The 288,358-nt window shown below is 38.5% G+C and overlaps 3 protein-coding genes and 1 long non-coding RNA gene across 10 annotated transcripts in view; 3 read left to right on the top strand and 1 right to left on the bottom strand.

The window, feature by feature from the left end:
- The window catches only part of LOC122181942, a 128,744-nt gene extending 89,130 nt beyond the window's left edge, over positions 1-39,614 (top strand). For all 4 annotated transcript variants that reach the window (XR_006179628.1, XR_006179627.1, XR_006179630.1 and 1 more), the window contains 4 exons: positions 26,518-26,620; positions 37,220-37,320; positions 38,944-39,038; positions 39,538-39,614. This is a non-coding gene — a long non-coding RNA (uncharacterized LOC122181942). The remainder of the gene's footprint in view (positions 1-26,517; positions 26,621-37,219; positions 37,321-38,943; positions 39,039-39,537) is intronic.
- A 9,342-nt stretch (positions 39,615-48,956) lies between these two features.
- On the top strand, positions 48,957-101,014 carry COL3A1 (collagen type III alpha 1 chain). The gene is made up of 51 exons (XM_042874438.1): positions 48,957-49,177; positions 65,105-65,313; positions 67,270-67,302; positions 67,872-67,988; positions 70,954-71,028; positions 74,257-74,322; positions 74,852-74,905; positions 75,121-75,174; positions 75,902-75,955; positions 76,113-76,166; positions 78,033-78,086; positions 78,579-78,623; positions 78,814-78,867; positions 79,833-79,877; positions 80,493-80,546; positions 80,985-81,083; positions 81,208-81,252; positions 81,374-81,472; positions 81,884-81,937; positions 82,079-82,186; positions 83,320-83,373; positions 83,495-83,593; positions 85,560-85,613; positions 85,946-86,044; positions 86,195-86,248; positions 86,363-86,416; positions 86,971-87,024; positions 87,318-87,371; positions 87,651-87,695; positions 87,787-87,885; positions 87,983-88,090; positions 88,653-88,706; positions 89,673-89,726; positions 89,836-89,889; positions 90,502-90,555; positions 90,859-90,966; positions 91,142-91,195; positions 91,702-91,755; positions 93,032-93,193; positions 93,302-93,409; positions 94,486-94,593; positions 95,030-95,083; positions 95,226-95,333; positions 95,922-95,975; positions 96,092-96,199; positions 97,394-97,447; positions 97,661-97,768; positions 98,219-98,501; positions 98,982-99,169; positions 99,340-99,582; positions 99,862-101,014. Exons 1-51 carry the CDS (start codon positions 49,099-49,101, stop codon positions 100,006-100,008), a joined length of 4,383 nt encoding a protein of 1,460 aa, XP_042730372.1. The 5' UTR covers positions 48,957-49,098; the 3' UTR covers positions 100,009-101,014.
- Positions 101,015-107,515: 6,501 nt separating this feature from the next.
- Positions 107,516-269,427, bottom strand: COL5A2 (collagen type V alpha 2 chain). Of its 2 annotated transcripts, XM_042874511.1 has the most exons (56): positions 269,413-269,427; positions 262,209-262,346; positions 237,481-237,560; positions 160,649-160,873; positions 159,120-159,133; positions 157,089-157,121; positions 156,265-156,297; positions 155,575-155,628; positions 151,932-152,042; positions 150,583-150,660; positions 148,936-148,980; positions 148,372-148,425; positions 147,720-147,773; positions 146,307-146,360; positions 145,037-145,090; positions 144,243-144,296; positions 142,856-142,900; positions 141,652-141,705; positions 140,939-140,983; positions 138,158-138,211; positions 136,353-136,451; positions 135,820-135,864; positions 135,626-135,724; positions 135,290-135,343; positions 134,076-134,183; positions 133,356-133,409; positions 132,589-132,687; positions 132,023-132,076; positions 131,160-131,258; positions 130,997-131,050; positions 130,807-130,860; positions 130,267-130,320; positions 129,678-129,731; positions 129,307-129,351; positions 127,465-127,563; positions 126,664-126,771; positions 126,492-126,545; positions 125,593-125,646; positions 125,422-125,475; positions 124,275-124,328; positions 123,408-123,515; positions 123,252-123,305; positions 123,015-123,068; positions 121,912-122,073; positions 121,692-121,799; positions 120,411-120,518; positions 120,229-120,282; positions 119,759-119,866; positions 119,591-119,644; positions 118,279-118,386; positions 117,361-117,414; positions 116,247-116,354; positions 114,145-114,436; positions 112,771-112,958; positions 110,339-110,563; positions 107,516-109,466 (listed from the first exon to the last, which is right to left on the bottom strand). In XM_042874511.1, the coding sequence occupies exons 4-56, from the start codon at positions 160,830-160,832 to the stop codon at positions 109,320-109,322; spliced, it is 4,347 nt and encodes a 1,448-aa protein (XP_042730445.1). In that variant the 5' UTR covers positions 160,833-160,873; positions 237,481-237,560; positions 262,209-262,346; positions 269,413-269,427; the 3' UTR covers positions 107,516-109,319. The 2 variants fall into 2 exon arrangements, with proteins under 2 accessions (XP_042730445.1, XP_042730444.1); XM_042874510.1 differs by lacking the exons at positions 237,481-237,560; positions 262,209-262,346; positions 269,413-269,427 and adding an exon at positions 209,077-209,443.
- A 4,430-nt stretch (positions 269,428-273,857) lies between these two features.
- WDR75 (WD repeat domain 75) overlaps positions 273,858-288,358 on the top strand; it is a 16,868-nt gene continuing 2,367 nt past the window's right edge. Inside the window, exons 1-20 of one of the 3 annotated variants that reach the window (XM_042874684.1) lie at positions 273,858-273,958; positions 274,027-274,156; positions 274,425-274,490; positions 274,595-274,688; positions 275,231-275,355; positions 275,772-275,842; positions 276,586-276,702; positions 277,247-277,335; positions 278,390-278,548; positions 278,886-278,945; positions 279,034-279,149; positions 279,575-279,744; positions 280,456-280,619; positions 281,875-282,058; positions 283,719-283,813; positions 284,216-284,311; positions 285,228-285,397; positions 286,279-286,338; positions 287,392-287,532; positions 287,618-287,709. In XM_042874684.1, the coding sequence (XP_042730618.1) occupies positions 273,873-273,958; positions 274,027-274,156; positions 274,425-274,490; positions 274,595-274,688; positions 275,231-275,355; positions 275,772-275,842; positions 276,586-276,702; positions 277,247-277,335; positions 278,390-278,548; positions 278,886-278,945; positions 279,034-279,149; positions 279,575-279,744; positions 280,456-280,619; positions 281,875-282,058; positions 283,719-283,813; positions 284,216-284,311; positions 285,228-285,397; positions 286,279-286,338; positions 287,392-287,532; positions 287,618-287,709 (2,285 nt within the window). In that variant the 5' untranslated portion in view covers positions 273,858-273,872. Of the gene's footprint in view, positions 273,959-274,026; positions 274,157-274,424; positions 274,491-274,594; positions 274,689-275,230; positions 275,356-275,771; positions 275,843-276,585; positions 276,703-277,246; positions 277,336-278,389; positions 278,549-278,885; positions 278,946-279,033; positions 279,150-279,574; positions 279,745-280,455; positions 280,620-281,874; positions 282,059-283,718; positions 283,814-284,215; positions 284,312-285,209; positions 285,398-286,278; positions 286,339-287,391; positions 287,533-287,617; positions 287,710-288,358 lie in introns of all 3 variants that reach the window. The other 2 variants (XM_042874682.1, XM_042874683.1) reach the window with 2 other exon arrangements.

The raw sequence follows: 288,358 nt of genomic DNA, 5'->3' as shown, positions 1-288,358 counted from the left end.
TCGGTTTACTATCATGCTGGGTCTTCATGCTGGAAGTACCGCATGTAGGCCGCCTCCTCTCCTAGGATTTCCTTAGAAAGCAAAGCATCTGCTGCCCAGACAACCGTTTTGTTCACTCTACTCAGTTTATTGTTCTGCAGAAGCATTGTCTTTTAACGTCAAGCAAACTATGGCTTTGGCCAACATAGCAAGCAGCAATAAACTACAGATTAATTGAAGTGTGTTGAAATAGCAACCTTACCTTCAAGCTTTTACTGTATCTAAAGTTAAGTCGATGTTCTGGTAATAATTATTCATAGCGAAAGGTTACAGACGCTATAAACATCTGAAATCATACATCAGGGTTTTGCTGGGAAAGTATGCCAACTATTCCTGTGGACTTGCAACAGAGCTGAAGACACAGTGGGTTAAATGGATGTAAGACCTGCCTTTTCCAAAGTACTGTTTTAATTGATAACACAAAAATAACCAAGAATGACCATCTCTTGTCCCCAAGACATGGCAGCCTGAACAGGAAAAGCTAATATTCCCCATAGGATTCAACGTGGAGATTCATGTTACAGAGCTTCAATGCTAGAGAGAGAAACTAAGTCTGGAGTTCTTTTTGTCTCTTCTGTGTACTTTCAGCGTTTTTAGATAGATAATTTTCAGTGCTGAAAAGTAAATATTAAGGGAAGCATAATTAGGATTTGGTGAAAGAAATGAACATTGCTTGGTGAGGTGGAATATGTTTGAAAGACCTGTATCTGATCATTGATGTTTGTAACAGTTCCTATGCGTGGATGCTGAACCAATGAAATCTCACAGTGTGCTCGCAATGAATTTTCATGAAAGAGCAACAATAATAAAGAATACATTTTTATTTTTGGCCAAAATAGTAAAGATATGTGAAATCAGGTGCTTAGTGTGAACAATGTGAAACTGTTAACTGCCAGACTAATGTTAGTGTTTCAGATAGACAGTAACGAGTGATGTGAGGAGACGAGGCACATTCCTCATACTTTGTTTAGAAGCATGAGGAGCTTTCATGGAGATGGAGTACAAAAATGAGAATAGTTTAGGAAAAAAAAAAAATTTTAGGAATGCTACGAGAGAAAAATGAATGTTAATAGGTTCATCTTGGATATTCTGCAGAAGTTCTGTGGGGCTGAGAGAGGCTATCTGCAGTGAGAGGGGAAGATGGCTAGTAATAGTATGAGGCTGAGAGCAAAGCCAGTGAGAAGCACGTGGAGGCTGAAGAATATGCACACTTTGCAGATCAAGAGGCAGAGAGATGACTTCACAAATCCATCAAAATTATTATCCTAGAAACAGGGAAATAGTATGACGTGTTTTTTGTTTGTCAAAACTATTCATTTGTTGAGAAGGTGAGTGTGGCTAACTGGAAATACTGGAAGCTCGTATGAAAAAATGCTGGGAGGAAAAGGAAGTGAAGTCACAGAGACTAAAAGAGGAGAAGAACCAAGTGGTAACTAAGGTCAATGGCAAAGCTCTTGCTAAAATCCCTGGGGCCAGCTCAGACTTGGGGACAGAAAAGTAAGGAGCAGCAGGCAAATTGCAAGGTTGCCTATAAGGAGAGTACAGCTAGGTACAGCAGGAGAGTGCCACATGTCTTAAGCAATGAATCAGCAGTAGCAGTTTGTTTTCCATCTCTGAAGAGAGAAGTTTGTTTACTTGGCTCAAACTGTGCTACAGAAAGTTTTTGTGCAGTCAAGATTTCTATTAAAATGTTTTAATAAGCTTTCAGCCTCTTCAATATGAATTTCTTAACCAATGTATATACTGTTGATGTTTTCTTTTGAAGTTGCTACACAACTGCTCAAATAACATCTGTGGTATAAAATTAAAAATCCATACGCAATTTCTGTCCCTGTTCCCACGTGTATTTCAAATAGCAAACTGTTATTACTATTATCAGTTGGACGTTTTTAAAACCACATTATTCTTTCATAGTCAGGAAAATATTTTAGTGACTAACTGCGGTTCTCTTTACTAAGGAATGCCTCATTTGTTCTGTCAGATAGTCCCTTTCTGGCAATGAAAGGGGCTGTAAATGCTTCCATATCCCAGATGGGTACGTGGCTGGTTTTTATGTTTTCCAGTTACTCTTTGGATAATTCAGCTTGTTGTTTCACACTTTCCCATTTGATGTAATGGGTTTGTCTGCATTTTGGTAACTGTGTTGTGGGTTTATTAATAAACACAGTCTTAAAGCAGTTCTTGAAAGCACCTTATAATTATGCCTGTGACTGTCAGACTTGTATCATGCAAACAAAAGATAAAACAGGGATAACAGAAGAACTGTATAGGGGAAATATGTGATTTCAGTTTGGGCAGGTTTGAGTTGTTTGATTTTCTTGGATTTTTGCAGTATGGATGTTGTGGTGTTCTGTCTGAAACTGAAATTGTGTATTTATATTTGAATTCTCAGCTACAGGAATCTGCTGCGAGTTCCTCAGTGTGTTGTCGTAGAGCTTGTTTTATGCTTGATGTAAGACATAAATCTTGCCTGGGCTTCTATGCTGTCAGTGTTTAGCAGCAACTGAAAGGATTTGTGAGATGCTAATTTCTTATATTCTCCTTCCTCTTCTAATTTGTGCCGGCAGCAACTTTTACTCCTGTTAAGGTTCTGCACATAGAACTGTCCTTTTTTTTCTTTTTTTTTTTTTTTCCTCTTTTTCTTGAATAGGCTTAAAATACCCTGTGATATTATCAAGTCTGCTATGTCATCGTTCTCTTTTTTTCTTCTGAGACCATTTTACACATTCCCCAGCAGCATGGTCTTGACTCATCCAATGTTTGGAAGTATTAAATAAAAACAAAACTAGGGGGTAAAATGTTTGTGTTTTCTAAGAAGAAAAATTTGTCATTATATTTCTGTTTTGCTTAAGCCACAATTTGCGTTCCTACAGAAATACAAAATAGAATTTCTGCCTGTTTCTTCACTGGAACAGAAGTTGGATGTGAGTTTTCAGATGTTGACTGCATTCAGCTCTGCCTCTGCTCCTGTGTTTGACAGTAAGCATTTGTGCAGTGGATTGTACCCAGTTCTCCAGCTCATGAAGACATAATCATGACATTAAGAGAGGATCAGTCCAGCTGTGGTGAAAACAGTATGAAGATGTTTTACCTGAAGTGAACATTGATTTCTCCACTCTGGAAATTATCAGTGCAAATAGTGAACCAATATACTAGTGGCCAATTTTAGACTTAAACACTGCTGATAATTTTTATTAAAAGCAAGGTAATTTTTATTTTTTCCTCCAGTACTTTCACATAACTAAGAGTGGTCATCGTTTGAAGATTAATGCTATTTCACTGCATTTATGACTGTATTTATGGCAGGCACAAGGAACAATGGTGTTCCATGATCCCTGAGGGTGCAGTACCTTGCAGGAGATGCTCATGGTGGCACTAGTTTAATTGACCAACTCTTATCCTGACAAGATGCTCACCAATAGATTACTTGGTCCCATTTTAAATCAGATTCCTCTTCTCAGAGGAACATTTTGTGAACCTCTTGGTTCAAATCATTGCGGATTTGTCAAATCAGAAAAATACTTCTTAGAGGCCTTAGGATTTCTGCCCCCCAAGATTTAAGTGTAGCTATTCTAGTAGAGCACTACTTAAGACAGTGCCTCAAAATATTGCAAAGGATCTGCTGTCGAGATTCTCACAGTTAGCACAGTGCAGTGTCTTTCCTTCCTTATGGGAGAGTACGTGGTGTACAGTATCTCTGCCCTGACGGTGATCTTTTATGATTACACTGGTATCTCCTGATTCAGCTGTACTTGAGTTCTCCCTCTTGGGAGCTATTCAGAGATGAATCACTACTAGGAATGAAAGCAGCTGTATTTTGTACATCAGATTCAAGAAAATTGGCAGTGGCTTTCATCAAGAATGTAAAAAGAGAAACACCTAAATTGTCATTATCGATTGAGATTCAAATTATTTAGTACAGTTTTATGGAGAAGGTTATGTCGACACTTAAAATATGCTGTGTAGTCAGATGAAGTGATATTGTTGTGTTTTGTTTGTTTTTTTTTTTTAATAAGTCGTTAAGTGAACAGAGAACCATCAAAACCTCTTAATATAGCTCTTACTTGAGGGCTAAATCAAATTCTCCTTCCTTGTGGAATGACTGTGTGTCAATAACCTTTCTCCTTTATGTACATAGAAAATATTTTATTGCTACATCTGGCCTGGGTAGACAAAGTCATCTTCAAGTCTCTTGTTTACCTACCTTCAAAATCAATAGTACAGTTACGTAAATCTCATCTGTAGGATCCTTTCAAAAGTTGTCTGAAAATAGCATTTTCTAAAAGGGAAAAAGTGAAGCTTGCTGGAGCAATTTATGTCAAAAAATCCAAACAGATTTTCCTTACGCAGCAGCCAAAGACCAGGAAAACAAATAATAAAGATTGCATTTACATAAAACTTTTCAAAAGATTACATATACCAGGGTCACTTAAAATTGTGCTTAAATTTAGGAGTTTCTAAGCGTGGCAAATCTAATCCCAGTCTCTGTAGAAAACATAGTAATAAAATGTAGTAAAAAAAAAAAAATAATGCTCTTTGAAATGCAAAAGCTCAGTTTAGAGAGAGAAGGTAGAAGTCAGAAGTGAGAAAGGAAGAAGAAAAAATATGTGAAGTGGGATAAAACAAGATTCCACCTTATCCTGTGTGTTATCCACTTGGCCACCATGGTGATCAAACAATACTATCTGTCCATACTTTTTCACTCCATAGATAGATAAAGTTTTTGTTTTCTGTTAATGCCTGAGATAAAATCTTTGTACTTATGCATCTGGAGTATGTCCACACCTGCATAACATCTGGGTCCAAAAAAGGAAGGCTGTTTGTACATAGCTGGTTGCTATGTACAAATAGAGTTTGCCTGACAAGATTTGTGCATTTCTAAACAGATCTTATAAAAGCTGAATGCGTGAATTTTTATCCTAGCGAGGGAAGTTATCTGGAACCAATGTTTTGTAGGTATCAGCCAAACTGAGGACTATTTTCCTTCTCCTCAGTTGCAGCAAGAGATGAAGTCTCAAGCCAACTGTGGCATAGTATTCCAGAGTTTTTTGGATTAAAAAATGTGTGCTGTGACCCTGACAGGGTCATCCTGCAGCTGATAAACAAGCCATTGCTAAGAACAGCTGGTAGGCTGAGTGAGGATTTCCATCACTCGACTTTAAGTAGGTGCTCTTTTAGGTCTTGTTAATTTAAATAAGTCTTAGTCATGCAGACTGCAAGACTTCCCTCTCCAAAAACAGCTCGCAGTGCAGACTGCTTTGTAGTTCCCAGAGATCCACCAGCAAAGCGCTTCTCCCTGGAATTGTTGTCCAGAGTCTGCAGAATGTGGAGGTGTTGGTTTAGTCCCAACAAGCGGTGCCAGTTTGTTCAGTGTGTTCTGTGTAGAAATGGTAGTTGAAATGTCTGTGGTGGTGGCAGCATAATGTTTCTGAAGTTTAAGAATGAGCACTCTTGGATCTGCGTTTGTATTTCTTCCACTTTTTCTGTTTTAACTCTCATCCTCCAAGAATACAAATGGAAGAGCAAAAACAAATTTGATACGGCATTGAGTCACCAAAGTAACCTCCTATCAGTATCTGCTTGAATGTTTTGATAAGTGTGCTGAGTGCTTATGACTACTATATTTCACAATAAAGAGCATTATTCTGCTGTTCCTGTAGAACTTTGTAATTCCTTGATTTAGCCTACGGTTGTATTTGATTTGCAGTGAAAATCTGTAGTTCGAAGAGCAGAATTCATGTCTCTAGTGCAAGCTAGCACAGTGCCAAGCAGAATGAGGCTCTGTCATTTACGCAGAGTACTGAGTAGTGTGGAGAGTCAGGAAAGCACAGTGAGGCCTATTAGAGGTTTTCCGAAACATACCTTGGAATATGGTTGTGGCATGGAATCCTTTGACTGCTCATACAGATGGTTCCTTTTTCTGTCCACTCATGTTGTTAAATTATGGTCATCTGTTAATTGGAAGCTCCCTTTAGAGGACTAAAAAGGCCAGCCACAGGGGGAACAGACTTGAAAGATCTAACTGACCTTATAAAGTGATCTGCTTTCAGTTTTGCATGTAATGTAATATGGCTGGAACAGTAATAACAATGGGAAATAGTGAAGTAGCTTAATCTGGGTTTTGTTTGGTCTGCTTTTAAATTCCTTTATAAAATGTTTTTTTGAAGTCTCCATCCTTCTTTCTAACTATTCCTAAAATAGTTTTGCAGCAATGAGGTGAGCAACCTGAGGAGAAAGCAGTGTAGGAGCTTCTAGAAGACCCACTGTTTCTGGGGAACCGGACCCAGTTTAAGCAAGGTACAGATCACCTCGGGGAATGAGAAACACATGGCTTGGATTTTACTGAAGACTAACCAAAGTATGATGCAGTACAGATTATCATTTACACTGCTGTTTATGTTTTTGGGCTGAGTCCCAGGCAGGTATTTACTAATATTTATATTTAGGATCAGAGATATCTAGGCTGACCTTCTGCTCCAAGTGAGTTCTCAAGCCCAGTTCCCTCAGTCTTTCAGGACAAGTTTACCAACATCCTTCCAGAATGAAGATCCCCAAAATTGGCAGCACTTTAAATGTGCTTTAAATTTAAATTTAAATTTATTTAAATGATATTTAAATTTATTTAAATGATAAGTGTTGCATGAAGGTGAATAGTCTCTGCCCTTGATCTGCTGTCTATACTAATGTTGATACAGCCGTCAACCAGTTGTCTAGCCTATTTATGTCTGTCATTCTGTTGTTCACAGTAACAGCTTTGCTTTTGAGCACATCAGCATCCCCTCAGTTTGCACTAAAAAAAGTGCAGGTTAAAGTATGTCAGGGCTCTCATTTTTAACATACGGTGTGATGTGAGACTTGATGTATTGCCATGCAGCCAGGAAAACTGAGAATCCTAAATTTTCAGAAGTTGCAAGCAAACATTGCCAAGTAATTTGTGAGTAAAGGCTTCATGAATGACAACCAACAAACTTCTCTTGTATTTCTAATGTACGAGCGACTTTATGAACAGTCAGAACAGTGGAAGTTTTCAAACTTTATGATTCAAATGTCTCGGCGTTATTTCACATATTCTCCCAAACAGTTTCAAGGTTGCTGCAAATAATACAGCATTTTGGTTATCTCTTTTGTTGAAATATATCTCCATGGGAAAATCAAGACAAGTTAAAAATAGAGATGAGATGGGAATGGGAATCTTAACTTTGTGGCTGTGATTCTGCACCAAGAGGTTAGGGTAGAATTTAGCCCAAGTTCTGTGGGGGCTTTAGCCTGTGCGTGGGTCGTCCTTGCTCTGATGTTAATTCCAGGATGCTCTGCACTGCCTCTGCAAAAGTGGTCCATGGGCAAATGTACTGAAGAGGAACATGTGGCTCTAATCACCTCAGAAAGGCATGAGGAAAAAGATCTTCACTTAGAGCCTTTATCAGAAATAACAGCTTAATGCCTGTGGTTTTGATATTCTGTGTGGGTACAATTTTTTACAGGCATTTTATGTACTGTAAAGGAAATGCTAACTCATGGCCTGAAGTAGTGACTGAGCACCTGCTGGGAAGGCAGGGACAACCCACAGAAGCTATGGTGTAAGCAATGCGCCTGAGTGACAGAAAGGGCTGGAGCCAGGATCCACCCCTTCTCAGACCTCATTTAAGGGTTGGCAGTGGAGATGGGGGTATCTCTATGGAGATCTCTTCTTCCAGGAGGTCTTCCAAGGATTAGCAGTTCTTTCTTCCTTTGTTTCTGTGTCCATGGCTGCTGTGTTTGCACTTATTCTCATTTGCTGCAGCCTAGGATTGTGCCACCCTACTACTATTACTGTACTTCCCATCATATTATAGCATCACAGCAGTACACCTACTTTAAAAAAAAAAAAAAAAAAAAAAAAAAAAAAAAACACAAACTATCTGTTACAGTCAAGAGCATTTGAATTTGGAGAAGGTCACAAATTAAATGTGTAGCAGAAAGTAAGACTACAAAATGAGTGATAAACTGTAACGGCGTGAGAGTTGTGTGAATAGTTGGAAGGACGGTCTGTGATTCTATGACAGTAAATTCTAGTGCATGAAGCACTAGTAATACATGTTACTGCAGTAAATACGTAGGTCTCTCTGAAAGTGATGCCTCCTGTTTATTTCTATAGAAGATGCATTAGATACGAAGAGCATGGTAACACACTTCTCTAGATCAAATTCTCAGCTTCTTTTTTGAGAGCCAGTAGCACTAGCTGTGCATTTTTGCCAGTGATGAGCAATAACATGCATGCTGTCCTTGTTTAAAAAAAAAAATAAATCTGCATGGCTATCCGCAGTGTGACTTGTTTTACATGTTGCCGTTGCCACTACTGAAAGGGACACACAGCCTCACTGCGCTCACATCTGCTGCTTGGTGTTCATAAACACTCAGCAAGCATTAATGATTTCAGTAGGCGGTGGTTTTTGTACATGAAGGTGTGTAATGCCACCCCTTTGGTTCATATGCACTTCTGTGTCAGAACCCATTTTAACAGACTGCCCCTTTGCTGCCGTCTGTTGCATTGCAGCAAAGCGTAATAGAGTGCTGGTAGGAAGGTTCAACCTCTACTGCTGTACCACCAATTTCTGCCTCTGACATAGTAAGACCAGGTGATAAAACTCTTGGTGCAGCCCTTGTATGCTCATAAAGGGTAATAATGTGTTGTATGCAAACATTTCATAGTTATGTCGGGTATGTATGGGCTGCGTTATCTACCCGCATCTTAAATGTAAGAAATCTGCTTGATTTCTTTTTGAATAAAATACTAAGATTTACAATATTAATATTTGCTTATTGATCTTGTAAAAAGCAATCATTAGAAGATGAATCAGTTGAAGTCCAGAATGTTATTAATTGTGCCAGCGTTTGTAAAGACAAAATCCAGAAAAGAAGTCCATTTCTTAAGCAGTTTGACCTTCAGGAGGTTGATGGGTGGTCCATCCTGTAAAAGAGGTCTTAAAATTTGCTTTGGCGCCTGAAGTGATCGGTTAGTTTGAAATATCTTAGCCATATAGCACTGACTGACATGTTTGCTCTTGATCTTGACAAGAAAAATCCTATGCTATATCCAGTGTACTCTTGATGAAATATTCTGAAAATGCAAGTAGTATCTGTTTTGGATCAGTAGATTTGACTTGCAGAATTTCTTACTGTGCTCCCTCATTAGTTTACTGCTACATCAGAGTATTAGAGTTTCATCCACGCCCATCTATATTATCAGTGTACAATGTAGATGGAGCTAGAGGGCTTGTTTCTTATATACCCCTACCACAAGCATGTGAATGACCCCGTTCTTGTGACAAACCAGCCTGCAGATGTATGCTACTGTACTATGGGAATGGGTTGATTATTTTTATTTTTTTAGCTGTCAATAGGGAATTTAAGTGCTTCAAAAACTTTGCTTTGTCAGAAATTTTCTGTACAATGGTAGTCAACATGAATAAATAGTATATGCAGTTCTAAGTAAACACTTGTTATAAGAAATTATTTTTTTAGCATGCTTGAGTCTGTTGCTTTCCAAACTGTTCTGTATGTTTAGTGTAGATTGTCTTAATACTTCTCAATCATCTTTCATCTGTTTCCTGTTAGCTGCATAAAATACCTCATTCTTTGGGAACGTGCCTGAGCATCAAATGAAGTCTGATAATTTACAAGCTAATTATTCTTATCAATGTTTTGTGTGATTGAGGACAGGAAAGTTGTATTTTCACTGCTCTGTTTGGTATTTTGTTTCCCACTGAGCAGGTATCTTCTAATTTTAATTTGGTCATCTTCTAGTTCATTTCTTTGTCCCTTTTCCCTCCCATTGGATTCAAAACCTTTCTCTCTGTGACTCTTATAGTGTGACCTCATCAAGGTGATGAAAGTTCAGACTTCATTTATTTCATTTTCTAATGGATTTTCTCTTCCCATCACCAAAAATAAGTAAATAAATAAGGTTTTAATTAAGACAGTCCTTAACCGAAATAACTTTGCTTGACCCATTTATGTCTTTTCTGAGTCATCTTCCTGGCTTCAGAACCTTGGGTAGATATTATTTAGAACTAGAAACAAAGGGTATTTCAAAACCCATTATTAAAACAGTTTTTCTGTAGGAAACATACAAAGCTGGAGATGCAGTTAGGTTGTTTCCCCACCCCCCCGGTGTACTGTTCAATGAAAGCTCATTCTAAGACAGAAAACTGTGGCTAAACAACATTAGTGGATGAGTCACTTAAAGAGAACTGGAAAGAAAAGAAAGGAAGAAAAAAGTCTGCTGCTTGATAAGAACCAGAATACTTCCAGATGGTCTCAGTAAATCTTTCCATACTTGCTGAGGAATGATGGACAAAAACATCCAGAGCAGTGGTTACATTTTCAGTAGTTCTTGTTTTCTTGATAGAATAAGAGCTTTCAAGAACATGAGAGTTCTCATCAGGTTTCTGCATAGATAAAGATCAGTGAGGTCAAGCTGAGCAGCACATTGCTTCCACAGATGCTGAAACTTACTAACATCTTAATAATGATTGTAAAGCGTTATTATGAGGAATGAAGAGTTTGACGGGAGGCTTCTCTAGTATGAGTAACTGAAAATACAGGAGAGAGGCTTTACAGTGTCCAGCGTAGTCCAGAGCTTCGGTAACAGAAGATGCATCCTCCATCCTTAGAAGGGCAGATTGAGTCTCTGGAATTTGCCTAATGGTTGTTACTTCCATAACTACATGCAAGCTATCGTGTTTCAAGTGTTTGTGTATTGGGCATGTTTTTGGTGGATTTTTCACAAGAAAAGATATGTTGGGATGGGTTCTGTAAGATATCAATTCTTTTTGTTCCCTAGCTGAGAAATGCTAAAGTTTTTTGTTTGTTTCAAGAAAAAGTACGACCTTCTTCTCTTGCATCATTTTTGGAAGTGACAACTATTTTATCTCACAGTCTTGCTTTCTTTTGCCTTGATTCTGCATCAGAGCAAGACACAGTTGTCCTGGAATATTTAACATCAGGAGCTAGAGGTGTGGGAAGCTCCAGAAATGGATGTATGTGAGGATGCACTTTGTACAAATGTGATAAAGGTAATGCTAAGATCGTGATGACCGTGTTTGAAAGATAATGCTATACCAGTATGGATGTGAGTGTGCTTGTTTTCAAATAGCATCAACATTATAAATATATTGCACTTCCTAATGTCTCTTTCCTATCTACTTTTTAAAACTTCTCAAGAAATACCCTCGGATTGAGAATCGATGATGTTTACATATTATGCAGTGAGATGCTTGAAGAAATGAGGGGAACAGTTCTTCATGAAATGTTCTTTGATATCCATACCGTGGAATGGCATAGGTTTTCTGCTATGTATGAAAGCCCATGCATATAGTGCTAATTCATGTAGACTAGGGCTTCTGAGAGCTGCCAGTTAACACCTGAAACTGACAAACAAGACTGACTAAGTCGTAGCTCTGCGTAATCACTGGGCACTGTGGTAGCACTGCATCATTCACCACTTTGTAATCACCCACTGAGATTCAGCATAAGGAGATGCAAACTGGAATGCATTTTCAGATAGCAGTAACTGTAGGCAGCACAACTTCCTCTCAGGAGCTGCTGTGTAAACACAAGTGCAAGTGTAATCACCTTTGAAGTAGCTGAAGTAGGTGTCAGGTTGACAGGTTTGGGCCTGGAGTTCTTGGCTGAAATATTACTGTAGATTGGTGTGAAAATAAACAACTGAGTGTGGGCCAGCATGAAGAAAAACTGCTGGAATCAGGTCTTCGAATTGACTCTAGCGAGACTGCGAGCCAGAAAGTGATACTGCAAGACAACACCTTAGCTAATCAGAAGAAAGAAACAAAAACAAGCACTGACTGACTAGGGAAGGTATGGATACAAGCACAGTTGCCTAAGCTTAGATAAGCAAAAAACATTGAACTTCTAACTTCATGTCATGCTTCAGTTTCTCCAGTTTCGTCCACCTGCTTTCTCCTGCCATGCACACTAGAAGATGGCCTCGTTCAGCTTTTCACAGAATGTGGGCAGAGCAGGGCCCTGAGAGACCCCACAGGAGAATTGCAGTGAATTGCTGACTCTCTCCAGCTTGGTCTCCTGACCAGAGTGCAGGCAGGGACTGGGAGCGATGAGGTTGAGTTTGTTTCCCTGTAACCGTGATCAACCTGCTAGTGCTCTTCAGTGGTCCATGCTGTTGGCTTTGAAAAGATCTGCACAGTTACAATGTGCTTTGCAGGGAAGGAAATTATGATTTTTTTTTTTTTTTTTCTTTGGATACGGTCAGGCTTTTTGATCCTGAGGTGCAAAGCATGTTTGACATGGACTGAGATAAGAAAAAGAAATAGTTCCAGACAGCCCTTAGTAGCTTCGGTGTTTCCTTCATCTCTGTGTAAAGAGCACTACAAAGGGGGAATGGATGTTGAATTGCTTTTTTAATACGTTTATAGCATGTCTGTTTGTAGTCTGGAGTTACATAGGGGGGAAAAAAAAAAAGAATCTTTCTGTCTATGCGTCAGATGATGAGGTTTCCAGCAACAGTAATGAGAACTATGTCAATTAAAAATGACCATCTACTTACTGCAACAAAGTTGCACAACAGAGAACTTTCTTTACTTAGAGCTTCATTTCCAGATTGCTTTTGTGCATGTTTTGAAGTAAAAATCTATGAGTTGTTGTTTGTTTCCTTAGAAATATCATTGAATTGCTGTGCTTTTTGTAAGGCAGCTTGTCAAATGCAAGAAATGTGGGCTAGAATCTTAAACTTCGCAATGTCAGCCAAAAATTACTTTAAGTTCTCTTCTACTTCCTTATGTGTAAGTGCATGCTATGGGAGTGTTGTGAGCATTAATAATCAATTATTTGATGTTAGGATAAGGTATAAAAAACGTACAGAAATCAGATTGTCATTTGTAGCCTTTTAAAGCACAGGTTTGGGTTGTCTTTGAGAAGGTGGAAATAGTCATTAGTGCAGGAAACATCATCTTCTGAGGTATTTGAAGAATGAAAATGTAGAAAATACTGCTGAAAATAATCCAGTCCTGGACTTGGCTACTTACAGTACTCCATCAATATCTGCTCCTTGGTTGAGAAAACATGCTTGTTGTGTCCACTGCCTGTTTGTAATACATTCCAACCAGGAAGCCTGAGAAGCAGAAATGTGGACTTTAGACATCTTCTAAAAAGAACGACGTGGTGTCATTAACGTTAATTCAGGCTGCAAATAACACAAGAAGCTTAACACTTGCTTCATGTTCTTTCCAAAAAGCCTTTTGCAATACTTTATAAGTGGTAGAAGCACTATTTATGGGACACGAGACATATTACATTAAAAATGTATAAATTAAAAAATGAGTGACTTAAACCAAGGCAACTGACTTGTGACAGAAGTAGATATGGACTACCCTTCAGGATCTGTTCACATTCAGGATAGATGAGGGTTTGCTGACAGTCTGTTGACTGCATGCAAAAGGCGAGTTGTTGTTTTTTGGTTTGTTTGGTTTTTTTTTGTTTTGTTTTTTTTTTTTAATAATCTAGGTCAATCTGACTGCTTTCTGCTGTGGTTTTGCTCTCATCCCTGTTTCCAAGATGGCCCCTCCTTTGAGTTTTCTCACAAACTAGTTCAATCTTTTACCACATCAAGAATGGCTTGCATGTGGTCAGCTGGAAGGCAGAAGGGCCACATAGTCTTGAGCAGAACTACAAACAGAAGAGATGGATACAGGTGCCTGTAGACTTAAGCTTCTGTACATGTCTGTGTCACTCAGTGTAGCCCTTTGGTTTCATCAGATATTATTAAAAGGGCATGTCTTTGTTTCCCCGTCTTCCAGGTTTCACAGCTGCTCTCTACAATGTATGAGTTATGGAAAGCACTGAGGAGGGGAGACAGATACAGAGGACAGGAGAGTAGTATGAAAAACAGTAAATACTGCTAAAATGACAATCTATATGAGAGATCTGTCATGCAGTTTCATTGAAAGACTGGGTGTAAGAATGGAGGATGAGTTGGAAGGAAAGTTGCAGGTTTAAACGTAACAGTGTTAAAAAAAATGTCTTTAAAAGTGGTCAGAAAAATGATCAGCAACATGAGTATTTGAAGGATGATCAAACTTCTACAAAAGGGTAGTCAAGCTTCTACAAAAATGAAAGTTATGATACATTGACCTGAAGGGAAAGCAAATGGGAAATTGGGAGAAAATAACCATTTCAAAGAAAACATACATCTGAAAATGATTCTTGATGGACAACTGGGGGAGTTATTGTGTAAAAGTGAGTCAGAAGTTCTATTTATTTGGAACCCATGAAAGGACAAAGAATGTAAATGTGTTGGGACTGTGTCTTGTGTGCAGAAATTCGTGTTCCTATCCTTCCGTATCTGGAAACAGCTTAGGAGTTCATCTTGCACCTACTGGCAGCTCCTTTAATCTAACAGAGAGTAAAGTGTTAGTGCTGATGGTTATTACAGCCATCTTCTCAAAACTAGCTTAACTAACCTGCACGTTAGTCAGCACTCAGGTACAATTCTGCTGAAGCCAGAAGCAGATGGAATTGTTTTGTGATGAGCTCAATTAAAATAACAGCTGAAGAAATTTGAAATATTTCCAAAGTAGCGTTCTTACACACGTTTACATTAGCATGGTCCATATGTTGTATATACTTAAGCAGCCATGCAAATATGGAAGAAAGAAAATTAGATGGTTACAACCCTGGTCTTCCTTTACGTGCTGTGCTGTGTGGTTTTGAAATCCAGGGCTTTGCTCTCTCTGGTAGGTGTATCTTTGCAGCTGTGAGGTTTGGGATATACAGCAATCTTCTGATGCTCACAGCTGCGAACTGCTATCTGAGGGGAAGAAAAGCATAAATGGTAAAAGAAAGTTATTGCAACAAGGATAGAGCATTACATTTTTCTTCAGGGTACTATAAGATATAATAAAGTTGTCCGGAGTGTAAATGGTCTGCAACAGACCTGGGGGGAGAGTGGATCAAAACAGTCATTTTTATGCAAAGGAAGCACAGAGCCTCAGCAAAACCAGAGGCCAATCCTTGTCCTTTTAATTGCAAAAGTTCATGCAAATGCAGCCAGTTATGCTTAGGAAATAATTTAAGAAGAAATAAACTGAAAACCCAGCCAACTACTGAGTTGCTTGAGTCACATAAATGTTTACAAGTGCAAAAAGCAGCCTTCTTTTTATGCAAGCACAAACCTAAAATGACAAAGATCTACATGATCTAAAGGACAGTTCTGTTTTTTTTATCCTATCTGTTATGATTTCCATTGCTCTGAATAATCTTGTATAAAATTGTAGATTGATGCTCACTTCCAGGAGGTAAGTTGAAATTTGGAGAAAGAAACAAAACAAAAAAAAACCCATGCACATGTGGATATATCAGCATTACACATTTAAGTCTGATTTTTTTTTTATTAATTATTATTTTACTCTGGATTTTTTTATTTCTATTTTAGAAACCAAGGAGTGTTTATTTTTAAACTGCTATAAAAATATTTCAGTTCTAAAATAGGCAGAGTAAAACAAGACTGACTGGGAATACTTTGTTAATGCAATCGAGCATTCTTATTTTTATGCTATTCTACGGGCTGTTCCACAACTGCTGTAAAGGAGCTTGTGTATGCCCGATAATCTGTGTTAATATTAGCCATAGAAATCTACTTCACTTGAAAGGTTCCTTTGCAAAATATTAATCCCATGACTATTAGTTCTTCCTGTGAAAGAAGAAATCCTTGGAACTATTTTGAAGGCGTAGTTACGTACAGCAGATGTGTTGAAATACCATCTGTTTTGGATGTGATAATCCAGTCCGAAAATTCGCCTTTCTAAAAGGCCAAAGCAGGAAGCAGGTGATATAGAGAGAATATACCAGAGGCCATGGCTGGAACTAAGTGATCTGCAGTGTCCATTCCAACCTAAACCATTCTGTGAGAGTGAGGCGTGGATTTAGCAGTGTCTTATGCAGATAAGGAAATGCTGTCCTTCTAGATACAAAGTCTATCTGCAATATAAATGTTTCTCTTCCGATGGGGACTGTATTTTTCTTTCTTGCATTTAGCATTATTGCTTCTGTGGGCCGCTAATTTTTTGATAGAAGTTTCATCATTCTTTTTCATCAAGAAATGGTCTTTTTTGAAAAGGAGTTTATTACAAGGAATTTATTTTCCTCTGAAATCTAATTAATCTTCTAAACAGCTGAACTGCTTTTTGTAAAAAGCTCAGCTTTTAGACTGTATTGTACTCTCTTGAGGTCAGTGAAATTAACAGACCAGTGACAATTGATTCCACTTAAGTTTCCATTCCCCTCTGTGAGTGAATTGTTGGATAAAATGAGCTTTTGAAAATCTTATCAGTGTTGCATTTTATCTTAGTAAAATTTGAAGACTGTTGAGAATGTTTAACAAAACAAATTAAAAACTACGGTTTTACATTATAGTAACTTCTTGGATTTGTTGAGTGAAACAAAAGTGTGTGAGGGAACTGAGGAGTCAGTTCTCATCAAAATGTTTCTCTGAATATAAAGTGGAGTATTTGCAGGTTGCATCCTAGCCTGTGAAAATCTATGCTAATTACTTTTTCTTTCTTTTTTTTTTTGTTTTTTTATTTGAAAGGATAGCACATGTGGTGTGTTGGGTTTTTTTTTTCAGAGTTTTTGGGTGTTATTGAGGCTGGACTTCCTACTTACGGCCTTTTTTCTGCGTGTCTCATTTTTTTGAAGTCTTAAAATTAAGGTCTAAATGGAGATAGGTTAGGTAGTCTATTTCATCTCCTGAGGGACATTTATACAGAGTTTTACAGGATGGGATTTTATATTTATTCAAACTAACTCTGTATGAGCAAATTGTACAATTATACTGTCTGCAGTTTGGACAGACCCAGCATTGAGTATTACTCAAATAAACCATATCCATTTATAAATCCTGTATCATGAAGAGTTAAAGCTTCTTTTGTGTAGGTAAGGCTGAATATAGGGATATCATTTAGTCAGCTCTAGGAACTACACTGTAATTACTGATTCTGAGATATCTGATATATTGTGGAAGAATTTGATGCTTCCTAGCCCTTGCCTGGTCCAAATCCCCATTTTCTTTTGCGTCATACCTGTACAGCATGGTGTCCGTGGAACTCGCCTTTCAACCTGTTCTGGGGTTTCCATTCACTCCTGAAATTGCATAGCTAGTGTATTGTATGAAATTGGATGGAAATTGGATTTGATCTTGAGCTCTAGGGAAATTTGTGACAATAGTGCACCCTTCTCACAGGTCTGTCCTTTGTAAACTTCAGGGAGCTCAGACGGTGCTGGGTGGTGGGGATGCACTTTGGAGACAACAGGTTATTTATTGAAACCCATACTGAAAAGTATCCTGAAATCACTATATGGTATCAACAGAGTACACTGTAATTCAAACAAAGCGAAATCAACAGCAACAACCAAAAAACTTACTAGAAAATAAGCACTGATTTGGCTTTTTTACTTTTTTTCCCACTACGAATGCTGCTGCTGTTTTCATTTTATCCATTATAATAGTAAGCCTTTGGCAAAAGAAGCAAAACCAACATAGTTCTCCACCCAGTATATTGTATGTTCTTGTATTCTACAGGCAGGAGAAAGGAAGCAGTCTTCTTGTTTGTATGTGATAGTGAAGTCCGTGTGGGGCTAGCATTTAAAACTGCAGCATTATAGTCAGTGGAATATGACAGTGTTAAAACATACATAGACAGGAATGTTATTAAATAAGTGGATGTTTTGAAATGACGTGTAGGTAGGCTTGGCACACTGAGAAAGCTGTCTCTGTAACCCTCTGAACTCTAAAAAGCATGAATAATTTTCCGTTCTTTTCCATAAAACCTATTATAGATGAGGCATTCTGTTCATCTAAATGTGCTGTTTGACTCATTGAAAGAAAGCAATGTAAATGAAATCTGAATTACAGCTGTGATGTGTTATAATGAATAATGTCTGCTTAGTAAGACACTGAGTCAAGGACCGAGTTCTCTGTGGAAGGAAAATATGTGCAAATTTCACTGGAAAAGCTGACAGGCATACATCTGTGTGTTCTGCTTCACATGCTGGATGCTAGAAATAATGCAAATTGTTGACTAGGCTAGGAGCAGTGAAAACATAGTTTGAGAATCTTGCCATGTTCTGCGTGACTGAGTTTGAGAAACAAATGTAAAGTCTTAAGCATTTTTATTTATTTATTTATTTAACAAAACTTGTGTTTGGTTTGTCTTGTGTATTTTTGCTATCTGTGCTATTAGCTTCAGTCTGGAATGCCTTAAGCAAAGTTCAGCGAGCAAATCAACACGTATTTTTGTCCAAGACAGATCACTGATTAGCAAAGCAGGATTTAAAAGAGAGTATCCTATTATGGTCTGAATTTTTCATGTATGTGCACGCAGCTTTAAATAAACACGTTAGCTTCCTGAGCACGCAGACTGTTACAGGGTTTGAGGTTTGTGTGATTTATAAGACGGCTGCCCTGAGAGAATGGTCTGTTTTTGAGTTTCACTGCTAAGTGAGCTCTGGGTATGTGCAAAGTTTCAGCATGACAATGGGCTTTCCTCTCTTCATGCGTTCCTCTTGCATAAGCTATTTGAAGAATGTTCAAGGCTTCTTTTATCTTAACACCCAACAATTTCTAGAAAGTCATTTTACAAATATAGATGACTTCAATTTGCATTTTGTGTGTGCTTTTGTGTCTAATGCTTGTTTTGAAGTTGAAGGCAGAATTCAGAAAGCTCTTTTTGAAAATGTTTACAGAAATGTAGAAAACCTGTAGCAGACTGTGATGCACTTAATTTACTAGTGATTTAATTAAGAACGTGAGAGTTGTGTAGGCAATAAGAAAGGATTTGTTCTGAGCAGTTGCACAATACCCAGCCTGCTGCTACTAGGAAGATGATGGAGTGCTTGGGGTACTGAATCCTGCTGTCTGGCAGGACTAGTAGAGGCCTAGCACTGAACAAATCACCTAGAAACAAGACCAGAAGTTCAAATCTGTGCTGGTAATCCTAGAGCCCTACTTTCTTCGAGCATTATTTGACTGTCCATGGTGATGGCACAGGCTCGTATAAACCTTAAATAGTGCTTACCACCCAAAGGAAAACTTGGATAACCTGATAAAAAGAATGAATGCTGCTTCAACCTACCATCTAGGTGACTTCTTCTTTGACACTACAATCTCCTATATACCCAGAGCATTGTTCCCATGCATGTCCAGAGCTGCCTTCATCTGGATCATTTGCAGCGTGTTTTCTACCCAGACTTGATTTTGGTCCAAGAGCTCTACAGCAGAACATTAAAATGCAAGGTACGTGCTCAAGGAGCATATATAATGCATTCTTATGAAGCTGAGAACTTTCCAGTTTTAAAAGCTGTGGTAATTTCAAGAGGGTCAAAAGAGTTACCCATCACAGAAGGGGATACAAGTGTATAAGCACGTGTTCTGGCCCACAGACTGCAGGGGACTACTTTTTTTTTTTTTTTTTTTTTTAATTTAAAGCTGTAAGGAAATGTCCTCTTAGAATTGTTGGGTAAGTCACTATGTATGTGATTTCCAGTCCTTGATTATCCTGCAAGGACTGGCGTTTTCATTTCCACAGGGAAAAATTTGCACCATTGGTTGCCATTGGTCTTTCCTGTGCTTCATAACCCATCCTCTTTTTCTTACTTGTAAGCTAAGCCTGAATGCTTTCTATATAGCAATCATATGGCTGTAAATAATATATTTTTCTTCCTGGTTGGTGAAGAATAACTTCTCTGAATAATGCGTTCCTATTTGTACAAGTAGGAAGACATTGTTTTAGCAGGGACACTAATTGTCTTGTCTTTAAAATATTTGTTTTTTTTTTTCTTTAGTGTTCTCCTCATGTTAGATCAGAAAGGGTAATGCTAGATATTTGTTACTTGACTGAGTTTAGGTTTTAGAAAACTTGTTAGGTTAAAAAGAAATACTGATGTAGTCCATATATATATGAGCAGCCAAACTTTTTAGTAAATTATATTGCTGTCTAAACTTAGTTATCATACTTAATTAGCTGCAGTTCTCAAGCACTTAGGTATTGGTTTTTTTCATGCTGCATTTTTATTCCAATTTTGACCTCAGTGGTGTCATTGGACACTAATGAAATCCAATGAAGTCCCTTCTGAATGACTGTAGAAAAGTTTAAATACTTTAAAAACCGTATGCAAAGTGCCTATGACTTAATTTCCCACTACAAGAACAATGTCACTGAGTTATTCTTTCCCAACAGTAAGAAAAGTGTCTGCTGAGATCCTTTGTAGCTTTTATGTCACTTGATCTGAGTTACAGAATGAAATTACTTCACCCCAAGCAGCACGTTCTATTTCTGCTTTCTTGATGTGTTTCCCTAATTATTATTTTTTTTTTAACTGAAGTCTGTGTTAAGTAAATCAAGTCTTGATGCCAAGTACTTTATACTTTAACCTGGAAAAGATCTGTTCAGGGGCATGAAATAGAATTTGTGTATTCTTCCTGGCACTAGTAACATTTTATATGCAGAACAGCCTGAATAGATACATTCTTGAAAGGAAGACTTCTGTAAGTATATGTTACAAAGAGGCTATGTGGGAGGCCAAGATTAAATCTCACATTCTACAAACTTTTAGTAAACCAGAATGATTTCCCTTTCATTTGCAGTCCTGTGAATGGTTTTTGATTCGGGTCTTTTCAGTAAATCAGCCTTACTTAGGTAGTCAAATTTGACTGAAACCAGCAGGACATAAGGTTCTCAATAATCAGACCTTACATCCATTGAAATCCAATCTAAAAAAAGATCTCCACATCTGTTTTCCTTTTTTTAAGATACTAGCAGAAGTTCTCTTGCAGTTGCCAGTCTCTCTGGCGTTGCAATGACACTTGGCAATTAGGCTTCTTGATTTATTTAAATGTAGGCAGGCTCTATGAAACTCCTGTGAAGCAAGATGGAAGAAGAGCAGAAAAAAAGCAACCATTTAAAAATATGCCAATAAGAAAAGTCATCTGGGAAGGTAAAGGAGTAGTCTGAGGTTCCATCACTTAACAAAAATTATTTTCTATGAAAACATCCCAAGCAAATTTTGCACGTTTCTCTTAAGGTTTTGTATTAGTCTGCATTCAGTGACCCTCTTCTGGCTTACATCAGAAGTAAAAATAGAGGGGAAACAGGCTGAGGCAACAGGTGCAGTTTTGATATGCTGCCTGATGACAAATAGTTCTGTCAAAATTGGTTTTCTGGGGTAGTTGTGCACTTTTACGTAAGCAGGAAAGGAGAGAGGGACAGATGAGGACACTGATTTCAGCTCTCACAGAGCCTTCGTGCTCAGCACTACTTCAGTGTGCATCAAGCTGTTCTACTTTAAGTGAGGTGATATCCAAAACCCAGTTTTCATCTTCATGTGGACAATTGTGTAGTAAACTGAAAGTCACGGCTCTGCTCTCCTCCACTGTGAGCTGAATCACAGCGCCCAACATTCTCAAATCTGTATGAAAAGAAACCACAGTACAAAACTAGGTGTGAATCCTCCCTCTATGTGTGATTTCTCATTCACTGGAACTTTATTGCTCTTTGTTGCTATTAAAAGAGACTGGTGCAGAGGTATAGGAAAGTGCTTACATCAGCCAAGTATAATCATCAGTTCTGTGCTCTGTTTTTTTCAACCTTTACAATTGTAATGATGGGAGAACTACAGACACATCTGGCCCAGTCGCCTAAATGCAAAAAACACACTTACAGCAGAGTTCTAGTTTGGCAAGCTGAGTCACTATAATTTTTAAGCCAAAGGAAGAAATGGCAAGAGCTGTACTTTCAGGAGAGCAACCACCTAGGCCTATGCCAGGAGAGCACTGCCAGAGTAGGCATTGACAACTTCAGCAGCCTTTGGCAGTAGTGTTATAAGAGCGTGAACCTTATTCAGAGTCTTGAATACAGATTGCTCTGGAAATGCTCCAGAGCAAGATGTTGTGTAAATTGATGGCTTTATCCCCAAGAGCTGAACTTCAGCTGAGATATGGTAGCCCTTCCAGCTCCGAAGTGTTCAATGCAGCACAGTACGTGAGAGACGGTGAAGAGTTGGTCAGCATATCTATAACCCCATGAATGTTGAAGGTGTTACAGCTTTGGGGTAATTAACAGTTTGACCCCAGTATTTATTCAAGAAATGTGCAAGGATCTGTGCTGTAGAAGACATGCTCAGTACCAGCTTCTTGTTATCTCTTTTTTTTCTCTGTCTCTAAAAGTCTGTGAAGCGTTAGTGGGAAAGTATTAATTTTATAGCTTATTAATGTCTTAATTAAAATTATCAGTATCACAGTGACAAATCAGAAACTCTGCTGTGATATTCCACTGGAGTGGAAATGAATAGCTCAAAGAAAATAGTTTTAGAACATCCCACTGAAATTGTAAGTTAGGATCAAATGCAAAAAGCTCTAGAATGTAAAATGGGTCAAATCTTCAACATTGAGCAATTCTGTTCTCTTTTCTCCCATCAGGACGTTCTACAAATAATAGAAGTAAGCATGTCAGAAGAGTGGCTTTCAATGGGTCGTCTTTTTTTGGTTGCAGGTTTTTCTAACATAAATGAAACAGGGATTCTTGATGAATTATTTTGTTATTTGTGACATCATTTTCCAAAGTCAAGAACATCATTATGAATTCTTGTTTTAAAATATCGTTATCTTTTAATACTACTTATAATCACGTCATAGCATGAATGTTTTTTTTTATACTGTATTTAAGTTCATAATTATACAAGGGCTGCTCCAAAAGTGATGCCACCTACTTTATTGTATTGGCCCATGACAGCAGAGGCAGATAATGGTGGAGTGGCAGCTAAGGTTAAACCTTCCTGACAGTATTCAATTACATTTTGCTGTGTGAAAAGATGGCATCAGAGGGGCAGTCCGACAAAACGATACCTGACACGATGCAAAGGTGTGTCATTGAGTTCCTTCACGTGGAAAAAAATGATGCCCACTGACATTCATGGATGCTTGCTGAATGTTTATGGAGACTGAACAGTGGCTGTTAGCATAGTGGGTATTGGGTGATGTGCTTCATTAGTGGCAACAGGGAGGTGAAAAGCAAGCCACGGCCACGCAGATTGTTCTGAGTGCAGGATGCAGGCTCGTGTTCATCGTTGCTGGAAAGGCACATCTAATATTAGCGGCTTTGTTGAAGAAGAGTGTTGTGTAGCTGGTAATTTGCTCTATTAAATAATGTTATTGTATTCTTTGTATCAATTGTAATTTCCATGGAAATAAATGAGGCTTTACTTGCAGAGAGACCTGTATAATTCAAGGGTGCGCCAAATTTCTGTAAATGCCATCAAAAAAACTGGACTTCTATAACTATCTTTCCAAGTAGCACGTTCTGATTTACTGCTTTGCTAGAAACACAGGAAGGAACAGTATGACTAGGATTTCTTTCAGGGCTGTGTTTTAACAGACATTGCAAAGGCCAGGTACAGAAACAGTTTATCTAATGTTCATCATCCCTGCCACTTCTTATTTTTTGTTTTTAAACTTGAATTTAATTATTTCTGTTAATATATATGTCTTCTGTTATATAAGCAAGGTGGAGGTTCAAGTGTGCTTAGAGTAAGGTCTAAGTCTTGCTTTGCGCTGGAACTTTCAAAGTCTTGTTCCTTCTGGCATTTTCCACCCCAAACTTTCAGCAGTCATTTGGAGAGATGAATGAGAGAGGAAAATTTCTGGGGGCTGAGCAGCAAAGTTTAATATCCAAAACTAAAAAGTTTCCCAGATGAATAGTGCAAACCAGACAACCCACCAGACATGAACCTTGGCCCATAACCTGCAGATAAATCTCTTTGCATGGACAATTACCTACACAGTCAAATGATGTCAGTGGAAGCCAATGCAGAGGTAAGGATTTGTAGGCAGAAGCTTGGCTCTGCTCAGGTTAGGGAAGCTACTCAGGTATTTCATTTCTTTGTGAAGTGAGACTGATGTTAGATGCTTCCTTCCATTGCATGTTTTTTCAGTACACCATTATTCAGTTCAGGCTACTTAGAATTCCTGGCTGTCAGGCTGAACTGGGTATTGCACTCATCCATCATCACTGGGAAGCAAGTTGAGTATTGTAGAGAAGGGCATAAGCGGAAATAAGATTTTTCATCCAGTTATGATCTCCTTATGCTGCACAACAAGGTTTTATTGAATCTCGTATGGTTTTTTGGTCATGCCCAAGGAAAGATCTGAAGCAAGAAAAAGGTAAACAGGATTTATAGCAGAGTTTCATGGAAGAGTTGGCTATTATGTAACTAATTCAAAGTAATGGCACTGTAATTTTGTGCTTTCATGAGAAAATTCTTTGTGACTAAAATTCTACTGCAATTTATAAATGCCAACGTTATTTTCTATGGATATTCTTTTATAGTCCTCTCATCACTTAAGAAATACAGAAGAAATGTGTTTTATTAACTTACTCCAGAATGTTTTTATTCCTAATTTAGATATGTACTTTATAAATATTTTTAGGTCTACTTCCTCTTATTGTCTCTTCTTGCTTTCTCCTGATTTTGCATACTGGCCAAAACATAACAGATGTCCCGCTGATTACTAATGCAGAAGACTGCATTGTCATTTGGAAGTCTTCAGAGGACAGAAGAGAAGTCTTCTAAATAATTCAGACTTCCTCGTCTCTTTTTCTTTACTCTACTCTTGTTTGCTTTAGTTCTCTGTGCTCCTTAAAATTACCTTTTTCTCACTATGTTCATAGTGCTCTTCTGAAAGTGTTTTCTCCCAGCAATCGAAACTAGTTTAGACTAGCTTTTGAAGGACTGAACCCAGAAGGTATCAAGTGCCCGAACTTTGCTCTAAAATGTATGATGCATTTGTCAGGTTCAGACCTTCTTTACTAAGTTCAGAAACTAATTGTCTTAATGCCCTTCCTCCTAAAAGGGTCTGCACCAAAGTCTATCTGAGAAAACTGACACAATTAATACTGAGTATAAATAAACTTTTGTTTTAAAGTGAATTGTTTTTATTTAAAAATCTCCTTCTTCTGTCCTGTAAAGTTCTGGGTTTATGCAGTTAGTCAGGAAACACGCAAACTTAAATCTTCACATACTTAAAAGAATATGTATGTATACATAGATATATGTACTTCTTATTTTCCACAATCGCAAAGGCAAAATTCTCACTGAGTCCATACTGAAAAGCAAGGTTTCTGGCTTGACTTTCAGGTGGGCAGAAAAGAGAAACAAGTCAAATTGTTAACCACCTGAAAGTTTTTCTCAAGTCTCTCTATCGCTAGATAAATCACTTCTTTTTATAACTACAACTTAATTTTATTTTGTCTTGCTTTGCATCATCTCTTGTTTCCAGGAATAGGTTACAGCCATCATTTATCTCATTTTGATTGTAATGTATTTAGGTGTACCTTTCAGCTTGAAAGGATATTTATGTAAAACAATTAATTGTCCTAATTTCAGTTGATTACATTGTATATATATTTAGCTGATGGTTTCAATATATGAAGTAATACCATGTTTTCATGTAGAGGACGTGGCTTGGAACAAACATAGGCTAGGCACAAAGCACATGACTGAAAAGGAGTTCTGTTGTCTATGCCTGTTGTCCTGCATGATTTTTTTAGGTTAACATAGGTCTGCTATTTAAAGCCATTTGGTTCTTCCATTAGCAAATCTCTCAGGTAAAATAATTCAGTTAATATCTGACATAGATGTCTGTAAGAGTTACAGCATGGTAGCTTATATGTATGCTTTAAGTTAATACAGTGAAAGCACTTGGAAAGGCAATGCAAGACTCTTATGGTAGAACACTGAAGGTTGATGATATTTTTTAGTGTAAATGATATTTTTGTGTTGATCAGTTTTAGCTGTTATCTGCATTACATGAAAGTCATTCAAGGAGAATGAATGTAGGGAATAGTAGGCCAGTATCTCTGTGGAGCATGTTGGAAAGGCTAGAGCTTCTTAGCTCTGTATGAACAAGGCTATAATGGGCTCTCAGCTTCTCCAATAGTTATTTCATGACTTGGTTCACTTTAAAAAATGCAAACTGCTCTGATTTTTGACTAATTCTTTTCTCTGGCACAGCTGAACTATTTTATAGGGTACAAATCTTCCTGTGTTTCAGCGGACATCGCTATCAATACACCCAAGCTCTGCTCCTAGTGAACCAGAGTGCATGGAAGGCAGCCGTGCAGCTGACGTAGGTAGATTTGAAAGAGGAATTAGAGAGCAGAGAGTCCTTGAGAATGGATGGCTCTCAGATGAGGCCATAGATGTTATATTTGACAGACCTTTTCATTTATTCCTTCTGGTCTCTGCTAATGGTGTCCCAGTCCTCACAAAACATGCTTCCAAAAATGTTTTTACTAAGAGGAGAGGAAAAACGTTTTACTTGCTGCATGCAAGCTTTTTATTATAGATGTGTGTTTGGCATTCAGAAATCCGTAAAGTTTGTTTTCTTCTTTGCCTCACATTCTGATTCTCTTTCAGGTATTACTAGAGTGGGGCACTGAGTAAATCATCAAGGGGCTTTGCTCTCACTGTGTGCTGTGCATTCATGTGTGTAACAAGAGCATACACAAGGACAGTCATGGTAAGTATAATATTGTAAGTACACAGTAAGTATAATATATAATAAAATTCTGAATATCCTTGTGTTTTGCTGCTTAATATCTTGGTTATGCATAGCAAACAATGTTTTCATGAACTTCAGGGGATGGCTTTCTTGATTATTTGTGTTGTAGTCCAGCTCTGTTGCTTGTTAAGCACTGTCAGCGCAAGAAGAGTATTCCTCTAGGTTACAATGCTTCCTGTATGTTACTGATATAACTCATGAAATATTTAGTTAAAACATATAATTATGCCAGATTGCACAGAAAACTGTTTTTTAAAACTGACTCATTTATGTATTTCTTTTTATTACAAGCATCAGAAATCCTTCCCATCCTCAACTTAACTGTTTTAGGCTTAACTTTTTAAGTGCCTCTTACCCACTGAGAAAGTGTCTCTAGAGAAAGCAGGAGTCAACGCCACTACCATAGCTTGTAGCAATAAACTCTGCATTCTCATGTGAGAGTATTTTGTAACCCATCAGAATCCCGCAGCGCCTCTTCCTCATCTCTCAGCCTTAAATAATTTCCTATCATATTTTTCAGTTTTGAGAACAGTAAGTATAGTTTGCTGTTGTGTTTACTGGGGTTAATCTCAGTATAAGAAAAGAAATGAGAAGGAGCACTGGTACAAGTAAATAACTTGTTACAAGTTTTAAGATACTTTAGCTAATTCAAGGAAGATTATCTTATAGGATTATGTTTTGCGAAGATAGGAATTGTAACATATATGAGGTAGCTTTTAGGTCAGTTTTAAGAGAGTATTCCACTTAGCAGTTTATCTTCCTCTCCTCTTCATAGTTTATCAAAATGCATAAACCATGATACGATGTTTATGTATTTTGCTGTGTTTTCTTTTTAGAAAATTATTGTTTGTCTTTTGGTAGCTTCCGATGAGTATCATATGATTCATCCCTGTTAACTCCAACAACCATAATCAAAACAGCTGATTTCTCTAAGAGAAAATATTCTGGATGTTCCAGTGATTACTGTCCGTGAGACCAAACTGTTCACTCCGGGTCTTGTAGAGGTTTTGAGTGTTTACATAACATACAGTTCTTGAACAGTGGTCTAATCTTAGTCATTATGCAATCTTGCATTATGATTCTCAAAATCGTTTAAAAATATGGGTCACAGAGCACCACAGAAATGATTCTGAAATGAAAAAGTTGCAGTATAATATACAGGAAATATTCTGGTGTTTGTTTTCTCTGTCCATTTCTGACCCAGCCTCAATGTTGCTTTCCGCTCACTTTGAAAACTCTGTGGTTCTCACTCCTGGCAGGATCATCCATGTTCTTTTTACCCAACTGTGAACAGACAACAAGCTGAACTCTATGGGGATGAAAAAAAAAAAAAAAAGAGAAAACTTTCTTTTCCTTTTTAAGTCCCTTTTGCTGAATCACAGAGCAGTGCCATACTTTTGTCTCCCTGCACATTTAGAGACCCTAAGAGGCAAACGGCTGAAGGAAGATTTTGCAGAGATAAATAAAAAATGACTGTGCAAGCTTTAAACTGCATTGGGTATCCAATGAAACTTTCAGATTGCCTTATCAAACGACACAGATGACTATTTCTTCGTGCAGTGTAGTTCAAACTGTCAAGGCCATGGGCCTTGCCATGGCATCTACTGAATGCTGGTTGTACAGGTTCACACCCCTCCTGGAAGATTTATGGAGGGGAGATTAAAAAAAAAAATAAATAAAAAATCACATTTGGAAGCTATTAAACGCAAAACATCACTTGTGGCTTAGGAAATCCCTTAGCTGTTAATCACTCGAAACATTATTGCCAAAGGGTATCAGTTTATAATTACCCCATTTTTGCTAGAATGTTCTTGTTCTTCTTGAGGGATCTGCTGTTGGTCACTGCTCAGAGCAGCACATGGGGCTGAAGGTGGCATTTGTCTGATCCAGTAAAGGAAAATGTTTGTGTGCTAAGCATTGTATGTGGGATTTGGAGAAAAATCCATAATATACCACGTTTCATCATTTAAGGGAAAGAGTTAAGTGAAATATAATGTTTCTGACCTTGTAACACATTAAGTGAGGTAAAGAACATGTAGCATGGGGTAGTTAATTTGTTGCTAAATCACAGCTCACCAGTAAAGCCCCAGAAGTGTCTCTTAACATGAGATGGATGTTTGGCAATAGATAATTAGGAAGTCATTTTACCTAGAAAAGTGACAGTTTTTTTCTAATTGGTGACCTAGATTTTCTGTTGTGTTTGCTTCTTTACAAAATAAGGCCAGACTAAGAATTCTTGTCTATGTTAGTCATATGTGGCTAGAAATACATATGAATTGAATGATTTCTCTTGTAAATCCTAGGTATTTGGCATTTATGTTTCATTTACATATAGAAATGTGAATATATTCCTTGGGAAATCCCCAGACTCAATGGAACTGTTAAAAAATAATGTAAAACAGAGGTTATAAGAAAAAACATTCAAGATTTTGAATGTGTGTCTGAAGCATAGCAATAGAACTCTTGTTATTGAGATCTTTAAATTAAAGTCTTATTACGGCAGATTGTTTTACTGAATACTCTGAGGGAAATGTGGGGAAATGAAGGAAATGAGTTATATACTGTAGAGCATACAAAAGCAGTAACCAGATATCTGTGACTGCAGAAACAGGGCATACACTAAGTCGATAGGTTTCATAAAGCTTTGTGTACATCACAGTTACCAGTGACATAGCCACGACCAGGGTATTTAAAAGATTGTTCCTGATGCTTAGGTGTAAATAACACACCATGCTCTTCTTCACAGTTCTGTTTCCCTACCAATTGATGATCACGTTTTTGCTTTCTATCTGATCTGCCTGAGGAGTTGACACTAGATCATCTGTTTTTGTGCATTATTTCACATCTACAGTTTAAAAATAGGATTCATTTCTATTTTGAGACTGACAGTGGCCTTAGAACTAGCTGTTTACATAAAGTTGTGACAACAGCTATTTTTTAAGGGCAAGCGTTTTCTATAATGTATTATTCCACTCTGTTTCTATATTCTCTTCTTCCACCATCAGGCTGTCATTTCAACATTACCTCTGGTTTAAAAATTGCTTTAATCTGCTCCCAAACCAAACTTAATATACTGCTGCTTGGAGTCAGTATCAGAAGTCAGTCAAGGGATCTCCTCTTGTATTCTGTTGTTTTCTGTTTAATGCTCTACTAAATTGCCCTCGGATTAGTTCATGACTTTTTACTTCATTAAGGGTCTTTGGAATTTTAAGTAACAGTGTAATAATGTTTGTTTTCTTTTTTTAATTTATTTAGTTTAATTCTTGATTCTTTACTTCTCTTGAAGTGTGCTCCTGTATGTATTTTATAAACAGCTCTTACTTAGATTACTGATCATAAATGTTTACTGAAATTATCGCTGACATTAAACATACATTTACCAAAATTATAGACTCATAGAATGGCCTGGGTTGAAAAGGACCATAATGATCATTTAGATTCTGTTGGAAATATCCACATAGTTTATCAGGACGGTATCTTTGATAAAGCAGATTTCATTCACAATTGCAATTGGAGGGCCTCCTGCAAGCAGGAGAGCACACAGAAAACAGCTTACATCTTCTATGCTCTATTACTCTGCTTATCTCTTTCTCCCCTGATTCCTCATTGGCTGAGTATTTGAGGTTCACAATCTTCCTGGTGCTCAACTAAATATACGAATACTGGATAAACATAAATTTTTGCTGGGTAAGCACATATCATTAATTAGTTAACTTCTCACATTTGCTCGTTCAACACTCGGTCATTGTTTCTGGACGTCTGCTTGTCCTTGCATAGAGATAAGCTTGGAAGGAGGATAGAGGGGAGTATCTTTATGCCTGCTTGTTGCATCCTAACCTACCCATAGAGAGAGGCAATCCAGCCTTGTGTAGAGGCCCTGGCTTCTTTGGTGTGTAAGTCTTTTTTTTCTTTTTTTTTTTTTTGCTGAGGTCTCTTATCCAAACAGAATAACTCTACAATATGCTTTCTAGTCCATATTGCTATACCTGTACTATTTGGAACGTTTAAAAACTATTGCAGTTTTGCGAGCAAGAATTAATCACATAATTCAGCAACTATATTTCTAAAATATGCTACTAACATATATGGTATTTCTACTTTTTCACATCAACCATTTCTAAGGTCAAGTTAGAAAATACATTGTGCTCTGCTTCTTCAGATCAGTTCCCCCTTTTGAATATCTAATGCAGAAACAACATTCCATTCCTACGTTTCCACCCCCCTGCTATGTGCGGGGTCACCAACCAGTAGACCAGTCTGCCCAGAGCCACATCCAGCCTGGCTTTGAATGCTTTATTCCTTGGACTTCCTTATATTTTTTGAGAAGAAAGAAACACCAATTCAAGGAGCAATACGGTCTACCAAAGCAAAGTACTGTGTTTGGTTTTGTTTTGTTTTGTTTTTGCTTCTATTACACAGAACTTGACAAAAAGTTCAGTGTGGAATCTAATGCTACCCACACTATCAGGCAATATATTTTCCCTTACGTAGCGTCTCACATCCCTAAAGAAAACGTGGGCTAAAAAAGTCTGCATCATGTTGTGTTAAATTCATCAAGGGCAGCTTTAATTTAATTGTTCGTGTTTGTAAGATGTGTTGGTAACATAATCCTATTACTTTGAGACTTTCCGAATCATCATCTTTTAGAAATCTTTTAAGAAATGTTTTAAGATGCTCAAATGTACTTAAGCAGGCAGGGAATCTTCAGGGAAACGTGGCACAGTTTGACTGAATTAGAGCATATTTAGCTAAAAAGTATTATTTAGGGCACTGGAAAACTGATCTGTGAACTGTACGCTGTAAAACTGTTTTTTGTTTTCTGCTCAGTCTTTGCTTTCACCCAAGTGCAGTATTTCCTCTTTGCACTGAGTTATCTGTCAGACAAGCCAATTTTAATTGTTGAGCAGCTTCTGTATTCACATGGTGGTGATTAGGACTACTCAGACATTATGGAGAAAAGATTTTTATCTTTAAGAAAGATTTCTGCATCAGTTCTTTGGTGTGAACAGCATCAACAGCAAACATTGACCAATTTCCCTGTCTTCAAGTAGGCACATTTTTTTCCAAAGAATAATGGATATACAACATCTATCATGTAATAGGACCTGAAAATAATTAAGTAGGTGGATCCCAAACCGGGCTGTGAAAACATCAACAGTAGCATCCAGAGTGGAGACATGGGTCAGAGCCACAGAGTAGTTCAAGAACAGCAGTAAAATGGTTAAGCTGCTAAATGCAAATCATTTTATTTGATTTCACACTCCAAATTATAGGAAGTCCACGAATCATTGTAAAGTCTTATGACTTTTTATTTTGCATTTTCTTGGTACATTACAAGGAAGATGCACAGAAATAAATATGTTAATAGAATTGGTCATTAGTAAAAGATTGTTTTGACTGGTCTTCACTTATCACTGCAATAGTATCCTAAAAGTATGCATTTCTAACAGAAGTAGGAAAGGATAGTATTGTATTTATATCCATTACAAAGTGAACCGTTACAAAATGTAACACAAAATTTAGTACTGAAAAAATTGATGTACTGTAAACTATTGTTCCATCCCTGGCATACAGGAAGGAAATAGGAGGTTTGCTAAGGGCTGTAGTGACAGTGGCTCTCCGGCCTGGTATGCCTGTGGAAATTGCTTACTGCTCTGAATTCCATCGGATATGGTGTCAGCAGTTCATAATCCTGCATTGAGAATCATTCCTCTTATCAAAATGGATAATTTTCCAAATAAAGTCATCTTCAGTTAGCATTTTAGTAAAAAGACTAATCATGCATCTTGAAGACTGGAAGCGCCAAGGACTTCTTAGGTTATCTTGTTTATCTATCTGCCTATACATGATCGTGCACTTGTCCTTCTTGGGACAATGGCATTTTAGTTTTACAAAGAGAAGCAGGCATTATCAATTCAGAAAAAAAAACAACAACCTGTGGACCTTTCGTTTGCAGACTCTATGCATCTTGTTAGCCTTAGCAAGCAAAGGCTGAAAGCTTTTGGATTTTCTTCTTTCAAACCAAGGCCACAAACAATATTTTTTTCATAAAATTACATTGAAACTAAATAAAATATGTTTGTAGCTATTCTTCAATTGTTCATTTAATCTGTTTGCATCTGGGCTTCCAGAGTTCACTCTCTAAGAAGTAGAACAAGGAAAGGGGTAAAATTAACGATTTTATGATTAACAATTTAAACTGTTGAAAAACATGAAGTTCTCCCTGTTCTTTTCAGTACAGCTTTGCCTTTACTGACTTAATAAAAGCTCTGGTCTTTCAGAAGTTGTAAGGATGTAGTAATGAGACTGCAGGTTGTCTCTCGCACTGGCTCAAACCTAATTTATTTCTTTTCATGCACAAAGTTTGGTGCTTTTTGGATTTTCATAGATTTACAGTTGGGTTGTTATAATAGGTGGAATCTCGATGATATTCTGTCATAGAAGCAGTCTCTGGCAAACTTTTTGTCAGTGCAAAAAGGTACGTGGTAGTTAGAATTGCTCAGAAGAGGAGTGCTTTAAGTGCTCTTATGCAACTGGTAGCTTGCTCGGCTACTCACAATTCTTTTGGAATTAAGGATTCTCAGTAGTCAGACATCCTTTTCTAGTTAGTTGTACTCATGTGGATCCAAGGTTTCTATTACTATGCTCACAAAGCTATAAACTGTGATGTGAAGAAACACAAATGCTCTGATATAACTAACATCTGCATGGAGCTCCAGGGTCTGCTTTTTCAAATTTCCCACTAAATCTAGCTTAGTTCTCTTTGTAACTGTTCACTACCTTTGTTTGGGGATTCCAAACAACCTTTTCTTGCTTCAAGACTCAGGACGTAAGACCTCTGGAGCTTTGCTGTTTACTGGAGCTTATCTGCCAGAGTAGTTGCCTAAGTTGTCTAAGGACATAAGTTGCTAACTATTGATATCTCATATGTTCTATTTCAGTTCTTTTTGTTTGCTGTAAATGCCTTGGAGGAAAAAAAAAAAAAGTTCTAACATATACATGTTTTTATGTAAAGCAGAGCTTTGGAATTGAACAGTTTCTATTTGTTTCTGTTCATCAAATGATAAAAATGTTTATACAAAAATTATAGTTAAAGGAGAGAAGTAATTGCATGTGTGCAACTTAAATTGTTTCCTCAAACAGCTACATTTTGAATTCAGTTTCTCAAAAGCTCTCTTCATGCTATTTTCTAGGCTGACCTGATTGCTTTATGGAATCAGAGAATTGTCCCTGAAAGAGGACAGTGTCCTTGTGTGCAAGAGCAGTAGTGGTGGAGGGATTCCATCAGAATCTCTTGTTGGCTTTGAAGAACATTTACCCAGAAAGTGAGAGATATTAGTTCATGTCAAGCCACTGAATCAAGAACAAAGTAGTCTTCAAATTTGATATCTAAATATTGGTTATAATAACAAAAATGTGCTATTTACATATTTGTGATAAGACATAGATCTATGACATCCGACTACAAATTCTAGCCATTTATTTTTTCAGGCTCTGAGTAAATGGACAGGAGTGTTAATAACCTATTAAAAAATTACTTATTCACTCTGAACTGATTTAGTTTGTTCAGCAGCTAAAACATCTGAAGTTTGTTTGCCTCACATTTTTAATAGCATTCATTTAGTTGTCATTAGAATATAGAAAGTTACTGACATTGTAGGGTTTTTCTAGAAATAAGAAGGCAATTGTTCATTTTTTCCCAGACTTTCACAGATCTTACTGCTATCTGACATCCAGAAACCCATTGTAAACACGGTCCGATACAAAGTAAACATACAAGCCTCAGTATCAGATGAACAGAACACTCAGGATTCAAATTGTCTTCCAGACAAGACTTCCCAACTTAATTCACAGCAAATTTTCCGTATATATATATATATATCAATTTCCATGGGACTTTATAAAGTTTGTGGTTTATTTTGATGAGATCTACAATTTTACTGACTGCCCTGGGGATTTGATGGTCCTTGCACATTTAGTAGATTTAAATTCTGTTGGTGGATGTGTATTCAGAAAGCAAAGGCAGTGTTGTGTACAATAACAAAATATGGGACTATTAAGGAGGTGAAGAAAATATTTTTGCTTTTTCCATAAAAAGAAGAAATGTTTTATTGTTTATGTGAGATTTTGTAGAACTTCTCTACCTCTCTGACGTTAACTTCTATGGAGAGTTGTGCTAGTGGAATCTTCTGTAGAATGACAGAAGTTGATTGTAAAAATAGCCCTTTTGATAAATTTCACAGAAGCTAACAGGAACAAAACAGAATAAAAAGCCTGGAAATTAGTTTACAGTAAATTAGATAAGGGTACTTGAAGGACATTTGATAATTAACACTGTATAATTGTGTAAAAAAAAAAACAGTGAAACGTTTTGTGAAAAAATATGATCTTGACAAAAATTCTATTATCAGTTTATTAGGGTAGGCCAAAGTGATTAAATAGGAAACCAAAATCTGAGGACTGTTATTATGTCTGGATACTAGTACGGGTTTTATAATGAGTTTTTAAGCAGAGTAAGCAAATTCATACTTATCTCTGTGTATAGGCAAAAACTATAATTGCATGCAATATAGATACCTAGTTCCTTGTGGTTTTTTGTTTTTTTTTTTTAAGTTGGCTAAGAAAGCTTGGACAATTATAGTTAGAATTTTTCTGATTTGAAAATATGAGGGATATTTTTTATTGAAAGTACTGCAGGAAATGGCACAGTAATGGTATTTTCATAAAAACAATCAATTACATTTTTGAGTTATTTGAAAAGAAAATACAGAATAAGACCAGTGTTGAGAGAAATGAAAAAGATAGTGAAGAGGGCAGAGATGTAAAAGTCAGCCTTGAATGGAAAAGGCAGATGGGGATTGGATAAAGGAACTGCAATCCAAACATTCCTGAGAAATGCGCAACAGCTTTTGCAAACACTCCCCTTGATAATTAGTGCCCTGCTTTGCACGTTCTGAGGGTCAGAAGGATTTTCAAAGCAGAGAAGGCAAAGGATTTCAACACTGATGCCAATTTCTAACCTTCTCAGTCTTACTGTAGTTAGGCACTCTGTAATTAATCAAGACATTAACTTAATATTTTGTAATAAACTTATGTCCACCTATTGCATAATGTAGAAGTTTCTCCAAATTACTGCTGTCCCAGACATTAAACAGGAAATCAGTGAGTGCAATGTCTGCAGCTCCTTACAAGGAATGAACAGTTCAAAATTCATAGCCAGCATCAGAAATTCCAGTTTACCCGGGTGTTTAGAACAATCCCTGTGTCTGTGCACATTATTTCTACTCCTTGTACATTCATGAAGAAATGTTGCATATAGAGAGAGAGATATATATACGTCGATATATACATAGAGATATATATATATATATGTCGATAGATAGATACTGATATCTATTAAAGTAGCATTTAAATAAGCATATGTCATTGTGTCATTCAGGAAAATCAGACACAGAAAAATAGCCAGAAGTTTCTTTATGTGAGATGATAGATGGTCAGCAGACAGATCCATATCTCTGTTCTTCTGCTGAAGAAGAATTTCTGAAGAAACTGGCTGATTGTTTTGTGAGTGGCTCTTTTGCTTTTTAAAGTCTCAGCTGAATAACTATGGCTCTATCAGGCCCTCTGCTTCCCAAAGTACACAGAGAATTGGGGAATAACTAACAACTGTGAAAATAACTCAGACATCCAAATACGCTATCCGAAGCAGTCATCTCATGACACAAGGCCAAACCTTTGAAAATCAAGGCCAATTTATTATAAAATTTGTAGAAATGTATTATTTTAAAATATGTTATATACAGAGATCTTTTAATAAACCTCTAAGAACCATTTTTTTGAAAATGTTGCTTTGTGTCATTAGGGTAAACAGGGTGGAACTTTAAAGTTTTCAGATATTTCGAGACAGTTCAGGAGAAGAAATCTGTCAAAAAAAACCTCCTAATATCATTAAATGATTTTAGTTTCCTGAGATTGCAGATAACGTGTTACTGTACTTTTCATTAAGAAAACTAATTATTTATGTACTATTGGAACGGAGTTAGAAAAGACACTTGATTTATAAGTTCAGAATAACCCTAAATTTCTGAATGCACCGAACTGCAAAGGTTAAAGGCCCATTAACTGCTTTATGTTGCAAGATGAGCTCATTCCAGAGCGTGCTCTACCACAAAACCCTGGTCAATCCTTGTATTGATTTTCTTCAGATATCTTAAGCTTCTTTTATTAATTTGTCAAAACATTCTTCAGGTGGCACAGCTCTGAGCAGCTTAAGTAAAGCTTTGGTGCTGGGGTTTTTCTATTTCTGCAACCTGATTGATACGAAGTGGGGTCCTTTGTTGAAAGAGTAAGAAGCCTCGGAACAGAAAATGTGGTGAATACATACAGCAGGCAGGCATGCATTCCTTCCAAATGTTGGTAGTTGGCCACAGATGCTTACTGCTAGAAGTAACACAGTGTGTATAGGAGTCCTTCTTCTGCCTCCCTATCTCTTAATGTTATCTAGAAGTCATTTTTTAATCTTTTCTCTCTTTTTTTTTTTTTTCTTTTTTTTCTTAGCAGTGCACTGTCTTGGAGGGCGTTTGCCTGCATTCCCAAGGAGACTAATCCACCTTAGATACAGTACGTGTAATTTTCGGGAAGCCTGAACTGCTTCAGTGGTAAGTACATGGTAATTCTCTTTGTGCTGACGTGCTTGGGCTGTGGTGTTTAAACTGCGTTTGACACATTCCGGGGTTTAGCTTATGTGTTTTATGCGTTATTGAAAATAATATACTGCACTTAGTGATTGCGGAACAAAATGTCTTCTCATCTTCTCTATTCTGTGACATTTGCCATAGCAAAGTGCTAAGAATAATTCTGAAGAGAGAATATTATTTTGTTCATGTGCTATTTCTCACAGAAATAGAAAATAGGACAATGTTCTTGTTTACTTACAGTTTCTTTCCATGAATCAGTTAACTAAAAAGACCGTGATATACGTGAAAATATAACTCTTATCTACTGTAAGGTTGGGTAACATTTGCCTGAGTGTCTATGTATTTTGGTGTTCCACTATTTTACTCTAAGAAGAATGTCTTCAAAATTTCCTTTCATTTTGAAACCTATTACTAGCTCAGCCTTCAACAGAAGTTCAGTCAGATGCAGTGTTTCTAAAAAGGCCTATAGCTGTCTTTCTCTTTAGAGAGGTTATTACCTCTACACCAAGTAGATTAAAACTAGCTTCCTCATTGTCTTCTAAATTAGCAAATTCACTAAGAAAACTGGTTCACGTCATTAAGTTGATAGCATCAAAAGTTACTCAAGTACAAAATTTCTGGATTTTTATGGTTTGAATTATTTTTCACTTTTTGCCTAATGGAAACTGCAGTCTACACTTCTCGTGTACTTTCACAAGTACCATGTTTAAAACATCTTGTGAATGTTGAAGTGCTGCTGAAGATACTGAAAGGTGAGTTTTCCCAACTGCTCTTAATTGAAAACAGAATTTCTGTAAGGTTTTGGAGAAAAACTCTGATAAGTTCCCTCATTCTAACTTTGAGAAGATGTTGTTAGTTTTGTTGATTTTTTTTTTATATTTTTTTTATTTTTTTTTTAAAGGATAATACTACTTGCCTCCCTGCCCAGAGCTGCTTTGTTGGATATGTTTGATAAGATGTTCTTCTACCTATGTGGCATTTTGTTCACATTTAGTAAAAAAGAATATGACATATCAATTGGAATGCTGCCTGTTGGTTGTCGTTACAAAGCTACTATAAACTAGAGTTCAAAAATCCTTAAATCTCTAAAATGATGATGCTGAAAGTTTTTGGTTGATATACACACACACACTGTACTACAGGGTATAGCTAAGTATGCTTGCTCATGCTATTCTTCCTCATGAGCCTGTGGAGAGTGTGTTGAAGAATTCAAGTGCACTACAGCCCTAGATTTGCAAAGTCACGTTCAGACCATGCTTTATAGAGCAAGCTTTATATAGCTTGCTGTTTCTCTAGATGGTAAGTTCTCTGGGGTTTTGGTAGCTACCTCAGCACAAACCAATCTACTATGATAACTATTGTTTTATTGATATAACGTTACCTGCACAGAGAGGCAGGTATGCGAAGGCTTTACTGCTACAAATTTTGTGAGATCTTATTTTATATGAGAAATACTGTTATTCAAAATATTTTAATGATACCATCCTCAGGCACCAAGCTTTTAGACCGTGCTGTGTAGCTAGCTGTTCTTAATTCCTTCCAAATTTATCAGGAAACTTCAGTTTTCTTGACATTTCTTGACAGTGTGCGCGCTGGCAGTTGGCTCTGTCAAGGTGCATGACCTATGCAGTATTCTGGAGTTGGGTTCTCGTTCCATGGACAGCTGCCAGCATGAAAAGGTGGGGCAGATCTAACATTGAGAGTAGTCAATATATATCCTAACAGAAGTTTCTAAACTTTGTTGTGATCTATCTTCATCAGCATAATAACAAAATGAAGTAATGCAATAACACACCATTTAATTTAATTAACCACTTGATTTTAATTACAAAATAATTCAAAGGTCTTACTGCAGTGGTATCATGTGGCAGCTTGTTGCAATGCACAGTAAATTTACCTTTTCATGTTTTCCATCAAGCTTTCAAGGTGCATCTGTACCATAACCCTTGGCAGGTCCGACATCACTCCCAGTGCTGGACTCACTGTGCATTCTGAGGGGTGTGCAAGAGAAAGCTGTGAGGCTGCTGAAAGTGAAATGATCTTTTATTCTGTTTCGTTGCATAGAACAAATATTTCTGTCAATGTTTTCTTCCTGATGAATAACCTCTGGTGTTCTCAGTTTGTATGGTGTTCTCTGAAATCGTTGCACTCAGGCATATCTGCATGCATTATCTGCAGGAGACAACTCTAAAGAATCATCCTGAAGTCATCCTAGCTAAAAAAAAATCAAGCAGCCACCAGCCAGAAACCACCAGGCAAGTTCCTTTATTTTTTGTCTCCCTTTGGCAAGTGACCTGAAGTCATGAAAATGGAAAAATTGCTCTAAGAGCATTCATGGACCAAAAAAAAAAATTAGTGTCTGTAAGCATTACTGTCTGTATCGTCAAAACTCTTAGTTTTTTGATAGATTTTATATTTCAATGCCTGATTTAGCTTAAAACATAGGTATCACCATCAGGACAGCTGTTTGTCAATTGCACTCATGCAAATTTTTAGAGGTGCTATCTGTTCTTACAATAATGTTAACTGCAAGTTTCCTCAGTAGTGTTTTCTACTCTGTATTCAAGAAATGTGTTCTCATCAGAAGTCCAACCAAAAATGCAGGTGGCCTGTGTGTGGTGATCTGCGCTATTTAAACATCGGTAGAAGATAAATGAATAAGCAGGATAATACTTTGAAAAGATTTACTTTTTCACTTGGTGGTGTTACATCTGTGGTTCCAAAGATATGAATTTGACAGAACGCCAGTGATGTTTCTAAGAAATAACAGTAAAAGGCATTTGGCTGATGAGGATCAAAATTGAAATGTGTGGCAATCTTCACATATTCTTATTCAGTAAAAACAGAACTAGTTCAGTACCAGGATTAATGACACCAAGCTGAGTGGTGCAGTTGGTACAGCAGAAGGGAAGTATGCCATTCAGAGAGACCTTGGTAAACTTGAAAGGTGGGCCGTGTGAACCTAATGAGGTTCAACAAAGACAAGTGCAAGGTTTTGAACTTAGGTCAAGATGATCCCAGATCTGTATACAGACTTAGAGAACTCCTTGAGAGTAGCCGTGCTGAGAAGGATTTAGGAGTCTTCGTGGATCAAAACTTTAGCATGAGCCGGCAGCGTGCACTTGCAGCCCGGAAAGTTAATGGCATCCTGGGCTGCATCAGAAGAGAGGAGGTCAGAAAGTGCAGGGTGGAGATTGTCCATCTTTGCCCTTGTGAGGCCCCATCTGGAGTACCGTACCTAGGTCTGTGGCCCCCAGTTGAAGAAAGATGTAGAGTTTTTGAAGAGGATCCAGAGGAGGGCCATTAAAATGGTGAGAGGGCTGGTGCAGCTCTCATATGAAGGCAGGCTGAATGAGCTGGGCTTGTTCAGTGTTGTGGAAGAGACAGCAGCAGGGAGGCCTCATTATGGCTTTCCAGTATTTAAAGGGAGATTGTAAACAGGAGAGAAATCAACTTTTTAAAAGGTAGACAGTGATAGGACAAGGGAGGAGTTTTAAGCTGAAGGAAGATTTAGATTAGATGTCAGGGGGAAGTTTTTCACTGAGAGGGCGGTGAGGTGCTGAAATAAGCTGTTCAGAGAAGGATGTGGATTGTGGATGCACATCGGTAGAAGTGTTCAAAACCAGGTTGGATGGGGCCCTGGGCAACCTGATATAGCCCTCGATCTAGCGATTGGCAACCTTGACTGTGGCAGTGGGCTTGGAATTTGATGATCTTTGAAGTTACTTCCAATCTGAGTCATTCTATTATTCTATGTTTCTTCTTGTATCATCGTTTTATATTTTTAGAAATGGTTCTGTTTTCTTCATGTTACAGTTTGCCATAATGCAAACATGACACCTCATAAATTCTCAGAGATCTAGAGATGGCACCTGAAACTATTCTTCACTCTGAAATTTCATTAAGCTCCCAAAAGACAATATTTTTTCCTTTTTCTGAGCAGTGGTTAGTGGTCATGGGTGATCTTGAGAGCTGGAAAACATAACAGCATGCAGTGCTTTTGTTCACAGTGACAAGACATAAAGAGGCACAGTAGGACAGCTTATGGGAAAGATAGTACAATAACAACACTGACCTCCTGACCTTTATAAATTAGGAAGTGCAATTTCTAAATTAAAAACAGGACCAGAAGTGCTGGGAATGGAAACAAACTTAATTCTCTGTTGTGCAAAAAACCCTAGATTTTCCTAACAGCAGGTCAGATTTTTAGTCCTTTGTACGTGTCCATTTGTTTCATAAATTCCAGACAGCTGTGTGCTTGGAATGGCTTTGGGAACAAGGACAACCAGGGGAACAAGGGAAGACAAGAGGAGAATGGCTGGGGATCAGCACTCTTTGCATGCCAAGGAGATGCTCCCTCTGGAGAGGGAGATTTGAATATTCCCAAATGAGGAATTTCTTTTTCTTCTCTCCTGCAGTATCTACAAAGTTGACTCAAGACACAGAAACTTCAAAAATCAATATCTGTTTATCGTCAGAGAAGAGTGACCCAGACCTGATCTCTAATCTAAACACCACTATATCTTGGTGGCATCCATCAAGAGATTTTTTCTGCTCCTACTTCTTTTAATTTTCTGTAAGCAAGATTAATTAAGTATTGTGGATCCTGGAACTTAACTGATCTCTATCAGGAGGTTAGTGAAACATCCTTTTGAGGATGGGGAGGTCAGCTGAGGGTTGGGAAGGTGGGATTAGGTATATTTTTGTTTCAAGGCATACTCTATTTCTTTACTCTCAAAATGGCTTCTGTAATTACATTGCTAGCTTACAGACTTGTTTTTCAATACAGCCTTATCAGTGTATTCAGTGCTCTGCCATTTGAGAAGAAATGTTCCATACTTTGTAACATTGATATAATCTATGGGAGTTTTTGAGTTTCCCGATGTGTGTGTAAAATGATCTGTTGAGAAGAACCCATTTTATATCTTGGAGTAAGAAGATTTTTCACCTCAAAAATACTACGTTGTTCTACTAGTAATGTTTATTTTTTTGTATGATATTTATTTCTACTTTTCCATGACACGTAATTGTTAGGAAAGAATACAGAAAAAATTCTTATTTTGGAATATTTTAGAAAATTTCTTATTTTGGACAGGAAACTTCTTACTTAAGACACAGTGAGTAAATGGGTGTTGAATGAGCGTATCAATTATTGTATTCACAGAGTAGTTAAAATACAGGTTTTTGGGCAGGCAGTAAATTTACATTTTATGTGGTAGCTTGTCTGGGGAAAAATACTTTTCTTGTCACAAGGGTAACAGGACTGCCTGATAGCAACCCAGGCCTGGGTCAAGGCAGTATAAATAGGGTTCTATTGCTGCTGTTGGAAAATATAGCAATGGCAAACACTTAAGAAATACAGATTTTGTAAATGCATTAAATTTACAAAATTTACAATATGCATAGTTTTCACACTGTAAGACCCACTATATGGGTCTTTGGGGCAATAGTGGAGATAGAAAAGTATATGTCTTAAGAACATATAGATGCCTGTGTAAACATAATTCCTCACTGTGCATGGAAAGTCATTACAGTTACATAAAGTTACATTACAGTCAGGCGATGAGGATGTGCTTACAGGCAGGCTGGAAATTTGGATAGGCTGAGGCAAAAGGAGTACAAAAAAGTAGTACAAAAAAGATGGAATTCAGTGTTTGCTGGAATCACACCACTGTTATTACGATTTGTGCTACAGAGTTCATAAGGAAGGAGAAGAATGCTTGTGTGGTATTTTTATTGTTTTCTTGATTATTTCTAACTACTTAAGCTTGTTAGCAGACAGCTTTGTTGTTATTATGGAGGGGTGGTTTTGTGGCATCTTTTTACCCAGATTTTCTAAAAAAAAAAAATGTTCCCACGCTTGTCTGAAGAGTTGCTATCAATATTGATATGTTTCTACTTTTTATATGTCTGAGTATAAAATATAGGGCTTTCTATTCTATGATATTAAGACAAAAACCTGCCAGCCAATAGAGAGCTTAATGATAAAAGAGGTTCAGATCAATAGTATAGGAGTTCTTCTGTGCATGACAATGCACAACTTAATTCCTAACTTTTGCCACTTTCTGATAGCAGACGCATCATGGGCTCTATGAGAATACATTAGAGTTAATAAGAGAGGAATGCATGTAACGAGGTCAAGGATCAGAAGAGATCCCATAGAACAGATGTGAGGAGCCAGCTTTCAGGCCACCCAGCAGCAGCAGGGCTGGTCATCTTCCACTCCGCTCAGAGAAGCAGCTGAGCGCTGCCTCTCTGTTCTAGGAAACCCATGTGCTCTTTTGACACGTGGAGCACTTCTGGTCCAGAAGAGAACATCATACCCATCTCTAGCAGCCACTCAGGGAAAACTAGTCCAGTGCTGATCTTGAAGACCAGAATTTCATTTTTTGTTTTTAATCTTTTTTTTTTCTTTTTTACTTTTTTCATTTTGAAGACCAGGATTTCATTACTCGCAGAAGAATCTTGTATTGCTGCATTCTCTTTGACCTACTCGTGTCTTCATTTTCCTTCATTTTGAATAGATTTTTCTAAAAAAAGTTTTTCCTCGCTAATTTCTTCTGCTTTGAGTCGTGTTAATTCCAAACAGATCAAGAGTTAAAACACTTAGTCCTGTATTCTTTTCTTCTTTTTTTTCCAAAAGATGAGTCATATGAGTGCGGATAGCCTTCTGTTACTCTTTAGTAAACTCAAACAAGAATATTTATTCCCTCATTAGAAAAACAATAAATCAGAGAACTGAAAAATGTGGAACAGTAATTTGAAATAAGTAATTCCTGCCTGTGTATTACAGTTGTTCTTTTTTTGTTTAGAAGATGCAAAAAAAAAAAATCCCAAAAAACTTCATAAAGTGTGCAGGATTGCTAGTCCTGAAACCTAAAATCTGGAACCTTTCTGTTCTGAGGTTCCATGTGAACCAGCTGAAGTGCAGCACACTTGAGTGCTGTTGGGAACTCTGTGTACTGCCTGGAACTGCAGAGCTTTGAGTTGAGGCAGCAGAGCCAACAACACAGTTGGGCTTACCTGGTGCACCCCTGCTTTCTGCACAGATTCTGTGCTGTAGGGATTACCTCCTGTGTATGCTAGTGTGATCTCAAGCTGCTCTCTTGACAGACTTGAAGATATAGGAGAACAGAATTTCGGCAGTCATGTAAAATCAAATATAGCTCATCAACTCACAATCAAATTTATTTTAAGTTGTTTATATACTTTCTGCTGTTTTTCTGTACTTTTGGTGCTCATCTAACAGCTATAATATATAGAGTGCAGAAGTCTTACCCAGAAATCCTACTAAGTATTTTCTTAAGTGGGTGGAATTACGCTATTTCTTTTAAAAAGCAAATGTCTATTTTTTTTCAATTGTACAGTGGAAATCTGAATTAGAGATGAATAGAAAGGATTCCTTGCAAAGTAAGTCTGACACCTCAGTGAAAAGGAGGAGCATCTTCTCCAAGGCAATGCACCAGTGTTCTAAATTAACAGATTTCATCATTGGCGACAAAAGTAGGTGTGTGTTCAGTACAAAAACCACGCCCTGGCCACAGATCTTGAATTCCCAGCATTCGGTACACCCAAAGGTCATTAAACTCATTTGGCTCGCATTCCTCCTGCTGTGAAGAGAAAATGCTGTGGGTGCTGTCTGCTTCACCCTAGTGCAGTCATAATGTTGGCTCTACTTTAAGAGCCTTTACAGCTGTGCTGTAAGACAGTTAGTTCCCAACATGACTCAGAAGAAGGATTTTATTTAATCTGCAGAGGACTTCTGCAAAAAAAGAATTTTAATTTTTGAAAAGAGTTGAAGCTGTGCAAAGCTAAAAGCAAAAGAATGTGAAGAAGAGGCTCATCTCAAAAGCATATTTCCCGTTGTCTTTGGAAATAATTCCAGTGAAATGGAAAGATGGGAGACTACCTTAATTCCTGTGATTGTTCTATAAGTAATCAGTGCTTTGTCTGTAGTTTGCATTACTTCTAGGGCATAAAGAAAAATAATTAAATTCGTACTACGTATTGGGCTACAGCTTGGTACATCCTCACTTGATAAAGAGGAGGGGCTTAAAGTGCTAGGAGGTTGGTTGTTTGTTTTGTGGTTTTATGTACAGCTTTTCATATAGATCAACTGTTTCTAAAGGATGACCTGGAAGAGAAAACTGTGTAATAGATGTATCTTAGCAGTGTGTATTTGTTCACTAAAAGTACAATCCAAGGAAAATAATAGTCCATGAAGGAAACTTTGAAGACCTTAACCCAGACTTTGGTGATGTGGTGTTTGAGGAAACTTCCCTAAACAAAGTATAATTTTCATTTTTGCTTGCTTTTGCCTTTGATCATCATTTGCTCTATTTTCAGCTTCTTACTTCTTTAAAGTCATGTACCCCTTTTTCAATTCCACAATTCTCTACTGTCATTAAAGTCTTCTCTGAACAAAACCAAATTTCTTGTTTCTGACATAGTGATAATTCTGGTGTCAAAAATTGAAGACTGACTGTTCAGATTAAGTGCTTGGATTGACGTGTCTTCCATGTTATCCACAGTAAAGAGAAAATATCTTCAATAGCAAATAAGTGTTCCAGATTCTCTCTAAATGTGAATGTTCTGATTACAATATGAATACTTTTTTCCAGTTTAATCCAGATGCTGAGACATTACATTCCCGATGAAGAGAACTGCCCACTAAATACTCCTACACTGCCTGCAAGACTCAAAAATCAAGATAACTGGGTTTTTTCTCCTGCAAAGAGGATGTGAAATGGAGGCCTCTGCTCAGCAAATGCCCATGAGTACTCAAGGCAAGCTGTAGCACTGTCCAGGTACTTAAAATCAAACAGAATTGTGAATGTCCTATAAGAAGGAATTGATTCATGGTAATTAAAGGCAATTGCATCATAGTTTTACAGTAGTAGTATAAAATGGAGTCTACACCCATTGTTATGTGAAGCTAGCATTAATGAGAAACTCCAGCAAAGCTGATCATTGCCATTCATTGATGAGACACAGCAAAGGTAACACTTTTGGAGCTCAAGGAGGCTAGTGCCCATGGGTAATTTTGTTTCTTTATGGGGTGTAATCATCAAATGATACTGGTTATTTTTCTATTCGGAAACCTCATAATTATTTCTGTACGAATTGAAGCATGAAGATTGGTTCCACAGTGCCTACTGGAAATAGCATGTCATGAGAAATATGGCTTCACAGTCTGGTTGGAGTGTAATTTATTGTAGAAAGTGAACAATCCAGGTTGCCCTCAATCTTTTAAAAGGATAAACTCAGGAACTGTAAGGAAATATTTGATATTGTCAAATGGGCAGAAGAATTCATAGAATTCTATATGAAAGTGCCTTTAAGTCAAAGACCACGGTCAAACTTCTTGCATTTTTCTTTGGCTATTTCAGTGTGAACACTTACCATGTAATAATCATGAAATTCCATGTACATTGAATAATTACTCTGACAAACATGTAAGGGTTAATACAGAGAAACAAAGTGCCAGTAGAAAACTGATCTGAGTACAATTTTGATAAATAGTTAATTCAGTTTAACTATCATTGCATAGCTGAGAATGGTTTGAATCCAATGTCTAGGTTCAATTAACCTCATAGAGATGGGCAAATACAAAGCATTTTGAGCCTGGATTCAAGTTTGCACTTAAAAAGTTTTGATTTAATACTTTAGTCTGTACCCTTGGCCATGTACAGTTGACCCATTTTTTATACCATATTCCACAAAGATACAAGCCATTTTGAATGCAGAGGCAGGGAACTACAGCAAGCAGTTTCACAGATAGTCACTTCAGTCACTGAATAAAAGTTCTGCTAACCCATGCAGAAAAGCAATCAGAAGATGTTCCTTTGGGCTGGTCCTGTTATACATCTCCATTGAAGGGCACCAAACAAATCAGTCCAGTTATTAGTAGATACTGTGGTTCTGAGTTGCGTCCTGAGCATAACTTCAAAAGAAGAGAAAGTTTGTAGCTTACAGGCATACGCATAAAGATTAGAAGCGTTTTAACTTCCCAGCCAGGGTAGCTCAAGAACAGGTGGTTACCTGTTTGTTTATTGCAGCTAGCTGAAATTTATAAGCCAAATAACCTAACCTATTATGTAGCAGGATACTGCATATGAAAAACTAAAGCTATCTAAAATAACCCTGCCATCCTAACACAGATACAGTGGACAATTTGAGAGTACTTAATTCATTTTTAAAAAAAAAAAGCTGTGCGTAATACTTTTGGAATACATGAAGCCATTCATGCCTTATGAGTGTGTAAACACGGAAGAGACCCTTTGCACATGTCAAAAGTGGCATTAAGTTAAGACTTCTTCATACTTGTTTCTGTCTGCCTTGCCCTAAGTGACCCAGGAAGAAGAGAACTTCTCCATTAAAGTGCAAATTTATTTCAGATAAATAGGTTATGAAGTAAGGCCCAATGCCTATCAGATTAAAAGATGCTTTGTTGGATTTTTTTATGCATACAGAAACATTAATCCATTTTTGGAATTTGGATTTTTGGGATCTTGGGATATAATGCATAAATGCATTTTGACTGACAAGAGACAGTTCCCTAATTGTAATCTTAGCAATACTTAAGAGTAAATGAGTGAGCACTCCTGCAGTTAACCAGCTGGAGTAAATTAACTGAGAATAGTAATTAATTTGATTGCTGATTTATCAGAGGTGCACACTGACATTGCTTTCTGCATTTATTGTGGAGTTCCCCAAACTTTTAATTAAAGCTACATTCTGAACAAATCTACATTTGTAATAAAGTTTGCTTAAGGCATCTGATTTGGGAAGTAGCTTTCTATGTTCTGATCCTCCTTGTTCTCAGTGAAGTGTTACATGGAATAAAGAAAGAAATGAGGCTAATAAAAAACAGTAGATTTATTTTCAGCTATGCCCTCCTGTTTGAGGAGCAGACAGTAAAGACAAAGATGGTGTTTGTTCTGCATTCCTTCCAAATGCAATAATAATATCATAAAGCTGAATTATTTGAAAAGTATTAGTTTGAGAAATCAGTGCCTCTGAATAATAATTTTTTTAAATTACTTCTTATAATGTGACTTTTCTCCCAATGTCACACTAAATCCTGATGTGAGAAGAGCACCGCAACAGAAGTGTTGCAGTTTTTAACCACTCCCCCCCCCCCCCCTCCACTAACTCCGATGGCTCCTCAGCAAAAATACCTAGGTATGCATAGCTGAGATTTCTCAGTTTGTGGGGTCACCTAAGGTGCTCACCTTTCATTTCAAATGGGGCACACGAAGAATTAAAAATTCTGTTTGGGCTGTACCCAGTGACTGCTAATTTGCATGAAAAATGCTTTGCCCCAGGGAGGTTATGGCTGGATTCCTTTTCTCGCATCCATACATCTCACACACAGCGTGCACTAACTGCGTGTGTATAGGCTCAGCATGAACTTCAGGCACGCACAAAAGCTCCAGATGTGCTGTGTATCTTGTTTAGTTGACTTTATTCTTCTGTAAAGCCAAAAGAAATATTAATCATTCATTTAGTGTTAGGGGATGGGTCGTCTTCTCAAATTTCAGTAAAGGGGGTGGAAAAGTAAAGTAAGCCAATTTTTTTCCTATTTAAGGCCAAAGCTGGGGAATGCTTGTGGCTGAGTTCTGTACATGGCCCGGTGCTGGAAGGGCAGGGAACAACCGATGTTGCTAATTTGAATAGATTTTTCTTTCCCCCCCATTTTTCTTTTTGCACAGAGAGTCTCATGTCTAATATTTAGACATGATGAGCTTTGTGCAAAAAGTAAGTTTGCTCATTCTTGCCGTGTTTCAACCCTCAGTTATTTTGGCACAACAGGACGGTGAGTAATTCAAGTTTCTTATGATTTAATGTTTTTGTTTTATTTTTTATTTAAACCAATCATTTTAATAGCTGGTAAGAAACATGTACTCACAGATCTCACCAGAACATTTTTCCTCCACTAACCCAGCAGTCAGGCAGTGAACGCTGAAGCTGGAAGCTCCAGGAGTGTGCTTTACCCTCCTAAGTTTGCTCTTTGCTTTGCTGTTTTTCTGTGGCTAAGGGAACTGTGCAGTGCTCTCTGCCTGTGCTGCATTTCTTCTTTTTCGTACTTGTTTTCTTGTTACAGACATTGAAGAGTTTTGTGACTGTTTCCTTTAACTTGGAATAGCATTTGAACTGCTGACTGGGTGCTGTCTGGAAGCTATTTGTCACAAGTACTAAGTCTTCGCTTCCAGCTTTGTATCTGAAGCTCTTGTTTTGTACTTGCCTGTTTTTCCCCCGGCAGCATGAGGCTTTGTTTAAGCAATTTGTGCACAGAAAACAGCCTAAAAGTTCTCCTCATTTGTGATGAGGTAGTTTTTTTAGAGTGATACATGAAAAATATGTCACTGTGCAGGATTTTTCCTTTGACATAAAGCAGGGGTGTGAAAGAATTCCCGCAGCTGCGACAGTTTCTGTTGCACATCTGCAGGCTGCTTTGGTCCCTCCTGGGACTGACCAGCGGCTCATGGGGTCTAGGAGTGTGAGCGGGTGTGTGTGTGTGTGTCCACTGAGCAGCCATGAGCATGGAATTTGGAGGGAGGAAAGAAATACTTCATACTGGATGATTGAGCTTACTGTGGAGATAAGCGTGGTATCGTTATTATCGTTATTTAAGTTAAACAACTGACATTCCACAAGTATATCTGACCTTTTTTGGATGTGTTCTGTTCCTACTTGCCAAGCAGTTTAGACCAGACCTTCCTTAAGATAAAACATTTCTCCTTCTGGTAAATATAGAAGATCTGCAATGTATTTATTCCTGTATTAAGTCAGTGACTAACTTCACAAATCACTCGTTTAGTGGCAGCCAGATAAGCTGTAGCAAAAGAAAGCCAAATGCCTTTAAAACCACACCCTTCCCTGGTCTGTATGCTACAAATCATAAAAATTACTCCCTTAGCCATTTGATGGCATACCTACCTGCCTAGGCCAACCTGGAAAGGAGGAGGATTCCCAAGACCAGCAACCAGCTCTGGTTGCCAGATTGCATCGCCTGCAGCAGCAGGAGCAGCCCTCCTCACCGCGCTGGGGGGCAGCTGGGAAGAAAGCTGTCTTGTGGGCAAGAAATGCACTGTACTGTACACTAGCACTTTTCTATTTCTGTTTTTCCGGTATACACTGCTTTCCAGTAATCCTCAGTGATGACAATACTGCAAAATTTGAGCAAATGCATGCATTGAGTTCTTTCTCTGCTTACAGCAGAGGGAAGTATACATATATAATTTGTATTAAATATGTGTTGCATATAATCTCTCTGACTTCAGAGGGATAAGGATTATCTAACATAAAAAGAACAAACGTCAGTTTTATTTATTCCAATGAAGTGAGCCGTCCTGTGTGTCAGGTCTCTTTCCCTCACTCTGGTTGCGTCGCTGGACATTTCTGAAGTGAAACACATATTTGGCTTAAGAGATTATATATCTGGGGTAGAAGAACAATATACAAATGAAGTGTGAGGGAGTACTCTCCTTGCCCTCCTACATTACCATTTCATGGTGTAGTAACATTTCCTTTCTGGGCTCATTTCCATACTACTTTACAGAGATGCAGTTACACAGAGGCTGATAAAATGTGAGTTATCCCTTAGTATGTCCAATGCTGTCCTCTCTTTGGAATGCTCCTTTCCACGCTGCTCAATTTGCTTTTCTCACGAGGAAAGAGACTATAGTTGTTGGTTATTGGCATTGTGAATCCACGTGCAAGGCAGCGATGGACTGGGAAACCACATTTTCCACAATTCAAAATAGACTTTCCAGACATGCTAAAATGCTCTCTCTTGTCAAGAAAAATGTTAATATGGTTAGTATCAAATATAAGTCAATAAAAAATTTTCCTTTCCTTGGGAAAGCCTGCCAGCAGACAGGACTTGGAAAGATATTAAGGAAACTGCTCAGTATGCACTAAGTTTAGGATTGTCAGATGTACCTTTGGTCTGTGTGTTTCTTTGAATTGTTGTAATAGATGGAAAGGCAGTTTGAGTACAGCTTCAGATTGAACTTCTTCAAAAGCTTGGAATCTGGATATTGTGGAATAAGAAATTCTCTGCGGCTTCCAAGAAGAAAAGTTATGTATCCTGTTAATCCATTTCAGCTTGTAAATGGAGTCAGTTTGAAACAGTTCAGGTTTTCTGAAGTGTTGTGTCTTGCGAAGTTCTGAGCATGTTTAGGCTGAAATGTCTGCTGGCAGCTGACAGCTGGACTTCAGGCATGACCAATGCCAGAAAGGTGTATCAGGCGCCATCATTTAAAGGCACGTTTACCTGCTGCATGTAAAAGTATCAATAGCATAAGAACTCTAAATCCTTCTACAGGGAAGAAATCCATCCCCTATCCAGCCCACGTGACTTGTATAACGTGTTAGTCTTCAGGCTTACATTCATCATCAACTTAGGCATGAAGAGTCAACAGGGACAGTGACTTATAGAAGACGACATAAATTTTGGGGAACTGGCTGGATGACTTGGCATATTCCACATGCTACAGATGAAGCACGTGCACATCCCCTCTCACAGTCCCAGAAGGGAGCTAAGATGGACCTGGGCCTATCTTAGCTGTAGCCAACATGTGTAAATGCCACCTGAGCGATCTGTCGTGTAACGCTTCTCCTAAGCACACCCAGCAGTCCATGAAGACCTTTGTTGAGGTCATCAAGAAAACACATCTGCTCTAAAAGCAGGGAGAGACCAGAGTCAGAAACCCTTCATTGTTATTCGATCTAGGTTTTTTGTTTTAATGTAATATAGTGTTTTCATTGTAACGTATTATCTTGAACATCCGGTCAGGAAGTTCATTTCTGAGATAATGATTGAATCTTTAAATATCACAGGGAAGACTTATTGAACTTCCTTATTAGTTTGAGTTCAGAGTTACAGGTTTAAAATAAAATCTGTTATATGTAGGCTTTAGGAGGCAGCGTGCTAAGAACTCTTTATGCTGAGTCCCTGTTTGAGATTAAAACACCCAGAAAGGAAGAGTGATATATTAGGAATGCTTATAAACAGGTTTCTATTTAATTATTTTGTGTGTTTTCAAAAGGAAAGAATTAGATGGGGAATGGAGTAGCTGGGTATGGTTTGGGTGCAGTAAGAGTTCCAGTCTGAAATTTTTAACTCTTACCTATATGCAACCTTGCAAACATTCATTCTTTGTTGAATGTTTAAATTTACTAATAATAATGGCAATCAGGACTGTCTTTTCTGTGGTAGCACATACAAGTCCTCCTCCAGGTTTTTGAAGGTAAAAGCAGATGATAAATATGTACCTATCAACAGATAATTACATGCTCTTAGATTGTCTAGAAGACTGAAAGTACAAAAGGTCATGGGGCTACTCCTCTTCTTCCATTTTTCCAGACTGGTTTATAGGAATACTACAGGCAAGGTTATGCTTGGGGAAGTTTATGTCTTTCTGTCTCGGAGAAGTCATGCTAAACGAAAGCCTGGGGAACCCATCCCCTCAAAACATTATATGTATATATATATATATATATATTCTTGGAAATACATCAAATTTCTTAAACACACTGTAGATCACGCATCCTTGGAAGACATTAAACTTAGGAAAATGAGACCATTAAATATCCCTCTCATTATTTTCCATACTTGTTTTTGATTTGAAACCAAGTCTGTGCAGACTGAGTTTTTAAAGGAGGAGGTGGAAATGGAATTGTCTCTTGCTTTATTCAAGGGAGAAGAGGCAGAGGTGTTGTCTCTGGCACTGATGTTACTGGTGATGCTTCAGAGCCATTATATTTGCTCCCTTATTTATATTGCAGATTACAAAGTGGTCATATTTCTTCACCCAGCTTCTGCCAAAGTTTTGAGATTTGAAATAGGAAAGTGTCACTTGCAAAATCTTAGCTGATACCAGCCTTACACAATGGCTGAATGTTAGACGTAGTTAATGCTCTTGGGGAGGAAGGAAGGGGAAGGAAGGAAGGAAAGAAGGAAGGAAGGGAGAGAGGGAAGGGAGGGAGGGAGGAGTTACTATGACTTCTTTTGTTTCACAGACTAGCTGATAAATCAGGCTGTGGTGGATGTACTGGTTATTTTCACAGTTATGTGTTAATGGTCATAGCTTGTTTAAATCAGAAATGTGCAGAAAATAGGGCATATCTAGCTTTATAATCAAGAAAGCATGCTGTAGATCAGTAACAACAGTAATGCAGACAGTCGCCTAGCAGCATGGATTAAAAGCAATCTCTTCAAAGTTGAAGGGTTCAGCCTACCAGTATAGGAAGTAACAACACGTGTTTCCCCAGGCTGGTGGACAATCTGAGAGCTGCATTGCTCTTGATATTCTTACGGAGGGTTAGTAGTCTGGAGAAGAGCACAAGCGGCAGCTGCTCTGGCAGTTGCATATTTTAGTTTGTTGGTTTGAAGTAATGGTTCCTTAGAACCACCAGAAATGGAAACTAGTGCCATAGTCTTGTCCATTAAAACTCCAAATTGTTATGCTTTAGCTAAGCTTAAGAAACCACACAGAAGATCTCAGCTTAGTCAAGGAAAACTACTGGCAAAAGCAAATATATGTTGTTAGCAAGATCTTTTTGTTGGACTTGAAGTAACTGGATTAGATTTCCAATTAACCACAGAAATTTGATGTGAATAAATTAAATTTATCGTTGGCAATTCCCAACAAATAAAATTCAAACTTGAAAAGGATTGAATAAAATCCTTTCTGATTCAGCAGAAAGAACATCGGCTCGTTCTCCTTGAGGTTGCTTGGTAAACTGTCATTACACAACCTTAAAGTGGCTTAAAGGGTTCAGTACCTGTTGCCTACTTGTATCTCTACTGTTCTGAGACTTTCTGGTTTTGAGTTTTGGCAGATAAGTGAATAACCTTCAACCCAAAATGGATCTAAAATGAAGGTATTTTAGCAGCAACATTTTGCCTTCAGGTAGCTGCTACAGTACTTTACCGAGTTGTCTGTACATCAGTACATCCATGATATATGTACATAAGGAGCACTGGACATGGATGTGATTCCATCTCCAGGAGATATACAGGAAAAGAGTTATTTTGCTTCTGTTCTGTCATGAGGGGGTGTTGAGAGAAGTGTTGATGGGTGCAGAAGAGGGTGTGCTGCAGCCCCAGCCCTCAGTCTGCAGCCCATTTCCAGCCTGAGGCCCAAGGAAACAAAGATATTTGATGCCATGCTGCTCATAGTGCTGTTCTCCCTGTTACAGGGATGCCACCTTGTAACTCAGTGCAGTTGTTTTCTCAGTAGCTCATAGATATGGCTTAATTACTGCTGCAGGACAGCTACTACTTCATGGACCGTCTTTCTTACACTGAATCTTCTGATGCACAGAATTTGTGAAGCTTTGCCTTCTGTCTTGTTCTTGGTTTGCATGACAAGAGAAGCTTTGTCCCTATATAATCTAGAAGGAATTCTCTGATCCTTCTCCATTCATCTCTGTCAGACACTTTGTTTTTCAGGGAAATAAAAATTCCGGGAGATCGTGTCATTAATATTTCTCACATTGCTTTGACATTGCATAGTAGCTTCAAAGATTATCCCTTACTCTGCTTCTGGTTCTGGCTGCCAGACTGATAACTGCCACAGGCATTTAAAAATTAGTGTGTTTGTAGTGTGTTACAGCAGTTAGATAATTTCTTCTGTAAGTACAACGGAGTTGTGCTTATTCTATCTTAAATGCCAGAAGGATGCAAGGAGCAATGAGCTCCATCACTGATCTAAGCAATAGATCTTTCACACAAAGACACAGAAAATTCTATGTTGCATTTATATTTTCAAGCAACTATTACTTTTTCTCATTTTATTACTGCACAGCAAAAGTTCTCCTCATTTTGCTTGAGGATGCTTTTGCATCTATTTATTTATTTTCCCTTATTAACAATCTCCTTGTCTCTGAGCATGCAAAGTTGAAGTCTGTGCCTGCTTCATGTCAAAATGACAATGGAAAACATGATATAACCCCCTCTCATAGCAATCGTTTGTTGGCTTTAGTTTGGATAAACTTCAACTCTGGGACTTCTGGCTTTGTTTAGTGAAAGGACAGCAGAAGAGATTCCTTTCAGATTAGCTAAGGGTGCTTCCATTTTCCCTCATTTAAGTCCACCCCCTCATTTAAACATAGACTATCAGAAGGAGAATGGAGGCAGTACCTCCTTTAAAAATGTCTGCAGTTTTGTCTTGTTTTGAATCACACAAATACTCCATGAAGAGGTGGCTGCCAGGGGAGGGAAAGTGTGCAGAGGACATCAAACAGGAAGAATGCAAAGATAATGAGAACATACATATTTTAACGCTGAATGTGTTGTGCTATTTTGAAAGCCCAGGGCTTCTTTACAGCTAGCAGTGGAGTGAAATTTAAGATCATATTTGACTTAGTACCGGAACGGCCTGCAGCATAATGCAGAACAAAAGGCTATCCATTGCTGCAGAAGTTACTGTACATCCCACCCTGCAGGGTGGCACAGGCACTTCTGCTCTCCTACAAGAACAGCCAGAAGTATGCTTCCATATGAAAAACTTCTGACAGTGGAACCCAGGAACAGACCATGCATGTTTGCAGCAGCATATATCAAAGGATGATGATCTGTGTCTGCAAGTTACATCCCACAGCAATCCAGCTCTGGCAGCTCTTGGAAAATTTCTGGACATAATTAGTTCCCACTGAAATTCACACCCACTGACTGGGTTTTGCAAGCCATCTGCAGTGAATATCTATTTTTCCCCTATTCTTTCTCATCCACTTTATGCCACTTCTTTTTCTCTTTTCTTCCTTTTCATTTTCCTTTAGGGAAAGAGGCAAGAGCAAAGTTGGAGTTGCTTTTTCAAATGGGCATGATAGAAAAAATTGTTTGCTTGCCCAGGTACAGCTCACAGAAAATATGGGCAACATCACTGTGTATTTCTTTGATGTTGAGGGTAATGGCTACACTGAGGCTCAAAGGAGAATGAGCTCCATCTTCCACATTCTCCTTCAGCTATAAGTAGTGAAAAATAAAAAGCTTTCATATTCTCCTGGATGGCACTTCTGTGTTCATGAGAGGCTCTTTTAAAAATTTGTGGTTTTTTCTGGGCTTGTCTTTAAATCTGCTGTATGGTTGCTCGTTTCTCTGAAGAGCAGCAGTCATTCTGTACCAGTTGTGTAAGAGAGGAATGTTCTAGTGAAAGCAAACAATAGGCTGTGTAGTGGGAATTGCAAGTCTTTGAAAAGAGCAATTGAAATCTGCTCAAATGTTTGCAAGAGTCTTTGTGCAATGTTCTGAGCCCTTTGGTAGCTTCACTGTTGGCAGGGTGGTCCTCTTATTAGAGCTTTCTTTTTTGCATGGACAGAACAACATGAATATGGAGAAGGGGAAAAAAAAAAAAGGAAAGCAGAGTTCAGATCCAACTGATTCTTTTCTTGCTAGAGCAGCTGTAGAAATAGTGTTGTACACTTCTTTCAGTAAAAAAGAAAAAAAAAGAAAAAGGGCAGAACCTGTTCATTTATCAGGTTTCCTCTTGCTCAAGCTCTTTCTCTCATACCTGTTAAGAATTCCAGAAAATAAACTGATTCATCTGGCTGTGCCTGCTCAAGATGCTGCGGCCCTCCACTTTCCTGAGATCTTTATCTTCACTGAGCAGAAAGCGTGCAAGATGCGGGGCAGGCAGCAGGAATGCTGGTCATCTTCGATAGGGACAAAAATCATCTCTGGCCTTTTGGATGCTTCATTCGGAAAACTCTCAGGACTTCATTTGAAAAATAGAGATATTTGAAGTGTCTTTTTTACCCTGAGAAAACTGTTGTAATACTGACTTTAGTAGCTTCATCAAGTTGACGCTAAGAACGTTGTGCCCAGCGTACAAATAGCCCATTAATATCTGCTATAAAAATGAAATACTGCCATCTATACTCAACAAACTGTCCAAACTGAATGTGAGGTGAATTAGTACAGACTGGAATAAGGAGTAAATGAATACAGATCATTTTGCAGATGAAACTAGGCTAATGATGCTCTAGGCATTCAGAGTCGCCTGATGGTTTTTCATTTTCCCCTGACCTTGTGAATTACAAATACCCTTTAATTTATTGGCAGTCAAAGACATGATTCTTTTCTGTGGACTATATGCCAGAGTTCTTTAATCCATCACTGGAATATTAAATACAAGAAACAAATCCTTCATTTACTTCCAACTTCTGAAATTACAGGGAAATCAATAAAACTGTGCAGGGAATAATGTGAGTTTAGAACTTGACCCCCTGCTGTTTTACTCATCTCTGATGGAAATCCACCGCAGCCATGGAGTTACAAGGGGGCTAACTTTGCCCAATGTATCTGAAAATATAAATGCTGTTACCATATGCAATACTCTGCACTGTAACATTTCCCATCTGTTTTAGTCTCAAGAGAGGAGTATTGAACTAAGCTGATCTTTCCAAGACAAAGAACAGAAACTGCATTGCACAAAGTTGTTAGCTCTCTTACTGAGATAAGAGAGAGGAGGTCATGTCCCACTCAAAACTTGAATCTTCTTTTAAAAAATTGTTTTAATTGCTAAGTTTGGGAAATTTCCTTGTACGGAATGAATATCCAGGTTTTATTTAGGCCTAAGGCAAGAATAGGACCACAAATCAGTAATGTAGAAGACCGTCTTGGTGGTGCATGTTAAAATCATTTCTTTTTTTGTTCTTGTTGCTGTTTTTTCTTTTTTAAAAATTTCTGACAAAATGTTGTGCTGCATTTTGGTATTTTTTTCCACTTAATTAATCCTAGTGTGAAGCTGTTGCTTCTTTTTAAAAAATATGCTAGGCCAGTCTTTGAAGGGATAAAATTAAGATTACCATTACACTTGAACTCTGACCATACAGGCTTTCACTGACTGCCCAAGGAGAGGGCAGGATGTATGTTTAAGGAAACTAACACATCCATAAAATCATCGGTAAGCAAATCTAAGCATGGATTTATGTCATTTTCTGTCTGGTTGAAGGTTTATACGCAGATCTTTGTGCCATTTGGCATTGTCTACTCTAAAGATAGGAAGCACATTAAAGTCAGATTATGGCAGAGCAGTGAGAATTCATACCAGCACTAGTGATTGCAGCTTATTTCTTATTTTTAAGAGTGACACCAAATGACACAAAAGGTGATATGTCAAAATACATTGTAATGTAAGAACAGATGGAATGAAAAAATCTCGTAGGCATTTTACCAATAATTGGAAGAGTGGCTGAGAAATTATGCAATGGGCCCTCTAAAAGACATTGCACTGAATTAAGATGAAATTGTTCTTCCTAGTGTCCTGCTCAAATGTGAACAGTTGGTCCTATTAAAATGTTGGATTCTGTAGGAGATTGAAGATCTTCAGTTCCCAATAGAATAACTAGATTAGAATCAAGGGAGTTTCTGAATTTCTAATCAGGTGGTATTTTCAGAATCACAGAATCGTGGAAGTGTAGAGACTGGAAGGGACCTCTAGGGATCGTTGAGTCCAGCCCCCCATGCAAAGCAGGCCCCCTACTGTAGGCTACACAGATGGGCATCTAGGCAGGTCTTGAATATCTCCAGAGAAGAAGAATCCACAGACTCCCTGTACAGCTTCGTCCAGTGCTCTGTCACCCTTACTGCAAAGTTCTTCCTTAGTTGGGAATGAATGATGTGATGAATGAATGATTGTAGGAGAACAGGTTTATCTCTATTAAATAAATGAATAAATAAATAGCTTTTTTTTTTTTTTTTTTTTTTTTAGTAAAGATGGAATTTCCTGATTTAACATATTTAGAGATGACTTTGAAGAGCAAATCCAAGAATAACATCCCAATATATATGGGTGTTTAGGATTTATCTTTTACGAACAAACAAAGAAGCAGCATTTAGCCATGATGTTTTTGAGAAATAGCCAATAATAAAGGAGAATAACCATCTCTTGCGTCCATCAGGTGGCTTTCCCAGAATGACTTTTACAATTTCAGAAACAGGAAAAACAATTTCTCTGGGCAACCTTGAATAAACAGCAAGATGATACACATGCAGCATCCTGCTGTACCCTACCCCTCCTCTGACTATCTGAATTGACAGTTCTGACAAATAAATAGTAAAAATACTCACCCAACAACACAAACTAGACTACAAAAGTTCTTCACTTTGTTTTCCTATTAGCAGCTTTGAATCAAGAACTCTCCTTCGCCATTTTTCTCCACACCATCCAACAGCTGAAGGCAGTGAGGCTGTTGTGCAACAACATCCCTGATGGGTTGGCATAGGTCCCTATTTCAGAGCAATGCTTTTGCGGCAGGGTGACCTTTTGGAGTTGCATAAAGAATGCCATTCAGAGATGTCGCGAGACTGAAAGGAGCAGTTTGTGAAACATGAGTGTTGAAACAGAGCTGTGACAGCCCGTCACTTCAAGCTACAGAACAATCAAGGAGAGGAGGAGCCCTCTGAAGATATCGGAGAAAAATTGGAGTCCTGAGCACGAAAGAGGAAAATGCCTGGAACTGCAGCAGTGGTGCTATTCAAATATCAACTTTTTAATACACATTAACAATACCTAGAAGTTAGAAAGCTTCACTTTCAGTCTAAAACTCTTTTTGCTGTGAAACTTGGGAAGTCTGGGAGCCATTTAGTCACACTCCCTTCCGTTGCACCTAGTCACAGCTCTCCTTTCTGCAGACAGTGGAGAAGGACAGACTTTTAAGATGAAATTTCTGATATTTCATGGTGGTATTTGGTGTTTTACCAAGGGAGGCTTCATCCTGGACACTTCCATTTGTCCATAAACACAGTACAAAATTTGCAGCTGTTATAGGACAGTTCCAGCTGAGAGCATGTCTGGGAGGCTCAGTTTAAAAACATCTTGTTAAACCACTTTTTTTTCTTATATTTCCACCTCTTTTCCTAACTCCTATGAAACACAAACTACCTCAGGCTTTTTGAGTGCTCAGCACTTACCTCACTGGAGACCGCATGGGCTAAGCAGGCCCAGCCAGCCAATTAGTTGGTGAGGAGAGTCCGTTTGTTTCCATTACACATCACAGGATGGAATGAGCATGTTTAATTTTCTTATAAACATCTTTATAATGCCAGACAGCAAGCCCAAGCTGCTTGCTTTGAGGTAAGCTCTGTAGCATTATTTTTCTGCCCTGCAGATGGAAAGCAGGCATGATTCAGGAGCTACGGTAGATTCCTCAGGCTGCTCCAGGGTCAGGGAGAATGGGGCTATTTCCCCTGAAAAGGAACTTCATCGTCTATCTTTGGTCTTTTGATGAAACAATATATAAAACGTTGCTGGATATACAGTAGTAGACTCTAGAATAAATGCAAAAATAATTTCTGAAGTCATACAGGAAAGCAAACAACTAGGTCAGAGTAAGGAATTAGAGGATTTGTATTGTTTCCTGTTTCCAGCAGGCTTTGGACACAGTTAAATTTAGGGGTAAGGACTTCTTCATTTCAGACCTTGAGACTTGACATTAAATAACTGCAAAACCCTTTCTTGGCTGATGGTAATGACCAGAATCTGGCAGATCAAACCTTCTTAGTTCTGATGACCACTGGGATGTGTGAGTTTACATCTAATGTAATAGCTGGAAGCCTGCTTTGTCTGAAGTGGAAAAGCCTGTGGTTTCTGAGGATGCTGTTAGAAGATTTTTTCCTTTTGCCACATGAACGTGGTTAAATCGTGATCACAGTGCTTGCACAGGTACAAAGCCAAAAGCTACAAAGCCAAACTACAAAGAAGGCCAGTTTCTCAGGTCATAGTACTGGCTAACGTATTCCTCACCTCGATGGTATCAGAATTATGTCCCATATGACGTCAACTTTCAGGCCTAAATGACTGTATTTGTTTTACCATGTACCTTACCAAGCTCCTTTATGTTCCACTCTTATAGGTCCTTCAAGAGTGGATGGTGCTTTTCCTTTTAGCTCTGCCTGATTCATCTGCTTGCGTACGGCTGCTAGTGGTGCTTAGAAAATGGCAAATAATGCAAAACTAGCATATGTCAAACACCGTGTTGCCTTTTATTTACCTCTTTCTATTTTTAGTGTGACCAAGAGAAATATTACAGCAAAACACAGAAGTATTTTAAAATGTAAATACTTGCTAAAAGACCAATTTAATGTTTGCTAAAATGATTCAGGGGCCAGCAGGTCAGTGCAATAATGTTTCTGCCACAGAAACAAAGTTCTCCTTGGCCACTATATCCATAGAATCGTAGAATCATAGAATGACCTTGGTTGAAAAGGACCACAATGATCATCTAGCTTCAATCCCCCTGCTATGTGCAGGGTCGCCAACCACCAGACCAGGCTGCCCAGAGCCACATCCAGCCTGGCCTTGAATGCCTGCAGAGATGGGACATCCACAGCCTCCTTGGGCAACCTGTTCCAGTGCCTCACCACCCTCGGTGTGAAGAATTATATTCAGACTTTGAGGGGCAGAATAAGATTCTGCACTGCGTTAAGCCAACACTGATCAGTTCTAACATTTTTTGAAAACTTAGGCTAATATATGTGTTTAGGAATCCATCAGAAAATCTGGTTAAGGCAAATATGTGACTGTTTTATCACAAGTCCGGAAGCAGGGAAGTCATCTTTTTTTACAGCCTTGCTTCCTATATGTTGCTTGCCAGTGCTTTAGCACAAATCAGCTTTCCAAAGCATTTTGGAGCTAATGTTTAATCTTTATGAGCGATGCAAAATGCATTATGTCATAATATGCTGACACACAGATCTACATCTGAGCTCAGAGGGGGTGTCTTGAACAGACTAAGTCTTCCCAGATGTAAGTTTCCTTTGGAAACCTATTTAATACTTTTATTTTGCCAAAGGCCACAAAGATTCTCATTGCAACTCTGCTAGCTTATTTCTTAATTCATTTAACAACGTCCAGAAAGTTAGAGGCAAATGTGAATGTCATTATATCCAGATTTAAGCTTTTTTCCTCTCTGTCCTGTTGAACGATGCCATCTACTGCAGAATAATTGAATGACAGCCTTGCAAAAGTAGTGAAATTTGCTTTATTTCCATTCTCCTGTACAGTTAGGTTAGTGATTTAATTGTGTGTTACATGCACACACTATAACAACATTATGTTTTTAGATATATGTAATGGCATTTTTATTTAACAATCCTGTGCAAAATTTTATTTTACCCTAAACTAAACAAAATAGATCTCTTCCCTTTTTTGTGATGTTCGTAAATGAGAAGGACTTTTTAACCTGCAGAGGTAAACAGAGTCTGCTGAGTGGATCCACACCTATCCAGCTCCCTCCTTCCTCAGCAAGGTCTAGGGTCCCCAGTAGCTTTGAATGTATTCAGCCTCATACAGTACAGTGCCTTCTGGGTCTTCTTGTACACAGTGAGTCACTCACTCATGCACTGACTTACTCTGCTTCTGGTTCATTATAATTCATTTTTTTTCAGGAGCTGTTAGACCATAGAGAAGACTTCATTCATAATGCTCTCTTCTCATTTGTCAAGTACTTTTCAGATTTCTTGTTTATCAGAAAGCATTTCTCCTTAGTATTGTCAAGTTTATTTTTCACTAAATGTCTACAGGGAATTGCTGGTTTTGTAGACAAGGGAAAATGTTTAGTAGACAGACATGGGCAATTAATCAAGGAGATAATTGGTTTATTTACGCGAGACCTACTGACACGTTTATGCAGGGTGACAGCTGGGAAACCAAGCAATTTTTTTGAAACTAAATCTAGCCTAAAAGACTGAAGATGTCAAGATTCTACTGTGACATAATTGCTGTACTTATCAGATGCAGTGGCTACCAGGCAGTGTCTTCTGATGCCGTGACTCTGTGTGTAGGAAATCAGATGTACGCCTCTCAGCCAGCCAAGAGGTCTTGGTTGTCTGCCCTATTGCCTTCCTCTGAAAGCTCAGCAGAGGAAGAGGAGGAGGAGAACTTCATGGGTGACACAAAGGGGAAAGTCAGTTCAGTGGGGCCAAGAAAAAGAGCTGAGTCAGATGCATGATGTGACTCCGAAAATAATCTCGGTTGAATACAGGGCAGAAAAGTAAGCAGACTGTTCAGGTACCTGACAGGAGGATGAAGGGAAGATGAGAAGGGAGGTTATATATTATGGACCTGAGAAGATAAAATGGGGAAAAAGAGAAGTAAAAAAAGCATGAGAAGCAAGGAAGCATGTAGAAGTGGATGCCTGCCACAGAGCATGGGTATGGGTATAGAAATAGAGTCCAAGAAAAGCAAAGAGAAAGAAAAACAGAATAAAGAGAAAATTGGACCAGTGTACTAAAGCGGTAGTGGAAAAATGAAAGGTGCTGTATGTGAGAAAAGAAAAGGGGCTGCATAACTAATGCTGGTGGGCTGCAATATAGTTTTGGACTCAGTCTTGTTCCATTACAACAACTTGATGGCATTCAGAATTTTTCATGTGGAGCCAGAGGTAATTTTAATGTTAGAGCTCTGATTTATGTGTTCTGGCATTTTTATTTTTTTTTCTTTTTGAATAAGTATATGTAGTAAGACAACTTTTTATAATGCCATAGCTTTACACACATACACAAATAGCAATTGCTCCATCATTTTGTGTTTGCGAAGTTATTTTGAATTATTCACGGAAAGAATTTCTGCTTATCAAAGCATTCACTGATACCTGTATTTGTAGTCTGAGACTTCTGATATTTGTACAGAACTTAGAAGGAACTTAGATAACTTTGTGTATTTTTATATTGTGTTATTAAATGATGAGGCTGTCTGGATTTGGTTTCTTTAAGAATATACAAACCCACAGCTTAACGCTGCTTGTCATCAATCTCTTCAAATTAATTACAACAGATTTGATCAATAGAACAGCTGTTGAAAGGAATTTGCAAAGACATCAATATTACAGATCCAAAAATGCAAAGACTTGTGGCATTTGAGCAGTTGAGGGAACATCCTTGCAGGATGAGGGGTAATGGTTTTAAGTTGGGGGAGGGGAGATTTAGGTTGGACGTCAGGGGGAAGCTCTCTACAGAGAGAGTAGTGAGGTACTGGAACAGGCTGCCCAGAGAGGTTGTGGATGCCCCGTCCTTGGAGGTATTCAAGGCCAGATTGGATGGGGCCCTGGGCAGCCTGGTCTAGCATTAAACATGGAGGTTGGTGGCCCTGCATGTGGCAGGGAGGTTGGAGATTCACGATCCTTGAGATCCCTTCCAATCCTGGGCATTCTGTGATTCTGTGATTCAATCCAGATGACAAGTATGTGGCAAACCATTAATGTGAGTGTTCTTATAGATCTATTGCATATGTCAGCTTTCAAAAACCATTTCGAAAACACTTGATGCTCTCTATTGATGCAAGATGCTAGCAATGAAAGCTCATGCTAGACAGACCCCTTATTCTGCATCCTTGTGTAAGTGCTCATGTTGGCACAGTGATGCCAGTGATACACTCATCTGAGAGATTTGGAACGTTTGCTTTTTATCTGCAGCAGACAATTCAGTTGCTAATTATATAACAATAACACTGACACTGATGTTACTCGAAAGATTATTACAGATTTAATTAGGCTTTGGCTCAGCTCCAGGAGGTTTCTGCTGATGTCTATTCATAGATTCAGAAGAGACTCTGCAATTAATGTAACAGATCCTCACAGTGCGTGAAGAGAAGCTTTTAGCCTTTTACCACACACAGATAAACTATATTGCACAAGAAAACAAAACAGGCTATCTGAAAGCTTTCGTCTTATGCCTCTTTGATTTAGAAAACACGCTTGAAATAATACTGAACACTGTCTTTCTTTCCAATAGCCCTAGGAGGATGTACCCATCTCGGGCAGGAATATGCTGACAGGGATGTTTGGAAACCAGAGCCATGCCAAATCTGTGTGTGCGACTCTGGATCTGTTCTCTGTGATGACATCATCTGTGATGACCAGGAGTTAGACTGTCCCAACCCAGAGATCCCCTTCGGAGAATGCTGTCCAGTTTGCCCGCAGACAACACCACAGCCTACAAAAGTAAGTTCTCAATATGATTACTTGGGTGTTGCCAACTTTGATTGATTTTCTTTTAAATAAAGAGTGTGTCACTTTCTGACTACTGGCAAATACTTAGAATGGGCAAATTTTAACAAAACATATGAAAAGCAGCCTGAACTTACTCTGTTTTCTCTCTGTTTTGGTAAATTCAAGAATACTTCACTATTTCTGTGTTCCAGGAGAGGAGTAGTACCAGATAATAAAATACTTGTTAGTCCCTTGGACCATACAGCTAGAAGCATGAAGTCCTTCAGCCCACTTTTACATCACCAATAGGCAGAGATAAAAATAATGGGACAGAAGGCGATGATCAGCTATTAAATTTTTCTTTTTTTGGCAAAGCATAAGAATAAAGGAAACAGCTTGTTTGTTGACATGGTGCTCAAGGTATATATAATGCCAACACACTTTTCACAGCATGGTAAAAGCCTGCGTTTCTTATCATGTCAATTCAATATTATCATATAGTAAATTTACTTTTATAGAATTATTGCATTCTATGCAATTTATTTTATAGAATTATTGCATTGTAATTAGTGCATGCCAACTCTCCTGCCAAAACTGTTAGCTTAAGCTAGCTATACAGAGGTCTGCCTTGTAGAAATACTCAAAGCTCGTCTGAACATTTCATGCTGTTATGATCCATGAGATCAAAAAAAAAAAAAGTATTAAAGAAAAGTTGAAGCATGTCTATTTCTACAGACTCATAAAGATTCTTATGTGGGTATTTCATTGGGACAGACTTCTGAGATTTGAATTGCTTCCAAGTTTTGGCTGAATGATCTGTCAGTATTTCAGTATTCCTACTTTCAGCATGAGTAAGACATACAGATTGTCATACAGTCATCTTCTGCATTTGTGTCCATGCGTCGGAGAGAGGGGAGACGTACGTGTTTGTGAGAGTAAAAGAAGAGGCTGAAAGAGTTGTGTAAGCAGAAGAGGGAGACAGAAGATGCACTACTACAGTTCTAAAAATAGTGTATCTTTTTAAACATTAAATGTCACATATAAACCTGTCTCCTAGTGCTGCTAGCATTATGGTAGTGCATTTGTACATCTTCCAGAATTCCCTGAGCTACTTCACTGAGCGGGTTGCAATGGTGCAAAGGAGTGGTCCATACAAGCGTGATGGACATTCAAGCACAGCTTCCTCTCCCTTGAGTCTAGGACCTGCTTTCTGGTCAGCTGCTGGAGTGCAGGATTTTTTATTTCAGGACTGAAATCCCCAAGCAGGTTCAAACCCTGTTGAATCAGTTCTGTCATTCCTGATAACAAAGAACACGTGGGCTACTTTCTTCAGTCTTCACTTTACGAGCGTTTGGTCAGCCCACTGGAAGCTATCCTGCTGACCTTGGGTAATGGATAGGGAAAATCCACCTTGAAAAATCGGAGGCAGTTTCAGCTGAATATCCCTTGCTGTCTCTATCAGCTGAATTAGTAAAAAAAACCTGTTCTAAAATATGAATTAAGAATCCAGATATTAATCTATAAATTAATCATTAACTGAAAAAAAATAGGTAATCCGGGAGATTAGGTCTCAAAGAAAGTTTAAAATAGCTACATCATTGCATTTATTAACATGCCTTTTTAGTGGACTGACAGGAATATAAGAAAACTGTCCCTTGTAGACTTAGTGCATTCAGTGGCAAAACTCTGCTGATTTCATTAGTGCCAGGTTTTTACCTGGAGCAGGTGCACACACTTAATGAATACACCATAAAAATGTAGATGAAAGACTGACAAAAAAACCCAAACAAACAAACAAAAAAACCTCGGCTTCTAAATATGCTGAGCAAGAGTAAACAAAATGTGTTTGATAAATCTATATTCCAATATTTAAATGTCTTTTCATCTTGTTTCATATACATATATTCAGTTTTCAGTTTGATTTTGGCTTTCTTTCTTAATTTAATTAATGTTCCTTTTTTTTTCTAGCTTCCGTACGCGCAAGGCCCCAAGGGAGACCCAGTAAGTAAAGGGTTGTTTGTATTTTTTTCTCAAGAAAACTAACAAAATAAAAAGCCAGTTCTTACAGTGCTATAAATCCCATTCGGACTGCTGAAATAACCAGTTTTACTTGATGTCTGCATTGTCTTCAGATCTGCCTTAAAGTTACTTTGAAGTAATTTCTTTAGCTTCAACACAAATAATTCAGGTTGGAGAAAAAGAGAGAGAACTTACTTCAAACTGTACTACTTGTTATTGTTTTATTTTTTCCCAGTAAAAAAAAATCTGGATTCAACTTGCAGTATTAATTTCACATTCAGGAATTGACTAGTTTAATATTTCTAATGTGCTTGATCAAACTTAGGTTGCAGTAAGGCTCTACCTGCTAGTAATTTTTTCATCATGTGAATTTTGCCTACTGTCTGTCTCTTTCTTGAATGATCAGGTGTGCACCTAGTTATGCTTCATAGAGGAAGCTTCCCACCCCAGTTGCATGTGCTTTGCTATGAATCGAAGTGTTTGTCCCACAATGCCCTTGCACTCTGAGGCAAACTTTAATGTCTGTATGTGCTATGTTTGTGTCTCGGCAGGGATCTCCTGGTTCTCCGGGCAGAACTGGTGCCCCTGGGCCCCCAGGACAGCCAGGGAGTCCTGGAGCTCCCGGTCCCCCTGGTATCTGCCAGTCATGTCCCAGCATCAGCGGAGGTGTAAGTAATCACTGTGATCAGCTTCTACTTTGTTACTCAGAAGCAACATCCAACCTTTAGCCAAAGCCAGGCTCTGTTAGGCTGGCAATGATTTCCAGAGGTGAATAAAGAATGAGTGGGGTGGCAGTAAATCTTGGGTGTCTTTCAGCCTTTTCCAGTCCTCAGAAAACCGTGAGGCAGGTAAATCAGCACAGTGTTACAAGGAGCCCACGACTGAAAGGTGGACGTGTCCTGGAGAAACTTCGCACACAATATAGTTAATAGCAATATGTCATTGGATGCTTCGTTTCACCCACAAGGCTTATGGTGAATTGGCAATAGGAGACATCCTGTAATGTGTGAATCACAGTATTATCCCTTTGGTTTTGTTTTAAAAAATACATAGGGGAGTGATTTTCAAAACAGTGAAGAACCTATTCATTGTACCTTCACACATACGATGCTTTCAGAGGCATCTGTCTGTAATTTGTCCCTTTGAAAAACTCAGTTGAGTAACAGCGTTTGGGATTTTTGTTTATTTTCTTCCTGTGAGACTTGGCTGAAGTGCAGTTAAATTTCAGTTTTATCTTGTTTTTAAAAACATCTGGTGCCATACCTGATGATGGTCTTAAATGACTCAGAAATATCTGATTAGTGTGCTGGAGAAAGTATGTTCCCTCAAGCTTAAAGACTATGGATCTCTCTCACTTTCCTTTATTTTGCTCAGTGCATGTTTAAAAAGAAAACATCCCCAGGCAACTAAACTGAAACTCAGGTCCTCTGTTTGCAGAGGAGTGCCATTTTGGTTGCTATTTGTTACATTGCCTCTTTATTTTTGGCCCACCAAACCTTAAGTTCTGTTTTGAACAGCAGACATAGCAAAAGAGCTCCTCAGATCTTAGTGGGGTGACGGCCCAAAACCCTGTGACCCCGGTGTAGCATGAATACTACCAGCATTAGCTGAATCATGAAGACATTTTAGTATTGTTTCAGCTTTGGATATCTAAAAATCCATCCTCAAGGGAATTAGCCGTGATTTTTAGGCACGAGTAGCCTTGGTAGCTGTGCTCAGCAATGTATTTTAATTGAATTAAACATTTTCTTCATCTTAACTTTTTTCAGAATGTGGCAGTGTTCTTTGTTGTACTCTAAGTGGTTTGTGCTGCATCGTGGGGAATTCAAACTGCAGATCCTGTGCAGCTGGATTTGTTAAGTTGTTGATTCACAGTTAGCACTTAGAGAAGAGGTCTCATTGTTTCCCAGGCAATCGAGCAAGGCCAGCTTTACAAGATGCAAAGTGCAAAACTGTTACAAATTTATGATAAAACAGTTGTTCCTTTTGAATATAGGCTTCCACAGTTTCATAGCTTCCATATATTCTTCCTGTGCACAGGTGAGCCAAAATCTAAGGAAAGATGCCTTTTATTTTCCTTTTTCATTCTGAAAGCAATTGTGTGATAAGGACTGGGCAGTTGGAGAGATGTACAGCTGGTTAGCTAACCACCCTCAGTGGACATCACAATAACACAACAGGAGAGCCAGCGCTTTGGGCCTGGCACATGCAGATACAAGACAGTATCTAGTATCTAACTGAACTAGTTTCCCATTCCAGTGGTGTTGAAACCGAGTGCAGTGACTGATACCGGTAGCAGAGGATCCTTCTTCACCAGGCCAGTGGAAATGCTCAGTCTGAGGTGGTTTGGATCATCGACCAGAACACTGCTTATATTCACTCTTTTCTTTTCAACCGCTTACCTGCATTAATGCCATATTATTCAACTAAGTTCCCCAACATCTGAGGAACAAAATCAGCGTCAAATAAAAGGCTTACGTAGGCTTTTCTTTAAAAACTGATTGTAAAATTCATTAATATTTTATGTAAGTGGGCATGTCAGAGATGCTGTCTGCTGTCACAAAGCCCTACAAGACGTGTGTTCTCTCCATAATTTCAACTGAACTTCATTGGTTTTAAGACAAATTGTCCAAAGCATTGAGGCTGTACTGCCTGGCCTCAAAAGGGAGGGCTGTTTATGAATTATCAAAGGTGGAAAGGAAGAAAGGCAAAGATGGAAAATGGCTCTATGAAAAAATACGTAACATTTCATTTTTGGAGATGTGTAAATTCCCAGTCAGGAGGTAAAAAAATTTCTTTGAGACTCAAAGAGGAATAGGCTTATACGCAGGCAAGAGATTTTTTTGCTACAGAATGCCTTAAAATGACTCATGATTTAGCCACAGGTAAAAGATATTTTAATAATAGACTGTTGGACTGTGCAAAATAAAATATTTCATCAACTTTCTTGGGAGACAACTAAGTCCAAGAAAGAAAAATTGGGGGTGAGGGGAGTTAGAGATGGAAGAGAGGTAATGGAGAATGAAAAGAGGAGATAATGACAGTTTTGGGGTTCAGGTGATGCCCAGTTGCAAGGACAAACAGTGTACGCTCACAGCATAGGAAGCTGATGTTTCCATGACCAAAAAAGGTACTAGCTGGGCTAGTCTTATGGATGATACTAAATAATATATATAAATGAGTTAATTCTATTCATTTACCATACGAACATATGAAAATGTTTGACTTGTAGCTGTATGAGAACTGCTGAATCTCGGCCTGAACCTCTGGTTGATCACCTGAGGTGAGCAATGAGTCAGCCATGGGAGCACAGGTGAAGGCAATTCACCTGTGCTGCTGGAAGGGGTGGAGCCTGGCTCCATCTCTCCTAGAGCCTTTTGAGAGCTGACTGCCAGCGGGAAAGGATCTCTTTTGGAGGTCTCTTTTCTGGAGTTTTGCATTGAGCCCAGGATGTGGGTTGAGCATTGTATCCATTGTCTTTTTTCTTGTTATATCATACTTTGCCAAACTTTGCCAAATTGTCTTGCTTATTTCATAATTATAAGATCTTTACATTCATTGATTATACACTTGCAAACATCTTTTTTTTCTTTCTTTTTTTTTTTTTTTCTTTTCTGTTTATTTCTTTTACAGAGTTTCTCTCCACAGTATGACTCCTATGATGTGAAGGCTGGCTCAGTTGGCATGGGTTATCCTCCCCAGGCCATTGTAAGATGATCAACTTTTTCTCTGTCCTGTAATTTAAAAAAAAAACTTGCTTGTAGATTATGCCTTGGATGTCTGTGTATCCTGATTAGAATTTAACAAATTAAGTTTAAATTTAATTGTTGCCTGCAAGTGTAATATGTGCAGTTTTCTTGTTGTTATGATTCTAGAAAGTAGTTATAGATTATCTACTGTGGTTTTTTTTTTCTTTGCCTTGTTTCTTTCTTTTTTTCCTTGTCTCACCTTCTGCTTTCTAACATCTTTGTGATTCATTTTTTTTATGCTAGCCCAGCATTTATCTTTTTTCTCTGTGTATCCTCATCGTTTATCTGCTTGGTATTCTTCTCATGACAGCTTTCCTCAATCTCCACTGCATTTTAACCTTTTCTACTGTGCTAAGTTTTCCTTTATTAATTCAACAGCATCTTGTCTTTACTCAGTCTGATTTTTCCATACGTGCTCACATTTCCAAAACTCACATTAACTTGATAACAAGTAAATAAAGCCCTGCTATAATCTCCTTTCGTCTCAGGAGTCAGAGCTTTTTACATTCTCATTTTATGATTGTGAATTTTTTTACCCACAGCTATTCAGACTGTGTACTGTACCTTCCTGCTAGGCCTGACCCAAGCTTTTCAAAGCTTTTTTTTTTTTCTTAGTGAGCTAAAGCTTGGGTTGCTTTGTTTCCAACATAAAGTAGATGGCAAAAGTTGAAACTCACGACTTTTCTTTTAGACACCAGGAGTTTTAGATACTCACCACTAGTGACATGGTGCATTCTTACAGCAGTGATATCATACTGACATCTGAAAGTATCTTTCTTGATTCAGGCAACCTGTTATGTGATGGATGTAGTTAATTGCTATTCTTTGGAGTGAGCTGCTGCTTCATTTAAGAGTAATTTTGATTTCTAACCTCATGCTGCATAGCCATGTTTGGTACCACGTGTTTCAACGTGTCCAGACAGTCCCAAGCAAATTTATTGTTTTTCAGGGTTCCATCAGATCATCCAGTGAAATAAATGTTGCTTAATTCTGGCAGCTGTTTGTCCTGGACAGTAGTTCATTGTTTTCATACCTTTCATTTCACCTGTTTATTTTTAGCTCATTCATTTGCCAATGTGATCATTCATACACTGGTCTATTAAGTCTTTCATGTTTGCATTTGTTTGTTTGTTCATTTTTTTTCAGCTCATTACAGTTTTTCCTACAGCTTTTCATATCATCTACTTTTGGTAACTTATGGTCTTCATATGGGGTGTGCTGAACCAGGCTGATAACAGGGTTACCTTTAAGTTAACAAACATAGTTACTTCTCTCTAATAGGGTATTTTTCAACAAGAAGCTTAGTGACATCTTGTTTTGATTTAAATTAAATTCATAAATGCAATTAAATATTTACTTAATTGGTCATGCTAGAATATTTTCAACCAGAGGGGTGTGTGTGTGTATATATATTTGTCGCCTGTTCTTTTATATTGCATCATGCAGTATACGTGAGGGTGACAGTGAAGGTGATAGAGAACTGGACTAGGTTGCCCAGAGAGGCTGTAGATTCTCCTTCTCTGGACGTAATGAAAATCCATCTGTGTTACCTACTGTTGGAAACCTGCTTTAGGAGAGATTGGACTCAATGATACCTGTCTTCCAACCCCCTCAATTCTGTATTTTTGTGATCATGCAATATATGACTGCAGATTCAGTAGCAGAGCAGGGCTAGGCAGGTGTGACTGAAGTCACTGAAACTAAGCAACATTTATCATTAACATTACATAGATTCTTGTTGTTAACTCTAATATCCAAACTGAAATAATCTGGAAGCATAATAAAATTAAAAACAACAGCTGTAGTATTGACTTCTGTCAATACGGTGCCTGGTTTTTTCTCAGTCACACATCTCCGTTCCTGTCTTTCCAGTGTCCTTCTACTGCATGTGGACTGATTTTTGTATTTTACACTTCTGTTTCTCTGCATTTGCTCATATAACTGCCATGTACTGTTTTGACCCTTTACCTTAGTACACATCCTAATGAAAATCCAGTCATTTATTCGCAGTCTGGAGACACTGGTAGTGAGCAAACGCCATTCCTAATATTGAGTTTATCTCTCCAGTGTGTACCCTGAAAAAGTATAACATCTGTTTGTTTGTAGGCAGATGTCTGACCAGTAGAATGCACCTGCTGAGTTCATGATTCCAGTCCATGTTGAATCCAGCCTTAGTTTGTGCTAAAAGTTTTGCAGCAGTTAAAAGAGGGACTGCCCATTGTATTCTTATACTGACAGCAACCCAGTCTACACTGACTACTCTGCCACTTGGTACACTTTTTGACTTAGAAAATAGCAGCTATTAGTGATTCTCATCTTTAGACAAAAGACAATCAGTGAAAGAGCATTAAGTCATATATGTCCAGTATAGTAATATACTCTATTATATATACTGCTGTGCTAGAACTATACCGTTAATCTTGTATCACAAAAACAAATTTCCCAAAACATCTGTATTACATGACCTTTTCTGACACCACTTAATAATATTCTGCAAAACATGCTGTGTACTACATTAAATTGTAGCATATATTGCTGTGTAGCAGCACAGTTTCTCATGTAATTCCTGTAATTCATTTTCTTTGGCTCTATCAAATATATAAAAAATTAAATTTAGTAAAAGTTTTTTTTTTTTTTTTTTTTTTTTTTAATTAAAGAACCACTAATAGCTGCAGTAAACCACTGTGATAATTTTCCAGTTTTTCTGTTTGCAATTTCAAATGCTGCTGTAGTTGTTACTGCTAAAGGTAGAAAAATTAACATTTTTCTCAAATTTTGATTTTCCTTGCTTTTTTACTCATTTAATTCATTTTTTACCCATTAAATGAAGAACAGTGCTACTGATTTTAGTTATTCTTTATGTACACAGAAATTTCTTCCTGAGTCCTTTGATTAGTCCAGGTAGCATGTATGCTTTATGACTTCACACTGTTGTGTTCAGGAAAGAACCCAATGGCAGAAGTACATGCTTTGTTGACAAACGACAAGAACCTTAATTCATTAAGTCCTAGCATCTTAAACTGAGTTCACTTACTGCACCAGATGCATGTCACAGTGGATTTTTCTCAGTACTAATAATCATTCATATGTAAAATTTATTTAATAGTTGTTGGTGATATTGCAGCTGCACTAAGCTTTCTATCTGTATTACACTGATATAATGACTGTTTTTTAATCTGCTATATAGAGTGGCTTTCCAGGACCCCCTGGCCCCAGTGGCCCACCTGGTCCGCCCGGTCATGCAGGTCCCCCTGTAAGTAATATTAATGTTTTCATAAATGTCTGACTTTTTTATCTGAGCCTATCCTTTTTTCTGTCAGAAATACTAGATAGAATTTTGACTGTTAAGACACTAAGCTGAAGAATTTTACAGATAGATGTCACCTCTTATTTTGGGGGCTCTACCATCTCAGTGGAGAGACTCAGTAGCTGAGGGTTTTATACTGTGCTGAAGTCCATGAGTGCTCTGGGTTTACAGCAGTTCTGTGGGGTGTTGTCCCCAGAGCTGGATTTTGCCCTTAAAATATATCGCTGCCTATGAGCCATTGCAGAATTCCCAAATGTTTGTTCCCACAGAAATGTCACAGGAGATAAAGGGAAATAGAAATCTGAGTGCGTGCTCAGTGAACACACAAAGGGTTTGAGGTTTTAGAGATGTAGTTTTAATTCTGTTTTCATAGAGGCGTATTCTGATTGGTTATGAGATCGTCATAAAATACAGTAGCACCATAGCACAGTGCATGGAATTGTTCATGTATTAACTGCCTTTTGCTGCATTATAGGGCTCTAATGGATACCAAGGTCCCCCTGGAGAACCGGGACAACCTGGCCCTTCTGTATGTATACTTTACTTACCAGGATATTTGTTAAAGGCATGATCTTACAAGCATGCATCTCTGTGTCATCGCTGAAGTGGGTTGTAATCTGACAGTTCACCCTATCTGTTTACTATTGTCTGTGTCAAATGTGCAAATGTTTTATGGCAACTAAAGCATTTTTAATTTGAAATTACATTATTACATTATACTTAATATTCATTATTTTTCTTCAGGGTCCTCCTGGCCCTGCTGGAATGATAGGCCCAGCCGGTCCACCAGGAAAAGATGTAAGTTCATTATTAATCATAATATTTATAGATTCAGGAATGGGAAAAGCAGGAGTTCATCAAATAGAAAGATAGAAGAGCGCACAGACAGTGTTGCATTTAAGAATCTTTAACTTGCCAGTTTCTTGGTTGGACACCATGACTGTAAGAAACTGTATTTGTCTTACAGGAGATATTTTTTCCTTCCGAGGAAGTTTCAACTTTAGCAGGCAATGTGATTAAGGGAAAAATAAACAAATGAACGTAAAAGCCTCTAACCATAAATTATTTTTCATCAGCTGCAAAATAATTCAATTAGCAGTTACAAAAATGAGAGGATGATAAAGGTGTTACCTGCTCCCTACAAGTATTGCTTTGCAAGTTAAGGTTTTAAAGCCATCTTTTGACTCACAGCTGGAAGTCCTGCATAGTTATAGTACAAAGAGGCAATCGAGTAGTTTGTGTTCGTTTTGAGTGTTTCACCATGAAAAACAAGTTTATCTGTGGTGATTCCACTTATTCTTAAGGGGTGGATTTAAATTTATTACTTGTCAATCAATATCTTCATAAAAATTGTGTTAATTCTGCCAGTGTTTTTTCAGAAGACATTTACCCTGGTGTAATTTTCCTGCTGTCTTAATCTGAAGTTTCTTCTGCTTGTTTCCACTCATCTTGATGTACCAGGACCAGTTCTTTGTCAGTAACTGAAACAGTAGCAAAGAAGTCAAAAATTCCCTTTTTTCTATAGGGAGAACCAGGAAGACCAGGAAGGAATGGAGACCGTGGAATTCCTGGATTACCGGTATGAAAAATCCACAAGCAGTTATCTAATGACAGGATTTGTTTTCTCAATTTATGTTACTCTAATGCTAATGAACATGACACATAATGAGTGGTGGTTTGCGCCCTTTGTACAGTAAGCATGTAACTTGCTCATCTTTCTGTGTTTGTGTGTTTAGGGTCACAAAGGGCACCCTGGAATGCCTGGGATGCCTGGAATGAAAGGTGCACGAGTAAGTACTGACTATTCTGAATATATTGAGATCTAATGATCTACATGAGCCATGGAGTCTGTAGCTCAATCTGAGCTGTAGAATCATAAAACCACCAAAGTTGGAATAGATCTCCACGATCATCCAATTCAACCGTCTACCTATCACCAGTAGTTCCCACTAAACCATGTCTCTCAGTGTAGCATCTGAATATTTCTTGAACACCTTCAAGGGCTGTGACTTCCCCACCTCCTGGGCACCTCCAGTGCTGGATCATTCTTTTGGAGAAGTATTGCTTAATGTTCAAACTGAATCTCCCCTGGTGCATCTTAAGGCCATTCCTTCTAGTTCTATCACTAGTTACTTGGGAGAAGAAGCTGACTCCCACCTCACCAGAAGCTTTGTTCAGATATTTGTAGGGATGGATAAGGTCACCACTGAGCCTCCTCTTCTCCAGACTAAATAATCTCAGTTATGGTGTTGCACTTTTGTGATTCTTCAACTGCCATTGAAGAGATAAAATTAAAGGCTAATTTCTGGATAATGTAATCTGACCTTCCGTGATACAGACTGTTCAATTTGATCTCAATTACTGCAATTTATATCAATTTACTTCAATTGCAGTGCCCTGTGCAAAATGACATGTTAAAGCATGCATTACAGAAAAACATCTGCTCTTACCTAATGGAAATAGCAGTGTGGAGGCTTCCAAACTTTCCTTCAGAAAATTTTCTGGTAGCTGATAGCATTCTCTTTTAAAAATAGGCTCCTTTATGTAAAATCTTCTGTGCTCATGTGCTGTTGCAGTTATAAAATCCCACAGGCAAAAGTTGTTTCCTCCATCTTGCACAGCACTTACACTGAGATCCAAGTCTACCTGAAAGTGTTTCAGTATTATGAAGATACGTATATGACGTGATAAATCTAAGCGATTATGCACCACGTAATGCAAGTATTATTAAACAGAATTAATGTTTTGAAAAAAGAACACTGAGTGACCAACAGTGGCAATGTAGGCTACACTGTTAAAGTGAGTGGCTAGAAAGCAGTATTTGTCAGCCAACTTGCTAACTTACTGTGGTAACAGTTTTTTCATAATAGATTGTATAAAGTGTAAGACAATATGCAGTTGAAAAATAATTGTTGTAAAAGCATTTGCAGGGCCAAAATAAGTAAACATTATATAGTATGAACTGTACTGATAAAAATGAAAGATTGATTTAGATTTGTAGCTATCGTATAAATAACTGTTCCGTGATTCCATCCCCATCACCCTTCTTTAATTTTATGATGTTATAGCTTTAAATATGAAGGAAAATAATATAAATGTACGTAAAATCAACCAAAGTTCAAGAAGGTACATAAAGGCTCTTCTTTTCATCACTTCTACTTTTTGTTTGTACCTCAAAAATAAAGAGTAAGCAATTATAGCTATAAATTCATTTTAGAAATTGTTTCTATTGTCTGCTTTAAGCAGTCAGCTTGCACCTGTTATGCTAATGAAATAACAACTATATTTAGCTTTTATTCTATGTCTGTTATAATGTACAGTCAGTAAAATGTATTTAAACCTCTCTTTTAATATCAATATTTGATCTGTGCGATGGTAGGAAAACCAGCTGAAATGAGACTGAGAGTGAGCTCTCAGCAGTGTAATCTGGAGCCCACAATTTATTCCATGTACACAGAGATACTCTGTCACTCTAGTTTTCTCACGTAGCATTTTCTTAAAAAATAAAATCTGTATTTGCTACTCCAATTCTATAAGAACATGTAAAAGATTTTACTGTTTTTCAAAGGCGTTTTCAGTTCTTTTCAGATTTACAATAATCATAAGAAACAACGTACTTGAATACTGTTCACAGATCTGGTTTTCCTCTCCCACAGGGTTTTGATGGAAAAGATGGTGCTAGAGGTGACAGTGGTGCTCCTGGTCCAAAGGTAAAATAGCTAGTAATTTTTTTTGTACATTACTGTTCTCCATTACTTGTTATGTAGCTATGCTTTGCATGTTATGCTCTTACAGAAAGCCATTAAGTATTGAAATTTATCGAACCTTTCCATGAAAAGGATGAGAATCATGCTGATAAGAGTTGGACTTTGTAAACCGTATATTGCACTGACTTTCTAGCTGTGAAAGAGCCATGATTCAAAAATAAGAGGACGTCCTCAGATCATTTGACTTTATTGTATAATAATAAATTACCAGATCTTCCCAATTATTTCTTTTCTGTTTAGATATTTTGTTCTGGCACTTTTTTACACATTTTACATTTCACAGACATCAGTGTATGCTGTGGACACTCAGCACCGCGTGGTCAGGCACAGAGAATTGGATTGTCTTAATTCCATGTCTCTTCCTCTTCAATAAACCAATAAACAGTCTCACCACAGTTCATTCTGTAATTGTTTGGTGTTTTCTTTACACCACAGGGTGAAGCTGGTCAACCTGGAGCAAACGGATCACCAGGCCAACCGGTAAATATTTTTAGCATGTAGCATGTAAATAGAAGTGCCAGTGGTGTTTTTTTCTTAACAGATTAACTCATTTTTATTTTAATTACCCTACTACGTGTATTGCCGATACTGAGCTCTGCAAAGAAAAGAAATGGTAGACCCTATGTATTCAGGAAGCTGTGTGGCAGACTCGTTTTCTCATGTTTTCTAGGGACCAAGAGGTCCAACTGGTGAAAGAGGAAGACCTGGAAATCCCGGTGGCCCTGTAAGTAATTAATTATGGCTGTTGATCTTATCAACGAGCAGCACATTTTATTTCAGTATTTTGGGAATTCCCTGGTCATGGATTTATTTTAAAATAGCTGTATTGTAAGGGATTGGATAACTACATAGCATCTGTAAAATCACGTATGGAAACATATTAGTCTCCAGCTGAAGATGACAGTTAAGTACGACACATTTTTGACTTACAACTTGTGGGCAGTGTTATTATTTCCTTTTTTAACTGAGTAGATTCATTTTGTGGGGAAGCTTAGTGTTTCAACAAAAGCTTAGGTTCATCCAATAAGAACAGGGAGGTGGAGTGGAAGGAAAGAGCAAGAGAGAAAAAAACCTAATCTCAGAACTTCCTTGCAGGAAGAAGGTAAAAGCTGCATTCACACCAAGGTTAGGAGGTATATTCAGTGTCCTGAAAGAAATCACAATTGATAGCATTTGGCAAAATTAACAAAGCTCTACTAACTTGTAATAACAAGCAGTGTGTTCTTACAACATCTGCATATCCTCAGTGGCAGACCTAGTCTATCATGTCTCAGTGATTTAAAGCAGTGGGCTTTCAATCACACCTGCTGAGATATCACATTCTGTAGGCTTCTGGAGTGAAATTTTAGCGTTGAATGTGAACTAGAATTAACCAGTATTGTGATTTTTACATATTCAACTGTAAAAACTGGCTACACGGGTGATGCTTGTGACTGTCATTTCATTAAGAAATCTCTTAAGTATCTATTTTCCTGTCGTATTATTACAGTGCAAGGCACATGAAGCGATAAATATTCCTTCCGTAATATTTAGTTAATGGTTATTCTGGAATGTCTCACCTGGAGAATCCTTGGATTTTTGGTAAACTGAGGAGGATAGTACAAACACAAAAAGATGCTTTGTGAGCAATGGGACTAGAAGATGGGTTCTGCTTCCAAGCAAATGCTCATACCTTTGTTCTTTCCATAGGGTGCCAGTGGCAAAGATGGAGCCCCAGGAGCATCAGGCCCACCTGTAAGACTTACAGTTTGAATTCAAATGTTCGTGTTCTTCAAGTGTTAGTCAAGATTCTTGAAGCCTACAGCAAAAATAGGAGACTTCTAACACTTTATATCAGAAAATGCATATATCTGGAGACGCATTCTACTCAGGGAACATGCAGTTGGATAGAACTGTAGTTCTCTATGCAGAAAAAAATGAGCAGTCTTATCAAAGGCAATATTTAGCTGAAGTGTGCAAAAGTTTTTTTCGTCTTCATGACGAAACCTCAGCATGCCCCTATGTATGTGTAACACTTGAATTGACTTCTTTTTCTTACATCTCTTTTCTTAATACAAATTTTAATGCATTTTATAACTTAATGTCTGTCATGATAAATTTATGTGGTTTTTTATCTTATAACAAAAATTCTGCTGAGCATGGAAGTCAGGGGAAGTGACATATAGGTGTGATGTTTTAGGTCTAGCCAAGGTTCATCTTCTACAACATGATTTGTTTCGGTTATTTTGCCAGGTGTTTCATTATTCAGAGAATAATGTCATAATCAGACATCTTTTTAAAACTTTGGAGTAGTTATATCCATATGGCTTTTTACTTCTTGTATTAATAGTATTTCTTTCACTTTTTAAGGGTCCTCCGGGTCCCCCTGGAACTGCAGGATTTCCAGGCTCTCCGGGTTTTAAGGTATTTAGCTAAATATATGCGCTAACATCAGATTTTGTCCTTTTTCCAGTTGAACAGCTGTCACCATACATCTTCATTTTATGGGCACTCCTTTTTCTGGCTGCTGTTGCACTGTTCACAAACGTAGAACCTATGTGTTTTCATATGCAGCATGAGCTAATCTTCAAAAACGCCCACTCTAACATGCAATCCATTGTTAGATCTACTGCTTTTTGCAGCCTTATGGGAGAGTCTCAAAGGAGCAATGCAGCATACATTTATTGGAATGTATTGGGACCATGAGCCTCAGCTTTGGCTAGCTGAATTGATCTGGCTCTTGCACTCAGGTGACATGGTAGTTTTTCTTAAATCGTGCAAAGAAGAGAAAGAAGCCGTGAAGATTTAGTCATGACTCCAGTGAAAATTCATTCCTTTTTCACTGTGGCTGTTTTTTCTTAGGGTGAAGCTGGTCCTCCTGGCCCTGCTGGTGCTAGTGGCAGTCCTGGTGAGAGAGGAGAACCTGGTCCTCAAGGTCATGCTGGGCCCCCTGGGCCTCAGGTATGGAAACATCAAAGGAGGACTAGGAGGCATGGGCCCAGAATCTTCACAAAGCCCAAGGACTCCTTTGGTTTAAGCATGATAGGTTAGCAGCATCAATTATTTACATAATTCTCTTTTCCAGGGTCCTCCTGGAAGAGCTGGTAGCCCCGGCAACAAGGGTGAAATGGTGGGTACTTTTCACATCGGTGTATTTCGCTGCACTGCGTTAATGAGGATCACTTTTGGACTGGGCACAATCCAGCAATTCTGAGCTCTGTTAATCCCGATCCCTTTTTGGCTCTCTACAGGGACCTTCTGGAATTCCTGGTGCTCCTGGTCTTCCAGGAGGCCGTGGTCTTCCTGGTCCTCCTGGTACTAGTGGAAACCCTGGTGCAAAAGGCACTCCGGTGAGTTACTAGTGTCCATTACAACAGTTGTAGAAAGTAATGTGGTGAATGTAGTTTACCTCAATACTCTCTCTCCTGACAGCTTTACACCACTCATAGTTCATAGAAAAATGCTTAGGGACTTCAAGTGGAAATTACGTCGATGTCTACACTGGCTCAGAAACAGACATAAAATTATTGTCAGTGATGATCCAGATTGTGTTGTTTCTTTAATGGATTTATAAAGAGTCCTGAACATTTAACTTTCAGGTCTGACTGATATACTAATTGTGTTGCAATAAGTAATTAAGATAATAAGAATTAGTCACTATTTTGAAATATATGATTTGTATCTCTTAGCATTTTAGCATTTTATCATAGCTCCGGAATGAAAATGTGCTGCGGTCAGTAATGAGATTTTCTTCTGTTCAGGGTGAACCTGGTAAGAATGGTGCTAAAGGAGATCCAGGCCCAAAAGGCGAGCGTGTAAGTGATTGTGTAATGCCTTCAGAGGCTTCTTCCAAGGAAGTCTCAACTCTGAATTGTTCCACACACAAAAAACATGAGTTTTTTTATATATTTTTTTTTGAGATGTCTAAGTTTGCTGGTGGCTTTTTTTTTTGCCAGGGTGAAAATGGCACCCCAGGTGCTCCTGGACCTCCTGGTGAGGAAGGCAAAAGAGGTGCAAATGGTGAACCTGGCCAGAATGGTGTCCCTGGAACACCTGGAGAGAGGGTAAACCACTGTAGATGACCATGCGCACTGTGTGCATCTTGAGTTTGTATGGTAGTAACCAACTCTGGAGGAAGAACTTGGCTCCTTATTAGTTCTCACCAAATTCAACATGTGAGGTTGGGTACAAAACTTGGGAGAGTTCTTATTGAGTACCTAATCTGAGCTGCAGAGCTTGGTTCTATCTCTGACTGAAATAATTTCATTTTGTTTTTTATTTTTTTTTTTATATTGAGGAAGTAATGTGGAAGTCATATCTGCAGCTTCGTTCTGAAAATCAACTATGATCTGTGAGAAGCACACATGGATTGGAAAAAAAAAATTAACTTACATGCAATTTTTCAAAGTTTTAAAAAGGAATATTGACAAAAAATTATCTGTGGAAAGTTAAACCACTGCTAAGTCTTCTACATTCAGGATACGTCTTTATGTCATCATCTTTATTATCGATGTGCCTTAAAAGTGGATAATGTCAACAACAGTATGATCACGATCTTATAATGACTTTATTGCCAACAAACTTTGTAGCTGTTCAGTTACTTTCCAGAGAATGCTCCCTCAAAGGATTTCTTAGATTGATTTATTGAAAAAACATAGCAAAGACGTTATGAATGTTATATTTTTGTTCCCACCTAAATCTAAGGAAATTACCATTTTACTCATAACACGTAATTTAAGAACTTGTTGCAGTATTTGTTGAAGCTGTGAGGACCTATGTGATGCATGGTAAACTAATTATATTAAATACATATGATGGGCTGTAAATGATATTTTATAATTAACATTTATTGTCCACAATAATAATACAACAGAGTAATTTTCAGAATAGAATAAGGAGAAAATAATTTTGCAAGAGTTCAGTGAGTTGTTTCATTTTTTATAGTAATTGAAAAAAATAAAATTCCAATGAATAAAGAGACTAACGCAGGTCCTGTTGAAATAAGTGAACAACTGTCTATTAGGTTCTATCCAGGCAAAAATTACTGTTCTCGTGTTCTTATCACAGAGAAATGTGATTTCAATATATTTTATTCATTAGTTTTCTGAGAGTTTAAGGGTGCATAGTTTCAAAAAAGTATTTTCCGCTGCCTCATTCATATTGTTGGAGATGCATATTTGATTCATTTATTTGGCAGGGCTCTCCTGGTTTCCGTGGCTTACCCGGTAGCAATGGACTTCCAGGTGAAAAGGTACAAGTTGTCCTATAAATCCACCCCAGACTTTTGTGGAATCCATGTTAATTTGAATTGACACTTTCAGATTGAATACAATACTCATTTTCTTGCCATAAATTTTAATGTCTCTTTTTAGGGTCCTGCAGGTGAACGTGGCAGCCCAGGTCCCCCTGGCCCAAGTGGACCTGCAGGAGACCGTGGACAAGATGGAGGCCCAGGTCTTCCAGGAATGAGGGTAAGACAGGATGTCTGCAGAAAATAATAAAACAAATTCTATTAGAGGTGCTTCATTGAAGCTGATGAAGAAAGCAAAACTAGGAAAGAACCCTAGCAATGTTATTACATCCTTCAAATTTAGTATGTAGGTTCATAGCATAATAGATCAAGGTACAATAACTTAGAGCATTCAGAAACAATAGGTTTTGTGTGAAAGCATGCATTTTATACAAAGCTAAAAGTGCTCCACAGCTCTCAGAGTACAACATGCACTGTTACCAGTTATGGCTTTAATGTGAATATCATGTATTTTTGTTTTAATAGGTTTCTAAATTTATTATAGAATATATTTTAATATTTAATAGATAATTAAATTTTTTATTAAATATATTTATGAAGGTGGATCCGAAAGTAATGCTTTATGTTTTGTTAATTTGATCTGTGGTGTCAGAGGCAGATGTGATATCGTCAGGAAGGTTCAACCTCTGCTGCCATGCCATCAACATTACGTTTTGTCACTGTGCAATGGATGGCAGCAGAGGGGCAGTCTGACAAAATGGGAACCTGTAGCAAAAAAGCTCAGTTGTGGCCTGAAGCAGCGAATGAGCACCTGGTGGGAAGGCAGGGCCAACCCAGGGAAGCTCAGGTCCATCTCAGCCATCCATCTGAGTGACTGCAAGGGGTAGGGCCAGAATCCACCCCTTCCCTGGTGTTATGTAAGGGTTGGCAGGGGAGGCGAGGGCATCTCCCTGGAGTTCCCTGCGTACCTGAGGTTTTCTAAGGGTAAGCAGTTTCTCTTCGTTTCTGTATCCATAGCTGCTGCATTTGGGCTTGTTCTCATTTGCTGTAGCCTAGGATTGTGCTACTCTGCTGCTATCACTGGACTTTCTGTCACATTACAGCATCTGACGTGCAAGACGTGTTACTGAATTTCTCCTTGCAGAAAAGACTGCGCCTATTTATATTCATGCTGAACCTTTATGGAGACTAAAAAGGGGTTGTGAAGGCAGAGAGGTGGTGGGTGGTGAGTTTCAGCAGTAGTGACAGTGGATCACCTCTGCTGGTGCAGATTTTTACAAGAGCGCTGTATGTTGGCTCTTGTTCACCCCTGGCAGGAATGCACAGCCGGTAATGGTGACTATAGTGGAAAACAGATTTTTGTAGCCAAGAACTTGCTCTATTGAACAGTATTTTTGTGCTCTTCTTCTGTTGTATTTTCCATGTAAATAAATAGGAGGCATTACTTTCTGTGTGTCTTAAATATATTCAGTATTAAAGTAGAATTAAATTTTAAGAATTGTTTAAGTTGCATGGTAAATTATTTTGACTGTTTAAATATAGTTTAATATTTAGTTCTTTATACATTGTGTAGTTGTAGTTAATGCAAACTAATGAAAACGTAACTGGTTGGATTTTCATAGTGCTGGAAAATAATTTGTGTGCAGAACATAATGATATTGTGTGAACCATGCTAAGAATTAGCAAATGCTGTCAACAGATTTGAACCTGAATGCAGGCTCTTCAGAGCTGCAGAAGATTTTATTGGAAATTGAAAGGAGCTATTTAAAATAAAACAAATAATTGCATTTCAAAAAGTACAACATGAACTAAAGACATCATATGAATTTTGTTGTTGAAGTACAAGACAGTGAAAATTGTTTTTTTAACTTCTGAAATTAGTTTTAATCTCATATAGTGGAAATACTGTTCCTGTGTATTTTGTTTAATGTCTGATTTGATCACTTACAGTAAGTGTAAGAGAACGATGTTAACTCCTGGCAAAGTAATTTGCTAGCTTTTTCAAATTTTTCTCCTCAATGAAAGGATTTTAAAGAAATTAAAACCAAGAATTTTTTAAAAATATGGTGGTTTTTTCGTATTTATGTATTGTATAAACTGAATACAAACTGAATATATTGTATATAACTGAATTTATGTTTCTTTAAGCTGAAGAATAACACAATTGGTTTTTTCTTCATTTGCAGGGTTTGCCTGGGATTCCAGGAAGTCCTGGAAGCGATGGGAAGCCTGGCCCTCCAGTACGTAGGCTGCATGTATTTGATGCCAGTCTGCCCGCTGTCCTACATCCTGTGATCCTACAGTGTCTACTCTGTACATTGTTATCATAGTCAGATCAATTTTCTCTCATTAGTTTCAATTTACAGGAGCAGTTCAGGTGCTGCTGCTTTGTAAGAGCTTTCTGCAGATGTTATTTTTCTGTTACTTGAAATACAGCATATATAAAAGCATGGTTGAAATGTAAAATACACTTGAAATCTTGAATCTTTAGCCTGCTTTTTAATGATTCATAGATATGCTTTTATTTCACTTAACTGATGTTATGTGTTCATTTCTTTTCTGTCTATCCCAGGGTAATCAGGGTGAACCTGGCCGTTCTGGCCCACCTGGCCCAGCAGGCCCACGTGGTCAGCCTGGTGTAATGGGTTTCCCTGGTCCAAAAGGAAATGAGGTTAGTGGGCTTTTTCTATTTGTCCCGTGTTTATGCTTGAGCAGTCACATGGTAAAATTACAGTGCTTCATGGGAGGTGTGATGCTGCAGTTAAGTTATTGTACATGGACAAGAACAGGTATTTAACATGTGATCTTTCTCTTCTGTAAGGGTGCGCCAGGTAAGAATGGAGAAAGAGGCCCTGGTGGACCACCTGGAACTCCTGTAAGTTTTACTCATAATTTAATAATATAGTAAAAACATTAACAGTGAATAACTTGGCTGATATTATAAAAATTGTATCAACCCATAACCTCAGCCATGTTTGTCTTGCTACAGGGTCCTGCTGGGAAGAATGGTGACGTTGGCCTCCCTGGTCCGCCTGGACCTGCTGTAAGTGTGGGACACCTGAAGAGTCACTTATCCACTGTTGCCAGGGTTGTCTGCTGCCTAGACAGAATGCAATTTTAGGGAAAGAATACTTGTATGTTATAAAGAAATCACCTTTTATGAGGACAAAGACTAGAAACACTAGAGCTCTTGCCCATTTTTTCATACACTAATACTCAAAGCTTTAGGAGAAAAAAGATTTGGAGAAACCTGAGGTAGATATACCCAGTGTAAGTCAAAATGAGAAGTCAGTTCACTGCTGCCAGGGGGATGTAATGGCGTTTCTAATGGAGACATATTAGTACTCCCTTTTGAAGTTGATCAGAGCTAGCAATTTAAGACTAAGGTCAAGTATTCCTGTGAGGTAAATATTTCTGCTGAATTAATCAGGTGGTTAGAGTGAAAAGAGCAAATACCAAGATATATTAGCCTTAAAATTGCACAGTGGCTTCTTCAGCTCAAGATAAGGAGGTGTAGGTTAGAGGTGGTGTGGAATTATTTGAGAATATCTCTAACTATAAGCAATTTCATTTTTTTCATCTTTGGTTTGATTCCAGGGTCCTGCTGGGGACAGAGGAGAACCAGGACCATCGGGTTCACCTGGCCTGCAGGTGCTGTGTGTTTGTTCTCAACTGCGTCCTTTAAAGGAAGTCATTAGGATTCATGTTATTAGCGTTGTGTTTTGAAGTAAAACAGATTAATTAATTGACAGAATGCATTGCTCAATGGTTCAGAATTGCAAACCAGACAGCAGGCTTGGTGGGTTGAGCTGCATTAAACCTCTAGCTATCAAATTGACTCCTCCTCCTTTGTAAAGGATCGGTATGGGTGGGTGCTAGGGAGGAAAATGCACAGTTTGCTTATGTGACATAGACTTAAATGGTGATATTGCTCCTCCTTACAGGGTTTGCCTGGGGGACCAGGACCAGCTGGGGAAAATGGAAAGCCTGGAGAGCCAGTAAGTGGTGTTTTGGTGTTTCCTTTTTTTTTTTTTTTTTTTTTAAGTTTTTTTTAAGTTTTTTTTCCCAGACGCACACAAAATAATTAAAAAATAAAAAAAGAAATGATGCAGAGGTCTTCTCAGATCACATTGCCAAAATCAGACAGCTATCAGCATTCTGCAGTGCAGAGAAGTCTGCTTATAGGAATCGAAGGTGGGAGAAACACGGCGACATCCACAACATGGATTCATTAACTGAAGCTCATGGCTAAGTTGGATTTACTTTGTTTTAAACAGGGGCCAAAAGGTGATATCGGAGGACCTGGATTCCCAGGCCCTAAGGTAAGTCATACAGCTTCATTTCTATAATTACATGAATGAATTAACATAATATGAACCTGACAACAAAGGATAACATCTTTCTTTGTTACAGGGTGAAAATGGAATCCCAGGTGAACGCGGTGCCCAAGGTCCTCCAGGGCCTCCAGGAGCAAGAGGTGGGCCAGGTCCTGCTGGCTCTGAAGGTGCCAAGGTACCCACAGACTTTCTTGCTTTCCCCTTGCTATGCGAAGCATTCAGATTCATGTTCTTTTTTTTTGTCCTTACTAATGACTTCTGTCCCTTTTTAGGGTCCTCCTGGTCCCCCTGGTGCCCCTGGAGGCACAGGACTGCCTGGTTTACAGGGAATGCCAGGAGAAAGAGGAGCTTCTGGAAGTCCTGGGCCAAAAGGGGATAAGGTAACATACCCATCTTGAACATCCTGTGTGTTGTATGCTAACTCCTGTGTTGACCTTCCACAAGTCTTTGGATTTATTCATATGCTGACTTTCGGACAGATTTCAGAAGTGTTAATTGTGTAGAGCCTCTGCTGGTCTGTTTAGCAATGTTACATGGGACGTATACCTTTGAAAAATACAGCATTTTACAGTCAGTGTAGTATATGCTAGACATGTTACTCCAATAGCTCTCATTGGGGAAAGGATATAACAGGACAGATCTAATGAAGCTAATGTCAACATGCCACATTCTATGCCCCTGTTAGAGGCTCCATTTTAAAACAGTATGGGTTTTTGCATCAAAATACTCAGTATCTGGTGCTGAATACTGGGGAGTATGTCATCCTATTTTATATTTCCACATATGATCGCAGTAAGGAAATTAAGTCATTTGGATATACTTAGTATGAGATGCTCTCCTCAGTAATGTTATAATTTTGGGGTGGAGGGGGGTGTGCTTGATTATTTTTTCCTCTTTTTTTTTTACTTTTGCTTTTTTCTTACACTTATGATTTCTTTATAGGGAGAACCTGGTGGTAAAGGTGCTGATGGCCTTCCTGGTGCAAGAGGAGAGCGAGTGAGTGTTTAAGCTTCAGTGTCTGAGTTAACTTGATATTGTCTACACATTAAATGTGAGCAGAGTTTCTGTGAGTAAATACTATGTGAGAGTGACAGTAGTAATCCTGTTGTAGTACATTCTGGCTGTGCAAATCTGGTTTTGTAAACTAAATTAGTCTTAGTGCTGTTCTTTGTGATCATGCCCATTTCAGCAGAAATGGAAAAATTTAAACAAGTACAGGATTATACTTAATGGAGACCATGCTTTGGAGGAAGAATACTGATTGTAAAAGCAATAAAAAATGTGAACTTGCTGAATTAAGTCAACTGAGAAAGAATATTCCAGCTGTAACAAAGTATAAGACGTTGTGATAGCAAGGGCTGTCATGCAGAATACTTGCACAGTTGACTTTATAGTTATATATATATATCTATCCACAGCATATCAAATTGGAATTATATACATATATCCAAGTATTCACAAGCAGTATGTACATAAAAGTAAAGAGAGGTAGCGGATACATTAATGCTGATCGTATGAATTGAAGGAAGTAGAAAAATGGATTAAAAAATAAGGTATGCATTAAATCATCATGGAAAAAATAATGAAGGAGTTGGGTGACAGACACTGGAGAAATTGTGAAGAAATATGGGCCCATAATGTATATAAAATTTAAGGCTATCAATGACTTTCATTTTACCACTGAAGAGACCTACTGACTTGAGGTGATTTAGTTTTAGGTTTACATGGGAGGGGGAGGGGAATGAGAAGTTATACTTCTCAAAAATGTGTGATCTCATTATGTCAGTCCAAAATGTTTTGTGCAACAGCACACCGGCATTACAGAGCTGCTTTCATTTATATGTCGTTAGCCACGTGTTTACATTGAAATATGAATGGTATTGATCACGAAGATAACACTTTCCATATTTTTGATACACAATATAATAATAACTTTTTCTTACATATATGTTATTATCTTAGGGTAACGTGGGTCCCATTGGTCCTCCTGGTCCTGCTGGTCCACCTGGAGATAAGGTAAAGCGTCCTTCATGACACCGTGTCATGTGTGATCAACGTGTCGTGTGTTGATGCCCAGCTCCTGGGCAGAGGAGTAAGTCCTGGTAACCGTTTTCATTCCATACAGGGAGAGACTGGTCCAGCTGGTGCCCCAGGTCCTGTGGGTTCCCGTGGTGGTCCGGTAAGCAACAGCACTCCTCTTGCAGCGTGATTTTACCATGGCTCAGTTGTACAGCAGTGTTGCTAACTGTCTCTATCAAGAGCAAAAAGCAGCTTGAGACCATGACAAACTGAGCACTTTCAGCTTCTGTTGGACTCTTGGGATTTACATCTGCTAAGGACTTGAGAGAAATCCAGTGTTTTAGCAGCATAAAGGGATTGGAGGCTGCAGTAACAGATCAGGGAAGAGTCTGAACCAACTGTCGGTAGATAAAGCAGAGGAACGTCTTAGTTTTGTTTCCATCCTGTCATAGTTAAATCAACTTACTAAAATTGATTTTCTTATATCTTTGATAAAACAGCACATCAATTACAGCTAGGGACTACCATGAATTGTGATCAGGGTTTATATAGGTATGACTGTAACCATTGTTTCACACTTAATTTTCAGTTAATTCCTGAGCAGTTCTCTTAGAGCTCAAGATCAGCTGTTAGCTCTGATTGTTTGCATTTACTCCTGTCCCAAGACTGCTAAAACAAAAGAACTCCAGTTCTAGTCAACAGTACTCTCTAACTTATAACAAGAAGTGTATTTTTCTAACAAATCCCATTGCTGACTTAATGTTTTCTACAGGGAGAGCGAGGAGAACAAGGTCTTCCTGGGCCTGCTGGCTTCCCTGGAGCTCCAGTAAGTACAAGTCTTTTAAAGCGATAGGATATGGTTTTTGATTTCTCGTCTTTATGAAATTGACTTGAATCTCAGACTTGCTGAGACTACTTGAATGCTTACTTTGACTACAGACACACTGATTTCCTTGCTGCTTATTCTGTACTCAGCCAAACGTAAGGCAACATATATTTCTTTTTATCTGTTCGTTTCCATGCTAGTTGACCAATAAAACTTTTCCCTTCAGAAGAGGATAAGGTTTTTTCATCAGTGTTATTTTCTGTGTTTATATTATTCTTTAATGTAGTTAAAACTTTCTTACAGGGCCAGAATGGTGAACCTGGTGGGAAAGGAGAGCGAGGCCCACCTGGTCTGAGGGGAGAGGCTGGGCCCCCTGGAGCTGCAGGTCCACAGGGTGGTCCTGGTGCACCAGTAAGTCTGTGCTGCTCTTACAGCTCCAAATGAAGAGGCTTCTTCAGCCTTCCCTCAGCCTCAGGGTGGCTGGGCCTAAGCACAAGCATTTGAGCTGCTTGCTGCTTAACAATGGAATGTACAATGTTAATCTATTTTTCAAATTATTTCAAAATACCTGTTTCTGTCCACATAGGGTCCACCTGGTCCCCAAGGAGTAAAGGGAGAACGTGGATCTCCTGGAGGCCCTGTAAGTAGCTCTCTGGTACAAACAGTGCCATTTCTCACTGACTATTACAACAAACGTGATGTAGATTAATCACAAGGTGTAATTAAATCCAAGGTGTTTGGAAATCTTGGGTTCAATTATATTAATAAGAAAGAGGCACATGCCAAAACAATCGTTGGGGCAAAACCCAAAACTATGAAATACCAACAGATACTAGATTTATTTGCAGTCTCTACCAAATTTCTCAGGGATGATTGGTCTTAGGGAACATAAAGGACATCCCCCTGGTGAAAAACAGTGGGGAGGTGGGGGGGTGGGGGGGGGATGGGAGATTAGAATTTAAAAAATAAGTATGTAAAAAACAAAAACCAACCAAACAAACAAAAAACTTGATATTCAGTTGCAGGACCTCTTGTTTTCCCTAAAATCTGAATTGAAAGAATTCAAAGGCAGCTTTTGTACAGAAATGAATTGGTTCACTTTTTTTCTAACCTTTAGAAACTGATGAAAGTGTTGGTTTCTTGTAGGGTGCTGCTGGTTTTCCTGGCGCTCGTGGCCTACCTGGTCCCCCTGGTAACAATGTAAGTTGTTTTGTCCCTCTTAACTTTTATTCTTACTTTGCAGATACCTTTATAGACTTATTGTTACATTGTATTAAACAAAATGTACCTTGACATGAATAGTAAGCAGTGTTACATTGAAAATTTTCTTTTGACTTTCTGACTTGCAGGAAAAAATTCTGCAAAAGAAATTTTCTCCTTTTATTTTACCTGCAATAGTAATTCTACCACTTGGAATTGGTACACGTTTTTCTATTACAATTTGCTTTCCAAAGCCCATTGAAATCAGTGGAAGTCTTGAGGTTTTTGTTGACTTTTCTTGCTTTGTCATGGTATTAAAAAAAAAAAAAGCATACTTCAGGATTTTTACTTGATTTTTTTTCTTTTTAAAAACCACATTTTATACATACTTGAGAATTTGTTTTTAGTTGTTTATGAAATGGAACAAAATTTAAACTAAATTTGAATGAAACAGAATAATATGGAAAGATTATTGTACCAAAGCTGTCTGTATGATCTGGGCTCATGGGGAGATTAATCCACCAGCCTGCAGTATCTTAGCTTTCAAAAAAAAAAGTCATGCTTGTGCATTATCTATTTACAGACACCTCATACACTGTTTCATAATGTCCTTGAGTGTTCAACATGCGCCCACTTGTCTTTATTAGAAAAAATCCAGTCTGATTTTTAGATACTCTTTGAAGTTTAAGAAAATACAAAGAATAAAATGCAGTTTTCCATTATATTAAATAAAAAATACTATCTATTGTTATATTATAACTGAGGTAAGACATCAAAACATATTTTCTATTTGAATAAACAAGTTTGTTGCTTAGTTACTGATAGATGTAAATATCACTAAATGACAAAACAAATTAGGATATTTTTTTTAATGGAAAAGCATTTCTTTCTGCCTATGTCCATGGCACCATTGAAGTTATAAGGCATGAGTGTTTATTGAAATCAGTTGCTTCAAATTTTGGAGGCAGAGGTTTGGGTGAGGAATGCGTATCCTATCTTGGATGTGCTACAGCCACTAGACATCCCAGGTGTTGTATTACAGAAACCATGCATCTCGAGAACAGGGAGGAAAAAAACGTGGGCTGAAAGCAGCAGTAGTCAAGGAGACAAATACTCCTTTTAAGGTCAGATCTCAGTGTACCAGGGATGTGCTCTCAATCTACTTTTAGGAAGTTAAAGCAATTGGATTGGCTTTGACAAGGGAAGATAATTACCAATAAGTACATCGTACTCTTTCAGATAATACAGCTCATGGTCTTATTTTGAACATTTGTAGGGTAGTCCAGGTCCCCCTGGTAATGCAGGGCCTGCAGGCAAGGATGGGCCTCCCGGACCCCCTGGTAATGCTGGACCTCCTGGTGGCTCAGGACCTCCTGGACTACGTGGTGAGCCTGGTGCTCCAGGTGAAAAAGGGCCTCCAGGTGCACGGGGAGAGAGGGTAAGTACATGTCCAGCCAGGAAAGTTCAATGGTAGGTAGGGGCTGAATGTGTTGAGGATCAGAAGTGAGACACTTGGTGTTGACTGGCCTAACCTTTCTTTAAACAGGGGACACCAGGTGACCCCGGACCCCAAGGCATCATTGGCAGCCGTGGCAGTACAGGTTTACCGGGTCCACGTGGCCTCCCTGGCCCAGCTGGCATGGCAGGTGGCAAGGTAAGTGTTCATGTACCGAGATAATGGCCTGGGAGATTTTAGTCCAGTTATTTGCACTTGCATCCCTAAGATCAGACTTAGAGACAGCCAGTGGTTACTGGATGTCTCTAAGGTTGTCTCTAAGACTCTTGGATCAGAGTAATTATAATTACATTAAGTATATAACCACCCTCACCCCTTGAAGAGAAATAAATGAAGTATAAAAGCTCTAGAGAATTTAAATCATAGTTTCAGCTACCACCAGTTACTTTTGCTTCATTATCAATCTTTCTTGCTCAAACATAACCACTCAAACAGGAAAACAGTTTAACCTGTCTCGAGAAAAGGAGATGGGAAGCTTGTTTGGTGTTAAATCACTGGTAGCTAGGATAGCCAGTCATTATTTGTTAAATGCTTTGGCTATTGTTTTTGGGCACTTAAGAGGTGATTAAACCTCTGTGTAATCAGCAAGTATGCAGAGAAGTTAAGCTGGTCTTCAGAAAGGGATAATTGGAAACAAATGTAAAGCTTACTTGTGTCCTGGGCTCACAGGAAAAACTCCAAGAGGAGAGATCTCCAGAAAGAGATCATTCCCCAGTGACACTCAGCCCTTAAATGTGGTCTAGATGTGGAACCAGGCTGCACCCCTTGCAGTCGAACAGGTGAATTGCCTTCACCTGTGCTCCTGTGGTCAACTCAATGCTTACATCAGGTGATTAATCAGAGGTTAGGGCTGTGATTTAATAGTCCCCATACAATGTCCTTAGTATGTTCCAGTTGATAAAACAGTAAAGTTTGCTCCTCAGTTTCAGGTGTCTTCTATGAGTATACTATATATAATATATTATTTATATATATATTATATATATAATATATATATATATAGTATAATACTATAGAGTATTACTATTGGTGAAAAGGAAGTCTGGGAGCGTTCTTCCTTCTTGTATTCCAAGTATTCCCAATTGCCCAAGTTGGAGTGGTGCTACACTTAATCTGACATCCTTCATTACTGCCTACTTTGTTGAAGATATATAATACAATGTCATTAAATAAACATTTTATCTGCAGATAAAACTTATTCTGTTTTTCATCAGGGTGAAGATGGTAAACCAGGTGTCAATGGTGTCCCAGGAGAACGTGGTGCTCCTGGTCCACAAGGTCCCATGGGTCAGAGAGGCTTACCTGGAGAGCCGGGCAGAGATGTGAGTGGATGCATTAGACATTTCTGATAGGTTTTGAGTTACATGCAGAAAAATCAGGAAGTAGGCATAGCTTGAAGGTTAGCAAAATTTCCCTCAAGCGCCTGCTGCACAGTCCTGTGCAGATGACAGTTTCCTGAAGGAGGTGTAACATACAATGTCCATTGTGTTCTTTTCCACCTGGGGATCATGTCTCTGTCTTGCTGGAATGCAAGTGAGAGAACTCAGTGCCTGTACGCTAAAAAATAAAATGTTAGAAAAATCTTTAATGGACCCTTCAACCTTCCGGAACACTGTTGAAAATGCTCTCCTAGGCTGCTGAACAGGTTTTCATATTACTGGAGAAAATGCTGCCTATCTATAATCAGATCGTGTTGGCTTTTTTGTTAGTTATTTTTTTAAATAAACCACCATTTTAATTTTCATTATTCTCCTCTAGGGTAACCCTGGCTCAGATGGTTCTCCTGGACGGGATGGATCTCCAGGTGGTAAAGTAAGGAATCACCAGTGTTTGTGAACTGCCATATCTGATGATGCATTTACCTAGTTCTGTGCCTCATAACTTGAATCTTTTAACACACCAGAAAATAATTATATAAAACACTAAATTTCTTCCTCACTGTGACTGTCTGCAGGGTGACCGTGGTGAAAGCGGCCCTCCTGGAGTTCCAGGACCTCCTGGTCACCCGGGACCCGCAGGTAACAATGGTGCCCCTGGAAAAGCTGGTGAAAGAGGATTTCAGGTAAAAACAAAACAAATGCATGTTTAAGTGTCCTTCACCTGCACGATCTGTTTGATGCAGTTGTAAGAGCAGAAGTTTGGGACGGTGATGCTATCGTTACTTTTAATTTGTTTTCCGGAAGTCTTTTGGCATTGAGGACCACTTGTATAAGAATATTAAGTGGAAAAACGTGCCAGTTAATATTGCTGATAACTATATGCTGACAACATTAAGTTCTAAACCCACATACTTAGGATGCTAAAAAGCGTCATAGCACGGTTAATTCCCATCCCACATGATTGTTGTGCAGCACAAGTATTGTTATTTATTTAAACTAAAAGGAGTAATTGTGTATGTATTCAAGATACTTTTGTGAAGTGCTGACACTAACACTGTGAGCACTGAACACTTAAAAATGGATAAGGGGTCTTACGCTCAAGGTATGGTATTGATGCATACAAGCATCAGAACGACTTTGGTAGATAAAAAGACTGGCTAAAATTCAGCTTAGTCTGTGTGCAGCTCTTCCTTGAGTCTGACTCTACTGCATATCAGAAAATAAAGCCTAGTGCAGCTGCTCCACGCTATCTTGTTCTTATTGTGTCACAGGGTCCACCTGGACCTCCTGGCTCTGCTGGTCCTGCTGGAGCTCGTGGACCTGCTGTAAGTCATATTTTAAGTATTACTGAAATAATACAGTTAGTGTTTCCTCAGCTTTTTTTTTTTGCCATTCTCTTATTTCTTGACATACTCCTTTTATCACAAATCTAATCTTAAAGGGTCCTCAAGGTCCTCGTGGTGATAAAGGTGAAACTGGTGAACGAGGCAGCGCCGGCATCAAGGGTCATAGAGGATTTCCTGGTACGCCTGGTCTCCCTGGTCCTCCTGTGAGTATATTGCATTGGATTAGGAGTGGACAGCAATGTCAGTTCATATGGTTGGGCCCCAGCTAGCTGATTTGAAAACAAAAATAAAAATAGCAAAGTAGTAATTTGACTTTTTTCAGATGCATTCAGTAATTTACCATTAGCGAATTAACCTGAAATAAGTATTAATAAAGAACTAGAAGCAGCTGCTAGGAGCGCAGTGTCTATCTGACTAGAAAAAAATAACTTTTTGCATTCACATATATAGGCTATTCCTGATTAAACAGCGAAGACGCAAATTTCAACATGTAATTCTATACAATAGGACACCTGTGTTAAACAAGCATAAAATCCATAAAATAGAATCTATTCGAAGTCCAGCAATCTCTTCTGTCATGCATATCGCTCAATAATAAATAATGGAACGTAATTGGCATGAAATGGCAAAGGAATGAATTGTAAACATGCATTACCATTATAATGGTTGCTAAGGGCTGAAATTGAAAGGTAATTGACAGGCATGCCTTAGGTATTTAGGAAAAAATGTAAAGAGCAGGTTATTTTGTGTTGAATTAAAACAGTGCTACTAATAGCACTCACAACAGAAATGAGAATTGAGAAAAGAAAACTTGTCTAGTTACTCTGCCCCTATCAATGACAAAAATTGAAGTTATACTTATAAATACCACCTATATTTAAGTAATTAACAGGATATACCCTATTGACCTTTTTGACTCACTTAGCAACAAAAAGTCTGATAAATTCTCGTATAAACCATGAATCGTTGTTTTAAAATGAACAGTTTAGCTCTTTGTGATTCACGCATAAATAAAAGAGCAATGTATTAAGAAAAAAAACAACAAAAAACACTTGGACATGAATGGTTGTCAGATTCTAAGTAACTTTGTTGGAAATGTGATTACATCTGATTTAATCGGTGTTTTAAGCCTTGATGTATATATTCTTAGGTATATGACACTCAATACTTGTTGATATCAGTTGGCTTCCTTGCATTTTAGATGGTATAACTTAATTTAATCACATCATAAAAGTTCTTACAATTTTAACTGGTGTAAGAAGAGCATCCACTCTTTCTCATACCTGACGTAGTCCTTTTTTAAGCTTGAGTTTCAGTTAATTATGAAGACGTTTTTAAAATGTTAATAAACATTTACCTTGGTGCAAAACATCACTCCAAAGACTTTTTCTTTGTAGGGCCCCCTAGGTCCGCAAGGTGCAATAGGAAGTCCAGGAGCTTCAGGAGCAAGGGTAAGAAAGGCTTTTTTATTAAGATAATGGGAGGGAATATTGAATACGTTGGGTTGTGTTTTTAGAGAGGCCATCTGAACCAGCAACTGTTAAAGAAAAAGGAGGCATCTAATAAACTGTGCAGCAATGTTGGAAGCGTCTCAAATAATTAGGAAATGGAAATTATCCGATAATCTATTTTGACTATAATGACTGTATTCATCTTGGTTGTAGGGTCCCCCAGGACCAGCTGGACCCCCTGGAAAGGATGGTACAAGTGGCTATCCAGGTCCAATTGGCCCTCCTGGCCCGCGGGGTAACAGAGGTGAAAGCGGCCCTGCGGTAAGTAAATTGTGCATGCTGAAATGATACTTCAGGGGCTATTCATTAAACAAAATACTCTCTTGTATTTAAGTATCTGCGTTGGAAAATGCTGGTAGGAAATGATCTGGTTATTAACGCTGAAGTTGAAGTTCAAATCATTTGTAGTTGGGTGTAATTTGTGATGTACTGGGTATTGAGTTAGTTCCAGATAATTACAAGACTTTTCCCGTGGTATAGGGAGAGTAGGGATCTCGCCCCGTGTCTTCCAAATCTAAAACAGGGCTGTGGTTCTTCATTTGTTTCACATGTGTGTTTTTTTTTAATTTTCTATTACCTGTTGTTGTGCTTCATTTTTTATTTCCTGCTGTTTCTTATTTTCCTTCACTTAGGATTGTTTTTGGATTTATTATGCCTGTTTCCTTTCTTTACCATTTCATTTTTGTTCCCTTTTTGTTTGTTTCCTCTCAGGGTCCACCAGGCCAACCTGGTCTGCCTGGTCCTTCTGGTCCTCCTGGTCCATGCTGTGGTGGTGGCATAGGTGCCCTTGGTGCTGGTGAAAAAGGTCCAGTGGGCTATGGCTACGAATTCGGAGATGAGCCAAAAGAAAATGAGATCAACCTGGGTGAAATCATGTCTTCAATGAAAACAATTAATAACCAGATTGAAAATATCCTCAGTCCTGATGGATCACGAAAGAATCCAGCTCGTAACTGCAGAGATCTCAAATTCTGCCATCCTGAGCTCAAGAGTGGTATGTCAGGTTTTTATTGGCAGTAATGGAAGCAGATGATGTTGTGTTCTTCTTTTCCTAATTGTTATGGTCTTTAAGTAAGTAAAGGCAGAGATGTGCAGTGTAAAGTTCATGTTTTTTTTAAAAATGATAAGTGAAGTAATAACTAAAAACTTGCAGTTCTTTGTTCATTCATGGAGAATCACAGTGACATCAATCCACTCCTTTGTTGTCTTATAAAAGAAATTTTGTTACAATCTTAGTCCAAAAATGTAGGAAAGGTAAGCTCTGTACTGACTTAATTCAAGCGTCAGACTTCACTATTCTTACCAACTCAGTACATTTTTATATCATCCGAATTTTGTTGCTTCTACACTATCAGAATTGAATAAGCTTTATAATTTGGCACAGGTTTCTGGAATGGAAATAACCCTGTCACCATAAGGTAAAAAGCTTCTCCAAGTACACATGCTAAGCCCCTGAACTTTTTTTCACCTGCAGGAGAGTACTGGATAGATCCCAACCAAGGCTGTAAAATGGATGCTATTAAAGTCTACTGCAATATGGAAACAGGTGAGACATGCCTCAATGCTAATCCTGCCACAGTGCCGAGGAAGAACTGGTGGACCACGGAAAGCAATGCAAAGAAACACGTATGGTTTGGAGAGTCTATGAAGGGTGGTTTCCAGGTAAGAAATTGCCACAGATAATAGCCAAAAAGGTCCTACATGCAATATAGTCAAAAAGTACTGAGAAATACTCGAAGTTGAGCTAAACTTGCAAGGAGTGAAATAATAACAACATAAAGAACCTCTAGAGACAACTAAATAAAAGCTGCTGTTCATGTTCTACTTTGCAGTTTAGCTATGGAGACCCTGACCTACCTGAAGATGTTTCTGAAGTACAGCTGGCATTCCTTCGCATCCTCTCGAGCCGTGCATCCCAAAACATCACCTACCACTGCAAGAACAGCATTGCCTACATGGATCAAGTCAGTGGAAATGTTAAAAAAGCCTTGAAACTGATGAGCTCAGTGGAAACAGAGATAAAGGCTGAAGGAAACAGCAAGTACATGTATGCTGTACTGGAAGACGGCTGTACTGTAAGTGAAAACCCTTTCCCCCCTTCCCTTCCTTTCCCCCCCTTCCCTTCCTTTCCTTTTCCCCGTGCCCACTATTACATGCCCAGCGGGGACCCCCTGCCGCTCATCACCGCCCCCCATCTGTCTTCCTCACTCCCCCTCGCTTTGGCTGTGTCCTTTCATTGGTGCTTTGAGTAATACATTCATATGGAAAAAGTATGACATACATTGCACTGTAGGATAATTTTCATCTGGCCTAACCCTGATTTCTCTAACTTTTTGGTTGTTTTACTTTCACAGAAACACACTGGTGAATGGGGTAAAACTGTGTTTGAATACAGAACACGCAAAACAATGAGGTTACCTGTGGTTGATATTGCACCCATCGATATCGGTGGTCCTGATCAGGAATTCGGTGTGGACGTTGGCCCGGTCTGCTTCTTATAAATCAAGATCATGCTCTTTCTGAAACCCTGGCAAACAGATTCACACTCCAACTGTGCTCCTTTGTTTTAACCCTGTCAGCTAGTACAGACAACCGTCTGTAGCCCAGTTATTTATTTACAAAATTTCTGGGGGGAAATCAGTTTGATATCAAGGGTTAACTTTTTTTTGCTATTACACAAAGTACAGTAAAAATGCTTCTTGCTTTTTTTAAAACCAAATTCCATCTTCAGAACACGTCTCCGTGGTGCTATAATTAAACTTCAACACTTAAAAAAACCAACACTGTGTTCTATTAGTTGAATGTTAGCCAATTTCCAAAGCACTGATCGCTCCCAGTAACAACAATTACCCTTCCTTCTAAGATACAGTCCATAAAGCTAGAAAGGCTTCCCTGTTTCAACTACCTCAACATGGCCAGAAACAGGGCTAAGTCAAACTGAAAATCGATAAAATCAGTCAAACTACATTGAATCCATCGGTCAATTCAGCGGAATCATTTCATACAAAATTGCCCATTACTGTACTGATCAGCTGTGAAAAAGTACAGTCTACTTCAAGAGTTTAATACCTTAGTGGTAGTAGTCACCACAGCTTTGTTGTTGGATTGTATTCTGTTATCAAAGGTGCTTCTCTACTTTCCTGTCATTGCTGGTCAAGACCACTAAAATTAGGGAAGTATAAAAGACTAACATGATGGTGCTAATGTATTTTTCACTCCTAACTCTGCAAGTCAGGGTTATCGACTTGCTTGGTAAACCAAAATAAAGGATTAAAAGCAATTATGTCTCCTGTTAAAGATTGTCATTGGCATGTCACAGCTGAGAACTTTCTCCCTTCACTCTGTAAAAGTCAATAAAGACGCAAAATTGTGAACTTCCTTTGTCACATTAACACATTTATAGTGTTGAAGGTTAACCATCTTTGTAAGCTTTTAAATGGTTGTTGGTCTATTCCTTACAGAGACACATAATAAAATACCTTAATAAAACTCCTTGTTGTTTCACAACACTGTTATATTTCACTGTTTCTGAATATTTTACTATTTCCTCAAGCATATTAATGAGATGAGACACCACTCTGGCACCACTTTAAGGAAAACTTTGTAATCCTAAGGGACACAACTTATGGCATAATGCAATAAAACGTTTTCTTACTTTTTCTGTTCCTCTCCTTCAAGAAGCACGGTGAGCTTCTTTGACCATCAGCCTGGATTCAGCTCTGTCAGCAAGATCCAAAATGGCGTCCATGCACAAAGCCACATCAGCTCAGAGTAAATAAAAGCACTCAATCCTTCTTCCCTCACCCAACCTCAGTCTAAATAAATAGGCAGTTGTAGTCTTTCAAGATGGCTTTGGTGATCTCCAGTGCTACTGGGGCTGAGGGTGTGGCTAATAAGAGTTATTCAACATTAAAACTGAGACTGGGGGGAATTGTTTTGTTTTAAAGTCATCAGGTCTTTGATTACTAGTTTTATTACTAGGTTTATGACAGAAGTGTTCGTAGAAAAGTAATGGCTGACATCACCGTAATATACGTGATTCAAACACTTCCATTTTTTCTCAGAGGGTCACTTAGTAGGCTGACCTGATTATTTTCAATTTTAATAGAAAGGCTTTCAGATAACAGCAGTACAGAATAGAGCTGGTTAATAATCCAGAGTTAGCTTAGAAAGTCAGGCTGGGCTTTAGCAGATTTGAGTTCTAGACTTGTTTCTTTCTCAGTTATTTAAATCACCCTGAAAAATGCTCCAACTGTTCTATTATTATAATATTTCTCACATAAAATTGATCTTACCTGACACTTTCAGAGTAGCAGCAGCAGCATTGCACACTGTTATAGGCAGCACATCAAGTTCACAGACCACAGCATTTCTGGGATTGACACCTTTTTGCACAGGCAACTAGTAGAGATCTACCAAGGATGGACAGAGCCACCAATGTCTGCTTTTAAGCTCAAAGCTGATTTTATATATATTCAAGTACATATTTATATGTATGCAACTTCCTTTGGCGTGTAAATTTAACATTATATGAGAGATTAGAGTCAGAAAAAAAAAAAGTACTGCTTGTCACAGATAACAGAGCCATTCCAACCAAGACTGAAACCTGACTGGCTTTTTGTCCCACAGTTCCTTTAGCATTTCCAACATATCAAAAAGCAGATTTTACTTTATCTTTTGTTTTACATTTTTGTCTTGCTGATAACACCATCATTTCTATTATCAATTTTTTTTTTTTTCTTTTTTTTAATGGTATTTGCCTACCTGACAGGGAATCCTGTTTTCTTTTTTTTCTTTTTTACACTCTTACCATTTTGCCCTGCTGTTCCTTCTACAAAGGTTTTATTCTCTCAGCCCTATTCTTTTTACAAACATGGTCTCTCTCCTGGAGTCCCACTGCCTAGCAAGAAACAGCACTTAAGTGTAACCTTCACTTCCCAAAATAAAAAGAATACAAAACAATACGTAGATGAAGTGACTAATTCAGGGATTAGATAAATTATTTTAACTGCTATTTAGAAACTTTGCAGATTCCTAGGGCAAAAAGCCTGCTGAGGGATACCTCTGTATAGTCCCAGGTTTACCGCGCAGAAGTATCCTGATAACTTCTCTTAAATTTCAGGTAGGATATTCTATTAATTTGTTACTCAGTTTTAGAACTGGAAAATCTCTCCGGAATCCCATCTGAGATTCCAAGAGTGTTTCTAAGGGATATTCCTAACTATCCTTTTTGCTTACTCAGCACTAGTGAGACCATACCTGGAATGCTGTGTCCAGTTCTGGGCTCCGCAGTGCAAGAGACGTGGACTTAGCGGGATGAGTCCAGCAGTCAATATGTCTAAATACCTGAGGGAGAAAAAGCAGACAAGGGACCCAACCTCCTCTGAAGTGGTGCCCACTTACAGGGCAACAGTCACAGACCAAAGCATGGGAGATTCCAACTAAACACAACTGTGAGGGCGTTCCAACACTCGTACAGGTTGTCCAGAGAGGCTGGGCAATCTCTGTGCTTAGAGGTGCTCAACACCTGACCTCGCTATCAAAGCTTCAACCACTTTCTTACTTTTCATGCACAATTCATATTCTTCAACCGTGTCAGCATGCAATACTCATCCCATGTTTACCAGTCTGGCAACTGCTTAGCTCAGTTTCAGGCAACCGTAGGACAAAGAAAACCTAGAGTCCCTCAACAAGCAGCCATAAGAAAGTTACCGCTCTGTTCTTAACCCATATTTAGGACTCCTTACTTGCCTTCATAGAGAAGAATTCTTTCTTATGCTCCAGTCTTTGCTTGCTATGCTTCATAGGCCTCATTTGTGTTGCTGTTAGCTATGATGTTTGCCTGATGCATTCTTCCTTTGCTACGTAGTATCCCAGCACTCTAAGGATCTTCAGTAATAAAACTGAGGACATGAATATGTACTATACCCAAAGAAAAGCTAATAATTAGGTAAGGAAAGCACCTGATAGAGAGAGACCGTGAACTTCTGTGCTCATGCAGAGACAGCAGAACAACCACTGAGCTAGAGCAAGGTGAAAGGGAAAGGCCCATATGCAATGAGAGTGGAGAAACTACACCTCAAGTTGTTCCAGCCTTTAAGAAGAAAAAATGGAGGCTAATTCCTTTTCTCTGTCACTCTGCCCCTGAAGCATTCACACTCAAACCTGTAAGCTGAAAAAGCCTCATTCAGGGAGGACTAAACCATTAATGCCTTGTTTTCCTCACCCTGTAAGCATCCAAACAGAAAGAGCTCTCTGTAAGGCTGTGATCACCTTAGACACATGCATTCAGAGCCACAAGAGTAGGCGACATGCACTTAAGAGGCTCTGCTTTATAATAAGTTACCACAAGATGAGAAAAAATAGCCAATTTACAGAAGTGACTAAAGCCAGCTGGCTTTACACATCGCTGTATCAGGAAAGCGACCACTGCTCTGTCTCTACCGACTCCCGGTGGGTGGCAAATGCCATATGGGGCTGGTTACAGCAGTGGAAGCAGACCGATCTGGGCCGCTGCAGTGTGGAATGATATTGCTGCCCAGGTAGAGAACATGGCTGCAATTGAATTGCTTTGGCCTTTTTGACACACCCTGCGGTTACTTGGTCAGTAGCACAAAACTCTTAATACCAGGGTTGCAGGTTCAAGCCCCACACCAAACAATTAAAACCCCTCCAAATGAAGGTGATCTGTGGCTTGCACTCTGCTGCCACAGGGGTGGAAACACAGCCCCGCCGTTTGTTAGGGGCTGATACCCACTGCACTAGAACAGGGGAAGCTCCTGACCAACTGCAATGCATCAACAACAACATCATGTGGGGCAGCACAGCAGAAGTTTTTAAGAAAGGGAAGAAAATAATCCAAATCTTTCTAAAAGCTGGTTTTGCAATAAGGCAAATCAATGGACCTGCACAGGAGATCCGGTTCTTAGGAATCAAATGGCAAGATGAACATCATCAGATCCCTGTGGACGCGATCAATAAAATACCTGGCCTCTTCTCTGCCGACTAACAAAAAGGTCAGAGAAGAGCACATCTGCAGTACCCACAACCCTCATCAATTAGTCCTGAGCTTACTCCAATCTCTATGACAAGCCCCATGTTGGGCACCACACGGTTGCAGTTTAACCTGCTGCATGGCTCAGCACCACACGGTCATTCACTCCCTCTTCCCAGCTGAGATAAAACTATCTACCAAGAAAGAAGAGGAAAAAGATGGATAACTGTTATGACTATACATACACATACACACACACACACACATATATATATGAATGCTTATAACAAGCAATACATGAGCAAATTGCTCACCACTCCCCAACTGATGGCTAGCTAGCTCCCAAGCAGTGCAAGAGAGCCAGATGAATCCGGCTCCCTTCAGAACTCCTTCCACCTGATGCCGTATGGTATGCAATATCCCTTTGGCCAGTTTAAGTCATCTGTCTTAATTCCATTCCCTCCCAGCTCCTTGGGCCCTTTGCTGTGAATGGCTGTGGCTCTACACAACACTGCTTAGCAGCAACTTTAAACATCCATGTGTTATCAACATTGTTTTTTCCCTGGAACCAAAACACAGCATCATACCAGACTCACTAAAGAAAAAATTCCATCCCACCTGAAACTAAGACAAGAGCTAAGCTCCTCAGGAAATACAGAAGGGACAAGAACATTTGCTTCTTTGTAAAGCTACATTATTAACATTGCTTCAGTATGCAGAATATAAAGCAACGCTAATATTGCCCAGCTAAACCACTGGGCAAGGTAAATGTAACACCATGACCAATTCTCTTCTGTGTCCCTTATTTTTCAAAACAAATTAACATGTGATGTCAGGTAGCAGTAAGAGAAAACATCTCAGAGAAGGAATAATTAAACTGCTATCAAAATAGGAGGTGAGTGACTACTAAAACTAGTCAAACAGTAAAACAGTGAAATAAGAACAGACTCGGCAATACTTGAACCCCAATTCATTGCTCATTGTGCTTGCAGAGAAACACACTTTTCCATTTCTGGAAATATTTGTTACAACCTTCCTGGCCCTTACCAGATTTGAAAGATCGTCCACAATTTTTCTCCCTAAGAAAGAACAAATTCTTTTCAAGTTTTAAAATGTAAGAAATTCGCAAGTTAAAAACGCTGTAAGGAGCCATCAGTGTTAGGAGTCGCTCCAAGAGAAAAGAAATCCAAGATGGATTCTGAGTATGACAGCAAAGCCCAGATGTTGAACAATTAAGGAATTCTAGAGTATAGAGAATATATATATATATATAATCTATATATATATCTATTATATATTATAGAGAATAGCTCTAGAGTTCATACTTGGCTGCTTCATTGTTCTCAGTGAAAGGACGGGATCCTGTAGCACTGATAGGGCCGCTCACAGCAGCCTATAAACAGCCACGTCATTACATACAAAGTCCGATATTTTATGTCAACAGTTCAGTGACACAGGGATAAAAGCTGAACAGTGAGATACAAGCTTAGGAACAATCCGGATGCACTGGTTAAAATCTTTTTAGCATCTCAATACTGCTTACTCTCAACATCAAAACTACATAGCATCATAGTCAACTCCACCATTATCATCATTCACTATGGTGCCAAATTATCAGCAGCAAACAATGGGATTTCACCTCCTAGATGAGAAGTTAGTGGCTGTTGCACAGCTGCATTTGAGAGGTGCCAGCTAGAACTGCAGGGCTCCCAGTAGATCTCTCTCTCAAGGCAGCGTTCTATAGGAGAATCATAGAATCGCAAGGATGGAAACGACCTGCAAGATCATCTAGTCCAACCACCCTCCCATTCCCAGTACCACAAGCTATTAAACCATATCTAAACCGTACCTCGTAGCTCCAGAGTCGCTTAGGAAAAACAAGTAACCATCTCTTACAACTATCAAATTCATCTCGATTCAGCCTTTGACATTTCATTATCCTAACTGTTCTGAAGTGCCTTTTCTACTATTTCTGAAGCCACCTGCAACAGAGACAGAAGAGTTGTACTAAATGTCCTAAATAGCTGATATTTAATTAATGCTACTTTATGAGCTAATCAATGTCTTGCAAATCATCAGATCATTCAATCTACGCTCTTGGAATTCAAGATGTATTTACCTGAGACCATGCTATGTGACGAGAAAAGCCATGTTCCCATAATCCACCCTTCCACCCACTCTTCCTATTATTATTTTAAAAATTATTATAAAGACTCTTTATTAAACTTCATGTGAAGGTTCTGCCTCAGCTGTCCTCCAGTGATGGTTTTTTACAGAAGACTGTCTCGGGGTGCCTTACAGCTAAAGCTCTCTTTCACTACTTGAGGTGCATCCCTGTGGAAATACTGCACGCTTTGTATGGAGATGGAGGTGTGATAAGAACAACTCAAAAAGGGAAGTAATAGGTGCTCTTATAGTTACATACACTTCTCCTTCAAGAACCTCACAAAAATAATTACAATAAACAGGGATTTTTACACTTCACTGACAAAACACAAGAAATTTAAAATAACTTTCTAACATTATCTATACACCAAATGTTATTTACTTTGTGCATCTGACTGACGCTTAGAGGCGTGATCACAGACCCTGGATAACACGTGTGCATGAACGTGTTAGAGCGAGCCAACAGATTCCTCAGATTATTCCCTGCAATCAATACAGTGTAGATTTCCTATTAAGGATCCAATGCAACATGCCGAGTCATGAGTCACATATTAACAGTAATTCTACGCTGGTAAAAGAAAAAAAATCCTACTGCTCCCAACAGGGAAAAGAAAGAAAACAGATTACGGTGATGAGCATCTTACAGTTCTATGTTCCTAGTCCCAGTGGATGTGCATATGGACAATCTGGAAACTTCCAAAGCTCCTACATTTTCAGAAGGAAGAAAGGAACGTAAATCCTTGCCCGCCTTGATACAGTACAGCCTTATGGCTCATCCAAAAGCTGTTATCTGTCAGAGGTAACTTACATGGACGCGTGGAATCAGATAAATCGCACTTTACCCAGTCTTACGTAAAACCATTTTAATTGCTGGAGTCTCAAAAGCAATATCAGTTTGGCAGCCTTCCTAGAGTTTCTTGTGACAGCTCCACGCAAACTGACAACTACCCTGTGAGAACTGTGACAAAATAAGGTGTTATTCAGCATACTTTCATTTCCCTATGTGTAAAATACTTCAGGCGAACACACTGCAAAGAAGTTATTCAAACAGCAACAAAAAAAAAATGCTTCCATTTTTACCTTTCTGGAAATTAATTGATACGGAACACACTGGAAGGAGTTTTACAAAAAGGAAACCACTTAAATAGCGAGAAGCATGTATTTAATTAAATGCTTTGCAAAGATACATGAATAAAGCTATGTGCATGACTTTCTTTAGGGATGGCCCCAGATGTTTATTTTTTATTTTTTTAAAGAAACAAACAAAAAACTTGGAGAGCACAGATGCAATTAAGAAATAAAAAACTAAGTAAGTAATTTTGTACCCACATACTTTACAAAATAAAGCATGCTGGTGGTACAAAACATCTTATACACTGTATGACCAACAAATAAATGCACTGTAACATTGTTCTCTCAAACACAGTAAGCCTAACAGCTAAACTCTGAAAATGATACTGAGTCAGCATCTTTATTTCGTCAGCCTTCTACAGAGCTGTTTAGCACCATCACTTTTTTTTGTTTGTTTTTTTTTGCCCTGCCTATCGCCTTTCTCAAAATAATAACAGAAGCATAGCACCTTTCAGTACCTAAAATAACAAAACGAATATTAAATGCATCCCAACTTTCAGAGATGAGGTAGCTCACGCTAAGAAATGGTGGAATTTCTTTGCCTTGACAGTTTGAGACCAGCAAGTCAAAATTACTGGCAATGCGTGTCTGGATGCCAGTTAAAAATCAGGGATTTCTAAAATTTCTCTCTTTATTAGCAACTGGTCTGGTACACACATGAATGATCGGCAACACATGTAACACTGGCACCGTATATAAGATGCTGGCATAATTTGATACATAATGGCTTATTAGATGGGCAAGTATTGGAAAACAATCAACAAGTGTTGGCTTTGCTATATATGTTGAAGATCAATCATAATTTAATGGAATTGCACAGATCCATCGTGAGAAGTGACATCAGGCCTCAAAACTTAATAAATGGGACACTTATTCTGAAATCTTGTATTTACCCCAGTAGTAATTCTACTTCATAAATTAATGGTGGCTGTAGAAAACTCTTACGAGCAGACTATTATATAGAAAAGCGCAAGAAAGACAACGCCAGGTTCAGATGATCCTGTCCGAGAGATTTCCGTCTACAAGAGACACGGATAGCTATGACGGTAGCAACCACAGGAAGATAAACTGGGGTAGAGAGAGTAGATAGGACTGAAAAATATCAAACAGTTCACAAAAGCGCTCCACTTTTCTGTTATTCGTTATGCATCCAAGCAAAAGAAATTACCATTAGAGCTTTACGTAGTCCCACATAAAAACTATCTATTTTGAATACCTGTAAATTCTGAAGTAATCTGAAAGAAAAGCGAGGAAAAGGATTCGTGTTATCTTTAAAAAGGTGGTCCTTGTTTCTCTCATAATTGTACTGCTGCGCAAGAAGTTGGTTCAACCATTTAAAACGGAAGGTTTGTAAGTAAAATAAATATTCAAAAGGAGGCTGGGCATTTAGAAACTGTATATACAGTGCTGATCCGATATCAGCCATTACTTCAAGAGTCCCAGGATTAACTTCAATCAGTCTAAGTTCATGAGTTTAATTGCTGTTGCGGCTGAGTACCATTTTAATTTCCCCCCTTCCTCTTACACAAAACAAACTGGCCCAATTTCAATTCCAAATTCCTGGTCAGTGCTGCCAACATCCACCGGTGCGATATCTATGATAGGCAGGCGTGCCACGTTCTGCGTTCTGTACTCAAAGATTGTCTTGCCCACGTTGCCATTACGTTTCTGAAAGACAGAAAAAAAAAAAAAAAGGAGAAAAATTAATCCAGATCTCATCTAAAGTCCAGCTGGGTGAGTCAACTGTCTGGGATATTTCAGGATTATCTCACTGTACCTCTGCTGAGCAATCCTCTCCTCTCTGCACTGTACCTTATTTTAAAACGTATATGTCTCGCTTTCATTGTGATGAACAGACCTGTCCAAATGATACAGGAGGATTCCCCCCTCAAGACGGATTGATTTTTCCTTTCATTATTAATTTCTTCTTTCTGTGTATATGTACCTGCACGCACATACTTGAAGTACATTCCTTTAAAACACGGAGAGTATTCTGATTTATATCAAGTGCAAGACTAATTTTAGTCAAATTTTGCCCATCTCTTGGATTTAGCTGAGAATGCTATTGACAAAATCTACACTATACTCACTCACTGGATTTAAGGCTACTAAAACTTTCTGGGGAAGGAACATTTTCCTCTCCATTTCAGTCAGTCTGAAATGACTAAATACCAAAGAATTTTCTCTAGAGTACTGCTGCAGTAATCCTACCCACTTGGCAGACCAGTGCTTGAGATTATTCGATGTATGAGATTTCACACAGAAATAACAAATACTGTTTGCAAAATTGCAAATTGGGAAGATATGTATCCTCAGTGTGCTGACTAATAACTACTAATTTAAAAATATCCTCTAAAGACATTGATTACACATACTGAGAATTGCAGTAAAATGCCTATTCAGTTACTTCTGTAACTCTTAGTGAAATTCTGCAGCGTTATATTTTTCTTATTCTATGGATTGCTTTCCAAATCAAGAATTGCCACCATCAAAAGCTAGAAGTCCTGTTCTTCCATGCCAAGAACAGAAAGTCAACTTACAGAACAGCTGTCGTGAAGAACAGTGTATCTGAATCGGCTGTTTCCCTCTGCCTTGATCTCCAGGTCATTGGCCCCTTTCAGAATGACAGCTTTCTTCAGGCTTTTAGTTTGGTCATCCATGTACCCAACGCTGTTCTTACAGAGGTAAGTGATATTCTGGGAAGCTTCCTTTGACAGGAGGCGCAGGAATGTCATTTGAGTGACAGCTGTATCCCCGTACACAAACTGAGAAGACATGAAATAGATCATCATTCATAAAAATTCAATAACAGCTTGTGAATTTTATAAACATCACTGCTGTAACTCTTCCCAGACACGATTAGCAGGAGCTTTACTATATAAAATCTAAGAATGATTTCTTTCTTAATTTCCTGGATGCTGAGGATGAGGAAACAATAATAGCCTGTATCAGGGATCATTTTGGGAGAATTTTGGCCATTCAGCTCTGAAGCTGAACAACAGAAAGGCGGAATGAAATAGTGCTTTACAACAAGCTCAACTGGAATGAGAAAAGTCAAGCTGAGAAAGTCCTTTTATAGCGTACCCACTATATTGCAACTGCAGTAGGTGGTTTTCTACAGGTCATGTACCGCATGTAGAAATGTCACAAACAGCCAGTTTGACTACATAAATTCTGCATATAGATACCCATCACATAATTAGCTTCCGCAAAAATATGAATGTTTTATGATGTGCCATTGTTTCTAAAAAACATTATAGCAGTATTACTACAAATAACAACGATGTTTGAATTCTTGACAATTTTTCCCCTCATGCAAAGATTCCATTTGATTTGTGTTTAGCAAATCGTTACACCATAGAAAAAAGTTAAGAAAGACTAAAAATGAAAACGTTTCACTGGAACTGGCAAGGAAAAAAGAAAATCCTGCATGTCACCGCTGTCATTTATCATAAAATGTTATCTTTGCTTAGCAACATCAGACGTGTATTAATTAGCATCTGTAGTAAGTGCATATAACTACTAAACAGTTTCTAATGCAAGCTACCAAATCGAGCAGCGTTTTCAAAAATGAAATATTCTTTTACAGTTTTACTCAAAATCACAGAATTACAGAGTGGCCTGGGTTGAAAAGGACCACAATGATCATCTAGTTTCGACCCCCCCTGCTATGTGCAGGGTTGCTGACCGCCAGACCAGGCTGCCCAGAGCCACATCCAGCCTGGCCTTGAATGCCTCCAGGGGTGGGGCATCCACAGCCTCCTTGGGCAACCTGTTCCAGTGCTGCACTGCCTTCTGAGTGAAAAACTTCCTCCTAATATGTAATCTGAACCTCCCCCGTCTCAGTTTAAAACCATTCCCCTTTGTCCTGTCACTATCCACACTCATGAACAGCCGTTCCCCTCCTGTTCACATGCTCTCTTCCAGCATTGGAAGGCCACAACAAAGTCTCCCTGGAGCCTTCTCTTCTCCAACTTAAAAGCTAATTTCTTCCTCCAAAGAGCACAGTACTTCAAAACAAAACAAAAAACCTCTTTATGTAGCGCTGCGGGCAGCTAAATGTCAACTGTGACCTCTTGGTTCAAGGAAAGTTCTCCAAAACTTCACAGTAAGTGAAAGCATCTCAAAAAAAGCAATCAATGCCACATATTTTCTTAATGCTACATCTGTTCGAAACTCTAACCTGTCAACAGGAACTCTCTGATTGATAAAATCCCTATTATATTTACCCATTACATGTTCATTTTTAAGATATTTAATTGCTCTATGTGAAATAACAGCTGAAAATATATTTGTTTTTAATTTAATGAACCAGGAATAAAAATTATTAAAAGGTGGTCCATTAATTATGTTTTACATAGCATGAATTTCTGTCACTTAGCAGGAGAGTTCAGCCTAACTTAGGAAGCGGGCTTATCACAGAAAGAAAACTGAACAGAAAGCTAAGGACAAAGTTCTTGTTTGCCTAGAAACTGACAGACTCAGCATTGAGTACTTGAAAACTAACGACAGCCTTATTTTCTACAAAAAATAGATACAACGAGAGAATTTCAATGAGTCTTGTAATTTTCAGCACTAAAGAGCTTTCTTTCAGAAAGCGTAGAATTCAATTAAAACAGGAGCAACTGCAGTCACATATTAGGGCAAAGATACACAGTAGGGACAAATAAACTAAGTTTCTAAAGTAGATTGTCAGAAGAGCTGACAATTTTTAGGGCTGAAAATTTTTAGGGCCAAGAGAAATAAACATCTACCAGCAGTGGCAGATCAGTCCTGCCTTAGATGTACAATTTTTTCCCCTTCTATAATAACTGTATAATAACAAATAATTGTGTATAAGTCAGTCAAATCAAGAAACAAAATGTTGTAATTGAAATCAAATTTGCTCGGTAGAGCAGATGAAATTCTACATCAAAAGGAAATAATGTTCATCACAAGTAGCTAATTCTTGAAACTAAATACATTTAGTTACCTGCGATCCCCTGTTCATATCAAGGCCGTACCAAATGGGCTTCAAGTCAGATGATCTGCTGGCCCACCATGTTTTACGTGGAATAGTTGATGGATTTGCAGAAATGCAGGTCTCTCCAGTTTCCATGTTGCAGTATACTTTTATAGCATCTTCAACACATCCCTGATTAGGATCAATCCAATATTCACCTGCCAAGGATATAAAGTATAAAATTCTGTTATATTGCCACGATTCTTAAAACAATAGGGAAGATACAAACAAAACAATGCCTCGACAGTACAAACCACAAGGAAAAACAAGCATTTGCTTCATGTAACCACCCAATATTGACATGCACTTCGCTTTAAAGTCGTGTCAGATGCAAGCCAATCAGCCTTTCAAATATTTCCCAACCAAGGAATCAAGACTTGACAGCTGTAAAGTTGCTCAAATCTATTTCAAAGCTCCTGGCCGCTCCAATTGCACAGAGAACAAGTAAGGGTTAGACACAAATTTTTGCTGCAGATGCCTCTCCTAACGTTGATGCTGGTGGCAGTGCACCAGGAAACAAGGGAAAAGATGGTAAGGGGTACAAAAACCATCTGCCTTCCAGTCTATCAGTGGCAACTCATATTAATTAGGGAAACTCCAACTGTCACATTAGCATTTTACCACCTACCAACTGCCAGTAAGAAGCAAAACTCCAGATGGAACGAAGTCATATGTCATCAATCCTATTTTGATTAGTAATATTTTGAGCTAATAGCAATTAAGCAAATATTCACAACTGATGTAACTATCTATCTCTGCCATCATCTAAGCAGTACTTCCTAACTACCTGCTGGTAACCTCCAGAAGCCGACCGCCATGAAGTAAGAACTATTTTACATGTAAAAATACATAAAAATATGAAAGAAGGGGGTCACCTCTTCTCCCACGTAACCAGCGACAGGACTAAAGGGAATGGCATTAAGTTGTGCCAAAGGCATTTGGATTGGATATAAGAAGAATCTCTTCTCAGAAGGAGTGGTGAGGCATTGGAACGGGCTGCCCAGGGACGTGGTGGAGTCACTGACCCTGGAGATGCCCAACACGGAGATGTGGCACCGAAGGATACAGTTTAGTGCACATAGCGGTGACAGGCTGATGGTTGGACTGGATGATCTTAGCAGTCTATTTCAACATTAATGATTCCATTCTATATACCAAATGAATAAATTGGCATGTATTAGAATATATATCTAATAGGCAAGAAGAAATACTTTCCTGTGTGGGAGAAGTTTTTGAGTTCCTAGTGTTCATGCCGGATTAGACCGAACTCAAAACTACACGCTTTTTTCATGACTAAGTATACACTGGAAATAAGACAGACTCTTATGGCATGTTCACACTCACCACTCTTCTTGGATGGGTGGCACAGTTTCAGGTCATCACAAGTCCGTGCCGGGTGTTTCTTCGAACCGTCTGGGCTGCGCATAGTCTCAATCTGGCTGCTCAGTGACTTCAGCGTGGCATGGACTCCTGGGTCTGTTTTATTGTGGTCATCAGGAGCTGCTTCATCTTCAGTAAACTCTGGTAGCGGATCTGCCATAGCATCATCATAGTGTCCCATGATGTCACCGATGGCAGCAGTGAGGTGGCCTGGAGGGCCTGGGGGACCAGGAGGGCCAGGATCACCCGGTGGACCCTAAAGTACAACACAACAACAAAAAAAATAGCAATAGAGGCACAACAGAGTAAATACAGAGTAAAATGACAGAGAAGCAAGTCACTAAACAACAAAACTTTGGGGCCATTCACTCTGACATGGAGGAAAAATTCACATATAGGTAAACACTGCACACTTCCAAGAACAGAGAAAAGAGATTAGCACTGCACACGAGGTACTGCATTCTAAGATTAGAGCTGCACCCTGCTTCACATCTTCACTGTCTGTCTTAATATCTTGCTCAAATTCTTCTCAATTTAGCTTTCAGACAACAGCTGGAAGAAGTCATCAAAGCCTCTTGATTCCAGTTTTTTTTAAGTCATTTGTCCCTCCTTGTTCTCAAATCCGAGTCTAACAGCTTTATTTCCACACAGCTGCAAGCAATTTTCAGAGCAATCTAAAATTCCTGCCTTCCATGAGTCAGCTCAAGCACACTTTCAATTAGTAAAATCTGGAAGGAAAATTTGGAAACAGAAATACCTATACATTTATCCTGCACAGTTCTGAGCTTTCTGGCAACAGATCACCAAGATGTGAATGAGAATCCACATCATCCTGACTTGGAACAGCAAGTATTTTTCCAAAAAACAATATTTTTCCTAACGTTGAGGTCTGTCTGTCCACCTGGACTGTGATATCTACAGAGGCAACTGAGTCTTGAGATAAATAAGATATCTGTCAGCAAGCATTATATGTCCACCTGCACGTTCCGAGAGCTCTTTGGCAACAGAAAGCCTGCAATATACCCACACTGTAAGCCTGATGCTCTGGTACATGAGATGGTATATTATAATGTGGCACTTCCTTTGAGGTTAATTACTTCAGAATTCACAACTAGCATTCCAAATTACGATAGAGCATACAGCCAAACAAATATATGCTGCATCTCTCAAATGAAACATTTAGCATTTGTTCCTTTTTTGTTCCAATTATTAGTTGCATGCAAGTCAACATGAGAAGCAAGACTGAAAATACTGCTATGTAGTATTCCTTGTATTGTCTCATTATACTAAAGAACTATTTAGATACACATTTTATTCTACACAGAGTATTCATTCACTGTTGATGTTTCAGCAGAAATTGAAATACTAATAATTGGTAGAAATTAAAATGAAATAGAGTAAATATTAGCACGTGATAAAGACAGTAAACATCATTAATGTTTATTCTATGATGCAGAAATAAACAGCTGAAAATGCCTTCTCTTATTTGTTAGTTTAGGAACATTTGTTCTACCTTTTCTGCCTTATTTCTCAAAACGAGCAACATTATTTCTTAACTCTTCACACCATCACCCGTGCCAACCCTTTCTCAAATCCCTCCAGTTTCCAACTATCCTTCTGGGGATGATATAACATATGTTTTATAAATTAGGGTATCATTAACTGATAAATCTGTAATATGCCCGCTGGATTTAGAGAAGTTTAAGACTTTGGCCAAAGCAGAGTTTTTATTTGCTCATTGTCAGTGGCTTAAAACTTCTGTCTGAAGGTCAGCTGAGCTCAGTATTAGTTTGTGCTGGGATTAATGGACTGAAGAATTTCCTGAAAGCAAAGCATGGTAGAGCAAGCTGCTGGAAATCTTGGTGATTAAGATGGGGGACGTCAAGAGGTTCAGAAGATAATGAATGAGATATTAGCCCTTTTGTTGCATGATCACCCCAGTTAGCTGTTGGAGGAACTGTATCCAGTATCACGATGTGTCTGGAGTTTGTGGATGTTTGATAAAGCTGCAACGTACTGTAAAAAAAATCTCATTATTTTAAAGTAACCTATTTCCATCAACTTACCTCAGGTCCAGCTTCTCCTACACTTCCTCTAACACCAGGAGGCCCGATTGGTCCTAGTGGTCCAGGACTTCCATCTTTGCCTGATGGACCAACTGGACCTGGAGGACCCTACACGAAATTGGAGAAAGAAGAAACCTATTTTAGCACTGAACAACAAAGTTAAACAAAACCACCTTTCTACAAACAATCACGGAATTTCAGAATTGTTGGGGTTGGAATGAACTTCTGGAGCTCCCCCAGTTCAACGCCTCGCTAAAGCACATCCCCTACAGCAGGTTCCACTGCAAAGTTTCTGGGCAGGTTTTTAATATCTCCAGAACAGGAGAATCCACAATCTCTCTGGGCAGCCTGCGCTGCAGTGTTCTGTAACTCTAAGTGAAAAGTTTTTCCTCATGTTCATATGGAACTACTTGTGTTCCAGTTTGCACCTGAAGCTCCTTGTCTTGTCGCTGGGCACCAGTGAGAAGAGCCTTAAAACTTCAATACAATTATTTGTATTACCAAACTTCAAAAATAATCATTTTTGTTCTCTAATGCTAAAAAGGCAGTTTCAATATTCTTCCAAAGTCAGTCACCTCAGACAACATACTTTGAATTCAGTGACTACCTTTGCCTAAAAGATTTAAGTCCAACTTCAAATGCTACATCTTAGAGCAGTCACTGTATGCCCACATTCATACAGACCCAGAGACATCCTGTTACTCCAGAACACACCAAGAATCATACTTCTCCTTGCCCTTGTTAAAAGGGCACTTTTTCACTATTTCCCCAGGGGATAGTGAAGTCCAAAAAGTAGAACAGCCACATATGTGGCTTTGCATCAGATGTAGCTTAAGTGTCTGTATAAAGAGACTGCAGATCCTGAACTTCTCATCTAGCTCTCTTCATATAACTTTCTTTTGTTAACTATTTTCATCTAACTACATTTTATGTTAAGCCTCATTTATTTAGCAAGGTAAATCTCTCAGCAGAGATGTGGCAAAAAAAGATATGGCAATAAACCCATAATACTAAAATCAATAAAAGTCAGAAAATTAAAAACGAAACTGAAATAGAAATCTAATTGTGGAAAAAACAAATGGGAAAAAGTCCCAGACTGAATCTTTATACTCACCCGAGGACCAAATGGGCCTGGAATCCCAGGACTACCCTGTTCACCAATAGGGCCCTAAACAGAAAAAAATTATAATTGTGATACTTAAAGCACGTTCTTTTAGTCTTAAAAAGACACTGTGCAATATAGACCTTAGTGTGTGAATATATTTATATTATATTTTAACAAGGGCAAGTACCTTTCCTTCTCCTGATTAGTTTTCATCTTATTCTCTTTTTCACTAAGACATGGCAACAACAGCAATCTCAATTCAAATAAATAGAAGAATGGTGCTTAGGTACACTGATAAAGTTGTTTCTGCAGAACAGGCTTGCTTCATGCCATTTACAATCAGTGCTATTATAAAGTCCAAAGATGCTTCACGTGGTGCTTAATTTGTTTTGGTGGGCTTTTTTTGATTGACTCTTTGCCTACTGGTTGAAACATTCAGCTCTTACACAGGATCAGTGACCAGCTGTCAAAAAATTTTCCGTTTTACTTCCAATCAACTGCCACTGAATTCATGAAGTTCTTACAAGTACTGGAGAGAAAGAGAGAGGGGACTGTCATAGTCCTCATGAGATTCTGGATTTGATTTCCTGACTGTTAAAATACAGCGTCAAAAAAATACTCCGCATTCTAATGTAATTACCCAAAGGGACCAAATTCTGAATAGCAGAGTGCAGTTCTCGCAAAGCAAAGGTTTACTTCACTACCAAGTAGTATTGTAATATTGCAATAAAAATAATTAGCAAGTGCAGGCCGACAGGCCACCCAAAAATACCTAATGAGAAAAAAAAAAAAAAACCACAAACAAAAAAATATAACTTGTGATTTTGTTCTTCCTTTGTGAGTTTTTGTTGTTGTTTTTTATTATGCTTCTACCACATGGTTTAACTGCCACGAAAATATGATTACAGTATAAACAAAACAGCTTACAGGAGGACCAGGAAGACCTTGAAGCCCAGTGAAACCTCGGTGTCCTTTCTGGCCCCTGTCACCTCGATCTCCATTGTCACCTTTGTCACCACGAGGCCCTTGGGGACCCTGTAACAATCAGTAATTATACGTAAAATTCCAAACTGGGAAACAAAACAAAACAAAACAACCCCTCATTTTCTTTTACGTGCTGCATTCAGAACTCCCTCACTTCTAAAGATAAAAAGAATATGATGCTGAGGCAGTTCCAGGAAGTGTAATTGTTACCAAAGCATAAGCAAACAATAACAAAAACTGCGTAACACTTAATTACAAGTGTGATAATCAGCTTAGTCTGCTTAACTTCATAATACAGTAAAAAAAGACAAAAAACCGTAATAACACTACTAAATACCTTACACCATGAAATTTACACTGAGAAACATCTTTGTCTTACTGGACATAGGAAATTATTTCCATGGGCAAGACTGAAGTATTACAAACCTTTCACAGGCTTGTAACAATAAACAGAAAGCCCCCGAGTCGCACTTTCAATTCTTGAAGCTCCTTTTGCCTTTGTTATGATTGAAGTACAAGTGAAGTTACACTGCCTAACTGCAGACAAAAGTGTTTGGGCTCCCCGGTACAAATGGCTGGGTTCTCCTGCTGTCAATTTCGCTCTTGTCATTTTAGATTGAAAATTCCCACACTAATTCAAGAATCATTGAAAAAAAATGGCTCGTGCTCTCAGTTCTGTGTTTCTTATCACAAGTTTCATGCTAAATTTCTCAGTGCCAAATACCAAATAGTTTATCAACGGCATCATTATCGCTAACTTTCTTTCACTCATACAACTTCTGCTTAGGCTCTGGACAACATTCTTTCAATTTCCCAAGTTTGCAATTCATTTTTCTCCAATGTTGGATTATAAACGAATTATGTAACACAAAAAGATGGGGTTTGTTTGCTTTTCTATTGGATTGAATTCAGATTCTTCTAAGCTGAATAAGGCAGTTTCATGGGAACAGGTGATTTTTTTTTTTTTTTTTTTTTTTTTTTCTTTTATATTTCTGCCATTTTGCTCTAATAATCTGCCTTTAGCACTCATTTCTGCACTCTTAATGTGAACTGCCAGACAGATCATAGCCAATTACTGACTCAGGTCCACCATGCTCTGGACAACATCACACTCCAAAGAGACTTGAAAAGCATTTGGAAATCAAAGCACTTAACGTTGAAGCTTTGCTCAATATTCTGATTCAGGCTCTGTTTCTCACGCTCTGTTCTGTTAAAAGTATCTCAGATGAAATCATAAAGATTACAGAAAACTTACAGGCAAACCTCTTTTTCCTGCACGGCCTGGGGGACCCACTGGCCCTCGAGAACCCTAAAAGATTGCACAGAGAGGACATGTGTATCAATCCACAAAAGTAGACACAATACTATACATTTAGAAAATAACAAATTATTGAAACCAAACCAGAACAAAATGGTCACTTACAGTTTCACCTCTTTGACCTGCATCTCCCGGAGGTCCAACAGGACCTGGAGTTCCAGGACCTCCTGGAGAGCCAGGTAAGCCTGCAGGGCCAGGCTCCCCACGGTCACCCTGCGAAACATAATTTCAATATTATTTACCTGAAGAGAATGGAAGTACACTAAAACAACAAAAGTTAGCATTCTCAATGTATTTTCCCCTAAGCAATGAGACATTAGCATTCCTAATCTATTTTCTCACAACTGTGATCTACAAAGATATTCATTCCGTAAGAACTCAAGTCTGAGTTTCCAGGGACATGTGCTCTTAGCGAGGTGTCAATTTTGAGAGAATCTTCTTACTCAAAGCTGTAATATGCTTTTAAAGCAAATTCTTCACTCCATGAAAAATGAATGAAAAAAAAAAAAAAACCACTAAAAAAACACAATAATAAAATTGAGATTTACAGATTTAAGAAAATAACTTATTCTTACACGCTCTCCAACAGCTCCATCTCGTCCTGGAGTACCATCATTACCAGCAGGTCCCTAGAGTTATGAAACATATATGGCCATTGATTAGCTCCATAATCTCACACTTTCACAAGACAAACTAGAAATTTGTCTTTCTGTTGTTCTGGGTTTTTTTCTGCATATTCCTAGGCTCTAATACTTACTTCTGGACCAGCTTCCCCTACAGGTCCAGTGGCACCAGACTGGCCAATAGGTCCTGGGGGACCTTTATCACCGGGTGGCCCTGTGGGACCTTGTTTTCCTGGTGTACCCTAAGAGAAATGAGAAATGCCACATCAACATTTTAATCACTGAAAGAAGAAAGCACAAGAAAAATAATGCCTAGAAGACACTGCTCATGAACCTGAACTACCCTCAACATCATTCAATGCATCTGAGTGACAGGAAGGGCTGGAGCCAGCATCCACCCTCTCCTGGACTTCATTTAAGGGTCGGCAGTGGAGGCAAGGGGTTCTTGCCAAAGATCCCTGCATTCCTGCGACCTCCCAAGGGTAAGCAGATTCTTTCCTCTGTTTCTACTTACATGGCTGCTGCATTTGGGCATATCCTCACTTGCTGCAGCTTAGGACTTTGTCATGCTGCTATTATTGCTGTGCTTTCCATCGCATTATAGCATTTTAGTATTCTAATAGATTTTTAATAATATTTCATATACTGCAATGTTTTTAAGCAATTTATTTGTGTTACTCACTTTTAAATAGGGTTATATTGACTAAAAGCTTCACTTGACATTAGTCTGTCTAGGAGCAGATCATGAGTACCTAATTTCTTTGTCTATGTCTTATGGCCTTATCCCCAGCAGACAAAGTTCTCCCAACACTGGAAAAATGCAATGCACTTAGAATTCATCCACACCAATACGTTCTTTTAACCTGTAATAGTTCACACCTGTCAAACTATAAAGTGATTTCGTGGATCCAGCACTAGTGACAGAACTTCCATACTACCATTTTCATTGATACTTTATTTGATGTTTTTGTCTCCTAGATAATGAAGCTTTTTAATAAATACTGCAATGAAGTAAAGAGCACAACTGGCAACTGGGAATATTGTAGTTCACAATTTATGAAATAGCAGTTACAGAACATTTACTCACATTCAAGTGACTTTTGGACACCTAAGCATATAGTCTGGGGTGTTTTTTTCAAAGGTCTAGTTTCAAGTCAAATAAGAATATTTTAGCCAGATGCCTTAGCATATAACCCACTTGCTCTTAATTCAGGTCCAGGTCATCCAATAAATCAGAAATAACATCTCCCACCTCATACACTTTTTTGAGATTTAGTTATTTGCTATTCTCTCTACATTCACTCCAGGAATTTATGTTTTCCAGCTTTCTCTTCACATTACGGTGCGCTATGCTCTCATCCCACAAAGATGATGACAATATCCAAGGTTGGTATATCAGTTGGGCTGTTACTTACTGCAGGACCTGGCAGTCCTGGCATGCCTCTTTCCCCTCGCTGTCCTGGCATACCAACGATACCTCTTTGACCAGTAGTTCCTGCTGGACCTGGGGGGCCATCTGGACCCTGAAATTCACAGGAAATAAGATGATGCTACCATAATTTCTGTAGCAATAACATGACAAGACCAAGCCTGGAGTTAGTTGAGGGAGAAGTAATGACATGAAGAAGGACATACCGGCTGCCCATCTTCCCCTGCATCACCCTTGTCTCCAGGACCACCAGGGGGGCCGGCTGGTCCTCGATCTCCCACACGACCGTGAGAACCAGGATCACCACGAAGACCTGGGGGACCTTCTTTTCCCGGCTCACCAACAGGCCCAGCAGGCCCTGGAGCTCCCTAATAACATTTTAAAAACTTCGTTACAATGGACATTATTCTGATCAGGACAAACAACCACCAAGGACTGCTCTTTTTATTAACTTTAAATATGAACTCCAGGAGGAACAACGTGTGACAGAGCACAGACATAGTGTAATCTGATGTACAGCGGTGCTAGTCTCCCAGGATTTTAAAATTATATGCATGCTCAAGCCTTCTTCCTCACCCCATCACAATTTCAAATCCCTCCTTTAACATGCACTTTTATTTTTTTTATTTATTAACTTAAACTATACAACTACTGCTAAAACATTCTTTGGCCATGGTTTCCAATATCAAACACAAGTTCACGTTCAATGTTTTAAGAGTCATGTGGTCCAAAGGAGTGCTATCACTGGCCTTCTTTCATTTCTCAAATACCTCTAAAGGAATTCACATTCATATTAGGTTTTTCCATCAACTTCACCTTTGGGCAAACTTACCATGACTGCCATTTATTTCGTACAAAAATTACCCTGTGAAGATGAATCTTCACCTGTTGATCCACAGCTAAGTTTTCGTTTTACTCGAGAGTTTCTAAGAACGTTTACATATGAGAGATTTGGGTTTGTGTTTTAATTTTAATGGATCTCATGAGTAACTCCACTAATGAGAAACTAGCAGAGGCCTCGCCCTTTCTACAAAAACTTGCCTAACCTCAGTCACCACTGAAGAAAAAAAAGAACAAACGATAGAAAAGATTGTCACTTTGTTAACCCTGCAGAGTAGTTTGAGAAGCTAACAAGAAGTTTAACTAAACACTACATAATCCAGTGAAGTCACATAAGTCAGTGTTGACAAACTGCTCTCTTTCATAGCATCACATGGTAAACGTTGCTTCCCGCTTCACTCTATTTTATTCAAATGTTCAATGACTGAGTTATAATATACATCTATTACTGAAATGTCAATTGACTTACAGTAGGTCCAGGAGGTCCAACTCTTCCAGCAGATCCTGGGAATCCAGTAGCACCCTAAAACATATTTTAACAGCAACTTTATTAAAAGAAATACAGCACTGAAGTTACCTAAAGAGCTCCTAACCAAATTAGTGAAACTGCAAAATGCAAGCTGAGATGAGGAATGGCACACACATTGCATGAAGTTGTCATGTTAGATTGTCTACAGTTACCTCACAAAAAATAAAATCTACTTACAGGGGGACCCTGAGTTCCTCGACCACCTTTCAGACCAGGAACACCTGAAGGACCCTATGAGGAAAGGAGAAAGAGAGGAGTGATGGGGAACACTCAGAAGACTTTAAGCAGGATCAATCTATGACACTATTCTCTGACAATGCTGCTTATACTTACTGGTGGACCAGGAGATCCAGCAAGCCCCTGAGGTCCTGGAGATCCAGCATCTCCTTTCTGTCCAGGTTCCCCAGGTTCACCTTTCACACCTGGCTGACCATCAGGGCCCTATAAGAAATCATATTACAGAAGAAGCATCAGATCAGAGAATACCACATCCTTCTAACCCAACAGGTCACTTTGCAGAGAACATCAAGAAAGCAAAATGAAACATAAAACAGTGCTCAATAGGTAAATTCAAGGGAAACGTAATCATTCACCACAGTCTGCAGAAGATGACAGACACGGTTTTCTGAAAACTCTGTGAAGTCAGAATTCCCATTAAAAATATTTTCTAATTAATATTTCTCATCTCTTTAGATTTCGTATTTTCCTCAGAACCTTTTCCATTTGTAAAAGAAACTGAACCGACATTCTCTTTTCCAGTCCTTTCTTCCCAATAGTGAAAGCAGGCACCTAATTCCTTATGAGGGGAAGTTTGAGGTGTTCACTGAAAATCTCACAAATTTTCTATTTATTCCATTAATTCATACCATCTTCCACTAGTCACAGAGTAAATTTTACTACCTTCAGTAGATGACACTTCACAATCTGTTTTAATCTCAAAGGAACAACTAAGTGTATTCATGAAGATATGAAATCTGGTGAAAAATTACATCATCTTTTCAACTAAGCTATTTTTCAATCATCTAGGGTATTCATTGGCCCTCTTCACTACCTCGTATAACGATGGGTAAAAGAAACAAATCCTTTTCCAACAAAAACGTGACTCACGTTCCAAAACACTGCAGTATTATTCATAATGAAATAAACCAAATAAGTCAGAGCATGACTAAAAGAAACTCATTAGTGTTACGAAACACATACCGGAGGACCAGCAAAACCAACAGCACCAGTAGGGCCATTTTCTCCTCGAGAGCCCTATTTAAAAAAAAAAGAGTAATTGTAAAAATTGTAAAAGTAAAATAAACGTCTGTTTATATACAGTAATTTTTGTAAGCAAATAAAGAAGAAAGCAAGCTAGCTATTTACTGTTGCGTGATTATATTCTTGCTCTATTAATCCGAATCAAATGATCATTTAATCACTCAATAAAAGATGCTAACTATGACAATAAGGCCTGCCCACGTGGTCAAGACTACATAAACTTTTGGAATTTAGAGACAAAAGACATACGCAAACAGTAGAACAATAGGAGTAATACTGCTCACAGCCACTTCCAGTAGTAGCAGGATTAGCTAATAACACAGTCTAAAGAATTTACCATTCCAATCAGATACATCTGGGGAAAAAAACTACCAACAATTCAAAGATGCACTCCTGAGCAAGGTCAGAATGGGCTGTGAACTGCTTCAGCTGGTCTTTTCACATAATGTTTTTTTGCAAAGGGAGGAGTTGAAGGCTGCCAAGCTCCAGCACTCCCCAAAGGGGTGCAAGCTGTTTCAATTTATACTAGAACTGAGATTGAGATTGCTCTGATTTATGACAGAGACATAATCAATTCCAATTGGTATGAAGAATCTAGAAAGGCTGAGCTTCTAACTCCTTCGTCATCCAAGCCAACTATCAAGACATCTAAACCACAAATAAAAGGAAGAATAGATGAAAAGAATTAACACTTTTGAATGAATCAAGATATATCTCTGTGCTTTTTTTATGGAAAAAGTAATATCTGGAATTGGCAATCTTTTAAAAAGACTTAAACAAGTGGTGTTTTATTACAAGTGGTGTTATACTTTGAGAATCAAGGTAAGTGAGGGTAATTCTAAGTAAAGATTGCCCGAAAACAGGAACAAGACCTGGCAACACTTTTCAAGTGAACAATATCAAGACAAGAACTACAAAGGTTGGCTAAAAAAAAAAAAAAAAAAAAAAAAAGAAAGAAAGAAAGAAAGAAAGAAGAAAAACAAGAAAAAATAAAAGCAAATGATACAAATGCTCAAAGCTTGGATCAGAATTCTATATTTGTAACATTTGTTAACTCGTGTCAGGTAAAAACTGAACATTTACTCACAGGGTTTCCACGAGAACCGGGAGGACCAACGAGCCCTCGAGGACCTGGTTCACCCTTAAGATAAAATTTAAAGTTAGTTCCCAGTAACTTATTGGATGAGTAGGAAAAATGCCAATAAAACATGATGATACTAAGAAACTTGAGGAGGGAATGGCATGAAAATCTGTTTACCTTTTCTCCTGTGGACCCTGCTGGACCCATTGGGCCTATTGGACCGGGAAGACCCTTTTGAACAAATTAAGTAGAAAGAAAGTTAGCAAAGGGATACTTCAAATTGTTATTTCAAAACCTCTGGAACGATACTACTTCCATTATTTCTTCTCTCCTTTAAATTCTTCTTTCTGTCTGAAAACTTACTGTGCCCTCCATACCTAAAATTCACTTGCATTTCTTTTTGCAGTGACCAAAGTCACTGTACATATCTCTGTAGTCTCGTTTCCTTAATTCTCTGCTTCTTCACTAACTTCAACTTCTCCTTCACAGCATTTATGAGTAAGGCCAATGATAAAAAACAGAATACCAGCCCTGGCTTTATTTTGCTTTCTGAGGAAGAAATTAAGTCCTTTTTTACCCATTTAACACAGAAGACCTCAATATCTTTTATCCTAGTTGTTCACGCTTTAATTTTAAAGCATCTGTCATTACTTTGGAAGACTCTCATACATCTTGCACACTCTTCTAAAGCGTACTTTCTCCATGGCATAGTTAGGCAAGTGAGTTCCTATCTCTCCATCCAAACTGACCAACTACGCTCGATGATCCTCCAGCACTAACTTCAGCTTCTCTGTGTATCTAAAATATCAAATTAACACGTTACTTCTGCGAATCTTTACCATTAAAATCTCAACTCCAATTACCTATGATACAAAACATAGGCTTGAAATAGGCATACAAGTACACTGTGCACAGTTGTCTCGCAAAATTTGACCAGAGTTGAAGCATCAGAGGAAATGCATCAATTCATCACGTCTCCCAATTGAGTACATTTTAACTCTGCTCTGAGTAGCCCCTAACACAGTAAACAACCTTCTGCGTGGAGGGCAGATATTAAGAGTTACAGATTTACTTACTCTTGCCCCATCATTGCCAGCAGTACCTTCAGCACCTTTCTCACCTATACCGCCCTATGGAAAAAAACCATAAACTCGAAGTTATGACGCTGAATGCTGAACAGTTCACGCTACTGCACAAATGCAATATTAAGAGATGAGTGATTCTACTTGGCACAACAAAAATACTTACTCTGTCACCCTTCGGACCAGGAGTTCCAGCAATCCCTCTTTCTCCAGGCATACCTTGAAGACCTGGTGGGCCTGGATCACCAGGTGTCCCACTAGGACCTGGGCTTCCCTGAAATGAATGAAGTGCAAGTCATTGTCTATCTGAGAAGTATCTTTGTCTCTAGGCTGCAGAACACGCTGAGCCTGTATCAAAGCCTCTGGGGTAGAGAATTAAGTAATAATTTTCTCTTAAATTTTGAACTTATTCATGTCCAAATACTTCTCATTTCCCAAAGTGTTCCTCAGGAAATTCAACTGTAACACCATAGTCCTTCCAAAAGCATTAGCATGTAATCATACCAGTGCATACTGGTGGTTAGAACAGGCAAAACAAGAAGAAGCTTCAGCTTCTCTCTGCCTTTACCTTGATGCTTCATCAGTTTATTATACAAAGTAGCAGCAGGTAGAAGCAACAGGGGGCAGAGATGTTCTATTTATGCTTAGTTTCTCACAGCTCACATCTGTGTACAGATCTCACGTAACTAGTGCGCAAGGACCAATTAAATCAATTGCAGGTGAAGGAAAGATGTGGAGTTTTCAGCATTTACTTTTAAACACTCAACACTGCCAAGTCTCTTAAGGTAAACTGATATAGTTCTTCAAATAGAGCCATTATTAGAGTTTTTTCTTTTGTAGCTCAGAAATGGCTTTGCCTTTGATCTACTGAGATCAAAGTGAAGAACACAATAAAAATCACTCTGATGCGCTTCTGAACAATTACACAAGGCATCGGTTTAGCAACACAAATGTCACTGCAGCTTACCTTTGGACCATCAGGACCGTGACCTCCAGCCATACCCTTTTCACCTGGAAGTCCTGATGCACCTGGCTCTCCCCGTTCCCCTGGATTGCCGCGTTCTCCCTATGAAATTGTTACTTATTTACTAGTCAGGACACAATTCTGGTAGCAAAAACCCTAAGTACACTATGAGCACAGAAATACCACATAAAAAAAGAGCCTGTGAACTAAATCTACCAGGGCCACTCCAAAAGTAATGCCTCCTATTTCATTATGCTGGCCCACAGCATCAGAGGTGGATGTTGGTGGCACAGTAGTAGAGGCTGAGCCTTCCCACCAGTGTCCTGCTACATTTTGTTGCCGTGCGGCTGATGGCTGCAGAGGGGCAGTTTGACAGAATGGCACCTGACGTGGAAGCGCGAATGAAGCAAAGGTGTGACACTGCATTCCTCCGTGTGGAAAAAATGGCACACGTTGGCATTCATTGATGCTTCCTGAATGTTTGTGAAGACCAAACAGTGGACGTGGGTGCAACAAGGCGATGGGTGTTGTGTTTCAGCAGCAGCAACAGTAATGTGAACAATAAGCCATGTTCTGGACAGTCATGTACTTTCACAGCATGAAATGAAGAGCGTATTAATCTGTGCCAACCAGAGGATTATGACCAGGGAACTGCGCACAGAGCCAAACGCCAGCTTCAGTGCACTGAAACAATGGTGGTAACATTGTAACATCACAAAGTTTGTGTGAGGTTGTTCCCACAAACAGGGTACAGAAAGAACACCATATGCAAGTTGGTCAGGACCTACTGAACCAATACGAGACCGATGGTGGCAGTTTCCTGGATCGCATGATCACCAGAAGTTGTGTCACCACTATGAGTCAGAATCAAAACGGCAGTCCTTGGAGTGACCACATGTGAATTCCCCATTGAATAATAAGTTCAAGATGCAGCCCTCAGTGGCTAAAGTGATGCACGCTGTCTTTTGCAAGGAAAAGGAATCTCCTTAAGAAAGGAGATTCCTTCAATTTTCTGGAACATTGACAAACCATCAACACTGACCACACCATTATGATGCTGACTAAGCTGAAGGCTGAACTTTCAGAATCAGGTCTGAAAAGACAACAATCAGGCCCCATTCCAGCATGAAGACCACGGAGCCAATCTTGGCTGGGCCGTTCTATCACACCCACTGTACAGTGTGGATTTGGTGCCTTCTGACTTCCATCTGTTTAGGCCAAGGGAACATGGATGTCATAGACAACAATTTCCCAGCAACAGTGCCAATTACATAGCTTTGAAACAGTGGAGCACCTCTGGTGGTACAGATTTTTATGAGTGCTGCATAAAGACTCTTTTTCATTGCTGGTGAAAAATGAGTAGCTAACGGCGGTGATAATGTTGAAAAATAGTATCCTATAGCTGAGAACTTGCCCTTTCAACTGGTGCTGCTTTGCATTTTTATCTATTGTAGTATCCACGGAAATAAATAGGAAGCATTACATTCAGAGCAACCTACGCAGGAGAACTGATGAAACAAAAAACAGCTTTATGTTTTTACTGTTAAAGCACCTCATAGAATGTTCCTTGGCAAAATAGACAGTCTTTTCACAGACTGTAAACCACATAGCTTACAGAGTTACATCTGTTCACTCAGCAGATATTAACACTACTTCATGAGGTATGGAACCATTAAAGGTAGTCAATTTTATAGAAAACACATCACCTTTAAATATATCCATGCTTACAATTATTCTACTGAGGGCAAGAAAAACAAAACGTTCATTTTGGGTGTCATGGTGCACGGTGCATCAACTTTCAACCTCAGAAAACTGTTACAAATACTTCTGAAGGAAAATACTTACCCTGGGGCCCAAAGGACCAACAACTCCAGGATCTCCGGGAACACCCTACGCAGAAGAGAGTTCACCATTAGGATGAAAGTATATTCATAACCTTATAGCTGTGAAAACTACAGATAATTATTTTAATTTCCAAAGTAACGTGAAAGTGGACGACTAGCTCTGAATACCACGTGCAGAACAAGAGAAGATTTTCCAAGAACAGTAAGATAGCTATGTTCTAGTAATTACTTTTTCCAAAAGCAGTCCTCATACACAACTTCTAGACTACATCAGTAAATATTCTGAAATAGAGTGGGAAATTAAAATACAAAGACAAGAAAAGGTAAAACTACCTCACAAAGTTATTTCTTGAAAAATTATACAGAGATTACCTGATCACCTGGCTTTCCTCCTTCACCTGGAGGACCTGGCGGCCCAGGTAATCCCTGTAAAAAATAGGTAAAAATAAAATATTTTAATGAAGTACGAAAAGTTCAAGTCAGACTTAGGACACTGTATACAGTACGAGACTATGCCCTCAGAAATCCCAAAGCAAAACAGTTACGTGAATATTGCATACAAGTGTATTCCTACTCTAAATGAAATAGAAGTCCTTCTTCAACATTTGTCAGACATATGCATGTCAGCTCTAAAAATAATGTTATCTACACATAGATTGACTTAATTGATACTTCATTATCAAAACAATCCTTTTGTTCCACATTTGGAACATGTTTCGAAAATCTGGAAAAATCAACTGAACAACAGGGCAGGTTTTCTCAGTGGATACAGAGATGCCACTTCAGCCTTTACCAGTTAAATGCATTGTACAGCTGATATGAAAGCTATCATTAATTATTCCACATATTATTGCCATCAATTCTCACACTTTTCTGTAAACATCACTTGATTGTATTCCTAACCTAATTTGATTAAGAGATGGCTGTTTAGTTTTCCTCTTGCAAAAATTAATGCACATACCTGAAACCCTGTAGGACCTGGAGAGCCTTGTTCTCCTCTTTCTCCTGCCAGACCCTGCACAAAGGAAAGTAATAAGTGCACATCAGAGGAATAGTAGAGGAATTTTCCTTCTCCATGAATATGCATTTCTTCAGTTACATATTTGTTTATTGTACATTTTCACTTACACCAGACCAAATATATCCTATCTAAAATAAGGAGATATCTTGTACATTTAAGATTCTCACTCACCATTCTTTGCTAATGGCAAGACACTCGGTTCCAATAAAACCAAGGAAGCTAGGAAAATGAACTATGAAAAAAAATTTGTCCTTTGCACTTTTTTTATTTTATAATTGCCATATTGGCAATTGTGCTACCGATAGATATGTGTTTTAATAAAAAATTACCCAATTTCAAGGATTTCTTTTAGTGTTATTGTAATTCTTGTTTGGAATCAACAACTGGCGTAAAGACAAAAAAAAGCATGAGGGCAGAAAGATCAATGAAGGAACGGAGGAACGGGCAGGTAAGCAAATAGTGTTGAAAAAGTTGACTTACTGGCGGGCCAACAGGGCCAGAAGGACCAACTTCACCGTCTTTGCCAGGAGCTCCCTAAAAAAAATAATAAATAAATTAAAAAAAAAAAAAAAAAAAAAAAAAAGACACTGAAAAAGCTTTGTACAGTGAGCAAACGTAACAGAAATGCATACTTTCTGTAATCACTGAAAATGATAACAGTCACACTCACTCTCTGTCCTGGAACACCTGCATTTCCTGCTTCTCCCGGTTTACCGGGATCACCCTAATTAACGGGAAGAGAAATGATTATTTTTACATCTTGTTCTCAGCCATTAACATGTACGGAAATGTTTAAAGTGAAGCAGATCTTGGGTACCAAGTGTCATACTCACACTACCACCCTTTGGCCCAGAAAGTCCCATACTGCCTGGCTGACCTCTGATTCCTATTGAACCTGCAGGACCAGGACGTCCATCTTCTCCAGGGCCACCCTACAGAGAAAAAGCGTTTTCTGCATTAGATTAAAAAAAAATTACTTACTTATGTGAGCCTATTAACCTCTGGAAAATGACTACCAGCACTACTAGAGCAAAACAGCTCTAACTGAATTTGAGAACAACCTTGAAGTGGCTAGATATTCACATCTATTACCTCAACAAAATAACTGTCTTAAATGAAATTAAAACATAGCATACGTATTGTGTCATTGCTCAGTAACCGAACTCACACTGCTTCTGAAGTGTCACAGAGGAAAAAGTTCAGCAACAAAAATAAACGGCTTTCCAATATAATACAAATAATCCTTCCTAAAAAGGGCTTTTGGTGCTGGAATTTTTCACTTCTAAGTTGGTGAATATAACAAGTAGTACTTGGTTATCTTATACTGTTTAAGCACACAGAATAATACTAGCCTTATTTTGTCCTATAGTTATCAAAGCGTATCTGAAACAGAGCTACAGCCAGACAGCTGGAGCTCAACAAATACGATCTGTTTATTAACGTTGAGCCATTATGTATAAGCATTTTATTGTTTCCAAAAAAGAGGCACTTAGAAAATACTGCAGCAGCTGCTAAACAGACAAAATTATAGGAATATTAATTGCTCTACATCTCAAGTTAGAAACCCGAGATTAATGCGTAATAGAGAAGGCAAACTTCCAGAAATCAAGAAAAATGGGGTTAATAGATGTAATTTCAATGAGTTGGGATCTCCAAACAACTGTGGCATCAGCTGAAATGACATACTGCCACTTACCAAGGGGCCAAGTTTTCCTTCAGGCCCTTGAACGCCTGGGTTTCCAGTCAAACCCTAAAAATGGGAATAACATTGCTGTTAAATTGTGCATATAATTCTGTTAAAATATAAGAGAAATACAAGGAAAATGCAAATAAACTGAGAAGATATGCTCAGTTACTACCATGATAAAAACACCAAGATATTCTTCACACAATTTTCTTCTCTGTGTCCAAGGTCCTCATCCTTTACATCTTCATCCCTCACCATCTTTGATCTTCCCTTTCCTATTCCCCCTTTTGCTGCTTCTACACCTCTCAAACTACCCACAGGGTCACATTCTTCAGTTGCATTAGCCAGTCTGTAATTAAGGTATCTTCTTCTTTCAAATACAAATGGAACTTGTGCCTTCCAACATCAGCAGAAGAATAAAAAGAAGACAGGTATTCTGGGCTTTGGCTTTTAATTTGTCCCACTGAAACAGGTCCATCCTTGTAACAGCTGCTACTGAATTTTGTGAAGTGTACTCTCACCTTTTGAAAATGACATAAGACATGGTTTATAATGTAATGTTATTAGTTACTTACTCTTGCACCTGGGAGTCCAGGCTCCCCAGGACGCCCAGGATCTCCTTGCCCTCCTTTAGGACCAGAAGAACCTGCCGGACCACGCTCTCCTTGGGCACCCTACGGAGATATCAATAAGCTATTAGTTAACACATAGAATAGTCACGGTGAAAAAGCTAAATAAAATAGGTATCTTCAATTTAGGACATAATTTTTTGTGAACATAGTTCCAAAACATCAATACTTCTATAATTACTGCTGCTTTCCAAATTAATATTAAAAACTGTCTCTTCCATAAAGCAATCTTATGCAAGGACTGTGGTTTTACCAAAAAGTCAAGTATTATGAGAAACACTAGGAAAGCATGTAGTGAGCCACTACCCTACAAGTATTGTAGCACTTTAGAAAGCCAAAGACAGGTAAACTGATCTGTTCAAGAGACAAGACAGAATATGAAGAAACACCAAAAAAAGGCAATTTTTCAAGTAGCCCCATATTACAGAACTATGTCTGTAACAATACAGTACTACAAACAGGTCAGTTTCTCTTATGAGCTTGAGGGACCATTAACTCAGGCACATAAAATAAAAGCTGAACATCACAGGAATTCAAAGTGATTTCTCTCCATAAAATTTAATCTGAAAAACTTCCAACAGCTTTCTGACATTTTTCAATTCCTTTTCAGTCTACTTCTGGTGATATTAAGGATCTGCCCATTTGTCCAGAAGCATAGGTTTTAATCGAACACTTTCTCTATATAGATGCATTTATGAAAACATTTCACTTACCTTTGGTCCAGGCAAGCCATCAGAACCTGGAAAACCACGGTTCCCAGGAGCACCCTGGGAAAAAAAATCACAGATATAAAATTATTGTCAATATATTTTTTCAGCATAACTTATTGTAAATAAGCTATTTGACTTCTAGATTGTGGATTCAATTTATTTCCTTGCAATTTTCTTCAGTAGTATAAATTTGGGATTTTCTTGTCCACTTGGAGACATGAAAATATCAGCGTTTTACTCATGCATGCTGAACAGCATGATTCAATAAATGATGACCATTTGTACAGAACATAAGTACAAAATCCGCAGATTAGCTCATCGTATCTCCAACATTTGTTACCATGTTATTCTGTGCACTGAATTCAGAAATTAAAGTATCCACCACAGAAGTAATGCACAGTATCACCCATCTCTTTCCCCATAAAATAATAATCAGAAGTAAGATCAATTCAAAAAATATCATGCCACATTTTTAGATCCTGAGCTTCAGAGTATAATTTTCAAAAAGATTACGGTCTATCAGAGAAAACAGCACCCTGAAGTCACTAATCTGGTACAGAGTCAAGTGGCATACCAATATTTGTTATTGTTAGGAAAATAAAGTCTGACCGTACCCACAATCACACAATCAAAGCATAAGAAAACACGTGGTTAGGTCACGACGAGAAGTTTTCAACTTGCCAGTACATCTCTCACAAGACATTATTCTTCTGGATTGCTTACCCTCTCTCCAACAGGACCTGGTGGACCCACTGACCCTGGATCACCTCGAGGGCCTCTTTTCCCTTCTTCACCTATGGGGCCGATGGGACCCTGGGGACCTTGTGGGCCCTATTGAAAGTTAAATTTTGTAAAAATTTCTTGTTAAGCTTACCACTCCTCAAGCATATTGAAACAGACTGTCTTTTAAACATCATGAACATTTTTCTAAATGAAGGACGAAAGAAAACACACTTAGGTTTTGAATCAGTTAAAAAACACAGCATTTCAGAATCAGCTTTTCTCTTTTTCTGTATTAATAAATAAATACCTCAGTAAGAGGGGCAATATGAATAAACTCCAACTCTATAGTTTGACCCTATGGTGGTTACTAAAAACACCTGCTTGCTCAGACACCGCTACGTAATTTTATTCATCATCATCAAATGAACAAATAACGAAGAACTGAAATTCAACAAGAATCTTGAAGAAATTCCCAAAGAAACGAGAAGCCTGTCAATGGTAACGAAACTGATATTTTATCCGCGTGATTTTGACAGTTTTTATGCGATCACTTAAATTACTGAAAAATTAAAGATAAACAAGCCAAACTGAGCCCAACTCTGTAGAATCACCTTTTCCTACCCTGAAATTCATAAGTTAAAGCATGAAAACATTTCCAAAGAATACTTCTCAAATATTAGCTGTAGGGTAAGCAGCTATTTATGCCATACAACCATATAAGCATTTCTATTACTTAAATGTTTCTATCTATATATACAGACCTGTTTAGGATGTGTTAAATGTATAGTTTAAAACAGATTTTGTTCTTATGATTAGCACACAGATCTGAGTGATTTTAAATGCCTAGAAACATATGGGATCCATTTCTCTTGGTATGAAGAAATTGGAATGAAGTAATTCCTGAGTGCTGTAGAAACCTGAGTAAATGCACTAATTGGTTTCTGAGTTCTTTCAGGCTTATAAGGCCTATACAGGATAGGTGATTTATACCATCAAAGGAACTCTTTTGCCATTCATTCTGTGTACTGTCCAGCTAAGTTCACTGTGGCTTGTCTTCCATAATAATTATTACTTGACAAACAGTAAGTAATAATGTAATAAACAAAACAGAAGTAGTAATGAAAAAATATAATCATAAAATTTTTAAGCCTATTCAAAATACACATACAACCTCTGTGACTCCTTTTCATCTTACAAATCACATGGAGACTTACCGGTTCACCTTTGGGTCCTGCTTCTCCCTTGAAACCTGGAACGCCAGGATCTCCCTGAAAACAAACACCCAATTAATACATACAAAGTTAAAACCGTGTAAGTCATTCATTCATTTTGGCTTATGCTATGAAATATAAGTAGACACTCTTCTTTCTTAGACCTCTAAGAAAGCCATAAAATTACTCCAAACTCACAGAACATTGACAAGATCTCATTCTCAGCACACTCATTACCATGCTAAGTTAAAGGCACCTCACCACTAAAACCAGCGTTTCAGTTTCATAGAGTAACACATTTGATAGATATCATAATTTTCACAGAAAATACATCATTACCGGCTGCCCTCGAATACCAGGCGGGCCCGTGCTGCCTTGTGGTCCTGGGGAACCAGGTGGACCTAATAAGCCAGGGGGGCCCCCAGTGCCCGGAGATCCCTACAAACAGAAATAGCAGTAAGGAAAAATTGAAATACTAATAAGGAAATAAATCCACTTACACAGTTTCTTCAACAGGTGATATGTTTACTTACAGTTGGGCCTTTGGCACCTGGAGAGCCATCTGTCCCTTCTGTACCCTAGAAATAACATCCCAATCATTAAAATTAATTTTATTGAGGAGGATATCGACAACAAAAGCAGAAGATAGTTATTTGATAACTTTAACAGAGCAGACAATAAAGGCTATTAAGTAAATACATTAACCTAAGATCTACTCATGCAATATGAGTAACAAAGGGTACAAATTAAGATCTTAAAGACTGAAAATCACATTAAGTTTTTAAAGTATCCATAGGATTGAGACTGTATCATACTGCACAACTTCCAGTTTTCTAAGATGCTTTAATTAAATAACAGAAAGCAGTTATGAAAAAACAAACAAACAAACAAAAAAAAAAACCAACCCCAAAACAAAAAACAGAAAATAGATGAATGATGCCTTTCCTTCTCTGGAAAAAAGTACCTTGGGCAAAACTTACCGTCTACCAAGTAGGATGTTAAAATCCCCAGTAAACAGGCAATGTGCACATACTGAGCAGAGCGGAATTCCAAGTAATGTACTTACAGGAAGACCTTGTGATCCAGCTGGGCCTTGTGGACCTGTTTCACCTCTTTGTCCTTGAGGGCCTTCAGGACCACGAGGACCGGTTGGACCTGCTTCTCCCTAAGATTTCACAGAAGAAAACTGGAGATTACCTTCTGCTAAGAAGTAAACTTCAAACTAATGCAGGAGTAATACTGAGCCCATAAGAGAAAAACAATTCAGATCTTGATATACCTTATTATCCTTAAAATATACATTCACTTACCCAATTCTACTTCTCTGTGCACATTGACTACAAAAAGAATTCCCCCTCAATGTATATAAGAAAACTTTCCACAGAGGAGGAAACCACTCCATCCTGTGGCCTAAATCACACTAAAGATTTCAGAGAGATCTTTGTCTAAAATCCTAGTCCATACCTGTAATTTAACAGTTTTATTTTGCTTAGTTAGCAGATAAAGATCAGGATTTAGGAGTTACAAAACACTTAGGTGGGGGTTTTTTTGCACAGCACACATGGACTTGCTGTTGCAGCACTACAGCTTATATTAAACAAAGTATCTTCATAGAGAGATATAGGTGATACAAAGATAGATGTAATAGTCCAGTAGTTGCATGTCACGCTGGTCAGAGTAGAACAGAACAAATAGATTATTAGTCCCAGTAAAGCCTTGTAAGCGTGGAACAAATACTCCAACAAAATAATTCCTCCCGGGATCTATTTAGAATTCTATTGTTATAAAGGAAATTTGCCTTTTGGAATTGATGGCCATTAGTATTACATTTTCAGAAATGAAGTCTACATCTTCAACACGATCAGTTTTTATAAGTTCATAGCAGCTATTCCAATTTAATTAATCTAATCTTCAATCTTGAAGATAGGTCCTCTTTTTCGAAATGTTTTCATCAGTTCTTCACATAGAAGTTCCCCCAAATATTTATTTTGATATTTAGCACAGGATAGACATGCAGTAAAAAGCACTATCATTTAATCATATACATTATCTTAACACTCCTATTCAGACTCCTTTCCAAAAGACTACTTCATGCATGTCGTCAGCTTCCCAGCAACACAAAACATCTGCTGAACTTGGCTCCCTGGCAAATTGAAAAAAAATTCTTTACGATACATTTTTCATGTCATGTTTAAGGATTGAAAAAGAACAAGGGGAAGCAGCCAGGCAGGGAGCAAGTGCAAGAAATACAGAGAGGTTGTATGAGTTGTCTTTCGTATCTTCTTGGCAGACATCTTCTCAAGGCAAGGAAAAAAAATAAATAATGGAGAGGCTTCTTGAAAAACAAGAGAAGAAAATCCCACAAAGACAGTACTGCAGCTCATACAAGTTTTCCTCACCAGCCCAATCACACAGAACCACGAGAGCATGAAATTATTGTTTGTCTTACTGTAGAGTTGCAGTGTATCTCTATTGGGGTTTCAGATATTTTCTTTGGAGTTGACCTAGACCTGTAAAAGTATTATTGGCCAAAACTGGTCATCAGAAGATGCTGCTCCCATGCTCTCTTGGACTAACTGTTACAACTCAACTTCCAGACTATACTGTGTTATTCTCTGAATAAACTGAACAAGATTTTGGCTCACTGGATAAAAGAGTAATTCCTTATTGCAAGCAAAAGCGAAAGCAAGAAAAAATATCCTAACTGTGGTAATTTCTATTACTTTATTTGGTTTCTAACTTCTTTCTCAAGGCCATGACAAAGATTGATGTTACCGCCACTCTTAGGGACCTGTACACAGGTTGGTGTGAAAAGACTCCAAGATGAAACTGTTGTTAAACGTACTACAAGGGAATTTTTATTATTTTTACCTTCATTCCAGGAGCGCCTGGAAAACCTGGAGAACCAGTTATGCCAAGGGGACCCTATAAAAGATGTTCATACAAAGATATAATTCCACTCTTCAAGTCACACAGATTAGTATCTAAACATTGGGTAAATAAGACTCTAGGATTAAGTATAGATTTAGTCATAAAACATGTTTTAAAAAGAAAAAAAAAAAAATTCTTTTCCTGAGTGATATGTGTGTTCTCTGAAATAATGGTATGGTGTTTTAAAATGTATTTAATGAATTATAACCAAACTTACAGCTCTTGATTCAGCTAATGATGTGCAAATTGCACAGCTCATAATTACTACAATGATCGTTCAATTTTAGCTTTTAATAAAGCCTTACTTCCTCTTTCTACATTCACGTTACTGTGGTATACAAAGGAAAAGGCAAGTGTTAAGCAATCCAATTTTTCCTACTGAAAGTAGCAGAGTTTCAATTATTAAAAAAAAAAAAAAAAAAATACAAGTTACTTCTCCATCATATCGTAACAAATCATAACTTTGCTGCTTGACAAGATATTTGAGTTGACCAATATGAAAAGCAAAAATATAAGAAAAAAATGTAAGAAAAAATTCAATGCTGTGCAACTACATGTCCTCCCTCCTACACTTCTCTCTCATTGAGATTTCCAAATTCACAACCAAATTCTTGCCAGAGTTACAATGCAGACTTCCTATCAGGTTTCTGAAGTTATACAAAGACATACAGCAGAACAGCCTATTGCTTAGATATTTGTCCCGAGATAAACAAATGATTCTGGAAAAGGAAGAGAAGGAAAGGCTGGATTTCATGGCACACCATGAAATGTATTTCTTTGCAGAGGTGCATCTTCAGCTCCACCAAGCAGCATAGCTCTTTCTAAATAGTTTTATACCTCAAGAAAGTCAATGCAATACCTAAGAATGTCTGACAGCTTGAGCAGACAGATTATTATGTGGCTACACTATTTCTAGATCTAGAGTCAAATTCTGGATGCGTTGTACCACAGAGTATTGGCTCACCCTTACGTGGCTCCTATGTTTGGGCATGGATGCAAACAGCTGGACTTGCCTGGCAGACTGTCCAAAGTCACAAGAAAGCAAACTTCAAGTGTATGTACTTTAATATACATGCATATTATGATGTAAAACTTGTTAAACAGAAAGAATTCCAATTAAGGGCCTCATAGTAAATTTATAAATCGTTTCCACTTCCACAATACCTCTTTTGCTGAACAAGATATTCAACAGAAGACTACTTCTACTGTATTATAAACTCTCTGAGTGGTGACACACAGTGGTTACACATATTCACTACAATGCTGGGTTCCCAAATGATTCCTCTTTCTTTTCCTGATTATTTTTTTTGCAAATTGACACGCTCTGCGAAAAAAAAATGTTCTATGTAATGAAGTTTTGCTGACAAACTCAAGAACAATTTGTCCCAGTGAGTATTAATTACAGACGTTTCTGCCATGACCTCACACTGGATTTCTATAGAATTATGTAATATCTCCAAAGTATAATTTAGAAAACATATGTCCCAATTAACTGGATCACAAATAGACATAGGCCACATCACCCTCGGAATTCAAGAATTCCAGAATTAGGGTAGATCACCAACTCAAATAACAATGCTTTTCATTAACTCTTCCTCCAATTAGAAAGATATGTACTAAGAATCACTGTCCCCCTTGTGACTATGCATGAGAATTTGCCAAAGGAGTCTGCCAAACAATTGTGTCCAGTGAAGCTGAATTCATGCTTTACGCCAAACAAAAATTTCAGCCTTCATGTAGAATTTTCACAGTTTGAGAATTAGCCTTTTTTAACCTTTATATTTTGATTTCAGTGCTGAAATTTTTTTTCACTGTTTTGAAGTTTCTTCTATTAACTTACCCTTCCTCCATGATACATTAGCTGCATTTTTTAGACAATATTCATTCTCTAGCTTCTATTAATTATTTTTAATGAATTTTGTTATAAAATTGCTTGGTCATTAAGATGACACATGTAAATAAATATTTCTCAGGCTCATATTATTCTGAGACTATGGAAGCTTCTAAGTAGAGAAATAAACTGTGGGCAGTTTCAGTCTTTCAGTCTTTTTTTTTTTTTTTTTTTTTGGCTGAAATTATTGCCCTTCAATATGCTCACGTCCACAGTTTGCACCACCACAACCATCAGCAACTCAGCTGAAATTGTGTGAGACAGCCTGCCATTGTGCTTATTAAGCTTTTTCAGTGAGGAACCTTTTATCAATTTGAAGACATTCATACACATGCTGCTGGTTCTGCAGTTCAGTATGTGCATGTTAATAATTAAAAGCCTGGCTTTTGTATATTTTATAACAGAGCAACAGCAAGTACCAAATTCTGCTATTGGGGAGTATTTCCGCTTGCTGAGTAAAATCTCATTTGTCAACTTTGCATGTAGAGGAAGAATATATGCAATCATAAACTGCTTTACATTACGTATTATTTAAGGCAATTATCACCCTAAAACATGGATCCTACTTTAAAAAAGCAGCAAAACACCATCTGTCCATGGAAAATGCTATCCTAGTCCTCTGCAAATTAAAACCTTTAAATTAAGTAAAATATTTTGCATCGTTTTCAGAAAACATCAGTAAAACCAAGATCAGTAACTTCCTGGTCCAGAATCAGGAATCAATTACGGCTCCAACAATGGCCAGCAGTTGTTTGTGTTTCTCTTGATGATGCCAAAGGGTAAGCAGTAAATACGGGATGAAAAAAATCAAGATTAAGAAAGCAACTTACCATTGGCCCCGGCTTCCCAGGCATGCCATGCTGACCACGTCCACCCTACGTATGAAAACGGACAGGACAGAAAGTCTGGAGGAACTCTTTTTTTTATATATATAATTTGTGATAATGACCACAGAGACTACAGTGTTCAAATACATGCTGGATTACAGACCCCTCCAAACACTGATGTATAACATTTTGGGAAGAAAATACGCTTCCTTTATGGAAATAGATCTTTCTTTAACTTCCAAGAGGCCAAAATTATGACAGTGTCATTGTATGGTGCAGTAACGAACAAAACAAGAGAAGGAAATTTCTACTCAAATATGATTTCATACGAGGGCAAATCCCTGTTTTTGTTTTCTGCTTCAGCATTTTTTGTTGAAAATAGCCTTTCCAGAGAATTTTCACAAAAACAAAGGAGAAATTCTTGAATCACAGAAAAAAAGAAATACCGTTATGAGGGTATCTGTCCTACTGAAAAGTTCTAGCGTGAGAAATTACAATGCTAGCATACAGGTGGCATTTTTCTCTTCAAACTGACTTTTGAAATACACTTTAAAGTTCTCTCTCCACAAAACTCTACTCAGGCTGTAACTTTAAGCTACAGCAGAACTCACCACTGAAGTGACCAGCAGTCACACAAAAACTTCTGGGCTCACAGCTTTAAATTTAAATTAAAACAAAATACGAATTACAAGGAGACAAACCACGACCCTACTTACAGGAGCACCCTGTGGTCCAATTCGACCTCTTTCTCCTGGCATTCCTCTAGGTCCCTTGAAGAGAGAATAAGAAATGCAATGCTCGAGAACAGAACAACAAAAAGTAGAAAACACGGTTTACTTAATTTTTCCTCAAAGCAGAAGAGACCCTTTCTTTTTTTTCCTCCTATCTGTTTTTTTCTTTTTACACTTTCTTCAAAAATTCTTGACTTTTCCTTAGTTTCAGAGATCCTTTGCATTATACTGCTCTTCAGGAATTTTCTGTTCAGTCTTCTTTATTTGTTTTTAATGAGAACACCATTAGCTTTAGTGAGACTACAAGCACAAAAAGGACAGCTGATTTGAACAATCATTACAGAAAACAAGCCTCATTTTGGTTTCTTTGTTCAGGCGTATTTTATATTGCTCTATGACAGGAAAGAAATAGGAGCTTAGACAAATCCTTGCAGCTTCACAGGCTTGCCTAGCAGAAATGTAATGGACTATAATTTCTCTTCTCCTGCTCCAACAGTATTTCTAGTTCTAAAATCATCAGAATAAATTCAGTACGTTCTTACCAGGGTCAGTGATGAAATCTCACTTACTGTGGCTCATTCACAAACAAGGTTCCCCTTCAGGGATATTACATTATGTACAACACGATAGTGTGCTTTGAAGAGATGTCATTACCTGATGCTGTGCACGTTTTATGTCTACAAGCACTGCTGAAAGTGAACTTTTGAAATGCTATACTGCTTACAGTTCTCCATAAACACATTTGAATGAAGGCTATGCTGAAAAAAAGCTTCTCCTTTCTATGCCACAAAGGCACATCCTCACCATAATATCAAAAAACCTTTCCCGGTGGTTTTCTTAGCTCATACGTTTGTGATCTAAATTATTCCATCTCAGATTAATCTAATTCAAATGAAGCATTAACATGGAAAAAAAACTATCACTACCCCAAATGTCTCAGTTTCTATGAGTAGGCAAACAATTACAAAACCTACATGAAATTTTATGTTGAATCTATTATTTGTACGTCCATGAACTGCCAAGAAAAACATCTTACAAGGTACTAGCACTAACTTATAGTACAGTGGAAAACAAAGCATTAGTAAGGAGAAAATTCAGCTTCAAGGCATCAAGTATAGATTTCATAAGCATAAAATTCCTACACATACTATTGGCAGTATGTAACAGTGCCTATACATGTAATACTCACAAGAGGACCTGTTGCACCCATGGCACCTGTTGGTCCAGATTCTCCCTAGAAAAAGAAATGAGATGGTACAGTTAGAGGATACAGGTTAAAGGAAAATAGAATTACTTATTTCAACCCCTTCCTCTGCACTCATGTACGGCCTAAGAAGATGATTTGAACAGTCACCTGCATGCATCACACATGCACCAAAGGCATTGTTTTACCCTGACATCAGGTGTTCACTAGTTGACAAGGAGAAAAAGCAACAGAAAACAATAGCCAGCGGGATTCACAGGGAAGAAATTGTTGTATCTTCCCCCTGTTGTCCCAGCTGACAGCCAACTACTGTGCTGTTTCTACCAAATCCAATATTTGTGCTGTTCTTGTTTCTACAATGTTAGTCTTAGCAAAGATACCTCATCTTAGACAAGCTTCCTTTACTTCTAATTTCACATTTATATGAACATTTTTGGAAGACATTCTTCATTCACTGCATTTGTAATCTGAAGGAATAGATCTATTCCACCTGTGATCATCACCTTCAGCAAGCCAAAAATGTTTTAGCATCAGCACTAATCAAGGTGTAAAAATCTGAAAATAGGCTTCTATGCTTCATTAAAATAACTTTTAATCCATCTTGAAAGCACTGACAGCAGCTGACTATCCTGCTTTGAGCTGAAATGTAGTGGTGCTACAGAACCAGAGAATATCCCAAAGAGAAATTGTTAGCTGAAAAAAATTTGCGTTGATAGAATGTTTTCTTTCCCCTTCAACATCTGTTTCCTTTAAGCCAATCCTGTTTAAACCTAGCAAGGTAAATTAAGAGAAGAAAATTAGACCTGAACTGCGCATTGCTTTATTCTCTTATATATATTCTATATACGTAATTTTATACAAAATTTTAGAAAATTGTTTTTACTCTCTGTTCCAAGACACCCATTTGATCTGTGGTTATCTAAGGTAATTCATAAAGCAGTAACACAATGATCCCTCAACCAGCTCACACAAAACCAACATGGACCATAAACCGGCCAAGTAGCAATGCGTACGGACACTTTGCTAACAGAATTCAACACCTTCAACATTACATAGGTGTCACAGACAGGCAACAGACTCACCTCAAGTGAAGACACCCCAAGTGAAACTGCAACCAACACAAACTCAAATGCTTTTTTTTTTTTTTTGTATAAAGCCCAACTATGTAATTTCATAAGAGTTAATAATGATTGAGCGCAAAGTAAAAATGGACAAGTCCACATAGCATCCCCAGAAAAAAAAACGTTAACTGCATGCAAGCAGCACCAACAAAAGTGGGTACAAAGCTTTATTCTATCATCTACTGACTTTCATTAGCTTGACTTTACATAAAACTTGTTTGAAGTTTTAACTCCTTGGGCCACAAAAATACCTTTGCTCCAGCTGCTCCAATTTCACCTTTTGGACCGTCGAGACCTTTCAATCCCTGTAAGAGTTACGGAAATCTGGTGATATTATATTTATATACATACACACTTATACGCACAGCATTTCTACCATTATCGTTAAAATAATTCAATGCCAGAACCTTAAGAATGGACTCCAATTGGCAAGAGCAAGAAAGGGGGAAAAAAACAGAAGGAAAAAATTATGAAAAAAGTTTCTAAACATTTCCTAAATGGAAATTGTTTGTACAAGGTACATTTCCTTGAGTTTGCTTTCCTTTAAAAAAAAAATAAATCCGAGAACAACAAGGAGTAGACTCTGAGCAATAGGAAACCTATTTATTTCTCCCTGGAGTAAAGTTCTGGCCAGAAAACTTGCTACTTTGTAATCACTCCATCTTGCAAACACATCCACCCCTCAGGTTCCCCACCCTAACTAAAGACTTGCCAATGGAGTGAAAGAACTGTCAGCTTTGGGCCTCCTGAAGCTTGGCAGGGCTCATGCAAGCTCCATCCAGATTCCCAGAACATATGAAAGTAAAGAGAAGAAATTAGAAAAGAATACAACTGAGGTCAGCTTAATGGGGAATAGCACTGATTTTCTACAAGGCCCTCTCTCTCTCTCTCTCTCTCTCTCTCTCTAATGGCAGTGGTTCTGCTATTATTGGCAGGACTAACAGTGTAGTCAAATTCATCACAAATACAAAACCAGCTGAATGTCTTAACACTGAAAGTGTCTTGAAACATCACCAGTAAGGAGAGGGCAGACCATGTTTCTTACCCTGTGACCCTTGAGACCTGGAAGACCTGGAGCACCAGGAAAACCTCGAGGCCCCTAAGAAGAGAAAAGGAAAAAGAAAAAAAAAAAAAACAAACACACCAAGTGAAACACTACAGATTTCTGCAGATAAAACCAGTAACAACATTGTAAACAGGAAAGAGGGTAGTTTTAATTAGCAATAATGTCCCTGAAACTCCTTCACCACAGTGACGTGATTCAGCATGGTACAGCATTTAAGGGGGGTCACAGACAAAACAAGGTAACATCCTATGAAGCCAGAAAGTCCCAACATTATACACATTTTCACTGATACTGACACTCTTCCAGGATTTTACTAGAGGCTTTAAGCACAGATGACGTTCAACTGCATGCACTATTCTAAAAGCATACAAAGATGATTTTATTAAGTAAAAATAAAACAGCCTAAACTGAACAGAATGCTCCATAGGCTACATTAGCATGAAGCTTACAAAATATCATCTTTGATCCATAAAATTTTGAAGAAAGGCTTAGGAGACAACGCTGCCTCACTAAAAGGTAATTTCTCTCTTGAAGAGATTGTATCTCTCACCACTAACAAAATTAACTGGCAAAAACTGAATGCTTGAGAGAAAAGGAGGCAGTTTAAGAGATGATGTGTATCAGGCAGCTTCTTGGATTTACCTGTCTCCTTTTCAGCCACACTACAGTTCCCTTCCAGGTATAGAAATGTGACTAATACAGGTCAAACATAACATTATCACGTTATATGTGATGGCAAAATGGTTTATCAGACATAACTGCTTTCTTATATTTCTAGAGTGAACCACGATGAGCATTCTCTGCAGCACAAGTACCTATTACTTGGAAATACTTTAGTCATGTGTACACACTGAAAATGCATAACAATATTTTTGATAATGTCCATGATACCATCACTTCTTCCCCTGTCTCAGACTTGAAAGGTGAACACTGCCACCTTAACCTGACATTGCTTTATACTACAGTATGCATGATTGCAAATGACAATGTGAGATACTGGGAACTGTACAACTGGCAGGCACTGTCATCTGCTTCATGCATATTTCATATAGGAAACGACTCTCAGGATTAATTGAGGGGACTGTTGAAACACCTGTTTGTTTCTTAGCTATTACACTGATCTGAATTGTTGGAGTTAGGTGATACAAACACTGCAGAAGCTGAATGAGTAAGCTCTGCACTTATCAAAAACAGATACTGATGACATAATTATGGCTATTTGCTAAAATACAAATAATTATGCTCTTACTGGAGATCCTGGAAATCCGGGCTCACCAGACTGTCCTGGTCTACCGGGTTCACCCTAAGAGGAAAAAGAACACCAACAACAAAACAACAAAAGATACATAAAAACAGCAAATAAGAAAATGCAGTTTTCTCACCTGTACCCCCCAACCAAACAAGTACAAAGCCTGTTTTACAGTAACAATTTCAGTAACATAAAGCAACTGCACACACGACTAACAGCGTGCATTGCATGCACTAACTTAAAAGGCATTTTAACAGAGAATTGCAGAAACTGAAGATTGAGTCTAAAGTGCCAGGTGGTGCTGCAAGGTGGTGGTGTGCTGGGAATTTAGAACCAGGCAGCCTTTGGCAGTCACATCATTTTGATTGTGCTTAGGAACAGAAATCTAAAGTGATTTGCATTACAGCTTGTTACTTCTCCTTCTGTTTGAATGCTGTTGTAAAATGAGTACAATCCACCATTGATGGTTTTCTCCACAAAGCAATATTTTAAAGACTGAAAATCTACCAGATAATCAAATATTCCTTATATGTATCAGGTAGGTCACATACATCCAGGACATCAGACTGCGGAAATATGAAAGGCTTGAGAAAAGTAGTTTCTGGACAGAGAGATGGTAAAGCACATCACAGATGCAATTAATGAAACCCACACAGACACTGGAAATGGAGGAAGTTCCTCAAGTGGTACTGATATTTAGTTTCAGTGCATTGAGAATAAACTGTTTTCACAGATTCTTATACTGTTTGGTTCAGTTTAACAGGAAAACAACCATTCCCATGGTAATTTCTATACTGAAGCATCTGGCATCTCCAGCTTTCAATTCACTTTACAGTTACAGTTCACAACTCCAATGAATTTGACGTGCTTTGCAAACAAAGAATGTATGTCTAATGGAAAATCCCCAGCTTACTGTTGTGCAGTATGTATACATTTATTCATATGCATGTATTTTACATGAAATATGTGTAAATAATCATAAAATCAATTATGGATATAATAAATTATTTAGTTAAGTTTTCTAATAGTAAAATTGTACTGTTCATATCCAGGTGCATGTTATTGTTACAGTTCTTCTAGCTCATCATGTCACTCCAAGGAGAGCAGGGGCTGCAATTTGCCCCCTGATTTCAAGAAAGACAACTTACTGAAGAACTGGCTGAGGAAAGAAATAATAAGGGCTTTAACTTTGGGTATCATGGTAACATGTAGTGAGAAGAAAGGTAGGTTCTGAACAGAAAAACATTGCTAAAGATTATTGTTGTGACACTGCAATAGTGGGAAGTATGATTACAAAAAGAAATAGAAAACACGTAGCTGCAACAGACACATCTGCTTGTTAGTCATTCTCTAAAAGAAGCCAATATTTGTTTTATTTGAAATAAAACAAAATACGAACAGTAACAAACTTACATCTTCACCAGGTTTGCCTGGAGGCCCTTCTGGTCCACGAGAACCAACTGGACCCTAAGGAATAAGTAGATTTGTTGAGAAGTAAATCTAGTCACTAAAATAGCTATTTGCTCTATTTGAATGCCTTGTTTCACAAAAAAACAGGTGTAGAAAAAGGATTATAATGTGTAAGCACGATTGCAAAATTTTGTGGTGCTTCAATCATCTTGCCCCTCAGAAAGCTGCATTAAGTTAAAATGTATACACGTATAGTACAAAAATGCAAGATGGATTCTTCAGGAGAAAGGAAATTAAAAATCAGTTACTGTTCCCAGTTTGTCTCTCACTTATACTTTTGAATCATTATGGTACTTCGAAAAAATGAATATTTTCATCTTCCTTTATGGGCTACCCTACCAGCTATGGTGTTACTAGTTGTTAGCCATCCTCAGGTCTGTGGTGGCAAAGTAAAAAAGACTTTATAATATCACTCAGATACAAAATAATTCAAGTTCACTGATCCCTGAAGGCATACTTTAAACACCACAACTCTTTACTTAAGTATTCATTACTTAGCTTTGGTTGAGACAGCATGGAAGAAAGATCTCTAAAGGAGGTGTAATAAACTGTTTGCAATTTTATGGTAGAAGTGCTTGAATTTAACTGGTCTTACCATAGGTCCTGGATCTCCAGGTTCACCAGGAGGGCCTGTGGGGCCAGCACCACCCTATAATTGAGGAGAGATGAGTATAATTACACATTCTATAAAGCAAACATAAAAGGATATAAATTAAAAATCAGGATAAGGAAAACAACAGATTATGGGACAGTCTGGATTCTAATTCAGAAAAAAGCACAAATGAGTGAAAGGCAGATGCTAAGATTTTTCTGGAAGGATTCCTCTTTAGAGAAGCCCTGAGCCATACAGAAGTCCCATAAGACATTAACATCATGCTAATGTCAAAATCAGAATTGAAGCAGCATCATTTGCCCATCCTCATTAAAAGATGCGTTGGGTCAAAACCTTGTTAGAGATCTGATAAATGGTACAGTCTATAGAGTAGATCTGAAGCAGAACTTGAAAGCAGTACATTTAGGTTCACTTCTAGATGAGGACACATTCAGCCCTATTTGAGACAGTCTCAGAGTTGAGTTCTCTTCTACATATACAAGTTACTACACGCTCTGTCATCTTCTTTGGCCAACTGTCTTCAAACGCATAAGATGAAACACTTACTTGTTTTCCTTGGAGGCCTTGTGGACCTCTTGGACCCACTGGACCCTATCAAAATAATAAAACGTTACAGACTGAAGACCATGTTTCCCTAAGCAACAATCACCCTTCAGAGACAGCAAAATCGCCTGATAACAACCGTCTAGTTAACATTTGTATGGACAAACTCTCTGAAAGGCTTGTATGTTATGAAATCCAAATAAAGCACATCAAATGAAACTAATCAAACTCAAAAGCCACAGCAGCATAACTCATTAGCCACTGAAAACACGAGCTTCGGATGTCACAGTCTGACATGAGTATGAACAGCCTGTATGAGTGCATAATTTTACTAGAAAAATCCAAGGCTACAATTATATCTAGGGGGAAAACAGTCTCCCCCTTTAATTGAATTTGATTAATTAGATTAATTTACTAATGCAAACAATGATAAAATGAATTTGCACTGCTCTTGGCTATGAGCAGGAGTGGTAATGAAAGGATGCACTTTCACGAATCATACAAAATACAGGAGGAGGCTCCAAATGATTGCTGTTTGTTACAGAAAATGTAGATTTGCCCTTCAAAAGTTCCATGGTATTTTTAGAACCTGCAATATAACGTAATCTTTTCTGAAAGTCATTTTTTTTTACTTCTACCAAGACAAAAAAGTATATAGCAGACAATAACTTCCATTTTGACAGATTCCAGATTTCTCTTTAGCACACAGTTCATTATTTTTTAGTAATTTTACATCATATTTATGCCCTTTTCAACCAAAATTTTAAAAAGTGGAAAAAAAAAAAACCCACCAAAAAATAGTAGGTTAGCTGAATAACAGTTATTGAGTTTTACTGAGAGCCTTTCAAACAGTGTTAAAACTGAGTTCTAATTGCGGGGGGCTTGGACGGATAAGATGCAGGTAGGCAAACTCATGGACAGGGCAGTCACTGAAGGAGAGTTTTCTCAAGAAAGAATGCTAAAAATGACAGGAAAAAAGCTAGCAGCATCTTCAAGATATCACAGTATGAAAAAAAATACACACAGCAAAAAGAGATACTATTTAAAAATAACCCAAACAGACAGTTTAGGGTGGTGTGATGGATTTCACAGAAGATTAAAAAAAATTCCACGTTACCAGTACATTCCCATTGCTCTAAAAATGGAGAACATACCTAAACAGTGAGAGAAAACTGGACTCACTGTCGAAAAAGAACGCCTGTCTTAAAACAATCAGCTCACGGCTGGTTTCAGAAATACTCTTTTAAATTGCTACCAAAAATAATTATCTTCAATGGCACAACATGAAAAAGAAACCTCCAAAGCTGCACATTTGTTTATTCAGCTTTGCACTACACCTGACACTCTCCAGTTCCTCTGTGCTGACTCAATAAATGAGAAAATCATGCATTGCTGTTTTAATATACCCTAATAGCTGTTGCATTTCAGAAGGAAAAAGGAAGACAAAAAGCAGGATAGAGTGAGGAACAAAAAGCTTCCACTTTAACATCTTTTCACTATCTTCAGATACCATTAAAAGCTGCACTGGAAAATTCTGTGTATTTAATTTCTAAAGTCACGGGAATTTGAAGAGGATGAATTCTACTTTGTTTTTTGTACATGCACTCTATTTCAGAACTATTCTACAATACAAGGCTAATTTGGTCTTACCACTGCACCAGGCATCAGCCCCATCTGACTACCAAGTCCAGATTTTTCATCCAGTCCTGCCATCTGAGCTGCAAATGGCTGAAAAAAAAATAAGATGGGTGATTTTAGTTGTCAATCATGTTTATTCACAAGGCAAAATTCTATGCAACTATCTCTTCACTACTTCAATAGGCTTTACAGCACTACAAGTAAATTCTTGTTCCAATTGGTAAAATAAAGGTTCTTTTCATATATCTGAATGCTTCAAGGCATCAAAGACCAGTCAAATGCATCACATTATCTGCTTTCTATTCTGACTCTACACCCACCTTCATTAAAAGGGAAAATGACCTAAAAAGAGAAACGCTTCTAATTGAAGTAATTACATTTCTTTCACCATCCTCAAGTTTAAATCATACTTGAACTTCACCTACAACATTTCTTCATTTCTTCTAAGACTGCTTTGTTTTCACTTGCTTTGCCTCAAGTTCAGAAATATCTGAAGGCAAACGGAAACATGCAATCATAAAATCAGCTACATTAGGCTGCATTTTGTGGCTCTAACGGATTCCTCCACGCTGAAGAGATTTACTGAATCTGCCAGATTCAGGCCCGTTCAGAATGGTGTTTAAGCCAAGAAAAGCTTCCTGAATTTGGAGGCTGTCGGCCTAAATGATATTCCTTCTTATTGCCGAATAACAACTATTTTCAGTAATAAGGCAGGAACAATAGAGTGAGAAACAAAGCAGGTACCTTTCACATAGCAACAAACATGTAATTCAATTTCCCTCAGAAATTCAGAAATCTATGTCACTGTCAGTCATCATTCCACAAAATTTAGGAAAAAAGTAACTCTTGCAGAATATTTTGTCCACATGTAGTGCTGGTTAGCATTGTTTTCCACAAATAGTTCCTGATTAATCATTGAAGTGTTGGTCTGAACAATGTCAGCAAGAAGTAGACTGAATGACATTTTAATTACTCATATTGATTATTTCCTTATTTATAATCTATACTATTTTTTCTTTGCTGTACTACCAATTTGGTATTCCAGTTTCCCTGTACTATTGATTTGACCCTTTGCATTTAAGCCAGGTGCAATTAATGGGACCCTGTAAAGGGCTTTAGATTTGGGAACCTTGTCTTTTCTGCATGTTAAAATCCATTATAAAAGTGTCCTTTCAGAGTATTTTCACATTTAAATTATCTCAGTTTTTTGCAGAACTTGCTTTCCTGCTTGCCATTGTCCCTCCTGACTAGGAGACAGAAATAGTTAGAATAGCATTCTGCATTTGTTGAAGTAAATAGAAGTTACTGTGCAGGATGTGGATCTGAACCAACAATCACTTCACATTCCACCAACAACTCACCCTGCTTAGTCCGTCTGGTCCTGCGTGGGTAGGATGACCAGGAGGACCAGGGTCACCAGGCTGGCCAGGGATACCGGGTTCTCCATCAATCCCTTGGGGACCACGAGGACCCTAGTGGGAAGATAAAAAATGCTAAGAGGATACAAAGGTATGCAGGAAAATCCTTGTACACAACAAACTCTCGTCTCTGATAAATCCAAATTAGTAAAGTAAGATCTTCAAATAAACAACATCCATCAACACCTGTTCTTAACCTTTAGATGAGAAGCGCTGGTTAACCTGAGTTATCAATCCAGCACACAAGTAAATTGCAGTAATTTCTCTCCAAATCTATACTGGAAATTCAGGCTTCCCATCATTCCATATTAAGAGTATGCTATTCTTGAAAAACTATTTGGCTTTGTGCACTGTACAGAATATCAAGAGTTTATTTCCAAAATATAGATAGCTCAGACTAGTACACATACATAAAAACTCAGGAAATTCCATTGATTTCTGCAGCCTTCTGACATCATGAACGGTTAGCTCATACCGTTGCTGAATCCCCAACACAGTCACACTGCCAAAAATACAGAGCAAGTCACTTGGTGTTGATGCTATCTCAAACCACAGCTTGCAGAATAGAGAGGTTAGTCTCACTGCTCCCATTTTTATCATCCACTTTTGATTTCTGAGCATGATCTTATCTTGTACCAGAACCAAAATTAATTTAAAAAGCAACTAATAAAAACATCAGTACAATAACATAAATAATAGTAGGGGCAGAAGATATTCTTCAATCCTAAACACAGACTTCAAAGTGCTTATTGCTGCTGCTTTCTTCATTAAAAGAAAAAGGCTGGAAAACAGGGAGGAAAAAAGTCTATACTATATAATGAGCTCTTCTACTTTAAGGATCCTTGGAAGCCTGGCTCTATGACTCATCTTTATAAACACAATCATAGTTAGACAGCTTTCTTGTATTTCCAGGAGATGAGGACTGTGTTTCCTTGCAGTCGGCAACACGTTCCAGGGAAACGTAGGGTCTGACTAGTATGATTTATACAGTAAAGATAATGCATTCTCTTGGGAAAGAGTTCTGTTGGAATGGCATCGACATTAAGATTCCTGGAAACTTCTGTTGAATAAACCATTCTTTTCTCACAATTCTCACTGTATCTTCATGGTCTAAATTCCTATATGCCAAGTAATCAGCGGAAAATTTTTCTTATCAGATATACATGCACACACACATAAACTTGCCACATCTGATTTGTGAATAGCTGGTATTCTGAGAAAGATGGTGCAGATTCTTGCACATGGGATAGAAACAGAAGGTTCTATCAAAAAACTTTACTATCTAGTATTTCTACTAAAAAAGAACAATACACTGCCAAACCTACAAGACCGTAATGTCCGAAGGAGGAAAATTCTGAGGATTTGCCTGAAGGGATTCAGCAAGCTTCTATAAAATGACTACAAATACCCAAACCAAGATACCTTAATAAGATGTGACGTAGTAAAATGGCTATTTTTTTAGCTCCTGCTTAGGAAAGAAACCATATTTTTGGTCACTAAGCATGCTTCAAGAGCAACAGTACAACCACCCCACAAGCTCAGAAGTCCTTGAAAAGCATTTCTGTATTTATAGCTGGTAACTAACCACTGGTATATAACCAGATCTTGTTGCACTTCAAAAAAATATTAAAATTAATTGATAGTATATATTTAATACGTACATGTAGAAACCTTTACTTTTAGCAGCTCAGCTAGAGTCAGAGAGGATTACCAAATATTTTAAAAATCTAGCAGAGGCCACAAGGTGGCATCCTTTAAATATGTATTAGAATAATGACAATTTATTAATTCCAGCCCACTGCTGCTGTTGGTGAGGAAATACTATTACAGGTTTTGCCTGTAATAGAAAATGCAGCTTACAGCAGAACACTTCAAAACTATTGTATTTCTACTGCAATTACTATCTAGGGTAAAAATACTGAAACAAAACATGCTGATACTCTGAGCATGCTCAAGCATATTTTCTGTCTTCATAAGTTCATTTGTAAATCGTATCACACTCTAAAACTTCCCATTCCCAGATGCATTTTATAAATCCAAACATACTGCTGCCTTTACGTTTCTCACTACTACACAGACAAATAATTGGAAGCAAATACTATGCTAATAGTTCTGAATTCACTTTATATCCAAGTTCCTTGCTTATGTAAAACACACAGACCCATGGCAAGGTTGAGTTTCTGCTACTTACTAGTCAGTAGGAATCCACTTAAAAGATCTTAAAAAAATATAAATTCAAACAAACAAAAGGCTTGGAAATGTGCTTCAGTGGGTTTGCAGTTAATTTTATAGAGCAAAAGCCTATCTGTTCCATTACCGCTTTTAAACAAATAATAAACAACGTTTATTGAGAGTTTTTCATGTTGCAAACAGGAGGTGTAAGCTAACTTTCTATTTTCCAGAAGTGTAAACCAAAAATCCTGCACTAGCAGTCACTACAGACCTAAAGCACTGCCATGCACTCTCAGATCTTGCAGTCTGACATAAGATCTCAACAAAACCTTTGAGATAACATTCTCAAATAAGTGTTTCCTAATCCCTTCATTTCTCTTCAAAGCACTGTTAATAATACGAAGGAACTCAGAACTTTTTTTTTTTTTTAATAACACAATCTTTTGATACTTTAAGTGTTTCTAGCCATGACTTTGTAAAGACATATACAGCACAGGATCAGAAATGTAGTGTCTCGCTGATAAAACTGCACACTGAGAAGACGTCAGACATCTCTGCAAACACATTCAAGATTCCTCCACACACCACAGAATTTCACAACTACTTCAAGAATTCCTTTATGCATTGTGACAGCCATTCACCAGACAAAGGTCTTAATGTTGCCTGATCTAGAGAGCAGCAGTGACTTGGCATCTATCTCAAGAGGCAATACAGTCATTCCCCATCTTAGAAGCAGTGTCATTACCACCTATAGACAACAGGCATTCACCAGAGGAACAGCAGAAAGGAGTCAGTCTCAGGCCTATGCCTAAAACTCAGCTCTGTCATTCAAGCAAAATACGTTAACTACTGGCTTGCTCTCTCCAGAGGAATAGAAAAATATCCACATGGAAATTAAAATGGCACAACTCTATAAAACCTGCTAAAAACAGCTTCTGCATTTTGTCCCAGCTTTTTCAACAGGAACATGTTGTCTTTGGTATTTTCAGCGCTCCCGTCTGGCCTTTCTGTGGTTCTCCACATGCAGACATTGAAATTCCCTTATGAAGTCTTTATTTCCACTGAGCAATCTCGATTATGTTATTCACCAGCATACCAACATATGTAGTCACATATTAACTCCTGCTAATTTCCTGAGCTTTGTCTGTTCTGAAACACTCCAATCCGCACAATCCACACTGCTGCTAACTCACAGTAGTAATCAGTAGCCAGCAGTGAGAATACCACTTAGTCTCAATTATTTTTCTCAAAACATAGAGATAGTGAGACATAAACATTTTTCTGTTCGTTAGCTAATTCTTGGGAGACATGAGGAAAGTTCTGATAACTCTAAAAGACACAGAGAAAGTTTAAAGCCATCTAATATTTTGAGGTTAGTTCAATAATTAATTTCTAATACTTTTTAATAACTTACAGGTCTTCCCTTAGGTCCTCGTTCTCCTCGTGGTCCTTGTGAACCAGGAGGTCCCTAAAAGAAAGTTTAGAAATATTAAATGCCTTTTAAACTAGGTAATGATCTATAAAAGCTCTATTAATATGGAATGCCATGCCTACGTGAAAAATAATTTGCAATTTTTTTTCCCCATGTGATCATAAATAAAACAGTTATGACCTGAGCACCTCTTCTTGATTGCATATTGCCTGAAGGGAGTACAAACAGGATGCAGAGATCTACAAAATAGTTTCATATCTCATGTGCTCCACAGCTTAATCCAGCACAGATTTTCTGAATGCTGGAAGATCCCAAAGAAATATCCAAGTTTGAGACACTCTTCAACAATAGTCCACAACTGTTCTCTGCTTATTCACAGCTGGAGAGCAGACTGGATCTCCTTCTTCTCCTGCTAGAAAAGCATTCCTCAGCAACAACCGTGTTCAAATGTCCACAGACAAGCGTGTGCTACAAAGCACACATCTATTGCTTAGGTCATGGGCTGACCTAGCACAAATTTCCATAATCTTGTTACCTCTCCAAATCCAGCAACTTTGCAAACAATACCCCATCACATGTGTGGAAGATTCCTCCTTTATATCATTCTCACAACACAAAGGAGAAATGGCAGAAAATTGTAAATGCTATCAGTGAAGATAAGAAAATACTCACTGCAGGACCTGGGCGGCCTCGTATTCCTGAAACCTAAAGAAGGAATATAAATAAAAGTTAGCACAAGATACTATGCCTGTATTTGTCACCACAAATTGTTACAGAAAATTATTTCTTGAAAAATAAATAGTATTATAGAGAATTAAGATACCAGGCAAGTTCTAAGGCTTTTTGAAAATAAAGTATTTGTTACATCCTCTCTTTTTTCCTTTTTGCAGAATTTCTACAAGCTACATGAATAAAGTCTTTGGAAGCGCCATTGTTATTTTTGCAAAAATAAATAAACAAATAAACAAATAAATGACAATGAGATAGTTTATCTAGTCCTTTAATTTGTGACCATCCAACAGACTGGGAAGTGGCTTTCATCATCCTTGGAGGTATTTAACAGACGTGTACGTGGCACTTAGGGACATGGTTTAATGAGAGACATCAGATGATCTTACAGGACTTTCCCAATCTAAATGGTTCTATCATTCTCAAAAAGCATAATGGTAAAGGTGGAAAGGGAGAATTTTTAGCACCAGTTCTCTATTTTTAATGCATTTTCCAAACACTAATATTGATATATATTGATATAGTTTAGACTATACCTAAACAGAACTGAAGTAAAACATACAACACTGACAGAATAAACTCTAAGATTTGTTTTCACCAAAATGGAATTAACAAGCTTTTGCAGTTTCATATATGTAACTCATTCAATTCCTTTCAATATCAGCATATATGCTCTTGTTGCATTTCTTTAACAGCTGCAATTCTGCTTGAAGTACTGGAATGTACACTTCAATGGAGCTCTAATAAATGAAGAAAAATGGACTTACAGGTGGAACTATTCCAGGTTCTCCTTTTTGCCCCTGTTAAAAATAGAAATTAAAAAAATGGTAGAAAACAAATTAAAGTACAACTAACAGTACCAATTTTGCCAATTCTGTCCCTGTGATTGTGAAATACACAGAGACTTGTCTAAAGATACACCCAAGACTAAATTGAAGTCCCTGCAAAAGGTAATCCGTACAATTTTTAACGAGTACAGAGACTGATTAAATGAAGGTTATAAACCAACTCCACAAAACGCAGTCCGAAAAAAAAGGGACAGACTGAAACATTGCCATGATTTTTTCAGCAGTGAAAAAAAACATGTTCTCACTCTGCTTTGTGATGATTTGATTCCTTCAAAAAGCAGAACCCACCACAGAATTCAGATGCTATTTATTCAAGATATTAACTAGAATTCCTAACATGGCAGGCATAAAAAACCTGCATGTATATCCGCAGTGTAGAGATAGAACACAAAGCAACATCACATGGCCACAAAATGAAGGGGACTGCATTTGCCAATTTACTTTTTCTTGTGCAGAGTGTGTTCACAGCTATTACACGTTAAATAAAATAAATGGGTTTAGACCTACTGGTGGTAAGCATTTCATTAAGAAAAAAAAAAGAGGGACTCCTTTATCAGCTAGCAAGCTTGTAATAACCCATTTATTTCCATTTATTTACTCTGTGTAGGGAGTTACTTGGTTTTAATGAGTCCACAGCCTGGATAACCTAAAATTCACTTCAATTATTTCTTGTAGCTGCTTGCCATCTTAGAAGTTTATTTATTGTAACTCCTTACATTTCTCCTGCAGAAATAGATCCCCTGCCTGTTTAATGCACGCTGTGCACCGCGCTGCCCACAGAAGCGTGGCCCTGAGCAGGATTACATTGCTCTGGTCCTTCACCCAGCATCCTTGTCCTGCTCTTGGGAAAAGCCCACAACTGCAGAACCATCTGTCAGAGCAGACAGTAATGGTTGCCAGCGTTCTACTCAGCACTGACTCGAACATAGCCACAATGTTGTGTAAGCTATCTTGGGCACCCTGAGTAAAGACTGTCATGAAAGCACAAAGGGTGCCAAAAAAAAGTTTTGAGTGGCGTTTCATACCTTTAGACATGTCTGAAGAGTGCCTTTATGACATCTGTGCTATCATCTAGAGGTTTTATACAAATATCTATTTACTCATGGCCAAGTATACAATACAATGAAACAACTGCAAATGTAAGAAAACCAAAGTTTGTATTAAAAATACAAGCTAGATCAAAGACTGGTGTAGAATAGTTTTTAAACCTTAAATTTTAAGTATAAGTTTATGATAGAGCTGATCAAATTAGTGGCCAGGATAGCAGTTGTAAGGCATGACAGTTCTGGGGTATCTTCACCTACCAGAAGCAGGCAGCATATAGGCTCCTATAAATAGGTGCAGCAACAAGCAGGCCAAGATGCAAAGCCAATGTACCAGCCATGCAAATTATCTCAGGGGCTGCTTGCCTACATGCAGCAGTGCAAGTAACCCTGCTATTGTCACTTGAATTATGTATAATTTGAAGTCAACGCAGGGAAGCCTACACAAGATGCAGTAACGCTTTTCACCACAATACAAGACAGGTCTCCCACTCAATGTTTTAACAAATACAGTAGGCATGATTAAAGAGGCATTATGCTACCTATCACACACAGGGCAGTAGGTAGTCTCATCAAAACCAAGCTGAAAGTTTTAAAACTGTGACTTCTAATAACTTAGTGGTCCCTTCACTCACTGCGTAGCGCTTCTAGAGATGAGACAACCAAGTTACTTAAACTGGGATTTCTCTGATGTAGACAGCAGGGATTCTCTATATTAACAGGATTTTCTGCCTGTATTCCATGATGTTTTCTATTGCAAACTCCCTAGCCACTGAGAGAAAAAGAAGAGGAAAAAATAAACGTTTTATACAAGAGTTGATATCTAATTTTTGTGAAGTGATCTGAGGAGATGCAGGAGATTTATTATCAGTTGCAATATATCAAAAAATAAAGAAAGAAATCTTACCTTTCTTCCTCTACCTAATGAAAAGGGCAAAAGAAGAAAAGAGAATAAATTAACGTTTTTACTTCAAGAGACTGAAACAGAAAGAGCTGAGTGAAGGTGTTACAGCTAAAGTCACACCAGATTCTGGATGTACAAAGAGCTGGAGAAGGTCCCAGGTATACACATGCTCTCTTGTTCAAGTCTGAGGAATCCTCCTCAGACACCTCCTGGTACTCAGCCTTTTTCAGCATTGCACAGAATAACAAAAAGCACTTTAGAATATCCTCTGGGGAGCTCTTAGAAACTTTTAGCACTGGCTAAAGAGCAGGCAGTTAAAGAAAGTTTTATTACTTACTTGAATACAAGCAAGATTGATGAATCCATAACACACAACATCATATTTTTCAAAAGACAGAACTGACAGGAAGATCTTCCACACTTTTTCTTTTGTTAAATTTTTGCAATATTATGTATGCCCGAGTTAGAGCTATATAGCTACACTCATGTCCAAGAAAATCCTTCTGATAAATATTTTATTAATGTCTTGAATTACAGTAAGGAATTCTGCAATGTTTCTATACTGTTCTTCTATCTTCTGGGTGTACCTGTTGGCCTTGGCCTAATGCCTCTCAAAACACAGCAGGAGGCTCCATCTGTTTACTGATGCTTGATATATCTTGTTTCACTGCTCATGTGTCCATACTACACACTCACTATTACTTCATCCTGTACTAAGTTAATCAAAATTAATCATGCCTCCCGTAAAAAACTGCTTTAATTATTATATATAGAATAGTTCAAAAATGTACTCTATTAATGAATATTTATTGCAAGATAAGAGATTTTCTCTTAGGGAAGTATTTAGTGGAATTTCCTCCATCCAAGTCTCCTCTGGAAGTAAAAATGAACTGGAACAGATATCACCTTTAAGATATATCACAGAAGGTACACAAACAGTATGAATACTTCATACTCGTTTGTTGTTGTTGTGTTTTGTGGGTTTTTTTTTACGTCTCACAAGAGAATTATCTGTCCATCACTTTATTTTGGGGAAGCATTTTAATAGCACTTACACTTGACTGTTCATATAAATTTTTTCGGCTACTGGAGACGCTTGAAATTAAGTACTTTATCAAAGTATGTGTTTATTTTATTGTATGCCTTAGCATACCGATCTTTCAGTTCCAGAAGAACCACCAAAAGAATAAAAAACCAATCTCAAAACATCAGGATAGAATTAAGATCAGCCTCTTAGTTCTAAGGCTGCAAATCAAGTCAGAAACTAGCTTCTCGGTATTTACTGTCCTCAGATTTAAATACTCACCAAGGAAATACTATTAGTAATTTCAGTATCCATAGTTTCCTACTTCTTTGGGTTGATTTTAGAGAACTTGAGCCTCACCAGCAATCTTTCCGCATATGGACTTCAAGCTGTGCTACGTTTCAAAAGTCTCCCTGTTCCAATTTGAGCCATAGCAGCCGAGCAAATTTCACTCTCAAGGCCAACCTGACTGGCTCACCTTTCAAAAAGTGAATTAAAGCAAGCTTACCAATGGTAGGGTCAAAATCACGTGCGGTATGGGGACACACAGGACAGCACTCTCCTGGGGGCACCTGTGGGTTCTCACACTCCAACACATCTTGACATTGGATTTCATCACAAAGAATAGCTCCATTGTCACAGACACAAATCTGGCAGGGTGAGGGCTTCCAAATATCCCTGTTCAGGTACATCTGGCTATTCTGAGTGCAGGCAATCTCTTCAACATCTTCTCCTGGTAAGGAGAGAGAATATACAAAGCATTTTCCAACTGTGAAATCAAAGGAGGAGTAAGTCTGGATGAGCAAAGAACACATTTAGAGATCAAAAGTAGCACCACATGCACAAAGAAAACACAGTCCATCAGTACAGCTCAAAGTCAGCATTACGAAGTTCTAAATACCAGTCAACTTAAACATCTACTTTATTTTATCATGTTATTTCTCAATCACAAGGAAGTAAAATAGAGCCATCAGGGAGCACACAAATCCATCATGTGATCTCAAATGAATGCTGCTTTATGAGTTGCTGGATGCCTTTCTGCTCAATGAAGAACTCCTGCCATATGCCAGCTCTTAGAAACTCCTGCGCACAGGGCAACAGGGCGTTTTCTGAGGAAAAGAACCTTTATGTGCTACCTATACCCTGCTGCAGATACTTTACACAGGCAGACCTAAAGTATTTGTGGAAAAGATAAGATAGCAGGCTTGTTGAAAAGGAAGAAACCTTATTTGTTAGGATCTTGAATAAGGTAATACCAGCATGGAGGATGAAGCCTTCCAAACAAGACAGTCAGTCACTGTCCAGTGGCAACTAAAGTGTGCGTTGCAAGGGTACGCACAGCAGCAGCTGCAGCTCAATGAAGAGAGGCTCCTCAAACCACTGGGTTTGTTCAGTTCTTATAATCCAGCTCACTGTCTTCCAACACACAATCACACCAGCACATGCATAATTCATTGACATATGTTAACTACGTATCAAATAAATCTTAAATAACTACATGTGAAAGAATGTCCCACATGGCCATCTCTATAGGAGCTACTGACTGTATGCATATCATGCTTATGTACATATCCTCACATTGGAACAACGCTCATCTCATATTACTGAAGTTGCACACCTTTTTGAACCTAATCAATTTCCTGTATAACAAGTTAACTTTCTTGTTTTAATACCCATCTTTAATTCTTTCTCGTTGACCTCATTTAGAAATCTATTCAGTGCAGATTTTACTCTCTCCTCTCAAACTAATATACTGGTCACCAAGACAGAATAACTTCTTGGGGTTAAATTCTCTCTCTTTTTTTTTTTTGTGTGTGTGTGTGTGTGCATGTTTAATGTCCCAAGGGAACTTAAAATTTTCAAAACTTTCCCTATTTGACTGGGTTGAGGAACATGGGGAGTAACTACACCTTCATATATCGTCCTACCCAGAGTGAAGTCCATGCCTTTGTTTCCTTCTTATTGTGTACACTATTAGTCCAAGTATCTGTGCATATTTTCGTGGGCACCTTTTTTTTATATATACCAAGGTAAGTATCAGTATTTCCCCCAAAAAGCAAAATACACTTTTCCTCAGTAGTCCAAGTTTTTAAAGAATGCCCCAGCAGCAGAAAAGACTTTTATAATTACTTTGGCCTAACAAATATTTCATCCTCTGAAGGAACACAGACTCCAGCAAACAGAATGAACAGTCCCCAGACTGCCCCTAGGCAGGAGGTCACAAACTTGCAGCTCAAAACCCCAGTGCCACGGATTCCCTCTCAGCTACAGGGACAGCAGGGCTCCCACACAGGCTCCTGTGCTCTGAAGGACTGTCTTGACACTGAGATACTGCAATGAGGCGTAGTCACACCCTGTGTGGGAGCTCCATCTGGCCATGGAAACCCTTCTAATAAAAATGTCTTCAAAACTGCAACAACTGGGTTTAAATTGCTTAGCAAAGCTTCCTAAGCAGTTCTAATTTCTAATAGATACAAAACAGGGAATAGAGGCAATTATAAATACGTGCATTAGGTGCATCCCAGTAGTCAAGGATTATGATTTGTTAAGAAAACTTACTATTTGTGTGAAAATTAACAGCACTAAGCACACAGTCAGCTTCGCTGTTCTATGCCTTTCTGCTGTAATTTGAACCAGATGTAAACAGAAAATCACAAAGTAATAAATAGGAACAGATTTGGGATTTTGGCTTCATGCCTTAGCTCAAGTCCAGTTACTCCATCAATGTCAAAAGCCCAGAGAAATGGAGCAGATGTATCATTAACTGTTGCCTGCCATCATCAGCTCCTGCAGCTTTCTAACAAAAACTGAAATCAAAATTTATACCAGGTCATCTCCTGACCGTGATCAGCTCATCACATAAACTGACCAAATTGCTCAAAGGGGTGCTGCAGAAGCTCAGGAGGAAATGTTTTCACTGTGAAGTAAAGACATCAACCAAGTGTGCTGTACAGTCCATTTATGACACTGTGAGAATCATTTTCCAAACTGCAGAATGCGTTCTGGAAAGCACTCTTCTCACTTCTCCCTTGTGTGCATGACATAACACACTGTCTGACATACTTAGCCTTTTTCCCCCAGATGTCTGGCATATGGTCTCCGTCTTCCTTAATGCAGCACCAGGAGAACTCGCTGTGCTGTTCAAGAGCAGCAGTTTGCATAAATGAAATTTCTCAGTTACTGAGCCCAAAGTCAGCATTCTGTCATAACTTCAAATAAGCCACATAGCAACAACTGCCTTGGCAAATAGGAGCTGAGCCAGAAGGGGACTGCTTCTGATGGAGTCCTGCTAAGTGGCTCAGAGAGATGTACAAAGGGAGGCAAAAGGAACACATCCTGACTTCTGGAAGTATATTGAGAGGTCTGATTTACTCCCAGATTGCATATATGCTGGTAACTTTAAAGGAAAAGTAAGCATGTCTTTAAGGTTAAAATGTGTTAGCTGATTCTAGCTTTCCTTTATGCTGTGACAATGCCATACTAACAGGAACGTGAAAACTACAATTGCAACTCATTCACGCTTTGCCACTTCACTAGCAGACCTGAACCATAGGCAAGTCATCCATCCATACCCAGACCAGGGAAGGCAGCAGAGGAAAATTTACTACTCTGTTTCTTTCTTGTTAGGGAAATCAACAAGTTTTTGTTTTGTTTTTAAATTACAGACACCAAGGCTCTGTTTTCTTCACATATTCTTTCTACCTCAGCAGTTCTTAACACAAGGTGCTTAATGACTACAGCGGCAGGAACCATTAACGTGGCACACTAACGGCATCAGCTCTGCCACAACACTGAAATTGCGCTAATTACTGGGAAACAAACACCGCAGCCACTAGATGGCTGTCAAAGCCCATCATTCACCATCAGTAAATCCAAAATGAGTTCCCATCCAGCAAAAGTGGACAAGCCACACCCTGCTTTTGGCACTTTATGCTAAGCTTCTTTTCCTTTTAAGCTGATCTCTAAAACAGTTCCCTCCTTCAACAAGCCACGGGCAGGACTAACCTACCTTAAACTGCCTACCAGGCATGAGCCATTGTGCAAGCTATACCAGAGATCCAAACTGCTTACTGACACACATGCTTTCTGCACACATGGTCTGTCAGCAGAAGGTGGATACCAGGCTGCTCTTCCAAGGGCAGAAGCAGAGGGGAGAAATGGAAATAAGAGACAATAAAGTGGGAGATAATGTGTCTCGGTTTAGTATTCAAAGTTATTTTTGTTGCCTGCTTTCGTTGATTTCTGGTTCAAGTCTTGCATGTGAACAAGGAAAGCAAGGCCGCAGCATGGAAACTGGATGGACGAAAGGAAAATTACATCTAGAAATGAGAGAATGAAGGGGAAAAAGAAAAAAAAGTTTCTCGATCAAAAATTACTCAAGAAGGGTTGAAAGATGAAGAGAACTACTTTTAGCAGCTTTCTAAAAGTGTCTTCCAAAGATACTAACTTTCCTTGCAGAAAAGCCCCCAAAGCCTCACACAGTGCTCTTGTGTTACCTGTCCATGTTTATAAAACAAGTTAATATTTCAAATTAGAAGAGAAGCCAGGAGATACATCTCTGAATGCCTTATGCAAGGGGAAAAAAAGCCTAGGCAGAGCTTGCATATGTACAGCTTTTCCACAGACATTAACAACTTTGGCTGATTTATGAAATGGCAAGGGAAAGGATTCAGCAGCAAAGCAGCTCCATTTCATTACATTTCTACTATTTCAAGTAATCAAAAATTAAAGGAGCCTGAAGTCTAATAGACCTACAAGTAGTAGAGAATGTAGTTTAATGAAACTAGAGCAGGTGATGACTGGTTTTCTTAACATAGTCTGTCACTTGTATTCTTTCATTTGCCAAGATGAACGTCTTGAAGTTCATTTTTTTTTATGTTGCTTAACATAAAAAGTGTGGAATAAAAAAGGGAGGATTATTTAAGGAAAAGGCCAGAAGATAAAACAACTTCCCCAAGTAGTTTCTCATATGTTCACCCTGATTCTAGTTTGTGAACAGTATATGGAAATATAAGCTTACAGTAAAATGCACACAGTGTTTAAATAAAAAAGAAAAAAAAAGAAAAAAGAAAAAAAGAAAAAATAAAGTCAAACTCTGGAAGAAAGCTGAAGAATAAGAAAAGCTGAGTTTCAAGTTATGAATTACAAAGATGAAATTCTACTGACTCACAGGCAGAGGTGCAGAAGAAAATTGAAGTGAAAGGCAATACGTGCTAACAACCATTCTGCAGATGTACTGTTGGGTATGTGTACAGACTGCCAAGAGATGGACAAGAGGAGCTGGGTGTTAATAATACTTGATTGCCAGACTGTTGCAACATTAACGTAGAACTTGGTCCAGTTCTCATTAAATCAATGGGGAAAAAAAAACTCATTTACTGCTGTAGGAATTGCACTATATGTAGAGATTTTATCTTTTGAAAACATTTTTCCCAAGCAGTAATAAATAGCATTATCTAAATTATCACACAAACTGTAGCGCAAATATCAATTATTTTGAAAAATCAGACACTTTTCAGGAGCGCTGATGAGTATAAAACTTATTTTGCCTTCATGCACAGGAAAGATTCTTCTTCACGATTAACAGAGTTTACAGGAAATATAATTTACGGCTACAGACATAAGGATAAACCTAGAATCCTTTAGCAATGAAAAAGTGAATTGATTCAGAATTCACTTTATTTGAAAGACTCAATTGGCACCATCAAATCAAATTTGTGTTCAGCCAATTCCATTCAGGATGCATCATGCACCTCAGTGAACTAGAGATAATAGCCACAGTGCAAGGATGCACTTTAATGCAAATAACAGCTTTCTCTTGGAAATGTTCATCACTAACAAGGCCTTTACCACACTGTTAAGTCGCTAAGTATTACACAAGATGAATGCTCTCTCGATGGCTTGAGATTCAGTTTATGTCCCCCTGGGCAGCCAAGGTAAGAAACGACACAAATTCAGCATAAAGAATTTATTTGTTATAGAAAAGCCTAAAAAACATCTAGCAAAGTCATTCATTGGTCTAAAACGACTTTATCAAAGCTTTGAATTGTTTTACGCTATCTGAAGGTCCAAATGAATATTTCATTCTGCATTTTTCCCCAAGTTTTCCTAGGCAAATTAGGCTTGTGTGTCCCAACACGTATCTGATTCCAGAGGCTGATTTACACCATGTTTGACAGAGACTCTGCGAGAGACAGGGTCACTGAAATACTGCACTCCCACAAGTTTTGTGAACGCACAATTGGGAAGAGAAGGTAGGCCCAAGTTAGAGCACGACTGAGGTCCCCTTCTAAAAGAAATGGATAATAATAAATTCCTTTCATTATACTTTTGAGAATGCTCACAGTTTGAAATAAAACCTAGGAAACCAGGCTTCATCAGAAGTATTTCTTAGGAAAACTGGGCATGCCTGTTCAATTGGTTCTATGAGTCTTTTCCTAAGAACTTCACAGGATAATTTGCACAAAATAAATATTTTTAAAAGCATTCTACACATTAGAAGTAGTTCAGTGGTCTTAGTTCCCAGCAAGCTTTCAGTGTGATTGGTCAGTCAACCACCTAGGCAAGGAGACAAAGCCCTCGCGCCTTGTTTCAGAATAAGACTATGCTCTGGGACTTTTATTAACTAGTGGAGGTAATTTTAAAACACGTACTCTAGGAATGGAAAATTACAGAGACTCAGCTGTTCTTGCTGCAGAGTCCACTACCATAGCATTAAGTGTGAATAAGTGCTGCTAAGTATCAAGACACAAGTAGGCTCCCAAGCAGGGACTTCACTGCTGAAATGGATACAGCATTTATCTGGAGCTCCATTGAAGATACGCACTTTGCAGCTAACTAGCTGCTTCAAAGTGGCACTAAAGGGAGTGAGTTCACTCACTGAAGTTTGTCAGCTGAGAAAACCCAGCCTGCATGGTCTAAACAACAGTCTGGAGGCAAAAAACCAACAAAAAAGCACCGTATGTAGACTCAGGTGAAGGGGTAACCTTCAAACGGGCTCTAAGTGTGATCTGGCAACTGTTTTTGTCTGTTCCAGAAAATTGTGCCAAAACAAATAATTCTGCTTTCCAGCTCAGCACTGTGATTCCAGATTTAGCTGAACAGTGATAACTGAAAACGGAAAGCCATGCTTTGGATATGGTTAGACTCCTCTGAATGAATTTTAACTTGATATTGCAAGCATCTGATTCTCCTCATTTTGTTAACTGTTTAGAAGCAACACTATGCCACATTTGCTGTGTTAGTCTATATTTCTACTAACTCAAGTTCTTACATTTATGCCTCCATCAGTGAGAAGTTGATTTTCGCTCATCTTTCATGGAAAAAAGTTCATTTCCAAAACAATAGTCAAGAACAATGTTTTTATTACAAGGTCCAATGCATGCTGGACATAAAGGCAGAATATACTGGGAGCTTTTCCACTAAAAAGGATTTTTCTTGCTGGTCCTACAGTGTTATCCACTGTTTATTATACTGTTCAATTCACAAAGAGCATCTGATGATGTTTCTGCATATTGACTTCATTGTTACTGACTTAATTAATGAACAAGACTCGACCCTTCTAAACACCCCCTTCTTATGCTATGGACAGGGCAATGAACTGTAAAGACGTTTCAGGTTGGTCATTTTCTATTGGTTACTCCACAGCCTCGGATCCTCGCGCTTTGGAAACAGTTGGTTTAACTAACTCACTAAAGTCATTCTGTAAATAAGGGCAGGGTTTTTTTCTTTGTTTTTCTCTGTTTTTACTTTGGTTCAGGGATAGAATGACTGATTACGTTCTCTGGAGCCTGTAGGAGAACAGCGTGAAGAGGGAGGTTGAAGAGCCTGATCTGCCAGCAGTGCTCATATAAACAGTCTCAGAATACACCAGTCAAACACCAAGCACACAGTGGAGAAAAAAATAACTTCAAAGTGTCTAAGGTCATGCACAGATAGTAACGGGCAGGCATTTCAGGGCATGGCTGAGAAAACGCTGTAGCTGGTTTCAGCAGTTGGAGCAATTCAGCTGAAAAAACAGGGTGTCTGGTCTCTGTTGTCATCCATGCTGCTTAAACTTCATCATTCAAGGTCATCACCCCAAAGCCAGTTCAGCTCTGTCCCAGTCGTCTCACTTCCTACCTCAGGCAGATCGAACCTAAAAGTGTGCTTACCACATCAAGTTACTACATTTTATTATTTCAAAAGAGGATTGAGGCACCAGAGAGCATTTGGTTTTCTAAGCTAAGTGTTTGAATACATTCTTGACTCTGGTATGACATTTTTAAGTGGAGCTGCTTTCATTTGCATGAGGATAGGCTGGTCCCACAGAAACAGCGGAGTCTTTTGATCAAGCACTTACAAAGACAATATGCTGAAATAGTTTCAGTCTGTGGAAGCAGAGCAGGGCTAGGGCTCAGCACTGCTGAATATTCACAAATTTGGCAATATGGGCATTGTCTTTGAAAGTACAACAGAGTCAAAACCGCAAGACTGAAGCTTTAGCTTCATTCCGGAAGCAACCGTGCTCCAATCATGGGAAACCTGGCCAAACCTGCTCCTGCCACCAACTGAAGCAACTTTATCAGGACGTAAGGGCCGCGTCTAATGTATTTAAACCCAAGCCTAAAATAAGAAAACTTTTCAATGAAAACGTAATATTTTTCTACTGTCTATTTTGGCACACTATTCTGGAACCCGTGATTGCTACATTTTGGTCTTTCCAAAGTCCATTCTTTAGAACTGCTGTACTTCAGTAAAACAATGTATTTTGGCTGTGAAGAAAATTCTCTCAGCTGCCTCCTGAGCTGGTACCATTAAGACAGTTTCCACTCACAGAATACTTGGATTCCTGCAGTAAGCATAACTCACAAGCAGCCATCCTGGCTGTCCAGCCAGACAAAAAGCGACTGCCCAAGTGACAAGGCATGTGGAGTAACACCAGGCTGTGTCAGTCCTGAACAACCACTTCTGAAACCATCAAGATTGTATAGGCATCTCATGCTGCCTTGTATTTTCGTTTTTTTGTCAAATGATTAGAAAACACATTTTGAAATCTGAGCAATAAGCTCTGCATCTATAAGACTATGCTTTTCCGGCTGCTCTTAGCAAAGAATCAGTTTCTTAGTTCATGCATTCCAGAATAACTCTACTTGATGTACATATTAAAGAATATGTTGTACTGCTCTCCGACAACTGAAACAAAGAGGATCCTTCATTTCATCTTAAAGGTTTCAATAGCTCCTCTGTTCATGACTATTGTTATACTATTATTATTACTGCACATTAACTTCAAAAAAAAAAAACACCCTCATCTTTTCTTGCCTAAATCATGCTTTACTTCTTAGAAATCCTTCGCCTACATAACACTACTCACCCCTTCAGTGTTCTAAAATGTGTAATGAAAAGGATATAGCTTACAACTTCACTCAAAAATGATCATGCCTCTTCTGCAAAGCATGTTTTAAAGAAAAAAATACTGTACACAGTCTAAATGGTTTAACCACTCTGGTCAAGCAGGAAAGTAAGTTACCATCTGTTCTGACATTAACAGTGGAGGTAGCCTATGTGAGTCCCATACACCACAGCTTGAGCCCACACAAAAACTGATGGCAAACAGAGAAGAAAAAGATAGGGGGCAAATATAGTAAAATCTGTTCACAAAAGACCTGGTTGTGTACAGGATGGATTATGCTGCTTTCCCTTTGTTCTCCACGTGAATTATCACATTGCCAAAGGCAATCAGATTGTACCGAATGAACAGCAACAGGAAAATTCATGAAGCAGCTGCTTAACCACAAGCCAATCTCACTTGTGTTTCCAACTACTGAATTCTAGCAAGTTTTTTCCACTGTTCTAGCTTCACATAGGCAATCATACTGAAAGTTGAACTGACAAAGTAATATTTTGCTTTGTGAAGGAATGGGTTTGCCTTTCTTATGCTGTAGGATTTATCTCTTTTGAAGTCAGGCAAAATGGGTATGGATGTCATCTTATTTCATCTAAGAGAAACATGCTACTGCCCAAACATCCTCATTCTTTGAAGCTATACACATCAAAGTTCCATAGAAACCTATCATCACGCTGCCTTTTCCACAAACCTCTTATACACCGTGGTTTGCGAAGTGGGTTCACACAGTCCCTAAATGCATCCTCTGCTGACTAATATCACCCTCTTTCTTAGCTAAAAATAAAGATTTGTAATTAGTAAGAAAACTCAATTCCATAATTAAAAATCCTTACATTTCAACAGGCTCCGCATTTCAAACTGAAGAGAAAACCACCCAGTGTTTGGGTGGAGTAGGAAGGTAGCACTGGAAGGCCATACTCATAACATGTTGTTTATACAGCAAAGCTACTCATTTTCTGAAACTCTGTGCCTCTGAAATTTGAAAAGAGCAAGAAAGCCTACAAAAATTCCAGCAACAAAACCTCTGTTTCTTTTCTGCTACCACTACCTTTACTATACACCAGACAGATCAGTCAGCAGCTTCTGGTTTCAAGATAACATGGAGCAGGCTTTGGCAGCCCTCAGGATATCCTAGCTATCCTCGGTGCACCATCAAGGATGAAGGTTATAAAGGAGTAACTTAGTTTCAAATGTAATTTAAAGTCACTTGCACAAGTGTGTGAGAAAGGAGACAGTGATTTTGGCACATCGAGTCCAAGAAGAAATTTTTTACGTCTGCAGAAATTCAATTTATTAGAGACATAGGAGCAATAATCAATTTCCTTCCTTTACTGTCTACAAAGAAGTGTCCGTAAGAAGCAAGTAGAACTCAACTAATTACAATAAAGGTTAGATATGAGAAAATCTTTGAGACTGAATATCAGAGCTGGACGTTAAGGACCAGACAGGAAGTTTTCTACTGTATGGGAGCTCGAGTCAGGGCTTGAACCACTGATTGATCACCTGGGGAAAGGACAGAGACAGCCCTGGGAGCACAGGTGAAGGCAATTCACCTGTGTTACCAGAAGGGGTGGAGCCTGGCTGCACCTCTCTTAGACCCATTTAAGGGCTGACTGCCACCAGAGAAGGATCTCTGGTTGGAGATTCCTCCCTTGTGGAATTTGTTTCCAAGAGCCTAGATCCTTATGGATGGGTGAGCATTCCTTTCCTGTTTATCCCTTTTGCCATTCCACTCCTGTATCGCCTTTCCACCATGCTAATCTTTCTGACTGTAACATCTACATTTTTGTTGTTGTTGCTGTTGGAAAGCACTGAAATACTAAAACAATAAAGAAGGTAATTTTACTAGATACATCCACTGGAAACCGTATTTATTTTCAGAATAGTTTATTTCAAGTATTTCATTCAGGACTTTAGAGATCTTTATACCAAGAAAGCATTATAAAAACAGATATTTGAGCTAAGTTGAGAGAAAGTGCTCTTACCGACCTGATTCTATCTTTGTCATCATTACTGATATTGAGGCCTCCCACGGTTGCTTCAATTCATCTGAACAGATAGGGAATGTGAATATTTATAAGCGGTTTCCTCTCTGGCACAAGCTGCTCTTTGTATATCACAACTCCAAAGATGTCTTCAAGTAGAGTCTCATGTATAGACTAATGAAACTTAATTCCAACTGGAGGAACATAAAGTTAGGTCAGAGAAAAACCCCTACTCCATTTTCCAAGTGTTACAGAACTTCTTTAAGTTTAAGTGGGAAAATTTAGTTTCTTCTTTTGTCTTTGTGCAACTGTGGGAAATGGTAACGCTCTTTAGATGTACAGGTAGGCGTTGTTAAAAAAAAAAAATCCAGTGTGAAAGCAGAATTAGAGACCTCTGCATATGTGGAGACTTCCTATTACTGCATTCTATTTTTGAAAATTCAATTTTCAAATTGAAATCGTTTAACTTAGTTCTGCTACTGCCTCAAGTGTTAGTCCATACACACTTTGAAATAAATAAAAGAGTGATGAGCGTGAAGAATGACACTGCGTGTTAAAAACACAAGTCAGAAAACAAAAAATCCTACCATTTAGATGCATAATGTTAATAAAAATTCTTTTAACAGATACATACCAGGCTTTACTTCACTACCCTGCAGGATTAGGGTTTCTGGGACAAAGGAAATGAAAGGCTTTTCTGTAGGCCCTCCTGCTCTTGCTCACTGGATATCTTCCATGCTTCAGGGATGAAGCATTATGAACTTTTGTCAGACAAACGTTCCATGGTAGAAAGAGTTTGAATGAATTGAAATTCAAGTAGAGTTCCATACTTTAAAACAAACCAGCCATCACCTCCAGCTACTATTTGCTTTGAACTTCATCTGCTATTTCCCTTGGTTCTTTCTTTCAAAACTACTTTGTCATTTTTCATATCTTTTCTATTTTTTTCTATCGTTGTTTCTTTGATACAAGCTTTTAAAGGCCCATGAATGCAGCATCCAACTAATAAGAACTTCATTTCAAACAGTCAAGTTCTACAAATACTGACATCTTTTTGCATCATTTAACTCAGAAGAATTTCAAATAATGTTTTGCTGAAATCCAGCTTATCAGAAGCACACCTGAGCCTTTCAAAATCTTCCTCAAAGAGCATCTAAATTTCAAGTCTTTCACGTTCTTAAGCAATATAATATTCTGAACCGCAAAGCTCTTCCACTTCACCCTTTTCCTTCAAATCCTAGTTTTATCCTCTGTATCTCTGCTGTCCTTCTTTAAGAAAGTAATCTATCTTTCCTTTTGGAATGTTGCACTAAGAGTATAACTTAACATTAAAATTTGCAATTTGAGAAATGCTCCATGAAGTTTTCAGAGCATCAGCAACTCCCTAAGCAAGAGGTACTACTACTCACTGGTTAGGAACAGACAACCATTTGACGTGTTTTCCTATCGGTTTAGAAATAGAAATCCAGTTCAGGGAGGTACTAGATATGTGGGGACATGCTTCTGGTAACAACAGTGAAGTCCAATACGAATGATGATTGAGAGGACAGAACTGAGATCATTATCCTGATTCCTGTTTATATGTTCAAGTGCCTTAAGAGGTGATGTTGCTCAAGTCACTGCTCCCTATTCTATATAAAAATAAGCTCAAATGTCTGCAAGCAAACCAATGTTTTGTTCTACCCATTACTGAAATTCAGTTAATCAATTAGGAATGTTATATTTGCACAGCTTTAGAGCAAACTCTAATCTTTTACCTCCTTCAGAACATTACAGTGATCAACAGCATCTCCAAATGTATGTTCTATATCTCCAAATATGTTCTAAGAAAGTTCCCAGAGGATTAGAAATAGCTGGCATCCATCCACAATATACAGTAGAAGTCTGTGATAATTTCCAGAACACAGTGTCCTATTGCTAAACTTATTTGTTGCCAGTGCCTTCACCAGTTCTTTCTCCACCTGTGATCTGTGCTCTTATAGTCTCATGCAGCCACTTCCAACAGTTTTTCATTACTGCAGTAGAGGACATATCACACACAGACCGCAAGACCTGTGCATACACATCAACAATAAATCACTGGGCTGGACTCTGTGTCATACATGCCAGTGAGACCGAGCCCTGTATCTCATGACAGTCAGGACAGTCATGCACACATGCTGCCCCTCAGGCCTTCCAAATAATCGATGAGCATCCCATACTCAAGACCAGCTTTCTAACTGTTTTCAAGTATAACTTTATTTCTGCTTAAAAGAAAATAGTGATCTAAAAGAGTATTGCTGAGTTAGCAGTTCACATCTCCTTGCTAGAGTTCTTCGCTGCCTGGCTCTTTACGAAAAGTGATGTGAGGTTTCAGACATTCAGTAATAATGTCAAGTGTACTAGATGCACAGAATGTGACACGCTTATTTCATGCTTCCAGCCCACCTTCAAGGCTTTGAGGTTGCACTTTTTGGCACAAACATATTATGGTTCAGTTTGGCTGAAGAATTGACATCATTATCCACTACTTACCACATCTCTCCAAAGCAACTAGCCGGTACACTAGTTTGTAAACAGGTGGACCTAGCAGCACTTTTTATTAAGAGCTTCAGGATAAGATACAAGGGTGACCACATGCACTGAATCCCTGAAGAACCATCAGAACTGACAAACTGGGGAAATATAAAAAGGAGCAACCTTCTGCCTCTGCAAAAGCATGAACTTATATATTAACTTAATGGTCTGAAAGACAGTTATCCATTTTGATAAACCTGAATCTCAGCACATCAGTAACTGCACAGCTGACTGCTACAGACAGTGAAAGAGTGTAAAATATTTTCCTAGTGATAAATTTGACAAGAAAAGGTAATAACCATCTTACATGAAACAGATGGCTTATATTGCTCTGCTATAGATAAAGTTGTGTCAGCATTTCCTTAAAGTCCTCCCGGTTTCCTGTGGTTTTCAAGCTGGCAGAGTTTCTACATCAATTCCAAAGACACAACCCAGGAGGTACTTAGAAAAATTAGGAAAAAAATTAAGTTCTTAAGCAAATATTGGAAGAAAGAAGGCAGATTTCAGGGAAGCAGGTTGACAGAGAAAGCAGGAGTTTCCCAGGAGTTAGCAGACTTCTACTAGAAATGAGTCTGTGTTTAGTGAGCATGGAGGTATCTGTCTGCAGCTCTTGATGTTCACAGCATGTCTGCAGAATAACATATATTGTATCTGTCACATACTGCCTGTATAAATATGCATATACAGTATGTAGTTTTATGAACAGTTATAAAACAAAGAAACAATTCATAAGAAATTGAAAGTATAACAGCTATTTATGATAGAAAAAACTAGGTCCTTCATCTAATGGATGATCGATCACAAATTTCTTTACTGCTGCAACTAACCCCTAGTTAATAAACAATGTTCAGATACATTTCAGAGAATGTTAGTTCAGCTCCATCCCTATCCAAAGCAGTTAACCCTGAATACTTTCCTAAACACAGAAGTTAGGGCCCAACTTCTGCTCTGGACTCCATGATGGAATTTGTGCAGAGACCTAGAGGCACAATTTGACCTACTACCGTCAGTTACCTAAGATAACGTAGTATCACAGAATCATAGAATATCCTGAGTTAGAAGGGACCCATAAAGATCAATGAGCCCAACTCCTGTCTCCACAGAGAACCAACGCAATAAATAAATAAATAAATAAATAAATAAATAAATAAAAAATAATCAGACCATCTTACTGAGAGCATTATCCAAATAATGAGTATTGGAAGTTCAGACACATCCACCACCCTCTGGTACAGAACCTGTCTATAACCCCCTGCTGACCCTCCCCTAGCACAGCTCTATGCCATTCCCTCATGCCCTGTTGCTGTCATAGAGAGCAGAGCTCAGCACTGCTGTAAGGAGATGCAGCTGCCACGAGCCTACCTGCAGCCTGCTCTGCTCTAGGCTGAACAAACCTAGGGACCTCACCCACTCTCCTCACGTCTTCCCCTCCAGACCCTTCACCATCTTTGTAGACATCCTTTGGACACTATCTAGTAGTTTTAAGTCCTCTTTTTATTGTGACACCCAGAACTGTACAAAATACTCAAGGCGAGGCTGCACCTGTGCAGCATAGATCAGGATAATCACTTCCCTAGACTGGCTGGCAATGCCAGGCTTGGTGTGCACCAGGCAATGGTTGGCTTTCCTGGCTGCCCAGGCACGCTGCTGACTCACGTTCAATTCGTTGTTGATGAAGATCCTCAGATCCCTTTCAGCAGTGCTGCTCTGCAGCATCTCACCCCTCAGTCTGTACAGATAGTCAGGGTCACTCCTGCATAGGTGCATGTAAACTAACTGTATTTACTGAAAATTAACTGATATTTTAAGATCCATGTGAAAAGTAGAATTAACAAAGCTTTCTACTGAGCTCTGCAAAGTTCTGGATCAAACTTGGAATTTGACATCATGATTAAAAGCTCTCTCATTTGATAACCACAAAAACTTGTTTTTTGTTTTTTTTTTAAACTTCAGTGAAGTTGGACTGGGCTCTCCTTGATACACTTCATCAATTCACTTTATATCAACTAGCTCTAGTCTTCTTATACTACTAGCTTTGGGATATTTGAATTCTCTCTTTTCCCAAAGACTCTCCCAATATTTAGCATTGTGCATATGCTCTGAACATTTATAATCTCTAATAGAACCAAGCAAGGTTTATTCCATGTTCACCTTCTGAAATTGCTACGTCATTCTGAACTTGATGTACAAGGGCTGCTCTGAAAGCAACAGCTTTTTTTTTTTTTTTTAGATGTTGTCCTACAATGTCAGAGGCAGATGGAGGTGGTATGGCAGCAAGGGTTGAAGCCTCCTTCCAACATCCTGTTGCACCTTGTTCTCATGTGACAGATAGCAGCACAGAGGCACTGTGACAAAACAGTATCTGACATAGAAGTGCACATGAAGCAAAGGTGTGTCACTGAATTCCTTCATGCAGAAAAATGGCACCCATTGACATTCATCAACACCTGCTCAACATTAATGGAAACCAAAAAGTGGACATGAGTAAAGTGAGGTGGCGGGCGGTGCATTTCAGCAGTGGTGACAGCAATGTGAAAGACAAGCAGAGTTCTGGATGACCATACAGATTTCTATGAGCCCAGCATGCAGACTCTTGTTCATTGCCTGTGAAAATGCACAGCTCACAGTGGTGACTGTGTTGAAAAATAATTTTTTTGCAGCTGCAAATTTGCTCTATCTATCAAATTATTGTGTTATTGTGTTCTTTGCATCTGTTGTAGTTTCCATGAAAATAGGAAGCATTACTTTCAGAGCGATCTACACACACTGTACTCTTTAATGTTAAGGAATCAATCAGATAGCCTGAGATTCAGCCGTAATACACCTGTGTTGTAAGGCTTACTTCAATGTATGAAGTTTCTCCACAAAATGGGAACTACAGTAATTAAGCAGCAGAGATTCAACCTCAGGTAACAGAAAGAAGGAAAACTTCACTAAGTCACAACACATCACAAGAACACAACCTGCAAGACTTGAAATCTGAGTAAGGTTTGCACGCTTTACAAGATGCAACCTAATTGAAAATCAAAGTCACTCCTGACACTACTACGCATTTTTATAAATTGTGATTTGTATGGATTTCTCAGCACACAGGGCATCTAACTTTAACTGAAATCACCATGGAGAATAAAGTATCATCATCTCAATAGAGTCTATTAAAGAAAGCACAAACAAACCTTTTTAAAAGTCTCCAAACCAAAACCTTGCCCAGCAGCTACAAAGACTCACCATAAACTCCAGACCTCCCGAAAGAGTCTGAAAGAAAACCAGTGTGAATGAAACCTAGATGACTGGTGACTTCTCCAATCCAAAACAAAACCGAAGTCTGTACCTTGAATTGTTTTTGCCAAGCTGAAAAACAGGCGAGTCTACATTTCCAAACCAAATCTAAGATTTGGTGTATTATTCTTCAGTGATTCTCTCATACTTCACAAAAGCTTTAAAAGCAGAACTGAGCCCTCCAATCAAGTATTTCTGAGAAGTAGTTGAGCTGTGTTTAAAAAAGCACAGTTGTGTTTGTTTAAGGTAAGATTAACTTGAGGTATGATTAGATTTCTATTCAATTATTGCAGATGTATTTTTTGGATCTCAAACTGCCATTGGTTCAGAAGCCACTCTAAAGCTATTATTTCATGTTCTCCGGTGACTGATTTGGAGGTATTGATCAGAGGTTTACCAAAAAAAAAAAGTTGCAAAAATTCCTGTCCTCACAGAGAGCTTCCCAATCCCTAGAGACAAAGAAGTTTTTGTGCCACGTTTTATATCTATTTTTGTACCAAACAGCTCATTTTTCTAGGATGTAAGTGGTAGTTTCCTGCTACATCCACCCACTCACAGTACAGCTTCTCATGGTACAAAACACCCCAAACTAGCTATTATGGCTTAGCAAAGATCAAAGCTCTCCAACCTATAAAAACCACTGATTTAAGTTTTGCAACACAAAAGTTCTACCACACAATCTCTTTTCTTTTTCTAGATCAGTTGCTCATGTCAACATACATGAAGAGACACTGCTGTGGACCATCACTGATACTCAGCCTTGCATTTCCTGCATTCACATGAAGCATCAAAGACTCATTTTGGAAAAAAAAAGAGAAAAAAAAAAAAAAAGGAAAAAAATCACAGTTAATTTAACACCATTTTTATTCTCCATTTTCCTGGCTCTGCCTGGAGGTCAAGATTGCTTCACTTATATCACCACTAAGTGTAACAAATACATCTGGGAAAACTCTTCCCAGTCACCAAAAAATCCAGAATCAAATTTAAGACACTGGTTACACTTACTGCATGAAAGAGCTTGAAATACAGCTTGGAAAGATACCCTGAGATATAAATAACATCTGTGCGAGAGGAACCCTTCTTCAGACGTACCCCAGTTTAGGATCAGAAAGGAATTAGGAAGGAATTACTATCCATGGGTTTTTTTGTTCTGCAAATAGGTGGTTGTGCTTAAGATTCACATGCATTCCGCAGATTTCCACTGGCTACAGCACACAGCATATTTTCAAATGGTTTATTACAAATCATTCACAGTCTTCATGCCTGCTAGAAAGCATAATAAATACACGTACCTAACAACAAACCAAGCCATCACTTGCCAGAACCACTTCAAAGCCTTTAGATGCATAGCAAAAAAAAAAAAAAGAAAAAGAAAAAAAAAGCAATCCTGCAAAAATTGATCTTCCAGCCTCCTTCCCTCCCACCTTACTAGAAGTGCTGCCTTTTAAGTGCCACCTCTCGATAGCAAATAGAAACATACTCTACTGCTGTCTGCCGTCTCCCCATAGGAGCTGCTAGACTCCCTTACTCCATCCCTAGGGCTCAGGTCAGTCCCAGGTGACAGTTACCACCTCGTTACTGGAACTGGAAACCCAACACAGCAGCACTCCTTTCACTGTTGAATTGCTTTGGAAGGAATCTTAAGCAGCTGAAGGAGATACACACCTGCACCTAATGACCATGCTGTGCAACATGTAGTATCTGGTACGAAGTATTAGTTTTTAATCTTAGCTGTTTTTCCAAGTCATTTCTAGTTCTTTAGATATTTATGTTTCGTAGCAAATCCCATAAATAACAGTTTTCTTTCTCTCTTGCTCTTTTACAACGCACAGAGCAACCCTTCACAATTATGAAACTCTGAAAACACAGATACAAGCCTACTTCAATATTTTTGAAATATCTGAAATAATTTCTGTTTGCCAATATAAATATTGATAAACTAAATTACTGACATAGCAGATGATTCAACTGTTTACTAAAGGATAATAACATGAACAGGTTATAGAAAGCTCCAAAATCACAAAGTATGTGCACAGTTGGCACAGCCCTTCACCACCACATTAGGCTGAGCACAGCTGTGCTGACCTGCCTCACATGAGGATTCAATTGCCCTCCACATTTAGCAATCAGGGACTGTGAGGAATGTAAGCCACAGGCTGAAATACTAGTTTCCTTTTTTCTTTTCCATTAATTAGAATTCCCCATAGAAATTTGGCTTATGGATTAGGTATTAAATTATTTTATAATATCCTGCTCTGTACTGGATAGCATATACAATAAATGGAAAACAGACAATTGCTCTGGGTTTACATCCCTTTGGAATTTTCAATCTATTTCTATACATAGAATTTTTGTCTTTCAAACACTCCAGTCTGGAAGCACACCAGGTTCAGCATATTGTGCCTAACAGACACACAGAGCATGTTCTGTGCAGTTACAAACCTGCACATTGGAACAGAAGAGCAGGGCAGTACCAGCTTGGGTTGGTAGCTTTGCATTAAAAAAAAAAACACAAATTCATTCCCCCAGTATGCAAAGTTTGTGTTAAGAACAGACAATATCCCTGTTAATCATTTTTCTGCCCTATCTATTTATGAGTACCTTACCAAAGCACAGCAACACAACAAACAAGCAAACAAACAAAAAAGGAAAAAAAAAAAAAAGAGCAGACTGAAAGAAATCCTGGAAAAAAAGATTCCCGTGTTTGGAGGTGTTACCATCATGGCCATCTATATTTGGCAAGACTCCATTTGAAGCAATTTCCTAACTTAACCATGTATCTATCCATTCAGCTTTCCACTGTTATCTTTACAACCATTATGAATGTCTGCTCCAGACTGGAATTCACAAGATTGGTTATATAGTACTACAATTTATATGTATTAAATATTAATCACAGCTTATATTAAACACACATAATAAATTTAAATAAATACAATGTAATGCTATAACGTGATGCAAAGTACAGCAACAATAGCAGAGTGATACAACCCTAGGCTGCAGCAAATGAGACCAAGCCAAAACGTAGCAGCTGTGGGCACACAGAAACAAAAGAAGAAAATCTGCTTACCTTTAGAAGACCTTTAGTAGGGAGAGATCTCCAGACAGATGCCCTCACCCTCACTGCCAACCCTTAAATGAGATTTGAGAAGGGGTGGATACTGGCTCCAGCCCTTCCAATCACTCCGATGCAATACATGCACCTGAGCTCCGCAGGGTTGGCCCTGCCTTCCCACCAGGTGCTCAATCAGCATCTCCACTACACACCAATATATTTTAAAATCAATTATTTATATAATTTCTCTAAATATCTTTCCAGATAGATTCTATGAAATCAGCATTAAAGCTCAGAAAATAACAGAATTAATACAAGTCTCCTCTTGATAACATTATGAAATTGCAAAGTAATCACACCGTATCTTTATATGAATAATAATATTAAACATTATCTTATAAAAGTATTGATTTCTGCACATTTGCTGAGCCAGGCACCTTAGCTTATAAGAATCAGATGTATTTCGAATGGTTACCTTCATGTGAGGATATGTCTGTCTATACATCTGAAACACAGGCAAATACTTGGTTCTATTTTCAAATCTCTCATTTTCCTTTCCTGCAGTCACTGCATCCCTGCATTAGATATATTTACATCCTCCCTAATGCTAAGGAGAACTAGATATGTATAACAGATCATAGGTATGAAAGATCAATTAAAACAACAGCAACACCTGTTGGTAACAGTAAGTCATGCATGGAAGAAAAATATACATTTACTGTGTCTTCATGATTGATTGTAAACTTAACAGTAAAGAACAAGAGCACATTTTCCACTATTTTAATACATACGGGAACTCGAGACACAGCCAGGAAGGAAAGCTCTTTCATACAGAAAACAGCTTCAGTCTTCCAAAGTTCAGGAAAGTATTGCCTTTCTTTATAAACATCTCCCTAATTCCAAGGCAGATTAAATTCAAAAACGTGGAATAAAAATCAGTCTGAAGGCCCGTGCTAGCACAAAGCTTGATGAGATTGGTTTTCAGTCCTTGGCCAGAGTTTATTTTCCTCCTCATTTATGCTCAATAAACCATCATTTCTGCATTTTCTTTCTAATTTGTTTCATTATTCTGTCTGACTTGCTCATAAAAATAAAATAAACCAAGTTCTGATCTAGGCCATGGCACTCACCAAAAACAGAACCTGCATCACAAGAGAAAAGAGTCAGTGAGATGTCATATGCAGCTTCAGCTGCTTCTCTGCAACTATTCTTTTACAGTCTCATGTATCAGTCACCAAAGGAGAGTTTATGGTTAGCAAGCACTACCAAAAGTGAGAGTACAACTCCACTGGCACACAGGGCATTTAGCTGACACTCAAGTTATAGAGCACCCTAGAAGTGCATCACAGCAAAATAGCACAGAGATGCCAGACCCAGGTGCAGACACAAGCTGGCTCTGCAGAAGGAGCTCCAAAGAGCCTTTAGTCAAGCATTTCCTAAATGTGGTGGTATTTGAATACTCACCACACAGACGGTTTGGAAAATAAAAATCAGGCACGTGTAGAGCATTTTCTATTCAGTAGAACAAGCCCCAGTATGTAGCTGTGAAATTTCAGCTGCCACAGGCACATTAGTGAGCTGAGTACCATCCAGGATCCCCAGCTCTACCAGCCACAGTGGTCAAGCCATGAGCTGAAAACTTCTGAGACACTGGGGCAATCTCACAGAATCACAGAATGGCCAGGGTTGGAAGAGACCTCAAGGATCATCAATCTCCAACCCCCCTGCCACAAACTCAGGACAATCCCCTATGCATGTGGCCTTAGTTCTCTATAAATGACTGTATCTATCACACAGCTCAGCTCTTCTTCTTTGTATCAGCTGTACATAGAAGGATACATTCTAGCTCATTCTTTATCTGAACAGGTATTTCTAAGAGCAATAGTACAAAAAGCCAATTGGGAAATGTTTTAAGCCACACATTTAGTTTTAGTGTAGCTGGACCTTTACAGGATATAAAATACGTGTACCACATGTTCTAACTCATTGGTCTTTTGAATAAATCAAAATAACTGTCTAAGACAAAACAAAAGAGGCTTTAAAAGCATCACTGAAAATCTGCTTGTAGAAATACATGGATTGATCTAATGTTTCTGGCTGTCATCATGACTTAGGAAATCATGTATTTCTCCTTCCACTCATGTGCACTTCATCTTAACTATAATAATAAAACTCTTCCCAAGGAACATTAAGCACAATAATTATTTCATTATTACACCAAATATTAAGTACACTATGTCCCATTTCTGCCTTAGTTACATTCCACATATAACTACATCCTTCAGTACTAAGAAGTGCTGACCAGGGGCTATTTCACACCCTGCCTGTTCCCATGTTTTCATGATAAGTCTAAAGATAGACGGTATTTTTCTTAAAACTGTAAGTTCTGCATCATATATCTATTTTTTGTGAGGATATAAGCTGTCATGGAAAAAAACACAATTCTATCCCCAAGCTTGCTTGTGTGACAAGGAAAGCTTTAAATAATAAACTCTGTGCATATTGTTGTGGTTTATAGTTGTTTTAAAAGAGGGAGAGGGGGAGCTACAAACTCAAACAAGCCCAGAAGCACCAAAAAAAAAAACCCTTACAATTATTTTATCATGACTTACGGTACTGGAAAGCTTGAGATTGGCAATACTGATATAAGTTTTTAAAAGCATGTATTCAGGACAGCGTGCCTTTTCATATCAGATCTCCAGCTTCCTTTCCCTCTTGAACTCCAGTCCCTTCATTTACAAAAATGTTCATTCATCATCCCCTAAAATTCTCCATTGCCTTCTGCAAAATGAAAGAATCACTCCAAGTCTTGTCTTTTTATTATTCTGCTATTAGACTAGCAAGTTTCAAACAATTTCTATTCAATTTGTGTTCCTTAGCTGATAGAGTTGTGGTTGGGCAGGAAATGAATAAATATAGAGAAGGGCATAATTCTTAATAAAAATAATAGAAGTTTGGTTTCTTTCATTGTCAGCTGACCAAGTTTTGGGTGTTGGTTTTTTTTGTTTGTTTGTTTGTTTTGCTTCTCTTTTTGTTTGTTTTTGGTTTTGTTTTTTAAACAGTGAGAAAACTACTATTAAAAATGTACTGTAAAATCTCAATGGAGACAAGATTAACCTTACGGTAAAATCCAGGCTGTTTTTTCTACAGTTGCATGAGTAAATGTGTATTAATTATCTAGTGGTGAAAACACTTCTTCTTGGCACTGAGGACAAAGCTACTGTTTTGTTCACTTTGGCACAAGAAGAAAATCAGTTTCCAAATTGATTTCATCTCATACTTTTGAAACATTTTATAGATTCATTTAGAATAAGCAAGCTCTCATTTTGGTAGCTGGTAATAACCCAAAAGCCACTTTGGTAGTTATTATTTAATTGGAACACTCTTTGTAATTCCTCATATCAATAGACTTGTCAATCATTAAAGCACTGTAGTTTTAAGCAGCTGAAAGTAGATAGACAAAAGATATTATTAAAATGTCACTAAAAATAATCACAAAAAAATTTTATTTTACACAGATTAATTAGAGAATTTGACATTGTGGTACTTCATTTTATAACAGACTGAATCAGAGAAGAATATCCATCTGAAAGTCTAGAAAATAACAACTGTTCACAGATAAGCAGATATTTGCCTTTCACCATAAATCCAACAGTTATACCCAAATCTGAAATCTGGAATGAGGTCATCACCGTTTGAAAACCTTTAGGCTAACTTCCACGCTCTGCAAAAGCTGAAGTTATCTGACAAGGTGTTCTTGAATTATATGCTGACACTCGCTAGAAGTGTGCGTTTAACTGTGCATTTTGTAGGCTTCTGACATTCAGGAAGACTCCACCTCTGTTTATTTTCTAGTACTTCCAGAAAATACAAAGTTCTTCCATTCCCCGCAGCCCACCTCCTTGGCACGTTTTGTGCAAGAAAAAAATAATGCATGAGACAAATTGTAACTAATATATTCCAACAGCCAGCACATTCCTTATTACTCTATTAAACGGACAACCAGCACCCAGAACTTGCTCATTAACACTGTAGTTAGACAGCTGATTGTGTGCGCTAATAAGCCATAAGAAAGACTAAACACGCTGGCCTGCTGCCCAAATAGTGGTGGCTGTGAAGAGCAGAATGAAGCACAGAGTTAGAAAACTCTGGCTTCCTTCTGTCTACCTTAATTTGGGCCTTCCCTGTCTGAAAGGAGTGGGTTTTTTTTTATATACATACAAATACATGTATAGTATATACATATTTAACTACACCTGCGTTTAATTTTTGTCCCTTCATTTTGTCTCGCTGCTTTTAAAGCTGCAGAGGCTGGGTTAGACCTCCCAACAAGGCCTGAGCAAAGCCAAGAGACACCCAAGCAAGGCAGGCATGACAGGGATGAAAACCTGGTCCCTTCCACAACCGGGAGGGGAGCAGGTAGATCACCAGGAGCCCAGTGAGTTCCTGGCTGAGCTTCACCCACTGAAAGGTGTGATGAAAGTGCTGCAGTGCCACACCAGACAGGACCAAGTAAAGATAAAGCTGAGTAAAGGTCTCTTCTGTATGCTGAGCCACAGATTTTAGTCTCTGAGATGTAGTGCATAAGTGCATTTATAAAATCATTTGCTTATCTTCCATCCACATTAATGTACACAAACAGAAAATATCTTCCCCCATTTTGGCTGGATTTCGCCTATGACTCTAAGAGGTTATGGTTTCCTACTTATAAAATATGGGCTTAATAGGAGTCATCTTTGGCAACATGTCCAGTGGTTTAGATTGATAACAAATAATTTCTCATAAAAGTAAATGAGATCTTCATTGACACAGCACTAACTATATTTCAGCACAGCAGCACAATAGCCATGTCTACTACTACCCAGCATCAGATTGTTCTGTTAGCTTAGTTCTACATTTCAAATTACTTTATTGGTAACCAAGCTTTAGTTAATTCCACATGTGTTTCTACAGTTACCAAGAAAGGCTAACATCAGCATTACATGTATAAGCAGCATGTAAACATTTCCCATATCCTATCTTTACACAAACACAAAACAACTCTGAAAAAAAGAAAAAAAGCAACCGCTAATAAATCCACGTTTACTCAAATTCAAGGGTACTAAATATTAATCATATTAATTGATGCAAAAACATCCCAGGGGGCACTCCTTCATAGCATTATCAAGAAACTTTTGGCTTGGCTTATCTTCCCAGATGGTAGAAAACAACTTGATTATGAATAAAGGAGAGCTCAAGTATTTTGCTGTAAAATGCATTCCAGGTCACGAGAACAGAAAAAGCCCAATGATGAGTCCCAACCTGCAGCCAGTTGCGCATTTACCATCAGGTTCTGGCAGGTCCAACTACTCACAAACAATTTTCCTCAAACTGAAAGCCTGACACATCAGATGCACTATTTTTACAAGGGAAATCTATCAGGTTTACATCTGGCAGGATACACCCCGTGGTGCAGCTGTGCTCAGGATTCCCGAGTGCTCACACCTACTCCTGCTGTGCCCTTACCTGCTTTAGTGGAAGGCTGGAGTCGATCTTGAGATCCAATCCAACCCCTGCGATTCTGTGATTGCCTTCCTGTTTCTGGGCAAGTAACCTGGCTCTACACCCCCAAGTAACCTAGGCTCCCAACGTCTCAAACGTGACTGTCTACAGTCATGTTCTCACTCAGTCCTTTGCACTGATAACGTCCTGGCTGCCTTCAGGGACTGATCCCAGGTCCAGCACAGCCTGCCAGTATGATCTTGAAGGAAGTTATATACCTAAATATTTCTCTGGATGGATCAGTATCCATAGTCCTAGCTTAACTAAACTGGGTAATGGCTCCACTTAGTTTTAAGTATTCATGCTACTGCCTAGCTTGCCAGCTGACATTCGTTTTCTGCATTCCCAAAACAAGCTGGTAAGAATTGAGCTTACTGGCCATTTATTACAAATCTACTGAACAGCAACAAAAGTCAGAAGAATAAAAGTTGGGTAAAACCAGTATAAATAGATAGCCACATACTCTTTGCATAACAAACGTGACTGGCAGTTCACTCACGGCTGTATGTAACTGATCCTCAATTTGCAATATTAGGTTCTGTCCCAATACAGAAAACATGTTTTCCAAGGAGTGCAAATGCCAGGCTGAATCAGACAGGCTGCCACACGGTTTCCCCAACAGGTTCAGTCATGCTGTTGTACTCAGGATCACTGCTGGCACTAGTATGCAAACTTCATGCTACCTTTAATTAACCTTTGCACAAGGTTGGAAGTTTTTAAATAAGTGTAGAAGAACTTGTGTTTTGGTTTGGGTCAGCTCCAGTTTCAGCTTGCACATCTAGATTTGCAAAAACCTGATGTCTGAATTAAAATAGAAGTATTAGGTAAACCAGTATTTAATTATTTAGTCCCTGGAGGTCACTCATTGTACATAGTTGTATTTGGAAAATGAAAATAAATTAGCAGCTTTTCAGTATTTGTGATCAACTTAAAGCTTTTGTTGCAGTTTTTTTGCTGATATATATTTTCCTGATATATAAGAATTAGAGTAGAAATCATTAGCTAATTTAAAGATCCTTAGATGCAGCATCACACATAATGAAATTAGAGACAGAATCAGCAGATACTACCCCTAAAATATATTTATGATAATAGAACTGAGAAACCTCTTTTAAATATGTTTTTCTTAATTATTTCTTTTTCTGTTCATTCAGTGAATTCTGATAAGACAACCTGTGTGCCAGGTTTGCTGTACAATTCCTTCCTCACCTTTGCATAATATAAATGTTATAATATCCATAGATTATGTGTATATTTTGTAGTATATCTGAAGTGCCAATATAGTTTGATCATTCTACATTTCAGAATTACTGATATTCTGTGAGGTTTAGCTGTGAAGTTCAAAATTTAAGAAGATTTTTTTCCACTGTATTATAAAACATTAATATTTTAAGATGGTGTTGTTAACATAAAATATTTTGAAGACATAATTAATTCCACCAAAAGATATTAAGTGTTTTGAAGTTTCAAAAAAACCTTACATTATATAATACTACTTTGTTCCTATTTTACAGCGGAGGAATGTGGAATATTTGAAAGATGTCCCTTGTTTCTGGCTGTTGAGCTGGAAAGATTTCATTTATTGTTGTTTTCTAATGAAATGATGTACAACTGTCACTCAACCTGAAGTAAAAAGGGCAAATAAATTACTCCTTTCAAATTCAGGCCTAAAAATCTCCCAATTTAGAATGCTGAAATCTTTACCTCTTTGAAATAGTAGGCCTATTCATCTTGAGACCCTCTGAGGACAGCTACTCATCAAGTACATTCCTCCTCTTTTTTGTTTTAGCTGGCTAATGAAAGATCCAACCAGAGGTCACTTTTCTGAAATCTGACCTGAGCCTGCACTTAACTGGAAAGATAAAATGACGTTTTTAATTATTTTTTTTTTTTTGGAGCTACATTTTATTTAACACTTAAGATGGGTAAAGCAATATCTTTATAAATCTGGGAAGCATTTTTTATAAAATCCATCAACTTGTTCAATTTGTTTCTTAGTAGCAACACTGATTTAGATATTAACGTTATTTAAACATTTCTTGTGTGACCACGTGCAAAAACTCACTGAGCTCTGCTCTACAAAAAAAAAAAAAAAAGAAAAAGAATTGCTCCTATAATTTGCCAAGCTTATATTCCATCTGCCTCCCTTGTTCATGGCTACTACTATAAACTTTTGAGGGAACTGGGCTGACCTCCTGATTTTGAAGTGAAGCAAGACCATCTGAGACAGCAAACTGAGATCATCCCACTCCTAGGCCTCAAAGATGCAGGAAACAAAGCCAGGGCACTACAAATAATATGACCAGAAGACCAAGTTTATTTTCCAATTTTCTATAATTTGCAACTACAGCATCTGGTTATTTTATAATCATCAGTTTTCATTTCAGCTTCTATCTCACACATCTTGCTTCGTGTCACTTTTACTATAAAAAATAATTTATAAAAGAAATGAAATGGGCTATAAAGAGAGTAATTACACTGCTGCAATGAACAATAGCAAGCTAAATTTGCTGATCACATTTTGTTATACACATCTTAAAGCGTCTCAGAGATTTAAGTGAAATATCTATCACTTAGAAATTAAACTGCATGCGACACCAACAACCAGTACTGGAAGAACTCAACCAAGCACATAACTTTTCATTCACTGGAAAAAAAGAAAAAGTAACACCTTCTGGTCCTTTCTACAACACTGTACAACTAACTGTTTTTTCCCTAGTTTTACTAAAGAGTAACCTATCCATGCTCTTCACATACAGAGGTGTCTAGCACACCGTGTTTTGTCACTCAGCAAACTAAGGTTGACATTGCTGTAAGACAAACACTAAGCAAATGCACGATTGCACTTGCCATTAGCAAGTCCCAGGAAAGATGTCCAGTCCTCAACTTCTCGTACCTTGTCTTGAAAGCAATCCTTTTACAAGGACATTTCACCCTTTGCCATATTTGATGCAGTTAAAAAAACTAAAAAAAAGGCTTCTTGTCTCAAAGCTGTGTAGTTGTAATTTTGGAAAGCAGCATTTCCATACGGACACACTTACCCTGCAGATAGTTTTGTACACTCACCTTGAAGTCTTTTTGAACAGATTTTGCTCTTCAACAGTATATAGTAAGTTTCACTTATTTGTTCTACACAATAAACTTTTGTCTGGTTATTGCTACTTCCCTCCATACATGCAAGACAAATGTGAATTGTTCACACTCAAACTTTGTCAGCACAGTCATGAAAAGGGAAATCAACTGCTACAGATGTAATAGCTTGCACTGCTTTGATCATAAAAGATCACATACTTTTTTTTTTTTTCAGTTTAGCATTTATTTTGACTCTCCAGTAACACAAGTATATGGTGACAGAAATCCCTAAATGTAGAAATGTTTGCAAGAGCTACAATATTTATATTCAGAGCTAGAAGCCTGCTGTATGTTCTCACGCTTCTAGCACTGGAGTCTAAAAACGTCCTAATTAGCAACAACAATAAACAAAAAAGTGAAAGCAACGGTCATCTTTCTTAACTTCAAATTCATTTTAAAAGTACACAGGAAGTGAAAGAAAGTTGTCTGTTGTGTTTTTTTTCCCCTAAATTCTTAAAGTTATTTTCTTAGCTACTTCAGAATCAGCATTTCTTATAATTCATGTTAAACTTTCTTCCCTATCTCATCTAATTTTAAGAGAATTATACTTCACATTTCACTTTGGACATGAGGCATGCTGTAAAATAAGCCTTAATTACAGTAAAGAAACAAGCATAGTCTATACTGACATTACTAAAAATGCTGAGAGGCCAAGATATTAAGTGCGACCCAATAAATACCTTCCCAGCTTCAACATACCAGCTCAATGAGACGCTGCCTTAACTTGTAGCCATACAAATAAACCAAATAGACAACACAGATTAACACTGCTTCCTACCTCTCCATACGTGCTACAAAATATTTTGCTGTCCAGATCCAGTGCGACTGCAGAAAATGCTCATTTCAGTGTCTTCACTTCTGTCTTCACTTCTGTCTTCACCCTTTCTTTTCCCAAACTACTCTAGCCTTCAATTATCCTTACCAACTGGATATAAACTGAACAGTTAGTTAGAGGAGGAAAAAAAAAAAAAAAGCTTCTCACTTCTCTATGGTAATCCATTAACTGCAAAAGCAGGCCATGTCATAAACTAACTTTACGTACGTTTGCTTAGATATCTTTCTTGTGGAACACGAGGTGTGTTATTAACTAATACATAATATTAAACAAATTACTTTCAACCACGTTACTGAGCTCTGTGTCAATTCTCTACAACATTTAATACCACCAAAACTGAAAATCTTTAAAAATTAAAAAAAAAATTAAAAAAAAATTAAAAGCTTTAGTAGAAATATGGACTGATTTAGAACAAACCTGAAAGAAAGGTATAATTCTGAGAGGGTTTTTTTTGCCTTCTTCATTTCAGCTCTGCCATGTCATCCTGCTGTGGAAAGAACCAGCAAAACAACAAGTTTCCCTTCAACATGACTCTTCCTCTGCTCCTGTCTCACAATTCACAAATTCACTGGCACTGTCCCTTCTTCCCCCAACTACTAAAATCCCAGTTCAAGTCAAAAACACTAACAACATCCATGGGACTGCTCCAGTAAGGACACCCCTCTTTCTGGCTTTAGCAAACAGATGATAGTTTATGGCAGGGCTGGGGCTTATTTCACTGCTTGGAGGACTGCATGGAAACGAAAATCATTTAAGAATTTTCACAGTGGCAAAAAAATTCTGATCTCCAGCTCCACCTTTTTCTAGTAAATAAAATTTGCTGAAATTAAACTCATTAATATTTCAAAATAAGTGAAGTACATTTTTTACTATTGCATGCCTCTCATTACAGATGCATCAATTTGACAACACGATAAATAAATTTTTAGGTGTAAATAATTCCTAAATGTGTGCTTAAAGATGGAAAAGAAAAGAGGTATCAACATTGCTGGATACCAACATTCAAAAACACCTCGTGTTTCTTTTTTAAATGACACACCCTAATATTCTCTCATTAGTATATTATGCTTTTTTTCCCCTTTTACTTTTGTTACACGTATGCACAAACAAATTCCTACATACTTTCTTCACAATTTCAACATGCTCCCCACCCTCTTCTATCAAGAAGTGCCATGTGACAACAAACAGATAATTTCTACACTTCCAGGAAATGACATGACCACAAGTTCAAATAGTTGTAATTACTGACCAATTAGATTGTCAGCACATTAATATTATCAGCTGCTTCACTATCTGATGAAATACAGGAAAGGACTACATGGTTCTTTGCAAAAATAAATCTTTTGCTTGATGTTATTCGTTTCACTAGAACATAAGCCTGGTGATATCCCAAATACTTTATTTTACTAGTAAAACAGTCCAGTCTGGAGGAGACAAACTAGCTTCCTATAGCTGTTTTTAGGTTGTATTATTAGTAATAGCACTGGAATTGGTTTCATGATAACAGCTGGAGTCACAGGATGAGTAAAAATGATCAGGTCCTTTTTCAAAGAAATTACTGTGCCATCAGAGGAAATACAAGGCAATCTGCTGCAGATTGGGAATTAATGCACTGAAACTTACCTGTTCATTGCCCAGACTCTCCATCCCTGATGCAAACTTCAGAGGGCTCTAAACCCACCTGTTTTCACGTGTAACATTAAACAATGTCTGAAAGATCACCCACTTTGACTTCCTAAGTGTTCACTTCTGAAGTCAAAGCTGGGGTCACCTGAGCAGACAGAAACGCCCCTTCACTGCACTCAGGACACAGAGAGTTGTACGTTGTGGTGACAATATCACAACTTCATAGAGGTGTTCATCCTAGGCTCCGTTTACATACTACAGGGCTATGATGGGCCAGTACCAAGTAAAGAGTAAAATGAATTCTAACTACTTGTTGTTTTTTCTGCATTTAAAAATATGGTGCATTGCAGGTTCCTATATCATCAAATTTCAGCCTGGCATTTAAGAAACATTTCCAAACTTACTGATGATCTCTATGTGCAAAGTAGGCAGTAGAAAGGATAATATTTTCATTGCATGATTGCTGAATGTAATCAGCGATAGCTACACACAGCCTCACAAACAGATCTGACCCATACTAGAACTCCTTCAGATTGTGAACATATACAGCGTGATTTTACAAAACAAAACATATAATCACCTTATCTCTGAATAATGTTGCAGATTGTTTAAGTTATTCCACTGAAGTAACGGCACATCTGTGATTTGCATGCAATGTTTTTCAATTGGCTTTTTTTTCCTTAAGGTAATAAGGTCAGGAGACAGCTCTTTTCCTTCTTGTTCCAATCTCCCTGATTAATGTCTTCTGAGAGTTGCATTTTTATATCTCTACTAACCCTAGCATGCCAGTAGCCAACAATCCCCAGGTTTAGCTAGTGCCAAGAATAACGTGACTATTTTCTGCTAGCAAAGCCAGAAGGTAGAATAGCCTAGAAAAAACTGGGGAGATGAAACCAGGACTAGATATGGATATCACACAATTCTGTCCCCAGTATCATACTTCCCAAATATAACCTCATATCGTCATATTTCAAATTTAGTCTTTGATAGCAATTTCATTAAGGTAACATTTCTGCTAACATACACTGGCAGAGAACGGAGAAGAAATTTTAAACAAAATTTCATAAATGAACTGAGATAATCCTAAACGTGTAGCTTGATTTCAAGAAGTTCAGTGCAGGCTCTTCCCTTCCATTTTGCATAGATGACTGAAAACAGACCCCTGCACTTACTGGAGTTCTAATCCTAGCAGTGCTGGGAAAAATCTTCGCACTCAAATCCTGAGTCTCAAAGAGCACAGGACCATGCCTGCCTGCAGCATGCATCAATGACACTCTCGAAACCCACTTTTGGATTTAGGAACAGAACTCAGGGAGCACTTCGGCATGTTCAGTGCTGGGGGTTTGGTCTGGATCTGACACAGTGCTTGCTGAGGAAGGCAGCTCAGGGCAGGCTGCAGTCGAGCAGCGCAGGCATGCTGACGTGGAAGAGGCACACTGCGCCGGGGCTGAGTGGGTCCAGATGCTTCTCCTCTCTTTAGAAAGGAAATTATAGTCTGCACAGGCAGAGCTTGGCACAGCCAGCTTTCTAAGCAAGGAAATTTCATGATCTGTTGGAATATATTAACATGTACATTTTTAACTCCAACAGAGACTGCGCTTGTTTCTGGAACAAACATTTGATAGGGGCTGAGTTGCTGGGCCCAAGGAAACACGAGGGGCTGGATGATTTCATTTCCCCTAACCTAAGGCAGTTGGCAAATGTGGTTTGCTGCTTTTTGCTTTTATTGTTATGAATTGTGTGGATAATTGATGGCCGGTTGCCTAGAGCCTGGGATAGGCCTCCTTCATGGAAGCTGAAATAAATAAATGGTGGCTTGCCCTTATTTCACTTGTTCTGTGCTGACTTCAGAAACGACTAAGGCCCACTTAGCCTTAAAAGCGGTGACCCGAAGGGTTGGGGAAGGCTCCTCTGCACAGCAGCAGCCCAGGGATCACCCTCAAGTCAGCTCCTACTCCTGGAGCTCAGCACCAGCCCCAGGCAGATTCTTTTGTTGGTGAAAGGGATTTCAGCTCCCAAACCACTTTCCTAAGGCCATTCGCAAGAGCTGAACTTTCATTCTGTTGGACAGACCCGAAGAGAAATAAAATGCGAATCTCCTGAGAGTAGCATTGGAAAACAAACAAAAAAAAAAGTAAAAAAAAAAAAAAGCATGCTTTAATCTTTATTTTTTAAGCTAAAATCTTCCTTGCAAAAATATAACACTGCATTCAAATGATGTGTTTGCCCTCTTAGTGATACACAAGATGTGCATAGGTGTCTCTCCCCACTATATAGGATCCCACTCATCCCCACTATAAGGAAAGTATTTCCATTATAGGGATACAAAGCCAAGGGGGAAAGCTAATGCCCTGGTGTAAAGCAAATTCCCAGCCCTAAGGAGGAAGCAGATCTGCAGAGAAGGTATCCAGCCAAATCTAAGTCCAAATCCTGCTCATATGCCCTAAATAAATGTCAAATCACTAGAGTGAAATTCCCTCCATCATCTCATTCATAACTGGAGAGAAACCGGCTCTGGGAGAGGGGGAAGGGCAGAGAGCCAGCAGATAGCTTTAACGAAAACACAATGGCAGCCATCTGAGAAGGAATGGTAATTTACTAAATTTACCAGATCAAACAAAAGGAGAGAGACAAGAGTATCCAAAACGCGAGTCAATCCTCGACGGTGCGAGGGAAACACGTGCTTTTATCTGCGGAGAGCTGAGATGGCTGAGCCGAGCTGGAAGGAAAAGGCTCAGGGTCCTCCGGAGATGTTGCCCATCCCCTCACATCAGGATACTCACAACGCCCCTAAGGGGCAATAAGCAAGACCAGAACATTAACTCTTTAACTGCCACTGGTCCACATGATGGTCTGATGTGGAATACTGACAACAAAACACCACTAACAGTCTGCTATGTCTTCATTCAGAACACTCTTCAGAGTGTCTTAAGTCTAATTAATTAAATACCTTCTTCCAAACAGGACAGTCTTTGCAAAAGATCCTCTTGCAACTGAGCCATACAACTGAATATAAAATGAGTGTCTACAGCGCCCTGTGACACTGCCTTATGCAGAAGGTGTTGATTACATGAATAAAGCTGTGAATACAATGCCTAGATAGCTGAGTATCTGAGGGAATACTCAGGTGGAACTAGATGCCTAATCCCTCTGTGCTTCTATTTCCCTGCCAGCTAGCAGTGCAGCACCCTTAACAGCCTGGTGTGCAACACTTATGTGTGTGCAGATCATTTTTACAACAACATAGCAATACAGTGCTTTCAAGAAAATAGTCCAGAGGTAAAAATCAATTTTAACATCCATACAATTTAAAAATATTAGTTATTAGGATGTTTAAATGGATCTTGAGAAAAATTTCAGCTTAGTATTTCCTGCATTGTCTGTATATTGGTGCTTGATGATGAAAAAACTGATATTGCAGTCCTGAAATCCTGAGACTTAGTCACAGATCTTGTGATACGGTCACAGTGGAGGAAGCAGACTCTGTTACCAACGTGCTCCAAAACTTACTTTACAAACTTACTCCATCTGAATCAGATCTCAAGCACCTAAAATCTTAGTACTATTGCATATTTTTAGTAGTAAGATCTTATTAGCGAAGTTAACAGCTTCTACTGAGTAGAAAACTGTCCTACAAAGGTCACTGCTTAATTTCAGGTAATTGCTGAATATTATTTTTTTAAAAAATTCAAAGATACTGTGACTCAAAGAGAACATTTCCTGAATCAAAAACTCAAAGTCATTTGTACCGAAGGCAGTTGGAATACATTTGTTTTTCCCACTACTCTCTGTTCTGCTCCTTCTTGATATTCTCACCAACATATACCAGGCTGTTCCAGGTTTCACTAAATCTTTCCTTCCCACTGGACAACAGATGTTGGTGCCCAGACCCAACAGTACATGCTAACACACACAGCAGTGATGTCTCTCGGTGCAGAAAGTTTCTCTCATAAGCACTACCCAAAGCACTGGTGCAACATATGATTTGAGCTTTAATTACATTTGACACGCAGAAATTTCAAAGGCTAAGAAAACCTAAATTTTGTAAGCATTCCAGGCTCCTTGTAGTACAGCAGGGAGGGCATTACCACAGGTGCTGGAAAACTTGTTATGCATGTAATTGGGCTGAAAGAAAACATTGCCCCTCAGGCCTTTTGTGAGAAGACAGCTCTATTTGCAAAACCAGAGCCGTCTGTTAGCACGCTCCTACATGTTTCCCACAGGATGAGCAGAGGAAAAAGATGAATTCCAATTTTTTCCAGTCCCAAAAGCCTGCAGTTACCAGCAGTTACGGCAAAGCTGCTCATGATGAATGACACATGCCTACATCAGCTGTAGGAACAGGGGATGTGTCTAGTTCAGGAAGATTTCAGATGCTGGCAAAGACTGTGCTGCACTGGATGAAAAACAGATTAACATAACTGCTAGAATTTCATATCACCTGTAACCACCTACACAGAAGCCACTTCTCTTTTAAATAACTGCGTTCCTGCAAAAGATGGTTTTGTTATTCCGAGTCAAATTGAGGATATTAGTTTTCAGTTTAACAGAAACTACTGTCAACAAGTACCATGCATAATTTCCTTTACTAAGCTTCCTTCAGCCACAGTTGGTTTAAACCATTTGTTGTCTTCTCAGAGCACAGCCAGGAATACTAGAAGCAGTGCCTCTCCAGCACGCTGGAAGGGGCAAGAGCAGCTTTTCCTGTATTAGTTCAGATATCATTTGCCAAATCCCAATTACATACTAGATAACTCAGGAGAGGAAAAAAAAATCTACTTACTGAAACAAATACAAACAGAACATGGCCTAAGCAACTTCTAGTTTCAGACTTCACAATTTGTTGCATATCAGAAGGGCTCAAAACGATTAGCCATTTGCATTGCCTGACTATGACAAGATGTCCTAAAACTAGCTCTGCCTTGGAATAAACAGTTCTAAGTCCGTTTCGTCTGCAGACTTCGGAGCATCAATGCCCTGGTATTTACATTACACTGTGAACTGCATTACACTGTATAAACAAATGACTTAGAAAACTCTATGCCTTCCAAACATCAGGAAAGAATTTCAGCCTTTCAGCCTCCATAATGGACAAGATTTTTATTTTTTTTTTTTAAAGACAACAAGAAAGGGCAAGATGAAGAGTGAATTCAGCCATCATATAAAAAAAGAAAATCCAAAAATCCAATTCACAAAAAATACATTGTTTTTTTTTCTTTGTGACCAGAAGTATTACCTGTGGACATGCTAACAGTCAGTAGAAACTAGTTTTAATAAAAACGTCCCTATAGCTGAATCAGCTCCAAGCCCTACTGATTATGTTGTTGTTGCACATACCAGATCCCAAACTACTACCCCATTTATACACGCTTAATTCTATGACAAACTTAAATCTCTAGTGAACATAATGTAGCTTTTTGCTTGTGCACATACAGTACCTAAGCACATGGACCACTTTAACACCTCGAAGGCCACACTTGCCAGTTCTTAGTGCAGAGATGCTGCAGTGCCTGAACTTGAGTCAGATTGGAGCACAGAGCAGGCTCACATCAAAGCTGCTGAGATTGTCGTGGTTTTCCCTGAAACCAGAAACTAGGCTGAGTTTATGGGCTCGTGTTTACTCATGACTGGCAGCAAACTTCAGTTGAAATCATGTGAATCTGGACAGAAAGACAGCAAAACTCAGCTTATGTGGCTTAATATGGGAGTGGATTATGAAAAGCCTGCATATCTCTAATACTGTAAATATGTAAACAGATTAAAAACATGAAAACATGAAATATTTTTCTGTGAAAATAATCACTATGTGCACTTCCATCTTTTTTCAGTATAATTAACTCAAGATTTCCAAGATAACTACTCTTTTATTTCAAGTGACTCCTTGCTACACCGTTTTCCCTAATCGCTTCTTCAGATCCTGATGCTTGTTGCTCTCTTTCAAATGAAAAACAGAGATAATTAAAGTCTTCATTCATTAAGGTAGTTAGACAAACATAGCTAAATACAAATCATCCCATTCTAAGAAAGAAAATTATTAACATGCCTGAAGATAGATTCTAAAGTACTCAGCTGAATGGGAGGTTTAAAATCACCAAATATTTACTTCAGTGTTCACTACATTTAAACACTAACAAAATACACTGCCCATCTTGCAGTGCCTGTAAAATAGACAAATTCCATCCTATAAAGATTTCCTAGGAAACCAGGGCAGGCTCAAAGAAACAGAAAACAGCTGGAGGAAAAAAAAAAGTATTCAGTTCTCCATATCCTCAGCTGTAAAACCACGAGAAAGATCTCACTAATAAAAATTAGAGCAGTGCAACTTACAGTGGTTGGCTCTGGCATCCTTCATAATGGCAAATATGCATATCCTGAAGAGATCAAGGATTTAACCCTTCTCTCCCTAACCCAGTCCCCTAAAGAAAAACTTTAAAAGTCAAGTGTGCACATTTTGACACGGTATGAAGCTGCGAAGTTTTGGTCTATGTACTGAAAGGAAGACAAACCCAACACAGAGGCGTTTTTACTGAAACCTGACAACAAGCCCCAACTCCTGTGCTTCACTGTCTAGAGAATTCTTTGCAGAGGAGCCAGATTCTACCTCTGAAACACATCAGCTGTTAAACGTGAACATCCATGTGATTCAACGAAAATACTATTAGCGTGACGACTCAGTATGCAGATGACAGTAGATCAAGGATGCTTTGCATTCAGCAGCAGTATAGAAATTAATAAGGAAGTCCTGCAATTCACAGTAACAACACAAAACCAAATCACAGCAAAACTACTCAATCTCAGTATCAAGGTCTAGACTGACTAGAGCAGAAGTTTCAATCAGAAAAATGAGTAACAGAAGCTAATTTGTCTAATTGCAGCCCTGATCTCTAAAGTCAACTTCTGGCACTCTGCCAGTCAGTGTAATTTTAATATCCAGCACAATCATTGCAGCCATACTGTTTTGTTAGCTCCATACAGCTCCATTTTCCATGTTCTCCTTCCCTTGTCATCAGCTTGAGGTCTCTTACATCAGTTTTTTCACTTCCTTTCTTCCTTTGTTGCCAATGTGAGCTTCAGTGTTTTCTGATTCTTGCCAAAACAAGCATTTAAACATCTGGAAATCATCCTACATTACCTTCATCAGTGAGATGCTTTTGTCTTGCAATGTAGTTCCCATACAACAGGAATGGCTCATGTCTTGAGACTTCACACTACGTAAACTGCATTAAATATATATATATACACACATGTATATCAAATGCATAACATATTACACTCGTTTAAAATTTAACTTTCATTAAGTTGAAAACACATCTGAATTTCTGTGAAAAAAAAAATGTAAGTACTTCTACGAGTAGCTTTCCAGTCCAAAAGATTCCTGACCTAAAAGAGTTCAAAATTAAGGGTATTTAAATTAATATGAAACATAACATAAAATTCAGAGTTGTGTTGTTCTTCTAGTACAAGCAATTTGAAATTTTTTTTTTCCACTAATGTTTCCTGAAAACAAAGTCTTCAATCAACTTGGATTTCAGATGCAAAACTAAGAGCCTTTTCTGTGATCTGCCTATAAAAGTGACATCAAAGTACTCTGATTTGAATACTGGCCTATGAAAGTCTTAATCACGTCTTCAAAAGCTGTTGTCACATGCATCTCCCATCTCACTACTCAGACAACTCATGCTGTTTTAACAGGTTCTGTTTTATAAAACACAGGGTCACTCAGTCTCATAAGAGGCAACGTATGCTTACTGTACCAATTCGGTCTTATAAGCCTCTCACTAAAAATGTTGTTGTAATGCCTCACGTTCATGAAAAAACACTGTCAAGGCTGATATACAGAACATGAAAAGCTTTTCCATGTTTCAAAAGCATGTATCAAGAAAAATATATTTACTTTTAACTCCAGGGTTTTATTTTTTGTCTGCATCATGAATTTAAGATGATAAACTTTTAGATTGAAATCTAGTAAATTCTCCATTTATTTATTAGGTATAATTTTTTTTTATTATTTTTTAATAGAAAAAGCCACTCCTTCAATGGAAAATTTGTAAAGAAGAAAAAGGCACTACTATTCCTTTCAGTGCTTCTAAGCAAGCGAAAAATGCCAATTATTCCCACACCTTTTCCCCACTGAAGTCACAGAAGGGCAACAATGCCTCGGTCACACAGAGCCGTGGGCTCCTCAAAAGGCAAGAGCTCCACCTTCTACACGGAGCTTCTCTGCAAAGTCTTGCCTGTTTTGTTTCCCCTTGACTTTCCTTTTCTGATCTTTGGACACACTGAGAATTATTCAGTTTGGCAGGTGTATACAAAGCAAAAACCCTGAGTAAAAACGATTCAACTCTCAAAATACCTGCCTCATGCAAATTCACCCATACAATTCCATTTTATCCTCCCTCTCCCCCCCCCCATATACTACCATTTGAGATGGCATTAGATTTGATCACCAAAGGGTGAACAAAAGCTTCTCTTCCTTTTCCTCATGCTTTTCTGCCTAGCACAGGTCATGAGAATACTGCTTTGTGCTCCTAGATGTGACAAAGAATTGTGTTCTAAGTTTTACCCTCTTCTGATCACACAGCATTACACAAAATCAATCTGTGTAATTATAACCCTTCAGTCTGGTCTTCACTTTAATTCTGTTCTTTGTGATTCTTACCCATATTTTTTGCACAGATGGCAAGTATTTCATTCCTTATTCTCATCTGTGAAATTCACTAACAACCTTCTTCCTAATGGACTCCAGAAGACCATTTCCAAAACCATGAGGCATCATCCACAATAGATCCTGTTAATCATGTATATTTAATTAATTTTCCCACCACTCACAATGGCAATGCTCAAGCCAGTTCCAGTACCAAATGCTTCATTAGCAGTGAAACGCTTTTCAACATGAACAACACAGCATAAAGTCATCAAGCAGTAAAATTTTGAAGCTATCTGGAGAAAAAGGTGTTTGTTTGTTTGTTTTTAAGAAAAAAAAAGCTAAGCTATTTCCCCTGCAACAACAATCACGTGCCTGACACCTAGCAGATTTTCAGAACTTATGATGAGCAAGCAGTCATGTTTCCTAAACTACAACAAATAAATGGCCTATCCCTGTAGAAATGACATCTGAAAGCTTTGAGCTAGCACCAGCAGTCATGCTTTGCCAACTGGAGCCCTCAGTGGTTAACCTCCACAGGTAGCTCACTCATTTGACAGGTTTCTATGGGCCTGGTTACAGATAATAACAAAATGCTCTCCTTTTTATTGGACCTGAACTTCTTTAAGCTGATGGCGTAAAGTGAGATTTCAGTTGGCTGTGAAGCTTCCATTAAAATGCTGTTTCCCAGCCACTGCGCATGTGAAGCGATGTATTTGGAAAATCTAAAGCACTGCAGCTGAGGGAAAGAATCACTAAGATAGGTAGAAAATAAGATGAAAATAATCACCACAGGATTGCAATCGTTACACTCCATTTTCATACATGAAAAAATTTGGTAGAACCCTGTAACTTGAGCAAAGCTGAACATAAAACAGCTAAGCAACCAAGTACAGCTTCTGTTTGCCGATTCTGTTTCAGTGTTTTTCCCCAGACATTTTTCCTTGGCCTACTGGGATATTTAACAAAACAGGAGACATGAGACCTTGGACTGGAAAGAGATGAAATAAATCATCAATCAATCAAGGTTTACTATGATCTCCAGGAAGAGGGAGGATTGCTTTAAAGCAAACTCTCAGCACAGCTTCTGAAGGCACCCAAAGGTATCCAGGGTCAAGTGGCAGAAATTTTTCCCAAATAACAAGCAAGTTCTTCTTTACATTCTTCCCTGTACTTTCATTGTCATTTTAGAGTGCAGTATGAATCTTGGACCAACTGGGCCAAAACATAGTCTCACGATGATACATTTGACCTCCTTACTCTCTTTCTACACTGACATGCCTTTAATCTTTCACTTCACTTTATTTCACTTTATTCTCAGCTTCCTGAAGGATGCTGGCAAGTACTTTATTGGGAAAAGATGACGTACTGACCTTCTCATCAGCCATCTCCTGCACAGCAGGGAACAGGCCTCAATGAAAGAGTTTACTCTTGTTCCTACTCTCCATGAGTTCATGTACGGAACTCTGAATTCCTGCCAGCAGTATCAGAGTCGTTGTTTGTGTTTCTATTTAGCCCCATTATCCCAAGAACTGGGGCACAGAGATTCACATTACTTCTCCAGACCATCCATGCTATGCTATAAATGAAAATCACAGAAGACACAAAACACTGTAGAAATTTCCCAATACAAAAACAGCCCCATTATATCATTTTCCCCACTGTACGATTTAGACAAAGAAAAATACAAATTCTCCAAAACTCCAAGCCAGTCTACCTTCAATTGGCAGTAGCACAGACAGGGAACAACGTGAGCCTTGCCCTCCAGAGAGAAGACTTTTCTTCAGCAGCTAATACGAACAGAATCTCAAGGGCCTGCACGAACAGTGTTTCCTGTATGAGACAGCAGCACACCGCCGCTGACCCCCTGACAATCCTCCTTAGTCTTCGTGCTTACATAACACATGACCCTTCCACAGCAAATGCGGGTGGGAGAACAGAGTAATGGAATTGTTCTCACTGCGAGAATAAAAGACAGCACAGCAGGCTACAAAAAATGTAGGTTGCTGGAAAGGAGAGATAACTGTAAGCAACTGTTTAGAGATTTTAATTGTCACAGCACTGAGTGCTTATCAGCATCCAAACTTCCATGTATACTATTATTTTCATAAGTTTAAATTAACCTATGAAATGAGAATTTCAATAACAAATCCAATGGCAGTCAACCTCTCCAGCAGCTTATCTGCATGTCAGTTTTCAGTGAGGCAGATGGGATCCATATAGAGACTGAAGTGTGATGCAACTCAGGAGTAAAAGATGGACATACAATTAACGTAAGAAACCTAAGTGAATAAAAGTACTATCACTACTTCTATAAGTAACATTTATAGTTTCCAATCATATCTGAGCATTAGAAAGACTCACAGAATATTCAGTATTTGTATTTTCTATAAAAAATAAACTTTTAACATAGACTTTAAATAAATGCAGAACTAGCAACAATTTTCTTGGTCTAAAGCAAGGATGTGTTAAGGCATATTGGCATCAAAAACCTCTACCACCAAGAAAAAGCAATAGGATGTTAGATTTCCCAATACTGGTAACTACTTTCCTTCATCTGCAGAAGGTTTTCATATCCATTTTTTGATTATTCAAAATTAAAATTTGCAATAATGTTTAGAGGCAAGAGGGCCCCAGTGCCCTTTCGTGCAATCAATAATAGCAAAATCTAAATATTTGGGTCTCTTTAAACTATTAACTTGAAATACATCCAAAACATGCAGAAAAGTTGATTAGAATTTTATAAATGCATCAGTCACAGGGCATGCAGAGTATACAGTGTTTTCCCTTCCAGGAGCTCCAGCAATGTACTATTTCTTGAAATGGCACAACGTGTATTCTTACAGTAGACAATTTCAAGTAATATTGGATGATTTAGGAAAAAAAAGTTTCCCGCCACTTCTTCTTCCAAAATAATCTAAGCAAGTCAAACCTCCTTAGTGCCCATCTGACCCATCTGTCAGTGCAGTAACACAGAACCTGGCCCATCATCCATATTGCTGACACGCAAGCACGCAGCTCAAGACCCAGCCAGCCACTGGAGCAGAACACGAGGTGCATGACAGTGGTTGGTGGAGTTCTCTATCTTCTACATCAAATACAATCCTACAGAAGTAGTAAGGAGTCCCCCATTGGCTGTAAGTTGCTTAGCACCACAAAGTAAAGAATAAAATGACAGGCATGGATGAGCCACAGCAAACACCAGAATAAGCAGGAATTTGTGATTTGGTCACGTTCCTTTAAAGAAATAAACATGAGCAAAAGGACAGACTTCTTACTAAAGTTTGCTTCAGAGAAGGTGTAGAATGTAGAAAATGTGTTACTTCCTGTGAACAGTATCAGTGCTTCATGCCTCCTAGTAGCTCAACAACTGCACTCACTCTTCCAATTTCCAAAATTGGAAAAAAAAACCATAAATCACATCATAAAATGCATGACAAAAACAGTGGAATTTACACACACATCTTGCACTGACTACATCAAAGATGTGAACAGTACAGTGTCACCAGTAAGGTACCTCTCTTACTCAGAACGCTACATGACTTACCAGCAACTTTTTCACAACTTGAAAGCAGATCATTTATTCAATAACTAAACAACATTTATGTTACAGTACTAAAAACTCTGCTTTCTTTAACTTCTTGTCATCACACTTGAATTAATGACCAAATAGGTATCATACATTCCAGTTCAAATTACATCTGACCTCCTGCATGTGACACTCTCAATAGGGCTTGAGGAGGGCAATCTACCCAAGAGGGGCTGCTGCGGTCTGAGATTTCAGGCAGACAACGCAATGCTGTTCTCCTCATGCAAAGATTCAAAGTCCAAGACACCTTTCTCAAAAAAAAAAAAGTAATTCCAAGTTCATCTGATTAATTTTTCACTTGACAATAAAGCAAATTTATTTTTGCCTTATGCTTTACAATGAGAATAGTCTCACTTGCCTATAAAGTTAAAGTGTAAGTTCAGTCTTTCTTCTCTGATCAAACAGAATTCATTGGATCAACATAGGGAGCTTTTCCTTCTAATCAAATTTTCCTCAGAAATTCTTCTACTGTCAGGAGAATACAGGCAAAAATGAGCAGAGTCACAAAGACAAACACGGGTGAAACAATCAGTGTACGTATAATAACAGATCACATGCCTGCAGTTGGAATTTTGACTATTTTTTATTATTACTCTATTATTTTTTTGGCACTGAATTCATTGCCTCTCTCTGCATATGGAAAAACAGTTGCAGACAGGCCATAAACATCTGCTTGGGTCTTTTAAAGGACTGTAGCGTTGCACAAAGGTTTGCCTTCAGAGCCACTGCTTCCCCACAAGTACACAGAAGAATCCATCTCACAGAACACTGAAAACCAAGTAATCTGGTGAGCTCACCACCTCCAGTTCTAACCACACTTAAGTCATACAACTTCCAGCTAGCCCAGAGAGAAATGTGGCTAAATACTATTTAAATGTCAAGAACTGCTATTAAGCAAAATTTTCTTAGGCACGTCTATAATAAATTGAAAATCATAATTTTTTTTAGAAGGTTAACATAAACAAGAAAAAAAAAAGGCTTAGCTTTAAATTAATGTATATTACTAAACAGAACCAAACCTGCAGTGTTTTACATGAACAAATCACCCCAATAAAATGTTGTCACAGTGAAACAAACTGTAAAGATGAAAGGACTTCACCACATAATGAATTGTGAGTGTGCCAAAACATGAATTAGGATTGAGAGAAAGAAATGACCATTTGGTTTGTAGTGAAATGATCCATGTATGAAAACATCATGGCAAAAATGTCTGCACTAACAACCATCACAGGTAATTCTTCAAAAACAAAACAAAAAAAAAATCTTCAAACAAAAAAACATGAGCTGACATAGATGGCTTGAGACCCCAGTTGTACGGATTGCAGAATTTCTGAGCAAGAGCCTACTTAGTGTGAGCAGGAGGAATCTTCTTGAGGACTCTGGAAATTTCTCCTCCCCACACTGTCATAGGCAGCGGAACTAACCACAAATATTCAGAAGTCACATCATGAGTCATCCCCCAAAGAACTGCTTTTTGTGGGTTGCTGGTTTTGGTTTTTTTTTTGTTATTGTTGTTAATATAAGTAATGTGTTCACATTTTCTGCTTTTTTGGACCCATAATCACTTCTTTTTTCAGTTACCTGCAAAAATTAGACCCACAGTCATTGATACCTACACACATACACACACTTTTTCCTCACTAAATGCACAGGTATGCATTTAAGCAAGTGATCTTCTGATCTGGAACATGGCGAAAAGAAGAACAAAGCACTATGAGATCCTCACTAATATAGTGAATTATCAAGGCAGACTGTTTTCTCCTCTTTCATATCATTCTTCTAATGGAACTCTGAGGACTCCTTTTTAAGGTTGAAAGATCCACAAAAACCAAAGGAGCATCTGGTGTGCTCAACAATTCCCTTTCCTTCTCATAGCTGCAGCAGATTTGTTACCAAATTTCCAGTACCTGTAACAGAGGAGACTGTGCAACACATGAATTTTTTTCCCCCTGAAGATACTATCTCTGTTATTAGGGAGGGGTAGATGGTAGATTTAATAGCCCCTATTCAACCAGCTCAGCTGTTTCTGTCTCCTCCTCCTTTGTAAGGTTTCCAGACACATTGAAAGACCTGATGAATTCAAAGAGGTCAGAGAGGATCATGAATTCAGAGGGAATGACCCTCATTTGTTTGTTCTTGTTCACACAGTGGAACAAGAGGAAATTAGCTCAGATACTTTGAATCAATACTAGAGCCCACGCTGATCTCAGCTGATGTAGGGATGACACTACCAGAGCTGGACTGGGAAGAATAAATCAACCCCAAATTTTCAGACAAGAGCACGATTCAGAAACTAATGGGAATCTAATGACAAGTCTAGGAGTGAAGAGAGAATATAGGAGATTGTGGCATTAGATCACCACCACTATATGCCCAAACTGACTCTGCAGACAAATCCTTTTGAAGGAGGTAATTCCCACAGCTGCTGCTTCAAGCCAAGTTACCAAGAGATCTTCCATTAGAAGCGTGTTTCTAGTTCTCTTAAGTAACGACTCCGAAGAAAGCAATCGCATTTACACTCTCAAGTGGGTGGGAAAAGATTCCAGAAGCACGTACTACTTCTGCTAGTTGCTTCCTGTATACTGAATCCTAAAGGAAGAAGACAGACAACGCTGTGTGTGGGGAAAATCCTTCACCAAAAGTTCAGAGCTCAAACAATGCAATTTCAGCCCTCTTCTGACTACTTATTCCATCTCTGAGCCTGTCTGAGCCCCTACAAGGAACATAGAACTCAGACCTTTCACTCCTACGGATTTGTAGTGCAGGCTTCTTTCTCATGTAACTTTTTAACGGGCACATTCAAAGCCGTCAGACTCAAAATGACCAACTTTGCCGTACTAGACTTCAAAGCATCTGTTCTTCACATTCTGAACGTGCATTTTAAGGCGTGTGTACTATTCAGCACTGCCAGCCAAGTGCTCCTGAGCAAAACAGATCGACCTGCAATGGTTCCAAGAGAAAAAAAATGGATATAGAAGCTGGCATTACTTAATAGTACAACAAGGTAACTGTCAGAAAAAAATTGTTAAGCAGTAATACTTCATGCTTTTTTTTTTTTAAAGCAATTTTACCTGCCTTATTGTTTTAACTTATCTATCAATATATGGACCTCACCTTTGCTGTGATAAACTCTGTACCTCTACAAAAGCTATTTCCTTCTTCCACTGTGATTGACAGAACCAGTTTCTAATTCTTCTCCTTTTTCTCCAGTGTTGGTATGAAAAATGACTGGTGTAATACCACTTTGCATACCTTCTGCAAGACTGACAATTTTTCTCATTTTTGCTTCTTGAAGTGCCGTCTTTGTCTCCCCACATACCCCTGAAATTAGTTTAACACAGCACCTATATTCAAGTGACACTCACCAACTGAACAGTTAATAGTGAAGCAGCTGCCAAGATGGAACCACTTGCAGCACTATATAACATGCACTACTCTGCATTGGTTAATACTGAAACCGAGACAAATTAATGACCCAAACCTCCCCATTCAGCAGCATTTGTGAGCTTTTGTCAGGAACTACATCAGAATTTTAACTCCCTGTTACACACTTAAACCAGACCTACGTGCAGGATAAGCTCTCTCCCTCCTCTTTGTGTCCCACCCCTCACAGCACAGTTTGTTTTCTTCTTGTGATTTCATTTTTAATATATCGAGCATATGAGAAGCAGGTTTCTCATACAGACAGCTTTCTCACGTAAACCAAAGCCATTTAAGGTCCCAAACAGGAAGATGAATGAGTGAAATAAGAGCAAACAGATGTCACTCAATTATTATGGTGTTTTCTGCTGAGTTACCACGTACCTCTCAGTTTCTTTAGCCATCAGCATATGGGAAGTACATCCCAGAAGGTGTTGCTACATTACTGGCTCATCCCATAATTTTCATAATAGCAGCAACCTAATAAATGGCACATAATAACTTGATCCCACAGACATTTCGCATAACATTTGAACATTTGTTGTTTTGCTCCTCCCTCCACCCCCCAAATCTGAATTCAATATTTTCAGAAGTGTTTTCTTTTGTAAAAGAAAAAGAAAGATCAATACTGTGGGTCTCCCTTTATGGCAAGTATTTGAACTACGCTCCCAAGCTTATACCAAGTGCCCCCTCTACGGGACTTCTTAGACAGTCATGCAGAGTCAGGAGTGTCCTGCTTTGCTTCATAGAACAAAATTTTCCAAACTATTGCACTGTATTAGTCACTGGAATTTGAAACCCGCTCTCTGGTGCAATGCAGGGCATTACAAGACGTACAGTTGCAAGAAAAATCAATCTCTTGTAAATATGCAATAAAATAATTACAAACTGCACTGTAGGGCAACAGAATGGCCCGTTTGGCATCTTTTCCAAATAACATCCAAAAAGGTAACACACAAGAAGCCTGGAAATCATTTTCAGGAGTACGACAGCAACAAACTATCCTGCAATCAGCCTTCTCACATTTCAGGAAACCAACAGACAGCAAAGCACTCAGACCGATGAAAGAGGACAGTTAGTGTAAGTTCTTCCAACCTCTCCTACACACATTCTTATTTAACTTCAGAAAAGATACAGAACAGCCTAGGAAAGTTCAAGTTGCACAGGTCGGGTACACAGCTGGCCAAACCTCCCGCTTTAAGACGGCTTGCTTAAAACCTCCGCTTTCAGATAAGTGAGCCAGAGGGTGGGAAAGCACGAAGGCAGGGAAGGCTGTGTTCCATCACAGCCTGTCACTGGGGATTAAACAGCCTCTGCAGCCAGGGCCAGAGGGGGAAGGAGACAGAGAAGGCAAAGGAAGAGGAGAAAGAAGGAAACAAAAGAAAAGAGAAGAAAGGAAAATGACATTTTTGTGTTTTTAAAACAAAGAACCTAAGAAAGCAGATGTCGTTTGGTGCAAAAAGACTCCACCCTGCACAGCTCCTGTGTTTACTTCTCCCAGCTCCAGTCAGTCTCCAGCCCCGGAGCCTCCTTCAGCCTCATCCTAAGTACTTTCTTTTGTTGCAAACTTCCCAGCCCCGCGTGTTGTTTGTGCCAGGCAGCAGGGTTTACTTCAGGGTGCTCCACAGCTGCATTTTGCATTAAATCATTCCTTCCTCCTCTGTGTTCACAGGACTGCGCACCGAGAGCCGGGAATACCAAAAAAACCTCTAACTTTTACAACTTCTCTCTGTTTTCTGATTATATTCCCAAACTGCAAGCCCCAATCTTAGCATTTAAACCAAAAATCCCCCAAGAAGTTTTTCATTTCTCTCATTAACGAAGTAACACAATAAGCACTCAGCATACAAAGAAAAAAAAAAAAAAAAAAGAGAGAAGAAACTCACCAGCGTCATAATCTTCCTCTTCTTGTGCTTTTATGGTTACAAATAGCCCTAATAAAGCAGCAAGAATGAAAAAAGTTCTCTTTTCTACCCTGGTTGCCATCATGCCTAGCTATTAGACATGTATCCTCCTGGGCAGCAAAATGTGCAGAAATGGAAGGTTATTTTAGCACCATGAAGCCAGCTGGGGAATCGCTCCGTCTTTCAGCATCAGTCCTGGGACAAAGTCTGAGAGCCCTTTTTTTCAGCACCAGCTCCAGTGCAGTCTGCAAGCGCTCTTTTCAGGGGATGCAGCTTTAAATAGGAAGAATGCTGCCTCCACTTCTCTTCCTGCCCCTTTTCGGCTTGTTCAGGCTCATAATCATCCACTCCCTGCCAAGCAAGAATCTGATTGATGGTAAATAACCGAATCAGAGCTGGCTTCTCTCTTCCTTGAACTTTACTCTTTAAGAATACACTTGCAGGATATTTTCCTGCTGCTGAGCAATGTGTGCTATGTCAGAACCATTTATTAAGAAAGTAAAGCATAATTCAGTAAGAAGCTGCCAGGAGAAAAAAGCCCTGCTTTTCCCCTCCGCACTCTTCCTGGGACTGAAGGGTAGAGCCCCACTAGGAGCTGATTCACTTAATAGGAACTTGATCCCTTCCAGCTCGCTGAGAGAGGAGGATTTCCTCCCTTCCCTGGTACCTGCCCCCTGCCTCGCTCCAGCTGTATTGGCAAACGTGACTGCAGCCTACACAGAGGGGCCACGGAGCTATCAGTGCCGCGTGATTCGGGAACCTGTAAATCATCTCCTCCCCCTGCCACGGGGCTCTGTATGATCTTTTCTCAAATGCTTATTGTACTCTATATTTACAGCCCTACCAGCTGGGATGACTACTGCAAAACTCTGGAAGATGCTCTACACTTGAAGCTTCATAATGACAGTCAAAATGATCAGATATCTGCTTTCTTCCTCACCTCTCCACCTAACAGAGTGACAACTGGAAATCTACCCAGACTCCAACCTCATATTTAGCCCTTGACATTGCCCCTAAATTAGCATCCTAGTATGGGCGCTAAGTAAACCTCTTTTTTGTGGATCATTGCAACTGGGACTAGGATGCTAGATTTTCCTCTTTGAGGAAAGAGGTAGACTGCCTGGAAAGGAAGCTCTATCACAAATCCCCTCCCCTTCTAAGAATGGAGTTGCCAATACATGCTACAGGGAAATACAGATCTGTCTGCTGGAAGGTTGTTTTTGTTGTTGTTTGTTTTTTTTTTTAAAAAGCTTCAGCCATTCCACTTCAAAACAATCCCATTGTAAATGAATGCAGTGAGATGTAAATCTCTTCACCAGGATTTGTACATGCTGAAAATAGCAGCCCACTCTGCTTATCACAATGGTATTTAACCCTTCTAAGTCACGCAGAGACCTAACTCCTACGAAGTTTTCTTCTGGTGCCCAGAAAAGGCACCAGAACTTGTATAGAACTGCAGTTCTACATGAAGTCTGCTCAGTAGGAAGACCAAAGATTAATTATTTCACTGAAATAGAACAAAATAGGAAAAGCAAACTGTTCGCTTCGTGTCTGGACACAGTAACCACTGCAGAAGCGTAGTATCTCACAATCAACAGCACAGGAGCACAAACTCCAAGAAAAAGAGAGAAATACTGAAGGAATGTGAGTCATTGCAAGCAGAATCATTGGTGAGTACCAGCTGAGAAACTCAAAACTCATTAACCAAAACTTAGTATCTGTCAGCCTGCCCAGTCATAGGTGAAATTCAGTTTTGACAGGTTCATGACTATTTGCAGTGGTTTGCTGGTCTCAAAAGTCACACATTTTCGATGTCATACTTAATCAAAGCTGCACCTCCCTTGAAAAGCTGTGGTTATGTGATGCTGGCTAGAAACACCTGATCTTGTATTAATAGAGCCAGACCTGATCTTTGGCACTGATCTGTACACACATTAGCAACAAGAAAGTAGCTTAGGGCATAATCAAGCAAGCTGCTATTGCTAAATTGCCTCATGAAAATTACACATGGTAGAAAATTATGTAAGTGAGAAAAGAGGAAGAACACATTTTTAGAACCATACCTTCTAAAGGTAAGGTTTCCCACAGATGGAATAGTTCAATCATTATTTAAGAACAGGAATATTAGTATTAATAACTTAAAAGGAGAAAGGATGAGAATACAGGCAGTGCTTTCAAGACTCCTCGTGCACACTGATGAATAACCATTAAGACAAAGACACACATTTGTGAACTATGTGCTACTAACTGTAGGGTATTTACATGAAAATTCTTAAAAGAAAGATGACAACTGCTCAGAGAACTCAGCTGAAAATCCTGCACCCTGCCTGGGGAAAGTTATGATAAAACTACAGCAGGAACTGACTACCACAGAATTAGATGTCTATTTGCTGGTAAAACTTATCATCAGCACTAGTAGCTTTGTCTTTAAGATTAGTTAAAAGGTGATTCCTAAGTCTTAGTCTGCAACAGGTTTGTAAATTCCTGGCAGACTTGCAAGAAGAATGAGCCCTACCATCATTATCCCTGATTTCAAACAAACAGCACAACAACAGCAATGATATTTTCCTCTCTACAGCTCACCGAGAGAAAGAAGGACCTCTTTTACTATTTTAAGTACAACTTTTTTCCAAGGAGTCAATGAGGTCAGCCCTTTGAAAAGATTCCTGTGGCAATATCTGGAAGTTGCTCTTCACATCCCTTTCTGCCATCATCTCACCAATAAGTTATACCACATAATTACAACAGTTGAACAACGGAGAATAGAGAAGGATGTAAATGATTTAGCAAATCAATCCCTTTGTGCCTCCTTATAAATACTTCCTTTCACCATGCCCGTACGTTTGATGAGCTTTTCAATTTTATTACAAGCATCACAGCTCTACTCATTAAGCCTATCATTTTTAGTTTAAACAAATTTATTTCTAGGCCTAACATGTATGATTGCATCATATTGGGCACAAGTGAGAGAAATTCTTTAGTTAGCTCCATTGTAAACACAGTCAGACTAAACATTTAAGAGTGGGCAGATAAATAATTCCAAGTATGCACAGCAACACCTCCCCTCTCCTTGTCTCAATAGGGAAGAAACCAACACTGCATGAAATAATACCATATATTTATGGAACAATTGCTCTCCAACCATTTTTCACTTTTTCCATAGTTCCTAGGATTCTGTAAGAGCAGAGGAACGTGGAATTTAACAAACTACACTAAGGTCATGCATTCAGTAGAAGTAAAGCCAGATACATATTTTTGGAGCTCATTTTTATTCTGTGTCAAGGAAAACCTATACAGGATGAAAGTTACTTGAGAGGATAATCCAGATATCTGCCTCTTGGAATAAATTCTCCTCCAGCAAACTTCTATCTATCCACTGTTATATATTAAATATCAGGCATGCAAGAAACACAACTTTAGCAGACATAGACAGATACTGCGTGAGTTAAGAACTATCCTCTTTCCAGTATGTCTCAGTAGAGCGAATGATCTGGAAACACAGCCATAGAACTAGGCTCCTTCTACCAGTTGGAAATTCTCCACAATTGGATGCTCACAGCTACTGATTTATGGTTGATTTCTGACTCCCAGGAGATAAAAAACAAAAGATATATGACGAAAATATGAATTTCCAATGCTTCCTGCTTCACTCAAGAGCAACCAGATGCTTTGAGGTTCAAAGTGTCGCTACATCAGGCAAAGGGAACAGCAACCACAAAAGCGTGTGCCGCTTTCAGAGTATACAATACTCTGAAATGTCTTCATGGAATGACAACTGTCACCAAAGCTGGGATGCTCCTGGAAATCTCCAGATGCAGTAACCTGGAAAAATATATAAATAAATACTCCCTGAAATCCAGTCCATTGATATCAACCCATACACTTTAGCCAATGAGTAGGACTGAAAATCATACGTAAGGTTCAAAGTCAAATTTCATATCCAAAGCACATTTTGAGTGAGAGATGAAGCTAGGGAATGCCATTAGTTAATTTTGAGGATTCAAAAATACATGAAAATAAAATGCATATGATTACATGCTTCAAATTCTCCAAGTCAGGTCAGGAAAAAAAAAATTATCTTCATTTCTTTCAGACTATGTATACATCTGAGCAATTAAAAAATATCCATAAAAAGCTCATTCTATTCAGTGGAATATAAGAAACTCTCACATACACAGAGTATAAACCTGTTTTAAATTCGTTTGTACCAATATGATAAAAGTGAATTCATATATAAAAATCTAACGCTACACGTAGTATGCCAGACCATACTTTCAGTAGCAACATGAAATTAATGGAATTGGGGAAATTCAAGCTCAGGTTGAATTAAAAATATCTATCAAAAAACATGCAAGATTTTCAGAAGCACTGCTTTTGAAGCAGAGCTTAAGTCAATGTGAGAGTTACTCTCAGATTTTACATAGGTAGTTAAACCCATGGTAAGCGCTCTTTGAAGTTTCCACCTTGAATAACAGCTCTTTGAACACAATTAGCAAAAAAAAAAAAAAAGACATGCAACATTTTTTAATTTAAAAATACAGTCAGCATAAAATATTGCAGTCTTATTAAAGTTAGCCATGAAAATTAACATGACTGAAATCAGATATGAGAGAAAAACATTTCTTTTCCTCTGCAGCGCGTTCACATTGTACTTTCAAGATTCTTTACTATATAGGAAATCTGTTTCCTTGTTTTACATTAGTTTTCCCCAAAGTAAATGACAAAAAGTTCTCATATTTAAAATCAGAAAATGTAGCGGGAAACTGCAAAAAAAAAAAAAGGCAATATAAATGGAGAAATATGATGCTACTTTTAAATTGGATCTTTAAAAAGACTAAATTCCAAACTGTACTGCCTCAAGATTCCAGTCTCCCTGCTCAAAAATCCACAGAAAAAATTACTATCAGCTAGAAACAATAAATAAACACTGTTACATCAGATATGTTGCTGCCTGTTTCCAGCAGAATTTTCCCATCAACTTTTGGCGTGGAGGTTTAAAAAAATTGAACTGAAGTCCTTTTGGAGAAGAGGGAATAAAGATCTCTTTCCTGCTTACGCTTAAATCACGTAATGCTGTTTCACAGCTAGTTTTCATCTAGGCAAGTAGGATGATACTTTGCTTGAAACTGTTAGTGTGAGGTCTTGGATTATGTCAGTCATTTTGAGTTTGTTTTTGCTATGAGCAAGTCTAAACCTAATAAGCTATGTAAGGTTATTAGCACTGGCAGCCTTTCCTTCAGAATGCCTTAGTTAAATGAAACTCAACATTAGTACAAGGGAAAGATCAGGAATAGTTAAGGGAAATCTTCATGAAGTGCTTCTGAAAAAAAAAGACTGTACTTATTTTTTACCTAGAACAGGAAGAATGGCATCATTATTTCAGTGTTCATTACAAATTCATTATCAACCTATTTCTCCTCTTCCTTAGAACGTAAACTGACTAAGTGAAAATATACACCCGTCAAGCTACACGTTTAAATAGCAAGGGCAAATGCTAATCTGCAATTCAAACAGGCACCAACAACCTTCATCTTTTTTTTTTCTTCTAAATATTAAGTCTCTTCACCCAGGAATCCCAAGTGAGACACTTGGAGCTTTTTCCTTTACTGAAGGTCCATCATTTTTCTAACCATGGGTCTCCGTTAAAACAATGGGACTGTAAACATGAATCTGGCTGAAAGTTCATTTTTCTACTCTCTTCCGTTTCAGAAATAGGCTGGTTAGGAGCTGTGTCTGTGCTCAAGGTCTCATAGAGAGCACTGCAGTCAGCACCTCAATACTTTACCAAAGGTTTTAAGTGATCATATTTTTACACTCATTGCACACATTCCTTTGTTTAAAAACAAAACAAAAAGTGTGTAGGGATATAACTATTTGGTTTTTTGTCAGTCATACCAGACCCAAGAGCTGCTTTATAATGTTTCAATGGACCTTTGATGATTAGTCTTCATTTCCTAGTATAACATATGATTCCTTTAAGACATTAAATGCTATCCTTGTCTAGTATAAAATACATTAACTACTTACACAGTTAAAATCTTATGCATTTATTCTGTCATTTTTGTCAGCACTCTTTAATTTTAGTCTGTTCCATTTAATAAGAGCATGTAATCACCAGAGATTTCACCTTTCCAAAATATTACTGAATTTATTCTCAAGACACCTAAACATTATTAATGAACTCGGTGAAAAGATGGGAAGATGATGTGCAGCGCGATTAAATCCTCATTGCCCCATAGCTTTATCAAAAGATGCATGCAGATGGAACTGCATGTTCACCAGCATTTATTTGCAAGTGACATACCTAAGAGCGTGTGTCCTCAGCTACCGGAAGCAAAATAGCCAGATTATCACAACATCCTGCCTGAATCTGTGCTCAGTCCTCCTGATTTTAACTGTTTCAGTTTGTTAAGAAAAATGCGTGGTTTCCATTTCTCACGAACCAACATAACACTGGCTGTAAAAACAACATTGAACCAAAGCTCTATAAATATACTGGGCAATGGTTCTGTTTTCCTAATCAATGAACTTCCTTGACCTTCAGCTTTACAGTTAGTTCTGTGGAATGCAAACAGTCACTTAGTTGTGGCATACCTGGAAAACAGAGCATTTAAGTCCGTAGTAAAATTCCTACTAACCGTAAGCAGCGTTAAGTTCAGGACACGGTCTTACACACAGTGCTGCTCCCAAGGTGCAACCTGTTTCCTAGCAAAATAAGGATGCTGAGAAAAATTGTACATACTATATGCCGATTAGGAGAGTTGGCCTACAGATGGGATTTGAGAATGGCTAAAGAAACAACCATGCTCCAGGAGGAATTTCTGCATCACTGTAAATGTATGTTAAAATTAATCTTGAAGGAAAATACGTAGATAATGTTCCAAGCAAAGCTGATCATGCTCTATAGATTGAAATGCCAAATTATATAAACCCCAGGGTAAGCAAATGTACTGGAATTTCTCTGTTAGCTTTAAAATGAGATTTTTTCATCAGTTGTTTCAGGCTGTCTGCTATTGACCAGGGAGCAATGGGAGGTCTGCAGGAGGAAGCATCTCAAGCACATGGGGCATTGGCATGCCAGAAATGGAGACAAGTCCAAGTAGACTTTCTCTTCTCAGGAGAAAAATGCTGAAGAAAAGGGCCAGAGACTATAAGATTTCTTTTTTTCCCTCTACAAAACCATATTCTTTTCTGCTTAGGAACAATATATACATCCATGTGAAACAAAGTGCCTGTGGCTTTACACAGGCAACGAAGTAGGACTGAAGGGATCCGTTTACACAGGATATTGTTTCCCGTGTAAAAATCTTAACAGATGTTTAGTGAAAGTTTGATATAATGTCATGTATTAAATTTACATTTGCCAGAAAAATCCCCATTTTTAATCTACTTTTTCTTTTTTTTCCAATCCCAGAAAGTCAAAGAGCATTTCATTTTAACTCTAAAGCTAGGAAATGCCTGAGCTCTACTGACAAAAGGAATTGAGCTTGCTCGGGGTATTTTAGTGGAATTATTTTGCTTTTTGTGAGGTAAAAAAAAAACCCACAGTATTTTAGGTAGGTATCCTTGACACCACACCAAAGCAGCTACCATGCAAAGCATCACAGAAAGAAAAAAAAATTACATCAAGACTAAGAACATAAAAGATATTTAACAGAAAAAAAGAGAGATAGCAACAGCCACAGAAGGAAGTAATAGATGAGAGAGACAAATACAGGAATCAGCATTTGTGTACAGCAAGGATCTAAGATTCGAGTTTATGCATCGCACTCGCACCAAGCTAATACTAGGAGAGAAAACAAGGCATTTAAGAGCTATAAGTCTAGCAATGTGAGCACTGATGTCATCATTACAATTAGAAGGCCAGGACAACACAAAGTAAATGTGAGTTCAGTTGCCTGGTTACTTATGCTAGACTCAAATATAGAATGCAAAACAGATCTATTAAAAAGAAAGGTTCATTCTGCCTCCTTTACTTTTCCATTTCCTTTCCACTCTGTCTTCTTTCCAATATTCTATCACATTTATGACTCTTACTACAAAAGGATTTCAATACATATGTGGAGCACATCTCCCACTGCTTTTAAAGGCTAAGTGCTAATTGGAAACATAATTTACTCAGAAGAAATCCGTCAAGACTACACTTAATCTTTGCTGTGAAGAAGTGTTAACTGAGCCTTTTTAGGAATTTTCTGCCAGAACCAACCATGAGATAGGCTTATTTTCAAAGCTATGGCCCATCAGCAAGTGGATTTTCATCTGGTTAATGGGTTGAAACAGATTGTTGAAGGAGAATATACACCCTCTGTACTCACTGATGTGTTTTATTTTGCCCCAACTGCTAGATTTTACAAAGTATTTCAGGAAACCAGCTTGATGGCCTTTCAGAGATGATCCTGAGGTCTTTTTAAAGTAGTTATTAATGCTTAGAGACCATTTTACATTTCCTCAGAAGCTTGTCTTATTTCTCATTAAAGATGCTTAAACTTCTTGCGATAGATAGGAACTCACAAACTGTCTCTAAACTCCTGATGGTAGTTCAAGCAGCTAAAAATAAATTTTACAGCTCTGCAACACATGACCACAAACTTACCTTGTAATGTGAGCATCTTCTACTCAAAAATAGGCTGATTTAAACCAGAGATAAGTAATCCCACAGTGTAGGGACAGGATCAGTCTTTTCTCTGCATTTCTCTGGTAACAGTGCTTTCAAAATATTTAGAGCTCTTGCTAGAAAGGATCCATATTCAAGTACTTGTAAAATACTACAGCATGTCATGTACCTTCTTTGAATCTTGCAGAAAATAAGTTTACACTCACATCAGTTCAGCACAAACATCAAGTCTATTTAGAATGCAACACAGAGCAAAGCTTGCAAACTTTGCGATACCCAAGACAATATGAGGGTGAAGCCTGCAGATACTTTTCAACCCATTTCTACCACCTAATGAGTTTTTCCAGCACAGTTTTCTTCGGTGAACTGACAAGCAGCGCCCATCCACCCAAGCCTCCCCTGCTCAGTGAATGGCACAGCCCCAGCTTTCTAGGTCATGGGGCACATTAGAAAATACACCCTAATTTATATTTGTAATACATCATGTCCACTTTATTCCGTATCCACTTTATAGATTTAATTGTCACAAATTCTCAAATTTTAGCTGCCTAAGCTTTATTCACTTAATTCAAGCACAAATACATCTGCCAAAAAAAAAAAAAAAAAAAAAAAAACCAACCTAAGCAGCATAGGTATGAGTTAACCCCACGTTATCTACCTTGTAATTACACTTGTTAGAGACTTTTCATGTAGTTTTATCGTTTTGATTATGATATTTCCAAAAATCTTTCATGTTACTTTCAAAATATTTCACTTCATTTAGTAGCACATACTTGATGTTTCGCTGAATTTAGGATACCAGAAATATTTTATTATAGTTGACTATTCTGTGCTTATATTTAAACATCTCACATACTCTGTATAAAATACACGTGAAAAAGTTATTTCAGCCTCTTCCATGTACTTCCAACATTCTCCCCTACAATAATTGTCCTGTTAGAAAGATCAAAGCACAGTTTCTGAATGAACAATGCTTTCAAAGAGAATACAACAGATGCTCTTGTTTAGTGTTGATAAGGAAAGAGCTTATCTAAAATTGTCAGTGGGGAAATATTGGTGGTAGGTGAGCATCCAAACCACATAACCTGGGAGGTCTTACACAGCCGAGGTGATTCTGTGATTCTGTAACTAGAATACAAGATGTTATTATTCCATATATGTTTACACAGTTACCAGCAGGTAACACAGCAGCTGACGTACAGTCAGTGAAGAAGAATTCTCTGCATTTTTCAACCGCTTTGTGCAGCTGTTTTTGTAGTTACATATAAGAATAAGAGATTTTTATGAAAGCCAGCCCTAATCTACTGAGAATAAAGGAAAATCTTTAATTTAACATCTTGATGTCATTTATTCGGATTTAAGAAGGCTGCAACAATGTTTCTCCAAAGGAAAAGCAAACACTGATTGATCTCAGCCTTACCTTGAAAGAGTCTCTTCGGAATAGTTGTCAAAACAGTCCTGAACCCCTCAAGATTTTTTCTAGGTTTAGTTAATTTATCTCTTCTCTATTTTTTCAGCCTTTCTGAAAACCTTAGACATACTTTTGTACAAGCTGTCCTGAATTATCTTGCGAGACTACTCTAGTGAACAGAAAATGAAGGGGAGACAAGATCAAAAGGAGATATTCCTTATGTCTCCTCTGTGACATCTGATATCTTATTCTCTATAAGAGAATTCAGAGACTCCTTAAGAAACTACCTTTTTAAAGCTGTGTAATAAACCCGCCTCCAGTCAAGGTGGGACATTAATCAGAGAGGGCTTGTAGTGCTGCAGCTCAGATATCCTAATTCCACAAGAAAAGTCAGCCCACTGAACTGCTAACATATGTCCTCGAAAATGACTTTCTACTATGTCCAAAGGCGTGCAACCAGTACGCCATATTCAGACTCGTTGTGTCAACAGTGACATAAAGAAATTGTGATGACAAAAGGCAAAGCAAATAGAGCACACTTACTCTCAAAGAACTGTAATGGCTATTTAAGCATTTGCTGCTAAACCTAAACCAAGGAATTTTATGAGCACGTCACCTTACATTCATGCTACAACCCAGCCCAGAAGACCACACTAGACTTTTTACGCCTACAGACAAAAGGAGATGCTTAGTTAGGGTGGCACACAAATGAATATTTTCTTTGGCAGAGAACAAGCCTGTATAAACATGAGCACAACTGAATCCTGCTCCTTTTACAGGACCTAAATTATCTGAGCTATCAAAAAGAAAAGCTACCTCAAGTTAAAATACCTACAAAGAAAACAAAAGAATGGATACCTAATTGAGAATGTTGTCCTCGTTCACATGAAGCTGGATTATTATCAAAATGTTTATTAACGCGATTTCTTACACTTCTTATTGTAACATTTAAAACTCTTTAAGTTGTATCATGTAAATCGCACCAAAAGGACTGTTCATTTCTACAAGAAAGGAGGTTTCAGTAAAACCCCTCAATCCACGTAAGGACAATTTGCAGTTGTCTATTTTCAATTTTTATTTTCTGTCACTTTTCCACAGCCAGATTCAAGTCAGCACTAAGCACTCTTTATGAAAACAGACATCAGAGAAAGGCAAAGACAAATGCTGCATTTCTAATGGCAGTGAAAAATGACCCCAATAAACAGCAGAAAAAAAAGTTACTCTGAGTAGTATTGAAACTTGAGCTGCTGATGATTACCAGAGTTCACAATCAAACCGAATATACAGAATTTATTACACTACCTTACCAGTTTTTATTATAAGCTGTAATTGATATGGATCCTATGAAGCCTAAAACATTTCAACAATTTTCATCCAGCTATCTAGCCCAAAGTCCTCACTAAATAGCTTTCCATAACTTCGTAGTACTGTTGCAGGATGACTGTAAAACCAAGCCTACTTGGTAAAGACAGAGTAGGAACGGATTCACAGAATCATAGAACAGCCAGGGTTGGAAGGAACCTCTAGAGATCATCGAGACCAACCCCCCTGCCAAAGCAGGTAATCATGAATCTTCAACCCAAATGCCACATGCAGGGCCACCAACCTCCACATTTAATACTAGACCACGCTGTCCAGGGCCCCATCCAGTTACTTTCCCACATTTACACTAAGGAATCCATAGCTTCCATGAATATGTATAGTTAAGAATCTGATGACTAATTACATAACATTTGTAAAAATCAAGTAGAATCAGTGCAATTCTTTATCTGTCCAATCTTCTGCACCCATTACAGGAATAGGGAAGGATTTAAAGAGTTTAATGATTGTCTGCATTCCTGGAAGAAAGCCAGAAGTGCAGACTTGGCAAATTCAATCACTAGCGTTCAAACAAAAAAAAATGTATTTTTTTTAAATCAAGTCATCATTGTATCTGTGTAGCTCTCATTAAATTTAACAGATGTTACACAGACATTTGTCAAGAGCAAAATAAATTCTTACAGCTGCAGCACTTCTTGAATGAGTGCTCATTTTCATGGTGTTTTTTTTTTTTTTGTGTAACTGTAGGCCATATTACATTTTGAAAGGCAAAAAATGCAATATGTTCCAGCAGACTAATCAACTTGGTTGGCTTTGGGCTCATGTTAGCTCAATGCTTAGCTCCACATCACAGAATCACAGAATGGCCAGGGTTGGAAGGGACCTCTAGGATCATGACTCTCCAACCTGCCTGTCACATGCAGGGCCACCAACCTCCACATTTCGTGCTAGACCAGGCTGCCCAGAGCCCCATCTAATCTGGCCTTGAACACCTCCAAAGACGGGGCATCTACAGCCTTTCTGGGCAGCCTGTTGCAGCACCTCATTGCTCTCATAGTAAAGAACTCACATCTGAGATCCTGAGCAGGAAATAGCTATGGTTTAGTGCCTCAGTTCCTCTAGTCAACCCCGCCAGAGGGTCAGAGCCAGGCTTAGCAGTTTACTGCATGTCTGTGTCAAACAGAGCACATGTGTATGCAGTGCAGCCTTCTGCTCCTCAAGCTTCAGTCCCACTTGATCAGAAAGAGCAAGTTCAGATTTCTGCTCAGAGTCTTCTTCCCACCTGTCTCATCCCACAGTAGTTCAACATTAGCCAGAAGTGAGCTTCATCTTTATGTTCTGAAGGAAATAAGCTGCTGAGTATGTGATATAGCTCCTTCATAATTTTTTCCACTAACAGTACGGGAATATAAGCCCAGATCATGTTATGCCAGGCCTAAGTTTCCTGCTGCTGTGATAATTACTTCTACAAATCAGACACATTTCATTTTATCAACTGTGCAACAAGTCCCACAGGGTTAGGCAAGCATATGGACAACTTAGTGACTCTAGTGAAAAGCAGCTAATTTTTGTCCTGTCCTTCAGTAAACAATGTGTTAGCATGCAGTAGTATTTTAAAAGTCATCACTTCAACAGAAAATGCAATTTTAGAACTTCCTGCTAATTTGTACTCTGCACCGGATGGTGAAACATGGTAGAAGACAAAGGAAACAGCGGGTCACAGGTTAACATCCCAGCTTAGAATGGAATGGATCAGAAAGTAAGACATGCAAGTGAACACAAGTAAGAGGATTTAGGGAAAGAGTAAAGGTGTGCATCTCCCTTGAATAAACCTGAGCCAGCAGAACCAGGACTTCACTACACCCATGCAGGCATGTCCCCCATGCAGTACATTAAAACATGTGTCAATTACAAGGAATATGATTCCAGCCAGGTTAGTGGAAATAGGAAACATGAAATAAATCATCCTATCTATCTTTACACCTGAGTTTTCCCCTTTCCATCACACAGCCAAGCATTCTCCTTTCCTCTTCAGGCAGCCCAAAGTCCCCTTTATGTAACCCTACTTGGGACTGCATGTCTTACTTCGCAGTGGTGTCCCAGGAGCTGTTTTTATTTCACAGCTTTATAGTTCTCTCTCAGATGTTATTTAGCCTGCACACAGCTCCTTCTCTTCCTCTTTCCCAGTCTTTTCCCAACAAGGCTAATGAAAAGAAGCCAGCAAAAAGATGAGCTAAAACATTCCAGAACAAAATAAATCATGCCTTCTCCAGAATTAACTTCGTATATATTTCTTAAACAGTGCAACATTTAAAATAATTTTTCTGTTTCTGAACCAATTTTACCAGAAAATTACCAGAAAACATACAGGGAGAATGGAAATTCAGATTCACGCTAAGCAGAAACTCTTTGGCCTGAACAACGAGGTTACAGCAGCTGCACAGTCATCTGCTAGGAATCTCTCTTCATGAAAGATAAGAGCTACTGCTTCATTCAGAAACCTCCCATTAGATTTGTATGTTCTACTAAGACACATTCACGTGACTGCTGGAGTGAAGTACTGATACAGGAAGGGATCTAATTTATCTATTTCATGCTACGAAGACTGAAAAAGAAGTGCTACAGAAATCTCCCTCCATCCCTTTGGGTCTGCTCCCTTCTTTCCTGTAGCTCCCCTGTAGGTACTGAACGGCTGCTATCAGGTCACCTTGGAGCCGTCTCTTTTCCAGGATGAACCACCCCAGCTCGCTCAGCCTGTCCTCATAGGAGAGGTGTTCTATTCTATGGATCATTTCTGTGGTCCTTTCTCTGGACATGCTCCAACGGGTCTACATCCCTCCTGTACTGAGTACTCCACATCTGGACACAGTACTCCAGGTGAGGTCTCACCAGCACAGAGTAGAGTGACAGGACCACATCTCCACCAAGCCCAGCAGCTTCCTTATACTCTTCCCACAGTACCAGTCCTTGTTTCCACTGCCTGTGCATTCTCACTCTTCAGTTTGACCAGCAGGCCCTGGGTTCAGCCACGCCAGTCTCTTGCCTTCCTTTCCTGGCTTGCTACACATGGAGATGCAGAGCCCTTGTGCCCCAAAGAAAGGCTCCTTAAAGATCTGCCAGCTCTACTCCACACCCTTGCCCAGGAGCACAGTTTCCTGGGGTGTTTTGTTTATTAACTCCTGGAGGAGTTGGAAGTTAGCTTTCCTGAAGTTTAGCTTCCTAGTTTTACTCTTCACCTGTCTCAAGATTTTTGACCTTTCCATGACAGTCAAAGTCTAATAAGAAATATTCTTCATTTAATCCAGTTTGGAAGTAAGATTGAACAGGGTTTTGAGGGTGAAAGAGAAAAAAGTTACGAATAATCTCATGGCAGCTGCAGAATATGAAGTCATGGAAATATTGAGTAATTGAATTTTTTTTTTTAATTATTATTAAAACAGTAGTTCTAAATATCAACTTGGGAACGGTAAGCACTACAGTCATTTTCTATGCCCAAGTTTCCCATTCAATCAAAATAATTTATTTTTTTCCCAGTGAAGAGTCCAAAACCGTAGAATAGCTATAAATCATGAGATCATGTAATGACTCTTCTTTGTTTGCATTTCAGAAAACTCCATCAAAACTAGTTCATCTGTGTCAAAGATTTCCTTTCCACCTCAGGAAACTCTTTTCTAATTGCACCCTACTTAAGAAAGATCTGACAAATTGACTTCATAGCTCAGTTCTAAGTGCTTTGCTTTGGGGAGTGCTGGGAGTTCCTGCAAAATCAGGTTGCCTTGGGTTCTTAAGTCTGAGCTCGAAGATAATCAAAAGTGAGCAATTACATAGATTCACTTTGGTGTACAAAAAGTCCTTTATAGAGTACCATGTTTTTTACAACTACATGGATTAGCAGTTTCCATTTTTCTAAATAGTTGCATCTGTCATCATTTATGTTCCTTCCAAAGCAGTCTGGTATTTCAGAGTGGTTATGCTTCTCCACAACTATGTCTGAATGAAGGAAATAAAGAAAAAACAGACCAGGATAGAGAACTATAGTTTGAACATTTTGAAAATGACCACAAATATTATGGCACAAAAATTCCCCCAAAAAATAGCTGGATTTTCTCCAGTTTTATGAGGAACCAAAGCTCATTCTTTTTGTCCTTTTATTATTGTTATTACCCTTTTTTTTTTTTTTAATCAGTTCAACTGGTGAATTTTGAAATCCACTTCCCATTTGTTGTCAACATTTAAGACTTGTAAATCTCATTTAGAATTTCTTAATAATCCAAAGAAAAGAAATTAAAATCAGTAACCTTGCATGCAAGTGAAACTGAAAAGGACATTTAACATATTAATCTCGTTCTGGAAGTCATTTCAACTCATAATTAACAAAACAGGTAAGCAAACAAGCAACAGCAGGTAAAACTAATACATGCCTTTGGAAAGCAAATTAGACATTTTAAAGCTATCACAAACAATTTTTGCATTTACATTCTAGCTCTCAGCTTATTAGTACTGTCAAAGGAAATATTTTAACCAGGAATAAAAATCAAATTGATGTAGAGTGAAAACAGATAGTATTTACTCTGCATGCTTCTTTTTATTCACCGTCAAGACCTAGTCTCTTCTTATTAGATGTCCTCTAGAAGCCAAACATTTCTTTCAGACATTCATTACAATTTCAGTTGTTTAAGGATAGATAGTTCGTCTAGCAATTCGTTACTCTTTCTTTTCGACATTCTAACAAGGTTTCAGTAGTGGGGCATCTTTTTGGACAAAGCACATTAACTCACAGCTTGACAGCGGCCCATATTTTCTACTCTGCAGCAAGATACCAGTAGGCATTGCTTCCTTCTGCCTTCCTCATAGGTGTACTTTGTTAATAAGGCTTTCCTTGTGTTTTCAGTACAAACAGCAAAATGCATCAAAAAAACTTATCATTGATAAAATCAAATACAAATGCAATTAAAAATAAATACAATTACAAACTTAAGAGACGTCAGAACCTGAATTTCAAGGGCAATACTGCACAATTATTAGAAAGAAGCCTTTGGATAAAGTGTCCTGCACAAAGGCTTGCCAGAGAGGAGCTGGAAAGAATTGCCCTGTGGTAAGTAGTGAAGCAGAAACCTGCCACCTCACTGCCTCTTCACCTTCCATATACCATACACTCTCTGCTGAATGTTTCCCCTGCACTTTTCTGAGCAATTAGCAGTTTTTGTATACAATAAGGGAATATCCTTCCACCCACAAGAGAAGGCATCTCTCATCCAATTCCTTAAAACAGCTTTTGTCACCTTGTATTTCTTTGGAGGCCTGCTTTAATTAGGATCAATGTGCCGTAAATAATGCACTTCACAGACTATTCCTGTATTATTTATCAATTTTTAATTCTCAGTTTGACAAGTCATTTGCATGACAGCATCCTATCATTATTTTCTTTCTAACTAAGACCATACTCCACATGAGAAAAAAATTGATAAATTAAGACAGTCAAGAAACCACTCTGAAGTTTAACTATAGGTTATCTTGCAAGTCATCACTCTGATCTGCTTAATGACAGAAATGAATTGTGAGCTGTCTTGTTAAGAAAGCTCTTCGTGAAATGCTACATACAGCCATTAAAAACGTACCTTATTTTATCTCTAAAAATCCTACAGAATATTACCATAACTGTTGCAACTAATCACCAACCTCTAGAAAATAAAATGACACTTCTTTTTTTCAAGCTCTCTTCTGAAAACAACCCCGTCCATCCCACCATAAATGAATTCACACCACCTCGCTCAGCTTAGTGCAGAAATTACAGATATTCTTGTCTACAGTGGAGAATGAAATATACCTGTTTTAGCTGAAAACATTAATACAGCATTTGGAAGACGGTATCTTACCCACATACAAATACAGCTTTGCTCTCCAAGATGACATACCACTAGTGCTACTGAAATAAGACAAGCCACCAATCTGCAAAATTAGTATGAGCAATGAAATGAGGTCTGCTAGAGCCAAATGTTTCACATTAAACATAAAATTGCTGGCAAAAAAAAAAAAATCTCATGTCTCTCATATTCATTACCCATTTCCCTTAAGAAAGGAACAAAAGAATCAGGATGTGATTCAACAAAATGCATCATAAGTTGCTTAACTGTGCTTCAGAGCACTTAGTATTTCTAGTTTGAATTGAAAAAGCAGCATCTGAAGAGCGGACTACGAATAGTTATTAAGGTATTAATAATAGCTCTCCGGCAGTTTAATTGATAACAGTCAAACTTCTACATTTGGTCTATTGCAAGAACTCTGTTGTCTAAAGAACTTAAGCTGGGCCTCTTCAGAACTGACACATCTGCTGCCATTTTGTGGAGCTAAGAATGAAACTAACAAGAGCTGCACTATCAATAGCTGCAACAAAAGAGCTATTGACACCATCTACATTATATTTTAAAAACAACTGAATATCATTTTAAACTGTGCAACTTATTTATTTTTAGTGCAGCTTGAATGTTTTGGGTTAGAAATACTGCAATTGCTTTCAGCTAACAATTGCTTTTTGCTAGCATCGCTCCAGACAAGGCTACTTGTCCCTGGCCAGATGATTCACCAGCAGCATTCAACTTCTCCGGTGCACAACAAACACTGCTGCCATTCAATTGGAAGAGAAGATGCACATTTGCTTATCACAGTGTTAAGAGCAGAAATAAGAACTCCAGTTTTTGGTAAACAATTCTACTGTAATCATTAGGCACGATGTCTGCATAATTCAACTGATAACACCAACTGTCAAAAAGGCAAACAATACACCAGCAATCTAAATGCATTTGAAGGGTCACGTTTCCATGGTATGCTATTGAACACATTTATTCTCTTAAAGTCACCTGGCTCATACACACCAACTTGACTTCCCAGCTCTTAAAATCCCGCACAAAATAACTTTATTTAGATTTTATAAACTAAAGGTAATAGTTTACATAATTTTGTTAACATAAAAGTGAGCTCATTTAAGTACTTAAAAAACAACTCGAGACAGACCAAAAAATTCAGATGTTTGATAAGGAAATCTAAGTATTTTAACTTGTATGCTTGTATTTGAAAGGTAAATCACTCGCACAACTGAAAGTTGTAGGATGACTACATTGATGTCCAGTTTTAAATTTATCTTCCAGTGAACAAGTGTCATTTGGTACATAAACTATCACAGCTCTCCATCAGGAGATGTCCTAGAGGCAGAAGCATGCCTTCAGCTGTCTCTCAATTAGGATGAATAAATTAGAAGCTTCATCTATGCCCATCCATGCCCAATTGGTTCTCAGAAAACACAGAATTTTCTACCATAATCAGTGTGATGTTTCACAAGTACTATACCTCATTAAAATAAAAAATTCCAAGGCCTAACCATCTTCACAGCATATCATCAGTCCTCAATTATTTTGTTAACATGCAACCCAGTTAGAACTCTCCTTTTAGAAAACTCAGTACTTTGCACAGATATGGATGCACTACGTAGACATAGACACGTCCTTCGGATGTGCCTACAGCTTCAGGAGTCACAGAATTCCACTTCTGCACCTAAGTCCATTGCTGTGCTACCGATCATTCACATAATTGCTCACTGCACACCACGTGCTTTCCAAATTAAGAATTGTCCAAATCCGTGTCTTTGCTCACATAAGGAATTGATGTCATCCAAATGAGAGCTGACAACCACCCCTCAAGTCATTTGGTGCCACCTTCTCCAAAATACCATAGCATCACATTTTCTAGACATATGCATGTCCCTTCTTATTTTCCACACTAAATTCTCATTGCAGTAACTTCCTTAAGATCCTAAGCTACAGCCTACTATAACTCAAAAATCCTGAAAACAGCAATTTATGTACTCCAGCAGTTTTTTTCTTCACTTGTTTACTCTGTCACAAGAGGTTAGCTTTGTATGCCCTTGTACATAATTATGCTTCAGAATGAAAACTCAGTTTATATATTCTTCCCAATCATTTTCCTCAACACTCCAAATGTAAACAATTCACTCTATCAGTTGATCTGGTGGTGCACAAGACCGATAATTTCTTTGTTGATCAAACACAGCAATCTTTCATTTCTCAGTTGTATGATAAAAACAAAAGAAAATGGATTCTCCATTTTGTTTTCCATGTAAATTGAAAACTCATTGGTTCTTAGAACAGGAGCTCATAAATACTGATTTCAGCAAAATCCCATTTGCTCACTTTCCTCCAGGAGTAGCTAAGGGTGTACAAATAGAGGAGTGGCAAATGCCACAGAAACTTCAAATAGATTACTTAATATTTATAATACAATAGTACTAATCCTTCCTTGCGGCCACATATTTTAAAGCTATATTTCAATACTGGGAAGTGTAAGAGGCAGCTTACGGGGAACACCAGCTATCATTGGCCTCAGTTTTATGTAATGTGATCGTGGGATTTAAGGTGATTCTGGGACTTGCTTCCTTCTATACGCACACAGATGAATTCTGACATAAGCCTGAAGTGACTTCTCATTTCCCAAGAGATAAAATAAACTACAAAAGCTTTTAGCCATCTCAGGAAGAGAGTAAGAGCTCTCTACATAATGTAGGGGTGAAATCCTGTTTCTGTGAAAGTCAGAAGCTCTACTTGCATCTGGGACACCCAGATCACAATATTTACACTATTTCCCCCATTTCACAACAGAATTAGAATACCAACCATACTGGCATATTTTCCAAAGAAAACTGTTTCCAAATGTGTCTTTTGGAGAAGGATTGTTTTTTAAAACCTTAGAAAAACAGGAAAAGATATATTTTAAGTTAGAGATTAAGAACTTCATTTTCTGAGTCAATTTTGAAAGACTGCAGAAGCAGCAGCATGATGCTAGTCCTATTAAAGCAAAAAAAAAAAAAAAAAGGAAATTTAAATATACTTTCAGCATCACAGACGTTGGGTATGGAAAATGCATACTACACATTGTAATGTGTAATACCAATGATCTGGATAAAAGTTAATTTTATGCTGTGTGTAGCAGACAAAAATGGAAGCTAATCCAACTGCTGTTCCAGGATACTCAACATGACAGAATAACATGGCCTCATTCAACCCTCTGCAAGCTTCTTCCCCCCCCCCCCCATAAGATGCCTCTTCCAGAGTACAACCCCTTTTTCTTTTCACAGAGAACAACATTAAATACTGTCGCAATACTTCCTCCAGGTCAGGGGCAGCTGTACTTCACATTAACCTACGTTCAGAGGAGACAGTTTCAAAGAAGCAAAGCAGACACAGATCTGGAAGAGAGTCTCAGACACAGCCTTCTATAGGCACGTATTTTGGTTCCTGTATGAGAATATGCATGTAAATATTCCCAGTAGGTATGATTTTAAAAACTGCTTCTTTTAGTCCTGTCTTCAAAATCAAAGTTAACTGAAAAACTCAAGTACTACTCTGGATGGGGAGAGAAGATTCCCTTCTTCTACTACCTGGCTTCCAGATGTCAGGCCTTCTCCTCTTCACCTTACCTCATAGAAACTGCCAGCTCTGGTCAAGTATCTTATACTGCAAATGATTCTTCTGGACGCTGCTATGAGGAGAAACATCTGCCTATTTCCTCCCCAGTACATAAATTGGCAGAGCCAAAATCTCCTCTACAGCCAAAATACCTGCTCACCCATTGCCTTAAAATGCATCCACAGCAAAACCACAGTCAAGGTAAGAAAATAGTTGCTCACAAAACAAAAAAACTATGTAAATCAGTATTCAGAAAATCTGATGGCACTAAAACATCCACATGAAAATAAAATGAACATTGCTAAAATAGAGGGTTGTCTTGGACAGAAACAATAATTGAACCTGTACACACTATCATTCGTGCACATGAGAAACTCTCTAGAGGGTAGATGCTTTATTAAAGAAAAAGAACTACTTGCAACTGCAGAAGAAAGTTGGGAAAATTAAGTTCTGGAATTCCCTGAGAGAATCTGCAATTACCAATCCTTTTCTGAAAAAGGAGAAAAGATCCAAATTACCAGGCTAAAGCTATTAAAAAATACTGAATTGTAAGAATGTGATTCTCCTCTGATTTGTTCCTTGCAACCATTTTTGTGTTTGAAGGAGGCATACGTACTACTGGTGAAAAAAAAAAAAAAGAATGAGTGTTAGTTTTAAAATGCCTAAACATTAGAACATCTGAAAATTTCAGGTGACTGTAATGATAAACGGAAAACAGAAACAAAAATTAATATTGACTAAGAGTGGAATGTATTTTTGACACAAATTACAAGTTCACATACTGCAGAACAGTGGTAGCCCAAGCAGCACAAACCGCTGCCATCCCCACTGCTCAGGCACATCTTTTGCTTCCCATGAAATTTAGCTGAAATAGGCGAGAGTTTGCAGTAAGACTGGCAAACTTATTTTTCATCCCTTGAAGACTAAACACAGACTGTTTTGGAGCCTGACTTTGAAACTGGATGAAAGTCACAGCTGTAATGGTGAAGCTGAGTTGTTCTTCCAGTTCACATGGAAAACTGCTTACAGAGTACATAGTTATTTCAGGAGCTCCTCAGACTGCAACAAAAGGCAAGCCATGTGTGGGTGTCAGCTCAGAGAAAGTCTCCACTTTCTGCCACAGCTGCTAAGCAGAGTTGATGACATATGTTAAACGCATTCCTCCAGCAGCATAAGCTTTCTTGCTCATATAACCCGAAACCCTCTGGCTTGCTATATTACAACATAGCATTTTCCTACATTCTGCTTTTCAGCCAGAGAAGATGGCGTAACTGACAGCACCAGAAACAAACATTCTGAAGGAGAAAAGATTCCCTCCTCCAAGCAGCTCTTTACTGCCTGGCCACCAGAGAATCCTTCCTCTGCTTCCAGCATACACCCACCATTCTTCTCCTCCATGACTGGGATGCAGCAGTAAGCAAGAAGGAATAGCAAATGTTGTGCATTAACATCCAGGAGGTACTCAAGAGTAGAAATAGCCCTAAGCTCTCTGATGAATTGACAAATTACTTCAGTTAGGATAAGAGATGAAGCAGTCTCCACTGTGTGGAGATCTGCTCAACTGGTACAACTCACGCAACAGTACTTGAAGGCAACCCAACAGCGGCTTACTCTTCCTTAAAAACAAAGGAAATAGCAGATCTAAATTCCATTGAGGAGCAACAGATAAGAGTAAGCCATCCCAAGCAAGATGCTCCTTGTGCTGACACTAAAAATGCAACTTCAAAAACTAAGTTTGAAATACAGCATTCTGTTCTCCCAGTCTTGCTGCAAGAAGCAACATCCCTGAGCACAGAAAGAAGCTGGCATCTACAACTGGCCACAGACAGCTCACAGACATTCTCACATCTCAGATTATACTCTAAATAGTCAACAAATCCCCTTAGCTGATGACACTGAGACACATAGTGCTTCTTCCCCAAAGGAAAGGAAAAAAAATAAAGCAACATATTTTGCACTTTTATGAATTTACAAAATAGAAAGTACTTTCTCACAGACCACAGCAATTATTTCCACATTGAGTTTCTTCTTCCAAAACAACTGATTCATAATTTCAATTTGGTACATAGTTATGTATTATCATTAAGGGATTTCTAGCTAATACTAAATCTCTTCTGTAAATAAAGTTCCCATAGAGCTGCATTTGCTCTACAGTTTGAATGCAAATATTCTCTAGACTACAAACACACTTGGTACTCACAAAACACAGAAAGAGTGGAGCACGTATGTATTTACATTCTATCCCACGTGTACAAATACACTGCATATAAACAGTGTAATCAGAAGTTATCTTCAGGATCTAGATTTACATTTTCTCCTCAGATCAGTCTCTGACTATACCACTTCTTTACCTCACTTTCTGCTCTGTGATATAGTGTTAGACCTCTTCACATCCAATATGGCAACTGCTATATGACTTCAGTTGCCAGAAGGTTTAGCCTGATGGAGTACTAAATAGTTTCCAAATCACAAAATCTTTATGGCATCATAAATGTTGTAGACTCCAATTGCTTCCAAACAGTTCTACTCTTATATTTCCACCACAAAAAAAATTTTTTTTTTTTTACATTCTTTACCTAAATTCTGCTTTCTATGCATGCCTCATAAGACAACAGCTGCCCAAACTACTGAAGAAAAATCCAGATTCCATAAGCTCAAATAACACACTAAGGAGCTCAGGATAGTTGCCCAGAGCAATCTCCAGCATCCTCCCAGGAGCTGTGCATCTCAATTTATGGTGGTAGCTTTTTGATTTTTCCTGCCTGTACAATGTGACTGTCAGTAAAGCACTTGCACAAACCTAACAAAACTGAACACTGCTATTACTGGCTGCTCAGAAGGACAAGCACAGACTACAGCAGAGGATGAAGCAGGCAGAAGCTGTGAGCATGTTTAGAATCACAGAATCACCACGGTTAGAAAAGACCTCTAAGATCATCTAGTCCAATCACACACCTGCAGACATTAGATCCTCATTAAACCATATCTAGTCATACCTCATTTGTTTTTCTCATTAGGTCCTTTTTTTACTGTTTTACTTCATTGTTTACAGTCCAAGACCAAATTCCCTAATGTTCTACAGAACAGTACTATAGATCTGCATAGGAACCCTGATGTTCCCCAATATGTTAGTAGAAACTCTGGCTACTGCTAGCAGAGCAGCAAAACACACAGCATTTCTCCACAGCAAAGACCAAAACCACTGTTGAGACCTGACAGAGGGGGGGAACAATATTCACAATATTCCTTCCTTATAGTTTCCAAAGCATAGTAAGTCTTTGTCTGGCATACCAGAAGCAATGCACCACACGTTCTTCCAGGCTGCACAAAAAAAAAAAAGCCACTTCATCTCTAGAGTCTACCTGTGAAAACACATGCTGGGGCAAAGTGCCAGGCATCAGAAAAGAGAAGACCACAACCCATATGGGTTGTCAATGCATTACATCAAAGGCACATAATTAATAGGTCAGCTCCAAGTTCAATTGCTAATACCTAGTGTACAAGCAGGAAACTAAAGGAAGCTACAAGTACTTTCTAAATTTTTTTCTTCTGATGGCTCTAAGTTTAGTGGTCTGCAATTTTCATACGTTGAGTTGATATGGCAAGCCTACAAGAGTAACCATATTGCTGACAAGAAAAGGAAGCTCCTTTTTGAGTTTACTTGGTTTGCCACAGTATTTCTCTCCTGTATTTCCACATTCCCAGTTTTGCTGTAGACAATCTTGGAATACTTATTTCTCACCCCAGAAATAAATTTTAAATCTCACTTTTCAAGGATGTTCAGTACATGGTTCAATCCACTGCGAAACTGGAACCCTAAGTACATGCAAAGTTATTGGTTCATTATTTTAACTTGGGAAGAGCAATTGTTCACCAAACTCATGGAAAGAAATAAGTTTTGTTTGCTACTGTGTTTACGAAACACCTGCCATGGGAGAACACTTCTATGATGTTATAAAACCATCTCAAACTGTTTTCAATGCAAACAGAAAGCTCACATTCAAAACAGCATGAGATGGTTTTGCAACATCATAGAGATTTGGAGATTTTACTTGTTTAAACTTATTTAAACTGTGTCAAACTTTAAATTGTGCAGGACAATGTCAGCATTTCAGAGTTCATATCTTTCTTAACAAGCTCTGTTGTACATGTAAAACTGTTCAGAGAACTACACTGATGAATATCTTTAACCACATTTTTTCCACATCTAATGCTCCTAGAAGCTGCAAACAAAGCTACTTTGCTCAGTCATCACACAAACACACATGGAACCATACAGCCCTTTCCCTGTACTCAGAAGTACTGTATGAAGGTTTCAAAGAACAGGAGTTCAGTGGTCATGTGCAGTTCCATCTGAATGGAAACCACAGAATACCTCACTATACACAGCTGTAAAAATCTCTTATAATACTCAGTGGAATTCGGAAATAGCATAGAAGTCATTCATTTAGAGAAAAAGAAAAGTTTTAGAGTAAACATAGAAATCAAGTTTGCTATGTATCACATTTCACAGGAATTTTCAATGAACTTTGTCAGAGTGGAAAAAATATCTTAATAGCCTAAGGAGAAATATCACAATATTAAGTTGCTCTTATTTTTCCCTATTTATTGTTTTGTTTTAAACTCAAATTTCTTCATTTTCCCAAGCCTCTTCCACTTTCCTTTCTGTTACACATCTTAGTAAAGAGTCCAAACTACATGATGAGAAAAACAGCTAAGAAAAAAAAAAAACCCACATCTTTGCACCATGGAAGAAGATGAACCCTATAGTCATTTCATTGCTATGCTTCAAATGTCTGTTAGCTAGAAATCAGATGGTGTGCTGGGGGAATAAAAGAATTCAAACTTAATTGCCTGAATCTATAAAGCATAAATTTTTCAATTTTCTGTTCTACATAGAATAATGACAAAACTCATACAGGTCCAACCCTGCAAACAGGCAGGAGGTGCAACCATTGAATTACTACTGCTGATGCTTCAGGTGAGACTCCTTCATTCTCACTAACTTTAAATTACTGTTTCTATGGGTGTCTTAAGAACCACACGCTAGAAACTAGATTCACTATAGCAGATGGGCTCAAGGGCAGTTACTATCATTATTATGTCACAGAGCCAAGAAGCCACAGGAGAATTTAGGATGTTAAGAAAGCAGAGACTTCAAAGGCTAAGGCAAACAATTTGTGCAGTTTTACTGCTTTTGGAATTAATAAAATACAACTTTAAATACTACTCATATAACAAGATGTGCCTTTATACCTTGCAAAATCTGTATAGATATCCAGACTATTGCCATACACACCTGCATGTAAAAGCAGGCATGTGGTTTCAAATAATTCCATTTAGATTAACTGTTCAAAAACTCATCAACTCATCAATAGTTGCAGTTCCAAAAATACTGACTACTAGTTATAGTCTACAGCTCTTACTGTTGATTTTCAACTGTTCTTTCAAAAGACTGTCACTGATTTACCAGCCTCAGAAGTATGGTGAAGTCACTTTTGAAATTAAAAATCACGCTACTTTGCTCACCACAAGAAAGCCTAGTCTGTTATGGCTCCAACAGAACCAAATAATGAAAATGAAACCTCAGTGCCAGTTACGCTTAGCACATATCCACAGACAACCCGCATAAAACCTCTCAGACACGAGAGGAATACAACAGCCACAGCCATGATTCAATTTCTCATACTTAGCATTCACTCACTCGTGTTTAAATTCATGAATTTTCAGTCCTCTCTAATTAAAAATAAAAATCACTTTATAAAGGATTTCCAAGATTATAGCTATCATTTCCCCTAAACTTAGATTACTACTTAAAAATATGCTTCAAAGTTTGACTAAGGTCAAACTTCTAAAATTGCCCATTTCCAATAATCTGTTGGTTCACAATAACAGTAGATGAGACCAGAACAGATATTTTCAACTAAAACATCTTGACTTGTTGGTAGCAACACCTTCGAAATTCCTCTAGACTTCTCAAATCTTCAGGATTTGCCTTTTTTTTGGTTGTTGTTGTTTTGTTTTTTAAACAAGTAATCCAATCCTTAGAAATGAGTGTAAAACATACCAAAACACATAGAATCTTGTAGAAATTGTCTTTGTGATTATTTCATTGGGATAAAATGATAAGTTAAGTGCTGTATTGCTAGGAATTACTTACCTACCAACCTATATGATTCCTGGAATGTAAGAGCAAATGATTTGAAAATGCAGATCCCTCATTCTGTCACAGACCCCATCAAGGGCAGTGTCCCAGAAATTCAGCAAATACACATGAGGGCTGCTGTAAAAGTAATGCCTACTATTGCATTATGGTGACCCACAACGTGAAAGGAGGATTTGATAGTATGTCAGCAGAGGTTGAACCATCTCACCAGTATTCCATTACATGTTGTTGTCATGTGGCAGATGGCAGCAGAAGGGCAGTGGAACAAAAAGGCATCTGGCATGCAAGTGCACATGAAGCAAAGTAAAGGAGCATCACTGAATTCCTCCTCACAAAATCACTTCTCAGAAACAAACAGAGATCAACTCCCCTACTTAGCATTTACATTTAAGAATGCAAGTCAGCATATACAAGAATTATTTTTTTTTGGACTCTCCATGACAGCTACTACTCACCATAGTGAATTTTCAGCCGATTCAACTGCATCCTACTTCAGGTTCCTCCTTCACATCAGAAAGCTCCAACAGAGCCTGGCAAACCACTTGTTCAAACACCACCTACTTCTACCAGGTCTGTGAATTAACCTGTTAATAACCTCAATAACTCACAGCTGTTACTGAAATTTCTGCCTACAAGCGAGCACCCAATTTTGGCCACTGCACAAAATAACCACAGAAATGTAACCATCCATAGACACAAAAAGTCTGGCTTTTGTTAACATTAGAAGGCAATGTATTATCATGTGTTACTTTATCTTTTTTAAAGTTTATTTTCTTAGTATTGCTAGTTATTTCTTAGAAGATACAATATGTAACCATAGCTTTGCTAAGAAATCAAACTTGCACCAGCTTTTTGGAATACGCTGTCAAGAAACTGCTCTCTCAGGTATTTTTGAAGAACAAATTTCAGCAGGGTGTAGATGTAGTATTCCAAGTGCCACTTTAAAACAAAACATGAAATTCAAGGCTGGTTCTGACAATAAAATGCATGCCTTTGGTTTTAGCAACCCTTAATGTTCAGATATTCAACTTCAGCCATCTTTGAGAACCATTCTTTATTAATTTATTAATGCTGTTTCACTCAGTCTCCCTTCTTTTCACCCAATCCATGGAAGTTAAAGATAGAAAAATGCAGCATGTACACTAAATATAGGAATGCATCGTGCCCTGGTGTAATCAGTGAAGCTATGAAAGTTTTTTTCAGAGTGTTAATTTTTAATTTTAATTGGAAAAGTCAAAGGAATCTTAAGTTCAGACAGGTTACCCTTCTCAGAAACTGAGTCTTAGGCATTCCAGAAGCTTGTACTATTGAGCATCAATAACAAACCTACAGCACTACAATGGGCTCCGAAATGTTTTAAGAATACATTAAGAATTACAAAATGTTTCCTGCTACTTACTACATGTAATCTTCAGAATAAAGTCTCTCAGATCCAGCCTTCATGACATAAACAGTCTGCAGTTGCAGATTTCATCAAATCTGTTAATAAAAAAATAAATAGAAATTCCAATTACAAAATTATATTAAATATATATACATTTTGTCTTCCTCTTGTAGGACTGGAAGCATGGAAATGCTTATACACAAAACAACTTTCAGAATTTGAATGTATAAATGACTATGAATTGTGTTCTCCAGTCAGAAGATGCGTTGTTTACATTTCACAAAAGAAACCAATCATTGGGATAGCAAAACCTTCAGCATAGCAGATGGAAGTTACATTTCACAAGAAATGCCGTAATATTTAGTACCTAGTTCTGTCTGACAGGATTTTGCCAGCAATATGGCAGTCCAATCCAGTATCTAAAGCTAAACTACAGACAAAAGGAACTAGAGGTGCCATCCTAGAAAGGAAGACAAAGCCACTGCTTGGTCTCCTTCCAAGTGAGGAGAGAGGACTTGACAAATCTTCTGGGGGAAGTAAAGCTGTGTCCAAATCCTCAGCTACAGTTGGACAGCCCATACAGACCTAGACAGGTTTTATAAGAGCCCAGGTAGCTGACACAGCCCAAATGACTACATGCTGCCCAACTGCATTCAAAAAGTAAAGAAAAAAAAAAAAAAGACATTTTGCATATTATAAACTCTTAAAATTTACTAAATAAAAAAACCCCACATTCAACACAGGTCACACTTCATACTCTGGCACACATACAGGCGAGTGATAGCCAGAAAGATTTCCCCGCTGTTTGCTAGCTACTCTGAGTGCTAAGTTGCCAAACAAAGTCACAGTAAGGAAAATGAAGTTAACAGCCACACAAAGAACCTAGCAAGAAACACAGATTTAGTAAACTTAATTTATTCTAAACAGAATTCCATGTGCTTACATCTGGACTACTGAAAAAAGAATCCTGTTCTGCAACCACAGTGAATCGAAATTGTTAAGAAAGCCAGGATTGGCCAAAACTTATGAGTCACTACTGAGCAATCCAAAGGGATACAGAGGTCCTCCACTCACTGGAACGTGGGCTGAAACTGTTGCTGATTTATTCTCTAAGAATCCCAATAAGAGGCACTCTCAGGGGAGCAGAGGACAAGAGACATTGCCATGATTGCAGCTACAAGAATGACTACAGTAAGAAATTCTGGCAAATGTTACTGGCTGGAACAGTATATCAGAAACCTTTGAGAACATTCTAACGTTTGAGTATTCCTTCAAAATACTCAAACCTTTGAGAATACTAGTGTTGATAAAAAAGCAAAACATAATTCCAGTGGAATAACTGATATGAATTTGTGAGCATTACATCTATTTATTATTTAATCGTACATTCTTTGCAATGAAAATGTTTTCTGGATTTATGTAGGGGACTCAAGTTACAACTGAGATTTTCAAATGGAGCATTTGGTGTACCTCTAAGACTCTAGATCACTTATTACAATTATACAATAAGCTAAAACAAAATTAAATGAAAACACAAAAGCTTGGCAAGCCACTTTTTTCTCTCCCATAATCTAAAATGAAAACTTTTGATTTGTGTGACAGGGGTATATTCTCTTCAGCAGCATTCCTGGAAGTCACCACATTAAGGTTTGAGTGAGTCATGCAGAATTTGTGGTCTTTGAGTCCTTGCAAGATGACTGTGTGCAGTCCAGACACTTACAGTGGGAAATATCACCCTGTGATCTCCTCTATCTAGATGCATAGCACACAACTGCAAATCAAAGAAAATGAGACTTAACAGGTTAGGACAAGAAGAAATCACAAGCAGAAATTGAAAATCATTGATTTAAAGTTATGCAGTTGTAAATGAGGAGTTGGGTAAGGCAACAGAAATGAGACAAACTTATAGCTAAAAAAGGAGATTGCACTTTGGGTGCTACAAGCTGATGATGTACATAGGTCCAGATCAAAAATTAAGATCATGAACAGAGCTGCCTTTTGTCAGCTGTGATTTCATCACACTCCTGCTAGTCACAAATTCACCATCACACACATTGGTATCATGCTCAAAACTCAGCAACAAATGGGTAAGTTACCTATTTTATTACTCCTAAGCAGAACCAAGAACCACAAATGGCTTTCACTTATTTCTTCAAAAGCCCTTCTGATCTGACTCCAGTTCCATCTCATCAGTAAATTTCCTCACATGCCTTTCTGATCACTGCTTGTTTGATGAAAGTTCTCACACAGACATAAGCAAAAAAAAAAAAAAAGAAGGGTAAATTACAGCAAGACTTTCTGACATCCAACAACTAAGAATTGACATTTACCCACTAAAGAAGTTGTGGCATTTTGCAGCCCAAACCTTTTCCCTTTCTACAGTAACATATATCATGACCTTTTTAACATTTTTAACAGCACGTGCATTTCACGTTAACGTTCAAATTAATTACAAAACTGTATAAAATTACTGCACCAGATGCTGATGAAGAGGAGCCCCTGAGATATCATAGACTGGAAGTCACAGTTGATCTAGGAAGCCAAGCTGGAAAACATGACGAGCGCTGTGGGTAACGTTCAAATATCTGTCTTTCTTCCAGAAGGAAGCAAAAAAATCCACACCCTGGAATATTTTACAGCTACATACATTGATGCATATTCTGAAAATGTGAACTGTTACCATTTTCTGTCTGCTTTTTAAGTAACCTCACTTTGAGTGCAGACATGGCTCTTCATTTTTGTCTAGAAAGGATGACTAATATGATCCCAGTTGGAAACGTGCAGCTTCAAGTATGTTATTCTGTGTTTTGCATCAACTGTCCACAGTGAAATGGGAATTATTAATCATTGCAGCAGTCTGCCGCACACAAATAGATTCATTTAACAGATGTAAGATTTAAAAAGCATTCTCTATTCACGGTGAAAAAATTGGAGTAAATGCAGTGAAAGAAAAATAAAAAATTGGCACAGACTATTTTAAATGGAAATGTGAGGAAGTGCCCTAAGCACAGCCTCCACATTCCTGTCTTTTTTCCTGGGAAGACACCACACTGGGCAGCCTTGGGCAAAGAGAAAGAATCCTGTCTGCTCACCAAGGAAGAATGAGGAGCATGGAACTCATTAGCCATCACCTTCAGAACGACAATTCCTTGATTACTCCTCACACAGAATGAAAAAAACTGATAAAATCATACACAACAACACAATAACTATGAAGGAGCCTTTTTTTTTTTTTGTTCGATTTCCAATGATGATGAGAATCATGATTTGAGATGAGTTGTTCACTAGCATGAAAGTATAAAGGATTTTTTTATATATATTGTTGAGAACCTGGTGCAAAATGCACAGAAATAACTGGACAGTTCCAGGACAAACAGGATTTGGATAAGTATTGTTGAGCTATAGGATGATAATATCTTTGTACTGCTCATTTTTCCTGGAAGAAGTACATGAAAACACCACAAAAATTAGAGATCTTTTCATATTTCAAAACCAAAATACTTGCAGAAACACCATCTCTTTAAATGATTAAAGTACTACGTAATCTCTCAAAGCATTATTCAAATGCCATTCCCATAGCATCAGTTGGTCTTACTACCACCAAGCAGAAAAATAGTGTAAATGGAATCTTTCATATGTAGGCTTACTACACAGCTAGAAATACTCTAGCAGGTTGTAATTTTTTTAAGGATAATAATACACTGTAATATTTTTTGTGGTGCTTTTTGGCTTCAGCATATCTCAAAAATAGGCCAGTATTCCCTTCTTAACCAAGTTATTACAGCTGTAACATATTTTATGATACTGCTGTCAGAATAAGCTTACATGGCAGATGACTGTTCTTTCTTTTATAGAAGGATTTAGAAGTACCAGTGAAGGATTATGACTTCACAGCTTCATGGTAAGAACAGGAAGTAGGAGTGAGCGCCAGCCACAGATGAGAGACTACAAATGGCAGACAAAACAAGGGAATAAGCAGAGAGAATAAGACACAATTTAAAGTCAGAGCTAATCCACTGGCCAAAGATTGAGTATTTGGAGGTACATTACGGTTGAGAGGAGTTACAATCATGGCAAGTCTTTTTTAATTATTTTGTTATGATTTAGGTTATGATGGGCTTTGAGGAAGGCAGAGAGCTCAGTACAAATAGTACAGATGAGATTTTATCAAAAATTCTAAATATAAGGCTTAAAGCTTCTTGCAATTTTTAGTTGTTAATAAAACTTGGCTGAAACGACGTGCACTTTAATGGAACTGAACTACAAGTCAACAGAAAAATTAATAGGAGATAAATTGCTTTCTAGTTTAAAGCAATAGAAATAGCAGTAGATGACAACAGGTTCTCTAGGACAATCTCAGAAATGGGAGGTGGAGTCATAGACCCCCCGGACATGTTCAAGAAACATTTAGATGTTGTACTGAGGGACGTGGTTTAGTGAGAACTATTGGTGACAGGTAGACAGGTAAACAGGAGCTCAGAGGTCTTTTCCAACCTTGGCGATTCCACAATTCTATGAACAAACACTGTAAAGATGTTTGCAAGATCATACTGCTATTTCCAGTCTTGGAGAACTCACGTGGAATATTCTAATTACTGACAAATAGCAATGCTTACACTTATTTTTAGAACAGTTAAGGCATTATTTACTTCAATTCTTCAGAAAAAATGAAAAATAGTATAAGACTTCTGCATATGAAATTTATCATTACATTGCACAGTAGGGTTCCCAATTTCTCCATATGGGCAAGTCTAACTCATGCATTTCAAGTATCATTTTCAAAAGTTTTACATAACTAAAATTCAGCACATGAATTTAAGTGGGTTTTACAGTCAGCCTCATTCAAATGAATATTCTCTACTCCATAAAAGTCACCAGCAAACTTAAATACTGAGATGATGCAGTTTATTCCTTCATTTAAGATAAAGACATAACGCCATATCAAAAATAACTGGAAGGAATTATGGGCTGGACTCACTACTCTTTATACGCACATGCCATTTTTACCAGAACTGCTCTGTTCCTATCATTTTTTTTTAACCAAATCTTCAATAATTATGTTAAGTAATTGACATGGCAGTATTGATGTCATCACTTCATTGACACAGAAATAGTTCATGATAGTTTTTACAGAATATAGTTTTCAAAAGGACAACACATCTTTTAATCCTGGATTGCATATTCCAGCCTAGAAACTTATCTGAAAAAGCATATGACACAAACTGTCTTCACTGATTAGAAATAAATTAAATTAGTTCAGTGAAAAGGAGAATAAATGGGATTCATTTGGAAGGAAATACCCCAGAAGCAATCTCTATAATCAATAAAACGCTCACAAAACCAGCTGTTAGATTAAAAAGAAAAAAAAAACCAACAAATCTGTGCTGCCATTGATTTTAGTCTGTAAAATGTGTATAACTACAATCATGGTATGATATTAACTTGTTTATTCCTTTCTCGGTTTTGTGGAATTTATCTTTTATCTGCTTCCTCTCACTACAAAAAAAAAAAAATGGGAAATCAGGATGTTTGACTAAAAATAGCTCCAGTTAGCTGGAATTGCCTCTTGTACAGAACAAATATAGAAGAGCTAACAGAAATCACATTTAAACTTGAAAATCCAAGTCTATAGCCAATCACACCCTCCTTCCAGAGGACATGAATATCAAATAAAACCTGCTGACACTTCTCCACTAAGTGCCACTGTTTCCATTCCTTCACATCCCTGAGCCATGAGCATTTGCTCTGTGCTCATATCTGGCAGGTGAGTATGGAGCTTAAACTAGGAGAAAAATTTTCATAACATTTTGCATCATAGTTCACATCATCAGGATTACACTTCCATTAATAAATACAAACACCAAAACATATAAGGCAGGGCATATGGACCTTTATTTTACTGTTCATCACAGTTGTCCAAGGTAGCATGCAAAGAAGCAGAGGAATTACTGAAATACATCTCTAGCTAAGATTGCTTTTTTTTCTATTACAATTCTAACCTAGGAGAATAACAGGAAGTTTCAGGTTCCCTTCTGTATCCTCTTAAAATTTAGTCTCTTTTGACTCTGCAGTCCAGAAATATTTTCATACCTTCATACTTGGTCTTAATGTTTTCCAGTAATTTATTCTAATATAAACATCAGCTTAGCATTCTTTTCAATTAAAGCAATGTTCCAATCCTTTCTCTCGGAATTTTGTCTTTCCAAAGGCTTTTTTTTTTAGTCATGCTAAGCTAAACTTACTGCTTTCTTTTTCTTCACAGTGTTCCTTCCCTAAGGACCTAATCCATTTATTCATATGAATACATTCACACAAGGAATTAATAGCATTTCAGTTTAATAGAAGACAGATAATAAGGTGGGGAAGGGAAGGCAAGAGAAAGGCTTAGAATTGTATGTAATATACTATCAGAATTCTACTTTTTTAAACCTGCTTCTCACCCCTCTCAAAATACATTTACCTACTGATCAGCTGCCATTTATGAAGACTGATGAAAGCTTAAGGTGTGCTGGGATTTTCTTATCCTTACAGCATTACCCTCTCAGTAGATTTGGGATAAAGGCTAAACACTAAATGATTTTAAGTTTAAACCATGAAGTTGGCACATGCTTAGAGATGAGCACTGGTAAAACAAAAATACAGAGAGCACTTAAAGACGCTATGAAGTGCTTTCTGTATTGGTGCTACTATTGGAACTGAGTACTGGAATACATACATACAAAAGTGTTTTCCCTAACGCAAAGAACAAATGAACATAAAATTACAGCGACTAAAATTAATTACCTCTGTGCCACAACCAGTCATGGAAAAAGCTATGCCGTAGTTACTCCTTACTCACAGCCTGGCTCCTGTGGGATGCTAATTGTCTTCTGCCAGTGAAAACAAAATTGCCAGGTGTGAACAACTGACTGGGATATTTTGACAGGGTCCTATCTCCTAGCACTGCTAACAGCACCACTGATTATTTACTTTTCCTCTTCACAGTTAATATAAAGGAATCACCTGTAAAGTATTCAGATATTACTACAGGAAGATTCTGCTGTTCACACTGTGGCACATGCATGCAGGCATTTCATTTTCAATTGACAAACAGAGGCCCTGAAAAATGCAATACTGATAAAGTAAATAAGGCTGTTTTATAAAAGCACATTATATACATAATAAATCTAAATCAGCCACTCCCATTTACAAAAGCAGCTATAATGTATAGTTCTAGAAAGAAATAGGAAAGGATTAAAAGAAGAGTATTAAGAAGTGTCTGGATGGGGAAAGAAAAAAAAAACAATTAAACAAATGGTCTATTGAACATAAGCAACTTCACCAGACATGCTGAATTGCCTCCAAGTCAGAAATAACCACGAAGTTTTGCTTGATACGAAATAGTGAAGAGAGTACTGTGGAAATAGGCTGAAAGAGGGTGATATATAGAGACAGGAATGGGTTGGTTGGTTTGCTTCTCAATGAAAGAACTAGAAGTAAATCATCAATGAGGACACTCAAAACATGTTAAAGGAGATAAATGCAGCAGACTGTTAAGCTAGTACCAGCACAACACCATCACCGGGATTCACATCCCAGTGGCCATTAAAAGTAAAGTAACGGCCCACATAAACTTCCATGAACCAGAGCAACATTTCCCTGGCAAAGGTTTGCTAGAAGCTCCATCAGTCCTTTTTCAGAAGCCAAAGAATTCTCTACAGTCCTTCCAGAAGTAAAACCATCTCATTCAGAAAACAGTTTCTGTCACTGGCCTCAGGAGATCGATTCTTCCTTCATCTATTCACCACACATGCACTTGTATTGTTTTCCATTTCATTATATCAGGATTATTAACATACAGAAACAACTATTTACTTCCTTAACAGTATATGAACTATTGTCTGTTTTTGTCATTTCAGTCAAAATTTGCCTATGAAAAATTAGCAAAGCAAAACAGCAAAAATCCCAGTGGATTTTCATAGGCTGCACTTCTGGTATAGTTCCAGGAGCTGCAGGTAAGACTCACCTAGAGCTGGCGATATCACAACAGTTTCCTTTAACTGCAGATGTGCAGTTCTACTGAAATAGCTGTGCTTTCGTTGATACAAATTACCAAATCACTGCTTAAACAAAGTTACTATCAAAATGAACCATCCTTTTAAAGCAACATTAATCAACCTAATTATCACAACGCTTCAAAAACAAATCAGGATAGATTCCTGTGAGTCAAACACACATATCAGTAAGAAAAGTTACACTTACCTGTACTATTCCATTGAAAGCAATAACAAAAGATCACAGAATTGTTTAAGATATTTGTAGTCCTATTGGAATAACAAGAGTACTGACATTGAAAACACGAATTTAAGAGACTGGGTTTTAGCACACAGCTTCTTGTAACTACCTATCTACAAGTGTAAAAGACACAAAGACATGGCACAGAGTTCTACACAAATCCTGAGTGACTGCAACAGACTCTACAAGCAATCAGGCCAGAAAGCACATAGGCAACATCAAGGTGTGCCAGTGGCAATCTGGCATCTCAGCCGTACTTCGTACAGAGAAGCCTTGGTCTTGTATCCTCTCAACTCAGTACAAGTTCATAATGAGAAAATTTCAGAGTACTGAGCAGCAACACCTAAGCAGAGATCAGCAAAACAAATTATAACCAACTGAGAAGGCCTGACATTATGTAAATTGAAATTACTGTGTTTACTAGGGATAATAAATCAACTTAATGATTTCCAATCTAGTAGGTTTTTTTTAATTCATTCAAAAAGGCTGAACTGTTTTGTTTACATGCAGACAGATAAAAACATTGAAGTTTTAGGAAAAGTGCCTACTGTTACATTTTGTTCTACCAGATCTGAAGAATTCAAGTATTATTGAATAAGCTGTCTTTTCCATAGCAAAATGTTTTTTAACCTTTGTTTTATTTACATGATAATGACCAAATTTCTACCCCAACATTTGAGTACGAGGAGTCTACTGGAAGGCTATCTGCTGAAACCAGACAACTAATGAGTAATATTGAGCACCTTTGAAAAGTACTCAAAGCAAGAAGCTTAGTCCGCTAGTAGAGCCAATTTAAAATGTTCCAAATGCCTATTTTGAACAAGCATTTCTATTAAAGGTTATTACAGGCATGTGGGAACACACTGAAAATATTCTGTGTAGTGCTAGTTTTACACAAGCAATAATTATACATATTAGACTGAAATGAAGTTATGACATTATTAATATAGCTTCCTCAAGCAGTTGAGCTAAATAAATCCAAAGATTGGTAGGAAAATATTAGAATACAATTTTATTTTGGTACTGGAATTAAAACTGAATCATGAGGATTATCATATCTAGGGGAGCACAGAAAATGTCAAGCAAAGGAGAGGATATCATTTTTAATCCCAATTTGGTTCACAAATCGCGGTCACCCCATGTCAGCAGCACTTCCCTCCTATAGCTCAGCTCCAGGCGATGTCAGCTGCCCAGCAGCACGTTACGCCCACTCGGAGGCGCTAGCCCAACCTTAGACAAAGAGGAGATGCTGATAGCACGAACCGACACTGACCCCTGGTGCCAACCGAGCCATTTGCACTGGGGCGTGGGTCCAACGTTACAGCCCGCTGATGGGTTCTAACGCTTACCTGACCGTGAGATGCAGCACTGCTTCACCAGGAAGTAAAAACCATTAGACAGTGAGCGCCCATACCACCAGCAGTTCTCCTGCAGGATACTTTTTCCAAAATGATGGTACTGGCTGTCATACTCTAAAGCAATTTGAACTGCAGCTAAAAATCAAGAGATCGCTACGTTTGTGAGAAAAGCATTAGGACAGTCTTTGCCAGGATGCACAGAGCTTACACATCAGATAGGCGCAGCAGTGGTCCATGCTCAGATCACCAGGGTTCAGGCTGTGGCTGCCACGAGCTCACCCTGCTGCAGCCACTACAATCCATAGCTTGTGCTCTGAGGAATCACCACACTAGGAACTTTGGCTACTTCTCCAAGGCCCTAAGCAGCAGGGCATTTCGACCATGCTACAGGTTTTCCTAAGTACAGGTAATGCCTGCTCTGTTACAGGAAACAGCCCACTATCAGTAATATCAAAGACAGGCTGAAAAACATATATACTCCCCACAGTAATTCGATGACTTATCCAATGCTGTGAATAAGCAATTACAGAGTACAATGACTGTCTTCCTTAGTAACAAGCAAGGGTTTATATTGCACTTGGTTCCACTACTAGCTGCTATCCCAGAAGTTTGGGACAGATGCACAAACCTGCCACAGTTCCATGCCAGCCTCACTCTTCTCTCATGTAACCAGCCAATGGAGAACTGTTTCCAAAGCATAGCTGTTCTGTGCATTATCTTTGCAGCATGTTCTCATTCCCATAAGACTCTCTGCAGCCAGACTGTTGTAATAATATTTTTTGCAAGAACAGACTTGGAAAATAAAGGCTTTTATTACTGCATCTTTGTGCCAGTGCAGAAAGAATCCTAACTAACCAGATGTTTCTTATTTCTTTTTCTAAGCTGCATTTTGGCTTTCAGTATTTCTAAAACTTGTGGCTTTCAAACGAAAAGGTTTGTGTTACCCTTAAGAAATGCAAAGATATTAAAACAAATACGTTATTGGGACCTCTAGAACTACACTGGCCCTCCCCACAGAGCAGACATTTTGGGTAACTCCTGTAACCCTACCTGCTTCAAGTGCCAGAGAAACAGCAAGAAGCTCTGGAAGTCTCATGAACGGAAAAGCATTCATTGTGAGAGAAACTGAGATGGAGTTTTGTTCAAACAGTGAAACCCAAGAACTATGCAGGGCCCTAACTTTTGCAGAGGAAAACACAGGAAACTATTAAGGATCCTGAGTGTGTTTAGGGAAGGGGAGCACAACACCATAAACCTTGAAAACCAGGCGTGCTTTGTCATATCAGTGCAAAGTGATATAGATTAGCTTTGATTTCAACTTAACTGAGATGGTAAAATCTATTTAGTACCATAGTTGCTTCAGAAGGCATGGATGTTTTTGATTTCCCTGTTTGCAAAAGATGCCAATACACTTCAGTTCTCTCATCTCTAACTTCTGCTATAAGAAAAAGTAAGTATAGAAGGTACATTAGTTTGCAGCAGCTCATCTGTCTACTTGTCAAATTGTGTGTGGCTTTAAGAGAATACTACTTGAATTATGGGTGGTCTTAAGCCCTATGTTGGAAGTCTATGCAGCCTCTCTGGAATAGCTAACTCAAAGGATGTGGAAAAATAAAGTGAAATTCTTATACCTTGTTTAACAGACAAGAGAATGAATTCATTGCAGTAGAGAAATTATACTAATCAGCAGCAAACTGATGGGCAGCAAGCAATACCAAATGAAAAACTCACCATATCTTTTGCAAAAGCTTACTGTGCAGTTAAAAAAAAAAAAATCCATCACAGTGCAGTATGCAAATACCTAACTCAACCTATCCTCTTTGGTTTGTTTTCCTCTGGATTTTTTACTGTCAGACCAGCAGTTTTCTAAGCAGGGTAGGTCATTTGTTTGCTTACTTAATGACTTGTTCAACCAACAAGCAGACATAGTTGGCTCTCCAGGCATTTGTCTCACTACAAAGTGTTCCCAAAGCATTGTCAGTGCCAAAGAAACTCATCTTTCTGAATTATTCCTTCACTTGCACGCTGCTTGTTGACTTTTACATCTTTAAACATAATAAATATAAATATGTTCAGAAATATATGCATGTGGTCAGGTTCCCTGTGATACAATATTCAAGCATAGTGAAAGAGAGCCTCAACATGGGACATGGCAGTGAAAAATACAACACTGAGCCACAGATTTGCATTCATTTTTCTATTCCTGAAATCCCACATTTTTCTACCAGTACACGTGAAAACTCAGGACAATTAGTTCTAGATTTGTGCAGTCCCCTGAAATGAAGTATTGTGTGGTCTTCTGTTCTTAAGGCTAGATCCTACACATAAGAATACTACACTTAGGAGAAAACAAATGTAGGGTTTTTTCCAGTTATTTACTAGGACAGGATTGATGGTTGGGATAAGTGTACCTTCTGTGCCAACCAGAGACCAAACTAATGCTGAACTGTCCTCAGACTTCAACTGAGTTCACTAGGAAAAGAGAGGGACAGCCTCCAGCACAACAGCAAAAAGCTCAGTGAATGCAGAGTTGACCCTGTGTGTAGTGTTAGCGTACATCTGCATCTGAAGAATTTTCATTCAGGAAAGCTGTCCTCCCTTGCTTCCTCTTGATGTCCTCCTGGGTTACTGAAGAACGTTACCAAACACTCAGCAACTGTAATAAGCAGTTGCTTACTGTTTCCTTCCTGAATGTACTGTGACACACAAGCTTGGCTCCTTACCAAAGGTACCTGCACAGAGCTTCTATTACCTTCCCTGTCACACACACACAGCTCAGGGAAGATCAAGCATCCCATGGTGACAGATGCTGTTCTGCCTTGCACCCTCATCAGTAGCCACCACAAAGGTAACTGGCATGAAGGTGAGCCAAAGAGACTAAGATTTTAAACAATGCAGGGCAGAAGCATAATGCAAGACCAAAACTGCTCCATTTGTTCATACTCAGCAGCACAAAGGTCTTCAAGAGTTAAGGTTTAATATACATACATAACTTTTACTCACCAGAACTTTTCACAGGGGCTACGGAAGAAACATGAATATTGTTGCTCCTACTGCCTCTGCAGTGCAATTGCCAGTTTCTAAATACTATTAAATGAAATATGCAAATGGTGTTTGAAATTAAATTATAGGAATCATAGTAAGCATCCCAAGAACAATTTCAGTTTACTGCATCTCTTGAAATTTCACTAATTTTGGTTAAATGTGAACTTGTTATCAGCAATAGAATTGATGGGCTTCAGTGCCGTTTACTAGGACATGATCTTAGCTCTAAATACAATACTTCAGTAATATCCATTCCAAGAAAACATCAGAAAACATACACTTTTTTTCCCCTCAGCAGTCCTACTTAAATTTCTATATGAGTTTTAAAAAACATAGCTCTATCAGTCCATACAATTGCTAGCCAGCTAATTCCAGCAAGTACTTCAAGTACTTAATCTGCATTTCTAGCCTTTTCATGGTTTGCAAAGACCAAACATCAGACTGGGTAGGGCACCCGGTAATCAGGCCTAAAATGCTTTGTGACACCACACGGATTATAAGTAGCTGTAAATAACAGCCCAACTCAAACCCCAAGGAGGAGCAGCTCCCAGTCACACTGCTCTAGAAGTTACTATAAGCAAAGAAATGGTTCCAGTGCCTCTACCATTTATAACACTTACCTTGCCCAATCTCATTTTTAAGTCAGACTTCCAAAGTTTGTTTCCAGTGCTCTGCTGGTCCCTGACAGCCACTAAGCAGCAGCTATGTTCTCTTTGGCTACTTATACAAAACAGATCATAAAAACACAGGGAGCTTTCCCTCCAAAACCTTTTATCAACAGACCGTGCATTCCCTTACGCATGCCAGTTCAACTGTAATTTCCATGGCAAGAGCATGAAACCTAGAAGAGATTACCAGAGGAAACCAAGAGTCTGCCACCCTTGAAACCTTTGCGCTCCTAAGTCAGAGGCATAGCATTTTCTCCAACACTTTTTTTTAAGCACCCTTATACACGCAGAAAGAAAAAACACCCCACTCTATAAAAGATTTGCTTTTTAACACCTCAACAATGAAAAAATACATATGCATACATGTATGTACTTGTATACATACAAAAAAATCTTACAGTTGCTTCAATTAGTTTGGGTGGCTGTTTGAATATAATGGCTGTGGAGTCTCCCCTTGTTACTTTCAAACAAAACAGGTGGGCTGATTGTAGCAATATATGCCACCACATTGCTGGTAGCAACAGTAAAACCGTCTGCTGTGCAACAGTCTTGAATATTAAGCTCAATGGTGGGGATGAAAGTCTGGAGTGTATCTGCCTGGAAAGGTTTATTACATCCACATGAACACAGTCACATGCAGAGAATAGCTGGAGTTGTTCTAGGTTTGATTCTAAAACTACCAGAACATCTCTCTCCTTATCCCTTCACATCTGCCCTTTCGGACAAGAAACAAATCTCCAGTGTAAGTAAAGAATACTGATTTAAATAACACTGGATTTTTTGCCACAACCATTCATGCATTCCTCCTGCTTTACGCTGACATTTGAATAGCAGCCTGAAAAAAAGTCTGAGATTTGTTTGTTATAGGCTGCCTAAAAAAAAAAAAAACCTGAAAAACAATGGATTTTTTTCCTTATATAAACCATGTGTGTCCTCTGTAATCCACCATAGACAGGAATTGTTCTTGTTCCATAAGATTAAGCAGCCACTACTATTAAGGAATTGTATGCATATTTTTCTAAGGAAGATTAAAATAACATGAATTCAAGCCAACTTTCCTTTAAAACCACCTTCAAGAGTAGCTCATAATTTATAGAGAAGCACAAAGCTACCTGGCACAGACGTTTACATACAACAGCCATTAAGGACAACACAGCAACTGACTCTTCCAAGACAATACTCAATTTCCAAGCACACAGAGAAACAATTCCATTTTCCACATAAATTATCAAGCCATTGGTGACTTCTGTTTCAATTTAGAGTTCAGAAACAATTAAATACACTTTTCTAGTACCTGCAAAAACACTGCAATTAGTGTAAACTTAGGGTCAGAAGAGAATATTGAAAGACAGATGAAAAACATTTCCTCTAGTCAAAATACGATTTATGAGATACATATTTGAGGTCCTTCATTCAAGTCCTGTGAAGAGTCTGAAGGAGTTTAAACTGAAAACATGTCAGTCGATCTGCAGACCCATGTGGTTACTAACAATTAAATGACCTAAGACTGTTACTATATCTCAGAGAGGTAATCCTTAGAAGCACACTGCTGTTACAAATGTTTTGATCTAAAGTATAAAAGGAAATCTTGGGTTATATTTGTGTGGCCAGATACCAGAAAAAAGCAAGTAAAAAAAACCCGTATCTATTACAACAGTCACTAATCCATCATGCATGTTTTCAGGTAATTTTTAAGCCATTGCATCTTTCTATAAAGGATTTCAAATTCAACATACTACACAAGCCCAAAAGCATTCTGACAGCTTAAAATATAAAATTAAGTTAGCAAAGTATATTCGTGTACATCAACAACTAGTTCATTTACTTCATTTCTCAGGTCCAGAGACATCCCTTCAAGTTTCCCATTTGCTATTCATCAGTCTGCAGAAAAAAATTACTTCTGTTGCCTGAAAAAAGGTGAGAACTTGAAGGCTGTTTTCTTGACAGTCCATGCTGTTAAGACAAGCAATGATCCAAGTCAAGCTAATTAATGACATCAATAATTGTTCCATTTGAATACACCACTGCTACACTTGTCTCCTACAAACAAAAATCAAGAGTTTCAAATCCACAAATCAAGTGTGCTACTGCAAGAAGTTAAAAAAATTACAAAAGTCAGTCAGGTGGACATTGCAATCCAGGCTGCGAGAAATGATTATACTCTACTGCTTTGTATTAAAAGCAGAAAAAACTACATATTTGTTTCTCCTGTTGTAATGTAACAGAACAGAAGACACAGCAATGACAGCACAGTGGCAAAGTCCTAGGCAACAGCAAGTGAGGACTTGCTCAAATGCCACAGGCACAGAAATAAAAGAATGAAGCCGATTACCTTGAGAAAGCCTCAGGTACACAAAGGTCTTCAGCAAGATCCACTTATCTCTGCTGCCAACCCTTAAATGAGGTCTGGGAAGGGGTGGATCTAGGTGCATTGCATGCACCTGAGCTCCCTGTGCTGGCTCTGCCTTCCCACCAGGTGCTCAATCACTGCATCAAGCTGTGACTTGCATTTCCTCTTCACCCATCTTATACACCCATGCTTTCTCAAGCACTCAGAAAGTTTTCACTTCATTATAACACTTCAGATTAAAACAGTTTCACCTACACGATTGTAGGCTACCTTGAGAAGGACCAACAGATAAGCTGAAATACATAAGTCACTTCCAACCAAAACATAAGTGACTTAGTAGTCAAGTGAACAACCCCATTGTAAGCTTCTGATATAAGAAAGCCAATTGAAACAAATGTGATCAATGCTAGAGCTTAACTTCACTGAGAACCAAAAAAGGAAATCAATTCAGATTAAGAAATGTTATTTTAACTGATTGTTCTGCAACATCTCTATAAAAATTCTGTTGTAGATTAGTGGTCTGCTTCTAACAACAAAACTTCAGAAAGATCCAACATGTGGTTTGCAGATTAGATACTTCACAGCTTTGTAGTTAGAGCTCTGTTTGTTTTAAGAGAAAAACCATATACACCATGTGCCACATTAATAATGTGCTCAGACCTAGTCATCTGGCATGTAAGCACGGCCTAATTTTTAAACCTTCTCCTGTCCTGTTGCAATTTCACTGTGGTCAATTTATGAAGCATTCATTGAAGTATCAGTGACATAGGAAACAAAGACTAACAAGAAAGGAATTTTGGAGAAAATCTTCTATAAAGCCTTCATATTCATTTCCCTAGAAAAAGTTCAGCCTTTTAAAAAAAAACAAAGTACAGATAAAAGTTAAGTCAACAAGAGCCAGGCAATTATTTGCATTCTTATGCACATGCAAACTCCAAGTAGCAATGCAAAGGGAATCCCACCAACATTTCTACTTACAGCACAAAGAACAGGGAGAACAACAACTGCTTCTAGATACTTCTGTAAGAACACATGGCAGAAATCATTCAGTCTCACTCATTCCAGGACAATGAGAGTTTACACAGGTAAGCATTTGTCCATAGTTTCCCTTGCTGCTCCTCAGTAACACACAGACATGCCTTTGGTGGCAGATTTCACAAACGGCTGCAAAACAAGAAATCAAGGGACCTTTCTGTTCTTTCATACTGTAAAATTTTTATCTCCTCTCCATCATTTTCAGTGAATTGTTTTGGGGTAGATAAACCAACAACGCGTATTTGATTCAACAGTTGGTTTCTGAGTCAGCAATTAGGTTGTCTTGTGCAAATCAACTCAGCCTACAATTACAGTTAATACTATTAACATCTGCAGAAACTAACTATGCAAAGTTCTACAGGTGCCTGCTACACTAACACACAGCTGCTGAAGCATTCATCTCATGTCAGAAATCACAATTTCACATACCAGGAACCCCACCTTACATTTCAGAAAATATTTCATATGATTGGTAATTCTTCATATCACCTGGTACTTCCACAAGCTAAGTTTTGTAATCATTGGTTTTCCTGGGCTAGCTAGTGGCAAAATTTCTTGAAAATTATATTTCAAAGCTCTATTTCTGATCCAGAGATTATTTCTTATTAGGTGCAGTTATTATTTCCACAATGCTTTATATCTGTATGAAACTGCTTGTTTCCAATAGGTTGCCAACTGTTTCCAGTAGCAGAAATGTAGCCTTACAAACATTACTAAGCTGGTTTTCTCCTGGAAAATTTTAACATGAAAGAATTGTGTTGTTTTACTGTCAAAAAAGGATGGTAAGCATAACCAGATGGAGAGATCTGCCAGAAGTTCCTGTATTTTTTCTTTCTCACAGACCATTTACTGTGGTGGCAGTTCAGTGGTCAGCTACCCAGTGTTTCTGACAGTAAACTTATTTTCTCAAGAAAGGGTCCTGCAATGCACTTATATGAAAAGGCAGCAGTCATCAACACAGCTGTTTATATTGAAATCAGCCAGTTTCATTATAAGCAAAGGTAAAATAGTTACATTCATAACAAGCACAATACAAATACTTAGCAAGTCCTCAATTCAACTCAGAATTACAGCCCTAATGTGGCAAAGGGAGACAGTGCAGAAGGTGAAGAGATGTAAGCACCTCTCCTAGGCACAAGCTGGCACTGGCACACTGAAGATTTAGAGCAAGACAGACAGAAGCCCACAGAAATGTTTTCTGCTGTTCCAGACACAAACTCTTACAGAAGCTTGAAGTCAAGATGAAAATTAAGTTACTGACTTACAAAGCAGCATGTTCAAAGGAGTATCAATGACAATCAGAGCTGAACTTCAGAGTGTTTTTCTTAGACTGCAAAAAGCTTTAGATGGTTCTTTGATTTCTTTTTATGGGGTACCAGTTGGATATAATTTCTGGAATAGCTACAAGTATTTATGTAGATTTTGTTGTGGTTTTTTTTTTTTCCCCTCCTCTGCCATAGTTTTATAGTCCTCCTTGAGGAGCAACGAAAACAAACCAACCACTCCTTTCCATTGCCTCATAACAAAGCTGTTCCAAGTGCTGAGCTTCAGATCTATCCAAATGATTTGCAAGGCGACTTTGAAGCAGGGAAAAGCAAGCCACAGCAGTGTTATTGTTACTTGCACTAATGTAAATCAACTGTAGTTTGAAAATAAACCCTTAGAAGAGCAGAGAAGTTGGGCAAAACAATAGAAAGGTTAAATAAAGGAGCTCAGAGAGGTACAAAGCCTGTTTCATTTTCACGTCTTTGAAAGCTGCTGGTATCTATCTAATCAAGTTTTCCTGCTATGTACATTGAACTGATGCAAGTTACAGTGTATGAATAATTATAAAAGACTATTTGTAGCTCACACGTTCCATATGGAGGGTCCATCACACCCCAAAAAGCTATATTATGTGAGCAGAATTGCATTTTTGAAATAACACACTGAAAGCCAGAAACACACTTCATGCCTACACTTAAGATGCAAGCTCAAAAAAGCATAATTAGCTTTATCGTAAAGCACACTTACAGAAAAGCTAAGAAATAAAAGGCATCCTCTGCTCAGTAATGTATGAGATAATCTACAGATTGCTGCCACAGTTGTGCAACAACTGAGTAGTCACATTGAGCACAGCAAGTGGTTGTATGTATGAAGATACATACTAAAGTAAGGAACACATCATGGAAATCCCATGGAAGCACCATCCTGCATTTGTGTTCTTCTACTTCCAAGACAAAACAAAATCATTGTACCAATTTTGCTAGCCTCATTGTTTTCTGGCAAAATGTCACACACAAATCCCTGGGAGTGGAATTTTAAAAAAGCAGACAAAAACAAACTCAACTCACTCAACTCAGTTTTATCCTATAGGAAAAAAACAAAAACTCTAGACTTTCATGTAAGAGAGACCAAGCAAGCGAGTAGAATAAGAGTTGAGATATACAAGGATTTACACACTGAGGGGGAAATACTCCAAATGCTGAAGCACTGCTATGAAGTTCACAGGTGCACATGCTTCCTTAATAATCAAGTTAAGGGATTTCACTGTCAGCTGATACAACCCCAAGGCCTTGTTCTTGAATAAAAAACATTAACATGAGCAAAACAAAGTACCATCAAGCCTATGAAACTACACACACAAGAGGCTATGAGAGGCTATTAGCTATAGCTGTCCATTTTGACTTGAAAGAGATCTTGGAAACTGGTTCTGAAGGAGCAGGAGGCTCAGTTATTAAATAAAACTTGTTTTCATATCTGATTCTGTCACAAACTTGTAAGGTCTGAATTCTCATATGTATGGAGAGCTTTGCTGGAATGAGAAGTGGGATTACAGCATCAGAAGTAGGTTTTGTTTTAGCTGTAACACCACATCTTGTGCCACTGAATACGCTGTGGACAGAAAAAGTTCAGTAAATAGCACAGAACGTTCCAAAAGCTGGCACAGAAGAAAATGTAGTAGGAGAAACACCACAACTAAGCTTTCTTTGCAAACACAGCCAAAAACATGAGCAAGTTGCAGTTGATAAAGAACCACGTAGAATTTGAATCCAAAGTGAAATGCGTTTGGTTTTTTGAAGTGCTTTACCTGTATTTTTTCCACAATTCAGAAACAACAGCAACTTCCTTTCCCTAACATCTGTTTCTACCAATAGGAAAAAAAAAACATAGTAACAAATAGTCTATAGACTCTAGATGGAGTTGCATAATTTTCACATTAAAAAAAGCTTACCTTTTAAATTAAGAGGAAAATTACCCATAAACTGGAAAGATTTTGAGAGCTCCATGGGTCACTCCATCCAGAACAAGGGAGGGGAAAATAGCCACATGTTCTACAGCAGTGATTACAGACATGCACAGACAGCCCAGTTCTTAGTCCTCAGAAGGCATCTCTCGCTCGAGGACTGTCTCACTCTCATTTTCATTACCTAGCAGTAGCATCTGAGGTGTCACAGATTGCTAAGGCTCTTCAGATAGGTCTAAGAAATAAATGCACTGGTTTTTGTTTTACAAAGATTTGGGTAGACTAACAATAAATACTGCGCCGAACAACACTGAGATCAACTCCATTAACATGATCACATTTGGAGCATGCATTGCTGCCTGTTTTGCAGTGGTGTTTTGAAAACAAACTACATATTACAAAAGTCACAGAAAAACAGACTCAACAATTGAAAACGTTCATCACCCTATTTTAGAAGTTCTTCATCTGGCAGCTGCTACACTTGGCCTTTTATCTGTTCCACAGCAGTGACTGACCATCTAACACACACTCACTGCTGGCCAGTTTGCTGCGTGCCTTTTCCAGTGACTGTGTAACCCTGCTTTGGACTGATGTCACGGCTGCCACTCCAGAAGACCCACTAGAAATAAGGCAGTCATTCAAAAGCTTCAGCTGCTATCCACGGCAGGAATACACAACTGTAAAAGTAAGCTACACCTTAGAAAAGGATTCTGCTGTGCAGTATCTCCTTACAGAGCAATGCTATGTATTAGCCAAACTGCACACAGTTTAGGAGCTTTTAAACCCAAGAACAACAGTGCAGCACTAGAAGCACAGCAGTTCTCCTTTAGACATTCTCTGATTGCAACTGTAGCCATGAAAACACTGAATCAGTGCAATCTAAGAGAAGGACTATTTAACCAACATTCAATAGTTAAATATTTCAAGTCATTATAGCGAAATTTTTTAAAAACAACACATTCTGCTTAAAAATAGCTTAATCAGGAATCACTCTGGAACCAAAATACAACAGAAAACTCAGTTCTTTCAAATTGGAATCTCTTAAGGAATGTTGCATAAAGAACTATAAGCCTTAAATAAATGCACTTGATGCAGATCAAAAAACTAATCACCAAAAATTCGTTTTCATTCATTAAGCACTCATTTTGCAGCACATGTACATTTGAGAAAAAGATGGACAGAAATAACTCAGAGGCATGTTTGGTAAATGGTTGGTGATTACGCTTCCTTTAACTCCGAAGAAATCTGATGAACAGGTCTCAACCATGACAAGGCCAGCTAAACAGTTAACCCTGCTCGCCTGTTATCCAGTCTTCCTCCTATTGTAGAATACCAGCTAAAGCAAGGAACAAGTGAAACATACTGTTTTCTACTGGTCCACAAAAGCTTAAACAGGTGCTGATAAGGAATCCACATATGATTCACATTCTGCATTCTCAGCTAAGAATAACTTTGCAGGAAATTCAACATAATTGTCTCTGACTTCTAAATCTCAGGGGCAGCTGGCCAAAAAAAAGCAAAGTAATACTAATAAATACAGACTTGATATTGGAGATTCTTCAAAGACACAGATGATTCATTTTTCTATTATTTTCAACTACACATAAAAATACAGTGATGGACATATTGCTCTATCTATCCTGTCACCAACAAAACCAAGAGCACACGTCACAAAATAATCACAGGTACAAACTTATGAGCATGTAGTAGGTTAATGAGATGAAACTCCTCTTTGTGGGAGACTTTCAGTCACTCAGTACAAATAGGGTACCTGAAGAAAGTGACATGCATTATTACCTGTAGTCAACTGTATTTTGTGAGCTTCTAAGAAAAATTCAAACACCAGCCAAAATAATCGTTCTTAAAGACTAAATAATGAATTTGAATAAATTTCTCAAGTATAAAATGAAGCCTTTCTTTCAGGTATCTAACAAGTAGAGCCCTTTTAAAAACGCCATATTTTCAGAAAAAGCATGAGGAATTAAGAGAAGATAATCCCACTGCTGACCAAGGCCGGATGAAAACAAGAATGCAAAATATTTGCATTAAGAGCATTTTGCTGGAAAACCCCAAACCACTTCACAAAAAGTCAGATGCAGTCCGTGAACTGCAAAGGTCACGCACATAAGAGAGCTGCCCCAAAAGTAGCACCTCTTATTTCATTACATCGGCCCATGAAGTCTCTGACTGCTATGGTAGCAGAGGTTGAACCCTCTCAATATCCTGTGACATGTTGCTATGGGACAGGTGGCAGCAGAGGTGCAGTCTGACAAAATGACAGCTGACATGGAAAAGCATCTGAGGCAAAGCATTGCATTTTAATTCTTCCATGCCATGCTGAAAAATAGCACCCAGTGACATTCATCAATTCTTCCTCAGTGTTTACAGAGACCAAACAAGGGATGTGAGCACAGCAAGTGGGTAATGCACAACAGTAACGTTAAAGACAAGGCATATTCTGGATAGCAGTGCAAATATTCACAAGCACAGCATACAGGTTCTTGTTTCTCACTGGCAAAACAACACATCACAAGTGGTGGTGACTACATTGGAAAAGTGTGCTTTGCAGCTGACAATTTGCTCTATCCAGTAGCACTATTGTGATTGTATAAGCTGTTGTAGTTCACAGAAATAAAAAAGCATTGCTTTCAGAGTCACTTAAGCAGTTTAGAGAAGAGCACTGCAAGGTGAAAGAAGCAACATCATGAGGATGGCTGTGCAAAATACATCTTGCTTCTCCTAGATGTTATTTCTTCTGAGTTTGCTCACAAATATAACCCATAAAACCGCCTTCACAACCAGGCTAGTCTGAAGTATGCAGAGTACCCATAATTTTTGCATTCAATTTGCCTACTGTGCTACACTTAACTAGTATTTCTGATGTCATTCAGCAGATACTGACAACTCCCGTCCCCAACACACATAGTTGCATCATCAGACCCCAAAACCAATGCAGCAACTAGCTTAAAATTATAGCTAATTGCTGTAAAATACAGTGAAGTCAGAAGAGCTACGTGTGGATCAACAATACTGGAATAGGAATTTGCTACTCACTGAAGTTTAACATCATGAGCCAGAATCCCTGTTTGAAATCTTAAGTCATAGAGCCTTGTTCTCAGAATAGGTGTGTCACATGTGTCTCAATGAATACACACACATGTATGGGTGAGAAAAGCATCACTTGGCATAGTTAACCTGCTTGAAAAACACTTGTCTTGTTGTGATTGATACCGGATATTACTTTGTATATGTCTAAACTACACAAAACAAGCAAAAAATCCTCTTTTCTACTCATATGCCAGTGTCGAGACTTTTTTCTGATATCCAGGAAAAAAGCAACGCACTCCTAAACCCCTACACACTCACTGTTACAGTCAAAGAAACAAAATCCTATTTTGTTGTATGGCTATAACACTGGGACACCTTCCTGAGCAGGAATTCAAGTGTTCTCTTTTTCCTACTGAAAAAGCCTGCATGCTATTTTGATTAATAATGTGTCAGATACACTTGGCTGGTCTAACAACATGATGAAATGCTTTTTCCACTGTAACTAGAGAAAAAGTATTCCTGTTCCGTGTGTGAATTATGACTTCATTTTCCTCTAAAGAACTGGCTTTGAAATGGGTTTCAACAACACATTAAAAATAGTGTAGAGGCTGGTACTTCTTTCGCCCTCTGGAAGGTTCAGTTCTAGCAGGCATACACTCTTAGTAACCACTAGAAACAGAATCAGGCTTGAAAATGCTTAAAATTACTACAACCAACATAGTAAGAAACTGTTTTCAGGCCTAAATAAGCCATGTATGTAGAATACTGGTAATCTGTATATTTCACTTGGAGATACACACAAGGCTGACACAGGTAACTGCCTTTGCAGAAAGCATGTTGTTACACTAAACACTTGAAGCAGTGTAGCTACAGGCTCCCAGTTTGTTTATTATGAAATTTTACTTGCAAGATAAACAGCACAACTCATTTCTTTTTCTTATTCAAAAATAATTTGTTTTAATTCATGTGTAACACAAGAACAGAATACCTTTCTTGTTAAGAGCTACTGCAGCTCATGGACCTCAAAGGGACTTAATGCAGAAAGCAGTAACATACACCTAGAAGCAGCTGGTCTACCGAGGATGAGATGGAGGCTTTGACCTTCTCTTCCCTAAACACTGAACATCTGAAGTTAGAACAATCTGACATTTACATCTCAGTAGAGAGAAAAGTAAAGAACTTCTCCTACCAAAAGCATTTTGGCTTGGAGAAGTCAACCACAGCCATACTCCTAGAAGCTGAATGGAAACACGCTTATTTTAGACTTGTCCACAGGCATATGCAGAGCTTCTGTTTTTAGGAGACCTTCTTTCTTCAGAATTAAATGCATAATATCAAATAACTACACCGGGTTTATAAACTCCCTTGAAATTTTCTAGATGGAGAGGTCTTGTATAGAGAGGACTAATAGGAACTCAGTCATGTTAAATGGAGACTACCCTCAAGATCTCTTGCTTTAGCAGTCAGTAATAAGCATTTCTTTCCCTTAAAAAAGGGCTATCACATTCTGGAAAGCCGATTCTGAATTTGCCAGTGGACAAGCTTAGAGTGAAGTTAAGTGCCTCCGCAAAGAGCAAATCAGCCCCAACACTCTCCTTACTTACAGCAGCATCTCTTGGAATTTAAATCAACCATTAGAAAATGTTCAAGGACACTGCTGTGAAAATGAGAAGACAAGTTAATTCAAAACCAAAATGCTGCTATTTTGTTTTCAATTAACCGATCTACTTCAGTCTTACCATCTGGGTGACTCCACCAGCTCCAGTGAAGATGACAACTGAGAAGCTGAATTCATGTAAACATCATCCTAAGGGTTGCCTCCTGAACCCAAAAACAGGAACTGGCACAAAGCAAGCAGATGAACACATTCTGAAGTCCTGTAAACAGATAAAAATGAACTAATAAATATCAGGTATAATAAATATCAGGTATGATCTGATGTGTTCCATGACATAAAACACAGGTGTGCTTTTCCTAATGCTCAGACACAGGAGATATCCTTTAGCATCTGCTATGGTGCCAAATTACTGAGCAGCCATCAGTGCCTACAGTGCATATGTAAACATATACCCTATCACTGTGCATACTGTAACTCCCACTAGCTCACTCTAATCGTTCATGTGAAACAAGGTGCTCAACAACCAGCTTAATGGAAAAACCAGTGACCTCGCTCATTTGCCCGCCTCTTCCACTGCTGCAGAAGCACACACCAGCTGCGTCCACAGCTTTTGCCCTACAGCTCCTGCAAGGACAACACAACTACCAGCAAAAGCTGCAGGAAAAAGAGCAGCAACCAAATTGCACTCCCTTGCCATTTTCAGAGCAGTTGAGCCAGAATCTATTCCACTGAGGGTACCTGACTTCAGGAAGTCCACACACTTCATGTAACAACTTAAACGGGGACCAGGATTAGAGACAAAGAAATCAAAACATGACTGCAGATGCAACTATCAAGTTCATTTGTAGTTTAATGCTCACACTTGAAATCTCGATTTCCCATATTTAGTAGTCCCACTTTCCATGGCTTAAGTTTGCTTAAATTAAAGGTATTTTATAGATAAACCAGAACAGCATTCTTTTTCCCTCTGCATAATTCCCAGTCAAAACATTTCCAGCATTTCTATTTCTAATGGAATGCCATGAGAACAGACACTTCCTGCATTCTTCTCTAAAAAGTAGCATCCTCCCAGTCTGCATGACACCGGCATGTCAACAGCAAAGTAGTTTCCTCAAAGGGATAATCACCAAGTTCTCTTTCAGTACTTCCAAAGAAGTCATTCCACTTTGCTCTGTGTAAATAGCACCATCAGCAAGCAGACTGAGCTTTAGAAAAATTTGTCTCTGCAGTCCTTCTGTTGTCCTGTCCCATCCAGGATAGCCCAAACTGCAGAGGCAGAATGTGCAAATACATAAACATACATCCATGCCAGTTAGCAGTAGCACTCTGCCCACAGATTCTCAAAATCCTGGGATACTCAGCACCCCTAGAAAAAAAGTAAAATGCAAGCAGTTCAGCTTCAAGCACTTCTAGTCCTTCATGCTTCTGCTGATTCTGTACATCGGCAGCTGCATCTTCATAGGCTGATGACACTCCAGGAAAGCCATTCCTTGTAGTTAAGTCTCTGGAAGTCTCAGCCCAAGGCCTTCCTTTTCATATTGTAATTCAGCTTAATATATTCAGTTCCGAACATCTGTGTTTTTTGTTAGAAAGCCTAATCTTTTTCCCCAAATGTACTGTTTCATTCAAGATCACCTAAGAATTCATAGCACTGTTGAAGCATCAGAGACAACTGCTATACACATCAAGACTTGTTCCTCTCTTTGCAATACGCTAACATCTACTCACCTGCTGCCTTTTCAATATTAGCACAAGACTTCATTTCTATCCTCCCCATCCGGCTTCCTCCCTTTTATGTCACTTGTGCTGCTGCTGAGAAACACAGCCATCCCGATAGCCAAAGAAGCCACCAAGGCCTCACAATTTAACAAAGCGCTTGCTTCTTGAAGAGAGTCTCACAGCTCAGCAACTAGCATGATAGAAACCAAAACACTTCTTGTCACACCATCATTAAAAGACAACACAAAGTCATTACCTGCCACCTCACACATGACAAAGTAACATGCAGCATAGCCCACAGAAATAGAAATGCAGTACTACTACAGGACATTTGATTTGGCTTCTCAGAAATCAACTGCAATGCAGGCAGTAACAGCATCCAAGCCAACTGTATGAAATCAAAGCATTTTCTATTGTGTCCTTACAGGATTTCTTTTAATGTGAACTAAAAACACAATCCACATGGGTAACAGCTGGTTAATTCCACAAGCCTGAAACACACCCACTCAAATAAAATGCAGTGCAAGTTAACTTCAACATACAGTTCTGAGATTCTGTGATTTATCATTAAACTGCCTGAAGCCCAGCTTTCTATATTTTGACAAGAAACCCTTGCTGCATTTGGCAGCCATCCTTTGGTGCAGATGTCAGGAGTTTTAGTCTGCTGACATAGTTGCTCAATGGAAGAATAAAAGTTGCTGACCAAGTTGCAGAATCTTTCACTGTTTTTTCTTTTACAGCCTGGATTGTTTCAGGTATTTCAAAAGCTACACATCTTCTATAAGATTATTTAGTACCAAAAGCAAGCTTCTGGTTTTGGTCTTCTGCCCCTCTTCTCACACTAAGCACACGTTTCACAGAACTCCTCACGTGGCTAACAAACCATTTATCTTACACAGAGCACTTCTCAAAATCCCTACAGCACCAGCCAAGTACTTCAGTTCCACCTATTTTTCCATGCAAGAGTCAAAGCAGTTGTGATCCCTTTTTCTCCATGCAGAAGTGACTGCAGCACTGCAGTAATAACATACCCAGGCCCTGGGGAAAGGGTGGGCCTCAGATTGAGGAAGAGCAAATTCTCTTTGGGCAGCCAGAGAGAAGACTAGAAAGGCTCCAGCAGGAGCCCTGTCTGGCCTTTCACAGCCAGTCACGTCAAGTTCTCCCAAATGATGACAGCTGCAGTGGCAAAACATCTACCCATAACTGTCATTCTCAAACACAATGTTATTTCACCTTAGGAAATACCAGCCTGATGTTCATGAAACTGATAAGAGCAGGCACGTGGCAGAATCAGACTGCAGTTAAAGAACTTAAACTGCACAGATATCAATTAAAAAGGCAAAAGAGCAGAACAAATAGTCACAGAATCATAGGATTTGGAACTTAAATGCTGATGAAGCCAGTTTCCTATTGTAGATTTCAACCATTCACCAGTCTATGGAAGGTGGGACATTTTCTTAAAGAGAAGTGTGTTAGTTCATTTCATCCCCATGTTTACCAAGAAACTACTCAAAATCTGAAAGAAAACTACCAGGAAAAATAGAAGTCTACTCTACGCAGAAAACATGCAATAGCAGCACAGTAAAAACAATAAGCTTCAGAAAAAGAAAATTGCTATTTTTAATTTAAGACTGCTTTACTGCAGTATACTGTCTATGATGCCTCAGAGAACACAATCTGAGGTGATTACTCATAAAACCAAAGACATTTAAACCCAACAGAAAGAACCAAACTAGATTAAGTATAATTTAGAACAGAAAACTGACAGAGCACTCATAAACATGTGTCCCAATTACATACGTGGTTCCACAGAGCACATTGGGCATCCTTGCCATTTAAATGTTATATAAGTTCAATCAATTACATAGTAAATTCCACCAGCTCTGTAATTCCCCATAGAGGATTTGTCTTACAGCTCTCCAGTTGCAGTTAACAAGCTTTGGCACAGAGCTTGTTAAGTACCTAGTGGATTCATACATGCACAACATGTAATAAGACCATTTGATAGAATTAGTGCCTAAGAACTTACACTTAGAATCAATCTGTTATGCAGCAAGACAACTGAGCAACTGCCTGGGATCTACACAACAGAGATCTGCACAGTATGCTTCAACACTTGCACGTTCACTTCAGCCTTCTTCATTGCATGTAAGCATTGTAACTAACTCCTGTTAGTTTATGTCTGTCAGCCCAACATACTGTACAACACAACTCGAACCACAATGATGGGATTGTTTCTAATAGCCAAAAAGGCCCTGTCTGTATTATTTCACGGTTTGAGGTGTTGTTTTTCTCCTCATATTTAAAAGCAGTTACTCAGAATAAGAAAAATACTGTGCTTTAAAACATCACAACACTAAAAAAAACAAACAGGAAATTTGGACTCCTTCTGTTTTGATCAGTGCTCCTCTCAAGGGAGATCACAGTCACAAATACTTGCAACAGACTGCCCTGATGAAACTCAATGCAACAGTTAACAATCTACCTGTCAGCAGCAGGAAGAAAATCCTTTCTGATAGATATCTGAACTTGAATCTTTGGAAATCATTTGAAAAATTGAGTTCTACATCAGCTTGAATACACTTACAAACTAGAGCTTTGTTGGCACTGCTTATCTCTGAGAAGTCCTGCAATAGGAAACAACACATCCCCTTCAGACAAGCATCAATATATGCTAGGCAAATGCCAGGGTGTGAAAAAAACATTTGTGCAAAACACTGGAAGAAAGCAAAGGATACATTTCTCATGAGAAATAAATGAGAAAAAGAAAAAAAAAAACAGTTAATCCTATTAACTGCAATATCAGATGAAGGAAGGCAGGTTCTGACCTGACTTTATATTACATGAACTGATTCAGAGCAGTACTGGGGCATCACCCCGATTCTTCCTATCAGTCTTTGAGGCCCCGCTCAGTTCTCTCTCCCACAGACAGCTCTCACAGCAGAATATTTTTTAATACTGAAAAACCAAGTCCTACAGCAACTTCCTGAAGTGCCCTTCAGAAAGCAATAAAGAAAGCTAAACCTAATAAACTAATGCAAGCAAGTTCCTTTTTTCTCTTTAAGAATTCCTTTTTTTTTTTTCTTTTTCTTTTTACCAGTGAGACTGCTCAACATAAAAGCTCCACCCAAACCATAACAACTCTGGCCTGCCTCACCCAGCAACTGAGCAAAACTCACCGCTGGGCCCCACTGCTGCTGTTTTCAGCAGGAACAGGATGGGATTTAAAGAAGACGGTGATTACTGGGAGTAAGAAAGAGCACAAGCCAAATTAAAAGAGAACAGTACAGCTTGAGATCTGCTGCTTTGTGGCTGGAAAGGCTAGGAGCAGGCAAACACTGTTTACACATAGTAACAGCTGGTTTGAATCAGAAGAAAGGCTATGAACATTTGTTGGACTACAAGTGGAGAGTTAAATTGACTAAAAGTCTTCTTTCATCCAGACCTCTTTATACAGCAGCGCTCACTTTCCCTAGATGGACAAAGCTTGGCCTACTTCATTGCTGGTAAGGAAAATGAAAAACATGTCACAGCACTGGAGATCCAGCAGCTGCTCAAGGAAAATAAGCTCACAAGGCTCATTTGAGCCACACTCTACTCAAGCAGTATTATTGCTTACTAGCAGCCACTATTTCCAGAGAACAAAACCTCAAAACAAGATTCTTATACAGATTCATACATTCTCACACATCTGTTGTCTCTCACACCAGATTTTCTCTGCAGTTTGATTTCACAAAGAAATCTAAGATGCAAACTCCATTGTGTTTTCCAGCATACCCTTAGAATACTTGACATCTATTTAGAAAGTAAAAGTTGCTCTGATTTCATTTTTGTGTAAAGGAAAACAGTGCAGCAGCAACAACAGGATTTGAAAAGCATTAATATGACAGAAGCATTCAACACACACAATCGCTTTCTCAGTGAACAAAAAAAGCTGTAAGGACACTGAGGATGATGCCTGGCTCCATTGAGTAAATCTAGAAAATGGGCATCTTGTTCTACCAGACATTTGTTTCCCCATGTGAAGCCCTTACAGTTCTCTATGTATGCACTGTTATGACTGTAATGCACATACAGAAGCACAACACGCAAATAAAACATAGTAACTTCGTAAGAAGCAGCTGTAGGGGATGATGCATGCATGTGTCTCGCTCCAATTTATAGGAGGAAGATGAGGTTCTTTTAATATCCGTATACCCGGTGTGAGATTAAGAAACAACAGTTCATATGTTGTTCCATCCAGTTTATTACCAAACCTAATCAGGGAGAAAGGGAAGGAGGACAATAGAAAAGATGGGAAAGAAGCAGGAGTTGTGTAGAGCAGGGACAGTCACCAGCAGGATCCAGCAGCAGTCCTGTTGCACAGCATTTGAAGGTCCCAGGCAGACGCAGCAGGGGGCAACGAGCAGCAGCATGGCCAGCCTTAGGCAGCAGGCAGATAGACAAAGAAGTCGCAGAGCCAATCACTGAAACAGCAGCAGCACTCAGGCAGCAGGCACAGGAGAATTCAACAGCATGCAGGAGTCACCTCACAAGGAATCTGCTGCCAGAAACCTATCCTCATGGTTTCCAGTTCCTCTTTTATCCTCCTTGTTCTCCTGCCTATGTGACAAGAATGGGCCTTAAGCAAAAGTCATTGAATACCCCCCGAGATGGCCATCATCCTGAGATAGGTCCACACAAAGGAGCACTTCACAACTATTGAGCTGCAGCTCACCTCACTCATTACCCCGGCCTTGTCCATCTGCGTTCCACCAGCTCACAACCTTTGCCCAGGACTTGCCTGGACTTGTTCACCTGTGTCCTTCAGACAAAGGATTTCACAATCCTTGCTCAGGACTTGAACAAGTCCACCTGTGTCCCCAGCAAGCTTTGAGACACAGACGTTAACAGAAAAATATCTTACAACATGGAAACACACACCTTACTGAAAAGCCAAGACAGGCTATTCACCACCGAGTTTTATCTGTGCTCAAGAGGCAAAAAGAGCTCAGCACTCCTCACAGTTCATGAGAAATCTCTACAGAAAGTCATTCTTAAAAGAAACAGCGCATTTCACTGAAAATGTCTCAGATGACACACAGCTGTGCTATCAGCAGGTGAATTGCTGTTCACCTTCTATGTTACACTCAGTTCCATTTTCATATTCCTACCTCCTCACTATTTGGAAAAAAAAAATAGAAACTGAAAAAAGACTCCGTGAATTCCACACTGGCAGAGTGTAACAGAAATTCTTTACTCTAACATCTCACAAGTCTTCCCACTACATCATTACCTTTCTAATGAGTAACCAACTCCTTAACAATGAAAAAAATGTAATCAGCAGTAATAACTATATAAACACATTTGTAAGTTAGATTTTACTAACCAATACAAGTGCAAAACTGACAAAATAGTAGAAGCTACTGTAAGAAGCCATCATAAACCAAAACACTGAAAGAAAAAACCTCTCTATTTCTTCCACCAACACAACAAAATAACAGAAAGCACAGCAATAACAACAAGCTAACAAATTCTCAAACTACAACAAAAAAAAGCCATATTCAAACACAACAACCATAAAAACAATGAAAAATTTACTTACACAACACAGAAGATTCACTTACCCTAAAAAAACCTCCACTACACAGAAACCACCAGTCCAAACCTCTACCTCTACTGCCAGCCCTTAAGTGAGGTCTGGGAAGGGTTGGATCCTGGCTCCTCCCCTTCCAATCAGTCAGATGCACTGCATGCACCTGAGCTCCCTGGGTTGGCCCTGCCTTCCCACCAGGTGCTCAATCACTGCTTCAGGCTGTGACTCAGCACTACAGCAACTACAGCACTACAGCAAGCAAACATCTCTTAATTGCCTTTGGTCTCTGGTGAGCTGTGTAATAGAGTAATTGGTATCTCAATTCTATATTAAAAATTTTGAACGTGCTGTCCTTTTTCAGAGGTGTAACAAAAATGCTGAGTAGCAAGGCAGGGCCAACACAGTTGAGCTCAGGTGCATGCAATGCATCTGGCTGATTGGAAGGGGAGGAGCCAGGATCCAGCCCTTCCCAGACCTCACTTAAGGGCTGGCAGTAGCCATGGCAGCTTTTCTTGCTGGATATTTGTGTCTTAACTGTTGCTTTTTAGAAGTAAGTAGCTCTTTTCTGTTGTTTCTACTGATGCTGTACCTGGGCTCTTTTTGTTTTCCTATACCTGCAGTCTTTACTATTCTTTTATTAGCATCCCATTGTAGTTGCCTTAAAAATTGTTTTATAATGATTTAAATTCATATAATTTAAACTTTGTTGTATAAGGTTTATCTTTTTTTTTGTTTGTTTATCACGTGCTAGGTTAGTCTATCAGTTCATAAGTTGTCTCAAAAAGTAAGTACTTCAAGGAAAAAACAGGAGTCTACATGATTCTGTTTTGCCAGGAAAAAAAAACTTGCAAGTATCTTAAAGTTGTATTCTGTGCCATGAGGCATTTATTTGCTCTTCTCTTAATAAGAGGGATACTCAAATATTGTGTTGTATGATATGAAGTACTGCTCAAGACACTTGGTGTAAGAAAATAATGCATACAAGTCACTTTAGATGGTGAGGGCTCCAGGTGGGGCAGTATGCTGGAAAGCATTGCCTGTAACAGGTTTTTCCTGTTTTAGTCATTCAAGCTGCTGTGGGATTTGGCTGTTCAAAAGCTATTGTTTTTCACTTCTTTATCAGACAGAAAGGATGCTTACATGAGAACTTACTGGTGTACTTCTAAAGGCAAGAACAATCAATTGGTGCTATCACCTGCAGGCTCTTGGGTTGTATTTGCCTGCTGCGTTCATCTTGCCAGTGTGAAACTGTCTCAGATGCTTGTTAGGCCTGTCTCTAAGCCTGGCCAGGAGCACTGCATGTTGTAAGGGCTGCAGTCAGTATTTGTGCTTTAATTCTTCGTCTCCTTTTTCATTCTAGTGAGTTGTTGCTGTTTTCTTGGTTTCACTCAAAACTTCATATCACCTTTTGAACACGAAGGAAGCAGAGCACTTTGTTTGACCAAATCATTATATGGCACCACAGTTTTGCCTTTCCTTTGACAGTGACAGATGTAATTGTAGGAAGTAAAACATGTGCAAAGGCTGCACTAGTACAGAGGTCCCTGTGGGACATCCCAACTCAGTTCTGCTTTCCTAGCTTTAAATAGTCATTTCATAAAACTGTAGTTATTCTTGTAGCACCCTCTAGTGTTCCTAGCAGTCCTGAAGCACAGTTGTAAAGATTGTGATCTTACCTGAAATCTCTTCCTCCCAGTTAAAAACTACTGATTTACCCCACTGAAGGAGCTTTGTAGAACATCACATACCCCTCTTCTATATTTAACTCTGATCGGTCATGTTCTATTTTCTTTCAGAAGGCAATGAAGTTCTAGTTTTCATACAACACAACAAAGGAATTAGGCCTCTCCACCTTAATAATGCAATTATAAGAGATAATCATAGAACCATAGGATGATTTGGGTTGGAAGGGATCTTTAAGATCACCTGGTTGCAACCTCCTGCTGCAGGCAGGGATGCATCCCTCCAGACCAGGCTGCTCACAGCCCCATCCAGCCTGGCCTTGGATGCTTCCAGGGAAGGGGCTGTAATGAAGACTGCCAAGTGTAAGATTCTCTTTTACTCCTTACAGTCCTTGAACTAGTACAAAAAAAGCATAGAAGACCAGTCAATATTGCGTATATCATCCTATGATCTTGATTTATGACAATAAGAGAGCTAAGACCCACTGTGTAGTTTAAGAACAGTGTGTCATGTTCTGAAGTGTGCTGACTACCTGACCTTCATGCTCAAACTTAAAAGCAGCATGCAGGCTACAAGCAGGGAGCTTTTTGTAGCCGCAAGTGTTCTGAGTGTTCTTAAGCAAAGAGAGGCACAAAACTAGCCATCCTACTAAGCTGCATGACTGAAATAAAGGAAGTTTTCAAAAAAGCAAACCTGCTGAATAGTAACTGGAGTGCAAAATTATTATTTCAAAAGCTTCTGCCCTTAATTGTATTACTGACTTCATGCATTGAAATGGTGCAGTGGTTGCCTTAAGCAACTTCATTCTGCTGCCCAAAGTCAGGGCTGTCCACTGTACTATTAACATGGGTTTTGGTGTTGATGCAGCGAGTTTGCAAACAACAAATACACAATCTAGACTCAGTAGGTAAAGCAAACGAGCATTATCTGTTTAGTATGTGCTTTTGCCTGGATGGGTTTTCATGTAAGTTGAGAAAGAAATACAATTACTTCCCCATACAACATGTAGACTTTAAGAACAAATTTGTTTTCTCCAGTTGGTTTATGGAACATTTCTCACGAAGTTCTGCAAGGAATTCTAAATGCAAATGGCTATTCACTGTATCAACTATTCTCCTGATTCACTGCAGTGCATACAATAAAATGATCTACCTTGTAGCACTTTATTCTGGAAGTCGCAGCTCCTCCTAACTAAGCAACCTGCTGAAAGCACTGCAGTCCCTAACAGGACCAAGATGTAATTTTAGAAGAAACATTAGCAAATTCCTTTGGCTTTGTGCAGATGTGCCTACAAATTTTATATTCTCTATGTAAATCTGAACAAATGAGAGAACCACACAAAGGCCACACCTCAGCCACATGAACACAAATTAGAACGGCCAACAGCTGAGACTGATTTTGCTCCTTGCTCATTTGAAAACCACAACCCAGATACGTCTTGGTAACTCTCACTCCCCAAGCCTCCCCAAAATTCTAAGGAGCTGTTCTGCTTGTGTCTGTTTAAATTCATCAATCTGTGTGCTTAGCCCAGGTTTTGGCCTCTTTAAAAAAAAAACAAAACACTTTATGAGACTGAACTAAAAAGCCAGATGACATAGATTTAACAAAAACACACTAAAAACACTTTCCAGGACTACCAGAGAACTTAAGGCAACCACTTTGACTTGGAACACAACAATCTTCACTTTTTATTTTTTTTTTAATATGGAAACTTTGGGAAAATATTATCAGTGGTTTCATGAAGTGAGACCTGACCACAGGTACCGTGCACAACCGTCTGTTTTAATTTAAGAGGTGAGGCTTTCAGGATCAGATTGCTTGATTCACAGTGTGGTAGCAGGAAGACTTCCAAGGAGATGGAAAATATCAGTTCAAAGTGTGAAAACAGGAGAAAGGAGTAAAAAAAAAAAAAAGCATGGGATAGGAGGAATGACAGCAGCACTGAGCCACTGGTACGGAACGTGGGCTCCCAGGGCGCAGTCCCTGCTTTCAGTGTAGGGCTCCCAATTCCTCTAGTACAAGTTGGTCACCCTTCACCATTCCGAAGGTAACACAGTCACTGTTGACATCGTTTCCACAGCATGTGGAAGTTCTGATAGCAGATTTTTGTATGTAGTCATGCTAACTGTTAAGTAATGTGTCCCACATACAGGGCTGCTCTGACCGTGCACTGCCCTGACCTGCTTGTGCCACCGCCTGCTATTTATCACCTCAGCTTAACGGGTTTTGGGAGCTCCGTGTAGTCTATTACTCAAGATCTTTGGAGCTTATGACTAACGTCATAAAGTGATGGGGTTATATTGCTGTTGCACACGTTTATTAATAAAAACGTGACAGAGTCACAGCACAGTCGGGGTCAGAGAGAAGGGAGCTCCGGGATCACCCCGTGCATCGCCTGCTGCAGCAGCTCGCAGGCGGGCCTGAATATCTCCAGAGAAGGGACCCAGGCCTGTGGGCAGCTCGCTCCCGGACAACAAAGTCCTTCTTTGTGTTGGTGCGGAACTTCCCGCGTTCCAGTTCGAGCGCACACGTTACTTTACCTCGGGCTGTTTAACAACCGACTAAACGCTCACCAGAGATCTGCAACAGCGGCATCCCGGACGGCCGCGCACGACGCGCCAGCCCCGCTCACCTCGTCCCTCAGCGCGAACGCGCTTCTCGCGCGGGACTGCTGAGGGCGCCGAGCCCGCCCCGCTGTCCCTCACGCGCACACGGCCGTTAAGGGGCGCCGCGCACGCGGCAGGGCTGTGCGCGCAGCGGGCGGAGCTCGGCGGCGGAAGGGCGGCCGCGCGGTTCCGCTCGAGGAAGATGGTGGCGCCGGCGGCGCTCCGCGTGGTGCGATGCGGCGGCAGCGCCCTGCACGGCGCCCGGGCCGTCTTCTCCGTCGGTGCCAGGCAAGCGGCGGGCCGGACTCCGGGTCGGAGCGACCCCGCGAGACGCTGACGGCTTTCCTTCCTCTCAGGTTCCTGCTGTGCGCCTCCGGCGACTTCGTGAAGATGTACAGCGTGGCCACCGAGGAGCTGGTGCGGCTGCTGCGAGGCCACGGCGACCTGGTGACGAGCGTGCAGCTCGCCCCGCACAACCACCTGCAGGTGGGCCGGGCCGGCAGCGGGGTAGCGCTCGGGAGGGGGGCCGTGCCGTGCCGGGCCGTGCCGTGCCGGGCCGGGCCGGGCCGGGCCGTGCCGCTGTGCGGGCAGGAGCGCTTTGCGATGGCGGCTCGGAGCTTTTCGTGTTCTGTGTTTGCGGTGGTTCAGCCGCGTCTAATCTCAGTGCGTTGATCGGTGCTTCAGCGCGAAGTGGGGATTTGATGTAAAGTCTGACTTTGGCGTATTGCTGTAACTTGGGTTGGTTTTTTTTCAGCTGTATTCTTCCTCCCTTGACGGCACCATTAAGCTGTGGGACTTCACAGATGGGATTCTCATTAAAGTACGTTGAGCTGTTCCTGTTGAGTAAATATCAGCGTTATTCTTGGTCTGTAGAAGATGATGTGCTCTTGCGTAGTAATTGTTGGACTTGTGTTTCTCCCGCAGACGTTCACTGTAGGACATCAGCTGCTCGCGCTGTATGCGCTGCCTGCTGCTGAGGACTCTGTGTTTGTTATCATTCCAAAGCGGGGTGCAAGAGGTATGGTGTGCTTTGGTTCATCCTTACAGTGCTGCTGTCAGCCTGAGCTGTGGCACCTGGCTGAGCGGTATGATGTCAGGTGCTTTTGTGTATTAGTCTTGATGTTCTGTGAACGGCAGAACATTGGAGATGTGGCAAATCTTTACACAGTCCTTACTGTGGCAGTACGTACACACAGTATTCGAGACTCCTCTCTCAATTTAACAGCATATGTGGATAGTTTTTTCCTGGGATCTTCCTGAAATAAACATAAACGTACCTTGGCCTCACTCTGTTTCTGCAGATGTCACTTCAGAGCGTGTTATGCAGTGTTTCTTGCTTCCTGCTCACAGCTGCACCAGAATCCACTATTCTGACCTTGAACTTCAACACTGTTGTTTGAATTAGAATATCCAACACAATTATTTTTTGAAAAAGTATTCTATTCAAAAACACTGAATGTACTCATGTGTTACAGTATAACGGTTGTGAATCTCCTTTATAGTGAACATGCATCAACTTGTATGTAGAAGTCTTTGGATAACAGATTTTCCTTTGGCCAGATACGTTCCAACTGGTCTCAGTTAAGCTGACAAAAGCAGCAGGCCAAGACATGGAAGCCAAGGAATTGTCTGTGGTTTTGGAGGGTGTGGATGCGTCCCCAAAGTGTACTGCATTTGGAAGAGAGGTATATCCACTTCTGGGAGGATTGGCTTCTTTCTTTACTTTTCAAGTAACCTATATACATTTATGTGTTTATAGAAGTACAGCAGAACTTCAGACTCATTAATCCAATTTTTTTTTTTTTTTTAATAATAATTTCATGAACCTTTCCTTGGCCCTATTCTGTTATTTGCATGCTCTGATTTCTGCCTAAGCTTTTTAAGCTCCATTTGACAAAACAAATGATTTTGTAATCTGTAAGTACTATGTTTTCTTTAAAGGAAAAAAAACTATAACAGGAAACAATTTGTTTAACATCAGCTTCTATGTTGTCTCCATTTTTAAGTACTTTGTAGTGAGACACGATTTTCTCTTTTTTTTTCACATGTGAGTACACAATCTGTATGTTCTAACTTCTTGAATAATGTTTTATTGTAACAGGGTGAATATGTGGCATCAGTTAAAGATGTTACTCTCCAAGTTTACTTCTTTAAACAGAAGCAATTGAACAGGTAAGAATGAAGATGCCAAGTTGTATGGTAACTGTTGAGTCATGGCCTGAACCACTGATTGAGCACCTGGGGAAAGGACTGAGTCAGCATTGGGTGCACAGGTGAAGGCAATTCAGCTGTGTGACCGGAAGGGGTGGAGCCTGGCTGCACCTCTTAGACCTCACTTAAGGGTTGACTGCCACTGGAGAAGGATCTCTTTCTGGAGTTCTCTTCTTTGTGGAGTTGTCCTCTGTGAGCCTGGGTTTTTAGTGATGGGTGAGTTCTCTTTTCCTTGTTGGTAGCATCTTTCTGTCATGTTAATTCCTTTGTCATTGTGCTTCCTGTATCACCTTTTCGTCGTGTTGATCTTTCTGATAGTTACACAAGTATTGCTTCTATCTGATGTAATAACATTCATATTTACTGGTGAGGTGTATGTATGTAAACATTTAAGTTGATGTTGGGCTGAAACAAGTGATGGTTTGGCCAAGGAGAAGTAGGCAGAGAGGGTGGAACACATAAAAGGCTTGCAGCTTGATTGAGTCCGTACTAATAAAGTAAATCTAATAAAGTAAAAAACTTGTCACTAATTTTTTTTTTTAGTACATATGTTGGTTTATAACAAGTTGGAGGCGCTTAATTTTGCTACTCAGAATTATTTTTATGTGCATTTGTGCATCAGTTGGTCTTTTGGAAGCTTTGTTTTTAAAAAAGGAAAAAAAAACCTTGTGTAACTGAAGTTGTTGTTTTCCTAACTTCTGAAGGTTTTCTCTGAGAGCAACAAATAAAAAAGGTGGAAACAATGTCTTTACTTGTGTAGCCTGCCATCCTCAGGAGGATTGTATTGCAACTGGCCATGCTGATGGAAAGATTCGTCTCTGGTAAGCTTATTTTGATTTGATTATTTGACTAGAATATTTGACTATTTACTTTTGTACCCTGACCATGGGAATTAAGTGAAACCTGAGCAGAGCAGCTGTTAGTTCTTACCATTGTGATTTTCAGAATTCAAAAAAAGCAAAGAGCGGAAAATCCTCTGTAATTTCCTGTAATACTGATGTTGACTTCAGGGTACAGCTTCAGTTAAACATGAAGGGGGAAAATATTCCTTTTAAGCTACACTGCTATTTTAACATGTATTTGGAAAGGTCAGAGCAGTTCGAATTAGTGGTTGTGGGCATCTGGAGTCCTAGTGACAGCACACTAGGGAAACTGTGTGGTGAAGAATTATCAGCTTGCTAAGTATGGTAGTGATGTATTGGGTGCATCAGGAAAGCTGCTGGTGTGATTCCTTCCTTTTGCACCATGTGCATACATGAAACTGTAGTCAGGAGATTGGAAAAAAGGATGGTATTCACTATTAGCATTTGTTTGCTCTGTTGTCAATGACTACCTTTAAAGAACTGTTCTCTTCCTTCTCCACAGGAGGAATTTCAACCACAAAAAAGAGTACACGTTCTCTACACTGCACTGGCATCACGATAAAGTCCTGGATCTAGCTTTTTCTGTAGAAGGTGAGTACAAAAATCATTAAAAGATTAAGAGTTACAAACAGAGAAATTAACAGAAGTTCAAAATAATCCATTTACTAACAAACTAATTTCCAGTATTCTAAATATGTTGAAGGTGGATCTGAAATAAGTGAGAGCAGCCGTACTTTCTTTGTAATACTTTAACATTCATAATGTCAAATAGCTGCCTGTAATAGAAATGCTCAGTCTGAAGGAGTGATTGAGCACCTGGTGGGAAGGCATGGCCAACCCAGGGGAGCTCAGGTGCATGCAATGTACTGCAGTGATTGGAAGGGGAGGAGCCAGGATCCACCCCTTCATAGGGGATGGCATCCACCCCTCATTTAAGGGGTGGCAGTGGAGGTGAGGGTATCTCTTGCTGGAGTTCTCTGCCTACTTGAGGCCTTCCAAAAGTAAGTAGCTCTTTTTGTTCACTTCTGCATCTGTGGCTGCTGCATTTGGGCTTGTTCTCATTCTCTGTAGCCAGAGACTTTTCCACCCTGCTATTATCATCCCATGAGAGCATTATGCTGTCCTTTAACAGAATGTAAAATCTAACCAGTTATATCTTCTACCCTGCCTGCCACCTTCTTCTCTTTCACCAGCAATACTCATGAGTCCTTTCCAGAGTCTGTCTGAATCCAAAGTAAGTCAGGCTTGACTGAGCTTAAACCTAGTGGTGGAAATCCACTTAGTATTCATGTGAATGTATTTCTTAGTGTACTTCTTACTGCAAAATACATATTGTAGAAGGAAAACTAACAAGCTGTGTGCTAACACAATACTCAACACATTCAACGAGTGATAGAATTTAATATTCCCAAGCATTTCTTTAAGTTCTATTGCAGGCAGAAGTTCTTGTTATTTATGTAAGTTTCTGTGTCAGTTTTCCTTGGGATAACAAGAAATCTACCTGTGTGTATTGCCCAGGCTAGATATGAAGAATAATTCATCCATGTGTGATGCTTTAAGAAATGTTCTTCAGAAATCTGTGTGTCTGTCATTGTAACTGGTGATATTCTTAAAACCTCTAACTGTATGTTTATGATCTGAAAAGGAACCAGCTTGCTGAGTGGAGGAGTTGAATCTGTTCTAGTTCAGTGGCACAGTGGATCAGACTGCAAGAAGGATTTTCTTCCTCGCTTGGGATCTGCTATTGAATACGTCTCCATCTCACCTGATGGCACTTTCTATTGCACCTCTCATGCAGACAACAGTATGCCTATGTTTTAAGTACCACTTACTGCAAATCTATACGGGCTCTGTTTCGTTATTTTCGGGTGAATTAGCAAGGTGTTGTATGGATGTTTAAAGCAGTGTTTTGCTTTTTCTTTAGTTGTGCACATTTGTCTGAAGTCTTTGTGTGAGGTCTGCTTGTAGCTTAGCTTCCCATCTTGATTCAGGAGTCTGACAGATTGTGAGAAGATGAATGTCTGTCCCACATATATATGTGTATGTAGGATTAAATAGAGATAACTACAGTCCCTTATCCACCATTGATGCAGTTACTTTGTGGAAACTTTTTGCAAGACTTTATATGCTTTTCCTTTCAGGAATTACAATAATAAACAGCAACCTGAGATTTTCCAAAACCATTCAAGGGCTAGTTAAAGGTATGTGCACTGAAGTTTATTTTCTGCTGATGGTGTGGAATGTGTCACTTCCAATCAGAGGTCACTTTCACCTTGTTTTCATTCCCAGCCAGGGATATCAAGACAGGTCTAGTGGTTGATCCTAGAACCAAAGCTTTGGTCTTGAATGGAGAGCCTGGCCACTTGCAGTTCTACTGTCTCCAAAGTGACAAACAGCTATACAGTGTAAGTTGGGCAGGCCTGTGCTAACCTTTTCATTTCTTAATTCGAGTTATACATGAGAATTTCTTTGAGGACTGTACATAGCAAACAAGGAAAAGCCATTAACTGTACTATGGGACTGGATTCCAGCCTGAGATTTTTTTTTCCTTTATGAGAATCTTCTATTCTAGAAGAGTATTTAAGGTAAACCTTGTTTGGAAAGATGTTTTCACCTGCTAATGTCCTATTCCTCTCATAAGTTCAATGTTTAAAAAAAAAGAAATCTGTAATTTCCCATGTAATACGCTTTTAATGTTGTGTTTTTTTTTTTTTTATACTACAGCCTGCTCAGTTCTAATTGGTGCTTTCTAGGTGTCCTTTCTCCTTTGCTTTGTGAATGGTATCTATAAATCTGCACTCAAACTTGGAAACTCTGATTTGTTTTGCAGTTGGATATTGTTCAGCAAGAGTACATCCATCAAGCAGGCTTAAACCAATCTGACTTGTCCAGAGTTGCGTTTAGTGCTGAAGGCAAGTGGTTAGCAACAGTAGAAGAGAGAGAAGAAACTGACCTAGAGTTACAGTTGAAGCTGTGGCTCTTTGATGAGAAAACACAAAGGTAATGATAATTGGAGCTGGCCCTGTGGGTGTCAGAGTTTGTATTTTAAGTATCATGCAAATGTCTATACAGTCCTTGTCTTGAAAAGGCAAGGTTTTCCAAATAAACTGATGGCATTATTGAGAAGACCTGAGGAAGGGATTACCGTGTGTGTCACACACGTTTGTAAAAACCCATAAACAAAATTAATTGCAATTGTGAATACTTGCTTTGAATTTAATTGTCTTATAATTGCCTAGGCTATCTGGGAGCTCTAATTCCTGTATTTATTTGATACTAAAATAGTGGACTGGATGAAATGGATCTATTTGGTTTTTCCAGTCCCTCTCAAGTCCATTGTAAATTGATCAGTCCCTTTAGGTTACATGAAATAATTACTTCAATTTTTTGGGTCGTCTTCAACGAATATGCCTCTGGTTCATACATTTCTGAACTTCTCACTTAATAATATTTTTTTAGTCTAAAAGTTACCTTAAAGAGAAAACAAAGCAAAATAATGCTGACGCGTGTAGTAGAAGTGTGACTGATCAACTAAGGAAAAGGTTGCCCTGATTTCAGGCTGGATGTTTGAGACTGGTGTTCATTTAAGTAATAATTTTAGCTGCTAGGATGCTGTCTGTAGAGGAGTGCAACTAATTAGATAAGATGGATTTGTAAATGCAATAGCACTTCAGCTATCTAATTAGAAGTTTCTTGATTCTTTATTTGCAGCTTTAGACTGAATACTAGAGTAAGCATGCCTCATGAGGATCACGTAACGGCGATGTGCTTCCGTGACATGGATGAAATGGAAGATGACTCTCTGATGCTGGTAACAACTGGGAGAGACTGTGTGTTTAAGGTCTGGGTGATACTAGAAGACGCTGATCCGGAGGGTAAGTAAGGTCAGAGCATAATATGCTCTTATTTGTCTCTTTATAACACGCTATAGAAATGCTGACCCAAAGTTAATCCCTTCAAAACTAGGTCATCTATTCCTACCCATTTATTCATGCTATTGCGTGTTCTCCTGAGCATCCTCTGCCATGGACTTCTGCTGTAGTTTTACAATATGAGATTTGCAGTGTAAGGAACCTCCTTATAAAGACTTCACAGAGCTTGCTGCAAGAGGGCATGGCAGCCTATATTCATTATTTAAAAGATTGTTTTTAGCATGGTTTCTCCACTCTAGGAAACTGGAGTGGGTATAGTCTTTTAGAATCCGGATCAAAAAAGGATATAGGGCAGAGTTATGTTCAGTGGCATACGTAGAAGTACACATGGATATTGAATTCCCTTGTATTTGACCAGGGAAGGAAAGAAATGTGTAGCCAGAAGGATTTGGCATGCCACAGCTTTTTTTTCAGCAAATGATAAAGTAACTAGTTAATATGTAGACTGTGTTGACGTTTTTATTTGTAGCTAGTTGCTCGCTGTGCCGCTAGATGGCGCTGTGCCATTAAAGCAATGAACTCGGTCTGGCCTTGAAGGTCTTTTCAATGCCAGCTCACAGCTTTTACATAAAGGACGTCTGAATATGGGCTGAACTTATTTTCTTCACTTTCTTTATCTTGTTTGTAAGTTGTTAAGGTCGGCTGTACAAGTTTGCTGATACTCAAAATGTGTGTTAGGTTGTAAATGCATCCATTTGTTTCTGTTACTTTAGAGTAATTATCAACTGTAGAAAAAGGACCTAAGCAGAACAGGCTGGCAGGTTAAACAAGACAAGAAAGGAAACTGACAGGTTGCTTTGCTATCCTGAAGCTTTGTGTAAATGAGCCACAAACTTTGTTGGAATCAAATGCAACCTGTGTTCCAACTTATAGTAATGCTCGTGTTCTTGATACAGTTTTGGTAGAACAAGATACTTAAAAATAGTATATGTTGAACTGGAGTACTGGAGTATCTTTTTTTTTTTTTTAATCTGTCTGCCTGTTTGTTGGCTAAATCTACCCTTATGCTGTACCATATCAATCGTGGGATTCACTGTTGAGATGCAAAACCTATTGGATGCTCCTTGTAGGTTCTTTGTACTTCACAAAAAATGATGCCTTCTGAAAGAAAACTTTCTCTTGAGCCAATTTTTCAGTGCTACTATTTGAACTCTCCGTGTATGGACCTGAATGTAATGAATTTAATTATTCATTGCAGCACAGCTGAGTTTGAGTTGGAGCTGTGACTTCGTAGGCAGCTACCATGGCTACCAGGCTACCAACTGCTGTTTCTCAGAAGATGGCTCTTTGCTTGCCGTTAGCTTTGAAGAAACTGTCACTGTATGGGATTCTAGTACTTGGGATCTGAAGTGTACATTTTGCCACCCACCTGGAAAAATAAGGTATGTTTTTCATCTGGCTTATTCTTTCTTATTTGAACTTCTCAGAACAGAAAGAATTGATTTGTAGTGTTTTAAGATTGAATATGTTCATATAAGCATTGAGTTAATAGTCTAAGTTCATATATAGGGAAGCATAATTAAAAGTTCCTATTAATCTGGAGGTGAATCCAAGTACTGAAAGAATAAACGTCTACCTTAAATTTATGCTCTTGTTAGTATTTTATTCTTGAATACTGATAAAACTCCTATTTGGAAACTGTAAAGCTGTACTGATGTTGTTGTCTGCATGACAGTGTGTGTGTCTTGACTGTTGCTAGCCTTTGCTGGAAAGTCTGTGTTTGCCCAGCTGACCAACCCAGCACTTTCTGCTAGGTGCTACAACAAGAAAAGATATCCAGAAGGTCTAGAGACCATTTTGTTTTATAAACATAATGAGGAATGGCATTCATCTGTGATGAGGCAAAAAGGTAGAGACTCAATGAATAGGACAACTTCTATACAAGCTTTCTAGGGCTGTGCAGTTATTGCAGTGGTTTGTGATCCAGGCAAAGTACCTATCTTAGCAGTTGCCTTAGAAAAATAGGCCAGTAGGTGGCCTCGCTGCTTCATCCAGCTAAGCTCTGTGCCAGATCTCTAAACAAATTCTGAATGGGGAAGATGCTACAACTGAATGGTAGCATTCTCTTTCAGTTGTTGTCTAGCTCTCCACACAGTTGCTGGGATAATGTGAAAGGTTCTAAATATACTCAGAGAACATGTAGAATGAAAAGCAAAACACTGCTTATTTGCAGTGTTTTAAAGACTGAAATCAAGTATCACTGAAAGAAGAGATTTGTTGTCAGTTTTGAAACAAGTCTGTTTGGTTCATACTGATTCTCCAAGAGTAGTAATTGAGAAGTATGATTCTAAAATGGGTTCTGCAGGAAAAACATGAGAGCGTGTTAGCTCTCCATTGCATCTGAGGGAAATGTCTCTTTTGGCAGCTTGGTACAGCGGCAAGTTTTTCCCTTGGAAGTTTTTCCTTTTGAAGCCTTTGCTATATGCTGTATTAAAACAAAATAAGGTACTCTGTGTACTCAAATGACTGTTATGTAAGTTCAAATGGCTATGCTTTAATGAAGAGAATTTGAAAGCATTCTCATGTAGCATTAGAAATCTGTTGTTTGATTGTGAAACAAGAACAAGAAATTCATGTGATTGAAAACAAATTGCTTGTTTTCTTCAGGCAGAGCAACCTACGAGAATGTAACTGATTCTATTTGTTCCATTTCTCTTCTTCTAGTGTTTAGCACAATGCTAGGTGTTCTAGAGGTGTTTTTTTTTTTTCCCTAACCCCAGTGTTAACACTTGATAGTAATTAAAGATTTGTTGCTAATTTATGAACCTAAGATTGCTGCTTCAAGTCAGAATGATTTATGAACAGTTTGAAATTCTCTGTACTCCTTACAGATTCATGCTTACTTGAAATCTCCCACATCTATGTCTGGTAGTTGTGTGTGAAAGTTCCTTGCTACTGGAGGTGAAAGCAAAATGCGAACTTGTCCTGATTAACTATCAGAATTAAACCTTTAATGAATGTTCTTGTGACTTGTGAATCAAAACTGCATGGAGAAACAGAAGTTGAAGATAATGGACTTGTTTTGACTTTTTACTTCTGCAGGACCATCTGCTTTGGGAGACTAACATGTTCCAAATACCTGATTGGTGCCACTGATCATGGCTTTCTCTGTTGCTGGAATCTGCTCAGTTGTGCATGTAAGATGAGCTTAAATGCATGCTAGAGTGAAAGTAATGATGTTTAACCTTTGAATGTGCTATGATAACTTAAAGTAATTCTAGTTTGATTCTAGATTGACCCACTGTAAAATGGCCTGTGGAGTTGTAATGTTTTTTGTACCTGAGTATAGATAGTACCTCACTCAGTATGCATGTGCTTAGCAAATCCTAGTTTAGATGATGGATAACCCAATAGCAGCTAGTATTTCCTTCATTTTTACAAATGGTTGATCATGTTTTCATTAATCTGAGGATAACTGAAGTTGTATGGCTCTTGCAGAGGTTAAGCCTTGTGGGTCTTTTCCATTTTAAGTTTTATTTGGCAAAGCACCTGAATAGAATTCTTTTTCACATCCTGCTATTGCTGTGTTTGCTTTTCAGTGGAATGGAGTGCTCACCTCAACGTCGTAGTTCTGCAACCTGATCCCTTTTCAGAACATATTGCTGCTTTCTCCTGGCTCTTTAAAGAGTCCAGCTGTGAGTACAAAGGCTTTTTTGACTAGTAGTAGTCAGTGGAACTTAAAACTGGTAAAGTATGATTTATATAAAAGATTTTCTTAGAATTCAGCTCCATTAAAGCCATTAAACAGACCTGAGTCTGTGTCTGACCCAGGGAAAACTGAGCTATGTTTTGAAGCAGCAATTAAATACAGGTAAATTCCAGTATTTAAACAACACGCTCCCCGTCTTCTCTTTCAATAGTTTGTCTCCAGCACAGTGTAAGATTAACTGTCCTCTGGATGAGTGTCTTGTGTGGTCTCAACTCTCACCTTGAAGCTCAAAATCATGGTTGAATTATATAGCTTTGTACTAGACTTCTGATGTAAGTGAAGATTAATCTTTCCAGAACTACTGTTCTACAGTAAACTTCATCTCCAAGTATGTTCTTGGGATTGAAATAATGTGAAAAGTACTGTATGGGGACTGCTGACTTGTGGCCTGAACCTCTGATTGATCGCCTGAGGTGAGCAGTGAGTCAGCCATGGGAGCACAGGTGGAGGCAATTCACCTGTGCTGCAGGAGGGGGTGGAGCCTGGCTGCACCTCTCCTAGACCCATTGAAGAGCTGACTGCCAGTGGGAAGGATCTTTTCTGGAGATCCCTCCTTTTGGAGTTTTCCAGCGAGCCCAGGATAAGGGTAAGCCCTCCATCTATTCTTTTTTGGTGTAATAATTTGCTTAGCCAAACTCTCTTGTCTATATCTTAATTATAACATCTGTATAATCATTGATTATACAAGTACCATAAACTATGTGTTAAGCATATGTGAACATAATTCCTGTTTAAGGGCAGTCCTGTGCAGAACTTTCTGGCTTTGATGCATAGTGCTTTGACAACTATCCAGAAGGGTAAGAATGCCATGACTTCAAGTGAAGATGTTCTTGTATTTGCAGTGTTTGTATTTAAGCCAAATGAGCCACGGCCAATCTGTATCCAGAGAAAAATTTCTAAGGAAAGGATCCAGTTTGCTGCCTTTGTTCCAAGAGATGCACCTGAATCAATTGGCTCAGATAAATACCTTTGGCTAAGAAGATCCCAACTATTTTTTCTTACGGATACACAAGTAAGAAATAGTCACTGGTGGGGAAGGTGGTTCTTAAGGGATAAATAGGTACACAACTGCTGCCAAGTGTAAGAATTTACCTTTATGATTTCGAAGAAGAAAAAGCTGTACTTAATTTTTCTGTTAAAACTTTCCAATGCTAATACAGTTAAACACTGATTACTTACTGGTTTTCTACTAGTCAGAGTTTCCACTGCTTTGTGCTTGCAGGAAACTAAGTGGCATGGGAATGCTGCCTATGCTTTTTGTAGTGGAAATGCTAAGTTATGGGCTGAAGCAGTGATTGAGCACCTGGTGGGAAGACAAGGTCAACCCAGGGGGGATCAGGTGTAAGCAATGCACCTGAGTGACTGGGAGGGGAGGAGCCTGGATCCACCCCTTCCCAGACCTCATTTTAAGGGCTGGCAGTGGAGGTAAGGGGGTCTTTTGCTGGAGATCCCTGCCTACCAGAGGCCTTCCCAAGTTAAGCAACTCTTTTATTTCTGAATCTGTGGTGCTGCGTTTGGGCTTGTTCTCATTCTCTGCAGCCAGTGACTTTGCTACTGTGCTATCATTATCCCATTATAGCTTTATGCTGTTAAACTTAAATGTGAAGTAGTATTGCTGTAGTATTGCTAGTTAAGCAAATGATTCATATGATAATCCATTTTATCTGTTTTATTTGGGTGCTAGCTACTTGTTTGCTTTCTATTCCACCCAGAAAGGCTATCCAGAGCCTTTAGATCCATTCATGCTTCCTTTGGGTTCTTTCTAAAATAAAGACGTTTGCTGCTTCTGCTTGACCAACAAAAGCTTTTGGGTCAAACTTCTGCAGACAAGCTACTGAAATACAGAGAGCAGTTTCCTGTTTCTTAATTCTGCTACATCATTGTTTATTTTAGGAGCTAATGACAGTAAGCACAAAGTCTCTGGAAGAAAGGCTTACGCTGTCAAGCGAACAGGTAACTTTGTCAAAAGTTCTTTTAGGGGTAGGTGGAGCAGGTCCAAATTCTCTTAGTGTTTGTCAGATTCAAAAGCCTTTTGTCACTGAAGGACATACCACTTCCTGGCATGAAGCCACAGGCAATTATCTGAAGGGGCAGCTCTTCCTTAACTTTGGCAGAATTACTGTTCATAAAACCTTAAAATCAAGTATTAGGAAGCTACACTCTCATTTTCCTGATCTAAAGCAAGCTCTTTAATTTGGTCTCTTTAATGCTTGGAATCTAGAATATGGCACATTAGCAACTTTGTAGTGATGGTGAAAATGTTGTCAGTCCGTTTTGTTTTACGAGTGGGGAAAAAGCTGTGAAATAATTTCAGTGTGTACTTAAATGGAGAGGTAGTATGGGAAATTCAGTCTTATGAATTCACACTGAAGAATTGCTCCATGCCTTGTGAGACGAATAAAAGAGTGGCACTTGATGGAGTGATTGGTTAGGTAAAGTAGATGAGAATAGAAGCTAATATCTTTCCAAGATAAAACTCAATTGGAACGTGGTTGTAAGCAATCTGTTTGTGAGGGTTGCTGGTGTAGAAAAATGGCAGAAGGGAAGTTACCAAGTAGTACCTCAAGATGGGCAATTGGCTCATTCAGCAGATACTGGGGTATAAGTGATCTTTCAGTGAGAAGTGGTGTATAAAAGCCATATTTCAGTTTTTCTGGCACACGCACCAGCTTCTGGTTCTGGAATTTAGTTGGTGCATCAGTGCACTAACATCTGGTGTTCATACTGCTAGAAGAGCAAAAATTCAGATTCTAGAGAGTTCTATTAGCTCTGTGAGGAATTTATTGGAAAGGATGCCTGGGAGAGAATGGGTACAAAGAGCTGTGTCAAATAGCTCAGCTGAGTTAAACCTGAGCATGAGACTCTGTCACTTGGGTTGACTCTAAATTCTGCTTGAGTTTTGGTAACAGAAAATGAGGTGGGACTTACATCTGTGTTACTAAGTTCTAGTTAAAACTTTGTCCTTTCTCAATTACAAGATGCGTTTGGTTTTTTTTTAAATTCAAGCTGGCAGTAGAAGAAAGCCTTCCTGTGACCCCATTTAGCTTGCTGTTGGGAAAGCACAGGCATCAACAGTCACAGGGGGATGTAGACCTTGGAAAAATTGTTCGCCATCACCACGAGCAAGATTCCCCTGCTGTCAAAGAGGTAAGAGTCATTACAGTAAAAATATGAGCAAAATAATGGCAGGCAAAAATTTCCATGAAGCCTTTTTTTTTTTTTTTTTCTTCAGCTCCTGCATACTCCAGCGCATGTTTTGCCATCTGCTTCCTTCCTGTGCCCCATATTTATTAATTCATTGCTTGTCTCCAAAGAGAAGAAAAGGTAAGAGAAATTGGAAGGACTCTCCATGTTATTTAAGGTGAAATACATCTTTATTTAAAGTGTAAGACTGGTTTTCCAGCATGATTCATTATTCTGTTCATACAGGCGAGTAGAACATGTCATAGAGGCAACATAAAGCAAAAAAAAAAAAAAAGTTCAGATATGCAAGATGAGCTGCTGAACATATGGGCCTTTACATTGCTGTTGTTAGTTATCCTGTCATTTGGCATAATGTACTTTTAAGCAAAATGTGTACATAGATACTCCAAAGTTGTTTGTCAATTGAACTTTATTTCCAGGTAAGGATTGTAGAAGGCTAGAATGGCTTGAGTTGAAAGGGACCTTAAAATAATCAAGTTCCAACCCTGCTGCCGTGGGCAGGGCTGCTGCTCACTAGGTCAGGTGCCCATGGCCCCATTCAACCTGGTCCTGTGCACTTACAGAGATGGGGCATCGACATCTTCTCTGGGCAGTCTGTGCCAGTGCCTGTGGTGACCTTCTGAGAAAGGAACTGCCACCTGGTGACTAATCTAAATCTCCCCTCTTTTGGTTCAAAGCCATTCCCCCTTAGCTTATTATCAGGTTGTGGAAAAACTAACTCTCCCTCCTGTTTGTAAGCTCCCCTCGAGAACTGGAAGAGTGCAACAAG

The sequence above is a fragment of the Lagopus leucura genome, unplaced genomic scaffold, assembly GCF_019238085.1.
Source record: "Lagopus leucura isolate 7727_CA_CO unplaced genomic scaffold, USGS_WTPT01 Super-Scaffold_100012, whole genome shotgun sequence".
NCBI lineage: Eukaryota > Metazoa > Chordata > Aves > Galliformes > Phasianidae > Lagopus > Lagopus leucura.
The sequence above is the reverse complement of the archived record's forward strand: the minus strand, read 5'-3'. Positions and strand labels throughout refer to the sequence as shown.

Coding starts and splice junctions, on each gene's coding strand:
- COL3A1 (XM_042874438.1), top strand. CDS start 49,099: ATGATGAGCTTTGTGCAAAAAGTAAGTTTGCTCATTCTTGCCGTGTTT. Junction 74,906..75,120: donor CGGGACAACCTGGCCCTTCT/GTATGTATACTT, acceptor ATTTTTCTTCAG/GGTCCTCCTGGCCCTGCTGG. Junction 93,194..93,301: donor CAGGTGCACGGGGAGAGAGG/GTAAGTACATGT, acceptor TTCTTTAAACAG/GGGACACCAGGTGACCCCGG.
- COL5A2 (XM_042874510.1), bottom strand. CDS start 209,179: ATGATGGCAACCAGGGTAGAAAAGAGAACTTTTTTCATTCTTGCTGCT. Junction 133,410..134,075: donor CAGGTCCTGTTGGAGAGAGG/GTAAGCAATCCA, acceptor TTTTTTTCCCAG/GGTGCTCCTGGGAACCGTGG. Junction 120,283..120,410: donor TAGGGGAAGCTGGTCCAGAA/GTAAGTATTAGA, acceptor TCATAACTCTAG/GGACCTGCTGGTAATGATGG.